The 288139-nt window shown below is 40.6% G+C and overlaps 6 protein-coding genes across 17 annotated transcripts; 2 read left to right on the top strand and 4 right to left on the bottom strand.

Annotated features, from left to right (window-relative positions):
• The first annotated feature begins 50722 nt into the window (after positions 1-50722).
• Positions 50723-94525, top strand: ZBTB41 (zinc finger and BTB domain containing 41). The gene is made up of 11 exons (XM_015099403.3): positions 50723-50803; positions 51437-52676; positions 62126-62333; positions 63015-63084; positions 65898-66045; positions 76008-76137; positions 79418-79513; positions 80857-80963; positions 82425-82530; positions 83970-84058; positions 88343-94525. Exons 2-11 carry the CDS (start codon positions 51554-51556, stop codon positions 88996-88998), a joined length of 2733 nt encoding a protein of 910 aa, XP_014954889.3. The 5' UTR covers positions 50723-50803; positions 51437-51553; the 3' UTR covers positions 88999-94525.
• A 12967-nt stretch (positions 94526-107492) lies between these two features.
• Positions 107493-170091, top strand: ASPM (assembly factor for spindle microtubules). Of its 3 annotated transcripts, none has more exons than XM_042229282.2 (28): positions 107493-107944; positions 115419-115562; positions 115715-117206; positions 123304-123408; positions 124149-124295; positions 126152-126397; positions 126673-126740; positions 129248-129389; positions 130899-131029; positions 131796-131971; positions 135245-135390; positions 135479-135564; positions 135992-136213; positions 138047-138254; positions 138354-138496; positions 138616-138744; positions 141896-142090; positions 148410-150737; positions 155676-155842; positions 157877-157973; positions 159281-159490; positions 160853-161005; positions 161822-162010; positions 162604-162796; positions 163151-163305; positions 165653-165829; positions 166887-167056; positions 169022-170091. In XM_042229282.2, exons 1-28 carry the CDS (start codon positions 107648-107650, stop codon positions 169122-169124), a joined length of 8019 nt encoding a protein of 2672 aa, XP_042085216.1. In that variant the 5' UTR covers positions 107493-107647; the 3' UTR covers positions 169125-170091. The 3 variants fall into 3 exon arrangements, with proteins under 3 accessions (XP_042085216.1, XP_014954888.3, XP_042085215.1); XM_015099402.4 differs by having other exon boundaries at positions 148410-153113; XM_042229281.2 differs by lacking the exon at positions 107493-107944 and adding an exon at positions 107961-111202 and having other exon boundaries at positions 148410-153113.
• Positions 170092-181188: 11097 nt separating this feature from the next.
• On the bottom strand, positions 181189-209457 carry CFHR5 (complement factor H related 5). Of its 3 annotated transcripts, XM_042229283.2 has the most exons (12): positions 209319-209457; positions 204692-204886; positions 203658-203834; positions 201754-201936; positions 197959-198135; positions 196326-196502; positions 194905-195087; positions 194604-194783; positions 190615-190791; positions 187687-187869; positions 184807-184989; positions 181189-182331 (listed from the first exon to the last, which is right to left on the bottom strand). In XM_042229283.2, the coding sequence occupies exons 1-12, from the start codon at positions 209374-209376 to the stop codon at positions 182135-182137; spliced, it is 2070 nt and encodes a 689-aa protein (XP_042085217.1). In that variant the 5' UTR covers positions 209377-209457; the 3' UTR covers positions 181189-182134. The 3 variants fall into 3 exon arrangements, with proteins under 3 accessions (XP_042085217.1, XP_042085219.1, XP_042085218.1); XM_042229285.2 differs by lacking the exon at positions 194905-195087; XM_042229284.2 differs by lacking the exon at positions 196326-196502.
• A 1590-nt stretch (positions 209458-211047) lies between these two features.
• F13B (coagulation factor XIII B chain) lies at positions 211048-239092 on the bottom strand. 6 transcript variants are annotated; one of them, XR_009595883.1, is made up of 15 exons: positions 239010-239092; positions 236988-237188; positions 234640-234825; positions 232711-232887; positions 232169-232345; positions 229015-229194; positions 228741-228926; positions 227665-227847; positions 226352-226552; positions 225315-225497; positions 222843-223056; positions 215566-215619; positions 215273-215374; positions 214036-214134; positions 211048-211845 (listed from the first exon to the last, which is right to left on the bottom strand). XR_009595883.1 is itself a non-coding variant. In XM_060396754.1 (14 exons), the coding sequence occupies exons 1-14, from the start codon at positions 239016-239018 to the stop codon at positions 215166-215168; spliced, it is 2088 nt and encodes a 695-aa protein (XP_060252737.1). In that variant the 5' UTR covers positions 239019-239092; the 3' UTR covers positions 214204-215165. The 6 variants fall into 6 exon arrangements, 5 of the variants coding, with proteins under 5 accessions (XP_060252737.1, XP_060252735.1, XP_060252738.1 ...); XM_060396754.1 differs by lacking the exons at positions 211048-211845; positions 214036-214134 and adding an exon at positions 214204-215172 and having other exon boundaries at positions 236988-237216; XM_060396752.1 differs by lacking the exons at positions 211048-211845; positions 214036-214134 and adding an exon at positions 214204-215172.
• Positions 239093-253061: 13969 nt separating this feature from the next.
• LOC101123223 (complement factor H-related protein 2) lies at positions 253062-260885 on the bottom strand. Its single transcript, XM_004013927.6, has 5 exons — positions 260766-260885; positions 260151-260345; positions 259616-259792; positions 255303-255485; positions 253062-254873 (listed from the first exon to the last, which is right to left on the bottom strand). The coding sequence occupies exons 1-5, from the start codon at positions 260830-260832 to the stop codon at positions 254677-254679; spliced, it is 819 nt and encodes a 272-aa protein (XP_004013976.1). The 5' UTR covers positions 260833-260885; the 3' UTR covers positions 253062-254676.
• A 5410-nt stretch (positions 260886-266295) lies between these two features.
• Positions 266296-283094, bottom strand: LOC101106447 (complement factor H-like). 3 transcript variants are annotated; one of them, XM_060396756.1, is made up of 8 exons: positions 282924-283094; positions 280806-280901; positions 278276-278462; positions 277660-277836; positions 273998-274171; positions 273112-273288; positions 270740-270913; positions 266296-266684 (listed from the first exon to the last, which is right to left on the bottom strand). In XM_060396756.1, the coding sequence occupies exons 3-8, from the start codon at positions 278430-278432 to the stop codon at positions 266476-266478; spliced, it is 1068 nt and encodes a 355-aa protein (XP_060252739.1). In that variant the 5' UTR covers positions 278433-278462; positions 280806-280901; positions 282924-283094; the 3' UTR covers positions 266296-266475. The 3 variants fall into 3 exon arrangements, with proteins under 3 accessions (XP_060252739.1, XP_060252741.1, XP_042085223.2); XM_060396758.1 differs by lacking the exon at positions 280806-280901 and having other exon boundaries at positions 282910-283094; XM_042229289.2 differs by lacking the exon at positions 280806-280901.
• Positions 283095-288139: the final 5045 nt, after the last annotated feature.

The following is a 288139-nucleotide window of genomic DNA, read 5'->3' as shown; positions in this document are numbered from 1 at the left end:
CGCTCAGCTAAACAGATGGTCCTGAAGAACTCAGCTGTAATAGAGCAGTGTGAGATAAAGAGATGGTCCCAAGGAATGGACACTGAAGAGATGTGGAAAGTTCCACTTCAGGAGAAAGAAGGAAGAAAATGAAATGAGAGGATATAATTCCTGAGAACTCATGGTATATATTTTTCAAATACGAGAAAAAAAAATATGGCTCCTTGAGTTTAGAAAAGCCCACAGATTCCCTACGAGATATTAAAGTGTATCAAAAATAAGCAAAATGGAACAAAGTGAAGAAAATAAAATCTTAAAGGTCAATATTTGTTTTCAAAGTTAAAAAGTCTACAGTGGAGTGACAGTAAGAAGTCCTGAAGACTTTTCATCAATAAACTAGATGTCATAATAAAAGGGATATAAGAGAAGATGAAGGTGCGTAGATAGACATATTAAGTATGGTTTTAAAATATGTTCAGTTTGAGGTGAGGTGCCTATTCAGAACCAAGATGAGGATATGTGGTAGGATCTGGAAATACAACTCTGGAACTGAGGACAGCGGTTCTTTTTGATGGAAAGGACAGGTACCATATTAACATACAAACATCGAGTGCCTATTGTATACCAGACACCAGAATCAACATCAGGGTCACTGCCCTTATGAATCTAGGGAACAGATGCAATCTAGTGAGAAAAAATACTTCATCACCCAGTTACCTGAGGTTTAAAGTTGATTTAATAGAGTGCAAACAGCGCTGGTTATCTTCAGCTGGTTACCTGCTCTGGATTGCAGATTCTTTCCTGGACACTGTGCGCTGTGTGCTCAGTTGCTCAGCTGTGCCCAACTCGTTGCAACCCCATGGACTGTAGACCGCCAAGCTCCTCTGTCCATGGGACTCTCCAGGCAAGAATACTGGACTGGATGGCCATTTCCTTCCCCAGGGGATCTTCCCAACCCAGCGATCAAACCTGCATCTCCTACACTGACTGGTGGATTCTTTACTTCTGATCTACCTGAGAAGTCCTCCTGGACACTAGCTTATTTATAACTCAACAGAATCCCCACAAAGTACATGAGGTTATACCAATTTGAGAAGCGAGTGATCCAGGCCAAACATACAATAAGTAATACAGCTCAGATCCAAACCTAGTTCTATTAACCTACTGTTTTTAATTCTTGTTATAACAGTATTTATTTAATTATATAAGTAAATTATAAATGTATTCTTATAAAAACACTCTAAAGAATCTTTCATGAGTACCCATCTCACACTCTTCTCCAGAAATAACCATTGTTATTGTTTGTGAAGATTGTTTTATACCATCCTAGGCCACAGGTTGACAGATATATAGATTATTGATTGATGGATAGAAAAGTTATTTGGCTTCTTTTCATTTTTTTGTTTAAATAATGATATTATAGCATGTGTATTATTATGCAACTTTTTCCTCTCATTCAACAATATGTCTTAGGTATTTTTGCACATTATTAAATCTATCTAACTCAGACTTTTTTTTTTTTTTTGGTCTCCAGAGGGTCTCACTGTTGGGTGCCTGTGCTGACCACACACTCAATCCCACCCTGGGCTCTCCTCTCTGGACACCCCTCTTGGGGACCCTCTACCCCCACAGCCCTCAGCCTTATCACCAGGAGCCATAGGGCTTACAGGATCCAGCTGGTACCTGGATACAAGGAACTTCTCCAGCATCTGTGTGCACAGATCCATGCAGATCTGGAATCTCCTGCATCTCAACTAGCTCCAGACCAGAAACAGCGGCTCCACCACCAGCCTACGGCAGCCAGGGTCCACAAAGGACCAGGACCTGGCCAGGGAGGGTGGCAGTGAGAAGGCGGCATTCAGCTCTCTGATTCACACTTTTTAATGCCGTAAAGCAGTCTGCAGGATAGATGTACCATATTTTAATTTTTTCATTTTCAGGCATCAATGTTGTTCCCAATTTTCTCTATGCAAACAATAATTTAATAATAATCATTTTACATACTTTTTTGTGCAAATGCATAAGAGTTTCCCTAGGGCAAAGGCTTAAAAGCAGTAATTTTAGAGTATCTTCACTTTTAAGTTCAACAGATGCTTCACAGAATAAGGTGACCAACTTGAGCTTTTCTCAGCTGTATGTGAAGAAACTTATTTCTCTACATTTCCCCAACATTGACAACATCAAATGATAAAACATATATCTAAATCTCAGTGGGGAGGGGAGTGGCTATATGAAATAAGACTGGATATTTTTTGACAAATTCTGAAACTTGTTTTTTTTTTTTTTTTTAGATTTTATTTATTTTATTTATTTATTTATTTATTTTTTTTTTCATGCATTCCCAAACATGAACCCCCCTCCCACCTCCCTCCCCATAACATCTTTCTGGGTCATCCCCATGCACCAGCCCCAAGCATGCTGCATCCTGCGTCAGACATAGACTGGCGATTCAATTCACATGATAGTATACATGTTAGAATGTCATTCTCCCAAATCATCCCACCCTCTCCCTCTCCCTCTGAGTCCAAAAGTCCGTTATACACATCTGTGTCTCTTTCCCTGTCTTGCATACAGGGTCGTCATTGCCATCTTCCTAAATTCCATATATATGTGTTAGTATACTGTATTGGTGTTTTTCTTTCTGGCTTACTTCACTCTGTATAATCGGCTCCAGTTTCATCCATCTCATCAGAACTGATTCAAATGAATTCTTTTTAACTGCTGAGTAATACTCCATTGTGTATATGTACCACAGCTTTCTTATCCATTCATCTGCTGATGGACATCTAGGTTGTTTCCATGTCCTGGCTATTATAAACAGTGCTGCGATGAACATTGGGGTACATGTGTCTCTTTCAATTCTGGTTTCCTCGGTGTGTATGCCCAGAAGTGGGATTGCTGGGTCATAAGGTAGTTCTATTTGCAATTTTTAAGGAATCTCCACACTGTTTTCCATAGTGGCTGTACTAGTTTGCATTCCCACCAACAGTGTAGGAGGGTTCCCTTTTCTCCACACCCCTCGCCAGCATTTATTGCTTGCAGATTTTTGGATCGCAGCCATTCTGACTGGTGTGAAGTGGTACCTCATTGTGGTTTTGATTTGCATTTCTCTAATAATGAGTGATGTTGAGCATCTTTTCATGTGTTTGTTAGCCATCCGTATGTCTTCTTTGGAGAAATGTCTATTTAGTTCTTTGGCCCATTTTTTGATTGGGTCGTTTATTTTTCTGGAGTTGAGCTGCAGAAGTTGCTTGTATATTTTTGAGATTAGTTGTTTGTCAGTTGCTTCATTTGCTATTATTTTCTCCCATTCAGAAGGCTGTCTTTTCACCTTGCTTATATTTTCCTTTGTTGTGCAGAAGCTTTTAATTTTAATTAGATCCCATTTGTTTATTTTTGCTTTTATTTCCAGAATTCTGGGAGATGGATCATAGAGGATCCTGCTGTGATTTATGTCTGAGAGTGTTTTGCCTATGTTCTCCTCTAGGAGTTTTATAGTTTCTGATCTTACATTTAGATCTTTAATCCATTTTGAGTTTATTTTTGTGTGCGGTGTTAGAAAGTGATCTAGTTTCATTCTTTTACAAGTGGTTGACCAGTTTTCCCAGCACCACTTGTTAAAGAGATTGTCTTTACTCCATTGTATATTCTTGCCTCCTTTGTCAAAAGATAAGGTGTCCATATGTGTGTGGATTTATCTCTGGGCTTTCTATTTTGTTCCATTGATCTATATGTCTGTCTTTGTGCCAGTACCATACTGTCTTGATGACTGTGGCTTTGTAGTAGAGCCTGAAGTCAGGCAAGTTGATTCCTCCAGTTCCATTCTTCTTTCTCAAGATTGCTTTGGCTATTCGAGGTTTTTGTATTTCCATACAAATCTTGAAATTATTTGTTCTAGTTCTGTGAAAAATGTGGCTGGTAGCTTGATAGGGATTGCATTGAATTTGTAAATTGCTTTGGGTAGTATACTCATTTTCACTATATTGATTCTTCCAATCCATGAACATGGTATATTTCTCCATCTATTAGTGTCCTCTTTGATTTCTTTCATCAGTGTTTTATAGTTTTCTATATATAGGTCTTTAGTTTCTTTAGGTAGATATATTCCTAAGTATTTTATTCTTTTCGTTGCAATGGTGAATGGAATTGTTTCCTTAATTTCTTTTTCTACTTTCTCATTATTCGTGTATAGGAATGCAAGGGATTTCTGTGTGTTGATTTTATATCCTGCAACTTTACTATATTCATTGATGATCTCTAGTAATTTTCTGGTGGAGTCTTTAGGGTTTTCCATGTAGAGGATCATGTCATCTGCAAAGAGTGAGAGTTTTACTTCTTCTTTTCCAATTTGGATTCCTTTTTCTTTCTTTTTCTGCTCTGATTGCTGTGGCCAAAACTTCCAGAACTATGTTGAATAGTAGCGGTGAAAGTGGACACCCTTGTCTTGTTCCTGACTTTAGGGAAATGCTTTCAATTTTTCACCACTGAGGATAATGTTTGCTGTGGGTTTGTCATAGATAGCTTTTATTATGTTGAGGTATGTTCCTTCTATTCCTGCTTTCTGGAGAGTTTTTATCATAAATGGATGTTGAATTTTGTCAAAGGCCTTCTCTGCATCTATTGAGATAATCATATGGTTTTTATTTTTCAATTTGTTAATGTGGTGAATTACATTGATTGATTTGCGGATATTGAAGAATCCTTGCATCCCTGGGATAAAGCCCACTTGGTCATGGTGTATGATCTTTTTAATGTGTTGTTGGATTCTGATTGCTAGAATTTTGTTGAGGATTTTTGCATCTATGTTCATCAGAGATATTGGCCTGTAGTTTTCTTTTTTGTGACATCTTTGTCAGGTTTTGGTATTAGGGTGATGGTGGCCTCATAGAATGAGTTTGGAAGTTTACCTTCCTCTGCAATTTTCTGGAAGAGTTTGAGTAGGATAGGTGTTAGCTCTTCTCGAAATTTTTGGTAGAATTCAGCTGTGAAGCCATCTGGACCTGGGCTTTTGTTTGCTGGAAGATTTCTGATTACAGTATCAATTTCCGTGCTTGTGATGGGTCTGTTAAGATTTTCGATTTCTTCCTGGTTCAGTTTTGGAAAATTGTACTTTTCTAAGAATTTGTCCATTTCTTCCACGTTGTCCATTTTATTGGCATACAACTGCTGATAGTAGTCTCTTATGATCCTTTGTATTTCTGTGTTGTCTGTTGTGATCTCTCCATTTTCATTTCTAATTTTATTGATTTGATTTTTCTCTCTTTGCTTCTTGATGAGTCTGGCTAATGGTTTGTCAATTTTATTTATCCTTTCAAAGAACCAGCTTTTGGCTTTGTTGATTTTTGCTATGGTCTCTTTTGTTTCTTTTGCATTTATTTCTGCCCTAATTTTTAAGATTTCTTTCCTTCTACTCACTCTGGGGTTCTCCAACTCTTCCTTTTCTAGTTGCTTTAGTTGTAGAGTTAGGTTATTTATTTGACTTTTTCTTGTTTCTTGAGGTATGCCTGTATTGCTATGAACTTTCCTCTTAGCACTGCTTTTATAGTGTCCCACAGGTTTTGGGTTGTTGTGTTTTCATTTTCATTAGTTTCTATGCATATTTTGATTTCTTTTTGATTTCTTCTGTGATTTGTTGGTTATTCAGAAGTGTGTTGTTCAACCTCCATATGTTGGAATTTTTAATAGTTTTTCTCCTGTAATTGAGATCTAATCTTAATGCATTATGGTCAGAAAAGATGCTTGGAATGATTTCGATTTTTTGAATTTATCAAGTTTAGATTTATGGCCCAGGATGTGATCTATCCTGGAGAAGGTTCCATGAGCACTTGAAAAAAAGGTGAAATTCGTTGTTTTGGGGTGAAATGTCCTATAGATATCAATTAGGTCTAACTGATCTAATGTATCATTTAAAGTTTGTGTTTCTTTGTTAATTTTCTGTTTAGTTGATCTGTCCATAGGTGTGAGTGGGGTATTAAAGTCTCCCACTATTATTGTGTTATTGTTGATTTCCCCTTTCATACTTGTTAGCATTTGTCTTACATATTGCGGTGCTCCTGTATTGGGTGCATATATATTTATAATTGTTATATCTTCTTCTTGGATTGTTCCTTTGATCATTATGTAGTGGCCTTCTTTGTCTCTTTTCACAGCCTTTGTTTTAAAGTCTATTTTATCGGATATGAGTATTGCCACTCCTGCTTTCTTTTGGTCTCTATTCGCGTGGTATATCTTTTTCCAGCCCTTCACTTTCAGTCTGTATGTGTCCCTTGTTTTGAGGTGGGTCTCTTGTAAGCAGCATATAGAGGGGTCTTGTTTTTGTATCCATTCGGCCAGTCTTTGTCTTTTGGTTGGGGCGTTCAACCCATTTACGTTTAAGGTAATTATTGATAAGTATGATCCCGTTGCCATTTACTTTATTGTTTTGGGTTCGGGTTTATACACCCTTTCGTGTTTCCTGTCTAGAGGATATCCTTTAGAATTTGTTGGAGAGCTGGTTTGATGGTGCTGAATTCTCTCAGCTTTTGCTTGTCTGTAAAGCTTTTGATTTCTCCTTCGTATTTGAATGAGATCCTTGCTGGGTACAGTAATCTGGGCTGTAGGTTATTGTCTTTCATCACTTTAAGTATGTCTTGCCATTCCCTCCTGGCCTGAAGAGTTTCTATTGACAGATCAGCTGTTATCCTTATGGGAATCCCCTTGTGTGTTATTTGTTGTTTTTCCCTTGCTGCTTTTAATATTTGTTCTTTGTGTTTGATCTTTGTTAATTTGATTAATATGTGTCTTGGGGTGTTTCGCCTTGGGTTTATCCTATTTGGGACTCTCTGTGTTTCTTGGACTTGGGAGATTATTTCCTTCCCATTTTAGGGAAGTTTTCAACTATTATCTCCTCAAGGATTTTCTCATGATCTTTCTTTCTGTCTTCTTCTTCTGGGACTCCTATAATTCGAATGTTGGAGCGTTTCATATTGTCCTGGAGGTCTCTGAGATTGTCCTCGTTTCTTTTAATTCGTTTTTCTTGTTTCCTCTCTGATTCATTTATTTCTACCATTCTATCTTCTATTTCACTAATCCTATCTTCTGCCTCTGTTATTCTGCTATTTGTTGCCTCCAGAGTGTTTCTGATCTCATTTATTGCGTTATTCATTATATTTTGACTCTTTTTATTTCTTCTAGGTCCTTGTTAAACCTTTCTTGCATCTTCTCAATCCTTGTCTCTAGGCTATTTATCTGTGTTTCCATTTTGATTTCAAGATTTTGGATCATTTTCACTATCAATATTCGGAATTCCTTCTCCGGTAGATTCCCTACTTCTTCCTCTTTTGTTTGATTTGGTGGGCAACTCTCCTGTTCCTTTACCTGCTGAGTATTCCTCTGTCTCTTCATCTTGGTTATATTGCTGCGTTTGGGGTGGCCTTTTATATTCTGATAATTTGTGGAGTTCTCTTTATTATGGAGCTTCCTCACTGTGGGTGGGGGTTCTATCAGTGGCTTGTCAAGGTTTCCTGGTTAGGGAGGCTTGTGTTGGAGTTTTGGTGGGTGGAGCTGGGTTTCTTCTCTCTGGAGTGCAGTGGAGTGACCCGTAATGGGTTATGGGACATCAAAGGTTTTGGGATAATTTTGAGCTGCCTGTATATTGAGGCTCAGGGGAGTGTTCCTGTGTTGCTGGAGAATTTGCGTGGTATGTCTTGTTTTGGAACTTGTTGGCCCTTGGGTGGAGCTTGGTTTCAGTGTAGGTATGAAGGCTTTTGATGAGCTCCTATTGCTTAATGTTCCCTGAATTCAAGAGTTCTCTAATGTTTTCAGGCTTTGGGTTTAAGCTTCCTGCTTCTGGTTTTCAGTTTTATTTTCACAGTAGCCTCTAGACTTCTCCATCTATACGGCACCGATGATAAAACATCTAGGTTAAAGATGAAAAGTTTCTCCACCTTGAGGGACACTCAGAGAGGTTCACTGAGTTACAAGGAGAAGAGAAGATGGAGGGGGTACTTAGAGGTAACTGGAATGAGATGTGGTGAGATCAAGAGAGGAGAGAGCAAGCTAGCCAGTAGTCACTTCCTTATGTGCGCTCTATAGTCTGGACCGCTCAGAGGTATTTACAGAGTTATACGGGGAAGAGGAGAGGGAGGAAGTAGACAGAGGTGACCAGGAGGATAAGAGAGAGGAATGAGTAGGAGAGAGACAAATCCTGCCAGTAACCAGTTCCTTAGGTGTTCTCTACCGTCTGGAACACACAGAGATTCACAGAGTTGGATAGAGAAGAGATGGGGGAGAAAAGAGACAGAGGCCACCTGGTGGAGAAAAAGGAGAGGCCAGAGGAGGAGAGAGTGGACAAGCCAGTAATCTTGCTCTCGGGTAAACTTGGGTAGTGAAGTTTGGGTTTTTAAATGTACAAAATTGACAACAAAGATTAAAAATCTGGAGTAGAGGTTGGATTTTCAAAGATACAATATTAAAGAAAAGCAGAAGGAAAAAGGAAGAAAGAAAAAAGAAGAATTATTAAAAAACAAACAAACAAAAAAACAAAACAAAACACCAACAACCATCCAAAGAGTATATATGGTGTTTGCCTTAAAAAAAAAAAAGTCTTTTTTTTTTTTTAAATAGTAATACTAGGTTATAGAAATAAAAATTAGAGGAGAAATAGAAAATTTAACAATTAAAAAAAAGCTCGGAAAAAAAAAAAAAAAAAAAAATGCAAAGGCAAAAAAAAAAAAAACAAGAATGATTTTAAAAATATTAAAAAATTAAAGATATATCTGGCTCTTCTCTGATGTTATGGGCCGTGTGGGCTCACTTCCAAGGTGGTTCCCTCTGTTTAACTTCTTCTGTTTGCTGGTTTTTAGGCTCACTAGTTCAGTCGCGCTGTGGGGAGGGGGGATGCTGCAAACAAATAGCACTGTCGTGTGTACACAGTATCTCTGCCCCGCTTGACCTGTCCTTTCTCGCGGCGCACAAACCGCTCCGGCTCTACGATGCTCAGCCGGGAACCGTCTGGGGCCGGCCCTAGGCTGCGTGCACTTCCCGGTCCAAGCCGCTCAGGTTCGGCCCTCAGGCAGCCCTCAGAGGCACAAATGCAGCTGGGACTGCGCTTTGTGCCCTTCCCAGGTCCGAGTAGCTCAGGAGTTTGGCGAGCGCAGTTGCCGCGGCTTGTCACCTTTTCCGCCGCTGCCGCTCAGCTCTCTGGGTGGACCGCTGGCGCACCCCGTGAGGCAGACTGTGACTGTCCAGCACCCCCAGAAGTCTTAGCAAAGGAGCCTGCTTGCAGTTAGGTAAGTAAAGTCTCTCCGGGTCTGCAATCGCCCCTTTCCAGTCCTTACGGCTCTGGCTGCCTGTCCCCGGCGGGGAATGGTCTGCAGCCGGCTTTTTCCGTTCCGTCCTTTGTTCTGTGCTGGGTCCTGGCGGTGTCTTATGTTCGAGCTTTTCGCGTGGTAGCTATCCCACAGTCTGGTTTGCTAGCCCAAGTTAGATCGTTCTGGTGGAGCGTGGGGCGTTCCTGCCCGATTCTTGCAAAGCTCTGCAGCCCGCGCCTTCCGCGCGTCCCTGCCCTGCCCCCACTTCCCAATGGCGGATGCAGGCGGCTGTGCTGCTTTTCCGCTGGGGGAGTTACTGGTGGGCTTGTAATCTCTTGGTTTTAATTATTTATCTATTTTTCCTTCCTGTTATGTTGCCCTCTGTGTTTCCAAGGCTCGCCACAGACTCGGCAGGGAGAGTGTTTCCTGGTGTTTGGAAACCTCTCTTCTTAAAATTCCCTTCCCGGGACGGGCTTCCCTTCCCGGGACGGAGCTCCCTCCCCACCTCCTTTGTCTCCTTTTTCGTCTTTTATATTTTTTCCTACCTGATTTTGAAGACAATGGTCTGCTTTTCTGGTTGCCTGATGTCCTCTGCCAGCCTACAGAAGTTGTTTTGCGGAGTTTGCTCGGCGTTGAAATGTTCTTTTGAGGAATTTGTGAGGGAGAACGTGATCTTCCCGTCCTATTCCTCCGCCATCTTTCCCTCCCCCCTCCTGAAACTTGTTATTAAGTATATGGAGGTTCATCATATTATTCTACTTTTGTATAGATTTTTAAAATTCATAATCAAAACTTGAAAATTTAACTTGCATATCCTTCATACTTAAGAAAACTGAGCATCTTTTGAACATTTGTGTTTTCTCTTCAGTGATTTGCCAACCCACATCTTGCTTGTTTTCTATTAATTTTCTTAAATTTTTATTTATTTAGGTGATTTCTTTATAAAGTTGAATGTTAATTCTTAGTCTGCTGTAAGTGTTGAAAATATTTCCTCCTTTTAGGTTTGTTTATAGATTTTTCTTTATGAACTTTTAGATTTTTATTTAACAGTTTATCTGCCTTACATACATTTATTTATCTTATTTTTATGCCCTTTTGTTTTTATCTTATGGAAGAAAAGGCTACAAGATTATTCACATAGGATGTTACTGGTATCTTATTCCAATATTTATTTTAAATTTTAAAAATGTTTATTAAATGGTTTGTTTTATATGTTCATATACAATCCAATTTTATGAATGTGGAACTTATAAATCTAACTTTATTTCTAAATGGATCACCAATAGTCAAAATAATTTCCTGTGTATTTCAAATTGGAAATCATGTATAAAATTCCCATCTGCACATGAACTTGTTTTGTTTCACTGTCCTTATGTGTATTTCTTTGCCAATGAACTGAGTTAAAGTAAGTTTGGAATCTGGTATTGTAAGCATGCTGCAGTCCACGGTGTCACAAAGAGCTGGACATGACCGGGCGACTGAACAATAGCAACACGTACCTTTACAGTGATAGAGGATCGGCCTGCTGACACAGGAGATGCAAGTGACTCGGCTTCCATCCCTGGGTCGGGGAGATCACTTGGAGGAAGGCATGGCAACCCACACCAGTATTTTTGCCTGGAGAATCCCACCGACGGAGGAGCCTAGCGGGCTACAGTCCATAGGGTTGCCAACAGTTGGACACAATTGAAACCACTTAGCACTCACACATGCAAGAACTTGGTAACAAACAAATAAATCCTAATGAAAAACCTGCTGGCTTCACGAACTGTTAACAAAAGATCAAGATCAAAAAAATTCATGACTTTTTGTCTGAAATATTATTGACTTTAATCTTTGTTTTCTAGATATAAGGAAATCTTTTCGTTTAAGCTAATTCTGACTTTACAGCAATTTGATAAATTGCACCTTTGTAAGCAAATAAGAAAGCCTTCCTCAGAGATCAATGCAAAGAAATAGAGGAAAAGAACAGAATGGGAAAGATTAGAGATCTTTTCAAGAAAAGCAGAGATACCAAGGGAACATTTCATGCAAAGATGGGCTCAATAAAGGACAGAAATGGTATGGACCTAACAGAAGCAGAAGATATTAAGAAGAGGTGGCAAGAACACACACAAGAACTACACAAAACAGATCTTCACGACCCAGATAATCACGATGGTGTGATCACTCACCTAGAGCCAGACATCCTGGAATGTGAAGTCAAGTGGGCCTTAGAAATCATCACTACAAACAAAGCTAGTGGAGATGATGGAATAACTCCAGTTGAGCTGTTTCAAATCCTGAAAGATGACACTGTGAAAGTGCTGCACTCAATATGCCAGCAAATTTGGAAAACTCAGCAGTGGCCACACGACTGGAAAAGGTCAGTTTTCATTCCAATCCCAAAGAAAGGCAATGCCAAAGAATGCTCAAACTACTGAACAATTGCACTCATCTCACACGCTAGTAAAGTAATGCTCAAAATTCTCCAAGCCAGGCTTCAGCAATACGTGAACTGTGAACTTCCTGATATTCAAGCTGGTTTTAGATAAGGCAGAGGAACCAGAGATCAAATTGCCAACATCTGCTGGATCATCAAAAAAGCAAGAGAGTTCCAGGAAAACATCTATTTCTGCTTTATTGACTATGCCAAAGCATAGTGGATCACAGTAAACTGTGGAGAATTCTGAAAGAGATAGGAATACCAGAGCACCTGACCTGCCTCTTGAGAAACCCATATGCAGGTCAGGAAGCAACAGTTAGAACTGGACGTGGAACAACAGACTGGTTCCAAATAGGAAAAGGAGTATGTCAAGGCTGTATATTGTCACCCTGCTTATTTAGCTTATATGCAGAGTACATCATGAGAACTGCTGGGCTGGAAGAAGCACAAGCTGGAATCAAGATTGCCGGGAGAAATATCAGTCACCTCAGATATGCAGATGACACCATCCTCATGGCAGAAAGTGAAGAGGAACTAAAAAGCCTCTTGATGAAAGTGAAAGAGGAGAGTGAAAAAGTTAGCTTAAAGAACAACATTCAGAAAAGAAGATCATGGCATCTGGTCCCACCACTTCATGGGAAATTGATGGGGGAACAGTGGAAACAGTGTCAGACTTTATTTTGGGGGGCTCCAAAATCACTGCAGATGGTGGTTGCAGCCATGAAATTAAAAGACACTTACTCCTTGGAAGGAAAGTTATGACCAACCTAGATAGCATATTCAAAAGCAAAGATATTACTTTGCCAACAAAGGTCCGTCTAGTCAAGGCTATGGTTTTTCCAGTGGTCATGTATGGATATGAGAGTTGGACTGTGAAGAAAGCTGAGCACCGAAGAATTGATGCTTTTGAATTGTGGTGCTGGAGAAGACTCTTGAGAGTCCCTTGGACTGCAAGGAGATTCAACAAGTCCATCCTAAAGGAGACCAGTCCTGGGTGTTCATTGGAAGGACTGATACTGAGGTTGAAACTCCAATACTTTGGCCACCTCATGCGAAGAGTGGACTCATTGGAAAAGACTCTGATGCTGGAAGGGATTGGGGGCAGGAGGAGAAGGGGACGACAGAGGATAAGATGGCTGGATGGCACCACCGACTTGATGGACATGGGTTTGGGTGAACTCTGCAAGTTGGTGATGGACAGGGAGGCCTGGTGTGCTGTGGTTCATCGGGTTGCAAAGAGTTGGACACGACTGAGCGACTGAACTGAACTGAAGCAAATTGAATCACTCATCTTTTCTTTCTACCTGATCCTCCCAGAATTTGGAAACTCTTAGTATTCTTATTTTTATAGCAATAAAACTGTTTGTATAAGTTTTCATAAGAATCTGTTCTTGTAACAGGACACAGCTAGAAACACTGACTTTGTCTGGAAGGTCATATGTGAGAATATGCATAGAATCATATATGACCAGACAGTTTTAAAGAACTAAAGTGGACCTTATGGAGCCATAAATTCCCCTGGAAAAACACCTTGCTACCTTGCCTACAAGGTTCCCAGCAGCCTTACCAGGTAAATAAGTAAGGCCACTCCTGGTAGGTACAGGAATGTCAAAATATTTTGGGGACATTGAGAAGAGAGGCATTCACCCAAATCTATAGGTACTACAGGTGAATTTGATGGCAAGTCCTTGGCATTGCTTTCCTGGCCTTTATAGGCCTCTCAAAGTTTAATCTCAGGTTCCTGATGAGAAATTCAAGGCATTCAACTTAAAAGAATCTATAGGATTAATTATACTTATATAAATAATCAGACCAAGTTTATTGAAACCGGACTCATTTTCCAAACAAATTAATCTTAATTTAGCTATAGTGGGCAGAAATGGGGGTAATTTGAGAGAGAAAAAAAAAATTTCAGTGGATATTAAGTTCTGGTGCTGTTATTTGTCTTTGAGGTAATAAATATGTAGTAAATACATTTCAGGTGGTATATAAGCATGATACATAAAATGAGAACAACTCTGGGAGGCGGATGGCTTTGCAAGGGACCAGTTCAAAGTTGGAGGTGAGCAAAAGCTTCCCATCAGGGATACAGGGTCCAAACCAGGAGGCTGAAGACTTTCAGAGAGGAAGAATCCATTCAAGACACACTAAATCAACTCTACTCCAATAAAAAGAAGTATAGCCACATAATTTCCAGATAATAGTTACACTTTCATAAGCTGTGTGCTCAGTTGCTCAGTCATGTCTGACGCTTTGCAATCCCATGACTGCAGCCCGCCAGGCTCCTCCGCCCATGGGATTTCCCAGGCAAGAATACTGGAGTGAGTTGCCATTCTCTTCTCCAGGGGATCTCCTGATCTAGGGATTGAAGCCTTGTCTCCTGCATGCAGGCAGATTCTTTACCATCTGAGCCACTAGGGAAGCCCTGGAGACTTTCAGAGAGGAAGAATCAATTCAGGAAACACTAAATCAACTATACTCCAATAAAAAAAATTTTTTAAGGATATCCATGTAATTTCCAGGTAACAATTATATTTTATAAGCTATTTTTCAATATATGGAGCATTTTATACTCTCAACTTCCTAACAACTCAGATTAGAAAATATTATTGCACCATTTTATGGTTGAGAAAACAGAGATTAGACAATATAAATAAAAAATCCCTGTCACTTATTCTCAAATCTTAAGAAGTCTGTACATCTACAACGAGTATTAGTCTTTCTCTCACTATGCAGGAGTGTTATAGTTTAAAGTGTTGGAATACGTTTCAAAGAAGAAGTGGGAGAAAAGAAACACTAGCAGAATTATTTATTGACTGAGAGTGAGGAGTGTGGGACAGGGAGGCATGAAGAATGATTCAGGTTTATGGCTTTGCAAACTCGGATGTCAGTGGAGTCAAAGATACATGAAACTATTTTTTAGTTTAAAGGTTAGTCAATGTTGAAATTTAAAAGAATACAAAAAATTTTAAAAAATTTTACACATAAAACTCTTGCTAGGAAAAGCATACATGTCTGCACACATATGTGCACACACACACACACACACACACACAGGAGGAAATGGATAGGATATAAATAAAGCACACGGCAGAACCGATGCTTTCACAAGCTTACATGGCAGATTGTCTGGTGCAACAGTGGAGCTAAGTAAGGACTCATGCCCAGAGTTAGGATGTTCCAAGTTGCTCTGTTCAGAACAGAATTCAGCCAGCAGCCATGCCGTGAGGCACTGGACTAGACCTCAGTGAGGAGACTTCTGACATGATCTACTTAGGTAAAAAGCAGAGACATTACTTTGCCAACAATGGTCCATCTAGTCTAGGCTATGGTTTTTCCAGTGGTCATGTATGGATGTGACAGTTGGGCGATAAAGAAAGCTGAGCACCAAAGAACTGATGCTTTTGAACTATGGTGCTGGAGAAGACTCTCGAGAGTCCTGTGGACTGCAGGGAGACCCAATCAGTCCATCCTAAAGGAAATCAGTCCCGAATATTCATTGGAAGGACTGATGCTGAAGCTGAAACTCCAATACTTTGGCCACCTGATGCGAAGAACTAACTAATAAGACCCTGATGCTAGCAAAGATTGAAGGCAGGAGGAGAAGGGGATGACAGAAGATGAGATGATTGGACGGCATTACTGACTCAATGGACATGAGTTTGAGCAAGCTCCAGGAGTTGGTGATGGACAGGGAAGCCTGGCGTGCTGCAGTCCATGGGGTCACAAAGAGTCAGACACAACTGAGCAACTGTACTGAACTACTTAGGGTGTTCAGGGCCCCAAACCCATGGACTCTGTTCAAAACAGGGACTCAGGCACAAAGTGGTAAAGTGAGACAAATCAGCAATACCAGGCAGAAGCTCAAATGTGCTGAAAAGAGTAAGAGGAATTAAGCTGAAAGAATAAGCTTCACAGTCATATGAGAAAACACTCTAAGGCAACAAGACTAACTCTTGTTCCCTACTTGTAATGCTTTGGCAGAAATGTCTGCAGCTCCTTGGGCCTGAGTCTATACTTTCAAGTTGCCCAGTGAATAGCTGAGATGGCCAGAGCAAAGCAATTGACTGACAGGTGAAAGGATCCTTGGTTCTCCATTAATCCAGGCCCATTTGACGTGGGCACTTCCTTACAATTACGTTGCTCATTTACAACCAGGCTCTCAACCGTGATGGGTAATGAGTCAGTAAATATTTTCCTTGGCTAGATCCTCATCTAAGAGCTTAGAATACATATGTTATAAGTAACAGGTAACCTAGAGGAAATTATTGGCAGAATACTTAACCCCTCAAAGGATAGATGAGAATTTAGGAGAACAGGTTGGAATAACCTGAGTAAAACCATGGTGATGCCTCATCATGACAATAAGAACAGCTTAACTTCATCAGGATAATACTACTCACACAAATGAATTCTAATGATTTCCCCATTCTGTCAAAGTCAAGGAAGACAGAACCTGGTGCTCTACCAAAGTAAGGCTGGGCAGTGCACCTAGATTTGCCATGTGGCACTACCAAGCTACCCCAAATCGAAAATTGACAACTTCTCCAAAGGAATTCAGGATGAGGATGCTGCTGTCAAATGAAGGCGAAATGGATGCAGGCCACCAAAAGAGGCAGATGCCCATTATAAACCTAAAGAGAAATAGTCATCAAGAAGCCATGGCAAGGCTGAGTATCCTTAAGAGCTTTTAAACTTAAACTACCACAAAATCCAACGACTAAATCCAGTACCTAGTCACACGTGAAAAAATTACTCCCCATTGAAGAGAAGGCCCATCACGAAATTGCTGGATATATTAAAATTTGTGTTACTGAGTTCTGCAAAGCTTAATTGAGAGATATTTTCTAGAATTGTGGAGAAAACACAAACTTCCGAAGTCACATAATAAGATAAAGGCAATTATTTAATTTATTGGCATATATGAACTTACTTTATTCAAATTCTATAATTGCCTTTAGAAATTATTATATTTTATAATGATATATAAAGACATCTTTTTATTGTAGTTGATTTATAATATATTAGTTTCTGATGTGCAGCCAAGTGATTCAGTGTATTTTGATTATAGTGGAATATATGATTCAATATATATTTTTAAAAATGGTTTCCTGAATTCAGGTTGCAGTCCTGATTCTAGTTAATCTAAGTCCCTACTCAGAAATTAAAACAGATGAGGCCCCTTTGCTCCCTGTCCTCATTCAATTATCACCACCACAGAAAAGTAGAAATAGCAACAGAGCCTGGGAATTGAGTAGAAGAGACAGTATGAAAAAAAAAAAAATTCTATTCACATCATGAATCACTGTGACACTGCTAAGAAAAGAACATGAGCAATTCTGACAAGCTCACCACTGACATCAATATTAATTCCTAAAATCCCTAGTGGACTGAAACTTTCAGCACCCTACAGTATTTCTTTCTTCTATCTTGCTATAAATAGTGATTCCATAGACTTTTGTGTGCATTGCTTAGAAGGGAGGAAAAATCATACAGAGGGAGTCATTCACTAACCCTGGTCTTCAAGGGGCCTGGGTACCATCCCAGGTGAATAACTGTAAGTTTCCTGAGCCTGCAGAGTCTCCAGGAAGCTTTTTTTTTTTTTTAATCAAATATATGTGCTGCAGCTTTCTTCCCAATAATTATTCTTATATCTATAAATACTTGTATTTCTTGGGTTGGCCAAAAAGTTCATCCAGGTTTTTCTGTAACATCTCATGGAAAAACCCAAATGAACTTTTTGGCCAATCCAATGCTTCCCTAGGGAGAAGAGAAGGGATGTGTGAATTGGGAGGCTGAAGAGAACAGAGTGGAAGTTCAGATCCAGAGCTGGTCCATAGTCTGGATCCATAGCTTCCCAAACCTTTTTCACCATTTGCATCCCTAGGACATTTGGAATGAGCTCTAAGATTATTTCTACACCCAAGTGCTTAGGACTGAAAAAAATCCCCCAAATCTCAGAGTTATAGTTGCAACCTCACTGGGCTTATCTACAAGTGGTAATAGAAGCTCTCAACACAAAGAGTTGTTAATTCTCTTAAAACTTGATAGTTTTAGAAAATGTAGTTATAGCCTTAAAAATTCAAATCCACTAAGAAAAAATCCAAAACAAATTAATTTAAGGGTGATTTTACTTTACCAAGTGAATCTCTGCTTTGCAAAAAGATACACCCCATATACTATTTTCCTCCCAAAAATGTTAGGTTTTTTCCAAAACTCATTTCATGTGATATATGGCAGATGTGAGCACTCAAATCTAAATTCCTTTGTTGTCATTTGTCAACAAAATCATTTGTCAGTCCCAAGCATAAACCAGGTTTTGGAAAAACAAAGATAAATTCATCTAATTACTTATGTTAAGAGCCCATATTAAGATGAGTATAAAAAAAAAAAGATGAGTGTATACAACCACGAATACAATGAATTATAACATAATGAGATAAATATTTTAAAACACATCCAAAGTACTGTGAAAGTAGGGATGAAAAAGTGATTAATTCGGCCTGAAAATTCAGAGACAACTTCATGAAAAGAGGTGCCATTTTAAGCTCAGAAGGGACACTGAAAGGTATGTCTGGAAGAGAAGATGCTGCAGATTTTGTGACCTGGAACGTGGTGCCAAGGAGTCTGGAGGGTCAATGAAGGATCATAAGTAAGGGAGAAATATAATCAGATGAGCAGTTTAAATTTAAGGATGATAATTCCAGCTGTGGCACAATGAATAAAGTGGAATCATCTGGATAAAAGGGACTGTGGGAATTTGAAGCAGAATAAGGGGGAAGGGGACAAATTATGGTCTGTAGAGCAATTCTCAACAGCTGCCTATGTTTATGCCACCTACAAGCTAAGATGGGATTTTTACATTTTCAAATAGTTGAACATTTTTAACAGAATAGTATCTAACATATAAGATATAAAAAGTTTCCTGTGCGTTGTAGATAGATTCTTTACCATTGAGCCACCGAGGAAGCCCTTGAGAGATGATATGGGGTGGGAGGTGGGAGAGGGGTTCAGGATTGGGAACTCGTGTACACCCGTGGCAGATTCATGTCAATGTATGGGAAAACCAATACAATATTGTAAAGCAAAATAAAGTAAAAATAAATTTAAAAAAAACAAATAAAATGTAAAAAGTATATACACTTCAAATTTCTGTGTCCATAAATAAAAGTCTTATTGGGGCACATACATGCTGTCTATGGCTGAGTGCATTCACAGCACCATGCAGAAGAGAACATTTACAACACAGACTGTATGGTCCACAAAACCAGAACTGTTCATGACCTAGCTTTTTACTGAAAAAAGTTTGCTAATGTTTGAACTCAGGTATGAGCAAACTGGATGTCTAGGTCCAGTATGAGCTATATTCAGAAAGATTCTTCAACCAGCAGTAAATCATCAGCATCACTGAAAAATATTTCTGTTTCTAGATATTAACCTAGCTCAAGTTCTGGGGACAGATAATAATCCAGAATAGAGAAAAAGATCACCACGAGAGAAAACCGGGTAAACTGGCAATAAGCAGATAGTCTAAAACCTTCCTTCTTCCCAACACCACAATACCAATTGAAAATGATTTAAAAAAAAAAAAAACAACCACCATTAAAATGCTGGAAACCTCCATATTACACTGAAGACTTAGGAAGGAGGCTAGGTCTAAGAGACAAGAAGCCAGGGAGACTCAAACAAACAACTTCCATTCCGGAGAAAGTGATCTTAATTGGCAGGAAATGGTTAAAAGAGATATTTTGAGGAACAGAGATTAAAAGCACAGCCAGTCCTGTCTCTAACTCCGTTCTCTATAACTTCATTTACTAAATGTGTCTTTAATGAGTACTGTGTTCCAGGCAATTACATGACATTGTGCAAGCTTAACATCTCTGAACCTGTTTCTTTTTAAACAGATACTTACAGATCTGCTGTAAAAATCAAATAACAGCCAGTCCCAGCCCTCTGCAACAAGGATGAAAACAAACACGTCTGTAGTGTTTCCTATGTGCTCAGCATTGTTCTAAGCACCTGATATTATTCATTTGTTTAAGTCCTCACAACAGCATTTTACAGATAAGGAAACCACAGGGAGCGAAGTTAAGTAAATTACATGAGGTTCCACAGCTGTGAGTGCAGAGCTGTGACTGGAAACCCGATAGTCTGTACACAGGGTCCATGTTCTCAACACTGGACTATTTCTTCAGATCAAATAAAGTATGAAAAGCAGCACGATGTCTGTTTCAATTGTCCAGTAAATGTAGTTATTTACATATTTTATGAATTTCTTTAATCACTGGTAGAGAGGTGAGGGCTACCAAGTGGACAGATTGGAGAATAGATGGAAATCACTCTGCTTGAAGACCTTTCTATTAGGGGCACTTAGAGAAGCTCATCAGGAGAATCAAGGAAAGAAAAACCTTATCATACAGAAAATAACATGGCGAGGAAGTACTTCTTACTAAGTAGGGGCTCTTCCTGATGCGAAAAGCTGCTTTCCCACAAAGGAGGTGCCCCTAATGGAGGCTGGTACAAAAGTCAGTTTGGGGCTTTCCCTAGTGGCTTGGTGGTAAAGAATCCACCTGCAATTCAGGAGACAAGGGTTCGATCCCTGGTCCTGGAACATTCCACATGCTGTGGAATAACTAAGCCCATGAGTCACAACTATTGGGCCTCTGCTCTAGAGCCCAGGAACCACAACTACTGAGCCCACACGCCTCAGCTACTGAAGCCTGCACACCTGGAGTCTGTGCTGGGCAGCAGGAGAAGCCACCACGAGAAGCTCAAGAACCACAACCAGAGAAGACCCAGCACAGCCAAAAACACGTAACTAATTAAAAAGTCAGTTCAACTAAGGAAAGCTAGTGTCCAGTAACGGAACATCACCAAACACAGGAATGAACAGAGAAAATCTTTCTCTGCCAGAACCACACAGCCCTGTCTCTATGCCACTAATATTGCTGAACTGGTATAATTTACATCGGGCAACCCTCCAAAATAAGATCTGTAAGGGGAGAGTAACGGAATGTCCACAAAGCATCAAGTCAGGGTGTTTTATGGAAAATACTAGTTTCTCTTCTCGTATGAAAAGATTAATAAAGAAAAAAGGAAGGAGTTTTGCCCTATCAGAAAGTGGGAAAAAGACCTAAACAGACATTTCTCCAAAGAAGACATACAGATGGCTAACACACACATGAAAAGATGCTGAACACCGCTCATTATTAGAGAAATGCAAATCAAAACTATGATGAGATTTTTTCTCACACTGGTCAGAATGGCCATCATCAAAAAGTCTAGAAACAATAAATGCTGGAGAAGGTGTGGAGAAAAGGGAATGCTCTTGCACTGTTGGTGGGAATGTAAATTGATACAGCCATTATGGAAGGCGGTATCAGTTCAGTTCAGTCGCTCAGTCGTGTCCGACTCTTTGTGACCCCATGAATTGCAGCACGCCAGGACTCCCTGTCCATCACCAACTCCCAGAGTTCACTCAGACTCACGTGATGCCATCCAGCCATCTCATCCTCTGTCGTCCCCTTCTCCTCCTGCCCTCAATCCCTCCCAGCATCAGAGTCTTTTCCAATGAGTCAACTCTTCACATGAGGTGGCCAAAGTACTGGAGTTTCAGCTTCAGCATCATTCCCTCCAAAGAAACCCCAGGGCTGATCTCCTTCAGAATGATCTGGCTGGATCTCCTTGCAGTCCAAGGGACTCATCTTAGCCATAAATATTTCCAGTGCCTCCAAACACTCAGTACAGGGTACACACAGGCAAGAGACCTCATAGCTCACTCCCTGGGATTAACATTCACCAACTACCTTTACCAGCTCCACTCTTGATGGTTCTTCCAGTCTGGACTTTGCTATTTAGAATGCCAGAGCACTGAGTCTGCTTTTCTCACCTTGGTTGATCTCCCTGAATTTAGATCCTGGCTTTCTACCTGTTCCCCGAAACATTGGTCTTCGCTGACCTCACTGTTTCGACTGCCTACATCTATCACATCACTAGCTTTATTTTATCTGAAAAATCTTGTGATGCCCTTTCTGAAAGCTCCCAACACTCCAGAGTGCAGGAAATAAAACCTCGTACTCAGAACGTTGACCTTCATAAATACTACACATTACTTTTAACAGTTCTGCACCATTTTCTACCACATTGTCAATTATCAATCCACAGCACTCAAAGAACTGGTAGTTTACATTGCTCTGCTATCTAATCATATTTCTTGCTCTCCTTCACTCTGAAATTTTCAAAATCCGTACAGGCACCATTCACAAAATAAATAACTCAGCCATGCATATACATGTATCCATTCTCCCCCCAATTCTCCTCCCATCCAGGCATGACGTTGAGTAGAGTTCCACGTGCTATACAGTAGGTCCTTGTTGGTGATCCATTTTAAATACAGCAGGGTGTATCTAATCTTTCTTAATTCTGAAATTTATAGTTATAGTACCAATTTAAAAATTAGGTTAACAAAAAATTTCATGATCTACTCTGAGAAACCAGCTTTATCTGTGGCCTTTAATCACAGTTTGCTTTAAAAAAGTAATATTTTGTTTTAATACTGTTTGTTGTTTAATTAATAATTGTCTTTAATGAAGACATTTCAATAAAAATAATGATACAAATTAACATTAAAATTAACCTAGCTGTGGGATCTCATGACTTGGCAAAGACATAGGCAATCCTAACTATACCATAATTTAATCCTTTACCTGCTGTTTTTCACCATTTACTTTAACATCAACTTCAGAAACATTAAAATGTAATGTAATAAAAATGTTACTATTATGAGAGAGAATTTTTAAGGCTTAGCCCAAGTCTCACCTCCAGGAGGCTCTCACCTGTTTCACTCAGCTCTTTCCTTTTGGTAGGCTTTTTCTTTTTTTTTTTTTTTGTACTGAAAATATTTACTACGCAATTTAGAGTTGGTTCCAATAAGAACCAATTATCTAACACTTATCCTGACCCTGTATGTTATGTAGTATTGCCTTACTTCATAGATAAGGAAACTAAGGCCCAGAGTGGTTAATTTAAAAAATTCAAAATCAGGTTTGTCTGACTCCAGAGCCTGGATGCTTTCCACTCAGGTATATTTTGTCTAATTTCTAATCATTTCATTTGCTCATCTTGTAACAAATTAGCAGTAAGATTTCTGCCGATGGGAAAATTGGTGGTGCTTGGTTTTATACTTCACAGACCAAACCTGGGAACTTAATTATTCTTCATAAAATGCTTTTACATGATTAGGGCATATTTTATTGAAAATTGTGATGTTTGGAAAAGAGCATTTTAATATACATTTATAATTAAAATGTGCAAATATCTTTGCAGGCTTAAAACATGCAATTTTTGATTTCTACTAACGTGGTAACCTTTTGGTGTCAGGTCACAAGATTTAAAAATGGCCACACTCACAAGAACTTATCACATTTATAATTACTACGTAGTTAGCAGCAGCATGCTCTCCTGGGCTCATAGGCTCAGCATTGACCAAAGCACCTATGCGTGGTCAACTAGATTATTAATATTTAAGGTGCAGGTTTGTGTGATGATTGTTGTTCTCAGGTTCCAAAGTTTAAGCTGTTTTTCTTTAACACGCACACTTCCCCTGAGCATTTTGCATTTTACAGACCAAGCAAACTGATTCAGAGAAGATGCTGGCTACCCTCTGGGGAGCCCCTGAAAGCAATGGTGTGTGGTACAGCTCTGCTTACTTTTGATGAATTCCTCCATGAAGAACATGTTTTCTCTGCTTTGCCTGGGGTTGATACCACCAGGGAGCAATTCCACTGTCACTGATGAATGCTAGCTAGGTCAGACCTTGTCAGTGCAAATGAAAGTCTTGTGATTAGTATTCTGTTCCTTCTTACTAATGAACCTTCTAATCAGGAAATCTGTCTGTACTTATCATCATCTTCTAACTGCTAAGTGCCCTTGAAAGGTTAGATAAGTGGGAAATAGTACCCTTGGTTTGGGGTTTGTTTTCCTTTTTTTCCTTCTTGCAATATGCCTTTCAAAATTAATTTTGTGCTCGCTGTTTAGGACTCTCAGGATTAGAATGGATCAACGTTTCAACAATGTCAACCTTGTTTATACAATTCCAATATGCAAATAGAAGTTACCAATACACAACAGTTGTCTATAAGCATAACTAGAAAACATTTTGTAAACATTCAAGTTTTGAGGGGACTATTCTGACAGAAGTATTTAAGACTATTCGAAGGCAATGGCACCCCACCCCAGTGCTCTTGCCTGGAGAATCCCACGGACAGAGGAGCCTGGTAGGTTGCAGTCCACAGGCTCGAGAAGAGTCAGAGATGACTGAGCAACTTCACTTTCCCTTTTCACTTTCATGCACTGGAGAAGGAAATGGCACCTGGCAACTCACTCCAGTGTTCTTGCCTGGAGAATCCCAGGGACAGAGGAGCCTGTTGGGCTGCCATCTATGGGGTCGCACAGAGTCGGACACAACTGAAGCAACTTAGCAGCAGCAGCAGCAGTACCAGACTTTGCTAGAAAAACATTTACCTGGAAAAATTCTGAGTGAAAAAGGTTTGGCACTAAAAAGAATTTTTTTTAAAAAAAGGGGGTGACCCTGAGGTCAACGTTTAAGGAAAAGTTAATATAACCTGAGTAGCTTTTGTCTACTCAAAAATGTATACATGCTTAACTGAACAAAGATGTATTTGTGACTGCTCCTGATCAACTACATATCTCATTAAAACCAAGACATCATCATTTGTGAGGTGCATCCTTCTTTTGGTGGCTCTGCCTGCTGATGCAGGAGACAAGGGAGGGCTTGATCTCTGGATCAGAAAGATCCCCCGGAGAAGGGAATGGCTACCCACTCTGGTATTCTTGCCTGGAGAATTCCATGGACAGAGGAGCCTGGCGAGCTACAGTCCATGGGGTCCAAGTGTCGGACATGACTTAGCGACTAAACAATCATTCTTTCACATATCACTAAGAAGGAAAAATGCTACCAATTAAACTATGACAAGGTATTGATTGCAAGTCACATCAGAGATGTTAAAATATAGAGGAAAATACTTCTTAGAACTGTTGAATTAAGTATCATACAATAATAAGTATATGAAAGATACAGATACTAAGAGCAGGAGGGCAGGTAACCTTCAGTCAAAGTATCATCTTTCCTAACCAAAATTTCAACCAAATCTGTATTTACCAGGGCCTAAACCTGAAGACAGTCTATATGAATTTATACTTCCTTAATTATTTTCATGTTGATTGAGCAGGTATTCTACTCAACTCTGTTGATAAAGTTCTAGTAACTCATTCTGTTATGTGATCCAGGGGTTAGAAAGCTTTTATAAAGGATCAGATAATAAATATTTTAGGGCTTTGAACCATAACAGCCTTTGATGTAACTACTAACCCCTAGCCACCCTAGCACAGAAGCAGCCATGTAGAATTAAAACTTTATTTACAGACACTGAAGGTGGACTTTCATGTGGTTCTCATGTGTCATGAAATTTTATTCTTCTTTTGCTCTTTTTCAATCACTTAACAATATAAAAATGTTCTTGGGACCTCTTTCAGGAAAATGGAGTAGACATTTTTTCCCTATTCCTTCTGCTAATTACAACTAAGAAATGTGTACATTATACATACAAAGCAAACATAAAGAGACTCTGAAAGATGGAAGAAAGCCGTCTGGCTACTGGACTTCAGGCTCTAGAAATGGGACTATGATAAGCTCTTTGGGTTTTCTGGGGGTGGGGGTTAGCCCTGTATATCCCAGACTTGAATCTGAAGAAGTTACAAACTCAAAAATGCTGATGGATGTAGACAAATAAAAGTTGAGCAAAAGCCTGCTCTCTTTAGCCAAAGATCAGAAAAGAGGCAACGTAGTAAGACAGACAAGTCACTACTAATCAGATGAACAATAAAAGGAAGTACTATGAACAACTCTGTGCCCACCCATTTGGTAACTTAGATAAAATGGAACATTTCCTTTAGAGACAGAATATACAAAATCTACACAAGAAATAGTAAATTATCTGAATAGCCCTATACCTATTAAAGAAATTAAATTAATAATCTTTAGACAATAATCTTCAAAATATAAAAGTGCTACACCCAGGCTGTTTTACTGGTAAATTCTACCAAACATTCAAGGAAAAAATGATACCAACTCTCTACAGTCTCTACTAGAAAACCGAGAGACTACTTCCTAATTCATTCTATGAGGCCAACATTAAACTAATGCCTCAAACAGGTAATGGTATTTGAAGAAAGGAAAACTATAGATCGATAGATCCCATGAACATAGACGCAAAAAAACCTCAGTAAAATACTTACAAATTGAATCCAAAAAAATATGTAAGAAGAATTATACACCATAGCCAAATGGGATTGATTCCACATATGCAAGGCTGGTTCAACATTTGAAAATCAATGTAATCTGCCACATTAAAAGGCTTAAAGAAAAAAATCATATAGCATATCATCAGGTGCAGAAAAGGCTATTGACAAAATTTAACTCCCATGCATGATATAAACACTTAGAAAAATAGAGATTGAGGGAAACGTCTTTAACTTGATAGAGTACGTCTACTCAAAACCCCACAGCTGACATTACCCTTAATAATGAAATATGGAATGCTTTCACGAGAAGCTCAGGAACAAATCAAGGATGTCCACCCTTACTTCTTTTATCAACATAGTGCTGAAAGTTCTAGTCAGTGCGATAAGGCAATAAAAGAAAATAAAAGCCATATAGATCATACTCACACAATGGGTACAAGAGCTACTTTTCAAGTAAGTGCCATAAAACATAAGGCTATAATCACACCACCTTACTTCTGTCTGTAACACTTTTGCACTAGAGCTCACAGGAGCAGAACTATGTGATAAGGTCAAGAATTTCAACCGGAACCAAAGCTAGAACCGGAGGATAAGACACAAGAGCATGGCTTCAGAATAAGCCTAACACAAAATAGAAAGAACATCCCCAAGCTTCACTCATGGCCCCCAGTCAAGTCACCAGAAAATGATTTTATTCAGAAAGTCTAGTCATTGATAAATGTCTATTTTTCTCAGAGTGATCTTTGGATTTTGTGGTGTTTGAGAAGAAGAAATGATCCAGTATCCTGGTTCCTAAAACCCTTCTGCTTGCGAGATATTTCTTGTTTCTACCCTCTGGCTCTGTAACAAACTACTCTAGAACTTAGGTACTTAGAAAGCTGATCATTTATCTAGTTGTGAGTCTGAGGTCTGAACCACTCAGCTGTCTCTTCTGGTTTGCTCATGCCCACACTGCACTCAGCTGGCGGTTTGGCTGGTGGGTAGGTGACTAAGACAGCCTCAGTCATATGACCAGCATTTGGCATATTACCCATGGGAGCAGCTCGGGTCCCGGGCCAGCCTAGCGTCTGTCATCACAGCAGGTTAGCACAGGCTGAACCACAGGGTGCTCACAGGATTCCAGGAGCAGTGGGAGAGCCAGCCACAGAGCGCTGCGTCCTTCAAGCCCCTGAAGAGCTGCCTTTACTGGGCGATCAGCTCTCATGACCTCCACCAGATGCTGACGCCTCTCCCACCTGCTTGCCCCTCAGCATGAGGAACCCAAAGTGCCTGGCTAGCAACTGTAGTGGAGAGGTGCACGAGTGCTCAGTCATGTCCAGCTCTCTGTGACTCCACAGACTGTAGCCTCCTGTATTCATGGAAAATTTTAAGTCAATGATACCGAGGCGGGTGGCCACTCCCTTCTCCAGGGGAACTTCCCGAACCAAGGAAATCAAACCCACGTTTCTTACATCTCCTGCATTGGCTGGTGGATTCTTTAATCACTGAGCCCCTTGGCAAGCCCATAATGGGACCCAAATGCAATTATTTCCCCTTTGAAATGAGGTCCTCATAACATGTTTCAGTGTCTCAAAGTTACAGGGACAGAAGGTACAAGGCCACCAACTGGGCACCCAAAAGGTGGGCAGGCTGGGCCACTCCTGTCTCCACCCTCGGTTCCCACATACTTGCCCACTGGGGACACAGAGCCACATGTGTCACTGGTTTGCAACAAACGCTACTTCCTGGAGGATGACACTCCACCCTTGAATTGTTTATGAGCTGACTTCTTCAGTTCAGTTCAATTGCTCAGTTGTGTCTGACTCTTTGCTCCATGAACTGCAGCACGCCAGGCTTCCCTGTCCATCACCAACTCCCAGAGCTTGCTCAAGTTCATGACCATCGAGTCGGTGATGCCATCCAACCATCTCATCCTCTGTCATCCCCTTCCCCTCCTGCCTTCAATCTTTCCCAGCATCAGGGTCTTTTCCAGTGAGTCAGTTCTTTGCATCAGGTGGCCAAAGTATTGGAATTTCAGCTTCAGCATCAGTCCTTCCAGTGAATATTCAGGACTGATTTCCTTTAGGATGGACTGGTTGGATCTCCTTGCAGTCCAAGGGACTCTCAAGAGTCTTCTCCAACACCACAGTTCAAAAGCCTCAATTCTTTGGTGCTTGGCTTTCTTTACGGTCCCACTCTCACATCCAGACATGACCACTGGAAAAACCATAGCTTTGAGTAGACGGATCTTTGAAATGTCTCTGATTTTTAATATGCTGTCTAGGTTGGTCATAGCTTTTCTTCCAAGGAGCAAGCATCTTTTAATCTCATGACTGCAGTCACCATCTGCAGTGATTTTGGAGCTTTTGACAGACGTTCCCATCTTTCTGTCCAGACAGCAGGTGCTCAGTGAGATTATAACTAATATGAACCTGTGGGTTCCCAGGGCACATGCCCTCCCCTGCCCCACAGAAAGAAGCTATGTGGTCACCACTGGGCAAGTGAATGTCCTCACAGGTGTTGCAGTGCTGTCCACCACTGCCATCAGTTCAGGCTTCCGGGAGCCACGGAAATAGTTAAATAGGCCTTGATGAATGTGAGCCCAAGTTGTTAGGATCACGAATAGCTTTCATCCTTGTCCCCATGGTTTCTCCATCTTTGAAACCATTTTGCTAACACAGGAGTTGCTGATAACAGGCTGACTGATGACAGCTGGGTGAGTCATTCTGTCTGTTTAGCGTTTCTGCAATAGTGGATACTTTCAGATAGTCTTTTACAAATATGTGGTTATTTATTGTTGCATAACAAAATCCTCCAACACTGGCAGCTTGAAACAACACACATTTGTCTGTTATCAGCTCACGCATAGGAGTCCAGAAGCAGCTGCTTCTGGTTCCGGTCCTGAAGAGGCTGCAGTCAATTTGCCATCCAGGGTTGCAGTCTGGGGACTAAGAGAACCAATTCCAGACTCGCTCACCTGCTGTTGGTGGGAGGCCTCTGTTCTCCATCTCAGGGGGTTCTCTGGTCCCATTCCTCACGATGAGGTGCCTGGCTTTGTTCAGAGGAAGGGATACAAGAGAGGAGCAGGAAGCTACAGTGCCTTCTGCCAACTAGTCTCCAAAGCTGCTCATCATTACTTTCCCTTTATTCTATTCATTAGAAAGAAGCCTATCCCAAAGTCAAGAAGAGGAAAAAACTACACTCTAACTCTTGAAGAAGAGTATCAAAGGATTTGGAGACACTTAAAACTACTACCACAACTGGTACAAAGATCTTTAGACAGTGTGTCCACTCCCATAGGCCATCCACATGTCTATACCCTATCCCACTTCCTTGTGAAGTCATTCAGGTTCTCTAAGAAGCAGACACAGAGATGGAGTTTGGAGAAATACTTAATTTGTTGGAGGAGACAGGTAACACAAGGTAAAGACAAAAGGAGGGATAGAATTTGGCAGGGGATTGATCAAATCATGATGCAGGATGGATAAGTTGTCTGTGAGCTCAAGGGGAGTTCTGCAACAAAGAGTTCATTAGAAGAGTCCATAAGAGAGATCTCTCACTGGGCAGAAATGGCTAGGCCCATGGATCCTCATCTTACTCACTGGCTTCCTTGGGAGGATCATGAACTTGGCTCAAAAGTGAAAGTGAAGTTGCTCAGTCATGTCTGACTCTTTGTGACCTGTGGACTGTAGCCCACCAAGCTTCTCGGTCCATGGGATACTCCAGGCAAGAATACTGGAGTGGGTTGCCATTTCCTTCTCCAGGGGATCTTCCCGACACAGGGATCGAACCCAGGTCTCCCACATTGCAGGCAGACACTTTAACCTCTGCACCACCAGGGAAGTTATGGCGCAAAAGTTAGGCAAGTATCAAATAAGAAAACAGGTTGTCAGCCAACCATACACTAGAAACATCAGGAGAAATTTGGCTCCCAGCTTCATGCATTCTTGACCAATGTTGATAGCAAATAGTCAAACACAATGGCTATACCCCAAGAAAGGCCTGGTGAGCTAAGGGCTCAGACTCTCACAGACTGGGATTTAGGTTGTATCACTAACGAGTCGTATCACCTCTTCACATCAGGTGGCCAAAGTATTGGAGCTTCAGCGTCACCATCAGTCTTTACAATGGATATCTAGGGTTGATTTCCTTTATGATTGACTGATTTGATATCCTTGCTGTCCAAGGGACTCCCAAGAGTCTTCTCCAACACCACAGTTCAAAAGCATCAATTTTTCAGCTCTCAGCCTTCTTTATGGTCCAACTCTTACATAGATACATGACTACTGGAAAAACCATAGCTTTGACTATACAGACCTTTGTCAGAAAAGTGAGTCTCCGCTTTTTAACAAGCTATCTAGGTTTGTCATAGCTTTCCTTCCAAGGAGCTATCTTTTAACTTCATGGCTGAGCACCGAAAAACTGATGCTTTTGAGCCATGGGGCTGGAGAACACTCTTGAGAGTCTCTTGGACTCTGCTGCTGCTGCTAAGTCACTTGAGTCGTGTCCAACTCTGTGCGACCCCATAGATGGCAGCCCACCAGGCTCCCCCGTCCCTAGGATTCTCCAGGCAAGAACACTGGGGTGGGTTGCCATTTCCTTCTCCAATGCATGAAAGTGAAAAGTGAAAGTGAAGTCACTCAGTCGTGTCCAACTCTTAGTGACCCCATGGACTGCAGCCCACCAGGCTCCTCCATCCATGGGATTTTCCAGGCAAGAGTGCTGGAGTGGGGTGCCATTGCCTTCTCCGTCTTGTACTCTAAAGAGATCAAATTAGTTAATCCTAAAGGAAAACAATCCTGAATATTCCTTGGAGGGGCTGGTGCTGAAGCTCTAATATTTTGGCCACCTGAAGAACTGACTCATTGGAAAAAACCCTGATGCTGAGAAAGACTGAAGGCAAGAGAAAAAGGGGATGACAGGGGATGAGATGGTTGGATAATATCACTAACTCAACAGACATGAGTTTCAGCAAACTCTGGGAGATAGTACATGACAGGGAAGCCTGGCGTGCTGCAGGGCATGGGGTCACAAAGAGTCAGATAGAACTTACTGACTGAATAGCAACAACAGGGTCTATTGTGGAAGCATTAGATAAATTATTACCATATATATTTTTTGAGAATCCTTCCCATTGGAAACCTGACCTCTTCTTGGCTCAATGGGTTTGAAAAGTGGTTCAAATCCAAAAACTGGGAAAGGAATCATGAGTATTTTTTGAAGTATCTGGCTTCAGCCTCCTGGTCATCCATCGTTATTTCTTCTCATTGTGTAGACTTAGTGGTGTCCGTGTGGGCTGCCCATTTCTCTTGCTTCTTTGGGACCCCACATATTGGGAGCCACAGCCTCTCCGTGGGTCAGTTCTCACTGCCACTCAAACCTTGCTTGTCTTTATCAGAACTGCACCCCCTGATTCCTAACTGCTAAGCACGGCCATTTGGTCTGCACTGTTTTAGGGGGTCATCCCCATTAGTTAGTCCAGTTCTTTAAAAGTGAAGTCTTTTCCTGTTGCTATTTTATTAGTACCAAAAACAGTGGCTAAAAGCTACACAAATGTATTCTCTTGCAGATCTGGAGGTCAAAATCCAAAACGAGTCCCACTGGGCTAGAATCAGGGTTCGCTTAGCTGCATTCCTTCATAAGGCTCTAGGGCACAATCATTTACTTGCCTTCCCCAGCTTCCACAGGCTACCAGCATCCTTGGCTCATGACCACTTCATTCCAACCTCTGATCCCACGTCACACCTCATTCCTTGACCTTCTCTCTCATAAAGACCCCTGTGACTAGAGTAGGCCCACCAGATTAATACAGGATCAGATCCTCATATTAAAATCCTTAATCAAATCTGCAAGGTTCCTTTTGCCATGAAGGTTACATCTTCACAGGTTCTGGGAACTAGGTCCTGAGCATTTTGGGGAGGCCATTATCACACTTACCTGGGCTTCCCAGGTGGAGGCGTGGTAGAGAATCTGCCCAACGATACAGGAGACACAGGAGCTGCAGGTTCGATCCTTGGGTTGGGAAGATCCCCTGGAGAAGGGAATGGCAATGCACCCCCATATTCTTGCCTGGAGAATCCCATGGACAGAAGAGCCTGGCGGGCCGCAGTCCAGGGGGTCGCAAAGGGGTCGGACACGACTGAGCATGCACATGTGCATGCTCTCCTGCACACCACAAACAGCCTCTTACTCTCTGGCCTGCGGAGAACTACTCCTGAGATTCTTTCCACGGTTGGTGCCCCTCTCACCAACTCATTCCTCACTGTGGACCAAGAACCTTTCAGGCCCCCCGTGGAGCCAGCCCCTAGTGGGCTTCCCTAGCAGTGCATCGTCTAGCAGGCCCACTTTGCCTAGCTGTTTGCCATCTGCGATGTCAGTTCTGGCATTTCCACCTTGCTTGGTGTGGCTGCATGGCTGCTTGCCTTGTCCCTGGTACTAATGCCGACCTTTTGGTATGGACGAACTGTTTCCCAGGGTCCTTGCTCAGCTATGATACCCTGTATCCTCAGAGAGTGTTTCCATATTGTACCTAATCCACTTTACGATATACCCCTCTTTGCTTCCAGCACCATCAGAATCTAGTTCCAGGCTTATTCTCCTGAATACGCAGGAAAAAACCGTATGAGACAAGTCTGGCAGCAGACAAGGTGGAGGACACTCTTCAAATTTTAAATGCAAATTGTGAAAGCATTGGTAATTAGATGGGGAGGCGACAGTCCTGTCCTCCTTCCATTGGGCAAAGGTGTTTTTTCCTTCATATAAAGCCCTCAAGGGCATTCTGCCCTGTCTCATGAGTACAGATTTAGAGGTAATACAGACAACTCAGTGAATCTGCTCTCAGCCTTAGGATCCTGTCACCACAGGACTGACTATCTTAAATTTTACTCTAATTATTGAGAGTTTGTTAAATCCTACCCACAAAGACCATTCAGGTAAGACCGCAAATCGAGTACAAGAAGCAAACCTTGTGTCTTATGTAATACTTTATGTTTGTATGTGAAGACTTTATTAAATGCTCTAAAGAAACCTAACCTGAATCCTTGAGGACACTGCAGGTGTCTTTAATCATCATACAATGGTCTACTTTCCATATGAAATGCCCCATCCATTCCCCTACTCACCTTTAGTCTTAGCTCTTCTCTGAAAATTATCTTATCAAATTCACCTCATTTTAGATGTTGATATACTGAAACCTAGTGTCTTGTTGCTCTAATTTATTTAAGTCCTGGATTTTACGTGACATGGGCTCATCATCAGATACAAGTCGCTGAGGAACAAGAAGGAAAGGGCAAAAGCTGAGGAGGATACAAGTCATCCTTCCTACCTTTGTTTCAATCAAGCATTTTTTCACTCCCAGTATGTGTTTACCTAAGTGTTTTCAATACTTGTGTGCTCTCCCAGAACATAGTTTTAGGCCATTCTGAAAGGAGTTAATCTGAGAAGGTTGGGAGAGAAAGCAGAAGAGCCGACTGGAGGGTTTTCCTTTTGTTCTTCCCTCCTAGAAGCAAGACTGTGAATGAGCTGGACTCTGACTGTAAGAGGTGAAGTGAGGGAGGACATTAGAAACAGAAACCCAGGCTCTGAGCGCACCTTCCCTTTGATGTGAGGCTGGCTGCCCTGGCCCCGAAGAACTGGAAATCAGTCCTTAATATTCACTGGAAGGATTGACACTGAATCTGAAACTCCAATACTTTGGCCACCTGATGCAAAGAGCTGACTCATTGGAAAAGACCCTGATTCTGGGAAAGACTGAAGGCAAGAAGAAAAGTGGGTGTCAGAGGATGAGATGGTTGGATGACATCACTGACTCAATGGACATGAGTTTGAGCAAGCTCAGGGAGTTGGTGGTAGACAGGGAAGCCTGGCATCACTCAACCTCAGTTAGTGATGCCATCCAACCATCTTATCCTCTGTCATCCCCTTCTCCTGCTGCCTTCAATCTTTCCCAGCATCAGGGTCTTTTCCAGTGAGTCAGTTCTTTGCATCAGGTGTTCAAAGTATTGGAACTTCAGCTTCAGCATCAGTCCTTCCAGTGAATATTCAGGACTGATTTCCTTTAGGATGGACTGGTTGGATCTCCTTGCAGTCCAAGGGACTCTCAAGAGTCTTCTCCAACACCACAGTTCAAAAGCATCAATTCATTGGCACTCAGCTTTCTTTAGAGTCCAGCTCTCATATCCATACATGACTACTGGAAAAACCATAGCCTTGACTAGACAGACCTTTGTTCGCAGAATCTTAAAACCTGTGTGATATTCTGCCTCCCACAGACCTTTTGTCATCTTCTCACCTAGGAAGTTTCATGTAATTTTTCCCGAACATCGATTAAACCTCAAGGAAAGGGCCTTAAAGAAAACTTCATTTATTCTTTTCCTTAAAATAAGAGGCTGGTGGCAAGTTTAAAGAGAAGCTGGCAAAATCAAGGTTTGTGCCTGAGCAAAGAGGAAATGCTGGGAATCCAGGAAGTTAGTGAACTTCTTTATACAAAATGACTGTGTCATACTTATTCTTTACTGCCAAATCATGTTGTTAATCTTATAAAAATACTTTTAACTTCTTTGACCTCAAGAAGAGTATACCATAGTACTCTTCCTGGCTACAAAAAGGGAAGTAACACTTGGCATGAATTAAAATATTTTAAATTGACAATGGTAAAAAGCAAGTTGCAAATTATTACCCTGAGTAGAACAAGCTTTGCAATTAATTTTAAACTATAGGAAGAAGCAATCTTTAAAGAACTGATGGTGTAGAATTAAGCAAATGTGTGTCACCAGCCCAATAACATATTCAAAATCAATATAGACTGAAAGGATGTTTGATGGCCTCATGGTAGGGTCACATCTACTGAGAAAGGCTGTGGTTGGGTATTGACTGAGGACTGACAACATGGGTTTTTAAACCTTGCAAAAATCCGTAATTGTTCATATGATTAAAGATAGCAGCCTATAGCAGAAAACCTCAAAATAGAGGCTTACAGGAGACAGAAGTTCCTTGCCTCTCTTGCTCTTCATCTCAGCATCTTGCCTGAAGGTCTAAACTGGATGCTTTAATGTCTTGCTGCTCTTCATGCAGGCACTGGAGGCAGTAGGAGAGAGTAAGCAGGAGTAAGTGCCACAGACCACAGATCTTGTATCTTAAGAAGTCCCCCTGGAAGTCCTACCCAACAGTTACACTTAACATTTCCTTGCCCACCTGGTGACAAGCCATGCATCTCTGAGGCCGCATGAGCTGAGACAATGTGGTCTTTTCCTCTGAGTGGCAATCTTGGTGTCCTGCTACGGGCAGGGGAGGAGAGAAGACCTGCTGGGATAGGCAATTAAGAGTCTGAGTCACCATTTCTCTAAGTCATGATTAAGGGAGTTCTATCAGTTTTGGCCAAGGAAAAACCATAATAGTTGGTGAACATCTTTGAGACATTAGCTGCAATGCAACGTGCCTGCCTTCAAGTGTCTAAAATAAAAATCAAGACATTGCTATTTGGGTAACAGGAGTTGGCAAAGGTAAGTCTAACACAGCTATTAAACAATGATCACGTCTGGGCCATGCAGTCAGGCCCCTCAGCTTGAGCTGTGGTAAGTATAAACTCGGGTAAGTCACAAGATAATTCAGATTCCTCTTCTCTGAAGTGGGGAAAAATGGTACCTATTTGTTAAGGTTGCTGTGAGAACTAAATAAAAACAGAAAGTTAATCAGTACAAAATTCTGCTGAGACACAACTGATTGGTAATCAATAAATATGGCTGTTATTAAAATCTATATTTTATTAATGTTATATCTAAGACACACATTAAAAGCCTTCATACTACATGAAGGCATATAATGAAAACAAAACATTCAACTAAATGGACATATTCATTTTATGCTTATTAAATACACATTTAATTTTAGACCACACATTATTACTGCACAGTCTAATAATCTGTATTTCACAGAGAATTTTAAATAAATACAGACTGCTAAAGAAAACCACTGCAAAAATTTCACAATAAGCAGGGCTGTATTTCTCTTTATTATGAATTTTTAGCATACATTTTTGCAGTATTAAAAATCAAGAAAGTCATAGGCAGTATCCAAAAAAGAGAATTAAAAAATACACTTAGCTTAAAAATCACTTGATCCTAATTAAATCAAAGGTATATTATAGAATAAAACCCAGATTCCTATTAGTGAAATTTCTTTTATTTAAAGTTTCATAAAATCTACTCTGCATTCCACATGGAAATAATCATTTCTCTGATATTTTTTATAAAGTGTACTCATTAAAGGAACTGTGGAAATATTGATACACTGATGAATTGCACCCTCCAGTGGGAAAAAAAGTGTTTATCCATAAAAATTTAGTGTGCTTCTGCAGTGCAGGTTTAATATATTCAAAAGAATTTTCACCTAAAAAATTTAATGTAACTGTGTTTTATGACCTTCACTAATGTATATCAACATCTATTCATTTCCTCTGGGTTCCAAGGAAGTTGCTCTGAGTTTCAGAATCTATTATGTAAATAGGCCATTAAATTCTGGGAAAGTAAAACACTTTCAAAGCAAAAATTTAAAAAGTAAAAGATAAAATTGGGCACACACACCCATATATTGGATGTTTTCTAGAAGAATATCTTTTACTCTGTATTTAACGTAGAAATAATTTAGATATACTATACCACATCACCAGACAAATGTTTCATTCTTCTTCAAAACATGTATGATTTTTTCAATGGGAAAAATGTGAATCACTGATTTTAAAATCATTATTTTTCAGAAAGAACTGAAAGGCTGAGCCCATCTCTGTGATTTTCACTGCAGTCTGAAAAGCATACAAGCTGACACCAACAGGATGGAAGAGGTGTGCTTTGACTCCAAAACTGAACTCATCCCGCAATCTTCTATGCCACTCCTGCAGTTACCGACCGCTTGCTTCTCGTGAATCAGCAGCACACTCCCAAAGCCAGGAGCAGGTACCACCTAAAACTGAGGTCTTTTTCTTAACTGTCATCTCTCCTGGAAATGCCTCCCTCCTTTGCTTTCTTCTCTCCGCTGCAATGTGACCTCTAAAAACCTCCTTTATTTTCCTGATTCTTCTCTAGCCTTGCCTTACACACTGTACACACTAGGCAAAATGAAAAGCCTGATAACCCAACTTGACCACCTTCCATCCCAGCACACTCTTTAGAGGATTTACAAGTCTCTTCCTTGCAGATGGTCACGCTAAGCAATAAAATTTTCACTCCATGTTACCATTTTGCCAAACAAACATCTGATGTCCTTGACAAATCAACTTAAAGCTTTCTGGCAGAAGAAAGCAAACCCGATCTTTGTTACCCGAGGCTCTTACAGCACAGGGCCTAATTCTGATACCCTCCACCTCCTCCCTGCTTCTTTCATCTTGTCTCATATCAGAAACCCTTCTGGAAGCAGCATAGGCACTGAGCTGTCAAGTATGATTTGTTCTCACCCCTCTTGAACACCTTCCTCAAACTAATTCAGGGTGTTGCAGGTTCCAGGTTTAATTTTTACTTCTTCGAAGTGTTTTGTTTAATCCACTTGTTTTACTTATTACAAATATTTCTACTTTATTTTACTTAGTTCTTACTTTTTTTTATCCTTTAAAAACGTAACCCCCACTCCCTCAACTTTTTTTTAACTTAAATGTAGTTGATTTACGATACTGTGCTAGTTTCAGGTGTAAAGAATAGTGATTCAGTATTTTTACATATTATATTCCTTTATAGGTCATTAGAAGATAATGGGTAGAATTCTCTGTGCTGTACAGTATATCCTGGTTGCTTACCTACTTTATATATAGTAGCTTCTACCTGTTAATCCCATACCACGAATTTGTCCCTCCAAGGGTGAAGAATCTGCCTTCCTGTGTAGGAAATGCAGGTTGGATCCCTGGCTGGAGAACTAAGATCTCATATGCCTCAGGGCAACTAGAGAAGCCCTCACACCACAGTGAAGATTCCTCTGTCACAACCAAGACCCCATTCAGCCAAATAAATAAACTTTTAGGGGGAAAACGGGATGCTTTCCTGGTGACTCAGATTGTAAGAATCTTCCCGCAATGCAGAAGACCCTGGTTCAGTCCCTGGATTGGGGAGATCCCCTGGAGAAGGGCATTGCAACCCACTCCAGTATTTATGCCTGCCGAATCCCATAGACAGAGGAGCCTGGTCGCAGAGTTGGACACGACTGAGCCATTAACACTCTTCTCCTTCCTCTCACCCTTTACCCTTTAGTAAGCACAGACTTGTTTTCTATATCTGCGAGGCTGCTTCTGTTTTGTATATACATTCATTTGCATGAGTTTTCAGATTCCATATATAACTGATATCCTACAGTATTTGTCTTTTTCTAACATTTCACCAAGTATAATATTCTGCAGGTCCATCCATGTTGCTGCAAATGGCAGTATTCATCCCTTTACGGCTGAATAAGATTCCATTCTGTATGTGTACGACCTCTCCTGAATCCAGTCATCTGTTGATGAGCATTTGGGTTGCTTCCATGTTTTGGCTATCGTAAACAGGGCTGGTATGAACATTGGGGTTTGTGAATCTTTTCCAATTACTGTTTTCATTTTTTTATGGATATATATATCCATCACTGGATAATATGGTAGTTCTATTTTTAGTTTATTAGGGTACCTCCATACTATTTCACATGGTAGCTGTACCATTCCATCAACCACTCCAGTATTCTTGCCTAGAGAATTCCATGGACAGAGGAGCCTGGTGGGCTACAGTCCATGGGGTCACAAAGAATTGGATACAACTGAGTGACTATCACACAACAATTTACAAAGATTTCATTTCCTCCGTATCCTATCCAACATTTGTTATTTGCAGACTTTTTGATGACAGCCATCTGACAGGTGTGAGATGATACCTCATAATGGTTTTGACTTTCATTTCTCTAATAATTAGTAAAGCTGAGCATTTTACATGTGCCTGTGAACCACCTGTATGTCTTCTATGGAAAAACGTCTATTCAAGTCTTCTGTCCATTTCTCAATTGGCTCATTTGTTTTTGATTCTGAGCTGTATGTGTTGTTTGTATATTGTGGAAATTAACCCCAGTCAGTTGAATCATCTGCAAATATTTTTTTCCTGTTCCATAGTTTTTCTTTTTGTTTTGTTGATGGTTTTCTTTCTTTGCTGTGCAAAAGCTGTGAAGTCAATCATTATAGGTCCCACTTGTTTATTTTTTATTTCTTTTGCCTTAGGAGACTGATGAAGAAAATACTGCCATGATTTATGTCCGAGTGTTTCCCCTATGTGTTCCTCTAAGAGTTTCATGGCTTCATGTTTTACATTTAGGTCTTCAAACTATTTTGAGTTTATGTTTGTATATTATGTGAGGGAATGTCCAAAGAGATTAATATTTTTCACTTCCTTCTCCCACATTTTGTGTTTTTGATGTCATTATTTTGCATCTTCAAGCTTATCACCTTACTGTTCATTGTAGTTATAGTTGCTTTCACAATTTTGTTTTCTTTTTTTAAATCTACATACTGGCTTATTTAAGTGATCTTCAATCCTTCTATGTATTTGCCTTTCTTGTTGGGATTTTCCTTTTCCTATAGATTTTTGCTTCTTTTCCATTTAAAGGAAACCTAAAGCAATCTTGAAAAAGAACAAAGCTGGAGGCATCATACTTCCTGATTTCAAAGCAATATAGTAATGGCATGAAAACAGATACACTGATCAATGGAATAGAATCAAGTGCCCAAAGTAATCCTGTGCGTATATGGTTGATTAACTGACAAATGAGCAAGATATATAATGGGGGAAAGACAGTCTTTTCCGTAAACGTATTGGGAAAGCCAGACAGCCACATCTTTCCCTTACACCATGCACAAAAATCGACTCAAAAATAGATTAAAAACTTAAATGTAAGACCTGAAACCATAAAATATTTAGAAGAAAACAGTTGGCAAACTCCTTGGTATTGCTATCAGCAATGATTTTTTTGGATTTAACAAAAGCAAAAATTAATAAGTGGAACTACATCAAATTAAAAGCTTCTACATAGCAAAAGAAACCATCAGGAAACTGAATAGTCAACCTTCAGAATGGGAGAAAATATTTGCAAACCACTTACCTAATAAAATATACAAGTAACCCATACGATTCAACAACAAATAACCCAATGAAAAAATGGGCAAAGGACCTATACAGACAGTTTTTCGAAGACATACAAATGGCCAACAAGTACATGGAAGGTTGCTCAACATCACCAATCCTCAGGGAAATGCAAATCAAAACCACAACGAGATGTCACTTCTCCTCCACTAGGATGTTCATCATCAAAAAGACAAAAGATAACAAATGTTGGTGAGGATGTGCAGGAAAGGAAATCTTTGTACACTGTTAGCGGAAATATAAACTGATACAACCACTGTCAAAAACAGCTTGGAGGTCCCTCAAGAAATTAAAAATAGAACTACCATATGATACAACAATCCCACTTCTGAGAATATATCCATAGAAAGTGAAACCATTATCTCAAAGTGATATATGCACTCCTATGTTCACTGCAATATTCAACATAGCCAAATTATGGAAACAACCTCAGTGTCTGTAAACAGATGAATGCATGAAGAAAATGTTATATTTCTTTATATATATTATTCAGCCTTAAGTAAAAGAAGGAAATTCTGCCTTTTGCAACCTAAAGGCATCATGCTAAGTGAAATAAGCCAGACAGATATACAAAGACAAATATGAATACTATCAATATATATTACCACTTACGTGTGGAATCAAAAAAAAAAAAAAAAAAAGGTCAAACTCATAGAAACGGAGAGTACAAAAGCAGTTGCCAGGGCCTGGGAGGTAGGGAAAGTAAGGAGAGATTGACAAAAGGGCACAGACTTTCAGTTATCAGATGAATGAGGTCTGACACTCTAATACACAGTATGGTGATGATAACAACACAGTGCTGTATGACTGAAATTTGCTCAAAGGGTAGAACGTAAATATTTTCACTAAAAAATGTAATGTGAGCTGATGGATGTGTTAAAGACATGTGATGTGATGGATGTGTTAATTAACTTGATGGTGTATTAACTTATAATGTGTATGTATGTCAAGTCATCACATTGTACACTTTAAATATATTACAATTTTATTGTCAATTATACCTCAATAAAGTTGAAAAAAATTTCTTCTAGGTAGCAGAAAAGTCCCCGAGACTGTTTTTATAGTCCTTGTGTTTTCATAAGGTGACAATGGCAAAGCTTTCTTAGTCCTTGCTCAGCATATGTGACACTCTGACTTTGAAGTCTAACATCTAAGAGCCTTACAGGCACTACGACATTATCTGACACATTTTCTTTATGGTACTTTTTAAAAAAACTTTTTTTCCTCATTAAAAAATGTTGTTGTTGTTCAGTTGCTCAGTCATGTCCAGCTCCTTGTGACCCCATGGATGGCAGCACACCAGGCTTCCCTGTCCTTCACTGTCTCCCAGAGTTTACTCCAACTCATGTCCATTGAGTCAATGATGCCAAAAATACATGTTTATAATAGAAGAGTTGAAATATTTTTTAAAAAATTGAAGAAAAGAAAATCCTATATCACCCCACAACCTGGAGATAATTTCTATTAATGTTTTGATGCAATGCTTTCCAAACTTCACTCAGTATAACTTTTTTACACGTGACCATACCATGTGAACAAAAAGCACTCTTTTATGCATAAAAATTATATAACCACTTTCTATGCTGTTACATTCAGAAAACTAAGATCATAGCATCTGGTCCCATCACTTCATGGGAAATAAGTGGGGAAACAGTGGAAATAGTGTCAGACTTTATTTGGGGGGGCTCCAAAATCATTGCAGATGGTGACTGCAGCCATGAAATTAAAAGACGCTTACTCCTTGGAAGAAAAGTTATGACCAACCTAGATAGCATATTCAAAAGCAGAGACATTACTTTGCCAACAAAGGTCCATCTAGTCAAGGCTATGATTTTTCCAGTGGTCATGTATGGATGTGAAAGTTGGACTGTGAAGAAAGGTGAGCGCCGAAGAATTGATGCTTTTGAACTGCGGTGTTGGAGAAGACTCTTGAGAGTCCCTTGGACTGCAAGGAGATCCAACCAGTCCATTCTGAAGGAGATCAGCCCTGGGATTTCTTTGGAAGGACTGATGCTAAAGCTGAAAATCCAATACTTTGGCTACCTCATGCAAAGAGTTGACTCATTGGAAAAAGACTCTGATGCTGGGAGGGATTAGGGGCAGGAGGAGAAGGGGATGACAGAGGATAAGATGGCTGGATGGCATCACCGACTCGATGGACATGAGTTTGGGTGAACTCTGGGAGTTGGTGATAGACAGGGAGGCCTGGTGTGCTGCAGTTCATGGGGTCGCAAAGAGTCGGACACGACTGAGCCACTGAACTGAACTGAACTAATGCTGTTACAATTACAAAAATGAATATACGATTTTTATTGAATGTAATTCATATAAAATAAAATTTAACCTTTTAAACCATACAATTCAGGAGTTTTTAAATTCCTGGGTTGGGAAGATCCACCAGAGAAGGAATAGGCTATCCACTCCAGTATTCTTGGGCTTCCCTTGTGGCTTAGCTAGTAAAGAATCTGCCTGCAATGCAGGAGACCTGGGTTGAAAAGATTCCCTGGAGAAGGGAAAGGCTACCCACCCAGTATTCTGGCCTGGAGAATTTCAAGGGGTTACAATAAGTTGGACACAGCTGAGCGACTTTCACTTTCACTTAGCGTATTCACAAAGTTGCACAAGTAAAATTACGATCCAATATTAGAAGAGTTTCATTACCCCAAAGGAAATCTGTACCCATCAGCAGTCACTCGTCCACTCCCCTTTTCCCTAGACTCTTACTACTAATCTACTTTGTTTTTGTGAATTTCACTATTCATTTTATATAAATGGAATCATACACTACGTAGTTATTTACATTTCACATTTTTCACTTGGCAGAATTTTTTAAGACTCATCTATGTTGTAGCACGTATCAATACTTTAATACCTTTCATGACAGAATATTAAATTCTATGAATAAGCCAAATTTTAATATCTATTTATCAGCATGGACATCTTGCTTGCTTCCACCTTTTGACGATTATGTCGTACATATATACATTTATACTGCCATAAACATTTGTGTACAAGTTTTTGCATGAAAATGAGTTTTTCGTTTACTTAGGTATGGTTAGATAGCATCACCAACTCAATGGACATGAATCTGAGCAAACTCCAGGAGACAGTAAAGGAAGGACAGGGAAGCCTGGCATGCTGCTGCGCATGGGGTCGCAAAGAGTCAGACATGACTTTGAGACTGAACAACAGGTATATACCTAGGAGTGGAATTGCATATTGTAACTCTTGTATTGTAACTCTTGTTTCTCTTTTTGAGAAACTGACAAAACATTTTCCAAAGTAGGTGCCCCATTTCATGGTCCCACCAGCAGTTATGAGCGTTCCAACTTCTCCACAGCCTTGCCAATGTTTGTTATCTATCTTTTTAATAATGACCATCCTAGTTGGTGTGATATGGTAGGTATGTAACTGTGGTTTCAATTTACATTTCTATACAGACTGTGACACTAAACAACTTTTCATCTCTTTATTGGCCTTTATATATCTTCTTTGGAAAAATGTCTATTCAAATCCAATGTCCATTTTAAAAACTGGATTATTTTATTTTTGATTCATAAAAATTTTAAATAGAAACTAGATACTAGATCATCAGATTTATCATGGGCAAGTATTTTCTCCCATTCTTAGGTTGTCTTTTCACTTTCCTGATAGTGTCCTTTCCTTCTGGTACTTTTACAAGATAGAGAGCTTGTGACTTTCCAACCATGGTTTTCTTACTTTTTAAAAATCTCTATTTTTCCCTTCAGGAACTAACAGGGAGCCAGTCTGCAAATCTGAGTGCCAGCCCAGCATCACATGCAGAATTTTGAAGGGGAGACTTGAAGTTAATACACAATAACTTAACAAATGGCACACAGGAAGGTAAGAGTTCCTTATCAACTGTATACTGCTTTTTTAACAACAACAAAAAAATAATTTTAGGGTTTAAAAAAAATAAGTGGTATGGTCCAGGGGTTAAGAATCTATCTTCCAATGCAAGGGACACAGGTTCAATCCCTGGTTGGGAAACTAACATCCCATATGCCACCAGGCAACTAGGCCCTAACTACTGAGCCCAGGCGCTCTAAAGCCTGTGTGCGCCAACTAGAGGGAAGGCTCTATGCCATGATGAAGAGCCCACATGCCATGAGGAAAGCTCCCACACACCACAACTAGGACCCAATGCAGTCAACTACATAAATAATATTTAAAAAAAAACTTTCCATTTTACTGATATCTGGTTTTGGGTGTTTCCAGTCTTATAATCTCTGGAAATTTTTTTGAGGCAGGGGGCAGGTGCTAATTTCTTGAAATTAATGCATAGATCAAGAATTTTCCGTTTTTCTTCTAGTGTGAGCATTTAAAGTTGCCCTCTGAATATGATTTTAGCTATACCACATTTGTTTTGATATATTTTTATTATCCAGTTCAAAATAAGTTGTAAATTATATTGCGATTATTTTCTTTTATCTTTAGGCTGTTTCAGTTCAGTTCAGTCACTCAGTCGTGTCTGATTCTTTGCAACCCCATGGACTGCTGCATGCCAGTCCTCCCTGTCCATCACCAACTCCCAGAACTTGCTCAAATTCATGTCCATAGAGTTGGTGATGCTATCCAACCATCTCATCCTCTGTCATTCCCTTCTCCTGCCTTCAATCTTTCCCAGTATCAGGGTCTTTTCCAATGAGTTGGCTCTTCACATCAGGTGGCCAATCCTCTCAAGATTGGCTTATTTCAACTAGTTTTTATCTTCTCATTTGAAGGATATTTTTCTAGCTCAGCAGCTGTCTTCTACGAGCATCATGAAGATGTCTTTGGGCTTCAAAAACTTCCACTGGGAAGTCAGATTTTGCTTGTCAGATTTTGCTCCTCTAATGCCAATACCCTTTTTTCTCCTGCATGTGTGCCCGCTAAGTCAATTCAGTCATGTCTGACTCTGTGCGACCTTATGTACTGGAGCCTGCCAGGCTTCTCTGTTGATGTGATTCTCCAGGCAAGAATACTGGAGTGAGTTGCCATGCCCTTGTCCAGGGGATCTTCCCCACCCGGGGATGGAACCAGCATCTCTTTTGTCTCCTGCACTGGCAGGGGGTTCTAGCACCACTTGCGCCACCTGTGAAGTCCCTTTTTTCTCCTATGGATGCTTTTAAATTTTTTTCCTTACTTCCAATTTTCAGCAGTTTTACTAGGACATGCCCAATTTTACTTTTCTATGAACTTATCTTGCTTGGAATTCCTACTTTTTCTTGAATCTCTGGCAAGATGCTTTTCATCAATGGGAAATTCTCAGCTATTCTTTTTAAAATGCTACATCTTCCTCATTCTCATTTTCCTCTCCTGCTGCTGTGGTTCTATTAAGATTTATATTTGGTATTTTATGTGTTCTAAATATTTCTTTTCCTCTTTTCTGTATTATCCATTCTCGGTTTGTGTTTTATTCTGGATGTTTCTTCTGATTTATCTTTTACTTCAACAGTTTCTCTTCAGCTCCTTCTAATTGTAGGTTAATCATATCCACTCTTCTTAGACTTACCTATTGTATTTTCCTGTTCTAGAATTTGTGTTTGATTTCCATTTTTTTTGTTTAAAATTTCAATATTCTGTCAATTCCTTGAACATATCACTCATGGTTTATTTGCTGTATTGGTCTAATAACTCCATTTTCTTCATCTTCTGTGGATGTTTTATCTGTTTTGTCTCTTACTTTTTTGAGAATAGCCTTTGTATGTATAGGTATGTGTTTGATGCCGCATATTAAAATTTAACAAGTTAGGAATTCCTTGGTGGTACAGGTTATGACACCACACTTTCACTTCTGAGGGCCCAGGATTGATCCCTAGTCAGGGAACTAAGATCCCACAAGTCATGTAGAATGACCAAGTTAAAAAAATAATGAGTCTGGATGATGTCATCATAATCAAGACAGGATTGGTTTTGCCTCTGGCAGGCAGGTAGGCTAAAAGAAGGAGCAATTCCTCATTGTCTTTCTCAAATAAGAAATTAAAATGTTAAGAGTGTCAGTACATGAAGACTGGTCTATTTCTGGTACATTCTTACTCATAGGTTAGGACTTTCAGAACTCCAGCTGAAAACATGGGGTGTTTATTAGGGTCCTTTTTTTGTGGGAGGGGTCCTTTAATTTCAGCTTTTATCTCCCTGCCTCATGGCTCTGTCAAGGATCTGCTCATGTTATCAGCCTCTCATTTGCTTCTTTCCAGTCAGTAATGCCAGATCACCTCTTTGAGCCTCTTTTTCTAGCAGTCCAGGCCCTCACAATTCCTCATATACAACCTTGGTAGCTATGCCATGCATTCAAAACAGTAGCTTTTGTCTAAAAAAAAAAATTGAACTAGTTGTTTACAGCTAGACAATTGGTTCCAGCTACTTAATATACCATTGCTGATTTTGGAATTCCTCCATGTAAAATATTTTTAAGTTTATATAGTTGATGTAACAACTTTCTTCCCTTAATTGCTTCTAAATTCTGATTCATGGTGAGAGAGACCTTCACATTTTACTGTTATTTTGTTATACTCCTTTTATGGTTTCAATTTTTAAATTTATATTTTTATATTCAACTGGAATTTATCTTAATTAGCTGAGGTTATACACAACTTACTTTTATTTCTGATGCCCACCTGTTTATCTATTTTCATTTATTGGACAGTCTTATATTTCTGTCACAGACTTGAAACTTTACCTTTTTAAATAGTAAATTGACCTGTGAATTTTGACCTGTGGATTTCAACTTTTCCATTGTTTCATTGCATGTGTGTGTGTCAGTGACATGTTTTAATGACTTTATCATCCAATACTCTGTATACATTTAAGGTATATAATTTGATCAGCTATATGTATACACAAGTGAAATTATCACTACAATCAAAATTTTCTTGTGTGCTTTTTAAATCTATACAAATTCTGATGCCACCTGCTGTGACTAAGCAACAAACTGTCATTTTAATCTGTAGTTTGTAGTTTTTTGATAAATCAAATAATATGGAATATATACTCATTTTGTCTTTTATTCACAGTTATTTTGAGATATCTATTTTGTTGCCTTTGGCATTAGTTTGTTCCTTCTTACTGCTAAGTAATGAAAGCATTAGTCACTTAGTCATGTCTCCTCTTTGCAACCCCATGGACTATAGCCTGCCAGGATCCTCTGCCCATGGAGTTTTCCCAGGCAATGAACCCAGTCTCCGGCATTGCAGGTGAATTCTTAACCATTTGAGTAGTTTGAGACTCATCTAGGTTGTTGCCTTTGGCATTGCTTTGTTCCTTATTGCAGTAATAGTATTCTACATATTTATCCACTTGCCTCTTATTGGACATTTGGGTTGATCCTAATTTGGGGCTATCATAAGTAAAGCTGCTATAAAATTTTGTAAGACTTTGTGTTGAGTTAATGCTTTGATTTCTCTTGAATAAAGATGGACTGCCTAGCCTATAAGATGTGTGATTTTCCAAAATTGTTCAACTGTTTTCTAAAGTGCTTATACTGTTTTACATTTCAGGAAGAAGTGAATGAAGGACTTCCCTCGTGGTTCAGTGGTTATGAATCCACCTTGCAAGCCAGGGGATGTGGGTTCAATCTCTGATCCAGGAACTACAATCTCACATGCTTCAGAGCAACTAAGTTTGCACACCTCAACTACTGAGCGCTCCCACAACTAGGGAGTCCATGCACCAAAAATGAGAAAATCCTGCCTGAGGAAGCAAAGATCTCAAGACCTGCAACTAAGACCAGATGCAGCCAAATAAATATATATATTTTTTAAAAAATGAGATATCCAGTTGATCTATCTTCATCAGTTGATACATCTTCCAGCTGAAACATCTTCAACACTTGATATTATCAGTCAAGTACAGTTATTCTTATGGATGCACCTTACTGTGGTTTTAATTAGAATCTTCTTTAAGATGCAATTTAAAGATAATACCTTTCACATATTTATCTCTTTTCAAGAAATGTCTGATCAAGTATTTTCTCATTTTAAATATTTTTTTCCTTCTCATTAGCTGTAATAGTTCTTTTTACTTGGGGGACATATGTTTTTCAAATATATTCTCACCTGCCTTTTGATTTTCTTAAATATGTGTTTAGCTACACTGGGTCTCAGTTACAGCATGTGGGATCTAGTTCCCTGACCAGTGTTCAAACTCCAGCCCCCTACACTGGGGGCACAGAGTCTTAGCCAATGGACCAACAAAGCAGTCCCTTGATTGACATCTTTACAATATGGACTCTTCTAATCTATGAATATGACATATTTCAATTATTTAGGTCTTCTTTAATGTCTCTGGATTGTGTTTTAGGGGAAGTGCTCAGGTATTTCATATTCCCAGGTATTTTATATTTCTGATGCTGTCAAATAACACCTTTTATGATTAAGCCTATTTAAAATGTTAAATGCAGGATACAGAATAGTTGTTCAATGGATATTCAATGAGTAAATGAAGAAACACATTTTCATTTTCAGAAATAAATTTGTGAAACAGCCTTTTAAAGGATGTTGAATTAAGACCATGACAGATCAGCAAAAGGAAGCTATAGGGAAGAGGTTCTAAAGAGTATAGATTTCCTTTTTTTCTTGGCTTCCTGGCTCTGCACTTTTCCTTCACGGCACCCAACCAACTGCTACTTCCTTTGACAAAGACTTCTGACACCTTAGGGACATGAATGTTGGTGCCACATGACTGAGGAAAATACAAAGGCATTATTTTTCAATTTTATTTTCCTGTTGTTCATTGCCAGTGTACTAGTGACGGTTCTCCAGAAAAATAGAACTGACAGGATAGATAGAGGATACACTGATATTCTAAGGAATTGACTTGCATGGTTGATTCTGGGAGCTAGTAAGTCTAAAATCCATAGTACAAGCCCATGGATAGAAGTTTCCATAGGAAACTCAGGTAAGAGTTGATGTTCCAATCTTCAGTCCAGACATTTCACAGCATCAGGCTGAAAACCCAGGCAGTTTTCAGGTTGAAGTCCTGAGGATAACAGCTTCCGCTGGAAAGCTCAGTCTTTGCTCTAAGACGTTCCACTGATTGGATAAGGTCTAACAAAGATTCTCCTTGCTGCTGCTGCTGCTGCTCAGTCGCTTCAGTCGTGTCCGACTCTGTGCGACCCCATAGACGGCAGCCCACCAGGCTCCCCCGTCCCTGGGATTCTCCAGGCAGGAACACTGGAGTGGGTTGCCATTTCCTTCTCCAAGGCATGAAAGTGAAAAATGAAAGTGAAGTCGCTCAGTCGTGTCCGACTCCTGGCGACCCCATGGACTGCAGCCTACCAGGCTCCTCCGTCCATGGGATTTTCCAGGCAGGAGTACTGGAGTGGGTTGCCATTGCCGTCTCCAAGATTCTCCTTGACCAAATTTTAATCAGGCTCCTCTAAACTCCCTTCTCAGTTAGATTCTGGCTTTGAGCTTCTGTATTTGTCTCTGCACTCTTCAATTATCCTGCTAGGTCAGTTTAGCCGGAATACCCCACCCTCTATATCTGATACCTGGTTTCTTAACCTCTTCCCCAATCCCATCCCACCAGGTGATGTGTGACCAATCCCACCTGCCTTCAACCAGAATCCTGTTGGTTCAGTTTAGCCAAAATCCCCCAACACCCCGCGTTATGTCTTGGCAGTTGTCATCCACTGACATGCCCGCCACCCTCAGGCAGCTCCTGGACTGCAAATTCCCACTATTCCTTGCCTGGAATTGAGCCCATTCTCTCCCCCACAGGACAGAACCTACTGAAGTTTGCCTTACCGTTAACAAGTGTCAGGAATAACTTTTCTGTATCAGGTCCATCCACAGGGGAACATGGAATGGGCTCCCCGAGCTGCTCACCCATCCAGTTCGGCTTCAGCCTCTGCCTCATTTCCCCAGTGTCTGGAAAACCACACGACTAGGACTACCTGGTAAACGTGTAGTCTTCAGGGAAGCCATCCCGGCACCACCAGGGACTGCGCTCCAAACGCACAATCCCGGGCACTGGCCCCCAAAGTTAGCCTGTGGACCTTTTCTCGTTTCAGGTTTCTTTCCTGTCCTACCAGCTGTATGCTTATGTGTACAATTTTCAGTGTTTTCTGTGGACAGTTAGAAGCCAAACACTAATTTTAGGAGCAACTGCGTTAGCTGCGTCCGGTTGGGTTCCTCCGACGCGGGGCGGCGTAGGCGGAGACGCTGTCGCCTGCCGCTGAGGGGCCGCCGCCAACCGCCCCAGGCCGGGAGGACGCCGTCCGCTCGCGCCGCGGTGCCCCCGCCCAGGCCTCCGCAACTCCGCCTCGTCTTCTCCTCCGCCGGTCCCCGCAAGGCTGTCCCCCAGGGCCGGACTGGCTCGGTCACAGCGGCCACTGAACCGCCGCGAAAACCCGGACTAACGGACTCGGGCTGTCGTCGCTGGGGTCGCCCGGGAGCGGGGGGCATCACGGAGCATGCGCGGGGAGGGGGAGCGCGCGCACATGCGCAAGGCCGCGCGCTGGGGGCTGTCGGGCGGCAGCGAGGCTGCGCGCGGCTGACGTGTTCGGTGGCCGCGGCGGCGGCGGCGGCGGCGGCGGCGGCGGCGGGGCGACGGCAGGGGAAAGGCGGGCGGGGCCGGGGGCTGAACCCGGAAGTGTCTCGGCGCCGGAGCGAGCGCGCCCGGAGTGGAGCTTGGCGGCCGGGAGCCAGTGGGGAGCCCTGCGTTCCCGGGTAAATGGACACGCGGGGCGTCCGCGCGGGGAGCGGGTGGGCGGGCGGCTGGGGGTCGCCGTCGGTGGCGCGGTCTCGGCCCGGCGGGGGCCCGGGGAGTCTCTGCTCTGGCGACCGTCCCCCGGGTGACCCCGACCTCGTCTTCGCGACGCTCCCAGGGCAGTCCCGCCGGGCGCTTCCGTCCTTTGGACGCTCGCCGGCCGGGATGAGGTGCGCCTCACCGCCCCGGGGAAACGTGTTAATGGGTGGCGGGGAGGGGGAGGGAACGTGGGTTCCGTGGCCGCGACGGCTTGAGTGTCAGCGCCCCGGCGCCCTTGCATCGCGAAGGTGGCCGCCTCGACCTGCCCCGCGGCAGGCTCGGGGAAGCCTCCACTTCTGCCCGCTTTCCCGCTACTCCGTTCGGGAATAGGGCCTGCAAGGTGTGCCCTGCCTCCTTCAAAATTATTCTTTTGTTGGCTTTTTCTAACCCGGCCCGCCTCGTTCTCCGCCCTAAAATCTCAGCCACGAATGCGTGGAAGCGGTGACTTTGTCATAATTTACTTCTCATTTAGGAAGAATTTGTTGACAGTACCGCGAGGGATTTAGGATGGCTGGGCCGTGGAGTTTTACGTGGTTCTACTCTCTTCTTCACAGACCATGCAACCCTCGGGCACGCCCCTCCAGAAGCTGTGATCCCAGACAATCCTGTTTTCCTTCATAAATCCCTCAAGACACTTATGAAGTTTCTTGTTCTGAAACCGTTGTACTGCAATGAAGAAGAGGAGAAAGGTTACTTCACATCTTGACGAGAAGATCCATCTAGGCTACCATAAAGATTCCCCGGAAGGAAATGTTGTAGAGGACTGTGACCAAGTAACCTACACTCATTCCACAGAAAGACCCGCTCCTGAAACCCTACGCTGTTATCAGGAACTTCCTCCCTCCCCGGATCAGAGGAAACTTCTGAGTTCTTTGCAGTACAATAAGAACTTGCTGAAGTATTTGAATGATGACAGGCAGAAGCAACCGTCTTTCTGTGACTTACTTATCATAGTAGAAGGAAAAGAATTTAGCGCCCATAAAGTTGTCGTTGCTGTTGGCAGTAGTTATTTCCATGCATGTTTGAGCAAAAATCCGAGCACGGATGTTGTCACCCTGGATCACGTAACGCACTCCGTTTTTCAGCATTTGCTTGAATTTCTTTACACATCAGAATTTTTTGTATACAAATATGAAATCCCTCTTGTTTTAGAGGCTGCAAAATTTCTAGATATTATAGATGCAGTTAAGCTGCTAAATAATGAAAATGTTGCCACTTTTCAGTCTGAGCTAACGGAAAAGTCATCACCAGAAGAAACACTAAGTGAATTAACTGGAAGACTATCAAGTAATCATCAGTGTAAATTCTGTAGTAGACATTTTTGTTATAAGAAGTCTTTAGAGAATCATTTGTCAAAAACCCATAGGTCCCTTTTATTAGGGAAAAAACATGGGTTAAAAATGCTGGAGAGAAGTTTTTCCACAAGAAGATCAAAACGGAATCGAAAGTGCCCTGTTAAGTTTGAGGACACCAGTGATGATGAGCAAGAAAGTGGTGATGGGTCAGACAATTTAAATCAAGACAGTTTTGATAAGGAAAAGTCAGACAGAAATGATTCTGAGGATCCCGGAAGTGAATATAATGCTGAAGAAGATGAGCTAGAAGAGGAAATGTCAGATGAATATTCTGACATTGAAGAACAGAGTGAAAAAGATCAGAATGATGCAGAAGAGGAGCCGGAGGCCGGTGATTCTGTCGGAAGCATTCATGAGGGGTTAACCCCTGTAATCATTCAGAACAGTAACAAAAAAATATTGCAGTGTCCCAAATGCGATAAGACATTTGACCGCATAGGTAAGGAAGAAAAGCTTGTTTCTTGTCTCTAATAAGAAAGCATGTTTCTTGTCTCTAATAATTTACTTTTCATGGATACTTTAAAGGTGATAATTAAAAACTAATAACTTTTGAAAAGTATGGAGGGTATTTGATTTTTGATCTGTACTTTATCCTGTTATTATAAATTTATTGTGATTCAGGAATTAAGTATTTATATTACCTTTTATTTTCTCTTCCTCATGTCCTGGCAGTAGGTGACAGATCATTAGTTCCTGTGTTTAGTATGGAAAATTCCAGAGTGCCAATAATTATGAATATAGCATTTTGATTTATATGCTAATTTAATTTAAGTGCTATTTTGAGTCATCATAGAAAATTGAAATAGGCCATATTGTATGTAATTTAATAATTCCTGTACTGTTTCCCCTTGAGCGTGGTAATATGTGAGTCATAAATATAGTCACTTTTCCAGTATCCAGTACTGTTTAGAACTGGGATGTTTCAGATTAAGAATAGTTACGGATAAAACTTAATTACTAAATGTAATAAATGCCTTCATTCTGTAGGCAGAGACTTTAGGAAGGGTCCTAATAGAATTCTTGGGTTATTATAATAATGAATAAATCAATATTTTCTTTATTGGAAAAGCATATGAAAAGTGATATGAAAGTGAAAAGCATATGAAAGGGAAAGTATTAGTTGCTCATTTGTGTCTGACTCTCTCCGACCTCATGGACTGTAGCCCACCAGGCTCCTCTGTTCATGGAATTCTCCAGGGAGGAATACCTGGAGTGGGTTGCCATTCCCTTCTCTGGGGATCTTCCCAGCCCAGGGATCGAACCTGGGTCTCTTGCATTGCAGGCAGTCAGTGAATATTTAATTTCAGGAGAGCTTACTTGCTAGTAAAATAATTTTTGGAGGTGTCTTATATGGACTTTATAATGTGAACTTTAAAATTGCAGCAATTCACCTATTTACATATAAATGAGAGTTATGAAATTGGGGACTGTATTTTACCACATAGAATGATAAAAGAAGCAGATAAGTATTATTTAACCTTGTAAAATTACTTATACATTTAATATATCCCCATGTGTCCCTAGTGGGTCAGATGGTAGAGTCTGGCTGCAGTGCTGGAGACCCAGGTTTGATACCTGGTTAGGAAGATCCCTTGGAGAAGGAAAGGCGACCCACTCCAGTATTCTTGCCGTATTCTTGCCTGGAAAATCCCATGGACAGAGAAGCCTGACAGGCTTCAGTCCATGGGGTGGCAAAGAGTCAGACATGACTGAGCAACTTCACTTCACTCACTGATGTTATTGAGTTAGGAGGAAATTGGTTAAATAAGGTGTTGGTTTGCTCTCAAAATACTCAACAGTGTAAATTATGTAAGCAGTGTAAGCAGTAGGTGCCCTTTTTTTGCTTTTTTATGCCTTTGAATATTTTTCTCTACATTAGAATGCTTTTGACAGTCCAACTTAATAATTGTTCATTGCTCTTTTTAGTGTGTTTAAAGTTCTGTACAAATGAATAGAGTAACTTTTTTTGAGCAGCTAGTCAGTTGGAGACAAGTAGCTTGTTAAACTAAGGCTGGTAAATGTTCTTGTGGAGCTGTGGACTCGTACTGTGAGCATTACAGGGAACAGAAGAACATTCTTGAATTGAGATAACTGACAAAGTTTCATCTTTCCAGTTGATTCTGCCTTTTTAGACTTTACTCTTAGCACACGCTTCCTGTATCATGCCTTGTTCTCAGTCGTGCTCAGTCGTGTCCAGCTCCTTGCCACCCCGTGAACTGTAGCCCGCCAGGCTCCTCTGGTCATGGGATTTTTCCCGGCAAGGATACTGGAATGGGTTGCCATTTCCTTAATTTGGCCTAATTTGATTTGAGATGTGTGAGAGCAGAGTCAGTCTGCCAGTGGCATTGTGGGTCCAGCAGATAGATATCAGACTCTTGTATCCAACACTGGGCCTATGGGATGCATTGTGAGCAAGGGATTCTGGGTTCAGGTAAGAAAAGGAAGATGATACTCAATGTCTATTAACACTCTCAAATTCTCTAGCAAACAAACCTGTTAATTTTATTTAACCTGGCATTTTCTCAGATAACTTTATCACGGGACATTTGGAAACTCCCGGGAAACTAGAGTTCTGTGCACACTATTTGGGGAAATACTGCATAAGTTAAGGTCTTGATGTACTAAAAAGAAGGCATTTTGCAGCTTTTTGAACTAAGGTTAGTTCAGATAATCAGATAAATGTGGATATCAATAGATCACATTGTCAGCTTATTTCCAGCCTCCTTTCTGGATGTGTTTTATATTATCCCCCTCTTATTGAACCCCTCTTTTGCTTAGCCTCACTGGGGCTGCTGACTTCTCCCCTGTGCAGAGAAAGAGAAGAGATTGAGATTATGATTTTATCATACTGGTTACGAAGCGTTGATATGAGCTGTGGCGATGTCAGACTGCCTGCGTTTTTGCATCCAGGTCTTATGTGAGTCACTTCACCTGTGTGTACTTTTGTCTCCTCACAGAATGGATGGTGTTAATAGCACCTTCTCATGGGGGTTACTATGAGGATTAAATAGGATAGTCTTTGTGAAAGTTGTGTGAATACAGTATGAAGTTACAATACTGTGAAATCGAGGTGTGCAGTGAATGCTAGCTGCTCTTATTCATCATTAATATAGTTTCTGAATGTCTGTACTATGCCAGACACTAAACAAATATGAAGTGATATGTTCTTTGTCGTCAAGAATCTTAGAGATTAATGAGTACATGCAAAAACACAGTTATATTATAATAAAGATAATCTTACCAGGACAGGGACAGACGCTTAGGGGAATCGGGAAAGATTTCATGGAGCAGGTAGCATTTGAGCTGAGAACATAAGAAAGGGAGGAGCTTGCAAGGCAGAAGGACCAACAAGTACAAAGACTTTAAGGTAGTTATGTTCTGGAAATTGCTAAAACTAGAGTGATTTCAGGGTGGGCTGCTGCTGCTGCCTCCCAGTCGCTTCAGTCGTGTCCGACTCTGCGACCCCATAGATGGCAGCTCACCAGGCTCCCCAGTCCCTGGGATTCTCCAGGTAAGAACACTGGAGTGGATTGCCATTTCCTTCTCCAATGCATAAAAATGAAAAGTGAAAGTGAAGTTGTTCAGTTGTGTCCAACTCTTTGTGACCCCATGGACTGCAGCCTACCAGACTCCTCCGTCCATGGGATTTTCCAGGCAAGAGTACTGGAGTTGGGTGCCATTGCCTTCTCTGTCAGGGTGGGCAAGTAGGCGTAATGAAAATGATGAGAGATGAGGATTGGCAAGTGAGCAGAGGTCATGTTTTGAGTAGTTTGTATGTAGTGCAGAGGAGTTTTTAATCCAGTAAGCGATAAAAAGTTGAGAAAACAGAGGAAATGACCGCCATAGGCATTTTAGAAAGGTAGACTGGCTTCAGGGAAGAGAAGGAAGTTGGAAAGAGCAGAGGGTTATTTCAGGCTTGGGCTAGAAGGATGAGCAGCATTGGGAATGGGATGCGGGACAGGGTGGATCAGAGCTACAGGCTTCAGTGGACTGGTGACGGGTAGAATGAAAAGAACAGGCAGATGGAGAAGACCTGTGATTCTTCAGTGTCCTCCTGTATCATCTCTATCAGAAGTCCTCTTTATTCTTAAAACACTTCCAGGGCTACTTTCCAATAACCCTTGTATCACCCACATTTCTTTAGGAGGTTTTTAAAATGTCCACCTAGGATTTTGGTTGTTATTTCCCTGCCTTATCACATTGTGAGCTGGAAAGTGTCTGTTACTTTTGGTTAGTATCCTTGATGAAAGCCCGGGTCATTTAAAATGAGTAAGTTTTCAGTAAGTTCCTGTTCAATTGAACTAGGGTGAAAGATTGACATCTGACTTGTAAGAAGCCTTTAACTTGCGGTTTCAGAGTGGGTTTATGAGAGGTAACTAATAAGCTCTGGAACCATATGTAGTTTACTGATTTGATTCTCTCACTTTGGATCTTTTACCTTTTTTGATGTGTTTCATAGATGCTCAGAAGCAGACTCCTGATCCAGTGTGCTATCCTGAGGCTCCAGCTGTCCTCCTCTCTGCCCATTCTCATGCAGATAAGAGTCCTTTGACCTTTCCCCCCTTAAACTGAAAACCTAGGGGTGAAAAGGCAAAAATCAAATGGGGAAAAGATGACAGATAGGGGTGAGAGAAAAAAATTTTGGATGATTTGTCTTTTCTGTGCTTTCCTTAGATTAAATTTGATCTCTTCTAGAAGCAGAAAATATTTTGTAGCTTTAAAAAAAATGTGACTTATTTAAGACTATCCTGACAGATTCCAGTTGGTTCTGAATAGGGAAGCATTTTGACTTACGGCATACTTCTCTACTTTAGTGAAGTGTTCTTCATGCCATGCCAAATGAATAAATTTGAGGTATAATTTAAGATTTGGCGTATGAGATATATAATGAGCTAATTTGGTGATGTTTCTCTTTGAAAAAGCTCCACATGAAATCTGATAATAATTTACCATGACCCATTTGGAATGAAACCCAAGGTCAAGTTATGTTATGTGTAAATATGTGTATTCTATATCTCCTAATTTGGAACATAATTCATATTGGGATTCAGTCAGAAAAATGCTGTGGACGAAATTTCTTAATATTATGTATTTTCTATTGGAGATCAAGAATGGTTGGGCATAATTTAGTATTCTGTGAAGGAACACTGAGGGTTTTTTTGATGGAAACTATTTGATAACCTTGAAGTAAACACTTGATTTATACATTATTATTGAATTCCCCCCACCCAATAAGAAAAGAAAGAGAGATTTGTTGTCTGTGTTTATGCGAGAACTCCTACCCTCAACAACCCTACCAGTTGATTTAAACCTGGGATTTCATTGTACATTTACCTGACTTTGTGGTTCAGCGTTCCCTCGGAAGCTGTCTCTTGTTGTTCAGAAATTCAAAGCCATGCAGATAATATACCCTACAGTGCCTCTGTGCATACATTTGAGTTGACATAATAGAAAAGTTTTTTATTTTAGAGATTCTGATTGTTACAGTAAATTATTCAAATTTATGTATTTTCATAGGTGTCTTTGGACTTTACTGAATTTATTTTAAAACAGTTTTCTTTTTAGGGGGTTAAATCGTATTAAGTCTTCTGGTCTATAGGCAAATGGAAGTTTAACAATCAGAAGTAGTTTTGATCTGTAACTGCCACTTAATGGCTTTATTATTCAACTAAATATAACTTAATTTGCAAGCAAGACTTTCTTGACTCTAAATAAAGGGAAATTCTACTAATTGTTAATTTAACATCTTCCCAACAGAGGTATTTTCATAGAAAATAAAAGGTTTTGGGAAGGTTTTTCTTATAATGTGAGATTTTTAAGTTGCTCTTCCCATTCACTTGGGTAAAAATCAGGAGACTTTAGTAATAGGAGGTTAAGTTAGCTTTCAGTTCTGAGACTGTGCTAAGTATGCAGTCAATCCCCTGGTAGGAATAGTCCCATTCCGAAAATCACTTGTAACTTAGTCATTTAAAAATCATACTGTATACTCTTGATTCATTATTTACATAATTTAAAAAGCAAGCTTATGAAAAATATGAAACGTGAAAACTTATACAATCATGGAAGACTTTTTTGTTTTAATTCCATAAAATGACACCTATCTTTGCCAAATTAAAATTGTGGGTTATTAGTACATATTGCTAATGTTTGGATTCTGTACCTTTTCTGGTATCCAATAAATGTGTAAAAAGTATTTTGGAATCCAGTACAAGCATGCTGTATTTTTTAATTAATTAATTTAATTGGAGGATAATTCAAGCATGCTGTATTATAATAGAGAAAAATTAAAATCAACTCAAAAACACTTCCCCAAGAAATTATGTTATAGCAGTATTATTCTGGTTATATCCTGCAAAAAAATAATAAAAATACATGCTCTTCCAACTTTTTTGGATAGTTCAAGGTTAGAAATACATAATTATGCTATATACATATTAATATGTATGTGTATGTTCAGTTGCTCAGTTGGTCCAACTCTTTGTGACCCCCATGGTCACAAAGGCTCCTCTGTTCGTGGAATTCTCCAGACAAGAATACTGGAATGGGTAGCCATTCTCTTCTCTAGGACATCTTCCTGACCCAGGGATGGAACCATAGTCTCCTGTGTTATAAGCAGATTCTTTACTGTCAAAGCCACCAGAGAAGCAAAAGATGCATAGATCATCGTATGGTCTGTGCTTAAATACCTTGTGGATTTTTTATCATATCTTGGTTTTTCTTTGCTTATAATATTATCCTCCCCCCTTACATTAAGGGAAATACCTTGGTTCCCTTTCTTCAGTATTCTTATGTAAGTGCAGTGCAATTAATTTTTAGATAATACTCTCTGTGTTTATTAAATTTAATCATATTTAAGTTTAATTAAGTCCCATTCGTTTATTTTTGTTTTTATTCTCATTACTCTAGGAGATGGGTCAAAAAGGATCTTGCTGTGATTTATGTCAAAGAGTGCTGTTCTGCCTATGTCTTCCTCAAAGAGTTTTGCAGTGTCTGGCCTTGCATTAGGTCTTTAATCCGTTTTGAGTTTATTTTTGTGTATGGTGTTAGGAAGTGTTCTAATTTCTCTCTGTTACATGTCCAGTTTTCCCAGCACCGCTTATTGAAGAGGCTGCCTTTTCTACATTGTATATTCTTGCCATCTTTGTCAAAGACTAGGGGACCATAGGTACTTGGCTTTGTTGCTGGACTTCCTATCATGTTCCACTCATCTATATTTCTGTTTTTGTGCCAGTACGATACTGTTTCGATTACTTTAGCTTTGTAATGTAGTCTGAAGTCAGGAAGCCTGATTGCTCCCGCTCTGGTTTTCTTTCTCAAGATTGCTTTGGCTATTTGGGGTCTTTTGTGTTTCTATACTAAGTAAAACTTTTTGATCTAGTTCTGTGAAAAATGCCATTGATAGTTTGATAGGGATTGTGTTGAATCTGTAGATTGCTTTGGGTAGTATGGTCATTTTTACAATATTGATTCTTCTAATCCAAGAACATGGTGTGTCTAAATGTCCATCAACAGATGAATAGATAAAGAAGATGTGGTATATATGTACAGTGGAATATTACTCAGCCGTAAACAGGAGCAAAATTGGGTCATTTGGAGTGATGTGGATGGACCTAGAGTCTGTCATACAGAGTGAAGTAAGTCAGAGAAAAATAACATATATTAATGCATGTGTGTGGGATCTAGAAAAATGGTACAGATGAACCTATTTGCAGGGCAGAAATAGAGACAGACATAGAGAACAGACTTGTGGGCCCTGGGGTGGCTGGGAAGGGGAGGGTGGATTTGGGAGGCAAGTGACATACGTACACTCCCGTGTGTACATTAGATAGCGGTGGAGACCTGCAGTGCAGCACTGGGAGCTCAGCGTGGTGCTCTGTGATGACCTGGAGGGTTGGGATGGTGGAGGAGAGGTCCACGAGGGAGGGGACAGGTGTAGACATACAGCTGATTCACACTGCTGTACAGCAGAAACTGACACAACCTCATAAAGCAATTGTACTCCAAAAATTGTATTTAGATGCATGTAATAAATTGGTGAATGTAGACAAATAATTATGATTATCTTTCTTCCTCATGGCCTTAGAATATTTTTTTTTATCTAATCTCCATGATACATGTACGACTTACATATTTTTTTATGTAAAAATATGTGGGTGAAATGTTATTTGCCTATTAGCTTTCGCCTGAAGAAAAATTTATGTATATATATTTTTTCAGGACAAAGCAAAGCTAAGCTTATCATAGAAAATTACTCTTCATATTGATGGTGTTTTTTCTTATTTCTGTTGCCTTTCACTCAAAAGTATTCTTAGTTAAAATTTCCGTTTTATGCTGCTAGATGTGCATAGTCACAGCTTTGATTACAGAATAATAATCATAGCCAGCATTAACTGATAGAGCTTATAGTGGGTTAGGAAACAGTAGTGTCTTATGTGTATTAACTGATTTATTATTACAGTAATCCTCTGAAGTAAATACTATCATTCCATTTTTATTTTTGCATATTTTCATTATGCCACTATTATTTTTTCAAATAAGAAAGATTTGAGAAAGGTTACTTGTCCAAGGTCACATAGCCTGCAATTTAAAGTGTTGTGATTCATGTCCAGGTGCCTGGATCCAGGGTCTCTGCCCCTACCATTGATACTGGTCTGCCTCTATAATGTGAAATTGTATATTCTGAATAATGATGTAAAAGGCAGGCTTTTAGTATAAGGTGGCTCAGTGGTAAAGAAGCTGCCTGCCAGTGCACGAGACGCAGATTCCATCCCTGGATCCGGAAGATCCCCTGGAGAAGAAAATGGCACCCCACTCCAGTATTCTAGCCTGGAGAATGCTGCAGACAGAGGAGCCTGGCTGGCTACAGTCAGTGGGGTTGCAAAGAGTCAGACATAACTTGGCAACTAAACACACCACCACCATCATAAGTCGGAATATAAATAAAAATTAAGCCAAAATGTGTCCTTTTATTTCATTTTTAAATTGTCACTTTTCTTTTTGGACAAGCTGTGTTAAAATTTCTTTTTTTCAATTTTTTTTTATTGAATTATATTTGATTTACAATATTGTGTTAGCTTCAGGTGTACAACAAAGTTACTCAGTTTTATATAAATTATTTTCCATGATAGGTTTGTTATGTGTGTGAGTCTGTTTCTGTTTGTAAATAACTTTATTATTTTTTATATTCACCTGTCATAGGTGACTTTGTCATATTTGACTTACTTTGACTTAGTATGATAATCTCAGGGTCCATCCATGTTTCTGCAAATGGCAGTATTTCACCATTTTTTATGGGTGGGCAATATTCCATCATATATATATGTGTGTGTGTATACACGTATATATACATACAACATCTTTTTTATCCATTCATCTGTTAATGGACATTTAGGTTGTTAGGTCCTGTAATTTAGGACATTATATTCAGGATATAATACAGATCTCACATTAATATGCCTCCAGGTGTCTGCATTATACCTGCTCATTTTGTCATTTTCTTACTTTTCTTTATTACCTAAGTATGTGGGCCTTAGTAAATTTATGTTAAGCATGCAGTCAGTCCAGGTGATGCGCTTGTGTCCTAATGTCTTAATAAGCTGGAGAAGTCTTGTATGAATGGGCTGTAGTGTAAATTTTGTTGAGTAATGCTAGATTTGTGGTACCCTTTCCAGATTTCCTTCTATGGGAAGAGAGATGAAAATATATGAGCTATATAATATATTATGTTGCCTTTTGTGATATTTTTTAAAAAGTCTGCTAATCTGTAGGTTCCTTTCAGTTTGTGTCTATTAAATATGCTGTTTATCATGAGATTTTATTCCACTGTCTAATTTCAGTCACTGTGTAGTAACGGTACTGAGCGTAATTTTCATTTCTGTCTCTTCATAGGGAAATATGAGAGTCACACACGTGTTCACACAGGTGAGAAGCCCTTTGAGTGTGATATTTGCCACCAACGCTATTCGACAAAGTCTAACCTAACTGTTCACAGAAAGAAGCACAGTAATGAAACAGAATTTCATAAGAAGGAGCACAAGTGCCCTTACTGTAATAAACTTCATGCAAGCAAGAAGACTTTAGCCAAGCATGTTAAGAGGCAAGTATGATCTTGCTTCCATAGTAGATTCTAATGTGCCTTCTCATTTAAATATGTAGTGAGCCAAACACACCTACGGAGTGCTTGTTTCCACTCCTTTCACTGCTTAAAATTTTCTAGATGACAAATTTTTTAAGAAAAGAACAGCAAATATTAGTTCATACTTGTGAGATTAAGTTTTTTGAGGTTGAAACAAAACAATCTATATTCTAGAAATTTAAGAAACCACATTTTGATTATCCTTGGTTTTATGTCTTGGGTTTTGACAAGTATATTTTCAATGTATATGATTATACAACTCCAGAAAACTTATTCCTCATGCTCAGCTTTGTCTTTAGTATATAAAAATTTATGAGAGAATATTTATGTTTATAATGAGAAATTAAATTTACTGAACTAAGGACTAAAGTCAAGTGAGTTGCCTTGAAGATTCTCTGTGAATAGATAGGTTCCTGAATATATTTAAAATGATTACATTTTACTTTGACTATTTCTGCATAAATTTAGGCACACACATTCATATATTAAAATGATAGCGATTCTTAAAATACTCAGAAGTGCCTGTCTCTAATAAAGGAATCACTGCTCGATTCTTATAATTAACTGTTAACATGTCAAATAGAGTACTGACTTAACTAATATCATCTTTTCCTAACAGTCTTTTAATTTTTTTTCTTATAGATTTCATCCTGAAAATGCACAGGAATTTATTTCTATTAAGAAGACTAAGAGTGAAAGTTGGAAGTGTGATGTAAGAGATTTTAAATTGTAGTAGAAAACCCTAAATTAAATGTAGTGTGAACCTTTGTGAAAGTAATTAAATTTTAAAGTAATATAAACTTAGCTTATATCACTTTTAGAATCTTTTATACAGTGTTATTCTAATATTTTTACAAATTAAGCCTGGTATGAGTTACTTTTTGGATGATGGACCTGAAAAATAGAAATCCTAGATTTTATTTGTTTTGTAACCACTATAACATGTTTCTATAGTTATCTATATAAATTATGACATTACTGTTGCATACAGTATAAAATGTTAGAATTTTCCCTCCACTTCTGATTATCCGTGGCTATATGTCAAACCACCTGAAAACTTAGTGGCCTTAAATTACTGTTTCACTTTCATCTCATCATTTTGTGGGTCAGTAATAGTAATGGGGCAGGAGTTCGCTAGGTAATTCTTCTGTCCCACGTGGTGCCAGCTGAAGTCACTCAGTTGTTTTCAGCTGGTGGGTAGTCCGTCTGGTCCCGTCTGGTCTGGTTTGGAGCTGCTCCCAAAGTGCCTCACTCGCCTGGCTGGAGGTTGGTGTTGGTCTGCAGCTGGGAGCTCTGCCAGGCCGCTGGCCAGGGCCGCTTCCTGGAGCTGCTTGAGCTTCCTTCTAGCATGGCACCTGGGCTCCAGGAGGGAAAGAGTGTTCCAGGAAGCCAAGGTGAGCAGTATCATGCTTTTTACAGCCTCACCTTGGAAGTCTCAGAGCACCACTTCTAGCATGTTCTGTTGGTCATACAAGCCACTCTAGCCAGGGAAGATTTAAGGGGAGTGGAATCAGTCTCTATTTTACAATGATAGGAGAAGCAATGAATTTGTAGGTATTTTTTATTCTGCTGCAGCTGCTGCTACTGCTGCTAAGTCGCTTCAGTCGTGTCCGACTCTGTGCGACCCCATAGACAGCAGCCTACCAGGCTCCTCTGTCCCTGGGATTCTCCAGGCAAGAACACTGGAGTGGGTTGCCATGTCCTTCTCCTTTTATTCTTCTATACCGCCTAAATTCAGTCAGTTCAGTTCAGTCGCTCAGTTGTGTGTGACTCCTTGTGACCCTATGAATTGCAGCACGCCAGGCCTCCTTGCCCATCACCAACTCCCGGAGTTCACTCAGACTCACGCCCATCAAGTCAGTGATGCTATCCAGCCATCTCATCCTCTGTCGTCCCCTTCTCCTCCTGCCCCCAGTCCCTCCCAGCATCAAAGTCTTTTCCAATGAGTCAACTCTGCGTGAGGTGGCCAAAGTGCTGGAGTTTCAGCTTCAGCATCATTCCCTCCAAAGAAATCCCAGGGCTAATCTTCAGAATGTACTGGTTGGATCTCCTTGCAGTCCAAGGGACTCTCAAGAGTCTTTTCCAACACCACAGTTCAAAAGCATCAATTCCTCGGTGCTCAGCTTTCTTCACAGTCCAACTCTCACATCCATACATGACCACTGGAAAACCATAGCCTTGACTAGATGGACCTTTGTTGGCAAAGTCATGTCTCTGCTTTTCAATATGCTATCTAGATTGGTTATAACTTTTCTTCCAAGGAGTAAGCGTTTTTTAATTTCATGGTTGCAGTCACCATCTACAGTGATTTTGGAGCCCAGAAAAATAAAGTCTGACACTGTTTCCACTGTTTCCCCATCTATTTGCCATGAAGTGATGGGACCAGATGCCATGATCTTTGTTTTCTGAATATTGAGCTTTAAGCCAAGTTTTTCACTCTCCTCTTTCACTTTTACTTTTCACCCCCTAAAGTAGTTTTTCATTATTTAGGTAAATACTGTTTAAATGAGTCACCAGCTGTCATTTTGTCTTCTTTACTCCAAGGCCTCAGTTTATGTGTATGACCGTATTCTCACCATTTCTCTGATCTCAACTTGTAGGAATTGAGGTTATTTGGATCTTAGTGGTTTCCTTACCTTATTAAGTTTTATCATTCTCATGTGTAAAATGATAATAACTGTATCTACCTCCTAGGTTTGTTGTGAGCATTAAGTAGAATAATCCACGACTCACTTAGCTTTGCGCCTGGTGTAGAGTGCATGCCGTGTTGTTACATCTGGCATATAGCGCATGTCTTGTTACTACAGCAGCCTGTCTCCACCCCCGCCCCCACTTTCTAAATTTGATGTCTACCAGATTTTTTAAAAAGTTGTGTCTATTCTTTCTGACCACTTTTAAGAGATAAACTTTCAAGTAATTTTTCTGAGGTTTTTTTATTCCAATTCCTAATCAAATATATGGCTGGTATGACATATAATTAGTTTTCAAACATACATTTAATGGATTTAGAAATGTTGACCAGGATTAAGATGACTGTATAATCTGAGGAATCAGCCTGTTGGAAATGTAAGATGTTGGAATTCGCCGACCTTTAGCACTAGTTTAAAACAACTTCTTGCTGTAATTCCTCCGGGGCTTCCCTGGTGGCTCCGTCGGTGAAGAATCTGCCTGCAGTGTGGAGCCCTGGGTTCATTCAGACCCTGGGTCGGGAAGACCCCCTGGAGGAGGGCATGGCAGCCCACTCCAGTATTGCTGCCTGGAGAATCCTCATGGACAGAGGAGCCTGGCGGGCTGCAGTCCACGGGGTTGCAAGGAGTCGTGACAGGACTGAGCGACTAAGCACAGCACGCTCATTTCTCAAGGCTTTCTTTTTTTCTGTACAATCAGTTGATTATACTTTTGGTAAGTGTTTTCTTTGGGGAGAAATTCCTGACTACTTGAATTTATATGTTTATTCCTCATCAGAGCTTTATATTTTTATTTTAGATTCACGTTCCCTCACATTTTATGTGCATTTTCCTTTAGATTTGTAAGAAATCTTTTACTCGAAGACCACACTTGGAGGAACATATGATTCTCCATTCTCAAGACAAACCTTTTAAGTGCACCTATTGTGAAGAACATTTCAAATCACGATTTGCACGGTTGAAACATCAAGAAAAGTTCCATCTGGGTAAGCAAATTACTTTTCTAGGACCATCACAGCCACTGTTGGTGAGCACATTGTGCTGGGGAGACTGCTGCTGTGGGACCACTTAGGAGAGGAGCTCGTGTGAGTGGGGCAGGGTTCTTGGAGATGAGTAAACACTGGGTTTGTTTTGTTTTGTGATGGCACGTGTGTTTGTGGTGTTATGCCCAGAGTCCGAGTCCCCAAAACTGAGAGAATAAGACATCCACAGCAATGCAAACGCAAAAAGGGAATTTATTGCTAGCTCGAGCCAGGGCCCAAGTTTCATCCAATGTAGTGGAGTGGAACAAGGGCCCCCGAGTTCTGAATCACCTATACTTTTATACAGACGGTTCTGTTTCTGTAACAGCATAGCTGATTGGTTAAACCGTACGCACGCTTGGACTTTTAAACCTCGCATCCCTATCTGGATTGGCTCGGGTCTGGCGCTGGCGGGGGGCTATGGGGATTTTTTTTGATTGGTCTAGCTACCCTGCCTGCGGGCTTGCCCCTTAGAGCCTGTCCTGGCTTCAGTTTGGTCCTAACATTCCCCCCTGTCTTCAGCTTCATAGAGGAATCTTCCTCTTTATGTTGGGGCAGGGCCTGATATTGTTGCCTCAGTACCATCAGTTGGAGGGTATTGACGCGGTCTTTTATAAAGGCAACAAGCTTAGTTATTATGCATGGACCAAAAGTAAGTATTAATAGTAGCACTATTAGAGGGCCCACCAAGGTAGAAATTAGCGTTGTTAACCACAGGGACTGTTGGAACCAGGACTCAAATTAATTTTGAGACTTTTTTTTTTCTTTTTTTTTGATTTAGCCCTTTTCTTATCTTGGCCAGGGACTCCCTGATTACCCCTGAGTGATTTACATAAAAACAATGTTTTTCCCTTAACACAGCACATAGGCCCCCTGAGAGACTTCATACTCAAGATACTTTTTTTTTTTTTTTTTTTTTTTAGGAAAGGGAAAATATAGTTTTTGCTTACACAATATATAACGTACTTAGCATTTACCCTGTGACAAACATTGTATTGAGTACTTTATATGCATCATCTAATTTAACATTCACAATAAACCTTTGAAGTGTATCTTAATTAAGCCATTTACAAATGAGGGGGTTTAGATTCAGGGAAGTTATATAGTTGATCAAAAATAAAAGTGGATTTTTAACGAATTCAGTTCGGTTCAATCGCTCAGTCGTGTCCGACTCTTTGCGACCCCATGAATTGCAGCACGCCAGGCCTCCCTGTCCATCACCAACATACTTTTTGGGAATTGGGGCGGAGGTCTCTTTCTTCTGTAATTTCTTCCTGCTGTGCATGGGCGTAGGCCTGCCTAGCAGAGCAGAAGTCTCTCTCTACCTGATCTAAGTTGGGGTTTTTCACATCTGAAACCAGCTTTTACCCTTGTAGTTGCAGCAATTTAGTTGGTCCCTCTCAGAGATGAAATAGACAAGGGCCAAACAAGAGACCTAACAGGATGGTCATCTCTGGTCCCTGGAAACAGAAGGCAGCATTTGGGGTGAGGGTTACAGAGTTTGTGACCCCTTCTGATTGGTTGGTGGTGAGGCAACAGAGCAGTGCTCCAAGAATCTTGTGTTCAGTCTGAAGTTACCATCTTTTACCTGGGTGGGGGCTCAAAGACATTGTTATACATGTTTCTTTGAGTAGGAACCAGGACTCTGTCTGGAGGCTGTACCAACCTTTGATAGTTTCTGTTTTTGTATCCCCTCCCTTCCCTGAGTAGCAATTGTTTGAATCTATGCTTTGGAATTCAGGGAAGGCCAAGGAGGCTGAACAAAGTCTATATCTTACAGATAAGAAATGGAGAACACAGAGCAGATCTGTACTCCAGAGCCCCACAGAGTCCCGCTCAGTTTTAATTTTAGGGAACTAGGCAACAATGACTATGATAACTTTCTGTCAAAATGGGGCATAGGACTGCCCCAGCTTGGAGTATAGACACTGAATCGGAAGTATTTCTGAGTTCCAAGTTTTAGATCTGAGTCTTGTATGATTACATTTCTTTTTAGAAGAATAGGTCTGAAACCCAGTCTGGACCTGGCACTTCAGGGAGACTTGTAGCCATGTAGCCAGTTGCCTAGTTTTATAAAAAGTAAGGTTAGTAGCTTCCAGCAGACATTGTTTTGAAAATGGCGGCATCCAAGCCTGACACGACTCAGAAAACTCCAGTGTTTAGCAATACAAGGTCTAATCTGAAAGTACACCCATAGCATCACCTAGTTATTTCCCAGGATATCTGAACCATAGCTACTCTAGTTTGACTTTTAATTGTAAACTATTTTTTGATAGCCAAAGCAGATTTTACTGTTAATGACAGTATTTTTTTAGATATGAGAAGATGCAAGAATTGGGACTCATAAAATCTTTTCCTGAAAAGATCTAACTATCTGATGGCCTGTTTTGCCAGTTTTTCCCAGAGCACAGAGTGCCTCATTTCTGATTTTTGCCCTGAACTCCTTTCAGGGGCGTTGAAAGTCAGCAGTTGCAGCGGCCATGATTTAATCTTTGTAGATGCAGATGGCGAGTGTCAGTCTTCAGCTGGCAGAGCCCCCTTTTGCTCATAAACTTGACCATGATTATGAGGGGGGCACATCATGACCATTTTATCCCAGGGTGCCGAGAGTGTCCATTTTCAGGTAAACAGGCCACTCAGTGTGCTGTTACTGGACTAGGCCATGAAACAGTATCTAAAATTCTCTGGACCACCTGTCTTACTAGCTTTTTGGTCCAGGAAAATATTCCCTCTTGTTGCTTCTTGCCATATCTAGAGTTATACTGTTACCATCATCGATCTCATATGGGACTATATATTATTCTATTAGAAGCCTGACACACATACAGTGTAAGAAACAGCAATTTTGTAAAACAGGTGAAATACAAATAACATAGCCAGCAGTATTAGTAAAGTCACAAGTAAGACTTATGTTAAGAACTTCCATTAGATGTAGCCCAGTATATCTTCAGGTTATCTGACTTAGACTGCCCTGTAGAATCTTTATCTTCCAGGGAAATTATATATTGGCACCATCTATAAGGAACATAGCCCAGTTTTTTTTGTGTCACTAGACTGATTATCTTTAGTATGATTTAATTTTTTAAGTAAATTTTCTCAGGGCCAACCAGTTAAAGTCTGGTAATAGAGAAATTTACCAAGATAACCCAGAACTAGACACAGGTTATTGGCCACAAACCCAACAATTGGATTGATTTTTAAAACTAGCATAGGATCAGGCCTATGACAGAAAAGCATTTGACTTATATGTAAAGGTCTAAGAAGCCAAGAAAACATAGATGATCATACGAATCAGGTCCCGCATCTCAGGGAAGCTGTCTCCCTCTAATGTCGTCGTCTTCTCATCCTGGTGTAGTATAGTTTCTCCTGATTAAAAAAAAGTCCTTCCATCCATGTTGGAGACAGTCCCTTAAATTATGTCTTTTTCCAGTCTTGGTTACAGGTCATGAGGCATCTGATCTTCATCCAAAGATAGATTATTGAGATAAGCTTCAGAAACAAACTTAGGGTGTTTTTCAAGAATTCAATTAAATTTTATATGAACATCTCATAACAACAAAGAACTATCTAAGAGATGAGTCTTACTAGATGCAGACCTCCATTAACAAACTGGTATTTAACATTTTGAAATATCTTTTTTTTTCCTTAAAGTTACCCTTATTTTTATTAAATATAACCAAATTAAGACTAGTTTGTTTGCAAAATAGGTCTGTTTTTACTGATTTTGGTCTAATGATTTTTATAACCGTAATTGATTATAGGCTTTTTTATTTTGCTGAAACATTTATAGAGTCTCAGACTGAACTTTTAAAATAAAACAGGGCTGGGAATCTCACACCAAAGGCTTATCACAGATTTTCCTAACAAATCTAGGTGAATTTTTTCCTTTTTAAGGTTTTAAAATTTTCTTGAGATTTTTGTATCCGTGAGATAACCTTCCTAACTCACTTGATAGACTTACTGGAAACCTAAGAACTTCCAATTTTTGGAGGAGTCAGATAGAAAATATAATTGTTTTGTTTATAACATTTAATTTTACCAACGTATTGTCATAATTAGTTTGAGAGGAAGATTTTCCCTACTCCCTAAAAACATAAGATTCAACCCCATAATTTTTTAGATAGAAACCATAAAAGTTATAAGCATATTCACTGGTTCATTCAGTCCTTTTGCTAACTTTTGTGAAGTCATCAGGTTTTTCATTAAAATACCAGGACATATCAGAATGTTAAAAACTCCATATAATTTTTAGGATATCTGTATTGGTAATTTTACCCTATATTATAATATGAGCAGATGTATTACTCATTTGATAATCTTTTTTTATGTAATTTAACCAACCGAATAAACACAGTTTAATATCTCTCTTTGGGATGCTTCAGGGGCCCTCCAAAGCACCCCAAAGTTAGCCAGAAGCCAAAAGTGCTTCATAGAATAATTTAGGAAGCTTTGTCAACAAATATCAGAAAGGTTTTGAGCGCTCAGTCAGATGGGACTATAGGTCACTGTGAAACAATAGCTATTCACTCAGCCAAAGTAACAATATGGGATTTCAGAGGCAAATACAGAACAGACCATTTAAGAAGCAAATGAACTTAAATCTATTGTCAAATGCAGTTCAACATCTGAAGAAAGTGTGTCCTTTTAACAGAGAGAAAAGCCAAATTCAAGTTTTTGCGCCAGCTTATTTTTAGTCATTAACAGTCCCAAATTTCTTTAGCTTCTTTGTAAGAGGAAACTAATGTTCAGTAATAAATGTTTCAAAATTTTACTCTATTTGGAAATGAGCTAGCTAGTCAGTGAACTTCCATCACTTAGTTTAGCACAATCCCAATTCAAGTTACCCCAATTTGGACAGACTATTTCAGACAGACGTTCCTAAAGCATAATTATTCTTAATAAAGTCTATCTAAAAGCTCATATTTCATTTACATTTTTTTTGAAGTTTTTTTACTTGAGGTAATTTTTTTTATTGACAAACTTGTAACAGATATAATATTTAACATATTAAACCTAAGTACAATGAAAATATTTTTTAACATTAAGTACTCTAAGACATGTCTATATTAAATAGGTCAACAAACAAACATTAATATCAGGTATTTAGCACTGAATATTTCCCAGTTCACATAAACCTGGATTTATTGTTTAATTTAGAATTACTTGATTTGTAAGCGCTTATCTTTTTTTAAGCCAAATAAATCGATCTCATATATAAATTAACTTCAAAAATATTACCCAGAGACAGAGACATACCAAGACATATTTAGACAGACACAGTGTGAGATCTAGCTTCAAGTCTATTTTTTTTTTCCTTTTCAGTGTCAGGAGTTAGAAATAGTCTAGATAAGTGTTCTTAAGAGCCCTGGTCTCAAAGCACAGGGAAAGAAAATCAAGTTCTAACAAATAGCGGCAGGTCTAGACCACACGGTGGCCAGACAAAGCAAAATGGCCATCAAAAATCACTACACAGATCACAGAGTTAAAACACACACATATAAACCCGGCAGTCCTCCTCAAAGTGAAGGTGAAGTCGCTCAGTCGTATCAGACTGTTTGCGACCTGTGGACTGTAGCCCACCAAGCCTTTCCCTAACATCAAAGATTTTAAGGGAGGAAAGGAAGCCAGGTTGAAAGAAGAAGGGGGAGGAGGCGGGAGAGGGGGCAAAAGGGGTGGCCTTACAGATGTCTCTTGCCGCCTACAGATACCCAGGCCTTACAGGACTTTTCCCTGGGCTTCCGGAGAAGGGAGGACTGGAACTCTGCCCTACCAGAAATCAGAACCAGAATTTGAGTTCTCTGCCAAGAGGAGGTGATCAGTCTCCAATCCTCAGCTCAGGCTGAGGGCCCTTCGACCAGATTTCTGTGTCTAGGACCAGGGGACTAGAAAAACAGGAAAGGATAGGAAGGGTTCAGGAGAGGAGACAGAGAGGGAAGGGGAGAGAGATCAATAAAGTTGTTTTTTTTTTTTTTTTCTTATCGGTCGGGGCACTCTGGCCAGTTGTCCGCGTCAGGAGACCAGGGACAAAAGGGTCCCAGTTGCGGCTGCTGGGTCTGGTCCATTGGCAGGCAAGCTGGCCCCTGAGTACCCCGAGTGGTCAGGATGTCAGTCTCGGCGAAGAAGAATCGCACCAGAGTCACCATTTGTTGCAGGAAGAGGGACCCCTTCCAGGGCCCGAAACTGGGCTCTTGCCTAACACTCGGAAATGAATTGTCCGAGGAGACATATGTGCTGACAAAGCAAGAGATTTTATTGGAAAAGAGCACCCGGGTGGAGAGCAGCAGGGTAAGGAAACCCAGGAGAACTGCTCTGCCGCATGGCTCACAATGTACAGGCGGTGTCTCCTTTAAACCTTTGCCGAACTCTCCCGGTTGGTGGAGGCTTATTAGTTCCGTATTCTTTATCAGGATCTCCTGCCATAAAACAACTCATGCAAATAGTTACTATGGTGCCTGGCCAGGGTGGGGCGGTTTCAATCAGTGTGCTTCCCCTAACAATTCCCCCTGCAAGATGGGGTATATAGCGGCGCCATTGGTTCAGGCTCCTTGAGATTCTTTGGGTTCTTTCTTACATGTGTCGCCAACACCTGTAGAAAATCCCTGTTGAGGCAAAAAAAAGGTTTTACCCAAGGAGGGGGTGGGGAGGCTTGGTCAGGGTGTCCGATCCGCAGTCGGAAGATGATATCTCGGACTTGGTGTACAGTTCCCAAGTCAAAGGTGCCTTCTGAGGGCCAGCCTACATGGAAAGTTGGCCATTCTGCGCTGCAAAAAGTTATTAATTTGTTCTTCTTCACCAGCACTGATAGATTCTGTGCTCTAGACTTAAAATCAGAAAAATGGTCAGTCCTAAGGGACAACGGAGTGGAAGTCTCTTGCCCCATGATTACAGGATAGAACACAGGAGACAAGACGAACACACAGAGAGCAGTGACAATGCCGGCGCACACAAAGATGCGACGAACAGGGGAGACAAACCTCGGCGGAGAACACAGTACTAGGTCTTCTGGGCCCCCTGAACCCTCCTATCCCTCTAGGTTATCTTACCAACAAGGCGTTCACAGAGCCAGCCGCCTTCCCAGCACGATGCCGGGCCTCGGACTTAACACCGGCTAAGATGACTAATTTGCCTCTGATTAAGCCTGACAAGAGCTCTCTTCTCACCAGAGCCAGCTGCCTTCCAGCGCGTAAGCTGGGCCTCGGTCTTACACTGGCTAACCAAACTTAACACCGGTGTTCAGATAGCTTTCCTCCAAGTGAGGAAATCCCTTCTACCAGGAGAGTGTTATTCTTCCCAGTTAAACAGATCCCGGACAAGCCCCCAAATGTTATGCCCAGAGTCCGAGTCCCCAAAACTGAGAGACTAAGACATTCACAGCAAACGCAGAAAGGGAATTTATTGCTAGCTCGAGCCAGGGCCCAAGTTTCATCCAACGCAGTGGAGTGGAACAAGGGCCCCCTGAGTTCTGAATCACCTATACTTTTATACAGACGGTTCTGTTTCTGTAACAGCATAGCTGATTGGTTAAACCTTACCCGCGCGTGGCACTTTTAAACCTTGCATCCCTATCTGGATTGGCTCGGGTCTGGCGCGGGCGGGGGGGCTACAGGGATTTTTTTTGATTGGTCTAGCTACCCTGCCTGTGGGCCTGCCCCTTAGAGCCTGTCTTGGCTTCAGTTTGGTCCTAACAGTGGTCAGAACTGCATTTATTTACAGTTGATTGTTGGATAGGTTTGTGAGTGCCTAGGGTAGGCATTTTTGTCTGTTTGTTTTAGAAAAACCTCATTTCTCAGAGAGTAAACTTGGTATACTTGGAATGCACTGCTGTACTTGCTGAGTTCTCTGCCTCCTGCTTGTGGCCATGGTGGAGACTTGTGTTCCAGATAGGTACATTTATGACACTTTAATCCCAGTAATGAATTACCATCATCCAAGTAGCCTGTTCCCTGTCCTAGTCACTGTTTTTATTGACAACTTGGATAAAAGATAATATACTTCATGTTTTATCAATATGCAACATGAAATAAAGCTCACAGGGGGCGTGGTAGCAGAAAATAAAAATGTAAAAAAAAAATCCGCTGTCAAAAAAGTTAAATTAACTTAAAATTAATTATGAAGAAATACAAAGTTGTACATATGGGAATGATCTGACTTCCAGTCATTGGGAGTTGCAGAGCTGTAAAGTGGTACAGAATCCAAAGGCCTCAGTTTTCAGATGGGCTTATTAATAGCAGAGGCTTTTTAGATACTGTCTGAACCAGTAATGTCATATGACTGACAAAAGCAACTGTAGTTTTAAACTACATTAATGAAAACGTATTGTTCAGAATTAGGAAGGTCATCATCTCACTGATTTTAAATTGATCTGGAATATTTCATTCATTTATGGATACCACATTCAGGATGGATATTGACATATATTCCAGAGGTAGGAAATTACGGCAACATAGGGCCGTAGGAAGGCAATGGCACCCCACCCCAGTTCTCTTGCCTGGAAAATCCAATGGACGGAAGAGCCTGGTGGGCTGCAGTCCATGGGGTCGCACAGAGTCGGACACGACTGAAGCAAATTAGCAGCAGCAGCAGGGCCTTAAAATCATGTCATCTGAAAAACTTTTGAAGGACCTTGAAATATGCTGTTTGGGAAAGGGAGACAGAACAGCTGTCTTCAGATATTTTCAAGGCTCTGTGTGCACAGTGAGGAATACAGTTGCCCCTCAGTATCCTTGGGGGTTGGTTCCAAGACCTCCCCAGACACCCAAATCTGAGGATGCCCAAGTCCCTCCTATAAAATGGGGTAATGTTTGCATATAATATGCAAATCCCCCTGCATACTTTAAATCATCTTTTGATTACTTAAACAATACCTAATACAATGTAAATGCTATTCAAATAGTTGTAAATACAATGTGGGTTTCCCTGGTAGCTCATTGGTAAAGAATCTGCCTGCCAAGCAGGATACCCAGGTTTGATCCCTGGGTCAGGAAGATACCTTGGAGAAGGAAATGGTGACCCACACTGGTATTCTTGCCTGGGGAAACTGCATGGTTAGAGGAGCCTGGCAGGCTACAGTTCTTGGGGTCATAAAAGAGGCAGACATGATACAGCATGTAAACAACAACAAAATACAACGTAGATGCTATGTAAATGGTTGCCAGGGCCTGGAAAATTCAAGTTTTGCTCTTTGGAACTTGATGGAATTGTTTTCAAATATTTTCTGTCTGGAGTTGGTTGAAACTGCAGATTCTTCAGGGTGGTATTCAGTGGGCAAGGCATAGCAAGCACGCCGTACTTCTTTTTCACACATCCTTTGTCTACCTTTTGATTTGCCCTTCAGTAGAATTCTGTCTTCTCTCCAGTCATTTATTTGGTAAAATCACGGTGACATTTTGAATCCAGTTAAAGGTCAATATTACTATAAGAAATTTGTGTTTAATTTTTGTAAGACTAAGCAGAAATGTGCCACAGTATTTTCAGTCTAGACAATATCATTGCATTTTCTTGGTTATAAGGAGCAACAGTATATTTCCAAACCATGAGCTCTCTTAAGTCCTCTGTTTATCCTTTGAAAGTTTCTTATTACCTCTTCCCCGCCCCCCGCCAACCCTGAACTTTGTTAGGTAGCATTTTTTACTTTGATTCAGTCTGATTTCAAGCTAGGAGTTGGCCATTTCAGTTTATGAACCCATTGGTTTATTCAGCATTTATTCTACCAGATGCCTGGTGCTGTACTCAGCTCTGGAGATGTAGAGATGTGCCCTGTCTGCTGGGGCTAAACAGTCTAGAAGGAAAAAGATAACTGTAAACAGATAAGTGGTTGTGTTATGATATGGGCAGTAGCAGTAGGAGGTGTGAATTTATAGCAGGTATTAAATTTAACTTAGTATCTGTTCATAAACATTATATGCACACTAATTCTTCCTTTGTAGGTCCTTTCCCGTGTGATATATGTGGTCGCCAGTTTAATGACACTGGAAATTTGAAACGCCATATAGAGTGTACCCATGGTGGAAAGAGAAAATGGACTTGCTTTATCTGTGGAAAATCAGTACGAGAAAGGTGAGGAATTATCTAAATACCCAGAAAAATCCCAGTACTGTAATGTAGAAATAATCAATGAATATGTTTTATAATGTTTAAAGTGAAATAAGATACTTGAATCATGCTTTAATATGAAACTTAAGTATAAAGAAATTACATAAAATGTTATGGAAGGTAATATGAGGTCAGGATTTTCAAATTTAGATGGTGGATTTAACAGAGACATCATTTTGTCTCTTTCTGAAACCCCACTAAATATTCATTAAAGGTTGTTTGTTCATTCATTCGTTCATTTTGAAGACAAGCTACAAAGACAGCAAGACAGGAAAGCCACAAGAGCAGCCCAGGTTTGGAAGCTCAAAAGCAGTATCGGTGGGAACTGACTTAGCAGGTCTGAGGAGGACAGATCCCAGAGCTGTAATGGAGAAATGGAGAGCCTCGTCTCCTTGCAGAGTCCACAGAAGGTGCGGGAACTGGCAGGCCCAGATGCCCTGGAACCAGGGTGACAGGCAGGCGGAGTAAGGGCTGCTCTGCAAGGGAAGTTAGAGCGGTGGGTTCTCCTCTGTCGCCCACCAGGCCTGTGCTGGACAGCCACCCCCCGCAGTGGCAGATGGCTGTGTGGAGTCATGCAGTCGGGCACACGGCAGTGAGCCCCAGATCCGGCGCAGCACAGTGCGCTGCCTAGCGACATGCGCTGCACAGGCAGTAAGACAAAGAAAGGGGGCCTGCCCTAAATAGCTGTTTCCGAGAGAGGCACGAGCGGACGAGCAGACCCAGGAGACCACATGGAAGTGTTGTCAGTGACGGGAGTGTTCTCTGTCTCATCCTGCACACAGCACTCTTCTTTAAACAGTGTGTGCGTATTAGCACGCTTCAGTGTGTAGAAGTTCAGTATTTTAAAACAACTGAAGTGACAGTTTCCTAAAAGAGCAAATGGGTACAACGGCAGAAAAATCAGTATGCTATATTTATATGAAAACTTGTATTTACCCGATTAGTAAAATATAAAGTATATCTTATACAGTATAAATTATTTTTCCCTTAAAGGTCTTTCTGTAAAAGTAAAAAATAAAACAAACTGAAAAGGAAAACAGCCTTTCCATCTTTTTACTTGTTAGGGTCTGGGAATAGTTTTCCTGGTGTTGGTGAGCCTGGTGGAGGAGACCCCCTACTGGTGGAGATCTGCCTTTAGGTCACATTCACCTTCATGCCCACTGGACCTGGGGCCGAAATAAAACCAGGTGGTAGTGACAGGAGCCCGCCATGGTCAGATGTACTGTGCTTTCCTTTCTTTCCCCTCAAAATAACTTTGTCTGCCCTTCCTCAGCCTTTATTTTATGAATGTGGGAAATCTCCGAATATGAGAACTGTAGGAGATGCCACAGTGGTTACACAGTGATCCATCCATAGTTGGTAAGGCTGGAGGATTTAGGACTAGCAACAATTAATATCCTTTACATGGTTTCCCTGTTTACCATTGCCATCTGGAAATTGCAAGTATTTATGAAGTTTTCTTTGGCTTAAAACATTAATAAGTTGTGAGCACATTGGAAAGGAATAGTGCTGATAAACTGGATTTCTTACATTTAAACTCTATCCACTAAAATTTACATCAGTTTTACTGATTTGTCACTAAAATTCAGTAGTGACAATTGAGTATCTTTCATTTGTGTGTCTTGGATGTTTCAGTTCAGTCGCTTAGTCTTGTCTGACTCTTTGTGACTCCATGAACCACAGCACACCAGGCCTCCCTGTCCATCACTAGCTCCTGGAGTCCACCCATACCCATGTCCATCAAGTCGGTGATGCCATCCAACCATCTCACCCTCTGTTGTCCCCTTCTCCTCCTGCCCTCAATCTTTCCCAGCAGGGTCTTTTCAAATGAGTCAGCTGTTTGCATCAGGTGGCCAAAGTATTGGAGTTTCAGCTTCAACATCAGTCCTTCCAATGAACACCCAGGACTGATGTCCTTTAGGATGGACTGGTTGGATCTCCTTGCAGTCCAACGGACTCTCAAGAGTCTTCTCCAACACCACACTTCAAAAGCATCAATTATTTGTTTGGCACTCATCTTTCTTTATAGTCTAACTCTCACATCCATACATGACCACTGGAAAAACCATAGCCTTGACTAGACAGACCTTTGTTGTCAAAGTAATGTCTCTGCTTTTGAATATGCTATCTAGGTTGGTCATAACTTTCCTTCCAAGGAGTAAGCGTCTTTTAATTTCATGGCTGCCAGCACCATCTGCAATGATTTTGGAGCCCCCCAAAATAAAGTCTGACACTGTTTCCCCATCTATTTGCCATGAAGTGATGGGACCAGATGCCATGATCTTCGTTTTCTGAATGTTGAACTTTAAGCCAAGTTTTTCACTCTCCTCTTTCACTTTCATCAAGAGGCTCTTTAGATCTTCTTCACTTTCTGCCATAAGGGTGGTGTCATCTGCATATCTGAGGTTGTTGATATTTCTCCTGGCAATCTTGATTCCAGCTTGTGCTTCTTCCAGCCCAGCGTTTCTCATGATGTACTCTGCATAGAAGTTAAATAAGCAGAGTGACAATATACAGCCTTAATGTACTCCTTTTCCTATTTGGAACCAGTCTGTTGTTCCATGTCCAGTTCTAACTGTTGCTTCCTGACCTCCATATAGGTTTCTCAAGAGGCAGGTCAGGTGGTCTGGTATTCCCATCTCTTTAAGAATTTCCCAGTTTATTGTGATCCACACAGTCAAAGGCTTTGGCATGGTTAATAAAGCAGAAATAGATGTTTTTCTGGAACTCTCTTGCTTTTTTGATGATCCAGTGGATGCTGGGAGTTTGATCTCTGGTTCCTCTGCCTTTTCTAAAACCAGCTTGAACTTCTGGAAGTTCACAGTTCATGTATTGCTGAAGCCTGGCTTGGAGAACTTTAAACATTACTTTACTAACGTGTGAGATGAGTGCAATTGTGTGGTAGTTTGAGCATTCCTTTGCATTGCCTTTCTTTGGGATTGGAATGAAAACTGACCTTTTCCAGTCCTAGCAAACCACTAGCAAAGGAGGCCAGAGCTAAATTATTTACTTTTTTAAGAAGAGAGACATAATAAACATGTTTGTATACTGGTGCAACTAATCCAGTAAGAAGTGGAAATGTAGGAGAAGGAGAACAGTTGACATTATGGTAGCTTGAACAACTTTCTAGTAAGCTTTCTAGAAATCTGTGTTTATGTATTAAATATGTATTTCTGTATTAGGTTGGCTTTAAAAAAATCTATAGCTGTATATACATGTGTGTATACTTTTTTTTTTAATACAGAACTACTTTGAAAGAACATTTGAGAATCCATAGTGGAGAAAAGCCTCATCTCTGTAGTATCTGTGGACAAAGTTTTCGTCATGGAAGCTCATACAGGTAGGTCAAGCCATTTTTCCCCTATATTAAGTAAGATAAAATTCTATCTCCATTTTATACTCTCTTTTCTTAACATTGTTTTAGTTGGTTGATGAATTAAAACATGTCTTAACATTTGTGATGAAGCAAAGCTGTGCAGAAAAGTTTATAGACTTTTGCCTCTTCTTTAAGCCTTTTAATATTTTCTTAATTCTGTGGTATAGAATATGTTAATGTATTTCTTCATCACTAAGAGTAATGCTGTACTAAGTCGTTTTTATTTAAATATTTCATTACTTTTCTTTGAATCAAAATTCATGAAAACTCTGGTGTTCTAAAGTTGGTGTATTTTTTCAGTCCTAATTGTCAAAGAATGTTTTTGTTACAAAAATATGACAAAATTGAAAACTAGAGGATTCTCAATTTTAGAAAGTTTTCTGAAAATAAGTTGTAACTTAAGTGATTATTTTTACAGCTAAATGCTGACTACCTTTGCAATTTATGAAAAGTTGTTTTTAAATGAATAAATAATAGATGACTACTTATTGTGAAATATGTGTACAATTTAAAATCTTATCAGTGTTCTCAGGATTTTAGTTTTTATACTACTATTTCCAGTTTTTAAGTTTAAACAGAATGGTGATTTTACTGATTTTAGTCATAGCAGAATCAACACCTGTTTTGACAACTTGAATGGAAAGGCTATTCATTTCACTAGGATGTATACAGATGGAATATTGTGGGGATAAAAATAGCTCAAGTTAAATGAATTCTAATAATCTGTTATTTATGATACCCTTTTATAATCTGTTTCTAGGTGATTATAAAGTGAGCCACACTTTATTTGGTTGGTGTGAAGGAAAGGAGTGAAGTGTGGCTGTCAGAAAGTTGAGTCCTTACCGGCTTTGCTAAGTTCTCAGTGGTCAGTGTGTGAGCGGTGTCAGCTGCCCAGAATAGGACTGATTCTTAGTGATTTGTGTCATCACGCACCTGTCGCTTGTGGGCTTACCTCGCTTGTCGATTCTGATTCCACCCCATTCAGTCCTGCAACACCAGCTGACACTTCTAGACGTCGGGTAGGTTCCCAGAAGCAGGTTAGGAGCCTCACGTCAGGAAGGAATGCCATCCAGAGGTAGTGGAGTCTGTGCAGATGTTGAAGTGCTGCCCAGAAACAGCTGAGTGGGAGCCCTGGAGTCAGGTGCGAAGTGGGAAGGCCCCTAGAAGTCAGTGATAGAGCAGACAGTGGTGGGTGAGCATGGCTCAGTAGCAGCCCAGCTCGAGTTATTGAAAGCTAATCGAGTTTTTCTCTTTCACCCATTGTCACTGGTGTCAGTGGGCTTCATTTATTTTTTTTTTCTTTATAGACTTCACTTACGAGTACATCATGATGATAAAAGATACGAGTGTGATGAATGTGGGAAAACCTTCATTCGTCATGATCACCTTACGAAGCACAAGAAGATACACTCAGGTGAGGCGCATTTTGTAATGATTTTCCAGAGCACCTGAAAAACCACACCATGACTTGCTGGCTGTAATTTAAATAGCTGGTATATTTGGTCACCCCTTGGTAAACAATACGGATTTTAAAAGTTTTTTTAAAAAAGCATCTTTTTAAGCTTTTCTAAGTATTTCTTTTAAAAAGAGATGTAATTTTGTGACATGTTTTTTTGGTCTCTGTAATTTTAATCACTTGGTTACCCTTTATGATCACAAACTGACTTTTAAAATTTGTTTCAATCAGATTCTCAAACTTGCATTTTGCATATTATGTGGGTATGTGAAGTTGTTACCATTGGCACTTTTTTGAATGAAGACGTCAAGATTATATTTCTCATTTTAATTGGATTTGAAAGAAGCTAGCAAAACTTAGATCCCTCAAGAGGATCGTTGTAATTGGGGTGTTAAAGTTTATGTACTAGTGAAGTTTTGAAACCATATCTTTAGAAGAGCACCTTAGTAATCCTGATCAGTTTCAGATCTTTATTCTGTATTTATAATTTTTATACTCTGGGGATTTCTTTCATATTTTCCTCTCAGATTGATGTTCAGGAAGTGCTAAGAGAGCCACCTTTATGAGCACAATGATGAGAAAGAGCCATCTCTCTGAGCCCAGTAGAACAGGTGATTATTATTATTATTTTAACCATAATTTAAATGAACAGTGTGCAGCAGATGTAGCGTTTTCTTGAATGATCCCAGTGAGGCAGGCTGCGGTTGTTATCACCACTGTTAATAGGCGCTAAAGGTCTGATGACTTTTTCATTGGCACTGTGCATTTCCATTTCCAGGAGGGCAATTCTAAATTTCTGATTCTAGAAGTCACGTGGTTTGATTGTACACGGGTAATGAGACTGATTTTTAAAGAGCAAGCCTTTGTAACTGAATATAAGAATAGAGGTGACAAATGGACTCATCTAGAACTTTCCTTTATATTTGTATTTTGGCTCATTGCAAATGTAAGAAATCCCCACAGATGAAAAATCTTTAAAAGTAAAGTATAAAGATCTGAAAATGTTCAGGTCCTTTTTTATAAAGAATAAGACAGCCTCATCTGGATTCATTGTATATTCATTTGAGGTGTTTGATATCCAGACTTATATATTCCTAAAAAAAAAAAAAATCCTGAGTTGTGAAGTCCTTTCATTATCTCACCCTGTTACACTGAAAGTCGAGATTTGAAGTCTGCAGCGAAAGCCTACCGATTCCTTCTCCAACTGGGGAGGAGGATTCACATTCCTAAAAATAAGTACAGAGTCACTGAAGAAGGATAAATTTGAGTATTAATATAAGGCAAATAGCCCAGATAAAGGGTGGCTTTACCTTTCTGGTATCTGTTTTCTACCATGGTGTCTTAACTGCTGGGTAATTTGTTTCTGGGGATAAAAAAGATTGGCATGCCTATTATAACAAAAGTATTTGGGTCTTTAAGGTGAGAAGGCTCATCAATGTGAAGAATGTGGAAAATGCTTTGGCCGTAGGGATCATCTCACTGTTCATTATAAAAGTGTACACCTTGGAGAGAAGGTGTGGCAAAAGTAAGTGAAAAGGCAAAGTTTCTCATCATCATCACCTTGGATAAAGCTAGGTTGGAGAAAAGTTGTCTCATAGTTTATTTCATTGAGGATGGGTTAATCAGTGACCTTTCTGCAGCTTATCTAGCTTCTCTGCAGATGTAAAGGAATTGAATGTAGCATAATTTTTCGTACTTGATTTCAGTTGATTCAAACACTGGGAGATGGTAGACATTGAAGTGAGTGACTAATATAAAATTGTGGCATTCTTTGGGAATTTCATTTATATTTGGTTGCAGTAGCTCTTGGAGAGCTAAATATAAATGAACATACTGCCTACATTTTGTGCTTAGTATGACAGCAATTATTGGAAAATGTCAGAATTTAGATCCCTTTAATGACACTGATAAATGATACTTTATTGGAAGGAGGTATGTACTGTCTTTGAACATCAACTTTTTAATACAGCTTAGATATCCAGGCTTAATAACTTGGATGATTGTGTGAGTATGAGATGTTCTAAGAATTCGTGTTCTTGGAGTAGGTATTTGGAGCAAATGGTCTAAGGTGTCAGGAAACTTAGTGTAATGCTGACCTAGATAATCATGGAACCAGAATTTGTCTCTTACACGTTCTGCAAGGGCTGCTGGGAGTGGATCTAGAGTGGAGCCTTGAGATCATTTCCACGGTGCACTTCTGTAGTTAACCTCCGCTTACCCATCTCATTGATTTTTTTTTTTTTTTTTTTTGGTCCCTATAACTTTTCCTTCTCATTTTTAGGTAGAAAGTAATACATAAGAGTTTGAAGTAAGCCAGAAAGAAAAACACCAATACAGTATACTAACACCTATATATGGAATTTAGAAAGATGGCCATGATGACGCTGTATGCAAGACAGCAAAAAAGACACAGATGTGTATAGCGGACTTTTGGACTCAGAGGGAGAGGGAGAGGGTGGGATGATTTGGGAGAATGGCATTGAAACATGTATACTATCATGTAAGAATCGAATCGCCAGTCTATGTCCGATGCAGGATACAGCATGCTTGGGGCTGGTGCACGGGGATGACCCAGAGGGATGTTGTGGGGAGGGAGGTGGGAGGGGGGTTCATGTTTGGGAACATGTGTACACCCGTGGTGGATTCATGTCAGTGTATGGCAAAACCAATATAGTATTGTAAAGTAAAATAAAATAAAAATTAAAATTTAAAAAAAATGTAACAGAAAAAAAAAGTTTGATGATTCAAAGCTTAAAGTAGTTTAAAGTTGAAAATCTAAAGACATCTTTTTTATAGATTTATTTGTCGAGTATAACTGGAGAAGGAAGAACCAGAGTTAAGGTTGATGCATAAAAAGTATTTCCATGTTCATTTGGCATTCTCTGCTTTAATAACGAGACAGTTATGTATGAAGTTATAACTTATTTTCACTATTAAAACACTCAAATCTTTTTCTTTTCTTAGATATAAAGCAACCTTTCATCAATGTGATGTTTGTAAGAAAATTTTTAAAGGCAAATCAAGTCTGGAAATGCATTTTCGGACACATTCAGGTAAAACCTAATGGGTATTTTATACATATTTATTTATATATTATATACATATATATATATATATATAGTGTAATTATTCAGAAGTGATAAATGGATGTTTATACTTTGTTGTTCTTGGCGAAATTGGTTTTTTTCCTGCCAGTAAAATTTTTGCTTATTAAAATTGGTGTCATGAATGGACATTAGTCTGATCATTCTGTTCCATATTATGTAAGCTTCAGTACTTCTGAATATCATTTTGTAGAGTTTGGGGAAAATTTTTTCCATAGAGAATTTATTTAACTTTCAGTCCTCATTTTCTCCTTTCCTGGTTGTTTATGGTTCCTCTATATCTGCATGGCTCTATGAAGACATTTATTTTATTTCCTTATCTTTTAAAAGAGTAATTCAGATATGACCTTGCTGTTGCTTATCAAGTCAACCATTGTATGGTTTTCCTTTTTACATATTCAGTTGTGATGTATAGGTAGTTGTAGTAGAATGATTCACTTCAGCTGCTTTCTAGGACTTGAAGTGAAGGTCATTCAGTTGTGTCCAACTCTTTGCAACCCCATGAACTATACAGTCCATGGAATTCTCCAGGCCAAAATACTGGAGTGGGTAGCCTTTCCCTTCTCCAGGAGATCTTCCTGACCCAGGAATCGAACTGGGGTCTCTTGCATTGCAGACGGATTCTTTACCAACTGAGCTATCAGGGAAGCCCTTTCTAGGACTTATCATTTTCTAAATCTTTCCTTTTTTTCCTTTGGCAATTCTATCATATTTTGAAACATAGATTGTTGGATTTTTTCCTATATGTTGTCATAGTTCTTTACTTCTCATGTAAATTAATAATTTTTAAAGCTTTCTTTCCTTCTTTTTGGGCTTCTCACGTCGGTACAGTATCTGCCTGCAATGTGGGAGACCTGGGTTCTATTCCTGGGTCGGGAAGATTCCCTGGAGAAGGAAATGGCAACCCACTCTAGTGTTCTTGCCTGGAGAATCCGTGGATTGAGGAGCCTAGTGGGCTGCAGTTCATGGGATCTCAAGAGTTGGACATGACGTAGTGCTATCTTTCTTTTCCTTCTTTTTAAGAAAGAAAGCTATCAATACATTTATGGCTGTTTGCTTTATATTTAGTTAGTAATTTGTCAAGCTGCTGTTCTGGAAGGGAAATGAATTTATTTTATATTTCTCATATTTAATGAGAATTGGAAATAACTGCATTTGGGCAATTTCAATAGCATAGAATTACAGTAAAAAATCTATTACTGGGACTTCCCTGGTGGGCTGGTGGTTCAGTAGTCCCAATGCAGGGGGCCTGAGTTCAATCCCTGGTCAGCGAACTGGGTCCTGAATGCCGCGACTAGGAGCCCCCATGCTGCAGCTAAGACTTGGCATGGCCAAATATTTTTAAAAAATTAAAATAGAAAAAGAATTTGTTACTGGTACAGTAACTGTGTTAAACATAAAAGCGCATCTCCCTGAGAATGAAGAAGTCCTAATGATTTGTAGGAGATAGTTAAAACTTAATTTGAAACCACTGATGATTTAAGAATTGTAAAACTATAGGAATTACCTAGAGGAGAAAGTTATTAAGGGCTGGCTTTATAACTGCATTAAGTTTTTTTAAAACATTAATTTGTAGTAATTAATTGGTAACCAGTGATTTCAGAATTCTCATCTCTGGATATGTCACAGTTAGAATTAGGGGCAAGTCCCTCTGCCCATGGAAAACTGGGGAAATGAGCTGTGTTACAGATTAAGACAACACTTACGGCAGTTATGGAATGAGATGGAGGAATCATTTGAAGCAGAGGTCAACCTACTTTTTTGGTAAAGGACTGGAGAGTAAACATTGGAGAAGGCAATGGCACCCCACTCCAGTGCTCTTGCCTGGAAAATCCCGTGGACGGAGGAGCCTGGTGGGCTGCAGTCCATGGGGTCGCTGAGGGTCGGACACGACTGGGCGACTTTCCTTTCACTTTTCACTTTCTTGCATTGGAGAAGGAAATGGCAACCCACTCCAGTGTTCTTGCCTGGAGAATCCCAGGGGCGGAAGAGCCTGGTGCCTATGGGGTCGCAGAGTGGGACATGACTGAAGCGACTCAGCGGCAGTGGCAGCAGCAGACGGTAAACATTAACGGTTTTGTGGGCCCAGCAGTCCAGGTCACAAGCATGCCACTCTCTGTGGCAACATGGAAGCAGCCATAGGCACGGCATGAATGGAAGGAGCGTGGCCGCATTCCACAGAGGCCTCGCTCCCAGAATGTCGCTGCGCTGCTTGTCCCATCTGTTACTTGGCGCTTTTCCCTTGTCTTCACTTCCTTGCAATTGTGAAGTATTTTATTACCCAATTTCCCCTTGTTTAGTTGTTAACTGTGTATTCTTTCAGCATTCTTTTAGTAGTCACCCTGTAGATCCCACTGTGTGTTCTTAAATGATTAGACTCTATCTCAAGTCAGCTCATCATCCCTTTTCAGACAATTCAGAGACCTTACGACACCTCATCTCTCTCACCCTTTATGCACTGTGTGTGTTTTAATTTTACATATACTTTAAATGACATAAGACATTATTTTGTTATTTTGCTTTAAATAACTTGTATTATTCGTTTTTACTCTTCATTCCTTCCTGCATTACCATTCTTTGACCTGGAATCATATTCTTTCTGCATGAAGAATTCCCTTTTGTGCATATCTGCTGGCACCAAATTCTCTTAGGTTTTGATTATCTGAAAATGTTTTTATTTTACTTTATGGAGAACATTTGGCTGACTGTAGAATTTATGTTAGTGGTTATTTTTCTTTCAGTATTTTAAATGTCATTTTTCCCTCTTTGACCTTCTCCAGTTTTTGTTGAAAAATATACTGTCAGTCTTATTGTTGCTCATTTAAAAGGAATTTCTTTTTAATTGGCTGCTTAAGATTTTTCTTTTATTTTTGATAGTTTTTTACAGTGTGCCCAGATATGCTTTTTTTTTCCTCTTTTGTATTAATATTTTTTGAGATATATAGAACTTACTGCATCTGTGACTTGATGCCTTTCATTTAGTAAGATTGTCAGCCATTTTTTCTTTCAAATTCTGCTTCTGACCTATACTCTGTTTTCTTTCTGGGACTCTGGTTATATGTATATTAGACTGTTCACTTTGTCTTATGTATTTCTCTCATGCAAGTGGCTTCCAGTACAAGCTTATGATGTTACAGCTCTATAAGGTGAGAAGAATGACCCAAGCTAAAAATGTCAATGTTAGTAGGGCTCCATTTCTTTCTAGAGTCGCTAGGGAAGAGTCTGTTCCCACTCGGTTAGATTATTTATTGACTTTCAGGTGTAGGACTGAGGTTCTAGTTTTGTAAGTAGTCGTAAACTGAGATCTCGGCTTCCAGAGGCTGCCACATTTCCTGAGTCCAAGCCTCCTCCTTCCATTTTCAGAAGCAGCAGTGTGGGTTTGAGTCCTCTTGTCACAGCTGTCCGACCCCTTCATCTTCAGTTATCACCGCTTTTAAAAATCTATGTGATTTTAGGCCTACCTGGTTAATCTCCCCACATCAGGGTCTTTAAGCTTAATCATATCTTCAAAGTCCCTCTCTCCATATAAGGTAACAAAATCATTCCTTTCGGGGATTAACCAACCATCCTGGCTACTTTAGGAATTTATACTATAGGAAGAAACAAAAGCTACAGTGTGAGAACCTGACTCAGGCACAGCCAAAAACTGGCTTCCTTGTTCTAGATCCTGATCAACTCTCCTTATTTTAATCTCGGGCCGTAGACACCAGTATTACTACTTCTTGTTCTAATCCAAAGCCCCAGGTTAGTCAGAGTTGCTGTTTTAGTTTTTAATGCTTCTTGATAGGAAGAAACCAAATGCTCTAGCTTTACTTCTTTAGGGGCTATAGTGAGAGCAAGCCGTAGTAACAATAGCATGAGTTTATCAGGTACTCACCGTGTGCCAGGGTAATGCTAAGCACTATTATTTACTTTTCTCATTCAGTCCTTTCACCGGTCTGTGAGGCAGGTACTTTATAACAGGTGAGGAAATTGTGCTTAGAAGTTGGGGAGTTTGCTCCAGGTTTGCCTGGTAAGTGGTACACCTAGAATTCAAACCCAGATCTTTCTGATGTTTGAGTTCATTCTCTTTTTCTCTTTACCAGTTATTATACTGTCTCCACTTTGTGATAGCATATATTACTTGCTTTTATTAAGTTCTTGTAAGTATTCATGTGGAAAATTTACTGCTTACTTAATCTCATTGTCTTAACTGAATGTATTTTACAGTTAATTTCATTTGTGTTCAAACAGGTGAAAAACCATACAAGTGTCAAATTTGCAATCAGTCTTTTAGAATTAAGAAAACTTTAACAAAACACCTGGTCATTCATTCTGATGCCCGGCCTTTCAACTGTCAGCACTGTAATGCAACATTTAAACGGAAGGACAAGCTCAAATACCACATTGACCACGTTCACGGCATAAAGTCTCCCGATGACCCTCTCAGTGCTTCTGAGGAAAAACTCGTGTCCTTGCCGGTAGAGTACTCATCTGATGATAAGATCTTTCAAACAGAAACAAAACAATACATGGACCAGCCCAAAGTCTACCAGTCGGAAGCCAAGACCATGCTACAGAACGTGTCTGCCGAAGTGTGTGTCCCGGTGACGCTGGTCCCGGTGCAGATGCCTGACACGCAGGGTGACCTGGTGCGCCACACCACCACCCTCCCGCCCCCCGCGCACGAGATCTTGTCGCCACAGCCGCCGGCTGCGGATTACCCTCGAGCCGCTGACCTAGCTTTTCTGGAGAAATACACGCTTACTCCTCAGCCTGCAAATATAGTTCACCCAGTCCGACCCGAACAGATGCTCGATCCTAGAGAACAGTCTTACCTTGGAACGTTACTGGGCCTTGATACCACCACTGCTGTACAAAACATATCTAACAGTGAGCATCATTCGTGAGCAAATCTAAACATTCCACAGACTTCTTCAGTGGCAATGCACAATGGTAGCCTAGTGCTGATGGCTTTTAAATTAGTGGGGCTGCTATTTTTTCATTTTCTGTATAGTTTCTCAAGTCCTCAGATGCTTTTCCAATCAAAAAAATATGTATCTCTGTTTACTGAACATATTTGAATATTTGGACCCATTTTGAGGTATATAATATTTGAAATAGACATTTTGTGATTTTTTTTTTTTTTAAAGATTATTTAGTGCTAATTTTTAACTTTTAACTCTCTTAACTTTCCAAAACTATCAGCTGTTGACATTATGGGGGTATTTGTTTTTAAACATCAGTGGAAAGTTTTTATTCTCCTCTAGTCTCATTCGTCTTTTCTCCTTTCCCCATCTTCTAAACAAGTGTGGAGGAACGTGTAGTCTCTAAGAAGGAATGTCAGAGCGTACCGATAATTGCAGCTGTTCTTTATCCTGACTTAAGTTTCATGATTATTTCTTCCAGATTTTTAAGAAAATGAAATTAGGAATTTGAGTGTATAAGAAAGTCTTGGGATAGATCTGTGTTATTTTTTCATCTGGCCGTAATTTCAGCTCATCACTATTCTTTGGTCTTTGGACAGACTCAAGACCAGAAAGCTAACTAATGTAGGATTAGCTTCTTAAATGAAATGTAGAACTGAAATAATTATCCAAATGATTGGTTTTTGCCAGTGCTTCAATTATTATGAATAAGAAATGGAAAAACGGATGTAAGCATTAAATTATACAGGTTGAAAATGTGTTAAAAGCAAAATATGGCAGTTTTAACTAGATATTTTTTAAGGGAAATTAACTGTTTGTATTCTGCCATTTATTTCAGAAACATTAACAGTATATCAGCATATATCATCATCTAACTAATTAAAATTCAGTTAACAAGCCACTTTTGGTCTCATTTACCTTGGCCAGCTGTAACTCTGGGAAATAGAACCTAGAGATTTTTGTTTAATTATTAGAACAGGTGCCAAACAAATTACCAAATTCATGTCTAACTGAACTGAATGTTCATTTACTTTAATTAGAGCGAACCATTCCTTGTATATAGATATACATGTAACCTAGATCTTTATTTTTGCTTTACACGTAACCCTAATGTCTGTGATTATCCTTAATTTTTATTTTTGTATGAGACAAAAGTTGAGGACTTGGTAAAAGGAAATAGCAGTTGGAGCAAAACCTCACTGATATTAAATGAGGAAAACAAAAAAGTCAGTCAAAATTGTGAAATACCTTAAAGACGTGCACTTTCCATACTCTGAAGTCAATTTAAACTAAAGCTAGGATGTTTCCTAGTGGAGCTGCTCAAAGGATTAGAGACTAGGCAGGGTTGATTATTATTAGCATGTTCTTATGTAAACTACTGGAAAATAGCAATTTTAAGAGTTTTCTATTTCAGTTTTGTTTACACTCCTAATTGCTTTAAGCACTTTTTTTGTGTAAACTGTAAAGTCTGGCCCAGCCCTTGTGAAAAAAAAAAAAAAAAAACACAAATAAAATAATGAAGTTTAGTGAAAATTTTTAACCACTTAATAATGTGGAAACTTGTTTGCTGAAGCACTTAAGAAATGAAGGTACTTTGCAGGAATATTTACCACACTAGTGGAAATAAAAAAATTGAGACTTGGGGCAGTTAACCAAAGTAGCTCATATAACTAGTAAAGCCAACCTGAGTTTTGCCTCATTTGTTGAAGTTTGGTTATAATTCTATAACTGATAGATACAAGCAATGTATCAATATTCTTTTTAAAGCATTCTTACTTTTGTGTGGAAATGTTGTGTCTGGGGTACTTACCATGATAGAACTTGACTATATGAGGTACTATTAATTTGTCTTTCAAACTGACTTAAAACATCTCTTTATGATTTTTATCATAAAGACTTTCAACTAAAAGACTTACTATGATGAAAAGAAATCATTTCTAAAAATGTACCCTGCCTTGAATATAAAATAATGTAGAAAAGTCTGGACTTACACAAAGGCAAATAGTATATATGTGTATGTGTGCAGTATATTGTATGTTCGGTAGCAGAAAAAGAAGGTGTTGCATTTTCACATTCAAAAGAATACTTTGCTTTTTGAAGGTATTGACTTTAGGGTTCTTTTAATAATAATCTCCTAATGCTTTAAAAATATAATTTGATTGTAGGAATTGGTTTACAGTATAGAACTTTTCTTGAATACATCTCTTATATAAAGTGAAACATAATTATATTTACTTATTATTGTAGATAACTTAAACTTGAAAAGTAGTTTACTGTTTTATAAAATGCTTTCACAGTTATCTCATTTAAACCTCATAGCCAGCTCTGAAGTAGAAAGGGCATGCTGTATTCCCATGTTAGAGATGAAGAGTCAGAGGTTAAGCCTACATCGTTAATAAGTGGCAGAGCTACTAACAGGGGAAGAAATATAGCATTAATGAATGCTTTCCAGGTGCCAGGCACCGCATTTTCTCATGTAATCTTAAGAACAGTCTGGGAAGTAGGTAATATAATTCTTATGAAGAAATAGTCTCAGTGGGCAAACAAATCTGCTGCCTCTGATCTCCAAATTAGAATATAAGAAGTCTTACAGTTGTGAAAACCTCATGGATTTGGGCAAACTGAATGTATATATAAGTTTTTGAAGTTGGCACAAAAAATGTGAAATGAGGCCTGCTCTTTTCAGTTAAGTGTTTGTCACATTTGATTTGGAGTATTTGGAACAAATGCTCCATTAACTCTTAAAATCCATGAATTCTGTAACTATACTTAAAATTTTGAATCTTGCAACTAAGGTCAGCCTCATTCAGAATTTTTTATTTTATGAGCATAATTTATTGTTTTAAATTAATTTTGTAGCTGATAGCAGTTAGCACTTATTATGTAAATTGAATAATTTATCAAATGTAGAAATTTGTTAACCTAATCCATTTTTACTTAAATACGCCAAAGATTTTTAGTAGGTTTTAAAATAGTTTAAAAGAATTTAAATTCTTTGTTGTTTGAATAAATATTTGTCCAAAGAAGCACAGTTGAAGTCCTAGGATTATGGATTTTCTAAAAAATCATTAGTTTGAATACTAAGATTAAGTGTTTGTGTTTATATGTATTAGAAATAAGAACAGAAGAAAATACTCCGGGAATAGTCATACTGACAAGCCAATTACAAGTAAGAATACTCCGTTTTCCTCAGTTTAATTAATTGAATGTTATCTTTTAAGTGGACACTATTAATTGCTAAATAATAATAAGCTTAGTTTTTACACTACTAAAATAATTTTGCCTTAGAATTTTTTTTAGAACAAACTGAAGATTTTTTTGTAACAAACCCCACCTATTTTTTTGTGCAGCCTAAAATACCATTTAAGATTAGGGTTTGTTCTTCATGCCAGCAAGATTTCACTAGCTATGAAGGCGGTGATCTTTGCATACTTTTAAGTAACTTAGTCATTTATTGAAGAGGAGTAGCAAAAATAGGGTTTTAAACTGGTGCTTTATTACGTGACTTCCTTTAAAGTGATGGTACATCATGAAGTAGGTACACTAATAATTTTCTGTCAACCTTAAAATTGTCGAAACATCTTGGCAGAGTGAGTGACTATAAGCTATTAGTTAAGGGCTAGTAGGTGTTCAAAAATCATTCATTGCTTTCACTCTGTCATTAACAAATCAATTAACAACACCGTTAACTGGTGTGTGTGCGTGTAAGTTTGCGTTCTCTTCCAGCAGGTCATTCTGCTGTATCGTGGGTGGGAAGTCGGATGTGGAGCAGCAGCTCTGTGACAGTGTCCTTTTCTCCATGCCCAGGCGTCTCTGGATTGAATGCTTTGTGCCTTTTCAGTTCGAGGCAGCAGTTGTAGTAGCTTGGAGTTGACTCTGCTGGCTAGATTGTGCTGGTTAATAAATGGTTGTGGTTGTTTTGTTATTGTTACGGTTCTTATGTTTGTGTTGCCTGCTGGTCAGGCAACAGTTTTGTTTTTTTTTAGGTTGCTTTATATTTTTTTAGGGAAACTGGCATCAAGTACTAGTATGAACTTTTTTTAATCTTTACTATTGTGGCCTTTCTAGTTACTGCAAAGCCACTCCTGGGCCTGTCTCTAGATGCTCACTAGAGGAATCTGACAAATGAGCAGTGTGTCTGCCTCTCCATCTCCTCCCCTCTCCCGCCTTTTCTTCTGAATAATCCGTTACCAAACCACCCTGCTCTAAAAAGCAGCTTCTTTCCTCAGTTTGCCTAAAACTGAGCCAGAGGTGATGGTTTGAGATGAATCTCTAAAAAGCAACATCCCAACCAACTGACAGCTTGAGTTGATGAACTCAGGAAAAATTAGGACTTTTGAAGTCATATTTGGATCATTCTAAGATTCAGTGCCAAATTTTAAATGACTCAAAATGTATTTTTTAATAAGGAGTAAGTCACATTTCTAAAACCTGTAGTAGTGTTATGGTAAATGTCACTTACTACTAGGCTGAATAATGGCCAATGTGAGAATAATTTTCGAGTAGTTTCTAGGAACCACAGACAGTTCTTTTTAGGTCCTCTCCTTTCTTTTGCACATTCCTCTCTAAAGTCTGTAATGGTTTTTGGGGAGGGGGACTGTTCCCTGTTTTCTCAAAAATTATTTCTACTTAAAGGTACTTTTATTCTGGACTAGTAGCATGCTTTCTGTGCTTCCTCTTTGGCAGTGGCCTTGAGAAGGCAGAAGTAGCAGCAGTAGGTCTCTGGAGAATGAGGGGAAGGGCTGGTAGAGAGAGTATCTGTCCTGTATTTACTCTTCATCTTTCAACTTGCTGTGCACTGATCTTGAGTCTGGGACTGTTGAAAAATCCCCAAATAAATTGAGCCTCTATAGCCATTCGTATAAAGAGAAAATAAGAATTATATTCAGAGAGTAGAGGTTATACAAAATGGATATGTCTTTTTGTTCTGCTTTCCCCCCCCCCTAACTTCTTAGGTAAAGAAGTAATTTGGGTGCTCATATTACTGCTAGAGATTCTAAAACATTTGTTGAATGGAGAGTATGCACACTTATTGTTATTTCACCCTGTTGCTTGGTATTCCTGCTTTATGAGTACACAATTTTTATTCCTTGTAACAATCGGACTTTTCTTATCCCTGTGGATAAAACTGTATTACAGCTGATGACTGAGGCTGCCAAAAATGAGCACAGAGGTGGGCACTTGGATTATGAGATTTATGATGTACATTAAAGTGGAAATGCCTTTGAACCCTGTTTTCAGTCTCCAATCTTAAATTTTGTTTTTAATCATTAGAACTTTTAAAAGCAATTACAAAGAAAAATCTAAAATACCAAGATTTATTATTTTGTCAACTGTGTGTAAAGTATCTTGTGAGTTTTCTAGATATTTTGACTGTCTTGTGTTTCCTGAATACCAATGTCTTTATAGAAAAATTCAGTTCTCTGTGAAGACTAGGAAGTATGTTGTATGCTGAACTAGTTCTTTGTGTTGTTTAGATATTTAAATAAAGTTCTCTGGTCCTAATAAAGCATATCTAGGTTTTATTGAACACATTTTCACAGCATGACAATGCACAGTGCTCTGCCTCCCTCCTGAAGAATTGAATGAAAAGACAGTGAACACATAGAAAACCAAACTCCTGGGGCACAAGTATTGAAATTTTATTCAGTTTTCATAATCGCTACATTTTCAAATATTTTGTATGTTAAATGTATAAATCATTAATATTTAATGGTTTTTAATCCAACCAGTCCATCCTAAAGGAAATCAGTCCTAAATATTCATTGGAAGGACTGATTGCTGAAGCTGAAACTCCCAATACTTTGGCCACCTGATGCGAAGAACTGACTCATTGGAAAAGACCCTGATGCTGGGAAAGATTGGACGAGGAGAAGGGGAGGAGAAGGGGACGACAGAGGATGAGATGGTTGGATGGCATCATAAACTCAATGGACATGAGTTTGTAAACTCTGGGAGTTGGTGATAGACAGGGACGCCTGGTGTGCTGCAGTCCATGGGGTCGCAAAGAGTCGGACAATACTGAGCAACTGAGCTAAATTGAAGTGGCTAATTAATATATATTCAAACATTAATGACAGCTATTACGCTTGAAGCAGCCACCTGCTGTTTTTCCCCAAGAAGTCTAAAGTGCAGAAAACCTCATGGATGGGCAGTCCCCTGTGACAGTGAGGGCCATTCTCCCAGAACTGTACACTCTGGTCACGGGAGGGGCCACTGCTGGTTTATAAAAGGCACAAGCTGTGTCACAGGACACACCTGACCTTGCCAGCTGCTGTCTGCATCTGGCACCATAATTCAGCCTCTGTGGGCAGCTGGTAGCTCAGTGAAATCCATGGACAGGAGTTCATTTCTGCGAAGCATGTATTCCCACTGGAGTCAGTGTTGTGTGAGAAACCTAATTCTCTACTGCCGTGTAACAAATTAGACCAATTATAGCAGACAATGTCTTAAAACAGCAGGCATTTATTGCCTGCTGGGTCCGGTGGATCAGGAGTCTAGTGGCTGAGCTGGTGGCTCTGGCTCAAGATCTCCCCTGGAGCTGAGGTCAAAGCTCAGGGCAGTGCAGTCTCTAGAGGCCATCCTGGAGCAGGCTTCACCTCCAAGCTCACATCTGGGCCAGAGTTCAAAGGCCTTTCTCCACAGGGCTGCATGGTGATAGGCAGCTGGCTACTCCCCCTGCAAAAAATACAGAGTGAGAACACAGGATTTAAGATGCAGGCTTCTATAACCTAATCTAGGAAATAGTATCACATCACTTCTGCCACTGTGAACTCCAAAGTCCCCACCACTCAAGAGACACACGCTTCCCCTCTTGAAGAAGGGGCAGCTCCGGTGGGTCAGGAGTCTAGTGGCTGAGCTGGTGGCTCTGGCTCAAGATCTCCCCTGGAGCTGAGGTCAAATCTCATGGCAGTGCAGCGGCAAGAAGGGGGAGAAGAGCTTCCCCACACCCAAGGTCAGGGTGGCGGCCAAGACGAGCAACCCCATGTGCAAGGAGCGGCAACTGCACGGGTGCAGGAGGGCTCAGAGCAGCTACTCCATGTTCAAGGTCAGGAGGGGCAGCCGTGAGGAGGTAACCCTTGTCCAAGGTAAGGCGCAGCGGCTGCGCTTTGCTGGAGCAGCCGTGAAGAGATACCCCTTGTCCTCCAAGGTAAGAGAAACCCAAGTAAGACGGTAGGTGTTGTGAGAGGGCATCAGAGGGCAGACACACTGAAACCATAATCACAGAAAACTAGTCAATCTGATCACACGGACCACAGCCTTGTCTAACTCAATGAAACTAAGCCATGCCATGTGGGGCCACCCAAGATGGGCCGGTCATGGTGGAGAGGTCTGACAGAATGTGGTCCACTGGAGAAGGGAATGGCAAACCACTTCAGTATTCTTGCCTTGAGAACCCCATGAAAGTATGAAAAGGCAAAATGATAGGATACCGAAAGAGGAACTCCCCACGTCAGTAGGTGCCTAATGTGGAGAAATAACTCCAGAAAGAATGAAGGGATGGATCCAAAGCAAAAACAATGCCCAGCTGTGGATGTGACTGGTGATAGAAGCAAGATCCGATGCTGTAAAGAGCAATATTGCATAGGAACCTGGAATGTTAGTTCCATGAATCAAGGCAAATTGCAAGTGGTCAAACAAGATGGCAAGAGTGAACGTCAACATTCTAGGAATCAGCGAACTAAAATGCACTGGAATGGGTGAATTTAACTCAGATGACCATTATATCTACTACTGCAGGCAGGAATCCCTTAGAAGAAATGGAGTAGCCATAACGGTCAAAAAAGTCTGAAATGCAGTACTTGGATGCAATCTCAAAAATGACAGAATAATCTCTGTTTGTTTCCAAGGCAAACCATTCAATATCATGGTAATCCAAGCCTCTGCCGAACCAGTAACGCTGAAAGCTGAAGTTGAACGGTTCTATGAAGGCCTACAACACCTTTTGGAACTAACACCCAAAAAGATGTCCTCTTCATTACAGGGGACTGGAATGCAAAAGTAGGAAGTCAAGAGACACCTGGGGTAACAGGCAAATTTGGCCTTGGAATACGGAATGAAGCAGGTCAAAGGCTAATAGAGTTTTGCCAAGAGAATGCACACTGGTCATAGCAAACACTGGCTTCCAACAACACAGGAGAAGACTCTACACATGGACATCACCAGATGGTCAACACCGAAATCAGATTGATTACATTCTTTGCAGCCAAAGATGGAGAAACTATATAGTCAGCAAAAACAACCAGGAGCTGACTGTGGCTCAGATCATGAACCCCTTATTGCCAAATTCAGACTTAAATTGAAGAAATTAGGGAAAACCACTAGACCATTCAGCTATGACTTAAATAAAATCCCTTATGATTATACAGTGGAAGTGAAAAATAGATTTAAGGGACTAGATCTGATAGATAGAGTGCCTGATGAACTATGGACAGAGGTTCGTGACATTGTACAGGAGACAGGGATCAAGACCATCCCCATGAAAAAGAAATGCAAAAAAGCAAAATGGCTGTATGGGGAGGCCTTACAAATAGCTGTGAAAAGAAGAGAAGTGAAAAGCAAAGGAGAAAAGGAAAGATATAAGCATCTGAATGAAGAGTTCCAAAGAATAGCAAGGAGAGAGAAGAAAGCCTTCTTCAGCAATCAATGCAAAGAAATTGAGGAAAACAACAGAAAGGAAAAGACTAGAGGTCTCTTCAAGAAAATTAGGGATACCAAGGGAACATTTCATGCAAAGATGGGCTCGATAAAGGACAGAAATGGTATGGACCTAACAGAAGCAGAAGATATTAAGAAGAGGTGGCAAGAATACACAGAAGAACCATACAAAATAGATCTTCATGAGCCAGGTAATCATGATGGTGTGAACACTCACCTAGAGCCAGACATCCTGGAATATGAAGTCAAGTGGGCCTTAGAAAGCACCACTATGAACAAAGCTAGTGGAGGTGATGGAATTCCAGTTGAGTTATTTCAAATCCTGAAAGATGATGCTGTGAAAGTGCTGCACTCAATATGCCAGAAAATTTGGAAAACAGCAGTGGCCACAGGATTGGAAAAGGTAAGTTTTCATTCCAATCCCAAAGAAAGGCAATGCCAAAGAATGCTCAAACTACCTCACAATTGCACTCATCTCACACACTAGTAAAGCAATGCTCAAAATTCTCCAAGCCAGGCTTCAGCAATACGTCAACCGTGAACTTCCCGATGTTCAAGCTAGTTTTAGAAAAGGCAGAGGAACCAGAGATCAAGTTGCCAACATTCGCTGGATCATGTAAAAAGCAAGGGAGTTCCAGAAAAACATCTATTGCTGCTTTATTGACTATGCCGAAGCCTTTGACTGTGTGGATCACAATAAACTGTGGAAAATTCTGAAAGAGATGGGAATACCAGACCACCTGACCTGCCTCTTATGAAACCTATACGCAGGTCAGGAAGCAACAGTTAGAACTGGACATGGAACAACAGACTGGTTCCAAATAGGAAAAGGAGTACGTCAAGGCTGTTATTGTCACCCTGCTTATTTAACTTCTATGCAGAGTACATCATGAAAAACACTGGGCTGGAAGAAGCACAAGCTGAACTCAAGACTGCCAGGAGGAATATCAATAACCTCAGATATGCAGATGACAACACCCTTATGGCAGAAAGTGAAGAGGAACTAAAAAGCCTCTTGATGAAAGTGAAAGAGGAGAGTGAAAAAGTTGGCTGAAAGCTCAACATTCAGTAAACTATGATCATGCCATCCGGTCCCATCACTCCGTGGGAAATAGATGGGGAAACAGTGGAAACAGTGTCAGACTTTATTTTTCTGGGTTCCAAAATCACTGCAGATGGTGATTGCAGCCATGAATTAAAAGACGCTTACTCCTTGGAAGGAAAGTAGACCAACCTGCTGCTGCTACTGCTAAGTCGCTTCAGTTGTGTCTGACTCTGTGCGACCCCATAGATGGCAGCCCACCAGGCTCCCCCGTCCCTGGGATTCTCCAGGCAAGAACACTGGAGTGGGTTGCCATTTCCTTCTCCAATGCATGAAAGGGAAAAGTGAAAGTGAAGTCGCTCAGTCCTGTCCAACTCTTAGCGACCCCATGGACTGCAGCCTACCAGGCTCCTCCATCCATGGGATTCTCCAGGCAAGAGTACTGGAGTGGAGTGCCATTGCCTTCTCTGAGACCAACCTAGATAGCATATTAAAAAGCAGAGACATTACTTTGCCGACAAAGGTCCATCTTAGTCAAGGTTATGGTTTTTCCAGTGGTCATGTATGGATATGAGAGTTGGACTGTGAAGAAAGCTGAGCACCAAAGAATTGATGCTTTTGAACTGTGGTGTTGGAGAAGACTCTTGAGAGTTACTTGGACTGCAAGGAGATCCAACCGGTCCATTCTAAAGGAGATCAGTCCTGAGTGTTCATTGGAAGGACTGATGCTGAGGCTGAAACTCCAGTACTTTGGCCACATCATGTGAAGAGTTGACTCATTGGAAAAGACTCTGATGCTGGGAGGGATTGGGGGCAGGAGGAGAAGGGGACGACAGAGGATGAGAGATGGCTGGATGGCATTACCGACTCGATGGACATGAGTTTGAGTGAACTCTGGGAGTTGGTGATGGACAGGGAGGCCTAGCGTGCTGTGATTCATGGGGTCACAAAGAGTTGGACATGACTGAGCAACTGAACTGAACTGATTAAAGAAGTGGCTCAGATTTTAGACACATTTGAAAACCCCCACAGATTCTTTGGTTCCAGAAGAAGCATTCTACAGGTCCATGGGGAGGTACAGCCTCCTGACTCAGAAAATGCATCTACTCCAGAGAGGACAGTATCACTTCATCCATGACAGAAGGGGTTTAATGTAACCCACACACCACAGGCAGCTGGCTGGTCCTGGGTAGGGGTGTTACACTGGGGTTCTGCTTGGCCTTTGTTAGTAGGAAAGAGGTCCTGACACCTGAGCATGGCAGGTTATCTTGTTTGCTTGAGTTGTGAACTCCTTCTTGGCCATGGATGCTCTCTGATGGGCATTTACTTGGGACACAAATTTCTTAACTTCCTGTCCCTATATTGGACATACCTCTCCTTCCCAGACCTACTTGTCACCAACTTTTCATTTTCCTTTTCCCAAACCTTGGACCAGTTGCTCAAGCTGTTGGCTGCTGCCTTTGAGTCAGCAGAGAGCCAATTCACATCTCCCTTTTGAAGTGGACCAGATGCACCTATGCAAATCCTGCTCTTGAGAGTGTTGTCATCTACTCCCGAGAGGAAGATGAAATGTAGCTCTACTCAAATCTGGCCTACCACCCACATCCATATATCAGTTCAGCAGACTAGTCACTCAGTTCTGTCCAACTCTTTGCAAACCCATGGACTGCAGCACGCCAGGCCTCCCTGTCCATCACCAACTCCCGGAGCTTGCTCAAACTCATGTCCATCGAGTCGGTAATGCCGTCCAACCATCTCATCCTCTGTCGTCCCTTTCTCCTCCTACCTTCAGTATTTCCCATGATCAGGATCTTTTCCAATGTTTTGGATCTTTGCATCAGGTAGCCAAAGTATTGGAATTTCAGCTTCAGCATGAGTCCTTCCAATGAATATTCAGGACTGATTTCTTTTAGGATTGATAGGTTTGATCTCCTTGAAGTCCAAAGGACTCTCAAGTCTTCTCCAGCACCACAGTTCCAAAGCATCAATTCTTTGGTGCTCAGCTTCCATTATGGTCCAACTCTCACATCCATAAATGACCACTGGAAAAACCATAGCCTTGACTAGACAGACCTTTGCAGACAAAGTAATGCCTCTGCTTTTTAATATGCTGTCTAGGTTGGTCATAACTTTTCTTCTAAGGAGTGTCTTTTAATTTCATGGCTGCAGTCACTATCTGCATTAATTTTTGCCCCCCCCCCCCGCCCAAATAAAGTCTCTCACTGTTTCCATTGTTTCCCTATCGATTTGCCATGATGTGATGGGACCAGATGCCATGATCTTAGTTTTCTGAATGTCGAGCTTTAAGCCAACTTTTTCATTCTCCTCTTTCACTTTTCATCAAGAGGCTCTTTAGTTCTTCTTTGTTTTCTGCCATAAGGGTCATGTCATCTGCATATCTGAGGTTATTGGTATTTCTTCCAGCAATCTTGATTCCAGTTTGTGCTTCATCCAGTCTGGCATTTTGCATGATGTATTCTGCATAAAAGTGAAATAAGAAGGGTGACAATATACAGCCTTGATGTACTCCTTTCCTGATTTGGAACCAGTCCATTGTTCCATGTATAGTTCTAATTGTTGCTTCTTGACCTGCATACAGGTTTCTCAGGAGGCAGGGAAGGTGGTTTGGTATTCCCATCTCCTGAAGGATTTTCCACAGATTGTTGTGATCCACACAGTCAAAGGCTTTGGCATAATCAATAAAGCAGAAGTAGATGTTTTTCTGGAACTCTCTTGCTTTTTCAATGATCCAGTGAATATTGGAAATTTGATCTCTGGTTCCTCTGCCTTTTCTAAATCTAGCTTGAACATTTGGAAGTTCTCTGTTCACATACTGTGGAAGCCCAGCTTGGAGAACTTCGAGCATTACTTTTTCAGCATGTGAGATGAGTATAATTATGCAGTAGTGTGAACATTCTTTGGTATTGCCTTTCCTAGGGATTTGATTGAAAACTGATCTTTTCCAGTCCTGTGGCCACTGCTGAGTTTTCCAAATTTGCTGGCATATTGAGTGCAGAACTTTCAGAGTATCACCTTTTAAGAGCTGAAATAGCTCAACTGGAATTCCATCACCTCCACTAGTTTGCTCGTAGTGATGCTTCCAAAGGCCTACTTGACTTTGCACTCCAGGATGTCTGGCTTTAAGTGAGTGATTACACTGTAGTGGTTATCTGGGTCATTAAGATCTTTTTTTGAGTAGTTCTTCTGTGTGTTCTTGCCACCTCTTCTTAATATCATCTGCTTCTGTTAGGTCTATACTGTTTCTGTCTTTTATTGTGTCCATCTTTGCATGAAATATTCCCTTGGTATCTCTAATTTTCTTGAAGAGAGCTCTAGTCTTTACCATTCTATTGTTTTCCTCTATTTCTTTGCACTGATCAGTGAGGAAGACTTTCTTATCTCTCCTTGCTAGTCTTTGGAACTCCACATTCAGATGTGTATAACTTTCCTTTTCTCCTTTGTCTTTAGCTTCTCTTCTCAGCTATTTGTAAGGCCTCCTCAGACAACCATTTCACCTTTTTGCATTTCTTTTTCTTGGGGATGGCCTTGATCACTGTCTCCTGTACAATGTCACAAACCTCCATCCATAGTTCTTCAGGCAGTCTATCAGATCTAATCCCTTCAATCTATTTCTCACTTCCCCTATATAATCATATGGGATTTGATTTAGGTTATACCTGAATGGTCTAGTGGTTTTCCCTACTTTCTTCAATTTAAGTCTGAATTTTACAATAAGGAGTTCATAATCTGAGCTACAGTTAGCTCCCAGTCTTGTTTTTGCTGAATGTATAGAGCTGCTCCATCTTTGGCTGCAAACAATATAACCAATCTGATTTTGATGTTAACCTTCTGGTGCTGTTCATGTGTAGTCTTCTCTTGTGTTGTTGGAAGCCAGTGTTTGCTATGACCAGTGGCAAAACTCTATTAGCCTTTGCTCTGCTTCATTTTGTACTCAAAGGCCAAACTTGCCTGTTACTCCAGGTATCTCTTGACTTTCTAATTTTGCATTCTAGTCTCCTGTGATGAAAAAGACATCTTTTTTGGTGTTAGTTCTAGGTCTTTTAGGTCTTCATAGAAGGGTTCAACTTCAGTTTCTTTGGCATGGTTGGGGCATAGATTTGGATTACTGTGATATTGAATGGTTTGCCTTGGAAACGAACAGAAATCATTCTGTCATTCTTGAGATTACACCCAAGTACTGCATTTCAGACTCTTGTTGACTATGAGGGGTTGGTTCTCCTTGGATGGCAAACATCCTTCCATTAACCCGGCTTTTTATTCCTTTATGAAATGCTCAAGGAACACCCCCACCTTCCCAAGGTACAGATGTAGACAGCATGGGAGGAGGAGATATTACAGGACCCAAGTCATCTTTGCAGGTTGTGAACTCTGAGCCCACTCAGACCAAAGCTGTTGGACACCACTGATTCTATAACAGAAGTTTGCTTGTCACAACTAGTTTGGTTCTTTGGATTAGATCCCTGATGGCAAACTTCTTTGTAAAGGACCAGATACCAAATAGTCTAGACTTTGGAGGCCATACCATTTCTCCTGGAACTGTAGTATAAAAGCAGTCACAGATAATGTGTAAATGAATGGGCTCATTTACTGTGTTCCAATAAATTTTTAGATGTATAAAATCTCAGTACCTGATAGCTATTTCTTGTTCATTAGATTTAATTAGCAAATATCAATATAATGGACTGGCAGAGGGGGCTGACTCTGCTGGAAAGTGAGGTTTGTGGAAAGAATTACAAGTTCTCAGCCTTTAAAATTTTATCCAAATTATTTTGCCATCAAAGTTCCATCTAGTCAATGCTATGGTTTTTCCAGTGGTCATGTATAGATGTGCAATACCAAAGAATGCTCAAACTACTGCACAATTGCACTCATCTCACACGCTAGTAAAGTAATGCTCAAAATTCTCCCAGCCAGGCTTCAGCAATACGTGAACCATGAACTTCCTGATGTTCAAGCTGGTTTTAGAAAAGGCAGAGGAACCAGAGATCAAATTGCCAACATCCGCTGGATCATGGAAAAAGCAAGAGAGTTCCAGAAAAACATCTATTTCTGCTTTATTGACTATGCCAAAGCCTTTGACTGTGTGGATCACAATAAATTGTGGACAATTCTGAAAGAGATGGGAATACCAGAGCACCTGACCTGCCTCTTGAGAAATCTGTATGCAGTCCAGGAAGCAACAGTTAGAACTGGACATGGAACAACAGACTGGTTCCAAATAGGAAAAGGAGTACGTCAAGGCTGTATGTTGTCACTCTGCTTATGTAACTTCTATGCAGGGTACATCATGAGAAACACTGGGCTGGATGAAGCACAAGCTGGAATCAAGATTGCTGGGAGAAATATCAATAACCTCAGATATGCAGATGACACCACCCTTATGGCAGAAAGTGAAGAGGAGCTAAAAAGCCTCTTGATGAAAGTAAAAGAGGAGAGTGAAAAGGTTGGCTTAAAGCTCAACATTCAGAAAACAAAGATCATGCCATCCGGTCCCATCACTCCGTGGGAAATAGATGGGGAAACAGTGGAAACAGTGTCAAGACTTTATTTTGGGGGGCTCCAAAATCACTTCAGATGGTGATTGCAGCCATGAAATTAAAAGACGCTTACTCCTTGGAAGAAAAGTTATGACCAACCTAGATAGCATATTCAAAAGCAGAGACATTACTTTGCCGACTAAGGTCCGTCTAGTCAAGGCTATGGTTTTTCCAGTAGTCATGTATGGATGTGAGAGTTGGACTGTGAAGAAGGCTGAGCTCTGAAGAATTGATGCTTTTGAACTGTGATGTTGGAGAAGACTCTTGAGAGTCCCTTGGACTGCAAGGACATCCAACCAGTCCATTCTGAAGGAGATCAGCCCTGGGATTTCTTTGGAAGGAATGATGCTAAAGCTGAAACTCCAGTACTTTGGCCACCTCATGAGAAGAGTTGACTCATTGGAAAAGACTTCGATGCTGGGAGGGATCGGGGGCAGGAGAAGACGGGGACGACTGAGGATGAGATGGCTGGATGGCATCACGGACTCGATGGACGTGAGTCTGAGTGAACTCCGGGAGTTGGTGATGGACAGGGAGGCCTGGCGTGCTGCGATTCATGGGGTCGCAAAGAGTCAGACACGACTGAGTGACTGAACTGAACTGATGTATGGATGTGAGAGTTGGACTATAAAGAAAGCTGAGCACTAAAGAATTGGTGCTTTTGAACTGTGGTTTGGAGAAGACTCTTGAGAGTCCCTTGGACTGCAAGGAGATCCAACCAGTCCATCCTAAGGGAGATCAGTCCTGGGTGTTCATTGGAAGGACTGATGTTGAAGCTGAAACTCCAGTACTTTGGCCACCTGATGCAAAGAGCTGACTCATTGGAAAAGAACCTGATGCTGGGAAAGACTGAGGGCAGGAGGAGAAAGGGATGACAGAGAATGAGATGGTTGGATGGTGTCACCGACTCGATGAACATGGGTTTGGGTGGACTCCGGGAGTTGGTGATGGACAGGGAGGCCTGGCGTGCTGAGGTTCTTGGGGTCGCAAAGAGTTGAACACGACCGAGTGACTGAACTGAAGATACATTTTCACAGGGTTCCACTCTCTCCTCTTAGCTAAGAGGCTGGCAGGGTTGGGTATTTAATTAGTGCTGCCACATTTACCAGAAGACGTGGGCTTGATCCTTGGCCATATGTTCCCTGAGACAACAGGAAGTGAGGGGCTTCTTCAGAGCTCCTATCCACACATTCTTGTTCTCAATATGTTCTTAGTGGTACCTTCATTTTTTTTCTCTATGTATTCTCTCTAGGGTGTCAGGTAAAACCGGACGACACTAAGCTTGGACAGTGTCCAGTGGATAATTTGAGGACCCAGGATGTTACCCCACCCTTTGGATTGTCATGGTGTGTTTCTTGCTAGTAAGAGTTTACCCCTGTGCTCCTCAATTATAAGCAACTCAATTCAGAATTCTACCTGAAGAGGCAATTTCCCAAGGCCATTGTTGTATCAGCCAAGGTCACTAAGGAAATAGTTGGCCCTCTCCAATTTACTGTAATTCAAGAAGCTTAATAAAGGGACTGTTCACAAAGAGAGGTCTGGGTTGCAGGAAACAAGCAATAGGGTCTTATCCTGGGCCTAGTGACACTGTGGTGTCCCCACACCCAGATCTCCAATAGGAGAGAGCATCTCTCCAGCTACTTGTGACTTTAATGTGGAGATGGAGCCAGCCCAAGGTGGAAGGGGTGGGGGGAGTACCCTGGCTTACCTCTTTGGCTAAAACAGACTTCACAGAGTAAGAAACCTATGGATGTAGCAAATACAGAACACAGCCAGCATCTCACAGCCAAGAGCAGGCTGGAAAAGGGTGAAGGGTGGAAGTGGAGGGCAAACAAAAAATATCCAGTATAGTTCATTTTGGGTTTTTAAAAATTGTGCATCAACAGCATTGCTTTATGAAGAGAAACCTGTGAGGGGAGAACATATAGAAACAAAATATGTTCCTATCATGTTAAAAAAGTTGAGACAAACATTTCAGTGACTTAAGCTTAACAGGGCCTATATTTGCAACGTTAATTTGATGAGTAACATTCACTGTACAAAATAATAAATATAAATTGTGTATTTAAAAGTTATTGTCATTCATTTAAACATTTTGCTAAAAATGTATGTAGTAGCACTCTCCTTGTGCATCAGTCCTGAAGGATTTTTTAAGAAACCTCCATAAACACGTTTGATTAAATATCGTTGAGGTACCAGGGTTCAACATCAGGTCAAATTGGGTGTCAGTGAATACAATTTCCGATCTCACTTTCCTCATTTTGGTTTTCCACTCAGGGAGTTTTCTTTTCATGTATTCTGTGCGGCTGTACGCACATCCACGGGTTATTTTTCAGTCTCCTCCTGTCTTTAGAGGCAGCGCGGGCAGCGGGGACAGCAAGAGGAGCCGAACCGCCGGTGCCCCTCCTGGCCTCGCCACTCCCAGCTGGCTGGACGCCGGCCTCGCTCTTCTGTGAATCACGAATAACGGTCCCTTCCCCCCAGGGTGGAAGCGAAGGTGGAGATAAATACGTGCAGGGCTTAACACAGCCCCTGGCAGAGAGTAACATGTAGGCTACAATCATTACTATCAGATATCTACAATTGAAATGAAAACCGAGAAGTTATCTGTCGGGGGCCATGCCCATCAAGACCACCTTTTATGAATTACTGGGAATCTCGGGTTTTGTTTGTTTACCTGGTTTTGCTCCCAGATTCCCGAGGTAAGAACCAGCAGGTAAATTACTGAGCCGCTGCACCGACACCACGCACTGACATCAGCACGTCCACACTAACTGTACATTTAATTTTCATTTTCCTCATTTTCTCCCTTTTGGGCCCAGGAAGTGGCGGAGGGATCCTGGGCGAGTACATTGATCTCCTTCAAAGTACTGTGAGGGAATGACCGTGCCGGCAACCGCCAAGACAGCTGCATTTCCGGAGGAAGTGCTGTGACTTTCTTCGCCTCCACCAACCTGTTCGCAAAATCGAAAGGTGTATTCCGAGCCTGAGCTCCACTCCTCAGAGGCAGCCGAGACCCAGCTCCCATAGCTGTCTCCTCAGCGAGAGCTACCCGTCACCGTCGCCGCCACGTTTAAATAAGGCGCCGGCTTCTCATTGGCTGGCACTGCTGCTCACCGATTGGTCCCGCTTGAAGGTGGGCGGAACCTGGGAAGCCCATTGGTGGAGGCGGGAATTTTAAACGGGGCAAAACCTCTTCTCAGTTCGCTTCTCTCTCCAGTTTGAGTTTGTGCGTCCGGACGCCTTCCTGGGTCCTAGCAACTGGACAGTAAAGGGGGCGAGTTCTTTCTCGATCCCCACAGCTCCTTGAGGGGAGGCGGTGGGCGTTCTTGCGGAGGCCGCTCGGAGCAGCGGGGCGCACCCAGAGGCCTCGATGGCGACCTGGCAGCGGGGTCGCGGCTGCTGGGAGCGGAGCCCGCCGGAGCCGAGGCCGCGGGCGGGGCCGAGGGGTCCCCGCGCCGAGGAGGAGGCGGCGTCCCCGGCCGTCCTGTCCCTCAGCCACTTCTGCAGGTCGCCCTTCCTCTGCTTCGGGGACGTGCGCCTGGGAGCCTCGCGGACGCTGCCCCTGACCCTGGACAACCCCAACGAGGAGGCGGCCGCCGTGCGGCTGTCCCGCGGCCCCGCCGCCGAACGCGGCTTCACGATCTGGCCGAGAGCCTTCGTGCTGCAGGTAGGAGAGGGGTGCGGCCTCCCCGCCGCGCTCCGGGAGCCGGGCTCGGAAGGGGCAGGAGCGGACCTGAGTAAAAGCCGAGTGATTCATTCCCTCAGACGCTGGTGAGCCCCTGTCCCCGGGGCAAGAGGAGCCCGGGTGGGCGGGGACCCGGCGGTGACAGCGCCCGCGCCGGGCATCCTTCGGAGCACATTCCTGCCTTGACTTAGGGCCTCGAGCAGATTGGCAGTTCTAGAGGAGTGGATGGCACGTTTACAATTAATATTCTTATCTCTCATCTATTCATCCATCTATCCATTTTCTTGTCTGCATTTAAGATTGCCAGGAGTACTCTGATGAGAGTAGGGTTTTTAAATTGCTTTCTGTCAGTCATCTTAATATGCGCTTTAGTTTCTAAAGGGAAACTGGCTCCATGGAGTGTCAGAGTAACTACTCTTCTGGTGAGCTTCGTTTTGGCCAAATAGCAACAAAATAAAAAACACTTTCTCAGGGGTGTTTTCAACAAGTATGCACACTTTATTATTTTAATCTTTTGGTTTTTCCTTTGCTGTAGTGTAGTTTTAATGGTGATTCAATTTTGTGACTGCCGTTTCAAGGATTTCCAGGGTAGCTTTTCTGCATTACATTGGGCACAGTCAAGCTCCCATTCCTGTCATCAAAATCTAGAGAATTTACATCGTTATTTGGACTGCAGTAGTCTTTCCATTGGTTAGAACCTCTGAAAGTGTGAGAAGAAAAAAAAAAAATTAGCTGAGAGTCCCACTCCTTGTCTAAATAACCGCTTCCTAACGCAGTGATACAAGGCTCTAAGCTGAGGTCCATTGACTTAAGCACTTGTTCAGCTACAGTTAAGAACCTGCCCTTCCCCTCTAGTTTATAAATGTTTGCTTTTCTTTTTGTGGGAAAACAAATACTTGTTTTTTCTATCTACACTATACTTCTACTTATTCTTTTTTGTTTTGTGGGACTAACGTTTTTGAATTTTTTTTTTAGAATTGTACTTTTATATTATAAAAGTTAACTGTTCTTTTAAACCATATGTTTGTGATGTTTTATGGTTTCTGCTTTAAAACAAAGCTTGTCTTTTATTACCTGTTGGTTTCCCTCAGCTTCAGGTTTGGGTGTGTTGATTCCACTCAACCACTAAGATAATACATACAAACATAATGTTTACCTTTTACAAATTGTTCTCAAGTCTGTTGCCTTATTTAATCCTTACAACAAACTCATGGAGTCATTATTTACATTAGAGGATAAGGCACCACTGTCAAAGGGTTTGTGTGCAGTGGATCAGAGTTAGGCAGCTCGGTTCAGTCTTCTGAGTCTCTATTTTCTCGTTTATTAGTTGGAAATAATGCCAGCTAAAGCTGTGCATGGTGCTCAAATGAGAGAAAGCTTCAAGCAAAGATCTTGACTGTGTCCTGAATAAATGTTCCATTCTTAATTTTTAATGAGGAAATATGCTCAGAGGGTGGAAAACATTTACACATAGTTTTATTCTTGGCGAGTGACACAGTTGGGATTCTCATCCAGGTCTTTAAATCCCATGCACTTTCACTTATATTGATTCAAAGACAGGAGGCATGGTTCCTTCCTAAAGACATATGTTAGGAGGATGAGGGGAAATTCTAAGAACAAGGAGAAGCTGCATCAGATAGGCACCAAGAAGGATGGGATGTTTTGAGGAGACTGGTGGTTCTAAATCTGAGGGCATCAGAATCACCTAAGGGTAAAATACTTGGGGCCACTCAGAATCTGATTCCATATGTGCAGAGGACAACTAGAATGTGCTTTTCTCAGAAGTTCCCAGGTGATGCCTCTGCTACTGGTCCACATTTTGAAAAGCACAATAGTAGAAAATACCTAAGTGAACATCCCTTATCTAAAACACCCTTGGTGAATTAGCTTGCCACCGTACGCCTAAGCAGCATGTCTCTGAGATGCCTCAACCACTCACATCAGAGTTGTCTGGATTGCTTGTAATATGGGAGATTTCTGCTCATCACTCCACACTTGCTAATGCAAATCTCTGGGGTTATATACAGAAAACTGCATTTTAAACAAAACCTTTTTTATGCAGATGGCATCTCAAGAACCATGAGGTAAAGGGTTATACCTGCCAGAGAGTGACTTCACAGTTAGTGTAAAAATAGGTCTACAATACAATGTATCTAGGCCTGAAAAGGAATGAAGGACCAGAGACTCATTCAGGATATTTTTTGCAGAGCAGATTTATGGACAGCCCTTTTCAAGGAAAAAACTTTTTTTTTTTTGGTGTACTTATCTATTTTTTTCCCATGATACATTAAAAACTGTATTTTTCATGCACCTACTTTTTGCCAGGTACTGTGTGAGAAATTCAGCTTATAAAATTGAGAACAAAGGGAAAAAAATTTTTAAATGATCGTTTGGGTTTCTCTTACTCTCCAAATCATGCTTTTTAAAATTTTGATAATACTGGTGTGCTAGAGTCTGCCCATAACGGCTGTCATGTAGGGGGTGTGTCATTTGGGTCTGAGTCTTCATAATGATAGTCAGTTAAAATCACCACCTGGCACATTAAACGCTTCCCTTGTAGCTCAGTTGGTAAAGAATCTGGCTGCATTGCAGGGGATCCAGGTTTGATTCCTGGGTTGGGAAGATCCCCTGGAGAAGGAAATGGCAACCCACTCTAGTATTCTTGCCTGGAGAATTCCATGGACAGAGGAACCTAGCGGGCTACAGTCTACGGGGTCTCAAGAGTCTGGACATGACTTAGCGACTAAACCACCCCCACACTGAATGGAGTTCAGCTCTGTGTCCATCCTGGCTGCATGTTACCTCCTGGTGAGCTTTGAACAACCACAGGTACCAGGACCCTGCTTCAGCATCACTCCTGGGAGGACATGGGGAGGGCCAGGGCATCTTTACTTTCCACAAACCCCTCAAAGTGATTCCTGTAGCCAGGTGTGTGAAAAATTTAACTGGACGGTTTAACAGACTCATTGATGCCAGTTATGGGAATATGAGCTTCTGTGACAGATGAGTAGAAACTAACACGAGGCCACTTGCACTTCTTTAATAAAATAAGCCATCTTTCTTCTGTCTGCAGTGAGTGTGATGTGATTTTGATCTGACTGGAAGACTTGGATGAACTGGCTTAATAGCAGCCCCAAACCTGACTCTTCCCTCCCTCTCTTCACCTCTGGGCTCCTGAGACTGTTCTGTTCATTGCACTTATGGCCACCAGGGGGCGAGCCAGATTCAGTTAATAACCAGGTACCTTCCATTGTCACTGGCTACAACTATCATTTTCTGATTTGTCACTAATAAGGGAGCGTGTAAACAAAGACTGCAGAATCTTAGGACTTGAGGGAAATGACAAATGATTTTGTTCACTGATTCCCAGCTTTTAAAAATTTCCTCCCCAAGGAGAGAAGCAGTACACATTTTAAATTGCTATCCTGACTTTCTAATGTCTCTCTTAGAATCCAGATAAAATAGTATCCCTGTTATCTCAGACACTCGGCAATGCTTCTGTTCAAAAAGATTAGCAGTGATGCATAGACTGCCATTCCTGAAGGTATTTAAAAGAAAATGTATAACAGATCAGTTCCCTCATTTGTTTTGTTTGAGTTACTAAGAGGTTGAAAGCAAGGGGGAAATGGGTAGGGAATCCAAATGAAGACTTACCAAGGGGAAAAAGCAAAATGCTTCATGTTTTATCTCAGTTTTTACACCTCTGAGAGTATTTGTCTCCATAAAAAGTCAAGTTTTGTGGATAGACTATCACCATCACAGTCCGAAAAGCGGGTATCAGTTATAAATCCCTTTCAAGTGTCTCTCAGAACTGACTTGCTGTCAGTGCCTCAGTTTATGGACTGTTACAGATTAAAGAAGGATTTCCTCACGGGAGAGTGGATGGAGGAGGAGAAGGCAGGAAAGAGGAAAGGGCAGGAACATTTTGAGCATCTTTTTTCCCGATGTACTGTCCTAGGTTACAGGATTAAGCCTTCAGTTAGGGATAAAAAGACTTGAACTTCATTTTGGTATGCCTTAAAGAAAATAGGGAAACAAGCAAAACAAAACCTTTGAAGCCAAATGTACACCTAAGTAATGTCCTCAGTGTTTAGATCTGCTGAAGAGGTTTCAGATATACAGAAGTCCTCTGCTTCTCTCTCCAGCGTCATGTATCACAGCTCATTTGCCTTCTCACTACTATTAAGCCACACTGGTCTTCTGTCTCTGGGGCTGTCCTACGAGGCAGCCCTAACTGTAACCCTAACCCTCTGGTTCCTGGGCTATGCATGTGCTGGTACCTTCTGAACTGCTTCTCCCTGACAGCTCAGTTGGCAAAGAATCCACCTGCAATATGGGAGGCCCCGGTTCAGTTCCTGGGTTGGAAAGATCCCCTGGAGAAGGGATAGGCGACCCACTCCAGTGTTCTTGGGCTTCCTTTGTGCCTCAGCTGGTAAAGAATCTGCCTGCAGTGTGGGAGACCTGGGTTCAATACCTGGGTTGGAAAGCTGCCCTGGAGAAGGGAAAGGCTACCCACTCCAGTATTCTGGCCTGGAGAATTCCATGGACAGTCCATGGGGTCTCAAAGGGTCGGACACAATTAAGCTACTTTCACTTAGCTCTGTGTATCCAGCTCATTCTTACACTTTGTTTTAGCTTAAATATTATAATTATGATAATCTCTGATTAGCCAGTTAGAAATTATGGTTCCCTTCACTGTTGCTGTGCCTCTCAACCTTTTTTTGTTTCATTGATGACAGTACTGGGGGCTTGTATTTTTGAGCTTATCTTTTTACTTAGATTTTGTCATTTCTTTTATTGAGCAGAATATAGTGTCCATGAGACCAGAGGCCATGTGTGTTTTTCATTCACTCAATAATTTTGTCACTTAAATATTTAACATATGCCCCCTCTGTGTCAGGTACTATGTATGCCATTAGGCATTCAATAACCATTTGTTCAGTAGTTCCTTCTTTAGAAGGAACTCCCCCTTTTAAATTGAAAAAAAAAAATTATGTATAAATTGAGAAGCAAGTAGTAAGAATTCACACTCCTGAATTTATCCTAAACAGACAATTTCATCTGAATCTCAGTGACAATGAAATATGAAAGATAAGCCCATTAAGTATAAGCGGATCTCAGATATTGTGGGTTCTCATCCAGACCACTGCAACAGAATGAAAATCATAGGAAAATGAGTCACGTGAATTGTTTGGTTTCCCAGTGCATATAAAATTTATGCATACACTATTCTGTAATTTTTTAAGTGTACTATAGCCTCATGTTGAAGAAGACGATATATGTATCTCAACTAAAAGGACTACTACTAAAAGATACTAACAGTCAATTGAGCCTTCTGCAAACTATACCTGTTATGTGGTTGTAAGGTCTGACCTTGATGTTGGTGGCTGCTGACTGGTCAGGGTGGTGGTTGCTGAAGGCTGGGGTGACTGTGCCAATTTCTCAATGTAAGACAGCAGTGAAGTGTGCTGCATTGATTGGCTCTTCCTTTCACGAATAATTTCTCTGTAGCCTGCAGTACTGTTTCACCACGGCAGAACTTCTTTCAAAATGAGAAGTCTTTCCTCTTCAGCCTTGCTCTGTTTTCCCGACTAAGTTTATGTAATATTCTAAATCCTCTGTCATCATTCCAATAATCTCCACAGCCTCTTCACCAGGAGTAGATTCCACCTCAAGAAACCAGTCTCTTTGCTCGTCCATAAGAAACAACTTCCCATCCATTCAAGTTTTATCATGAAACTGCAGCTTTTCAGTCACATCCTCAGATACTTCTAAATCTGTTACTGAGTCCACACTTGTACTGCTCACCATGCAACAGGCTAATAATCCTAGAGATGAGCTGTTGGGGCAAGGAGTAGTGACGTTATATGGAAATTCAGCTGACCAAAAAGACAGTGGATCTTCTTTTTTTATTTTTAAGAGGGGGGTATGTGGTTGGTTGGTAGAAACTTCTTGGTGTCAGAATCCTTTGTTCTTGCCGCTGTCCCTATAGGTCAGGTCATGATGTTCCCATAAACCCCTAACAGGACAAATGCTGTTCTCTGTTCTACAACTTTTTAACCTCTATCTTAATGGGAAAGTGTAACACTTAAAGGTCAGAGCCTTGAGAATGGGCTCTCCTGTATGTTTCAAGTTACCTGCAACATTTTTAACTTGTACAAAAGCAAAGGAATACAAAGTTTAAAGTAAAGAAACAGATCTACTGTGGAGTGGGATTTATTCTTCCCTCTTAAAATTCAAGTTCTCTTGTTATTTCTACCACATCTGCACCTTTGCTGAAGTCTTGAACCCCTCAAAGTCATTCTGGAAGACTGAAATCCACTTCCAGATCCCTGTTGATGTTGACATTTTGACCTCTTCTCATGAATCATGAATGTTTTTAATGGCATCCAGAATGGTGGATCACTTTCAGAAGGTTTTTAATTTACCTTTCCCAGATCCATTAGAAGAAGCACTCTTCATGGTGGCTATAGCCTCATGAAATGTATTTCTTAAGATTTGAAAATTGAAATTACTCCTTGTTTCTCTGGGCTGCAGAATTCATAAAGCTTCCTGAACCTTGATTATGTCATCTATAAAACATGCGTCATGACAGTATCTGCTTCCTAGGGATGTGAGATTCAGAATAGTTATGTTAGATACCTGAAACTAGGCCTAGAGTATCAATAATGGTGCTGTGGACTTTAGAGAAGCTTGTGAGGAGCAAAGAATTTAGCTGATCATCTTTACATTTCTTTCTGAAAATGTCTTTCTCATATAAGGTATTTGTATTTGAAATGGAAGTTCTGTACATAGTCTAAAGAAGTGGAAATAATGTGATTAAATTTTTAAAAACCACTGAACTAAAATAAAGTGATTCGTAGACTCTCTGTTCCACTGCTTTCATATACAATTAAGAGTTTATTATAATTTTATTTTGTTGTGAACTTTGTTATTACTGGTAGCCTTTTTCCTTAGAATGAAATGAGGTAGGATAGGAAGATACATTTGACTTGTTAAATGTTGGTGAGTAACAATTATTAACCCTCTACTATATTCTCTCTATTGATGATGGGGGTGTTAGTTGTTCAGTTGTGTCCAACTCTGCAACCCCACGGACAATAGACCACCAGTCTCCTCTGTTCATGGGATTCTCCAGGCAAGAATACTGGAGTGTGTTGCCATGTCCTTCTCCAAGGGATCCTCCTTACCCAGGGATCGAACCTGGGTCTCCTGCATTGCAGGCAGGTTCTTTACTGTCTGAGCCACCAGGGAAGCCCTATTTGTATACAATATAGAATACATTTGTGTTGTTATAAATCACTACTGTTATGCAGAGAAGGCAATGGCACCCCACTTCAGTACTCTTGCCTGGAAAATCCCATGGACGGAGGAGCCTGGTGGGCTGCAGTCCATGTTTGTGTTGTTATAAGTCAATACTGTTATAGTAATTTAAAATGTGTTCTTTTGGTTATAGCCTAAAGAAAAAATTGTTGTTTCTATTACCTGGACACCGTTGAAAGGAGGCCGAGTAAGAGAGACTGTGACATTTCTTGTAAATGATATTCTGAAACACCAAGCTATATTACTAGGAAATGCAGAAGAGCCGAAAAAGAAAAAGGTAATAAGTTTTCATCATTCTATATTTACTCTAGGAAATAATATGTAAAATCATTTTGTTCGCAGGTCTCTTGAAGTAACATTCATAATATTGCTTACAGGTAGTATTCAATAGTTATCAACTTAATCTGTATGTTTTGCTTATTTTTGCAGAGGACTCTTTGGGATACTATTAATAAGAAGAAAGTATCGGCCTCTTCAAGACATAACAAGAAGGTTTCAAATATTCAAAATGTAAATAAAACATTTAATGTTTCCCCCAAAGCTGACAAAGTTAGGAGCCCGCTACAAGCCTGTGAGAATCTGGCTACAAATGGAAACTGTTCCCCACCAGAAAGCAATCCTTTAATCCTTGAAGAAAATAAACTCCCTATATCACCTATCAGCCCCGCATTCCAAGAGTGCCACAGGGAGACCTGCTTGCCACTTCATGTTCGTCGCTCTACGACCTACACGTCCCTTCCTGCTTCTGAAAATGGGGAACTGGAGAAAGCAGACGGTGCCAACACTGCAAAAGATTTTCATTTTAATGAGAAAGGCATAACTGAAACCTCCTTTGACTCCATAGACAATGTTAATAGTCAGACTGAAGAGAACGGTAAACTTACTCTTACCCCAAATTATTCTTCAAGTTTGAACATCACACAAAGCCAAGGACATTTTCTAAGTCCGGATTCTTTTGTGAATAATAGCCATGCATCTAATAATGAACCAGAATTCGTGAAGTGCCTCTCACCAGATATGTTTGTGAAAGGTAATACAAGGCCTGTGCTTTTGGAATCAAAAAGGGTACATGAAATCTGTCGGAAAATTCTAAGTCCAGATTCTTTCATAAATGATAACTATGGACTAAATGAGGATCTAGAAACAGAGTCCGTCAACCCAATTCTCTCCCCAAATCAATTTTTAAAAGATAATATAGCATATATATGTATATCTCAGCAAACATGTCAATTGCCATTATCAACTAGACGTTTTCAGGACTCACAGCCTCCTCAAGACGAGAGAAAAAATGCAGCTGTACCTTGTATTTCTGAATGTCAGCAGTTAGAATCTCCAAAAGCTACTTTTGAAGCATCCAAAGCTTTAGAAGTGATGTCAAACTCTTACACTTTTAAAAAACAGAACCAGCCTAAATTTTCGGCAGTTCAGGATATTTCTAGTCACAGCCGTGAAAAACCTATTAAGAGACGCCCAATACTTTCTGCCACTGTGACTAAAAGAAAGCCCACTTGCGCTGTAGAAAACCAAATGGAGACTGTTAAACCAAAGGCAAAAAGATGTCTCAATGTTGTAGTGGGTGACTGTGAAAAAGAAACAGATGATCAAAAAGAGAAAGATGATTTTCATCCTCTTCTTCCAACTAGAGATTTAATACTGAGCAGACCTAAGAGCTCTAAAAACATTGTAACTCCTCCCTGCAAGGCAGCTTCAGTTGCTCGTAAAAGAAAGAGTAAGGGACACACAGGAGATGAAAATGTGAGGGTAAGAGTTACAGAATGCTCGGAAGTGCAAGAAGTCAAAAGGACCCATTTTTCTCCTCTGGCATCTAAAACATCAACTGTTAAACACACACACAAAGTGCTAACCTCCTCCTTGAAACGTGTTAGCCACAGAGAGAAAGTAAACCTGAAGAGGAAAACAGGTGAGTCTCGTTCACAAAATCTTTCATGAAAGTGTACCTATATGGGGAATATTTTCTATTTATTTTGGTTTAGTAAATTGCTATTGAGAAGCTTGAATCAACTTGTACTTTTCATTCACCGGTTGGCTTTAGTGGAAGATGAGTCAGATGTAGAGTAGGGCTGAATTCTGAAATCACTGTGATCTCATTCTTATTTACATTTTTGATGTTTCATTCATCATGGTTTTTCCTGCAGTAATTTTTAAAAACTGCTGTGTTAAAATGCTTGTCTTTATGTTTAAAAAAAATATTTTAACATATTTGTTTATTTGGTTGTATCAGGTCTTAGTTGCAACATGCGAACTCATTTTTCTCCCTGAAACTTTAAAGTTTTATTTTGTATTGGGGTATAGCCGATTAATAACATTGTGATAGTTTCAGATGAACAGCTGAAGGGACTTAGCCGTACATTTACATGTATCCATTCTCCCGTAAACTCCCCTCCCATCCAGGCTGCCACATAAAGTTGCACAGAGTTCCATGTGCTATACAATAGGTCCTTGTTGGCCATCCATTTTAAACAGAGCAGTGTGTACTTAACTTTTCCAAGGTCCCTAACTATGCCTTCCCTCCCAGCAGCTGTAGTTCATTTTTTAAGTCTGTGAGTCTCTCTCTGTTTTGTAAGTTCATTGATATGATTTCTTTTTAGATTCCACATATAAGGGATGTCATAAGATATCTCTCCCTCTCTGTCTGACTCACTTCACTCAGGACGACACTCTCTAGGCCCACCCGTATCACCGCAAATGACGCTGTTTCATCCTTCTCAACGGCTGAGTGACACTCCATTGTATGTGCCACGTCTTCTTTATCCGCCCTCTGCCGGGTTAGACTGTGTGTGCATGTCCTGGCTACTGTGACCTGCCTCAGTGAGCACTGGGCTGCAGGTATCCTTTTGGATCATGTCTTTCTCTGGACACATGGCACGCAAACTCTTAGTTGTGGCAAGTGGGATCTAGTTCCCCAACCAGAGATTGAACCTGGGCCCCTGCACTGGGAACATGGAGTCTCAGTCACTGGAGCGTCAGGGAAGCCCCTCCGTGCTTGTCTTGCCGACAGAGTGCTTTGCTCCCCCTGCAAGTGTCGCACCCGGGGAAGTACTGAGCGTGCCTCCCCTTAGTCCAAGCCCCAGACTGAGGGCCCAGTGCGCACCTGACCCCCATCACACTGTCTCAGGGGACGCAGAGGGGGCCTTCCCCCAGGGACGTCGTTCTCCTTAGCCTTTACTTGGCCCTTATTCAGGGATGAAGACAAGGCCGCCCAGCTCCTCTTTCTTTTAGGAGGAACATCACCACTCCTTCCCCACCCCTCACCCATCCCACCCCTGTCTGCCTCAGAAACTGTCAGGACTAATGCCAGACTGCCTCAGATGCCAGTCAGGGTCCAGGCAGGAAAACAAACCACACAGGCTACGAAACAGATAATTTTAAGGGATTCCAGGACTGACAGGAAACGTCACACCCGAGTACTTGAGCTCACTTCTCTTTGTACACTCCCCGGTTGGAACCACCTTCTGCATCTCCCCAGCTCTCTGCAGTGCCCGTGTGCTCTGGACTCACCGCCTTCCTTCCCATCTGTCTTTGCTGGATGCACCCTCCTCCTGTTCCCGCCCTGACCTGGCCCTCTCCTGAGAACACGCCTTCTCTCCTGCTCCTCTGACCTGGAACCTCCTGGGACCGTGGACCACCCACCGTCTCATACCTGCTTCCAGACTGTTGCTTCTCCTTTCTTCCCGGAAACAGATGACAAGAAAGCAAAGGGGCCACAGACAACTTGAAGCTCAGTTTCCATACCACCCCGCCTTGAGTTCTCCTTGTTACAGGGAGAGATGACTGAGAATTTTTACATTTGGCTCATAAGACCTTCTCTAAAACCTCTACTTTATGATGCGTCTTTATGATTTCAAGATCCTTGAAGGAGATCCTTCCAGTACCCTGGCCTGTGAGTTCCAGCCTCCTTAGGCCACACTCTTAGAGCATCTCCCTTGCTGGGATTTCTGCGTTTTTGCTAAAAGCCAATGAATCTGCCTCCATTTCCCCGGCCCTCACCTCTGACCTGTCATCATATTCTCACTTGGCTTGGCCTTCACGGCTCATAGTAACCCCTTGTTCCGTCTTCGTGCTTGCCTGGCACATTCCAGTTCCCAGGCCAGCTCTGTGCCTGCACCTTGCTGGACTGTGACCGCTCATCTCCTGGAAGCACGCAACTCTTCTCGGTTCTGTCGTCCTGCTTTGTTGACTTTATCTATCTGCTGCAGACTACTGCCCCCCTCCCTTTTGGTCCTGAAACCTCGAGCACCTCCTTCCCCCTCTGAGGACAAGCAGCCAGTGTTTACTGCCTGCGTTCCCCACAGCCCCCGCTGTGAGTGCCTTGCTGATAGCTCCTCTCATACCTACAGCAGTCAGACTGAGTAGACGTTGTCATGAGCACACGCTCAAGTCAGGAAACCTCCACATCCAGAAGCTGAGTCTTTGCCTGAGATCACGGGGAGTGAGTGGTCAGGCTGGGGTTCCCCCAGGCAGGGGGCTCAGGAGCTGGTGCTCTGGTCCTCACCTAAGCCGAGAGCCTGATTCCTATCTCACTGAGGACGCAGAGGTGCTGCGGAAAGTTCCACAGCATCCATCACCCGCTGTGTTCCCTTCCCCTGCTGCCTCCCATCCTGTGACAGGCTGAGGTCTGTGCGCCAGTGAGGCAGGCTCTTTACAGTAACAGTAAAGACCCCAGCCGTCTACACGGTCGATGTTTTAGCAACTGCCTTTCCCCGCGTCTCCAGGGTTTTACTCCCTATCGGGTCATTTCTGATTCATGCACAAAGTGCTGTTCTTACCTCCATCTCCCAAAAAGACAAAGACTTCTCATTGATACCACATATCCATTCACACCCAGCATCTTTCTGCTTTCTTGTAAGCAACACTCCTTGAAAGAACCTACATGTTCATTTTGTGATAGTTCACTGATTCTGTATACTTTTCCATGTAAACATTATGCTTGAATTAAAAGGTGCTTTTTAATGTAAACAAAAATAATCACTTTGAAAGATGCTTCTATTAGCTGTTTCTAGTTCTCCTCTTTGTTGAAGTCACTTCAACCAGATTTTGATGACTCTAGTAAAACCTTGTTTTGTCAAGGTCATCAACACCTCCACACTGAATCCAGAGATTATTTCTCAGTCTTCATCTTGAACTATTAGGCACCTCTCTCTCTGGGGCCCCTTTACCCTGCCACTCCCACTTCCTCCTGGTTCTTTTCCCGCCTCCCTGGGGGCTCCTCTGTGTCTGTCGCTCCAGCCTCTACACTTGACTCAACCACTGAAACTTTTTCACACTTTTGCTCATTCCCTTAGTGCTTTCAGGCCATCTCACAGCTTTCAGTTCTGCATGGAGGCCTTCCAGCTTTACATCGTTAGGATGGACCTCTCATCTGTCGACTCGTTTATCCAACGTCTTTTATTTCCACTTGACTGCCTAGTGAGCGTCTTTAATTTGTCTAAAAGCAGCCCTTTGCCATCCCCAGTCCTGTGACGTCTCTCCCTGGTGTGTCAGTCCAACACACTTCTGTTATGATCTCCTCTCATCTCAGGCCCCACACCTTGGGGTGTCCCTAAGTGTGTTTCTCTCCTACCCTTTCTCTATAAATTCAGACAGTCTGCCTGATTCTAAATTCAGTCCATCAACAAATCCTGTCTTCTTTCCAAGTACATTCAGAACCGGGTCAATTTCTCACCATCACTGACGGCCCCATCTGAGCCTATGTCTCTGCAGGTCCCCTGTTGGATCTTGCCTTCACCCTTGCCTTCTCTGGAGTCTGTTTTCCACTTAGCTGCCAGGGAAATGCTTTTAAAATAGTCATCAGTTGGATTCTAACATGCTCCATTTCTATACCCCCGATGGCCTTTCATCTCACTGGAAGCCAGGTTCTTATAGTGACGTGCAAGACCCTGCAATGTCTGCAGAGAAAGAAGTCAGTTTTTCAAGGTGCATTTATTCAGCTCTGAAAAGTTACCTGCTGTGTGCTATGCATTGTTCTAGGCTCTGTGGATACTGGGAGAAAAGACATCATTCCTGTCCTCAGCCGCTGCCCATCCTTGGAGCTATGCCCAGGGAATCATGAAAGCGCAGAAGTGGGGGCACTTTACTTGGCTTTATGGGAATGACCAGAAGCCGTGAGACATTTCCAAGGAAGTCTCCCACAGAACAAAATGGTTGTAGGCGGAGGGACTGGCTTGTGTAAGCCTTCAGAACGAGGAACTCATATTTTTAAGTACGTTAAGATGGAAAGAAACTTATAATCTAATAGATATAATGTAACAATTTGGTCATATTCCTTATTTTGACAATTGGCGTGGATTTGCAATTCTTCTAAGTCAAAGCTGAGCACTTTTTCTCTGAAGGTCCAGATAGTAAATATCCAGGTTTGGCAGCTCATGTGACGTCTGTCACAACCACTGGGCCCTGCCAGTGCCAACAGGGAAACAGCCACAGACAGTGTGGACATGAGCGGCTGTGACTCCGTGCCAAGAAGGCTTTATTTATGGACACCGAGATCTGAATTTCATATTGGCTTCATGTGTCATGAAATAAAACTTTTTGGAGGTCTATTTTGTTTTTAACTAGTGTTCATAAATGCGAAAACTTCTTGGCTTGCAGATTGTACACAAACAGCTGTGGGCTGGGTTCTGCCCTGGGCCTTAGCTTTCCCGCCTCTGGCTTTATTATTATTAGCTCCTGGTCCGTATGGAGCAGCAGCACAAGCTGGTGTGAAACCCACCTTTGAGGGAGTGAACTGCGTTAGGACAGGCTGTTTTCCTCTGTGACTTTCCTGTACTTTCCCTGTAGGCACCCACCCCGCCCCGCCGCCACCATCTACCTTCTGTAGGTACCACTTACCATCTACCTCCTGTGTATACCCCCACTGTCTACCTCCTGTAGGTACCACCCACCATCTACTTCATCACCGGGTGAGGCCTGGGAACCTATCAGGGTTCTTATTCTCTATCCCTTGCCTAGTCAGTTGACCTTAAGCCCTGTTACAAGTTCTGCTATGGAAACAGCTCTTCTCTGGTTTTGTCTCCACCACTTCTGTGTTCCTTTAAATGACTTAGGCCCCTGGGATTGCTTCCTTTTCGCTTCCGTCTCTAGTCTTGACTCCAGTCCACTGTCCATTCCATCTTCTGAAATACATGTGACAGTGTGACTGCCTGGACCTTAATCCTTCACTGGCCCACCAGGTACTTGGAACTGAGTCACAGTGCAAGCTCTGGAGCCACGCTGTCTAACTCAGCTACCTGCTGGCACGCATGGCCTTGACCAAGTAGCACAGTTGCTCTAAGCTCCATTAAGCGTAGGAGATGATGGCGCACTTCTGATAGATTTCTGGTGCTAACTGCATCAGTAACCTGAATTACAAGACTCTGAGAGTGCCTGGTGCAAGTATTCAACTACTAGCCATCACTGTCATTTTTCATATTTTTAAATTCCTTTCTTCCTCTTCCAACCTCTTTTTTGTCTTGGTTTTCTTGTCTGTGTTCTTGGCTCCAGGTACCACCTTGCAGTTCAGTCAGAGGCCCCGTTCCTGGTATGTCACGTCCGCTGCAGGGTCAGCTCAGGGGCGCTCCCTCCAGGAGGCTGTCCTGCCTTTCAGGTGCCTCCCCTTGTCCCAGGCTCCTCGTGTACTTCTGATGTAATGTACTGTGAGTCTTTCTACTCCTCTGTTCTGGACCCAGAACATCCTGAGGGCTGGAACCACATCTCTCCATTCTGCATTCTCAGCGCCTAGTTGTATATATACACACACACACACACAGGCGCACACACACACACAGTGAGCTGGTTCAATCTCAATCATGGCTTCTGTCCACACAAAATACTTTGTAGTTTCTGGTCTGTAACTTTCAGACAGATAGGTTTTATTTACCCAAGTTCATATCCTGGCACATAGTGGTTACTCAGCATCTGCTAAATGGATATGATTTTGGAGAGTGCAAATTTTAAGTTGATAGCAGTTCATTTGCAGAGTTAATTTTACTTTTAAAATGCTATTCTTTTTCTCACGATTGTAGATTCGTTAGGATACAGAACTCCTACTTCTAAAACAAACAAAAGGACAAGACCCTTTGTTCCTGTGGCTCAGTCTAACTTGACCTTCATAAAAGCGCTAAAAGCAGGCAAGTGTCTAATATCTCTAAAGTCTCTGAAAAACTGGCACTGAATGAAGCATTGATCGCATTTCAGATGGAAATGAATTGATTTTTTTTAATGGAATAAAAGCTTGAAGAATTGTTAAAGTATGTGTCCCAATAACAATTAGGATATTTTCTCAGAGTTCAATGAAGTTGATTCACTTTTCTTGGGATTTCTAAATAACCAGGAGGTACTGCCTTACTTTTTCTCTTTTACTTTTACTACATTTTATACCCCAAAATGGGCTTCCCTAGTAGCTCAGCTGGTAGCAAATCTGCCTACAATGCAGGAGACCCCAGTTCGATTCCTGGGTCAGGAAGATTCCCTGGAGACGGGATAGGTTAACTGTCCAGTATTCTTGGGCTTCCCTGGTGACTCAAATGGTAAAGAATCTGCCTGCAATGCAGGAGACCTGGGTTTGATCCCTGGGTTGGGAAGATCTCCTAGAGGAGGGCAACCCACTCCACTATTCTTGCCTGGAGAATTCTATGGACAGAGGAGCCTGGCAGGCGACAGTACACGGGGTCATAGAGAGTTGGACATGACTGAGTGACTGAGCACAGCACAGCACACCCCAATGCTTTCAGCTCCTTCCAGCAGGAAGTAGAAAAGCAAACATCGTTCAATGTCTTAAAGGTGATCTTGCTGATGATCGTCTATTGCTATAGATTGTATAATAATTTAAAGGAAAAATGTTTATGCCTTAACCTAACTGTATTCCTAGGTATACCTAGACATCCAATGCCGTTTGCTGCAAAAAACATATTTTATGATGAACGCTGGAAGGAGAAGCAGGAACAGGGCTTCACTTGGTGGCTAAATTTTATATTAACTCCTGACGACTTCACTGTAAAAACAAATATTTCTGAAGGTAAACATGAAGTTAACATTTAAATTAGATAATCCTTTTTTTAACAGGTCACTTTTAACATGATTTTTTCATTCTTTAGTTGTACAGATTTATTGGGCTTCCCTGGTCGCTCAGTCTGCCCGTAAGGTGGGAGACCTAGGTTCAATCCCTGGATTGGGAAGATCCTCTGGAGAAGGAAATGGCAGCCCACTCCAGTATTCTTGCCTGGAAAGTCCCACGGACAAAGGAGCCCAGCAGGCTACGTAGGGTCGCAGAGTCGAACACTACTGAAGTGACTTCACTTTCACAAGTGTATCATAGTGTAGTTAGTGGCACAGCACACTAGGTCATTAACACAAATGCTCATTATTGTGCAGGTGAGAGAATTTTGTGCTGTAAGTCCTGAACTTCTTTTTTTGCTCATCAGCCAGTGTGATTTCCAGCCTTTCCAGTGAATGGGTTTTATTGTTAGACAGATTCAGTCTGCATTAACAGTGAGATATGGCTGCCTAGAAACACAGTCCAGTCTTAGCTGCATCAATAAAGTGGGATGTCCTGGTGGATCATTTTGTCTTGTATGGCCTGTTAGGGATATTGTCTCTACTGGACCCTGTTTAAGATGTTTGTGGCCAAGTATATAATGATGAGAGGTCTAAAAACCAGCGGATATGAGGAATTTTTAAAATATTTCACTGTAGTTCTGGAAAAGAGAAAAACTCAAAGTATGGAATGTGATGGAAACATGATGTTCTTCAAATAGTTAAAGGACTTTCTCCTGAGACAAGGAAGATTCACTTGGGCTATTCTCCCATAAAAGTTACAGAGATAAGTTCAACTGCAGATAAGGAAAACCCCTTTAAAATACTTAACTTGCCCAGGCATCACACAGGCTGACTTTAAGGTGGACGATTTCCCTCTTGCTGTAGTGTTCCAGCAGACACTGGTCTGCATTTGTTAGAGAAGTGTGTATAGGAATTCTACCTTTGACTAGGTACTTTGCTTTTTCTCCAAAAGTAAACAAAACATCTTTGAGAGAAGATGTGCTCTATGAAAATTCAAATTGCATTTCAAAATTTGACTTTAACAAATCACATTCTTTTTTTAAACCTTTATTAATTTATTTTTAAATATTATTTCTATTTCTCTTTGGAATAGAGAAATATAACTTTTTAAAAAATGTATTCAAGCATATTGACTTTTTACCTTTTTGATGTTTTCCATTACTTTATTAATGATTATTCTTTTTAAATTTATTTTTAAAATTGAAAGATAATTGCTTTTAGTATTGTGTTGGTTTCTGTCATACATCAGCATGAATCAGCCATGGATATGTGTATGTCCCCTCCCTCTTATACTCCCTCCCAACAAATCCCATCCTTTAGGAGCTTATCTTTTGATAAAGTGTATGGAAGCAGAGAAGCCAGCTAGGAGGCTCTCTCATGAGTCTGGGTTAGAGGAGATCATGTTGGAACCTGGATGACAGTGGTTATAAGAAATGGTTAGATTTGGGATACAGTTTGCAGGTACAGTCAATTGGTTGCGACTATAGGACAGCCTCGGAGAAGGCAATGCCACCCCACTCCAGTACTCTTGCCTGGAAAATCTCAGGGATCAGGGATCCTGGTGGGCTGCTGTCTATGGGGTCACACAGAGTCAGACACGACTGAAGCAATTTAGCAGCAGCAGCAGCATAGGACCGCCTAAGCTTCTGAGTGAAGGATGACACCTTCACTTTGAGGTGGGAAGGAGAGGAGCAGGCTAGAAGGCACAGGGAATAGATTCTGTCTTGGCCTCCTTCAGCTGCATTTATTGCTAGATTTTAAAGTGTATGCACATATCGTTTAACCAGAAATATCCTTTCTTTCATTTTGACCCAGTAAATGCTTCCACTCTTCTTCTGGGAGTAGAGAGTCAACATAAAATAAGTGTCCCGAAAGCTCCTACCAAGGACGAGGTGTCTCTCAGAGCTTACACAGCTCGGTGCAGGTTGAACAGGTTGCGTCGTGCCGCATGCCGCTTATTTACTTCTGAAAAAATGGTTAAGGCTATGAAAAAGCTTGAAATTGAAATCGAAGCTCGGCGGTTAATTGTTCGGAAAGACAGGCACCTCTGGAAAGATGTGGGTAAGAAGATTATGGAAATCTTGAGATTAATTCTTTAAAAACACTCTAGAAATTTTTTTTCAGAGTCAAATATATACGTGGTTTCACTTTGCTACCTAAAAGTTCACAAACTTAAACGAGATCATGTACATATATAAAAGAGTGGAAGTATACTTTAACATATTTCATATATGTGATGTTCCTTTTTGGTCTCTGATTTCTCTCCATGAAACTGTATTCACTGTCTCGTATTTGATTAGTGGTCTGAGCTTACTTGTGTTTCATATGCGTTTCAGGAGAACGGCAGAAAGTCCTGAATTGGCTATTGTCATATAATCCTTTGTGGCTACGAATCGGCCTAGAGGTAAGTACACCTTTCAGTTTTTGAAAAAAGATATATATACTTTTAGAAGATTCTTTAATAAAATGATGGTTTCAGTTATCAAATTATTTGATTACTTAATATCTCAGTATGAAATTTAAGGTCCCTTCATAAATGCTCTTAATAGACTGTCATTCTATATCACTGCCATTTTGTTACATAGCAGTTTTCCCATTAGTTTCATATATATATAATATTTGGTACCAGATGTAATAACAAATATAGTTAACTCCTTTCTGAGCATTTACCAATGATAATACTGGGTTGTTTAAAACACATTAAATATATTTTCTAATTTAGATCTCTATAAAATCCAGTGAAGTATTTATTGTTATTCCAACTTCACTGACAGAACAGAAGCTGGGATGGTAAGTGACCTGCTGGATGCCTGTGAAGGGCCAGGATTGGAATCCACACCAGTCTGAAGTCACCAGAAACATTTAGATGGAACACTACTCATGGAAACATCAGAATTTGAGTTTTTCACATGGTGTATGGTTCAGTAATATTTAGAATGATAAAACTAACTGAATTAGAAAGCCACTAGGAGTTGGCTGTTAAAAATATTCTTTTATTCCAGCCCTCAGTGTTTCCATTTCTTTTAGTCTTTTACTGGTGAACTCCTGTATCTTGTTTAGGGTTTTTACCTTTGTCATGTGGGATATCCCATTCTTCAGTTTTTTCTAAGTTTTTGAATAGAAAAATCTTTTGTACTAAACAGGAATCTTTACACTTATCTGGCTAGTTATTAGAAAATTGAGGTGTAGAGAGAATGAATGATAACCCCACTGTGGTCACCCAACTAGACAGTGAACTTGCTAAGATTTCTTGCTTTAATTCTTATTTCAATGATTTGAAATTCAACTTCTCATTTCTTTCAAAGAAAAGTTAATCAGAAAATTACATATCAACTGGCTATGCTTCACATATCAAAGAGTTCCAGAGCCTCAATTAAAGGAGACCTGTCTAGGGCTTCCCTGGTGGCACAGATGGTAGAGTAGACCCTGTCTATTTGGGGCATAGCTCTTTTGTGGCAGAGGTAGAACGTGGGAGAGTTAGAAACATGCAGTGCCTTTTGAAACTTCCTCTTAGATGTAGTGGGCATCAGTGCATCCATAGTTCTACCCAAAGTGCATTACCTGTCCAGGCACAGATGAGGCAGAAATATTTATTCCTTCACGATAGATACAGCAAATCTATGCCATTTGGTGGGAAAGGGGACTTCTAAAGGGAAAGGTGAATGAATAATTATAAACAAAACATTCTACCATCACACCTTAGAATTCTGTTAGGGGGCATGACCTTTGAGGATCTTAAGAAAGCATCACATGCCAAAAAAATAAAGGAAATAAAGACAAAGTGTCTCTGTTTTGGCAGATATTAGTATTTTTATGCTTTTCTCTAGTTTTATTGATGTAAAGTTATAAAATACAATTTGATGTTTTTAGTTTTTTCTAATTGCTTTAAAAATCATTAACAATCACATTGATGTTAAATTAATGGCATATTTTAATCCTTGATTATACACAGATCAGAACATCCCCAGTTACTGTCTCAGATGGTTTACAGATGGTTTTCCATTTGTTAACTACTGAAGCATTTAGGATTATTTAGGTGTGTGTTGCACCTTCATGACACACTTGAAGGACGTGTGTTCATGTGTGCTAAGTCGCTTCAGTCGTGTCCGACTCTTTGCAACCCCATGGACTGTAGCCCGCCAGGCTCCTCTGTCCATGGCATTCTCCAGGCAAGAATACTGGAGTAGGGTGCCATGCCCTCCTCCAGGGGATCTTCCCGACCCAGGGATTGAACCTGAGTCTCCCATGTCTCCTGCACTGGCACGTGGGTTCTTTACCACTAGCGCCACCTAGGAAGCCCACTAATAGGACTGCTGCTGCTGCTGCTGCTAAGTCGCTTCAGTCCAACTCTGTGCGACCCCATAGACGGAAGCCCACCAGGCTGCCCCCGTCCCTGGGATTCTCCAGCCAAGAACACTGGAGTGGGTTGCCATTTCCTTCTCCAATGCAGGAAAGTGAAAAGTGAAAGTGAAGTTGCTAAGTGGTGTCCGACTCTTCGCGACCCCATGGACTGCAGCCTACTAGGCTCCTCTGCCGATGGGATTTTCCAGGCAAGAGTACTGGAGTGGGGTGCCATTGCCTTCTCCGACAGTTGTCATTAAATTTGAGCAAGAGGCCTATATTTGATAGTTCTTAAAAGAAAAAATTGCAATATAAATATCACTTGTCATATAATTTTTAAGAACTTACCTTAGTCCTGAACTTTCATCTCTTCTTCGCTGTGAAGAGTGCACTAAAAATTGCAGAAAACATACATGTTCAGCCCAAAGAGCCCGGTCGAACATCCCCATCTCTCCCAAAGGAATCAGAACCTCACCAGTTCCTAGACCAGCGTCGTCTGTCCCTCCTCTCTGCATCCTTGTGCCCCGAAGAGAGAGCACAGCCCTGACTTGGGCTTGGATTTCTTTTCAGACAATATACGGAGAACTGGTGCCTCTGGAAGACAACAGTGACGTCACGGGGCTGGCGATGTTCATTCTGAACCGCCTGCTTTGGAATCCTGACATCGCAGCCGAGTACAGGCACCCGAGTGTCCCTCACCTGTACAGAGATGGTGGGTGGCTCTGCCTCCGTCGTATGCTCCCCCCGCTGTGTGCAGAGGGTGTCCCGTCCTCATTCCTGTCTCTGTTCCAACTTCACCTTCCAGAGAAACCGGTGTAAAAGGCCTCTCTCTCCACTGCCGTCTCGTTCTGCAACCCCCCAACCATTCTCCATCTTTCCCCCCACCGCTACAGCCCTATCGCTATTTGTGCCTGCTGTCTCTTCTCTCCACCTCACGAGCAGGCCTCATGCCCAGTGGAGGTCTGTCTTAGGCTGCCACTTGCTGTTTTAGTATTCTTAGCCCCTAGGTCAGTGCCTGCGGTGCTCATGACGTAGTTGTCGTGTGAAGCTAATCCAGTCTCTTGCTGTGTCTGTGCCCCAGTTTCTTCCATGAACTGGAAATGTTAAATAGTACCTGCCCTATAGAGCCCTCGTGAGCCTTAAATGAGTCTGTTCATGGAAAGCTTAAGAAAGATATGCAGTGTGCTCCTGTGCTTATTACTGTGCTTATTGTTCCAGCAGATGTAACTATCCTACTTTTACATAAAACTTGTCTTTTTTTTTTAAATTGAGGTATAGTTGATTTACAATGTTATATAAGTTTCAGCTGTTCAGCATAATGATTCATAATTTAGAAAGGCTATACTCCATTTGTAGCTTTAATAAAATATCGGCTATATCCCCTGTGTTGTACAATATGTCCTTGTAGCTTATTTGTTTGGCAAGTAGTGATTTAATCTTCTTAATCTCCTACCTCTGTCTTGCCCCTGCCTTCCCTCTCCTCACTGGTAACCGCTAGTTTGTTTTCTGTATCTGCAAGTCTGTTTCTTTTTTGTCATATTCACTAGTTTGCTTTACATTCCACCTATAAGTGATACCATGCAGTATTTATCTTTCTCTCTCTGACTTATTTCTCTAAGCATAATGCCCTTCAGGTCCATTCATGTTGCTGCAAATGGCAACCATTTCATTCTTTCTTATGGCTGAGTAGCATTCTATTACACACACGTACATACATACACATACACGTATGTATACACTATATCTTCTTTATCCGTTCTTCTGTCGATCGACTCGTACACATCTCGGTCTTTGCTTCCACATCTCGGGTATCGTAAATAATGCTGCTGTGAACACTGGGGTATATTTGACTTAGGGTTTTTATTTTCTCTGAATACATACCCAGCAGTGTAATTGCTGGATTACTTGGTGGTTCTCTTTTTAGTTTTTTGAGTCATCTCCATAGTGTTTTCCATAGTTGCTGTACCAATTTATGTTTCCCCTGCCAAAAAAAAAAAAAAAGGTAAATATAAGGAATTTTATAGACTTACAAAGAATTCCAAGATAATTTGACTTTAAAGTATAGGACACATCTCAAGAATCCTTAACAGAAATATATAGACCAAAAGCATAACAATAAATAAATATAGAAAAATAATTGAGAACCACCCCCTTCAAGAAAAGAAAACCAAACTTGTCTTGCATAGATGAACGTGCTATGCCTTTTTGTACTTTATTTCAGGTCATGAAGAAGCTCTGTCTAAGTTTACATTGAAAAAACTATTATTGTTGGTTTGTTTCCTTGATTATGCCAAAATCTCTAGACTTATTGATCATGATCCTTGTCTCTTCTGTAAAGATGCCGAGTTCAAGGTATGGTTTTCATCTTATATTTTTTATTTCACATATAAGACTTCTGTCTGTTTATTGTGTATTTTCAGAAAAAGTTATTTTCCCAAAGAACACTAGTCCGACTCTTTGCAATCCCATAGACTATATATATACAATCCGTGGAATTCTCCAGGCTAGAATACTGGAGTGGGTAGCTTTTCCCTTTTCCAGGGGACCTTCCCAACCCAGGGATCTAACCCAGGTCTCCTGCTTTGCAGGCAGATTCTACACCAGCTAAGCCACAAGGGAAGCCTGATAGTTTTCATCTTATATTTTATATTTCACATATAAAATTTTATCTGTTTTTATTGTATATTTTCTCCTCAGAAAAAGTGATTTTCCCAAAGAACAGTACTCGAGTAGAACAGAAATGCCTGCCCAGTAGTTCTAACCCTGCCTAGCTTGTTGGTTGACATTTCACCAGTGCATCATTCTAGCTTTGCTTTGAGAATGAATGAAACTGTGCTTCTGAGTAATTCATTTGGGAGAAAATTTCTTTCCTAATTTAGTATGCTATCAAATTCTAATTTTTAGAGTGTATTATTATTTATGAGCCCTTTCTTAAAAAGTCTTAAATTAGAAATATTGGAAATATATGAGGTTCCCATTGTTATCATATGAAACTGTCTTTTTATACTAGTTAATTTTACTTTATTTCTATATGCACAGAATGATTTGAAGAATTTGTTTTTATTATAAACAGAACGATGATACTGGAATATAATACCTTCTGTTTGTTTCTCCATAGGCCAGTAAAGATATCCTTCTGGCTTTTTCACGAGATTTCCTAGGCGGTGAAGGTGACCTTTCCCGTCACCTGAGCTTACTGGGATTTCCTGTGACCCACGTCCAGATGCCTTTCGATGAATTTGATTTTGCTGTTAAGAATCTTGCTGTAGACTTGCAGTGTGGGGTGCGTCTCGTGTGAGTATGAGAAATGGAATTATGTCTCTCCCTAGAATAGACTAAAATTTTCCGAAAGACATTTTTTTCTAACACACACAATCCCTCTTGTTCCTTTATGTAATGGGATAAATCTAGGGTTTAAAAAAGTTGGGGTAAGTTCAGGAAAATAGTGTGAATTTTAGGCCAAGAAACCTTGTTCCCTATCCACATTTTCCTCTGCTGGCAGGTGATGAGGTCTGAGTAGCAACCACTGACGCCCCAGAATAGGAGTTTGGGAAAGCATGGGGCTAATTAAACTATAAGACATTTAAATAGCACTTTATCTGCAGTGGTTTCATGACTTCTACATCGTTTGAGACCGGTTTTAGTTGTATTAACCATGTTGCACATGTAAGGATGCATCTCTGAAATTAAAAGACACTTGCTCCTTGGAAGGAGAGCTGTGACAAACTTAGCGTATTAAAAAGCAGAGACATCACTTGGCCAACAAAGGTCCATATAGTCGAAGCTATGGGTTTTTCAGTGGTCGTGTATGGGTGTGAGAGTTGGACTAGAAAGAAGGCTGAGCACTGAAGAGCTGATGCTTTCAGATTTTGGTGCTGAAGAAGACTCTTGAGAGTCCCTTGGACAGCAAGGAGATCAAAGCAGTCCATCCTAAAGGAAATCAACCCTGAATACTCATTGGAAGGACTGATGCTAAAGCTGAAGTTCGAATATTTGGCCACCTGATGCGAAGAGCTGACTCACTGGAAAAGACCCTGATGCTGAGAAAGATTGAGGGCACAGAGAATGAGATGGTTGGATGGCATCACCAACTATATGGACTTGAGTTTGAGCAAACTTCAGGATATGGTGAAGGACAGGGAATCCTGGTGTGCTGCAGCCCATGAGGTCACAAAGAGTCGGACACGACAACAACAACACGTGAGGAAAAGTGAGATGAAGACATGGCGTGGTTTGCCCAGGTTCTACATGGCAATGGCAGTGGGCATCAGCTCACGACATCCAGCTTCATGTTGCACGCGTTTCCTCACTAACACACTAGAGTCCTAGGCATTGGCTTTGATGTGACAACAGTGAGTCACCACTGCCTGCTTTGGAAGGAGCAGCCTTTACACTGTAGCTCGGGTGGCTTCTTTACAATATGTGACTTGAAGGCATCCATCTTGTTTCTAAGAAACTCTCTAATTTATATTATGTCTGACATTTGTGAGGAAGTTACCACTGTATCTTTGTGAATCCCCAGTTCTTCGCAAATAGGATACATGGGACTTCCTTTAGTAGTTGAGTGGTTAAGAATTTGCCTTGCAGAAGGCAATGGCACCCTACTCCAGTACTCTTGCCTGGAAAATCCCATGGATGGAGGAGCCTGGAAGGCTGCAGTCCATGGGGTCGCTGAGGGTTGTATACGACTGAGCGTCTCCACTTTCCCTTTTCACTCTCATGTATTGGAGAAGGAAATGGCAACCCACTCCAGTGTTCTTGCCTGGAGAATCCCAGGGATGGGGGAGCCTTGGGGGCTGCCGTCTATGGGGTCACACAGAGTCGGACATGACTGAAGTGACTTAGCAGCAGCAGCAAGGGATGCAGGTTTGATCCCTGGTCGGGAAACTGAGATCCTATGCGCCTTGGAGCAGAGAAGACCCAGCACAGCTAAACAGATAAGCAAACAATAACAGCACACGTCTCTTATTGCCTTCTAAATTAAATTTCCACGAACCTTCTTTTCTTTTCCAATCATATATTCTCATGACAAAGTAATAGTCTTGAGCTTTACTGTAGCTTCCTCTCTTGAGTAATTTATATATAGGCTGGAGCATTTGCTGAGAATGTTCTCCACACTATTTTTACATTTGATTTTAATTTGTTCATTTCATAAATCCAAACCAGCACATCTGTTTTCTGGCCACTAGCAATTCACGATTTGAAACTTTTTCCACTGTCTGGGAGGAGCAGTGATTGGCTTCATGTTCAGTGTAATTTTTTGATGATGAAAGAAATTTTTTGTTCTTTTATAGGCACTACTAAGGACTTCCCAGTGTTGGGTGTTGATGCTTTGTCATTCTCAGGAACTCTCACTAGTTAAGAGACTCAATCTTGCTTGACAAGCTTCTATTATCTTCAGTGTCCCCAAAATGGCATAGGTCTCGGAGGTCATTTGAGGTCACTTGGGAACAGTTAATCCACTGATGCTGTAGGTGACAGTCAGTCAGTCAGTCTAGTGTTGCAGGAATGCTTCAGACGTTGATTGAGTGGTTGGCCTACACCTATCTTACACTGCTTCCTAACCTTTAGAAATTATGGTTCTGTAAACAAGTCTGCCAGATTTTAACCAGATACAGTCATGAGGTGGGCTCGATCCTTCTGTGGAAACAGTGATTTTTGTCTAGTGTAAAACACTAGGTGATATTAGGAGTTTGAATTCAAACTGTGGCATAAGTGATTTTTTAAGGTAGCACTCAAACACTTTTTGCTTTACCTGGTATAAATATAAGACAATGGCTTCGGAAACTGTAAAAGTGGGGTTTACTTCTGATCTTAGTCCTGTCATTGCTACTGCTGCTGCTAAGTCACTTCAGTCGTGTCCGACTCTGTGCGACCCCATAGACTCCATAGACAGCCCATGAGGCTCCCCCGTCCCTGGGATTCTCCAATGCATGAAAGTGAAAAGTGAAAGTGAAGTCACTCAGTCATGTCCGACTCTTCGCGACCCCATGGACTGCAGCCTACCAGGGTCCTCCGTCCATGGGATTTTCCAGGCAAGAGTACTGGAGTGGGGTGCCATTGCCTTCTCCGAGTCCTGTCATTACTAGTTGTAAAATCACGGGAAATTTATTTTACTTTTCTGGGCTTTGGTTTCTTCATCTGCCAAATATGGGATAATAATTGCCCGACTGTGGGATTTGCCATGGACAAAATAAGAAAAGAAAGGACTAAAATAAGAAAAGAAAGCGCTTACTTGATGTGTAGAATACTAGAGTCCCTCAGTCAATGTCCATTTTCCTTTCTTTTCCCTAAAGAACCTTGTTCTGTTTCTGTGTGCATTTGTGTGTGTGCATATTATTTTCCGTTCTTACATTCTGTTCATAGACCTTAACCCCCAGGTTTAAATGAGAAATAACTCTATTTACTTAACTGTGGAGTAACAGTTTTGAGATAATGTTTTGGGATCTTTCTAACCTAAAACCCTTTAACTCTGGAAGATTGATATGGGTGGTTATTTAAATGAAGTTAGTTTTTCCTGCATGTTTTTATCTTAACAATTTCATGTGGCAATCCCTTCATTGTTAGGCGAACTATGGAACTTCTCACGCAAAACTGGAATCTCTCAAAGAAACTCAGAATTCCTGCAATAAGTCGTCTTCAAAAGATGCACAATGTTGACATCGTTCTTGAAATTCTTAAATCACGAGGAATTCAGTTGAATGATGAGCATGGTAAAAACCAAGTAACGATAAAAGTTTTCTTCTCACTGAAAATCAAGTTGTACGTTCTTTGTGCTAATGGACTCTTTTCCATTTGCAGGAAATGCAATCCTGTCTAAGGATATTGTGGACAGACACAGAGAGAAAACCCTGGCGTTGCTTTGGAAGATCGCATTGGCTTTTCAGGTATTGCACATTTGGTGCGTTCTGTACTTTTTGTCAGTTTTCAATATTGACGTTTAAAAGTCTTTCGTGTCAAAGACTAGCAGTAGTAGGTGTTACTAGCTAGACTTACTCTGTCCCAGGAACTGTGCTAATGGGTTTATGTACACTCCAATCTAATCCTCACAAGGCCCCCAGTAGGTCGCTATTGTCATTTCTTTATAGGGGAGGAGACTAGAGCTAAGGGTTCCTCACTGATCTGATGCAGAGACGAGATCAGATCCCTGACTGAGGTGAACACAGATCCCGTGCACTCAAGCACTTACACTTCCATGACTTCCTTGTGGACTGTGTTTGTCTTAAAAAGATATTGATAGTAGCAGACTTGAACTTTTGCGGGTCAAAAATAATGTATGAAAAATATGGTATTTATCCTCTTTTTGTATTCTAGGTGGATATTTCCCTTAATTTGGATCAATTAAAAGAAGAAATTGACTTTTTAAAGAAGACACAGAGTATGAAGAAAACAATGTCTGCACTGTTATGCCGTCCTGATGCTGTTATCAGTAAAAAAAGAGATGAAAGGCATAGCGGTCCCTTTGAACAATACAGTGAAAGCGTAAAGCTACTGATGGATTGGGTAAATGCTGTCTGTGGCTTCTATAATAAAAAAGTAAGTTCTGTGCTTTTGTTTTAGCCTAATTTCTTTAAGCAAATTTTGGTTAAAATCAAATGAACAATGCATGAAATATTTCCTTTAATTTCTTTAGTGTCATATAAGGTAGTAGAATTTTATTACTATATAGATTATTTATAAAGATATTTTTATATGATGTATTTTATATATGTATATATTAATATATAATAATTAACATATAAACACATAACAATTATATAACTATAATGATACATCTTATTGTACAGATTTATTATATGATAATACAGATGCTAATATAATTTATATTATAAACAATAAAATGTGTTAATACCAATTAAAAATTGTAGTAATGATGATGATGAATTTCTTTTTTTCTTTTTTTTTCTTATTGGAGTATAATGACTTTACAGTATGTTCATTTCTGCCATACAGCAAAGCGAGTCAGATACATGTATACCTGTATCCCCTCTTAGTTAATATGTACAAGCAAATTTTCCTCTAATGAGTAAGGGTGCCGTCACATACCTAGTTTCATCAAATCTGTCACCAATTGTGTAATGAACGATTATTTTATGTCTTACTAGGGAAAAAAATGCCCTAGTTGGTAGTCTTAAAAGGAAATGCTTGCATAGAACTGGGGTACCAAAGGATCATACCCTTATTACAAAGTGAAGTCATTCAGTTGAGTCTTTGCAACCCCGTGGACTATAGCCCGCCAGGCTCTTCTTTCTATGAGATTTTCTGGGAAAGAACACGGGAGTAGGTTGCCATTTCCTTCTCCAGGGGATCTTCCTGACCCAGGGATCAAACCCGGGTCTCCCACACTGTAGACAGACTCTTTACTGTCTGAGCCACCAGGGAAACTCTTATTACAAAGGTGAATGCAAACAAACCCACCATGCACAAAGGGACATTAAGAGGACTTTGCCCCACTGGGCAGAGAGGAGGAAATAGTCTGAGTCCTGTCTTTTATAATCATTTGTTAGATTGATCCTCCATTGCTATATGAAACGTATGTTTAAGTATAAATAATGAAAATAAATGATCCTGATCACATGAATAATGTATCCTGTAAGGAATGTAAACCAGAAAAACTGTCAGATATATGATCGTCTGTGTTTTAAGTAAGTACTAAGAGTCCCAAAGACCCTGGTACTGCAGTCCTGCGTCCCATGCCTTTCTCTTGACTCCAGTCCCTTGGCTTTCCTAGGTCCGTAGACACAGCGCTCCAGTCACTGCCTGTCTTCACACAGCATTCTCCCTATGCGTCTTGTCTCTATGTCTCTCCCTTTCTCATAAGGGCACCAGTCATATCAGATTAATACCTCATCTTACTCCAGCGTGGTCCCATCTTAGCTGGTTAAATCTGCAGTGACCCTATGTCCAAACAAGATCACATCCTGAGAGTCTGGGAAGGACATGAGTTTTTTGATGAACACTCTCCAACCCAGCACAATCATATGATATTTTAGAGGTGAGAATTTGGCCATGAATGTGGTAGTATACAGAGTAACTTCCCAGGTGGCTCAGTGGTAAAGCCTCTGCCTGCCAGTGCAGGAGACGCGGATTTGATCCCTGGGTCGAGAAGATCCCCAGGAGAAGGCGATGGCAAACCCACACCAGTACTCTTGCCTGGGAGATTCCATGGACAGAGGAACCTGACAGGCTACAGTCTACGTGTTCACAAAGAGTCAGATACAGTAGAGCATACACGTGGTATCACACTAGGTGCTCCTACAAATTGGCATGCCAGTCCTAGCTATTAAAAGGAAATATGGACTGTAAAGCCGTCAGTATCTGTATTCTTACCTAAATACAGTCCATTCTTTTTCTGACGTTTCTCATCAGGTGGAGAACTTCACAGTGTCTTTCTCGGACGGCCGGGTGTTGTGTTACCTGATCCACCACTACCATCCTTGCTATGTTCCTTTTGACGCCATATGTCAGCGGACCACGCAGACCGTGGAGTGCACACACACTGGTTCCGTGGTGCTGAATTCATCATCTGAATCTGAAGGAAGTTTTCTGGATTTGTCTTTTAAATCACCTGATCAGGGTTCGTCCCTTTCAGTTAATTTACTTCTCCAGTGTTTTCACTGTCTGATTTCTGGTCCTCGCAGTATAATCTGATCTCTCTGTTTTACTTGCATTGCAGAAAATACTTCAGAACTATACAAAGAACTCCTGGAAAATGAAAAGAAAAATTTTCAGTTGGTTAGGTCTGCAGCTAGAGACCTTGGTGGAATACCTGCCATGATCCATCACTCAGATATGTCAAACACAATCCCTGATGAGAAGGTAAAGTAAAAGTTCCTTAACAGTAATAACTCTGAGTAATCAGAGTCTCAGATGATGGGAAGTTTCATGCTCTCTGTCTCATAGAAACTTCTGTCTTCATCTTTTCTGTTCTCTCTTAGGTGGTGATTACCTATTTGTCATTTCTTTGTGCGAGGCTTTTGGATCTTCGTAAAGAAACGAGAGCCGCTCGACTTATACAAACAACTTGGAGACAATATAAGCTAAAAAAAGATCTAAAACACCATCAGGTACTCCTCAAAAATGAAGTGTGTGTGTGCTCAGCCACTCAGTCATGTCCAGCTCTTTGAGACCCCAATGGACTATAGCCCACCAGGCTCCTTTGTCCATGGGATTTCCCAAGCAGGAATACTGGAGTGGGTTGCTATTCCCTTCTCCAGGGGATCTTCCCCACCCGGGTTCCAACTCTCGTTTCTCCTGCATTGGCAGGTGGCTTCTTTACCATTGAGCCACCTGGGAAGCCCAGTCAGTAATGAAATACTGCGATGTAAATTGATCATAAAATGTCAGCTGAATGATTCTTGATATCGTTTTTACATTTTACTGACATAGGAAATTACCGAGGTAATTTTCATGATTGTGTGTGTTTCAAGTAGGGGGTCAATATTTCTCCCTAATGTCCAATGTTTCCTTCATTGGGTATTTTTTCCAGGCTTTGTCCTCCCTTTCACTGTGCTCCAGGGAACATGGAATAACTTATGCACATTGTGAATTTGTGAAAAGTAAACTGGGGTTGTCTGACTCATCTCTTCCCTCCTTCCTCTTGAACTCTGACGTGCCTCTGGGAAACAGGAGCTTTCCTTTCCTTTTTCGCACTGTGCTCTGTGAGGCTTGCCCCCAACCAGTGCCTCTCTGGCCTGGGTGTCCCCTTTCAGACTCTGCAGTTCGATTAGCCAAGCTCATTCTGTCTGCCATGAAACTGTCTTCCAGGCTATCGTTTGTTAGTTTAAAAATGGCATTTTGGTTTCCATCACTTAACTTCTCAGAACATTTAGGACCCGAGCACAGGGAGAAGGGTTGTCCCTCTGTGTCCATGATAGCATGAATTTTGCATTAACATAAAATAAGTGTTTTCTTGAGTTTGGAAAAAATGTCATTTTTCACAGTGTTAGAAATGGTCTTCTTGGTCAAACTGAATAAACTATTTTAATTCTCTACTCTTTTCACTAATAATTCTGTATTTATTTGGAGAAAGTAAAAGAAGTATTCATGTTTAATAAACCTTAGCAGGTATTTCAGAAATATATTTCACCCAAGATTGCTCCTTAGTTCTGAATTACAATGTATTTATGATAAAGTTCTTAGTACCTGTAAAGTAGCTAAATTTTGGCAATTCATATCATTTATTCTCTTGCGCCATTTCAGACCTGGGTTGTTGTCATTGTTCAGTTGCTTAGTCCTGTCTGACTCTTTGCGACCCCATGAACTGCAGCACGCCAGGCCTCCCTGTCCGTCAGGATCTCCCGGAGCTTGCTCAAACTCATGTCCATTGAGTCGGTGATGCCATCCAACCATCTCATCCTCTGTCGTCCCCTTTTCCTCCTGCCCTCAATCTTTCCCAGCTTCAGGGTCTTTTCCAATGAGTAGGTTCTTCGCATCAGGTGGCCAGACTTAGAATAGCAATTTGATCCCTTCCCTAGCTGTGTTCTCATGCTGCATGGTTTCCGGTTGTAGTAAATACCAGTCAGCACCTACAGCTCATCTCTGTGCCGAGCCTGCCCTCGCATGGTGCACTGTCGCACACAGCAACACAAAGGGCCGTCAGACAGCCTGGACGTTGTTCCTCTCCACCAGAGGAATAATTTATATTCCCGTGTCTAATTCAAGTGAAGTGAAGTAATAAGACTAGCCTTACAGAGTAGCAAAGTGATTAGGAGCACGAACTCTGAAGCCAGACTGCCTACATCAGATCCTGGCTGGCTGAGCCCTGGGGGACCAGCTGTCTACTTGACCTCCCTGCCTGGGTTTCCTCACGGCCATGGGGGTAGGGCCACTTCCTCTGTTCTCACAGTCGTTGTGAGGTTGGATGGCTCATTCTCTCAGTGTTTAGAAGGGTGCCTGATACCTGGCATTTAACCTGTTATTATTCACTGAAATTCACTGTTAGAAGTAGAGATGTGCAGGAGCTCCCGAGGCCGCCAGCTCCTCTTTGGATACTGACACCGCAGGCAGTTCTGACACCATTTGTCACAGCCCTGAGCTCTGTCCTCTTGAGTCTCTATACTTAAAGCCACAGTGTATTCTGGCGGTAAAAGAGGATGTTTTGCCTCTTTTTTTCTTTTTTTGTGATTCCTTTTTTCAAATTGCAGCAAAACAATACTTCCAGGACTTCCCTGGTGGTCCAGCAGTTAAAACTCCTAGCTTCCAATATAGGAGATGTGGCTTCAATCCCTGGTTGGGGAACTAAGATCCCACATGCTGTGAGGTGCAGCCAAATAAGTAAATACACATTAATAATAAATAAACACAGTGCATCCAATTAAAAGCAAAAAATAATACTTCCTTATACTGTAAAGCATTTTGTTTATTTGAGCCTCTTTTTCCTTTCTTTTTTCTCCTACTTTGTTGTTCAGTCCCTCAGTCATGTCTGACTCTTTGCAACCCCATGGACTGCAGCATGTTAGACTTCCCTGTCCTTCAGCTATGTCCCAGAGTTTGCTCAGACTCGTGTCTACCTAGTTGGTGAGGCCATCCACCTGTCTCATCTTCTGTTTCTGTCATTCCCTTCTCCTCCTGCCCTCCATCTCTCCCAGTATCAGGGTCTTTTCCAATGAGTCAGCTCTTCGCATCAGGTAGCCAGAGTATTGGATCTTTGGCTCAGCATCAGTCCTTCTAATGAATATTCAGGATTGGTTTCCTTTAAGATTGACTGGTTTGATCTCCTTGCTGACCGAGAGACTCTCAAGAGTCTTCTCCAGCACCACAATTTGAAAGCATCAATTCTTTGGTGCTCAGCCTTCTTTATAATCCAACTCTCATATGTGAACATGACTATAGCTTTGACTATATAGCCCTTTGTGGGCAAACCCTTTCCAAAATCAAGCATGAATTCATTCCACCATAATCTGAGAGACTGTTGTTGTTGCTTAGTTGCTCATTTGTCTCTGACTCCTGTGACCCCATTGACTACAGCCCACCAGGCTCCTCTGCCCATGGGTTTTCCCAGGCTAGAACACTGGAGTGGGGTGGCATTTCCTCCTCAAGGGGATCTTCTCGACCCAGGGATCAACCTGCATCTCCTGTGTCTCCTGCATTGGCAGGCAGATTCTTTACCACTGAGCCACCTGGGAAGTCCAATCTGACTTCTTACAAATAATGGTTTAGGGCCTCAAGTGATTGTTTAATTCATATTTGCCTTTTTTTTTTTTTTTTCTCTTTTAGGAGAGAGACAAAGCTGCAAGAATCATTCAATCAGCTATAATCAATTTCCTCACTAAACAACGATTTAAAAAGAAGGTCAGCGCAGCATTGGTCATTCAGAAATATTGGCGAAGAGCCTTAGCAAAGAGAAAACTGTTAATGTTGAAAAAGGAAAAGCTAGAAAGAGTTCACAGTAAATCAGCATCTATTATTCAGGTATGGTATTCTGAATTTTTAGATTTAAAAAGGTTTAACGACACTTTTAAGAGAGTACAATATGATAAAGTTTTAAATTAAATTTTAGGCTTCTATATTTTATCTAGCACTTTAACAAATATTTGGTATCTCCCCACTACCTGTAAAACTCTTGGCTGTGTTGAACATGAGGATCAAACACATCGAAGCACCTCCTTTGCTCTGACGGGGGAGCAGTTTAATCCTGCACCCCGTGCTGCCTTGTTCGCTTTACATTTTGTTGTTGTTGCTCAGTTGCCCAGTCCTGTCCAGCTCTTTGAGACCCCATGGACTGCAGCACACTAGGCTTCCCTGTCCTCCACTCTCTCCTGAAGTTAGCTCAAATTCATGTCCACTGAGTTGGTGATCCAAGGATCTCATCCTCTGTCGCCCCCTTCTTCTCTTGTCATCAGTCTTTCCCAGCATATGATATCCTACAATTTATTCATTTCTTCTATTGTCGATGGATATCTGGGTTTCTGGTTTTGAGCTGTATAACTAAAGGTTTTATGAACGTGCCTTTTGGTGTGAAATATACACACTCTGGCGCATACCTACGAGTACAGTTGTTTGCCTTAAGGCATATGTGTTTCAGTTCTAGTAGATATTGACAAGGAGTTTTCTAAGCTGGTTATAGGACCACCCACTATTTAAAATACTTGGAGGCTATCTCTTCAATTTCAGCGATTCTAGTCAGTGTGTAGTGGTACCTTAGAGTAGTTGTAGTTTGTATTTTGTTGATAATGAATGACATTGAACACCTCTTCATATTGAAAATCTTTTGTGAAGTGTTTTTTCAAGGATCTTTTTTTTCCATTTTTTATTTCGATTGTTTGCCTTCTTGTGGATTTGTGTGAGATCTTTATATATTCTGGTTATTGGTCCTTGTTGGATATATATGTTGTAAATATCTTCTCCCAGACTATTACTTATAGTTTTATATATTTCCAGTGAAAATTCTTAATTTTCTTCTGTGGTTAGTGGGCTGTGTGTGGGTGTTTTTTTTTTTTTTTGAACGATTTGAAGAGTACTTGTTTAACTGCTAAGACCTTGAAGATACTCTCCTACACTCTATTCTATTCTGAAAGCATTAATATGAGGTCTTTCACATTTAGAGCTCTCTTGCAATTAATTCCTGCATATGCTTTGTGCTAGGGACCATATTTCTTTTTGTATATACGCATAGCCGTTGTTTCGGTTACAGTTCACTGAAATGACCACCCTTGCCTCACTGTGCTACCTGTGAAGTGAAGTGAAGTCACTCAGTCGTGTCTGACTCTTTGTGACCCAATGGTCTGTAGCCTACCAGGCTCCTCAGTCCATGGGATTTTCCAGGCAAGAATACTGGAGTGGGTTGCCATTTCCTTCTCCAGGGGATCTTCCTGACCCAGGGATCGAACTCAGGTCTCCAGCATTGCAGACAGACGCTTTACCCTCTGAGCTACCAGGGAAGCCCCGTGCTACCTGTCGTGCACATCAGGTCGTCTTTTCGCCATGCAGTGCAGCATGCGGGGCCTTAGCTCCCAACAAACTGAACCCCCGTCCCGCGCAGTGGAAGCCAGCGTCCTGCCGGCTGCGCTGCCAGGGAATTCCCCTAGCACGGATTCTTATGTGTGTGGTTCTGCTTCTAGAATTTTTTTTACTATTTCATTGTTCTTTTTGTCTACCATCGAACTATATACTCTAGCTTTACAAGAAATCTGAACGTCTGGTAGACAAAGACTTCTTTTGTTTTCTTTAAGAAGTTTTTAGCTATCCTAAGTCCACTGCATTTCCTTACAGATTTTGAATCTGAAGTTTAAAAAATATCAGAATTTGAGATTTAACTGAATATGTCAGTCAGTTTAGTTAGAACTGATATCTTTAGCTACTGAACATGGTATTAATCAATACCTATTTATTCAGTCCTTCTTTAAAAGCCTCCTAAAATGATTTTATTATCTGATGCAAGAAGTCTTAAATACCTTTACTTAGATATAGTATCTATTTTTAAAAATTTAAATTTAATAAATTTTAACTTTATGCAGATCGAAATTAAAATTCTAATTTTCAAATTATTAATAACACTCAGTAAAATGTGCATGTCTTTTTTGGTGTGCAGTTACACAAATTTAAACACACACACAGGTTGTGAACAGTCCATCTCCCAGAAGAACTTTTGTGTTCCATTTCTCTGTGGTCCGTTCTTCCTCCACACCCATGCACCAAGCTCTGTTCTCTATTACTATAGTTTTGCATTTTAAAAAATATCACATAATGGAGCCTTACCACATAATGGTAAGCCTTTGAGACTGGCCCTTTTTCTCTCTGCAAGAGGCCTCTGAGCCTCACCCAGGTGTTGCAGCTATCAGCGGTTGCATGTAGCCGTGCATGCATTCTCCTTCATTGCTGAGTAGTGTGCCCTGGTGTGGGTGTGCCACAGTTTGATTATATATTCATCTGTTGAAGGATATTTGCGTTGTTTCCAGTTTTAGGTGATTTCATTCTGTTAGGGTAAATATCTAGGAATGGGATTGTTGGGTCATTTGGTAAGTATATGTTTAGCTTTACAGATCAGTTCAGTCGCTCAGTCGTGAACAACTCTTTGTGACCCCATGGAATGCAGCACGTCAGGCCTCCCTGTCCATCACCAACTCCCGGAGTTTACTCAGACTCATGTCCATTGAGTCGGTGATGCCATCCAACCATCTCATCCTCTGTCATCCCCTTCTCCTCCTGCCTTCAATCTTTCCCAGCATCAGGATCTTTTCAAATGAGTCAGCTCTTCGCATCAGGTGGCTAAAGTATTGGAGTTTCAGCTTCAGCATCAGTCCTTCCAATGAATATTCAGGACTGATTTCCTTTAGGATGGATTGGTTGGATCTCCTTGCAGTCCAAGGGACTCTCAAGAGTCTTCTCCAACACCACAGTTCAGAAGTATCAGTTCTTTGGCTCTCAGCTTTCTTTATGGTCCAACTCTCACATCCATACATGACTCCCGGAAAAACCATAGCTTAGACATCGCCAAACCGTCTAGACTGGCTTATTCCATTTTGTATGCCCACCCCCAGTGTGTAAGGGTTCTAATTGCTCCATATCCTCAGCAACGCTGATCACTTGTGTTTCACCCGTTCTGATAAGTCTATAGTGGTCTCTTGGTTTTAATTTGCATTTTCTCAAAACCTATGTGTATGTTTTCGAATGCTTAATTGCCTTTCAGTCATCTTCTTTGTAAAGTGTGTTGAAATCTTTTGACCATTTTTGTAACTGAGTGCTAATCTTATTGAGTTTTGAGATTTCTTTCTATATACTGGATACAAGTTCTTTGTCAGTGATTTGCCTGTAAATGTTTTACAGAAAAGGTTGGTCCTTGGTCTTGGTGAATGTTCTGTGTACTGGAAAAGAACGTCTATTCTGTTGTTGTTGGATGCAGTGTTCTATAAATATAAGGTCGATAGTCCTTTTATGTCCTTACTGATGTTCTGTTTACTTATTCTTGTGCCAAGAAAGCGGTGGTTAAGTCTCCAACATAACTGTGGATGTTGTCTTTCCCTCTTCAGTTTTATCTACATGTATTTGAAGAGGTTTTGTTAGGTGTGTACACATTTGGAATTGTTCTGTCCTCTAGGTGAGTTGAGTTTTTTATCATTGTTTATTGTTCCTTTTTATCCTTCATAATTTTCTTTGTTCTAAAGTCTACTTTGCATGTTCTTACTATAACCAAACTAGCTTTCACTTGATTATCATTTTCAGGGTCTATTTTTTTCCTATTATTGTTTTTCCTATTATTGTCTATTATTGTACTTATTAGTCACTTAAATCATTATATATGGCTTGAAGTCTTGACAGCATTTAGTTTTTATGTTTTGAAAATTTCTTTTAATTGGTGATTTAGGCCATATATATTTCAGATATTTGTCAATATGTTTGGGCTTTGGTCTGTCATTTTATCATTTATTTTCTGAATGTTAGCTTTCTTTCATTTTTTCTCTTCCCCCTTTCCTGTCTTTTCAATTATTTAAATACTTTTTAGTGTTTCATTTTAATTTATCTTTTTTCATTTGAACTATTATTTTATTCCTCTGTACAGGAATTTATTTGGGAGATTTTTTGTGTTTTTTGTTTTTTTGGGGGGGGTGTCTTTTTTTGTTTCGTTTTTTGGTTTATTATAGTCATTTCAGTATACAAAACTTTTACTTAGAATCAATACTTTATCCCTTTAAATGGAATGTAGAAAACTTACCACTATCTAGATCCCTTTGCTCCCCTCCCTCGCTTATATGTTTTAGCAGCAACTTAGCAGCAGCAGCAGCAGCAGCAGTTTTATTAAACTTACATACAACTGAAACCACATCAGGCAATATTATAATTTTTGCTTTCGATCATAATAAGATTTTAAGGAGTGCATGAGAATCATATTCTATTAGTGCAGATTTTATCATTTCTGTTGCTTTGCTTTCTTTTTGTATGGTATCGTGTTTGCAATTTATGAACCAACAATAATACATTATAATTAACTGAAGTCCTTAGTTTCCAAGGGTTTCACTATTTATGTGGTATAGTTATGTGTTTGACAAAAATCCTGCCCTAAAAATCCTTTCTGCTTTACATATTCATCTCTTACCCTTCTTCAAAATCCTTGGCAACCACTATTGTTTTTACTATTTTTGCTTTTTCCAGGATGTCCTATAGTTTGAATTCAGAGATATATAGCCTTTTCAGATAGATTCTCTCACTTCACAAATACACATTTAAGTTTAAATAGTCTTTTCCTGCCTCAGTAGCTTACACTGAATGACATTCCATTTTATAGATATACTACAATAGTTTATCCATTTGCCTATTGAAGGATATATTGGTTGAGACAATTTTTTCCCCAGTCATTTTTTTTTCCTTTCTCGTTCTGCATTGATACTTTGCATTGATCTTCAAGTTCATTGACTCTTCCGTCATCTACATTCCACTATTGAGCCATCCCAGTGAGGTTTTGTTGTTGTTTTGGTTATTGTGTTTTTTAGTTCTGATATTCCCATTTGGTTCTTAGTTGTATCTTTGATTTTTTTATCTGAGACTTTTAATCCTTTCATTACTTCCCACCACATCTTAGCAATATTTGGAGTGTTTTGGACAGAAGAATCGTCTTACAGCTAGAGCAGACTGTCCAGACAGAGCTTGAAGACCAGCAGCCAGGATCTGCTCGAGACTTCACAGCTTGCACATTGCTGGGATAATTACAGGCTTAGGGAACAGGGGGTGCTGGGAAGGAAGCAGATGGCAAACGGCTTCTTACTCCTCAAGTCTTTCCAGAATTACACTTTTTAACCAAGTAACTATAATTCCTAAATTTTATTCTTGATGAAAATACTGACTCAGAAAGTGATCCAGCTCACTTATTTCTCAAAACTCTTTGTTGACATTTGTTGTTATTCGGTTGCTAAGTCATGCCTGATTCTTTGTGACCCCAGGGACTGCAGCATGCTAAGCTTACCGGTCCTTCACTATCTCCCAGAGTTTGCTCAAACTCATGTCCATTGAGTCAGTGATGCTATCTCACCATCTCATCCTCTGCTGCCCCCATCTTTTGACTTCAGTCCTTCCCAGCATCAGTCTTTTCCAGTGAGTCAGCTCTTTGCATCAGTTGGCCAAAGTATTGGAGCTTCAGCTTTGCATTAGTCCTTCCAATGAATATTCAAGGTTGATTTTGAGAATTAACTGATTTGATCTCCTTGCTGTCCCAGGGACTCTTATTAACACTTTTCTCCAGCCCCATAATTTGAAAGCATCAATTCTTGGGCTCTTAGCCTTCTGTATGGTCCAGCTCTTACATCTGTACATGACTACTGGAAAAACCATAGCTGTGACTGTATGGGCCTTTGTCGGCATTACCAGGCCTATGAACAGTTTCCAATCATTATAAGATATCTTATCAACCTTGACAGAAGGCAGAATATAAGAACCAGAGGTATATTCACAGGAACTTACCAAGAATCAATAGATAGCAGAATAGTACTATAGGTTTTTTTTTTCCTAGTATGTTATTCTAATATAACATAAACTTATTTATATTTCTTGTGTCTCCTGAGTACAAATGCTATGTAAATATCATTAGTATTTGGAGAAAGATTTTTGGATTGGCTACAGTTGTATCAACATAGAAACAAACTATAAACAAAAGAGATAAGTATCTCCTTCAGAAATATATTGCTTTTAAGTTTGATATGTTTGTTTTTAAGCAAAATGTTAGAAAAAGTGATAGTTTCAAAGGTCTTAAGCATAGAAAGTTGTGTCTATTTTATTTTCTGTCCTTTCTTACTTTTTTCAGAGATACTGGAGAAGATATTCCACTAGAAAGCAGTTTCTGAAATTGAAATATTATTCAATTATCCTGCAATCTAAGATAAGAATGATCATTGCTGTTGCTTCTTACAAACGATACCACTGGGCTACCGTGACAATTCAGAGGCACTGGCGTGCTCATGTTAGAAGCAAGCAGGATCGACAGAGATATGAATTGCTAAGATCATCCACCCTTGTAATCCAGTCCGCCTTCAGGAGATGGAGGCGACATAAGAGGCAATCACAAATAAATGCTGCCATAACATTGCAAAGAGCTTTCAGAGAATGGCGTGTCCAGAAACGCGCTCAAGAAGAAAGAGCTGCCGTGGTCATACAATCCTGGTATAGGATGCACAGAGAATCACAGAAGTACATTCACCTTAGATCTTGTGTTATCATCATTCAGGCAAGATTCCGGTGTTTTCAAGCCCAAAAGTTATATACAAGGACCAGAGAGTCTATCCTGACTCTGCAGAAGCACTACAGAGCATACGTGAAAGGAAAGGTTGAGCGCACAGGCTATTTGCAGAAACGGGCTGCAGCCATCCGCCTGCAGGCTGCTTTCAGGGGAAGGAGAGCACGTAACTTATGCAAGCAGATCAGGGCCGCTTGTGTCTTACAGTCGTGCTGGAGAATGAGACAGGACAGACTCCGATTTCTAAACCTTAAGAAAAACATCATCAGGCTGCAGGCACACATAAGGAGACGTCAACAATTACAGACATACCAGAAGATGAAGAAAGCCGCCCTCGTAATTCAGATTCACTTCCGAGCTTACATCTCGGCCAAGGAAGTTCTGGCCTCTTACCAGAAGACCCGTTCTGCTGTCATCGTCCTGCAGTCTGCGTGCAGGAGAATGCAGGCCAGGAAAAAGTTTCTTCACATCCTCACAGCAGTTGTAAAGATTCAATCATATTACAGGGCTTATGCTTCCAGAAGAAAGTTTCTGAGGCTCAAAAAGGCTACAGTGAAGTTACAATCCATTGTCAGGATGAAGCAAGCCCGCAAACAATATTTACATTTAAGAGCAATTGCACAACAGAGAGAAGAACACCTGCGGGCCTCTTGCATCAAACTGCAAGCTTTCCTCAGAGGGTACCTGGTTCGGAAGCAGGTGAGGCTGCAGAGAAAAGCCGCTGTTTTGCTGCAGTCTTATTTTAGGATGAGAAAGATGCGGCTGGAGTACCTGAAAGTCTGTCAAGCAGCTGTTGTCATTCAGCGTTACTATCGTGCACACAGAGCAGGGGCCCAGCAGAGGAAGCACTTCCTGCAAGTCAGAAGAGCCGTGACCTGTTTGCAGGCCGCTTACAGAGGGTATAAGGTCCGCCGGCAGCTGCAACAGCAATCTGCAGCTGCTCTGAAAATTCAAGCTGCTTTTAGAGGCTATCGTCAGAGGACAAAGTATCAATCCATGCTTCAGTCTGCGCTCAAGATTCAGAGATGGTACAGGACACGCAAGATGGTTTCTGCCCTAAGAAGCCATTTCTTCAAAACAAGGACAGCTGCAATTTCTCTCCAGTCTGCTTATCGTGGCTGGAAAGTTCGGAAGCAGATGAGAAAGGAACATGAAGCTGCAGTGAAGATTCAGTCTGCTTTCAGAACGGCCAGGGCCCAGAAGGAGTTCAGGTTGTTAAAAACGGCAGCATCCGTGATCCAGCAGCATCTGAGAGCGCGCGCAACGGGGCTGAGGCAGCGGACAGAGTACATGGCACTGCGCCGGGCGGCAGTGACGCTCCAGTCCGCCTGGAGGGGCCGAGCAGCCAGGAGGCGGATTCAGAAGCAACAGAGATGTGCCATCATCATACAGGCCTGCTACCGAAGGCACGTGCAGCGGAAGAGGTGGGAAATCATGAAAAAAGCGGCTCGTCTAATTCAAATGCATTATCGGGCTTATCGTACAGGAAGAAAACAGCATCATTTGTTTTTGAAAACCAAAGGAGCTGCAATAATCCTACAGTCAGCTTTCCGAGGTGTGAGAGCGAGGAAGAAAGTGAAGGAGATGCACCAGGCAGCCACCACCATACAGTCTAGATACCGAGCGTACCAAGCCAGAAAGAAGTACGCCAGCTACAGAGCAGCGGCAGTCATCATTCAGAGGTGGTATCGAGCGGCTAAGCTCGCAGGCTGTCAGCGTGAGGAATATCTTGCTGTAAAGAAGGCAGCACTGAAAATCCAGGCCGTCTATAGAGGAGTCAGAGAAAGAAGACAGACCCGGCGCATGCACATGGCAGCCACTCTCATCAAAGCCGCCTTCAAAATGCAGCAGTCACGAAGGAGGTATCAGCAAATGAGAACAGCAGCCATCGTAATTCAGGTAAGGTACCGAGCGTACCGCCAAGGTAGAGCTCAGCATGCAAAGTACCTGACCACTCTGAAAGCCGTTGCCCTCCTCCAGGCAGCTCTCAGAGGGGCAAGAGTTAGACAGAACCTGAGAAGGATGCGGACCGCGGCCACGCTCATCCAGGCCCACTACAGGGGGCGCCGACAGCAAGCCTATTTTAATAAGTTAAAGAAGGTGACGAAAACGGTGCAGCAGAAGTACCGGGCAGGGAGGGAAAGGCATGCACAACTGCGAAGGTACAACCAGCTGAGACGCTCCGCGATCTGCATTCAGGCTGCTTTCAGGGGCATGAGAGCGCGAAAACGCTTAAAAGCCATGCACTCCGCCGCAGCAGTAATCCAGCGGAGATTTAGGACTCTGGTGATGAGGAGAAGATTCCTGTCTCTCAGGAAGACCGCTGTGTGGGTTCAGAGAAAATACCGTGCAAAGGTTTGTGCAAGGCATCACTTACAACAGCTCCAGTTGCAGAAGGCAGCTATCAAAATCCAGTCCTGGTACAGGGGGTGGATGGTGAGGAAGAAGACACAGGAGATGCGCAGGGCGGCCACGGTCCTCCAGGCTGCGTTCAGGAGGCACCGTGCACGGGCGAGGTACCAGGCCTGGAGGCGCGCCTCGCAGGTCATCCAGCAGCGGTTCCGGGCAGGCCAAGCTGCGCGCCTGCAGAGGAGACAGTACCTCCAGCAACGACGCTCTGCGCTGGTCCTCCAGGCTGCGTTCAGGGGTATGAGAATCCGAAGACGTCTGAAAAGGATGCATGCCTCCGCGACCCTGATTCAGAGCAGGTTTAGGTCTGTAAGGGTGAGGAAAAGATTCCTTTCCCTCAAGAAAGCTGCTGTTTTTGTTCAGAGGAAGTACCGAGCCGCGATCTGTGCCAAACACCACTTGCAGCGATTCCTGGAGTTAAAGAAAGCAATCATTATAATCCAGGCGTTTTACCGAAGACGGATGGTAAAGAAGCAGTTACAGGAGATGCACAGGGCTGCGGCCCTTATCCAGGCAAGCTTCAGAATGCACAGAGCGCGCCTGGCCTTTCAGACCTGGAAACTCGCTGCGGTTCTCATTCAGCAGCATTACCGGGCATACAGAGCTGCAAAACTGCAAAGAGCACTTTACATCAGATGGAGGCATTCTGCAGTGGTCATTCAGGCTGCGTATAAAGGGCTGAAAGCAAGGCAGCTTTTAAGGGAAAAGCACAGAGCTGCTGTCATAATACAAAGCACCTACAGAATGTACAGGCAACATTTCTCCTACCAAAAGCTTCAGTGGGCTACAAAAGTAATACAAGAAAGATATAGAGTGAGTAAAAGGAAAGCTCTTCAACACGATGCACTCAAAGCAGCAGCCTGTGCCCGAGCTGACTTTCAGGATATGGTCATAAGGGGACTGATTCAGGAAAGGCAGCATCAAGCTGCCATTACTGTTCAGAAGCATTTTAGAGCCTTTAAAACACGGAAGCGCTATCTCCACTTTAGGGCAAAGGTAGTTTTTGTTCAAAGAAGATACAGAGTGCTAATGGCAGTGCGAACCCAGGCAGCCATCTGTATCCAGTCTTGTTTCAGAGGATTTAAGGCACGAAGGGGTATCCAGGGCATGCACCTAGCTGCCACACGAATTCAATCATGCTACCGAAGGCACCGGGCCAGAGCTGATTATCAGGCCAAGAAAAGAGCAGTTGTTGTCATACAGAATCACTACAGGTCGTATGTCAGAGTGAAAATGGAGAGGAAGGAATTTTTAGCCATTCAGAAATCTGCACGAACTATTCAGGCTGCTTTCAGAGGCATGAAAGTTAGACAGAAATTAAAAACCATGCCTGACGAAAAGATGGCAGCCCCTGCTACCCGGCCTGCATTCTACTGTCACAGGACTGAGAGCCAGCATGAAGCTGGCCAGAGTCCAGCACTTGTGGCTCAAGGGCTGTATAAAACTTCTCTGGTTGGCCCTTCACAGGAAACAGAGCATCATTCTCAAAGAAAAGCTGCGGTCACAATTCAAAAAGCTTTCCGTAAAATGGTCACAAGAAGACTGGAAAAACAGAGGCGTGCTGCTGTGCAAATTCAGTCCTTCCTTCAGATGGCCGTATATCGCAGAAGATTCCTTCAGCAGAAAAGGGCGGCCCTCACGTTACAGCGGTACTTCAGGACACAGCAAAGCAGAAAACGGTTCTTACTGTACAGAGAAGCAGCAGTGGGTTTGCAGAATCCCCACAGAGCCTTTCTGCCTGCAAAACATAAAAGAGAACTGTACTCACAAATAAGGAGCAGTGTAATCATTATTCAAGCTAGAGTGAAAGGATTTATACAGAAACGGAAGTTTCGGAAACTTAAAGATAGCACCATAAAAATCCAGGTATTTATGTATTTAAGTATAAAGCTTTCATTCATCCTTTGACCAGTATTTCTTAGAATTTTCAAAATGAGCTGTAGCAGGTTATAAAGAATAAGAGTTAGTTTATGTAACCATTTCGTTTACCTTCCAAAATGGAAGATTTCTGAAGTTGGGTAAAAGGTGCCAATAATTGTTTACCCAAGACAGCACAGAATAAGATTGTTCTGGACATGATCACCCTAAACTTAAGTTATGACTGCATAGTTAAAAGCGAAGACTTTGAGACCATATGGTTGTAGCTGGCAACCTTATATGTTCTGAGAACCGCTAGTGGTGTCCTTTGGAGAAGGCAGTGGCACCCCACTCCAGTACTCTTGCCTAGAAAATCCCATGGACAGAGGAGCCTGGTGCGCTGCAGTCCTGGGGTTGCTAAGAATCGGACACGACTGAGCGACTCCACTTTCACTTTTTACTTTCATGCATTGGAGAAGGAAATGGCAACCCACTCCAGTGTTCTTGCCTGGAGAATCCCAGGGACAGGGGAGCCTGGTGGGCTGCCATCTATGGGGTCGCACAGAGTTGGACATGACTGAAGCGACTTAGCCGTAGCAGCAGCAGCAGTGGTGTCCTTGAGTTTAATATCAAGTTCAAGTTCTCAGTGATGCTGAAACGTGTCAAACCACATCCACGGTAGCCACTTGGCTCCATTTTGGACACCTGAACCACAGTTAATCCATTTTGATTTTTAAATGCTTTCTTTTCTTTAACAGCTAAAGCAGATATACAGTATATGTTTAATAGGCCACAAAACAGGCTGTTCTAGTTAACATAAAGTTCAAGTTAAGTCATGTGATAGCCGAAATGACTTCCCCATACGTCAATATATGGAAATTTCTTCATCGTAATACAGAATGAGAAATGGATGTGGCTGGAAACACAGAGAAGGGAAACCTAAGCTGGTCCCAGTGATCAGAGAAGGCTTCTTGGAATGAGTGGGGTTTAAGATAAGAGTTAAGCTTAAGCTGAAGGAAATAGCCTAGTAAACTGTATTGAAGGAGTATTCCAGCTGTAGGGGGTAACACGGAGCTCTGAACTGAGAGTGAGCACAGGTGTGCAATAAAGGTGATCTGAGACCATGGAGTGAGAGGTGGGCAGCTCTGTAAGATGGAAAAAGGTTAGCCTTCATCCTCTGGACTAAGAGAAGTTCTAGATGAGTTTAAGGGGAGGACCAGAATCCTAGTTTATCTTTTTAAAATAACTCGGGCAGGGTCTTGCCTGGCAGCCCAGTCGTTAAGACTCTGCACTCCCAATGCAGGGAGTGCAGGTTCAATCCCTGGTCAGGAAACTGCGTTCCCACATGCCCCCCAGTGTGGCAAAAACAAAAAATTACTCAGGCAGGAATGTGGAAGATGGACTAGGCTGCGGGTGGCCAGTCAGGAAGCTGTAGGCAGTAGGTTGGGGAAAGTGAATCACACTGAACAGAGGGCAATGACATTAGGATCTTCAGGGTCCACGTGAGCAGAGGATGGGATTGGCCTTACACGGAACCTAAATAGAGCCGAGCCACCTTTGAGCCCGCGGAGACAAAAAGACTGATACCTGGCTCCCTCTAGGGGGTGTTTGTCTACATAAAACCCTATAGAAATACTCTGAGTCAAGGACACCACAGGAGTCAGTTTGACCGTACGTACCAATCTTGCCTGTCAGCTGAGTTTAGAAACCGACCCCCACGTAGGAGGTAGTTATCATACCTGTTGTAGGTATTTTGAAATCAAGTAGACTCAGGTTCAGATTTTGACCCTATTCACTTACTATGAGGTAACAAGTCTCAACGTTAATTTCTGTTTTGTGAAAGAAAGAGCTTAATTATCATCTCACAAGATTTTTGTCAAGATTAAATAAGATAGGTCTGCTGCTTATTAAATGTGACTTCAGCAATTTCCTTTACTGGTGTCAGTTCCTCTGGGCCTTCATTTCCTCATCTCTAAATTAGAGGTAATAGTGCCTACCTGTGTTACCGTAAGGAATCGTAGCGCTGAGTATCGCGCTAAGCACTTAAGTTGTAAATATTACTTAAGCTTTTAGTCAGCTGCAGGGTTGCCAGAATCGGAAAGTCTGATGGTCGCGGCTGGATGGATGTTGGGATTCCGCAGTCAGCTGGCCTGAACCTAGGTGCATCTGAGGTGGGGTAGGGAGGGCGGTGGGGAGGTTCCCGTCCTCTCCCCAGAAGCGGAGTCAGCACGTGCGTGTCCTTTGTGTTCCTTCACAGGGTTGAAAAGGTGAGGGCAGCGCACGCACCTGGCTTCCCAGGCTTTGTGCAGCTCTTACAGCTTAAATACTTGCTAGGATTGTGTGAGGCCTAGCCGGCAGCCAGCCACAGGGGTAAAAGCACAGATCAGCCCACTGTTCTCAGAGAGCTCACATGTCAGGGATGAGCGAGCCTCACAGAAGAGTTGGGATGTGACGGCGTTTCTGCAGTTGATCTTGTCTGCCTGAACTTACATTAGTTGTTTTCCAATACTGACTAAAAAAAAAAAAATTAGACATCTCATTGCATATTTGTTATGTTTATTTGTTTAATAGGCTGTGTGGAGGAGACACAAAGCCAGGAAATATTTACGAGAAGTGAAAGCTGCCTGCAGGATTCAAGCCTGGTACAGGTGCCGGAAAGCACGTAAGGAGTATCTGGCTGTGTTAAGAGCTGTTAGAATCATTCAGCGTTGCTTCTGCACCCAACAGCAGAGAAGACGGTACTGTGCCCGCTGTGTAGGGGGCAGTGTGGTGTGTGTGTGTTTGTGTATCAAATAATACCGCTTGTTGGTTTTTCTTTTAAATAGTTGCTATGCTTCATTTATATGGTTTGTTGATGTTTTCTCCATTATTGTAACAAAATTATCTCTGAAATTGTTTTATTTTTTTGAGATAGAGTCTTGATGGTATAATCCAGTTGTTGTCCAATTGCTCAGTCATGTCTGATTCTTTGTGACCCCATGGACTGTAGCATGCCAGCCTTACCTGCCCTTCACTATCTCCCAGAGTTTGCTCAAACTCATGTCCATTGAGTGAGTGATGCCATCCAACCATTTCATCCTCTGTCATCCCCTTTCCTCCTGCCTTCAGTCTTTCCCAGCATCAGGGTCTTTTCTAACGAGTCAGTTCTTCACATCAGGTGGCCCAGGTATTGGAGTTTTAGCTTCAGCATCAGTCCTTCCAATGAATATTCAGGACTGATTTCCTTTGGGATGGACTGGTTGGATCTCCTTGCAGTCCAAGGGACTCTCGAGAGTCTTCTCTTAGCATCACAATTCGAAAGCATCAATTCTTTGGTGCTCAGCCTTCCTTCTGGTCCAACTCTTAGATCTAAAACGTGACTACTGGAAAAACAGCTTTGACTATATAGACCTTTGTTGGCAAAGTGATGTCTCTGCTTCTTAATATGCTGTTTAGGTTTGTTATAGCTTTTCTTCCAAGGAGCAAGCATCTTTTCATTTCGTGGTGGCAGTCACCATCTACAGCGATTTTGGAGCCCAAGAAAATAAAATCTGTCACTGTTTCCACTTTTCCCCCATCTACTTGCCATGAAGTGAAAGTATTTACTGAAATCTGATTAACTGAGGTTCTTAAGGATAAGGGTACAGAGGGAGGAATGGGAAGTAGGTAAAAGGGCCTAGTACTGTTGCTTTGCTTGTTAGTGCACTGGTCCATTTTGTTTGTTGATTTAGTTGTTGGCAACATTTCTTTCCTTTTTTTTTTTTAACCTTGTATTATCACCTGTTCTCTATCCTTAATGATGACATAATTACCAACTTGTCTATGTTAATTCTATTTTCCTCTTCCTACTTCATTTCTTTGAAACACCTTTTCAGAAGCTCTTACCAGATTGTTCATGCTATTGTTTATTCCGTAGTGTAAGAATTTTTTCTTCTGTTCCCAGAATTGATGAATTATTGTATCAGTGGTTTAAAGATTGTTTTAGGAGAGCACACTTGTGTTAAAAGCATTTCTTGATTAATTCCATGGGTAGAGTCAGGCTTAACAATAGCTGAGAGTTGCTTTTCTCAGCTATTAAGGACCAGTATTTAATTTTCCTGTTGACATTCAGCCTTATTTTCTAGGAAAAGTGGTGACATGACTTGGTTAACCTCTCTGTCTTTTCCACACAGTTGTGAACACACAGATAAAGACCTGCCCATTCTATGTTGTTGCCTATTACTACTATATTGATGCTAAAGTTTAATCACTGTCCCTCACATTTTAAGTTTTTCTCCGGTTCTGTCTCTTTTCAGTCTTTTGATGGCGCTCATCTTTTCTTTCGGTTGAGTGTCCCCTTCTCATTTGCTGATACTGTTCCCCCCTCCCGAGCTCTCTTCTTGACCACCTCTGTCTGCTCAGAGACTTGATTACAATGTGGACTCAGGTTTTATTCTCTACCACTCATTCTACCACTAGCCCTTTACTGAGGCTTTTCTCTAGATCCAGCTAATCCTACTTTCCCTGATCCAGTTCAGAATGTTTTGTCATTCTAGAACTTAATATTTCTTGACCACTGAAATATTGCCAGTTGTAAAATTTCTTTTGCATTGTGTTATCTGTTTGTATCTCTCTGTGTGTGTTTGTACCATCCTGATTGCTAGAACCTAATATAAATTACTCATTTCTACTTTTTGTTTATTCTCCCATTGCCTTTCTTTTACCTTCTTTCTCCTTTAGTATTTATGGGGGTGGGCAGTAAATACTTACTGAATAAGTTACTTTGAAATCACTTTCCAATAATCGCTTTGTAGGTTTTTGAATGTGAGAGCCTCAGCAGTCATCATTCAGAGAAGATGGAGAGCTGTACTCTCTGGAAGAACAACTCATGAACAATCCTTAATGACGAAAGTAGGTGTTAAAAAAAGCAATTCATGTGTAAAGAACTACTTTAGAAAATAGAAAACAAAAAGAGTAAAGACCTAACTATACATTTATTTCAGAGAAGGCAACGGCAACCCACTCCAGTACTCTTGCCTGCAAAATCCCATGGATGGAGGAGCCTGGAAGGCTGTAGTCCATGGGGTCGCTAAGTCGGACATGACTGAGCAACTTCACTTTCACTTGTCACTTTCATGCATTGGAGAAGGAAATGGCAACCCACTCCAGTATTCTTGCCTGGAGGATCCCAGGGACAGGGGAGCCTGGTGGGCTGCAGTCTATGGGGTCACACAGTCGGACATGACTGAAGTGACTTAGCAATACATTTATTTTAAGTACATCATTGCAGTCAATTAAAAATTATATTCACTCATAAAAATACTATTTGTAAATATTTGTGTGTGTACCTGTATTTATAAAGTATTCTCAAACCCAAGTTTGAAAAAAAGTCATAATAGATATAGCATATCCTGTCTGTATGAGTCTAACACATACTCTTTCAGCCACAGTTGGTGATCTAGTTAAAATATTTAGCATCAGTTTTAGAATAGCAGTGATACCTATGATCTTTTAATAAATTAAAAGTTTACTTGTAAATTTTTACATTCATGTAATATTCACTATGTATGATTATATACCCACTATTATTATTACAGCTTCTATTATATATTTACTAAGGGGATTCTCACGAGATAGTTATTGTCAGCATTCCCATTTTATAGATGAGTAAAGCAAGGTCTGGAGACAAAAAGGGATTTGCTCAAGGTCAGTCAACTAATATGTGGGGGTCTGTGTCATAAAACAAATCTAGTTCCTGTTTCAATCCAGAGATTTTACATGTCTTGGAATTTGATTGTAAGGATGTTCTGGAATTGAGGAACCTAAGATGGGCTGGGACTACGCCACAGTTCTTGAAGCTGCCAACAGCTTCCCTCATAACTGCTTATGACGTCCATTCTCTTCTCTAGAGTGTAACTAGTTGTTTTACTAAGTGCCTTTGTCCTGTAGTAATATTAGTCCTTTGCTCATTCACAATGAAGAGTATTAAGAAGAAGAGAGGGAAAGAGTACCTGGTATCTATAATTCCTGGTTTACACCTCCGTAAAACTTCACTTTCAGCTATAGACCTCTATGGGTTTTGAAATCTATGACATATGACATCTTAAACTAAGAAATATAATTATACATTTTATTTTACATTGAGAAATTCCAGAACCTCCAGTGAGTTGAAATAGTATATCTATATGTTAATGTCACTTGCAAATTTTTCCTTATAGAGACATCAAGCTGCTTGTTTGATCCAAGCAAATTTCAGAGGATATAAAGCAAGGCAGGTGTTTCTTCAGCAGAAATCAGCTGCTTTGACCATACAGAGATTCATACGAGCCAGGAAGGCTGGGAAGCATCAGAGGATGAAATATGTCGAATTAAAAAAATCTACAGTTGTTCTACAAGCACTGGTGCGTGGTTGGCTCGTAAGGAAAAGGGTGAGTATTTTTAAGCAGGATATCTGTTTCCCGTAGATGCTTCCCAGAAATACAAAATAGATTCTCTCGGGCAATAAATCTCAACAAAGGAGCTGAAGTCTGAGTGAGGGCTCCACCTGTGAAGCAGGTTGTCATCCACGTCGTCCTGTGCTACCACAGGCAACTCTGTCAGGGCGTTGTAAGGCCATCTGCAATAACGTCCACGCCTGCAGCAGGGAAGAGTCCTCCCTCGGGTATTCATAGCATCCTGGGCATCCTATGTATGCGGCACTGGCAAACAGAAAAAAACTTAGAGGAGAAATCTGTGTTTTGTTCATTGAGTATAAGCTGGAATTCTGAAGGCCAAAGGCCCCTGTTGGGAGCTTCTGCTACAGGAGTCCTCTACATGGCGACACTGCCTGACACTGGAGGGATCCGGTCAGATGTTTGTCCCGCTTGATATCACCATCTCCAGAACACTGGAGCTGCTGCCATGTCACTTCAGTCATGTCCAACTCTGTGCAACCCCATAGACGGCAGCCTACCAGGCTCCCCCATCCCTGGGATTCTCCAGGCAAGAACACTGGAGTGGGTTGCCATTTCCTTCTCCAATGCATGAAAGTGAAAAGTGAAAGTGAAGTCGCTCAGTCATGTCTGACCCTCAACGACCCCATGGATTGCAGCCTTCCAGGCTCCTCCATCCATGGGATTCTCCAGGCAAGAGTACTGGAGTGGGGTGCCAGTGCCTCCTCCGGAACACTGGAGAGATCCGGTCCAATGTTTGTCCCGCTTGTTATCACCGTCTCCAGCCAGTCTGCTTGGAACACGCCAGCCCTTCCTGAGTTTAGTATTCCTAGACCTCTCCTGGTACAACTGGTACATTTTAAGCCTTAGCTAGCCCCTAATTAAATTCTTGAGTGAAGTGCCCAAATATAATTTTGCTTTCTATACCCTCAGTTAGGGGTTTCACCATTGAACATATTGTAAGGAATATAATTGGGGGCTTGTGGCTCAGTGGTAAACAATTCACCTACCAATGCAGGAGATGCAGGAAACGTAAGTTCAGTCTCTGGGTCGGGAAGATGCCCTGAAGGTGGAAATGGCTCCCCACTCCAGTGTTCTTGTCCCGGAAATCCCGTGGACAGAGGATTCTGGTGTGCTTCAGTCCGTGGGGTCGCAAAGAGTCAGACACAACTTAGGGACTGAACAACAGCAGCAAAGGAATATAATTACTTCAAGTTACAATGTAGATAATTTTAATAGTTAAAAGCTAACTTGCTATTGCTAATTTATATAACTTGATATTGAAGATATACAGAAATAAGCATTGGTTGATCGTCTCAAGAGTTAACTATTTGATTGTTAATTTTTTTTCTCCTTCAGATCTCAGAGCAGAGAGCCAAAATCCGGCTTCTTCACTTCGCAGCAGCTGCCTTTTATCACCTGTCTGCTCTTAGAATTCAAAGAGCCTACAGGCGTCACATGGCTCTGAAGAACGCTAACAATAAACAGCTTAACTCAGCCATCTGTATTCAGGTTAGCTTTCCTTTGCATTAAGACTATGATCTAATTTTTGTTTAAAGTTTTTTGATATTTCATAAGCAATTTCCAAATACCTCTAGTAAGGTTATATGACATTTAGCTTTGGCCACACAGCTGTTAGGATGTCGTGATGGTTTAGAGATAAGTTGATGTTTTATGGCACAGCACTGAAGCTATGAATTATTCTCTGGTGCTTTGGACTCATTTACTCTTCTGCTAGCAACATCTGAGGGTACCTGTTTCTCTCTCCACATTCTTGCCAACTTGTGGCACTGGAAGACTCTGATTTCTGTCATTTTGATGAATGGCAAATTATATCATTTTTGTTTTGGATTTCCTTTGACTGCTAACAATTCTGAAAAAAACATTTCACCTGTGTTGATTATTCAGATTCTTATCTGTGTATAATGTGCTTTAAAAAGATTTTTTTCCATATACCTTGCTTGTTTTTCTGTTGAGTGTTTTTTTCTTAATAAATTATGAGTTCTTTATGTATTCTGAATAAGAATCCCATTTGTGTATGTTCAATAAAGTAATTGAATACACAGCTTAATAAGATTTATATAAATTATGAAATGAGGAATATGTTGTGCAGGGTTGAATTCACATGCACACACTTGCACAGGCACACACTCACACTCACATACTGTGGCCTGGAAGGATCTGCACTAACTTGAGTGGAAAAGTAATGCCACTGGGGAGGGTTGAAAGGTATTCAATATAATGTTCTATTTATTTCATTTGTATATATATGTATACATTCATTTTTAAAAACCGGAAATAATAAAGATCTTCATCCGTCTTAAACAGAGATGGTTTCGAGCAAGATCACAGCGTAAGAGGTTTCTTCAGAAATACAGCATCGTGAACATTCAGCGTGAAGCTCGAGAACAAGCCAGCCAGCACAGCAGGGCTGCCTCCGTAATACAGAGAGCTGTCCGCCATTTCCTCCTCCGTAAAAAGCAGGAAAACTTGAACAAAAGAATCGCTAAAATTCAGGTAACTGAAAATATTATGATTTTGCAATTCATCTACATGATACCTAACATTTTATTTTATTTTATTTTTTGGCCATACCTCAAGGCTTGCAGGATCTTTGTTCCCCAACCAGGAATTGAACTCAAGCCACAGCATGGAAAGTGCTGAGTCCTAACCACTGGACCACCCGGGAATTCTACATCTAACATTTCAAAAAGCACAATCGCACACATTCTAGAAAACTAAGGCTGGCCAATAGAATCATTCATAAGCACTATGCTACCATAATTTCATTGTTAAGCACTTTATTTTCAAATTCCCTGTAGGAAGTTGATGACAGAGCTGCAAAGGTATTTTTTTCATTTTGAATACAGTTAGCCACCTTTGACCAATGAATGCTATTTTAGCTCATATGCAGGAATATTATACGTATTTCTTCTTAAAAAAATTTATTTTGCTCTTTATTAGATCCTGAATTGAAGTTCTACTTGCAAAGTGTCTGACTGCATCATGTAATTTTACTGAAAATATTTACTTTCTTTGGAAGTAGATACAGATATAAATTCACAACATCAGGGGTTGCAATCTTCAAGTTACTGGTTTGTCTCTTTAAGGCACTATGGAGAGGATATTCTTGGAGGAAGAAAAATGATACTTCAAAAACTAAAGCCATTCGACAGAGACTTCAGTGTGTTAACAGGGAGATTCGGGAAGAAAACAAGCTCTACCACAGAACAGTATTTGCCCTGCACCATCTCCTGACATACAAGTACCTTTCCACTGTGCTTGAGGCCCTGAAGCACCTGGGTTAGTTTGTTTCCACAGTATTTTGTAGAAGGTTAGAAATGCATTTTTACCTTAGAGTAGGCAAAGAAGGGGCTCCCCAGGTGGCGCTAGTGGTAAAGAGCCTGCCTGCCAGTGCAGGAGATGTAAGAGATGTGGGTTTGGTCCCTGGGTCAGGAAGACCCCCTGGAGGAGGGCATGGCAGCCCACTCCAGCATTCTTGCCTGGAGAATCCCCATGGATGGAGGAGCCTGGTGGGCTACAGTCCGTAGGGTCACAAAGAATCAGACAGGACTGAAGCCACTTAGCACACACGAGTAGTTAAGATGCTGATTTCTGTTGTTGTGAATATATCTCTTTTTTTTCTTCCTCTTTCAGAGGCAGTTACTAGATTGTCTTCAGTTTGCTGCGAGAAGATGGCCCAGAGCGGAGCAATCTCTAAAGTATTTGTCTTGATCCGAAGCTGTAACCGGAGCGTCCCGTGTATGGAGGTCATCAGATACGCCGTGCAAGTCTTGCTTAATGTCGCCAAGGTACTTTCCAGCTCGATTGTGAAGCGTCCCGTGGTCCAGAGCTCTCCTCCAGCAAGTTAGGTCTATGCTTACTTTCTCTAGAGCTGAGATCTCCAAGTTACAGTGCGTTTACTGCATGCCAGGGTTTTAGGGGGATATGCTGACTCATGTAACATAGCTGTACATAGAAACGCTGAATGTTATGATTTTATTTCTTTTGCTTTTGTAGTGTTGATAGCAGTGACGGCAAGCATTTATCAAGGACTTGCTAACCACGTGCTAGTGCTTTTCATGCATCATTTAATTAAGTCCTCATATTAATCCTCTGAGGTGGTTTGTATCATCCTTCCCATTTTGTTGTTTTCTGTTCAGTCATGTCCTACTTTGCGACCCCATGGTCTGCTGCCTGCCAGGTTCCCCTCTCCTTTACCATCTCCCACAGTTTGCTCAAATTCACGTCCCTTGAATTGGTAATGCTATCTAACCATCTCATCCTTTGTCACCCCCTTCTCCTGCCTTCAATCTTTCCCAGCATCAGGGTCTTTTCCAATGTGTTGGCTCATCAGAAATTAGGTGGCCAAAGTATTGGAGTTCCAGCGTCAGTCCTTCCAGTGAATTTTCAGCGTTGATTTCCTTTTGGATTGACTGGTTTGATCTCCTTGCTGACCAAGGGACTCTCAAGAGTCTTCTCCAGTGCCACAATTTGAAAGTATCAGTTCTTCAGTGCTCAGCTTTCTTTATGGTCCAACTCTCAGATCTGTACATGACTATTAGAAAAACCATAGCTTTGACTATATGGACCTTTATTGGCAAAGAGATGTTTGTCATAGCTTTCCTTCCAAGGACCAACCGTCTTTTAATTTCATGGCTTGAAGTCATTGTCCCCAGTGATTTTGGACCCCAAGAAAATTTGTCACTGCTTCCACTTCTTCCCGATTTGTCATGAAGAGATGGGACCAGATGCCACGATCTTCAAGTCTTTAATGTTGAGATTCAAGCCAGTTTTTCACTCCCATCTTGTAATGAAGGAATAATCATCCTTACAGGAGGGAGGGTCCCAGCCCAAGGACCAGCGTGTGGTCAGTGGTGGGGCCGGACGTGGGCTCACATATATCCCCTGCCAGAGCCGACCCTCCACACGCTGTGCTGTACCAGGGTAGCAGCACCTCTTCCTATCACATGTGGCAAAACAGGCTGATACCACCGCTGTACTCGGGCTCCCTGGGACACTCTAGGTACGAATGTCAGCCTTTTGACCTTGGACTTCTCAAGGTAGTCTCCACCAAACTTTAACACATGCAGAGATGTTGACATGGCAGGTTTATCCTCCTCGCCCTATCTATCAGCCGTAACTTCGAGACTTCCCCTGGGTTTTTTTCTTTTTGAGGAGTGGTGGTTGAGAGACTCTGATGCCAGACTGCCTGGGCTTGCATCCCAGCTCTGCCGCTCACTCTGGGTTACTCAGCCTCTCTGTGCTTCCCTTTTTTTAATGTAAACTGACGGTAGTCATCATACCTTTCTCATAATATTATTGTGAGAATAAATGAATCCGTGCACATAATGTGCTTAATCCACAGATGTGCCAAACAAGTGCTAAGTGTTCACATCGCTTTGCTGTTTTTTTCTTAGTACCAGTAGCGTTATCTGTTGCCGTGCAGATGTCAACATGAATCTAATGATGCGATTCACAATTGAAGCACGAAAGATAGATTCTTGGCTAATGATCATCACATTTATTTATTTTAAAGCAAGCTCACCTTCTTCTTACCATTATGGTTATCTTAACCTATGATTGCCTATCACAGCTACGAGTGCCTATCACAGCTATGAGTGCCTATCACAGCTATGATTATCTATCACAGAGATGGTATGTTTTTTCTGAGAGGGTCTCGCTAAAATGTCCTTGTTTTTTACCTTGTTTTCATTTACATCAAGGTGTGCATTTTCAGAGATTTCAGATTTGATTCATTTTTTGTGGAACTTTAAAGTAGGTTGGGCGCCAGTCTATGTCTGACGCAGGATACAGCATGCTTGGGGCTGGTGCATGGGGATGACCCACAGAGATGTTATGGGGAGGGAGGTGGGAGGGGGGTTCATGTTTGGGAACGCATGTAAGAATTAAAGATTTTAAAATTAAAAAACTAAAAAACTAAATAAATAAATAAATAAAGTAGGTTGGGAAGAAAAACATTAAAAGGCACATCTGCATGTAAGATGGATCCAGAAATGACCTCAGAAAGTCATCTCATAAAGTCCTCGCTCTTGATGCAGATGGTCCAAAATTTGTCTCTAAGCCTCCTTCTCAGTTGGTGTTTCTAAGAGAATCTGCCCTCATTGTAACTCGTAACCTGGTTCTGTTCCCCTCCAGTATGAGAAGACGACTTCAGCGATTTATGATGTCGAAAACTGTGTAGATACACTGCTGGAGCTTCTGCAGATGTACCAGGAAAAGTCTGGTGACAAAGTCGCCGACAAGAGCAGAAGCATTTTCACAAAAACCTGTTGTTTGTTGGCTGTTTTATTAAAGACGACAACTCGCGCTTCGGTGAGTATTCATCAGCTTTTTTTCCTTTGTGGTAATTTTTGCATGTTCTTAAGCCCAAGACTTTTATGCGGAAGGTATCATAACTTAAATAGGGTTTTGTGTGTGTTCACACCTTCTTTTTGGGCTGACCTGATTGTTCCTCACATGTCAAAGGAGCTGAATTCTAGAAGTAGACCTTATTACAGCCCTTGAAGTAGGAAACGGGAACCCACTCCAGCATTCTCGCCTGGAAACCTCCATGGACAGAGGAGCCTGGTGGGCCACAGTCCATCGGACCCCAAAGAGTCGGACGTGACTGGGCACACACAGGAGCAACCAGCTTCCATGTACTTGAGGGAAGCAAGAACCGTGCAAACCAGGAAGCAGCCCAGTGTATTGGCTTCTCATCCTCTCGCTGTGATGTAAAGACGTGTCAGGCATCCCCTGGTGAGGTCTCTGCGTTACCCTCTCCAGGTGTGCAGTCAGCAGGTCTCACCGTGGGCCGGGATAGGATTGTGACCTTTATCCTGAGAACTGCAGGAAACCGCTAAAGGTGTTTTAAGCAAAGGAATATGTTCCAGTTTAAGTTTTAACATCACCTTGGCTGCTGATTGAAGAATGGGTTTGGGAGAGTGTGTAGAGGTAGGGAGACCATCAAGGAAGGAGGCAAGTGTAGGCACTCAGGGGTCTGGGCCAGAGACTGTGCTTGACCTGGGGCTGCTTCTGTGAGAGGTAGGTGGGTAACGCTGGAATCTTTGAGGAGGTAGAATTCACGAGACTTGGTAACGATGTAGAATAGGTATATTGACTCTAATGTTCGCTTTTTTAATTCAGTATGGAATTAAGTGTATCATTTTTGAGTGTTTGCCCTCTTTGTTATTCTTTTAAATTAGTTTATAGTTTAAACCAGTCTAACTGCTGCACTTGGAGAGCATGGCTTTTTACGGTTAAAAGCTTGTCAGTTACTGCACAGCGTTTGTTAACTGTGATTGATTTTTCTGGCAAAGAAAGGATATGAAGTTTAATCCTATTTTAATAAACATAAACTAGTTTAATAAACATACATTTTCTTTTTTAGGATGTTCAAAGTAGGTCCAAAGTTGTCGACCGTATTTATAGTCTCTACAAACTTACAGCTCATAAGCATAAAGTGAATACTGAAAGAATCCTTTGTAAACAAAAGAAGAATTCTTCTGTGAGCCTTTCCTTTTTTCCAGAAACACCTGTAAGAACCAGAATGGTTTCAAGGTGAGCAGTAAATGTGCCCTGCAGCTGCGTGTCACCAAGTGTTCATTTGTTCATTGAGCCAGGGCTTCCCGGGTAGCTCAGTGGTAAAGGATCCGCCTGCCAAGCAGGAAATGCGATGTGGGTTCAGTCCCTGGGTGGGGAAGATCCCCTGGAGGAGGGAATGCCAACGCCCTCCAGTATCCTTGCCTGGGAATCCCATGGACAGAGGAGCCTGTCGGGCTGTGGTGCACAGGGCTGCAGAGAGCCGGACGCTACTGAGCACCTCCACCACCTTTTCTACGAATGATGTTTATTTAAGAACTTGGTGTATTTTAATATGAATTACATTGTAGAACTATTCACATATTAATGAAGATTCTTCCCCCCACCCCCGCTTTTGACATTTGTTGTTCAGTCGCTCAGTCACGTCCGACTCTTTGCGACCCCATGGACTGCAGCATTCCAGGCCTCCCTGTCCTTCACTATCTCCCGGAGCTTGTTCAGACTCATGTCCATTGAGTCGGTGATGCCATCCAACCATCTTATCCTCTGTCATCCCCTTCTCCTCCAGCCCTCAATCTTTCCCAACATCAGGACACAGTCAGGGGTTTGTTTTGGGGGGGCCGTTGTTGGGGAGAGTGGGCGGGTAAAACTCCAAACAGTATATATGCACCTTTTCTGAGATAAAATATTTCTCTCACAACAAAGTTCCCTTGTGCCCCTTTCAGTCAGTTCTCTCACGTTGACCCCTGATCCTGGAAACTACTGACATGATTTTAGTATCTTTAGCTGTGTCTTTTCTGCTGTGTCCCATACATGGGGTCAAACATAGGCAGCTTTCTGTGACAAACTTCTCTATTTAGCTTGATAAATACACCTTTGTGAGGTTCATCTACATCTTACGTGGCCTAGATTTCATCTCTCTCTTCACACAGTGCTCGTCCATGATAGGGAAACACCCACTCTGTGTGACCACTCCCCTCCCCACCCCCCAATTAATTGAGATTTGGAATTTTCACTGGAAAGAGTAAGAAAATGGAATTGCATATAGTGATAGGGATTCATGTGAGGAAGATGGATATGATGCTATTTTCTCAGTGAAGGAGATAATAAACATTAACTCCGCCACAGATGGGGGAGGGTGTGGAGGGGACATTTGAAAAATAAAATAGTCATCTTGGGGAAAGAGAAAGGAAGCAATTTCTAGGTGGTTTCAGTCGCTGGTGTACAATCAGCCAGCCTGGTTGTGTAGTTTCTCTTTAGCACCGTTCAGCATGCAGGAACGGAAAAGGCAGATGCCTGGATTCAACTGGGAATCCATCTAGAACTTTCCAGCTGAATTCAGTAGGAAAGAGCGACAATAGCGTTAACAGCATTTGCAAAGGAGATTATACTGGGTACCAAAGGCAGACAGGGGGGAAAGGTATGCAGCGGGGAGCAAAGGTGTGCAGTGCTGTGCTGGGGGCAGGCTTGCACTGAGGTCCAGGAAGTGGGCCCCCAGTGGGCGGAGCCTGCGAGCATGGACATGTTAAGTTGAAGGATGTGGCTGAATCCCAAGTGGCGGTTGGGGCTGGAAGGCTGGGCACCTTCTGAGGGTGGTGCCAGTCTATCGTGTGGTCATGTGACAAGGGGTGGAGCTGCAGGAAAGGGGAAGAAACGGACAGAAGAGGGGGTCATCTCTTTGGCTGCAAGGATTTGGAGTTCTGAGACGGGACAGGAGTCCAGTGGAGACCAGGAACCAGGTTTACATACAAAACCCTGGGGTTTCATGGCTGAATATCCTGAGCTTCAAAGGAGCCACCATCATCCTTGGGGAAGATAGGGAGTAATGATCTGAAGTTATAACAGGAAGCCTCCCACCTGTGTGAGGGGCCTGGAGGGGGTGATGTGTCCACGAAGGGCCACCTTTCAGTTAAGACAAAGCAGTGGACATGACTCTCTTAAGAGAAGAACTCAGTTAATGAAAGGTTTTTGTTCTTCTCACAGACTCAAACCAGACTGGGTTTTGAGAAGAGATAATGTGGAAGAAATCATGACTCCTCTGAAAGCTATTCAGATGGTGATGGACACGCTCAGCCTTCCTTATTAGCAGAGGCAAGCGTCTCAGCCTGTACAAGAAAAGACACAGGAAAGCTCATCATGCAGATGGAAAGTGGTTTTAGGTTTCTTTGTACAACTTTTAAAAATCTGACTTTGTATTAAAGTTAAAAAGATATATGTAACAAATAAACTTTATATTCTTTCTTTCTCTTATTTAATAGCTTTATTCAGGTAACAAACTGATGTCACGACATGATTCCAACACTGTTATCCATGGCTGTCATCTTAAAATAGTGCATTAGTTTGCGTATAATCATATTCCTAAAGGGAAAAGAGTAGCTCAGTGTTTGTTTTATAGGTAAATTGAGGCATTTGTCCAAAATAAATGTTGAAAAGTTAAGAGTCTGCCAACTCACATAGAAGTGAGAAGAGGATAAAATAACCCCACAAATGCCATTGACCCCTGCTTCCTGACGACCATCCAGATGGGCAACTGAGCCCCTCCGGACACATTGGGCAAATTCAGCCCACCTCATCACATACTAAAAACCTTAGACTTGGAACTGAGTGGGGCTATAATTTGACCTGGGGAGAGCAAGGTTGTAATAGAAACGCTAGTCCCTGAGCACAGACCTGAAGATGATTCATTTATGAAACACCACCCGTTTTTCATAGCTTTGGGTCGCTGCTGCCAACCCTGCACCCGTGGTTCCTGGGCCGCAGACGCCTACCTCCAGTGGCTGTTTGCAGTCTGATCGGGTCCCAAAGTCTGTCTAGAAATGGGGGCCAGGACAGTTCTTAACTGTTAGAAATAAATCAGTAATAGCCAGAAATGGAAAGACCATTTAACTATTTGTTGGAGTAAGGATTAAACTTAATTAGAAATTGTCTGAGACCTGGTTAGAATAGATCTAAAGACCATATTGATGTATTGTAGAATATATTGAAGGTAACTAGAGAATTTTTTTTGTTGTTGTCTTCCAATAAAGTGTTTTGGGCACTCTTGGTACTGAGAATTTTCCAAACTGTGGTTTTTGTTGACTCTCCCAAATGCTTAATTTTTCATGTCACAGAATTTTAGTATAAACAGTTTATTTACTTGGTAAATTATACTGCTAGGATATAGTGAAGCAGCATAAAATTGGTATTCATTTCTTCTAAGATGATTATGACCAATTAGTATTTGCACAAGAAGTATTTCTATCAAGTTATACATGAAAAATGATTTCCAGATAGTACATTTAAAACCTTTTACTGATTAAGAAAATGCTGTCTTTTTGATTACTTTTTAAATTTTTATATTGTCCACCTGTCACTGATTCTCTGTATAAAGAAAGCATTATAAGCTACTATAGTTCTACTTTCAACAAAGGAAGAATTCCAGTGAAAACACTTTGCTTATAACTTCTTCACAGGAGGTAAAATCAATGCAGATAAACATTCATTTACAATCTATTTGAGGGCATGTGTATTTGTGAGTGTGTGTAAAAATTTCCAACCTATGTAGAGAAAGAAGGATGGTCTAAAAACCTGCTTATTTCAAGAAATGCTTATGGGGGCTACATAAAGTAGTGTTTCTAAAGCTTTCATAGATTATGGACCATTTTTTTTTTTCCCTCCAATTTTACAGAAGCCTATTTCAGAAACATCTTAAAAGAACAGAGGTTTTTTAATTTTAATAATCTAATTTTATTTTTATTTGTTTTTGTTTTTTCACCTTTTGGCCTCACCATGTAGCATGTGATGTAGGTCCTTAGTTTCTCTACCAGGGATCGAACCCACACACTGCTTCAGAAGCACAGAGTCTTAACCCCTGGAATGCCAAGGAAGTCCCTAATTTTATTCTATGAATAATACTCCATCATTAATGCAGATAACTTGTATTTAGAATAATGGTTTATTTTGGATTATCAAAAAAAACAATGAAATTTGTTCTAAACTTTGCCCTTGTTTTGCCAAGGCATCATTAAGTTTCATACCTGCTGAACATTATTAGAAACAAACTCTTTCTTCTATCAATAATTGTGATTGATCTTTATTCTTGTGTGTTGGTACATTATTAGTCCAATAAGATCTATATGCATTAATATGACAGCAAATCTGGAAAACTCAGCAGTGGCCACAGGACTGGCAAAGGTCAGTTTTCATTCCAATCCCAAAGAAAGGCAATGCCAAAGAATGCTCAGACTACCACACAATTGCACTCATCTCACATGCTAGCAAAGTAATGCTCAAAAATTCTCCAAGCCAGGCTTCAACAGTACATGAACTATGAACTTCCAGATGTCAAGCTGGATTTAGAAAAGTCAGAGGAACCAGAGATCAAATTTCCAACATCCATTGGATCATCGAAAAAGCAAGAGAGTTCCAGAAAAACATCTACTTTTGCTTTATTGACTACACAAAAGCCTTTTGGGAATACCAGACCACCTGACCTTCCTCCCGAGAAATCTGTATACAGTTCAAGAAGCAACAGTTAGATCTAGACATGGAACAACAGACTGGTTCCAAATCAAGAAAGGAGTACGTCAAGGCTGTATATTGTCACCCTGCTTATTTAACTTATATGCAGAGTACATCGTGCAAAATGCCAGGCTGGATGAAGCACAAGCTGGAATCAAGATTGCTGGGAGAAATATCAGTAACCTCAAATACACAGATGACACCACACTTAATGGCAGAAAGCAAAGAAGAACTAAAGAGCCTCTTAGTGAAAGGAGAATGAAAAATTTGGCTTAAAGCTCAATATTCAGAAAACTAAGATCATGGCATCCAGTCCCATCACTTCATGGCAAATAGATGGGGAAACAATGGAAACAGACTTTATTTTTTGGTCTTCAAAATCACTGCAGATGGAGACTGCAGCCATGAAATTAAGACACTTACTCCTTGGAAGAAAAGCTATGACCAACCTACACAGCATATTAAAAAGCAGAGACATTAATTTAGCAAGAAAGGTCTGTCTAGTCAAAGGTATGATTTTTCCAGTAGTATTGTATGGATGTTAGAGTTGGACCATAAAGAAAGCTGAGCGCCAAAGAACTGATGCTTTTGAACTGTGGTGTTGGAGAAGACTCTTGAGAGTCCCTTGGACTGCAAGGAGATACAACCAGTGCATCCTAAAGGATCAGTCCTGAATATTCATCGGAAGGACTGATGCTGCAGCTCAAACTCCAATACTTTGGCCACCTGATGCAAAGAACTGACTCACTGGAAAATACCCTGATGCTGGGAAAGATTGAAGGCGGGAGGAGAAGGGGACAACAGAGGATGAGATGGCTGGATGGCATCACCAACTCAATGGACATGAGTTTGGGTGAACTCCGGGAATTGGTGATGGACAGGGAAGCTTGGTGTGCTGCAGTCCATAGGGTTGCAAGGAATAGGACACGACTGAGCAACTGAGCTGTACTGAACTGAACATCTCTGTTTATCTTAGCAATGTTATTAAGGACATGGGTTACTCGGTGTCTCCCTCCACTGGTACTTTCTCTGAGGCTCTCTCTGCGCTGTGGCCACTTTCCTACAAGCCCTCTCAATGCCACGTGTGTCCTCTCTGCTCTAAAGTAGGTGATGACCTCCTGGACAGGCAGCAGCCCTCTGCTTCCCTCACACGCAGGCGGCTTTCGAGTAGAACTCCCCCCTGATTTGTAGCCTTGCTGTCAGCATGCAGATGTTTGCTCTTCAACAACCTCCGGGAGTGTGCCTGGCCATGTTCCTCTATTTGTGTGCCACATAATTTTGTCTTGTGTCCTAGACTCACTGAATGTTGTATTGTGGAGACGGGATTGTCTTGTATCCCTCCGTGCCTGGCTCAGGCTGAGCGTTGATTTTGCAGTGGCAGCTCAAATCTTATTTCAATTATTTTTGATCCTTATCTGAGTTCCTTTGAGTTTGCACAATACATAGATATTCAAGAGTCATTTGGAGGGGCTTCCCTCATGGCTCAGTGGTAAAGAATCCACCTGCCAGTGCAGGAGACACAAGTTAATTCCCTGACCAGAGAGGATCCCACATGCCTTGGAGCAGCTAAGCCCGGGTGCCACAACTACTGAGCCTGTGCTCTAAAGCCCAGGAGCTGCAGCCCCTGGAGCCCGCGTGCTCTAGATTCCGTGATCCGCAACAAGGAGCCCAGGAACTGCAACGAAGGCAGCTCCCACTCTGCACAACTAGAGAAAGGCCACGTGGCAAGGAAGACCCAGCACAGCCACAAAAAGCCCAGCAGGAATCATTTGGTGATTTACAGAGAAATCACACCCAAAAGTTGGGCCTGTCTTTTCGCACTCTCTAGCCTCATTTCCCCATTGCCCCCTTTCTCAGTGGACATTACTGCCCTCGCCCACCTCACTGGCACCTGTGGCTGGAATGTCAGTGGACTTTTTCTTTAAACCCAAGGCTTCACTCCATTGCAAAGTGCTGAGTGATGAGTTCTGTCAGGCTGTAGCCTGTAAAAATGGTCTACTGCCTGAGAGAACTGACTTCCTTGCCTTCTTTCAACTGAATTCTCCCATCCAGAAACGGTCTGCTGTCTTCCATTCTGCTGTGTGTCAGCGTATCTGGCTTCTTGGTTTCCGTTGGGGGTGAGTTTGGATTTTGTTTAGAGTTGCTCTCTTAGAGTTTACTTGTGCATATTCGAAGCTGAAGTTGAAGAGGTGTTTTATCATCTATTTTATTCCCCTTCCAAAACACACATCTTTTCTTTTCTTTTCTTTTCTTTTAATGAATAAAGGACATTCAAGATGAAAACTTAGGTGCAATATAAGGTTATGAATGATGTCATCTTACCCCTAGAGAATTTATTTCTGTTCCCTCCCAACTAACAGCTAGCCTAGAAACACTGACTACTGCACATCACCTTTATCCAGTTTGGATTGAGATGGTGTTGAGGTGGATTTGGGTCCCTAGACAGTCTGTATCTACTTCTCACATACTCTCATTTTTCAACGCCCTAGAGCTTTCTATTCTCTTGCAGGCTCTGCAAACCACTGTTAGGTTCCTAACAGACCCCAGGGTCTGCTGATAGCTATGCATGTCATCATAGTCTTCTTAGCATCAGTCCCGAATCAAGGATTGCTCTGAGAGGAGAAAGAACGAAAGTGAAGTCATTCAGTCGTGTCTGACTCTTTGCAACCCCATGGACTGTAGCCCGCCAGCCTCCTCCGTCCATGGGATTCTGCAGGCAAGAATACTGGAGTGGGTTGCCATTTCCTTCTCCAGGGGATCTTCCAGACCCAGGGACCGAAGCCGGGTCTCCTGCATTGTAGGCAGACACTACCGTCTGAGCCGCCAGGGAAGCCCTGTGAGAATGGAAGTGCCTCCTGCATGCTGGGATGAAATCCCTGTGCTTCCCTTCTCTTAAATCTTGGCCCTGAAATTCCTCAATGTCTTGGTAGTGCACTACTGCCTTCCAACAGCTTTTAATACTTTATTAAATATTTATAGTTGCTATCGATGTCCAGCACTTTGGTTCAGATAGTAAAGAATCCACCTGCCAATGTAGGAGACCTGGGTCCGATCCCTGGGTTGAGAAGATCCTCTGGAGGAGGGAATGACCACTCACTCTAGTATTCTTGCCTGGAGAATCCCATGAACAGAGGAGCCTTGCAGGCTACAGTCCATGGAGTCACAAAGAGTCGGACACGACTTAGTAACTGACACACACATGGTTGCTATCAGTAAGAGGATTGAGCTAAAACAACCCAATCCACCTGTGATGGAAGAATTCCCATTCTTCTGACTTTCAAATATGTTGAAAATGGTGAGTATGATGTGGCTTGTCATGATGTCAGCAACTTCATCTGATTTGGTTCAGCTAAAGTATGAAGCTCCAGTACTTTGGCCACCTCATGCGAAGAGTTGACTCATTGGAAAAGACTCTAATGCTGGGAGGGATTGGGGGCAGGAGAAGAAGGGGACGACAGAGGATGAGATGGCTGGATGGCATCACTGACTCGATGGACATGAGTCTGAGTGAACTCCGGCAGTTGGTGATGGACAGGGAGGCCTGGCGTGCTGTGATTCATGGGGTCGCAGAGTCGGACACAACTGAGCGACTGAACTGAACTGAACTGAAAGTATAAAAAGGTAAACTCATACATGAATTTTTATAGCTGGATAAGCTGATAGAGCAGATACAGTAAAATGTTAAAAACTGCTGAATTTTGACATTTCAACAATGGTTGAATCAAAGAGTTTGATCGACTACTCTGTGTGTATACTTGCCATGAAATATAAGCTGGTGAAAAGCATGTGAGGAGCATTTTAAATAGGCTTTCCCATCTTGCCGTCCTTTAGAACTCAGCGCGGATAAATGCATGAATGGAAACTGGTTATCCCATTCAAATGCTAATACACAGTTTATTTTCTTAATAGAAGGGGGAAAGCATGACTGTACACCATCCTAATTCAAGCTCAAGTGCTAGCTTCTTGTCAGCAATTCTGTCTTTTGTGATGATACAATATAAAATCCACGACATCATATATTAGATCATCTGGTCAAACCATTTGCTGTCAATTCAACATAGTAATGAAAAACCTGAGCTTGGGCCCGCAGTGAGCTGGCCTTTCCTCCCCCAGGTCCTCGGGAGCTGAGGATATGGAGGTGAAGGGCCCAGCCAGCCTTCCCTCCGTCACCCCAAGCTCTTCCCACGCTCGGCTCCATCCAAGTCAACAACCAGGACCTGGGCCCCTCTGGGAAACACAGAGAAGAAAAGGAGAAGCGATACACTTGTGGATAATTACTTCAATTTCACTTTGGGACCTGTTTCATCTTGCATTTCAAAACCTTGCTGGCTCTCTTTTTTGTGGCTGAGTAGCATTCCATTGTGTACACATATACGTACCACAGTTTTAGCCCCTCTTCTGCTGGTGGACATTTAGGTTGCTTCCATGTCTTGGCCATTGTGAACAGTGCTGCAATGAACATTAGGGCGCGTGTGCCCTTCTAGATGGCGTTTTTCTCTGGATACATGCCCAGGAGTGGAACTGCCAAATCATGTGGTAGTTTTGCTTGTCTCTTTTTAAAGAACCTCCATACCGTTTTCCATAGTGGCTGCACCAATTTATATTCCCACTAACAGTATAGGAAGTTTCCCTTCTCTCTACACCACCTCCAGCATTTATTGTTAGAAGATTTTTTGATGATGGTCATTCTGACCACTGTGAGGTGAGACCTCATGGTAGTTTTGATTTGTGTGTCTCTATTAATTAGTGATGTTGAGCATCTTTTCATGTGCTTTTTGGCCATCTGTATGTCTTCTTTGGAAAAAGGTCTATTTAGATCTTCCACCCCCCCACTCTTTTTTTTTTTTCGATTGGGTTGTTTTGTTTTTTATATTGAGCTTGCAGCAACATGGGTGGAGCCAGACTTTGTTGAAGTGAGTGAAGTCAGAGGAAGACAAATATTATATGATATTGCTTATGCATGGAATCTAAAAAGAAAATGGTACAAATGAACTTATTTTCAAAACAGATGGAGTCACAGATGTAGAAAGCAAACTTATGGTTTCAAGGGGGAAGGGATAAACGGGGAGACTGGGATTAACATACACACACTGTGGGTATTAGTTAGTCGTGTCTGACGCTTTGCAACCCTATGGACTATAGCCCGCCAGGCTCCTCTGTCAATGGGATTCTCCAGGCAAGAATGCTGGAGTGGGTTGCCATGCCCTCCTCCAGGGGGTCTTCCCAACCCAGGGATAGAATCTGGGTCTCCTTCATTGCAGGCAGATTCTTTACCATCTGAGCCACCAGGGAACATACACACACTACTATATATAAAATGGAGAACTACTAAGGACCTATTCTGCAGCACAGGGGCCTCTGCTCCGTCCTCCAATGACCCACGTGGGACGAGGATCTACAGGAGAGTGGGTGGATGTGTATGTATAAGCGAGTCACTTTACTGCACACCTGAAGCTAACTCAACATTGTAAATCAACGATACTCCAATAAAAATCAAGAAAAAACACACATCTTGCTGGCTCTCCTTTTCTTAACTAGAGTGGCTACAGGTGGGCCTTTCAGGCGAGTACTTTAAAAAGCTGGCTTCACGCCAGTTTCTCTCTCCTTCTTGGCCGCAGACTTTTCCTCTGCCAGTTTCTCTTTACCTCCTCAACTTCTCTCAGTCTTGAATCAGACATAATGTGTAAAAAATAAACATCACGGCCTCCAAATAGTCTCTCTGAAGCCCTCTGACTAGATTGGAAGGAATAGGGAATGAAATTCTACTCACCTCCCCAAGAAAGGTGGCTGTGACTCCTAGCACCTGAGATTACCTGTAAAAGGCTTTCTCCTATTTCCAGCCTTACTCCTATTATGTTTGATTTTGGCTCCTTTGCCTCGTGGAAGAGAATAGTGAGCCACGCACGGCAAAGCTTACCAGCAAGCACCGCATCGCTGCTTACCAAGCACCTTGCTTTGGAATATGTGCCACAAAAGAGTTTAAGAAAGAAAGAAATTCTCAGAAACTGAGAGAGAACATCCAAGTTTAAAATCCTCTTTCCTATGCTTTGAATAAAACATTTTAATATGTATTTTGTTGTTTACAAAATTCTAAGTAATAGTCCCAGTTCAAGGTTCCCCTCAATACTGAGGAGGAGAAATGAAACTTCTATTAGTACCTGCTTCTTCCTAACCTAGGGGTCAGCTGTTTCAACAGCAAGAGTGATTTACAAGTTCTTCTTTTTTTTTTTTATTCAACACCACCAATCTTTGAGTTAGTACAAATTCCTCATAGATTTTGATACTGTCTTAGTTTTTTGCTTTTTACATTCCCTGTGTTTCTCATTGATTTAAAATTATTGACCACTATTTTTGAAAATACCTTTATTGAGGTATAGTTCACATACCATACAATTAGCCCATTTAAAATGTACAATTCAGTGTTTCCTGGCATAATCACAGAGTCGTGCAATCATCACCATTATCAATTTTAGAACATTCATCAGCCTCAGCTTTCAGTCATCAGCCCCTCCCCAATTCTAACCCTAGGCGACCTCAAGTCTCCTGTGTCTGTCTACATTTGTCTACTCCGGACATGCCATATAGATGCAGCCACATAATACGTAGTCTTCTGTGACTGGCTTTTGACACTTAGCATGTTTCTGACGTTCATTCATGATATGACATGTAATAATACTTCAGAATATTCCATTGTTTCGATGTAACTTTTGTTTAGTTCTTGTGTATATTAATGAGTATCTGGGTTGTTTTTCAGTTCGGTTCAGTCACTCAGTTGCATCCAACTCTTTGCAAACCCATGGGTTGCAGCATGCCAGGCTTCTCTGTCCATCACCAACTCCCAGAGCTTCCTCAAACTCATGTCCATTGAGTCAGTGATGCCATCCAACCATCTCATCCTGTCGCCCCCTTCTCCTCCTACCTTCAATCCTTCCCACCATTAGGGTCTTTTCAAATGAGTCAGTTCTTTGCATTAGGTGGCCAAAGTATTGGAGTTTGAGCTTCAGCATCACTCCTTTCAATGAATATTCAGGTCTGATTTCCTTTAGGATGCACTGGTTGGATCTCCTTGCAGTCCAAGGGACTCTCAAGAGTCTTCTCCAACACCACAGTTCAAAAGCATCAATTCTTCAGCACACAGCTTTCTTTATAGTCCAACTCTCACATCCATACATGACTACTGGGAAAACCATAGCTTTGACTAGATGGAACTTTGTTGTCAAAGTAATGTCTCTGTTTTTTAACATGCTGTGTAGGTTGGTCATAGCTTTTCTTCCAAGTAGCAAGCATCTTTTAATTTCAAGGCTGCAGTCACCATCTGCAGTGATTTTCAGTTCAGTTCAGTTCAGTCGCTCAGTCGTATCCGACTCTTTGCGACCCCATGAATCGCAGCATGCCAGGCCTCGATGTTAATCACCAACTCCCGGAGTTCACTCAGACTCATGTCCATCGAGTCAGTGATGCCATCCAGCCATCTCATCCTCGGTCGTCCCCTTCTCCTCCTGTCCCCAATCCCTCCCAGCATCAGAGTCTTTTCCAATGAGACAACTCTTCGCATGAGGTGGTTAAAGTACTGGAGTTTCAGCTTTAGCATCATTCCTTCCAAAAGAAATCCCAGGGCTGATCTCCTTCAGAATGGACTGGTTGGATGTCCTTGCAGTCCAAGGGACTCTCAAGAGTCTTCTCCAACACCACAGTTCAAAAGCATCAATTCTTTGGTGCTCAGCTTTCTTCACAGTCCAACTCTCGCATCCATACATGACCACTGGAAAAACCATAGCCTTGACTAGATGGACCTTTGTTGGCAAAATAATGTCTCTGCTTTTGAATATGCTATCTATGTTGGTCATAACTTTTCTTCCAAGGAGTAAGCATCTTTTAATTTCATGGCTGCAATCACCATCTGCAGTGCTTTTGGAGCCCCCCAAAAATAAAGTCTGACACTATTTCCACTGTTTCCCCATCTATTTCCCATGAAGTGATGGGACCAGATGCCATGATCTTCGTTTTCTGAATGTTGAGCTTTAAGCCAACTTTTTCACTCTCCTCTTTCACTTTAAGAGGCTTTTTAGTTCCTCTTCACTTTCTGCCATAAGGGTGGTGTCATCTGCATATCTGAGGTTATTGATATTTCTCCCAGCAATCTTGATTCCAGCTTGTGTTTCTTCCAGCCCAGCATTTCTCATGATGTACTCTGCATAGAAGTTAAATGAGCAGGGTGACAATATACAGCCTTGACGTTCTCCTTTTCCTATTTGGAACCAGTCTGTTGTTCCATGTCCAGTTCTAACTGTTGCTTCTTGACCTGTATATAGATTTCTCAAGAGGCAGGTCAGGTGGTCTGGTATTTCCATCTCTTTCAGAATTTTCCACAGTTTATTGTGATCCGGATGCCATGATCTTAGTTTTCTGAATGTTGAGTTTTATGCCAGCTTTTTCACTCTCTTCTTTCACTTAGGAGGCTCTTTAGTTCCCTTTCGCTTTCTGCCATAAGGTTGGTGTCATCTGCATATCTGAGCTTATTAATATTTCTCCCAGCAATCTTGATTCCAGCTTGTGCTTCATCCAGCCTGGCATTTCACATGATGTACTCTGCATATAAATCAGGGTGACAAGATACAGGCTTGATATACTCCTTTCCCAGTTTTGAAACAGTTGTTTTTACCTTTGGGTTATGAGTAACTCTGCTAGGAACATTCACATGCAAGTTTGTGTAGATACATGTTTTCATTTCTCCTAGGTATTTATCGATATCTAGGAGGATTGCTGAGTCATCGCAACTCTATGTTTAACCTTCAGAAACTGCCAGGTTGTCTTCCAAATTGAGTGCACAGCTTTATATTCCCTTCGGCAGTGTTTGTGGGTCTCCATTTTCCGCATCCTTAAGAACTCCTGTTATTATCTGACTTTATCACCATCCCAGTTTGTGTGAAGTAGTATCTCATGATGATTTTTATTTCAATTTACTTAATACTTTAGTCAGCTGATGCAAAGAGCCAACTCATTAGAAAAGACCCTGATGCTGGGAAAGACTGAGGGCAGGAGGAGAAGGGGACAACAGAGGATGAGATGGTTGGATGGCACCGCTGACTCAATGGACATGAGTTTGAGTAAGCTCCGGGAGTTGGTGATGGACAGGGAGGCCTGGCATGCTGCAGTCGATGGGGTCGCAGAGTCAGGCATGACTGAGCAACTAAACAACAACAAAATGGTTAACGATGTCAGACATCTTTCAGTGTGCTTATTGGCCATTCATACATTTTCTTCAGACAAGTATCTATTTAGATCCCGTTTTCATTTTTAAATTGGATTATTTGTCTTGTTCTTTTGAGTTGTAAGAGTTATTTATATATTCTAAATACAAGCCTGTTATCAGATATATGATTTGTAACTATTTTCTCCCATTTTGTCTGCTATGTTTTCATTTTATTTTCCTTTTCTCTGAAGCATGAATGTTTGTAATTTTGACTAAGTCCAGTTGATCTATTTTTTTCTTTTCTTTCTTGTGCTTTTGATGTCATCTAAGAACCCATTGTCAAATCCATGGTCATGAGGACTTTAAGCCATATTTTCACTTGTATTAGTAGTCATCTTTTGTACAAATATTTAAAAGAAGGAAAAAAATGCTGTCTACAATAGAAGACCACCCAAAGTATATTTCTAAAACATTTTATTCAGTATTTCCCAAACTACGGTACATCAAAAAATAATGGAGTTGTTGCATGAAATCAGCATCATGACCCAAAGGGTCTTTATATTCTCATTTTCTATTTTCTTGGTCTGATAACTCTTTTCTGACTATAAAAGCAGTATATAATGTTAAAATATAGGAAATACAAATAATTTCAAAGTATTCTAATTTCTTAAACCTATTCATCTCAGACCACATAGACTGATTTAGCCAGCATTTTTATTTCTTCTCGTTTATCCATTTATGCCCACCCAGACAATTCAATACACATAATATTGTAACCTAATAACTCTTATTTAAAATTAGAGTTTCTTTTCTGTATGTGTATATTGCCTCTTGACTGTATCAGAAGTACCACACTAAGATTTGTGTACGTTTCAAAGTCTTCCACTTATTTGTAGAAGTGGTATATTCAGTCCTTTAAGGCGTATGTATGGCTTAATGGATGGTTAGAGTCACATTAGAGGTTTATAAATACTTACTAATGCTTGCTACAAACATAAGGGGTGACAGTGTCTGTGTTTTTGTGAAATTATAATAATGTAAAGAAAGAGACTATCCACCACTTCCTCTGAAATAAAGTTGACTCAGAAAGCCTCGAAGCAGTAAATTTCAGACAATGAGAAGAGGGTGCGTGGAACTAAGTGGTGAAGGCGGGCATGTTTCTGCGTGTGTTACAGGAGAGGGGACTCAGGAATGGGATACGCATGGTCCTGCTATGAAAGAAGCCTTGGCTACTCAACTGACAAATTTAAGAACCTCTGAAAATCCAGAGTTCTAATTAAAACTGTGATAAACCATCCCTGAAAGTATAAAGAAAATAATTGTAGCAGTGACCACATAACAAATACTAACAGCCTACCTGTAGGATTACTTTTAAGGGCACATCCAGGGGAGTTGTGCTTGTCTCATTCACATGTGGGATATTCAAATTTCCCTTCCTGACAGAGGACTCGGAATGATTGTATGGGTGTTCTCTCTTTATGTGAACTTTTACACTCAAATTCAATGAAATCCCCTGTTTTAGCATATCTGTTTGGGGGGTTTCTCCGTTTTAACTGTATGTTATTTTTGTTCATTCTATCTTCAGATATGATACATGCATCTGAAAGAAAAAATAATGAAGTATTAATAATATATCTTTGCTTATCCAAGAACAGTGAAATTGCATTTAAGAAAATCTGGAACTAAATAAAATTATAAAAGAATATTAAAAGTTAATATTTATTCAGTTATACTAGACATAGTTCTTAGCATTTTGTATGTATCATTTATAAATGCTGGGCATTATCTCTCCAGGCTACCCATGAGGAGACGGAGGCTCAGAGAACCAGAATAAATATTCCAAATTCACATAATTTGGGGTTTTGAGCCAGAATATGGAAGCCAGTCTTCCCTGTCCTTCACTATCTCCCGGAATTTGCTCAAACTCATGTCCATTGAGTGGGTGATGTCATCCCACCATCTCAACCTCTGTCACCCCTTTCTCCTCTTGCCCTCAATCTTTTCCAGCATTGGGATCTTTTCCAGTGAGTCATCTCTTTGCATCAGGTGGCCAAAGTATTGGAACTTCAACTTCAGCATCAGTCCTTCCAATGAATATTCAGGACTGATTTCCTTTAGGATTGACTGGTTGGATCTCCTTGCAGTCCAGGGACTCATAAGTGTCTTCTCCATCACCACATTTAAATGGCACCCCACTCCAGTACTCGTGCCTGGCAAATCCCAGGGACGGAGGAGCCTGGTGGGCTGCAGTCCATAGGGTTGCTAAGAGTCGGACACGACTGAGCGACTTCACTTTCACTTTTCGCTTTCATGCATTGCAGAAGGAAATGGCAACCCACTCCTGTGTTCTTGCCTGGAGAATCCCAGGGATGCGGGAGCCTGGTGGGCTCCCATCTATGGGGTTGCACAGAGTCGGACACGACTGAAGCGACTTAGCAGCAGCAGCAGCAGCCTTCTTTATGATCCAACTCTCACATCCATATATAACTATGGAAAAACCATAGCTTTGACTAGATGGACCTTTGTTGACAAAGTGATATATGAATCCTAACACCACCAGATACTCACTAAGCAGCTTAAATCAAATACTAAGGTGTTCTGTGCCTCGTTTCTTCATTCATTGGCACAGGTTGTTAATAAAACAAATCTCATAAGACTACTGATAGAAGTTATATAGATTCCATTTCTTATTGTGCTAGACAATGTGGCTGTGAATATCCTTGTACAGATTCTTTTACACTTGCAAGAGTGCGTGTGTAGATTAGTCTTCCAGAAATAAAGTAATGAGGTCAAAGGACGTGTGGTTTTAAAATCTGAGGTTTATGCCCAAACTGCCCTCCAAAGAGTTTGCCCCACTTTATAATTCCATTAAGAGAGTCAGAGAGACTTCCCTGATGGTTGAACGGCTGACTGCACCCTTTCACTGCAGGGGCACAGGTTTGATCCCTGGTTGGGGGACTAAGATCCCACATGCCCCAGAGCAAATAGTCTGGTGTGCCACAACTACCGAGCCAGAGTACCACAGCCAGAGAACGCATGCCGACCAAGACCTGACACAGCCAAATATTTAAAAAAGAAGAAGAAGAAGATACAGTGCAGATTTGGGAGGCGACTTGCTAACCTTGCCAGTTTTTCTGCTTTCCCTGCTAGAACTCCCAGCCACATGGGAGTACAAATCCATGTTAGCAGCGGTCTGCAAAGAGTTCTTCCAGGAAAAACCATCAGGTTTACAAGTAGAATTTTGCATACAGATAAAGAACAACTCCTAGACCATCATTTCGCAAATGGTCTCCTGAAAAATATCCTCAAATGTTTGTAACATGAAAATACTTTGTGGTGTAAGAGTATGTCCTGTGGTTAAATGATGACTTGGGATATTCATGGAGTTTTGTAATGCACCGTGTATTTTGGGTCTTTTTAAAGTGTATTTATATTATTGTTTTATTTTTATTTATTTATTTTTAAAATTTTTATTTTTACTTTATTTTGCTTTACAATACTGTATTGGTTTTGCCATACATTGACATGAAAAACATGGATACTATCATGTAAGAAACGAATTGCCAGTCTGTGTTCGATATATTATTGTTTTTTAAAAACTGTGTTTATTTTTGGCTGTGCTGGGTCTCGCTGCTGCACGGGCTTGTCCCTAATTGTGGAGGGTGGCGGGGGCTGCTCTCCCGCTACATTGCATGGGCTCTCACCGCAGAGGCTGCTCTTGCTGCAGAGCAGGGCTCTAGGGGCACAGGTTCAGAAGTCAGCCTAGGGGCTTTAGTTGTTCCTCAGCATGTGGAATCTCCCCAGATCAGGGCTCGAACTCATGTCCCCTGCATCGGCAGGCAGATTCTTATCCCCTGTACCACCAGGAAAGTCCCGATTTATCATTTAAAGAAACTTTTTTTCCACTCTGCTTTAAATAAAGCAGATTTTTTTTTTTAATGTGCAGTTATATACCTACACTTGTTAACAAGTTTTTGGCTGAATGAAATTTAAGTAAAAATTATCCTACAAAATTAGTCCATGAAAATTCTATAAACATCAAGTTTCAGACTCCAGGAAAATATAAAGAACTCACCAATGCATGTGGGTGGTTCTGACCACTGTCCATTTCTGCACGTCACAGTCAGGTTCCCCCGGAGCTCATAGAAAGATTGGCAGCGGTACTGGACCACCGACCCTGGAGAGTATGCTGATAAGGGGAAGGAGGTGATGTCTCCATTGTCAATAGGCGGAGGCAGCCCACAATATTGTGCAGACTCTGGAAGATGACATGCAAGTGTTAAAAAAATATTAGTATTGCAGTATAAATGGAATAAAGTGAGTTCCATATATCATATCTTCAATATCTTATTTACATGATGTTCAAGAGTCCAAATAGCTCATTATAAAATTTCTATCATGCAACCTGATAACTGGAATACAACTATAATGCTTTCTTTCACCCTAAAATAAAACACACACAAAATGAGTATTAAGCATACATCAGGGCACGCTTGTGTGGTCAGTCTCTACAGTCGTGTCCGACAGTTTGCAACCCAATGGACCATAGCCCGCCAGGCTCTGTCCATGGGATTCTCCAGGCAAGAATACTGGAGTGGGTTGCCATGCCCTCCTCCGGGGGATCTTCCTGACCCAGGGACCGAGCCCATCATCTCCTGCATCGCAGGTGGATTCTTTACCGCTGAGCCACCGGGAAGCCCATATATAAGGTTATGTAAGTATTAAAAACTGTTTTTATTTAAAGCCTGATGGACTAGTGAATAAACCTCTGGTCTATCTCACCTTTCCCCATACAAATGTTTAATTACAGAGGAAAGGTAAAAATAAGTAACTCCCTTCCCATTTTTATTCTCTGGGGCAACTGTTACTGTTATGCAAACAACATGGAGCTATCAGTTATGGTCATGAACTTTTAATTTTACTGAAATGACTTGTAGACATACTCTTCGGTGTTTACTTTTTTAACTCCAAACAATAGCATGGGCCTCTTTCTCTGTCCATCACGTTTCAACTCATGTTAAGATCGGCTGGAATAAGTTCCATGGTACTGAGTGATCTCCCTACACGGTCACAGAAGCTACAGATACGGAGGGACCGACTCAGACAGCTGATCACAAATAATTTGTTCTCTCTCCTCTTTCATTTCTTGTCCCTGCTCTTTTCTCAAACCAACTCCATGTGGACTTTGGATTCTATATCCTCTACACCAGCAAAGGCCCTGCCCCATGAATTGTCCTCTTTCTGCTGTGTCACCAGTGTCTCCTCTGCTGAATCTGTAACCAGCATAGAAATGCACTGAAAAAGCCACAGCTTCATCAGATGAAAGCAAAGTTACCCATGATTTTCAGGTAGCTGAATCCACTGCTGTTGTTGTTTCATCTCTATCTCCATTTTCTTCCCTTCCTCCTAGCTGAAATCTTTTAATCGGAAGAAAATTGCTCTACAGTGTTGTGCTGGTTTCTGCCAGACAACACGAATCGGCCATGATGATACATATATCGCCTCCTTCTTGAGCCTCCCTTGCCCGCAACCCACCGCTCTAGGTCATCACAGAGCACCGGGCTAGGCTCTTTGTTAAATCCGCTGTTCAATTCTCAGGCATCTTGCCTAGTCCTAAGCAGTCTTTGAAATGTCTGCCTTCCTGTCAAATAACATTTTAAAATAAGTTACTTTTTTTAACTTATGCCGTTGGCGTTGCTTCTGGGACACCAGTTGTGGTGCTGTGATTTCTAAAAAGAAGCAAACACTTGGTCTGACTCCTGCTTCTTGCACAGAGCTCTGGAAACCCTTGGAATCTCCTAAAGATGGAAAGCAATCAAAGTGCCTTTTGTTCCATCAATGAGGTGATTTTTGGAAAGCCCTTCGATAACACAAGGATGCGCTGGTTGCCAGGAGAACCACCATGTGAAGGCTGAAACTTTCAGTCCCACCCTGACCTGCAGGGAGGGCAGAGGGGCTGGAGGTCAAATCCATCACCCATGGCCACAGATGTGATCAATGGTGCCAACGTACTGAAGCTTCCATAACTCCCCAAAAGACAGGGTCCACAGGGCTTCCCGTGGGAAGATGCGGGAAGAGCCACGCCTGGAGGGGGCATGGCAGCTCTGCACCCTTCCCCACACTTTGTCCTGAGCATAGCTTTCATCTGGCTGTTCCCGAGGTGTCCTCTTTTATAATAAATGGTGATCTAGTGAGTAGACTGCTTCTGAGTGTGGTGAGATGCTCCAGCAAAGTAATGGAACCCAAGGAGAGGGTCATGGAAAACTTCATCTATACCTGGTCGGTCAGAAGCACAGGTCACAACCTGGACATGGAACCGGCATCTGAACTGGGGCCGCAGGGAGCAGTCTTGTAAGACTGGGTCCTTAGCCTGTGAGATCCGAGGCTGTCTCTGGGTAGACAGTGTCAGAACTGAGTCCAATTGTAGGGCACTTGCTTGTAGAATGAGGAGTAGCACCCCCACATTGCAATTGGGTCCTGGAATTATTTTAGCAACCTTCCCTAGTTTATCTCCTGCAACCTTGTTTGGCTGCTCCTCTTTGCCCACCTCTTTCTCTCTTGTTTAGATATGTAAACTCTTCATGTGTTCCCAGCCCATCCCAAAGCTTTCATATCATCTCTCCAGCAGCAATTACCAAATTCAAACCCTAGCCTTGACCACTCTCAGATTGCCCGCTCTACATCTTAACGCTGGATATTGAATAATTCTGATGAATAGAATTGAGTTTCCAGTGAAGGTCTCAAACCCGTTTCTTCTCTGGTCACTGTTGGAGATACATCTCAGAGAAACAGTTTAAAACATGGGCAGAATTGGGTAACTAGATGACAATTTAATGCTTCAGAATATTGTGTAATAAATAGGTCATAAGGTTTTTTCCTGTTCTTTAGATAAAGCAAAGATTTATCTAAAGATTTATCTCTTTTCAAACAACATTATTTAGAAACAAATACTGACCTACACAGAGTGGTAAGGACTGCCATTGTCCACTTTTGCACACAAGTTCTTTTGCTTCCAGAAATGCATAATTTTCTTTACAGAGAACAGTGACCTTTTCTCCTTCCTGATAATTCACTGTGGTTAGCATGTTCTGAGCATTAGGAATCTGAGGTGGAGGTGGGCACAGTTGTATCTTTTTTCCTACAAAAAAATTGTATTATTTGATTAATAAAAGCTAAGGAAAAACAGCTCAACAAGATGACATTTCAGTGTAATGGGACATCCAATAACTAACTCTCTCTCTCCCTTTCTCTGCATACATACACACACACACACACACACACACACACACACATATATATATATATATATACATATACATATAGTGTATACAACGCTGGGCTTCCCTGGTGGCTCAGTGGTTTAAGAATCCGCCTGCCAGTGAAGGAGATTTGGGTTCGATCCCTGGGTCAGGAAGATCCTCTGGGAGGGTACGGCAACCCACTCCAGTATTCTTGCCTGGAGTATCCCATGGACAGAGGAGGCTGGTGGGCTACAGTCCATGGGGTCGCAAAGAGTCAAACACGACTTGGCACCTAAACTACAACAACATATACTGTGCTATAGTAATACCTGTATTTTATGTTAACATAGTTTTTGGTTTAAAAAGCGCGTCTGTGTTATAATAATTGATTTAAAATTTCTCAGGTGCCCCTACTCACTATGCTGTCAGTACTCTTGCATAATTTTTCAAATTAACCCTTACAATTTTTTCTAGCTAACCCGCATGATTCAAGAAAGCTATGTGCATGTGATTCAAACACGTTAGAACAACAACAACAAAAATTTAAATAGCAACAGTAATGACAGAACCAGCCAAGGCTTCCCTTGACCACCTATTCTTTTATTTTTATTTTACATTTATTTTTTAATTGAAGGATAATTTTTTAAAGAATTCTGTTGGTTTCTGCCAACATCAATATGAATCAGCCATAGGTATACATATGTCCCCTCTCTCTTGAACCTCCCTCTAGAGATGTATGGAGTTCGTGACACGGAGACTTACAATACCATATGTAAAATAGATAGCCAGTGGGAATTTGCTGTCTGACCCAAGGAACTCAAACAGAGGCTCTGTAACAACCTAGAGGGGTGGGGTGTGGGGAGGGAGATGGGAGGGAGGGTCAAAATCTGCGTTTTTATCATCTGCATTTTCTTCTAAACAGAACAGTGCCTGCTGGTGGATGTGGTTAGAATGCCTCTGTCTGAGCAGGAATTAACTCTGTTTCGGTCAGTGGACTTGTTCTTAGGGAAACACTGTAAATGGTCACCTTAACGCCGGAGCACTGTGGTTAGAGCTGCAGGCCCACCTCCTGACCAGGACTTGCGGGGGTGCCCTGCTTCGGCGCATCCCGCCCCCAGGGCACAGGCTGCTGTCAAGTGCTGCTTCTCTGCAAATAAAGATTTGTGTTTTTTTTACTGCACCACGTAGCTTACAGGATCTTAGTTCCGCAGCCAGAGATTTGAACCTTTGCCCTCAGCAGTGAAAGTGCAGACTCCTAACCACTGGATCACCAGGGAAGTCCCTAAATTTCTTTACTTTAAAAAATGGTATTCTCCTATTTCCCTAAATTTGTATTTTCATCTACTTTTTTGGTTGCAGAATACTTTTTTCAGACTTCTCACCATTCTTCTTAATTAGAGTAAATTTGGTTAGACAGGTCTGCTTAATCTTTTCAAGAATTAGTTTTACTTACGGAATCAACTGTAAGTAAAATATTCTATTTCATTCACTTCCTTCTGCCTTTACTTTGATTATTCCTTTCTCTTCTTAATATCTGGAATGTATGTTTTCCCCTAGCTATATATTTATTTAATATATATATACACACACACATACACGTTTATTTTTTCCTAAAAAATATGCATTTAAGGCTCTGAATGTCACTCTAAACTTTGTTTATTGTGCATCTCATAGGTTTTACTGTATGTTTATAATTATAATACACTTCTTAGTATTTTAAATACTATTCCATTAGGTTATTTGGAAGTAAATTATTTCACAAAATGAAAGATAGAAGAGGAGGTCAATTTCATTATTACTTTTAAATATTACTTCTTTGTGGTTATGAAACTGATCTATTGAGTCTTAATACTGGGAATGTAACAGTGAACTATACATAGCTGGTTAATTTAAGTAAACATTCCACAGGCATATAACAAGTTCTTGAAACTCTCAGAATAGTCACTTCCTAATATAAAAAAATAAAAATATGTTGAAAAATAAAATATTTAATAAAAATGAAAAATTTTAGTTGTTTTAGACAAATTATAGTTAACTTATCTTCTTAAAATCATTATTTAAATTTAATTATATATTCAAATATTTTTCTCTTTCACAATTTCTAATGCCATCATACCCAGAAAGTTTTTAAGGTTTTTATTGAATTTGTTACAATATTGCTTCTGCTTTATGTTTTGGTTTCTTGGCCCTGAGGCATGCGGGATCTTAGATCCTGGACCGGGTTAGGAACCCATATTCCCAGCATTGGAAAGCAAAGTCTTGACCACTGCACCACTAGCTAAGTCCCAGCCATTATACTCTTCCGTTAGGAGTTAGTATTCCATCATGTATATTTGATATGATCTCTTTCGAAATGAGTCTTTAAGTGGTAAATTTTCTTAGTCTGTCCTACATTTCAAATTCTTTTTATTCCATAATCATCAATGAGTATAATATTGGTATATAGAAAAACTGGCCACCAGTTACCTTCTCTAAGCACCTGCCAGGCTCCGCTGTCCATGGTTACGAGCAGTTTCTAACTACCTTCCAATTTTATGGTTATATATCACAGTAAATAATTTAATTTAAAAGCATGTTAATTTCAAGAGCATTTTTCTGGTAAAGAAGCAAAGGATCTACAAAGTCTTTCAAATAACTCTTACCTAGGCAGTCTGGTTCAGGGTCCCACTTCCCGTTGATGCAGACTGTCTGTACGTATGTACTCTTCCCAGCACATTTGTAACTTACTCTGGCATTGTGATTAAATTCATGCGTATATGAACTTAACTGTCCTCTTACATAAAACCTTGGTTTTCCACACCTCTTAAGTTGGTTTGTTGCTATGAAAAAAGGAAGACATCCGTACACAATAAGACTATTAAACAGAAACTAAGCAACATTTCAATAAAATATCTGACGTATTTACGATATCATTAAATTATGCTTGATGCATTTACGTGTCATCCTATGAAATTATTCTTCATTTCATTGCATGAGGTAGGCTGTGCTGTCAAAAAAAGTAAAAGAAAGCAAAAAACTGTAGCCTGTGTTTGAATGACAAAAAAAAAGGATCAGAAAGTCTTGGGAGATGAGAGTGCAAGATGGGCTGCTTAGGTCCAGGGGTTTGACTAAAGGTCAGTCCTCATGTAGCTACATTCAGCCTAATGCTTAAAGGCAAGAAAAGGTACCCACTAAATCATGCTGAAGAAATATTTTCAAAGCATTCAAGTAATAAAAAGAGATGATGCACGAATAAGTCTGTAGCAGTATCGTATTAATAAAGAGAGATAAATCTGGATGTTCCTTGAGGTTCAATTATTCCCATATTTCAGAAGCTTAGCAAAGACCCAGACTCAGTAAGTCAGAGCATGTGCTGGGGAGAACTTCCCTGATATAACACTTTGTTGTTCAGTCACCAAGTCGTGTCTGACTCTTTTCAACCCCATGGACTGCAGCACGCCAGCCCTCCCCTGTGGACCCTCAAAACAAGCACTTCCAAAGGCCTCTTGCTTGTGGAGGTGGTTTTTAGCATTACGCTTCCCCTGCTTTTGTCCGCAAATACATAGATTGCTATGGGACCTTCCCCTTCGTGTGTCAAAGGATGGAATAATGAAACATGGAGGGTTCTGCTTCTTCTCTGCTGATAAGTCCTTTTTCTCCATTGCTGCTGCTGCTGCTGAAGTCACTTCAGTCGTGTCCGACTCTGTGCGACCCCATAGACGGCAGCCCACCAGGCTCTGCCATCCCTGGGATTCTCCAGGCAAGAACACTGGAGTGGGTTGCTGTTTCCTTCTCCAATTAATTCTCCATTAATTTTTCTCCATTAATTCCTACTTTAAATGGACCCCAAGTGATGCTGCTGATTGGAGGTCTGTGTCTCGCTTCTACATGATTGGTGACTGTGAGCACATACAGTTTACACCTTTCTGAGGATGGGAGACAGCTCCTCTCAGGGGGTAATCACGGAGGGCCAGTGACCAGGCTGCCAGACTCAAAGGGGTTCAGCAGCTAACCCCGGGAGTTTTCATCCCCAGGAGTAAGGGGGCCAGTTGATGATCCAAAAGCCAAGGAGATGGGGAAGGAGTGGCCTGGGTGATCTACTTTAGAATCTGAAAGAGCAGCAACAGAGAATCTGCTAGTCTTTAAAGTTCAAATGTAAAGACTTTACTATACTGAGATTGCTGGAAATGGAACAAAGGAGGCCAGGATCTGACTTTGCTGGGCTTCCCTAGTGGCTCAGCGGTAAAGAGTCCATCAGCAATGCAGGAGACTTGGGTTTAGTCCCTGGGTTGGGAAGATCCCCTGGAGGAGGAAATGGCAACCCACTCCGGTATTCTTGTCTGGGAAATTCCATGGACAGAGGAGACTGGCAGGCTACAGTTCCTGGGGTCACAAAGAGTCAGACACTACTGAGCAACTGACTTTGTCAGGAAAAAACTGGCAAACACTTTGGCATTGTAGCTGAAAGTCCAAAGACTGCTGGGATGCAAGGGAATAGAGCAGACAGACAAAAGAAAAACTTAGAATAAAGCTCATGGCTTCTGTGGAGGAAACATGTAAGCAAGCTAATCTGAAAATCTGGGATAGAGTTAAGGGAATTAGGAAAACAGGAAGAGCAGAGATGAGGCCTGGGTCCTGGTCTCTCTCTCTCTAAGAGGAGACTCCAAACACCCCACAATGTACTATAACTGAGGCAGCTGCTGCTGCTGCTAAGTCGCTTCAGTCGTGTCTGACTCTGTGCGACCCCATAGACAGCAGCCCACCAGGCTCCTCCGTCCCTGGGATACTCCAGGCAAGAACATTGGAGTGGGTATAACTCAGGCTACATAATCATTATTTTGGTTCTTATTTTGGGTCCAAACAGAGGTATTTTCCAGGCTGATGCAATGAAATAAAAAAAGATCAGATAGTAATTATTTATAGAAATGTTCAGATGCTCAGCTGTGTCCGACCCTTTGCAACCCTAACCCTATGGACTGTAACCCTCCAGGCTCCTCTGTCCATGGGATTTCCCAGGAAGAATACTGGAGTGGGTTGCTATTTCCTTCTCCAAGGGATCTTCCTGACCAAGGGATTGAATTAGTGTCTCTTAAGTCTTTGGCATGTGAATTCTTTACCACTAGCACCACCTTGGAAGCCCATTAATAGAAATAAAAAAAATCCACATTTATTCTGGGAACTAATATGGGAATCCAGCAAGGTTGCTGAAAAGAAAATTGACATTAAAAAATCTGTTATTATGTTGCATATAATAGTATAATTATTCAAATATATAAGGTAATAAAAGGTCCTATTTACCAATAAAACCTCAAAGAGACTAGTGAAGAAACTTATGCAGAAAATGGTATTAATGAGAAATCTATAAAACATATGTAGAAAATTAACATAAGACCTGAATGCACAGGTTGATGTACTCAGCTAAAAGGTCAAGTAAAGATTTACAGCCTCCCTATGTCTCTGAGAAAGCCTAGACTAACAGAAAGGAGGGTGCAGGGGTGTGATGTAAGAAAGAAGGCTAGCACCACATGGACCACATCCTAGAGGAGGAGCCTTTGCAATGCCAACCAAAGGCTATTGCGAACGAGTTACTGACACATAATCTTAAAATGCTTTAAATCTACACAAACTGAAGTGGTTACCAAGGCTCCGAATTAGGCTCTGGGTCCACGCACATGGGCTCTGCTATTCTGGTACTTTACAATCTAAACAGGAAGACAAGTGTCTTAGGTTCAAGACATGGAATAAACCTTATATAATAAATGTGCAGGCAGATAGCACAGTGGAGAAGCTCTATCACTCTACTGGAGTTTCAGGATGAGACTGTGGGTAGAGGAAAATGAACCAGGAAAGATGAGAGAATTTTGAGTTGAGTCTTGAAGGTGATCTCCATTTTACATGTGATTAAAATGGAGAAAAACATCCCAGGAAAAGAGTAAAGAGGGAGGAGAGGCCCAGAGTTTTCAGAAAACATGGCTTTGAAAGTTTGCAACTGGAAGGTTCGTATGTAGGGGACTTATGTACCCTTATATCTATTGCTACATTGCATTGCGGAGTCACATTTTAAAGTTCTACCCTAGTTTATGTAAGACAGTATCCTGCTGTACAGATGCGCTGTAATTTATTCAGCCAATCCTCTTCGCCTCTACCATCTCCCAAGCCCTTGCCTTCCTCCACTCAGTAACTGTTCTTATCTGTCCACGCGATGCCAACCCCTGCATGCAAACTGTACTACTATACTTTCAAAGGCACTCTGTTGTTTCCTTTTAAAAAAAAGAAAGAAAGAAAGAAAGAAAGAAAGCATGGCTTTCCAGAAGCTTAAAAAAGCAATCCGTCTGCATAGCTTCATCACGTGGTGAAGGCGGGATGGAGCAGAAGATAGCTGGAAAAAGCAGTCTGGAATTCATCTGAAGCAGAGGTTGCAAATGTTCTTGATACACAGATACTAAGCGTCTCAGTAATTTTGCACAATATTCGTAGATCAAAAGAAATCCTTAACCATTCAGTTTACTAAGTAATTAACAGCAAGCAATAAGTGTCTTACATCCTAATAATTTATTATCTGGTGGGCACCAGCATGTGCTGCTTTAAATATATTTATTGATTTTTAAAAGTTATAAACAATCAAATGTAAAATGGAGAAACATATACTCACCAACACACTTAGGAAGCTCGGTCCATATTCCATCAATACAAGTAACTGTAGTATTCCCAATCATTGTATATGCATTTCTGCAACTTAACACCACTGAAACTCCATGTCTATAGGGAGGGACAGAGGGCTGGCTATAGCCATTCTCAAGCTGAGGCATAAATCTACACGCTTTCCCCGGTTCTAAAAAAATGTCATGAAAAATATGCTTTACCTTTAAAATATTTTATCTTTTTACATATGTATTTATACATACAAACAAAGTAGAAGTAACTGTCCTGTTTAAACATGAACATCTATTTACCAACACATGTGGGCAGGGTTGTCCACTCTCCATCCATACATTGTATTTTCTTAGGCCCCTTCATTACAAAGTTAGGGCTGCAATCGTATTCCACCATTTCACTGTGTTCGTATTTTTCTTGTTTTACGTGTTTCGGTTTGCCATTGGGCAGTTGAGGAGGTTGACCACAGGACCGCACTTGCCCTAACACGAAATAAACTGTGTAAATAATGCTTAAATAGTCTTAAATATTGCAAGTAACGGAGTTCCGATTTTGTTTGATCTAGAACTAAATTACATTTATACCACGTTCTTATTTTTTTCAGGTTTGTTTTTACAGTGTATATAGGGTATTGGCTATTCTCTTTCTCAAATTTTGAGTTTTTAGTAAGAATAATTCTGAATAAATTAAAGAAGAAAAATGCATAATGAACACATATACTGATCACCTAGATATATAAATGTTACATTTTGCACAGTTTGCTGAACTTAATTTTTTGTGAAGTCATTTAAAATAAATGATAAACAGTGAGATTTTACTTCTAAATTCTTCAGACTCCCTATATAAGAAATAAGGACATTTACTTACATTTATAAAATATCTTATTATATTTCTTCAAACTAGCAATAGTGTTTACTATAATCTTTTATTCTTTCTATATCCAAATATCCTGGTTGTCCTCAAATACCAATATATTGCAAGTTATTTATTATAGAACCAGGCTGTTACATAAATATCAAGTACATGGTATGATACACACATACACTTTATGACATATTTATAAACACCTGGGCTTCCAGGTGGCTCAGTGCTTAAGAATTCGCCTGCCAAGCAGGAGACGTGGGTTTGATCTCTGGGTCAGGAGGATTTCCCTGGAGAAGGAAATGACAACCCACTCCAGTATTCCTGCCTGGGGAATCTGATGGACATAGGAGCCTGGTGGGCTACAGTAATGGGGTGGCAAAGAGTCAGCCATGACTTAGCAATTAAACAGCAGCATAAACACTAAAATAATTTGATCAAAAACTTGATGAAAATAATGTCATCTGAAGCAAGTCACAAATTGTCATTGTTTTATATCGAGTAAACCATTTTTACAATGATTTAATTATTCTCTTAATAAAAATATAACAAGGGCCAAGTAATATTTTTTAAATTATATTTTTAACAACACTAAGGAGAAAAAACACTAGCACTTCTTCACCTCAGCTACAATATTTTGATCTTTAAAATCCCTTTATATATTTCAAAACACGAGGTAGAATTACCCCTTGACAAAAATAATTTATAAACAAGCTATGCAACTCAATTACATGGTCTATCGCCCCTCCTCCTGCATTTTTTGCAGTTTGTCAGATTATAAATACAAGAGCCAATAAAATACATGGATTTAATATAAAAATCTAATTCTTATTTCATCAATGCTAAAATAAACATTGACCTTTGCATGTTGGAAAATTAGGTGACCATCCAAATTGGTAGCATTGAATTGAATCCGGCCCAACTCTTTTAAGTCTTTGTCTGCAGGAAAATTTCAGCACATCTCCAACTTTGTATTTTTCTTGCTTTGGATAAACATCTACATTTGCTTCTAAAAATGGAAGATGACATTCTATTTCTAAAAGTAGAATTAAAGTAAATGAATACATGTGAAATAATCATTGCAAAAATGAAGTTAACATTTTCAATGTAAAAATAAGATTCAGGGAGCTTCACATACAGAGCAGCATATATTCTTGCCTTTTAAAAGATTTATATTCAGCAAGTATGTGTTGGAAAAACTAGTCAGTTGAGCATCCAGGTAAAATTTTGTATAAGAGTCTCTTTAGGATTGTTATAGACAAGTTCTGAGAAGTTACTTATAAATTATTAATATTTACTTTGTTTAGTTAATAATAAAAACTTAACTTTTATAATTTACTTATAGAATAAGAATAACGTTCAGTCAAAGGACATGAAAATCCATCTTTTGAGAAATAAAAATTAAAATATAATGTATTTCACTACACTTTCACATAAAAGATGATAAATATGTTTAAAAAGTAGATAGCTGGAATGCCTGAATAAAACATATCTAATACATTTTAAGCAGGATGGAACATTAAAATGCAATTCTTAATTTTATAAATAAGGAACTAAATATCAAAACTTTTTCAAAAACACATGGCTAAGTTGCCTCTAGGTTTTCTGAATCTTTCCATTATACCCTGTAAAATGTAAAATACTGTATTACTTGTTAAATATTAACAGAAACCTCAATTCAATAAAGCCAGGAGACCAGAATTTTCTCATGCTCCATGAAGATAGCCGAGCCCAACAGGAAGAAGAAAGGCTCTTCTTTCCTGAAAGGACTCAGCCAATGAAAAGCCACTGTCTACATAGCCCTCCCGCTTCCTTTTCTTCTCTATAAAAAAATTCTCCTTCTCTTGCCATGCAGGGACTTGCATGTGACTCTTCATGGTTGCAGATGCCAAGTTGAAATTCTCTGCTGATCCCAAATAAACTCATTGCTGGAAAAATAACTGACGCCCATTTATTTCAGGTCAACCTACATGTATGGAAAAACTAAACCATTGTGAATACCTTCTGATTCAATTAGAAATGGATATATAAATGAATATATGTGTGTGGCTTTCTCTTTTAACCTTCTATTTTTAATGGTTCATTTATAAGATTCTATATTGAAATTCACATGTAAAAATATAAATGACAATCAAGACAAAACAAGCACTCTCAATAGATCAGGCACACATCAAAAAAATATAGAGGAATATCTTCTAATTAAGTAATCTCAGAAATATTATTTAATCTACCCAGTTTCATGTATTGTTATTGTTAATTTAATGGAATTCTCCATTCCATTCCAGTCCATGGAGTTCTGCAGGCCAGAATACTGGAGTGAGTAGACTTCCCTTCTCCAGGGGATCTTCCCAACCCAGGGATCAAACCCAGGTCTCCCTCATTGCGGGTGGATTCTTTACCAGCTGAGCTATCAGGGAAACTCTTTCTAGAAAGCCTACTAAAAAGAAACCTATCCATCATTGTTTTTATTTTCCAGAGAAGCAAGTTCTTACCACGGCATGTGGGCAAATGGGACCAGCCATCTTCACCACACACTATGGAGTCTGTGGTGCGTCCATCTTGGTTTTCATAGCCTGCGTGGCATTCGTAGTTCAGCCTGTCATTGAGCTGAAACCATGTGACATCACTCTTGACTCTGGCATTCACTAATACTGGCCTGTCACAGGACTCTGGGGCAAATTAAAAATCAAAATTTTATTTCTACTTCCAAGCACACAACAAGCCAACACTGACCTTCAATGATCACTGCTGCTGCTGCTGCTGCTGCTGCTGCTACTGCTGCTAAGTCGCTTCCGTCGTGTCCGACTCTGTGCGACCCCATAGACGGCAGCCCACCAAGCTCCTCTGTCCCTGGGATTCTCCAGGCAAGAACACTGGAGTGGGTTGCCATTTCCTTCTCCAGTGCATGAAAGTGAAAGTGAAGTTGCTCAGTCGTGCCCTACTCTTAGCGACCCCATGGACTGCAGCCTACCAGGCTTCTCCGTCCGTGGGATTTTCCAGGCAAGAGTACTGGAGTGGGTTCTGATAAATAAATGTCCTGATAGAAATCACCAGTAATAAAAATTTAATAAAAATTGGTTTTAGTTACATTTTCCTTATATATCTATTTCCGGGTAAGTTTTTCTTTAAAATATATATTATATATTTTCTATTATATTATGTATTATATAATCTATATCTTATATATTATATATAAATATATAAATAATATATAATGATTGTAAATATATATATATATATATATATATATATATATATATATGGCTTCCCAGTTGGTGCTAGTGGTAAAGAACCTGCCTGCTAATATTGGAAACTGAGACACTGGTTTGATTCCTGGGGCAGGAAGATCCTCTGGGAGAGGGCATGGCAACCCACTCCAGTATTCTTGCCTGGAGAATCCCATGGACAAAGGTACCTTGTAGGCTACAGTCCCTAGGGTCCCAAAGAGTCGGATATGACTGAAGCAACTTAACACATATATATGTAGTTCTATCAGCTACCGTATATATTCTAATGAAAGTGAAAGTGAAGTCTCTCAGTCGTGTCTGACTCTTTGCAACCCCATGGACTGTAGCCCACCAGACTCCTCCGTCCATGGGATTTTCCAGGCAAGAGTACTGGAGTGGGTTGCCATTTCCTTCTCCAGAGGATCTTCCTGACCCAGGGGTCGAACCAGGGTCTCCCGCATTGTCATCAGACGCGTTACCGTCTGAGCTACCATGGAAGTCCATAGGGAAGGAATCTCAAAATTATGAAACCAGTTCTTATATGGTAATTGGTATACTGATCTCTTCCCCCTCAGGAGAGAGAGGAAGGTCCCTAAGTTTTCACTACTCTGGAATGTCAGCAAATAACCCTAGAGAGATGCCCCTAAATCTTGCTGTACGTGCAAACTGCTTCTAACTTCCAAGGTGTCTCTGCTGTTTAATTATCCTTTACCCGGGTCTGCCAGTGGTCTTTGTTCAGAAAGCCTGGACCACCAGGGATGTGAAGCTGTTCCTGGGAAACTCTCTTCTAATACCATGTTCTAATGAACTTACTGAAGTAGAAAAAGCTTGTAGAAGAACGTAAGCAGTGTAAATTCAGAAAATTATTACAAAATCAACACACCTCTATAATTACCCTCCAGGTAAAAAAAGAGAGTATTACTCACATTTTCAAAGTCTTTTATGACCCCTTCCAATCACTAACCCACTTTCCTGACTTCAAACACCTTGAAATAATTTCACCTAATAATTTTGAAACTTTAATTTTTTAAACTTCAATTTTTACATTTACTAGCATCAGTGTCATTTTTGTAATTAGCTCCAGTTTATTCCATTATTTTATTGCTTTAATGTATCCAATTTCTAAAAGTTAAGTACATGTTTAAAGAAGAGGAACAGCCAGTGGTAACTTGTTCTTCTGATATAATTACTAAAAAGTAAAAACTGTGTTTACTTGCACATTCTTTTCTTCATTATCAAATTCTCTAAAAATCACTGTTACATAAATAAGTCAAAAATGGCCCCTGTGTTGTCTGCTTCTTTATCCCTGGCTGATCATTCACAAAAATGATCAAAAGTTATGACCAACCTAGATAGCATATTCAAAAGCAGAGACATTACTTTGCCGACTAAGGTCCGTCTAGTCAAGGCTATGGTTTTTCCAGTGGTCATGTATGGATGTGAGAGTTGGACTGTGAAGAAGGCTGAGCGCCAAAGAATTGATGCTTTTGACCTGTGGTGTTGGAGAAGACTCTTGAGAGTCCCTTGGACTGCAAGGACATCCAACCAGTCCATTCTGAAGGAGATCAGCCCTGGGATTTCTTTGGAGGGAATGATGCTAAAGCTGAAACTCCCGTACTTTGGCCACCTCATGCGAAGAGTTGACTCATTGGAAAAGACTCTAATGCTGGGAGGGATTGGGGGCAGGAGGAGAAGGGGACGACAGAGGATGAGATGGCTGGATGGCATCACGGACTCGATGGACGTGAGTCTGAGTGAACTCTGGGAGTTGGTGATGGACAGGGAGGCCTGGCGTGCTGTGATTCATGGGGTCGCAAAAAGTTGGACACGACTGAGCGACTGAACTGAACTGATAATTCACCAAGACAGCTGGCACCAAACGCAAATTTTTACACATCCAGTTGCTTAAAATAAATTTCATATTTATTTTATAAAAATATGAGAATAATATAAGCACATTTTCATCATTTGGAGAGCTCCTCTGCCTAAGAAAAGTGAAAGTTTTAGTCCCTCAGTCTTGTCTGACTCTTTGCAAACCCATGGATTGTGTAGCCCACCAGGGTCCTCTGTCCATAAGATTTCCCAGGCAAGAATACTAGAGTGAGTTGCCATTTCCTTCTCCAGGGGTTCTTCCTGACCCAGGGATCAAACTCAGGTCTCCTGCATTCAGGCAGATTCTTGACCATCTGAGCCACCAACGCAGCCCTATATAACTTCAAATTCTACCAAATTAAAGGTTTTTTCCTGTGCCTCCTAACTTGATGATAGAGTACTGATTTATCATTTTGTATCCCTAAGAAAACCTGTAACAATAAGAAATCCATTGTTAATGTAAGTTTCCCAGAAACCAGAACCTGAAACCCACCCATACCTCTCAAATATTCACAAATTACAAGAATTTCTAGACCTATTCCTTCTCTGAGCATCAGATGATGGATTGAAAAGAGTTCAGTATTCGTGTCCTTGGACCACTACACCATGGATGAAGCTTGTTCCTTGGACTCACGACTTATATTAAAAGGAACAAGTAATCAACTACAGGAGACTGAGAATTTGAAGATGGTGAAGGATAAATGCCCAAAGATCTCAGCCTCAAATAAATTCAGCTTTGCCTGAAGCTCTGTAATGGTGTAGGACATGGCAACCCACTCCAGTACTTCTGCCTGGAAAATCCTGGGCACAGAGGAGCCTGGTGGCTACAGCCCATAAGGTTGCAAAGAGTCAGAGATGACTGAGCATGCAGGTGTGAAGCTTTATAAATCTAATTAGGGGTTGTTTTTTTTTTCCATTTTCAAAATAATGGCATTTATTCTAGGGGAAAAAAAAATAGGCTTAAGAGAAGGATTATCTCCTTTGGAGACATGGAAAAACATAACCAAAGAAGTTAAATCAATGTGGTATAGAAGTATTCCTGTATTTTATCAATATATTTTTAAAAAATGAGTTTGACATCATTTTACATGGTGCCATCTAATCTCTGAAGAAGCAAAAAGAAAAGTTGGAGTAAACTTCCACGTTGTGGGTTCAGAAAGATGCATAGTAAAGTATAAAATTACTTACTAATACAAGTGGGTTGACTTGACCATCCACCTTGCAAACATCGAACTGTCCCTGAAGTTTTCCCATCTGCTGTCATGTATCCTGGTTTACACTTATATTGTGTTTCTTTATTTACAGAATAAGCATATTCTGACTCAGAAAAAAACCCATTGGCAACTACAATATCTGTTTTTAAACATTTTTCTGAAAAAAAGGAAAATATGAAAATTTATTAAGATTTTTCATAATAAATCAATGAATATGACTATAAAAAGAAAAACATAAAGCCTTTCAGGAAAACCACAGCCTAGAACTATTCTTGCAACCCACATTTTTAGTTTGTTAAACCTCAAAGAAAATATTTTAGGAAACTATATAAAATATTTTACATAGAATAAGGCACATTAAAAATAAATGTGTTGCTCTAGAAAAAGCAAGGAAAGAACTCTGACCAGAGAGTTTTGGTATGCCCAAGAGAAATCCAATTCAGTTATTTAATAATTTCCTGTAAAGAATTATGAATGATTTGCAACAAATTGAGCCCTTTGCTTAAGTTTCCTCACTGGTCTAGATCTCCTTGTGAGTCGGCAGTGCTCAGACGGAGCTGTCAAGCTTTGAAACTCAGTCCTTGGACTTCGGTTGCCATCACCCCATTAAATGGGTTGCAAAAACATTTGCACCATAAGTGAAGCTTATACAACATGAACCCTTTTCGGTCACTGGACATTTCAGATATGATGTCAATAGATTTGTTCTTTTATTTTATGTTTTTGGCAAATATTGGTCATGTTTAAGCCCTCTGTAATTGTTAAGAAACCATGGCCTCACTGTTTACTGAAACACTGTTGTCCTTCAAGCTGTTTTAGAAAGAGTCTGTTTCCTAAAAGGTTAAATTTAAATATTGAAGATGTGAAGTGATTTTGATAGCATAATTGCTTTTTTAAAAAGCATACCAGAAGACTCCACTTCCTGTAAGATGAAGTAGCTGGTATCAGGATTTCTTCCCACTGGTTAAAAAGCTGGAAAACTGGACAAAACGCATTTCCAGGAAACTGTCCCTGATGATTAAGAGAAGGGAGATAAGCAAAGTCCAAACCCCAAAGCATATCTTTGTGAGCATCCCAGCTCCCAAGGAGGAGAAGCCAGGCAGAGTCCTGTGGTTTTTCTGAGATGAGAAGAGGGAGATAAGGGTTTTGGAGGCCCTGGCAGCTAGAATTTATAGGGCCGAGTAACAAAGAGTTGGTACTATGGTGAGAAACAGCTAGAGAAGTTTTTACGTCTCCTTGAATACACCGTGCAGGCATAGAGTTACTATAGGAAACTGGAAAGATGATTATAAATTATTATAGATTTTATATAATAGAAAGATGATTATAAATTATTATGATGATTCCAGAGGTCTGGAAGATGCTGCCATGTTATAGTTTCCAAAGGAATTGTTTTCCAGATTTTAAATCAGTGACAGACATAACTCTCACAAGTACAAAATTTTTAAAACCTAGAAATCGTTTATTGAATCAAGCATGTGAATTTAATATTAACACAAAAGGTTCATTATTAATAATTGCCTTAGTTATAAGACATTTTAACTGGTATTGGACTCTTTTCTCTTTAATATTTTAGTTTTCTAGATATTTATTCTCAGCTAACATGATAATTTTAATGCACTGTACACAAAAAATGGATATTACTTTCATGTAAAGGTACTATCTGCAAGTGCTTATATTCTTGTTTAATATTTGTTTGATTTGCGTAGGCAAACTATGTTATTTGTGCATCCATTCAGAGACAGCTTTAACTAAAAAACAAATGTGTAAGATAAAAGCAAGTGGTGAAATCTCTATTTAAGACGTGACAATAGGTTTATTTCTTTTTAAAAAAATCACAACATATTCCAGGATTGGAGAAGATGGCATTTCACTTACTGGTGGAGATGCATTCAGGGGGGGAGGACCAGCCCCCTTCAGCACAGGTAATGCTGCCCTTGTCATCCGGGAGGCTGTAGCCCTTATTGCAGGTAATTTGCACAGTGGCGCCTTCCAGGTATGTTTGTCCCGAAGATGCAGATTGACCGTTTTCCACAAAAGGAAAGAAACACACTCCTAAGGACCAAAAGTTGTTTAATGTACCAGATGGAAGTGGTAAAACGAGAGTAAAATACACTTGCATCTTACAATATTTTTTAATGGAAAACTTTCAAAGCTAAAAGGAAGTATGAAAATAAAATTTTAAAAGAATTTAGGTTTTGCTGCTGTATTGATGAAATATATACTTTTCAAATATGTTTCAAACACAAAAGGAAATTAACATTTCACTCCATTGTTCTATGGTTTTTATAATAAAATATTTTATTTTTATAAACTTTTCTAGGTATGCATAGTATTTTAATGTTTCTCTCTTAATTCTCATAAATATTTTTTATAGAAAGACCATTATTATTACCTTTGTTGGCTCATTTATTCCACCCCCCATTGTTTTTCTGTGTTAGTACACTTGTTACCTCCTGAGTATGCTCTTCACATTTATTGAAGGATTAATATAGACACAATTTTAGGCACAAAAAAAGTAATCTATGGAAAATGTAAAAGTGTAGATGCTAAACCTTACGTGCTCCTTTCAAGAGAATGATACATTTCAAAAGAGAATGGATATGTACAAAGACTTTTTTAAAGAAAAAATTACGACCAGGCTGATAACAAATGAATATTAGGACATAAATATTAGGAGTGAAATATATTAATGATCAGTTTTAAAGCTTACAACATGAAAGAAAGCTCGTATATTCATTCTTCATTTGGTTTTCAAAACAGGCTTCTCAAAACATGAAGGACTGCATCTCTCCTCTTTGCTGGCTCCTCTAGTCCTGACCCCTGTGACTCTCTGTCAAGACCCTGGGGCCCCACCTGCTGCGCCCTTCTCTACCCCCCAAACGGTTCATCCCCATCAGGCATTTACTCACTGAGACACTTTGGAGTCGGTGACCATCCACCCTCTGTGCATGTTATGGGAGTCCAAAAGTGTTTTGAAGGAGACATAAAATTATATTCACAGGAATAATATAAAATTTTCCCAAGAGAAACTGGGAAAGATGCCTTGTATTTCTTTTCATTGTACAGAATTCCATGGTTTATTTTTGGAAAATCACAATGTCTCCCTGGGAAAAGTAAAACAAAACTGAAGAATTAAATATGAATCTACATTTATGAATCATTAAATCATATTTTAATCATCTTATCAATACTTTTTTCTTTCAGCTAGCTTAAATTCCTTTAGCTTAATGCCCTCCAGCGCCCTAATTAGTTAAGAACAAAGAAAGATCTCTAATGAAGAGTACAGGTGCTAGTGGTAAAGAACCCGTCTATCAGTGCAGGAAACATAAAAGACTCAGGTTCGATCCCTGAGTTAGGAAGATCCCCTGGAGGAGGGCATGGCAACCCACTCCAGTATTCTTGCCTGGAGAATCCCATGGACAGAGGAGCCTGGCGGGCTACAGTCCATAGGGTTGCAAAAAGTGACACAACTGAGCGATTTAACACACAGCACATTGTCAGTGAAGGTAAAAATGTAGATGTTAGAGTCATGTGAAATATAATGTCCTTTGCAGTATCTTCAAGAAGAAAATTTCCCACAGGTTAAGAGCCAAGCAGAGTGGGACAGCAGTAAGACCTCACTGGTGTGCAGGACATGCTGGCATCTCCACTCGCCTCCTCTCTTTACTCTGTATCCTAGTCCTAGGTTGCGCCACCTGAAGTCTCTGTCTTGTCTGTATTTTCCTGGTACATTGAAGATGCAGTGTTTTGTTTGTTTGTTTTCTCTTTATTTGGAAAAAGAAAGAAGCAACTTACAGAAACTCAGCTCACAAATTAACCAGGGAAATTTCCCCTTTCCGCTTATCTAGAGGTGATTTTCAACGTTGCACAATATTTGAAGCTAGTAATTCCCACAGTATTTCACTTGTGAAATCTGAAGTTGCTTATCTAAGTGTCTAAAATTTTATATTAGATGGTTTTGGAGGGGGAAAAAAAAACCCTCACACACTGATGGTGAAAGTGTGAGTTGCTTGGTGTGCCCAACTCTGTGCAACCCTATGGACTGTAGCCCATCAGGCTCCTCCGTCCATGGGATTCTCCAGGCAAGAATACTGGAGTGAGCTGCCATTTCCTTCTCCCAACCCAGGGATGGAATCTGGATCTCCTGCATTACAGCCAGATTCTTTACCATCTGAGCCATCAGGGAAGCTTTCACTGATGGTAGTACCTCCCATAATTCTTTTACAGATATTTCTTGTCTGCCTGTCAAACTATAGTATTCGATTTCCATGCATTTTAACCTACATATTCTTTGCTATGAAGAATAACCTTGCTTCCATCCTCCAAATGTCCCTGTTTTACCTGCCCTTCAAAGCTCATTCTTCAGCATTTAGCAAATACTCTTGTACCTCAGCATTGGCACTAATTCAATAACTGCTTTTCATAGGTCTCCATTACCTAGTTACCCACTCCAAAAGGAGAAAATGATTTCTCAATGCTTGACATTCTGATAAAACCTTGGGAGTACATTTCCTACGGGACACACATACACACACACAACCTTGCAATCTATTTACTTATTTACATGGTTTGCTTTCCTCATAAGACCCTATGCATTGTAATGAGACATGGAGTTTTCGTTTTCTTTTGAACTTGTTGCTGCACAGTATAGTCTTTGATAAATATTCTACTGCTGAAAGCATGAAGAATGTTGAACTATGCAAGTGTTAGCGTGCTTCTTTCGCACTCCGGCCAGTCTCTCAACAGGCAAATGAACAGCTGTTGTTGCTGCTCAGTTGCTAAGTCATGTCCAACTCTGCAACCCCATGGATTCCCAGTCTTCCACTATCTCCCAGAGCTTGCTCAAACTCATCTCCATTGAGTTGGTGATGCTATCTAACCATCTCATCCTCTGTCACCCTTTTCTCCCCCTGCCTTCAATCTTTCCCTGCCTTAGGGTCTTTTCCAAGGAATGGGCTCTTCTCATCAGGTGGCCAAAGTTTTGGAGTTTCAGCTTCAGCATCAGTCCTTCCAAAGAATAGTCAGGGTTGATTTCCTTTAGGATTGACTGATTTTATCTCTTTAGAATCTAAGAGACTCTCAAGAGTCTTCTCCAGCACCAACACAAACTCACGAATCACTTAACTGTACAGCAGTCCCCAACCTTTTTGGCACCAGGAACTGCTTTTGGGGAAGACAATTTTTCCATGGCTGGGGGTGAGGGTGATGATTCGGGAATGATTCAAGTGCATTAACTTATTATGCACTTTATTTTGTTATTATTGCATCAGCTCCACCAGAGATCATCAGGCATTAGATCCCGGAGACTGGGGCCTCCTGACTTAAGAGCGATACAACTTTTGATAGAGCTTCTCTAAAAGCTCTAGGAGACTAGATTGAAGCTTGAACATTTTTTTGCACTTTTTACACAATGTTGTCATTGTGCAGTCACTAAGTCAACCCTTTGCAACCCCATGGATTACAGCCCGCCGGGCTCCTCTGGCCATGGGATTTCCCAGGCAGGAATACTGGAGTGGGTTGCCATTTCCTTCTCCAGGAGATCTTCTCAACCCAGGGACTGAACCTGCATCTCTTGCTTGGCAGAGGGGCTCTTTACGACTGAACCACCTGGGAAGCCCCTCAGATTTCAGATTGTCAAAATTCTACACATGACTATATTTTATATTCATCTTCTTCTGCTTCCCCTCCCTCAATTTAGAAACCCCTTCTTAATGTCCATTCTTGATGGTTTTCAAAACAATATTTACCAGACACCTAGGTTAAAAAGAGTCAAATACACCCATACATACAGTTTTTTAGTGAGGATGTTGTAAAAAGGTCTGATCCTTACTTTAGGCTAACCAGAGAAGCTGGTATTTTTAATCGACTAAGCAATATCTGTTACTGGAGAAAAATACTTTTTTTCCCATTAGCTAACTATAGTCCTCTGATTATAATTCTATGAAAAATGTATAAACAAACTGGAGTAATTTTCAAGTCTGTAGAAATAATGTTTTGCAACTTTTACAATGGTGGATCATAAAAGGAAGGAATTTTATAGTTCTTATTTTTTCTTATGTTAGGACTGAAGAGATTTTCCCAAAGAGAACAACTATTTGCAAAAATTAGCATCAAAAGAGCAAAACAAATACTTTCTGAAAATCAAACGGTAAAGCACATGACTAAAATCCCACATCCATATACAGTTTAATCAGTTACCCTAGATCTTGTAGGATATTTCATTTGCAATTACTCAGATGTGATGGATTTTATTTCAACACAAAACAAGATGTGACATTTTTAAAAATACTGTGAGACATAGTGTTTTGTATTAAAGGAGAAGTGGTATACATTTTCTTTTTTCATTTTAAACCTTGCTGAAAAGCTCAGAAGAAGCAAATAATTTATTGGTATCTCACTAGTTTTATTACATATGAAAATAAGGATATGCTCTATCGTTTCATTAAAAGAGATGACACTAATTCAGAAAGATAAATGCACCTCAAACTTCACAGCAGTACTATTTATAACAGCCAAGACTTGAAAGCAACCTAAGTGTCCACAGATAAATGAATGGGTAAAGAAGATATCGTATCTGTACATACCATGGGATATTACTCAACCATAAAAAAAGGAAATCTTGCCATTTGTGACAACATGGATGGACCTGGAAAGCATTCTACTAACTAAATAAGTCAGACAGAGAAAAAACTGTATGACCCCACTTACATGTGAGGATTTCAAAATCCAGAAAGCAAAACAAAAAGAAACTAGACAAAACAAAGGCAGACTCATCAGAGAGCAGACGTGTGGTTGCCAGAGGTGAGGAAGGTGGAGAGTGGGCAGGTGAAATAGCTGACGAACATTAAGAGGAACAAACTTCCAGGTATAAAATAAATAAGCCACAGGGATGTAGTATACAGCGGAAAGAATAGAATCGATACTGCTGTAATATCTTTGTTTGGGGACAGATTGTTATGAGAATTATCATGATGACCATTTCATAATGTATGCATGCAAACGTCAAATTACTTTGTAGTACACCTGAAACTAATATATTACTGTACATCAAATTATATTTTAGTTAAAAAAAGATTCTTCTTTGTCAAGTGATGATTAGATTGAAATAGGAAATTCCTGAATTTAATAATATTCAAATCTTAAATTTAAAAAAATCTATGAAAATTCAAACATATTGCAGGTGTCCAGGCTTCCTTGGTATACTTTTTCTGGTCTGTGGCGTCGCAGCATTCACACAGAATTACATTGGCACTTCACTTTTTTACCTTTATCATATGCAGATTTTTCAACATTCAGTTTCTCTCCAGATTTTGTATTTGGTGGCTACTTATATATCATAACTTAACATACAAAAATTGTTTCATTCTATTTTCCCTTAATTGCATATTAGAAAATAATTTTCATTAAAAACAAAAATGATGATCCTTTATTCCCAATATTTTCACCCCTGTATTCATTTAAAAATATATGTACACACAACACACACATTTGAGAGAGGAACTCAATATTCAGAGCTGTTTTCAGGCTTCAACTTACCTTGTCCCCCCACAGTAGAAATCCATAAGATTAGAAGGACATGAGTTAAAAGCAACATGCCAGTGAGGCTAGCAGCATGTAATTAAAATCGGCCCTGCAGTGATGGTGTTCCTCTCAGCGCCGCTTCATTTACAGTTATGAGCATGACTGTGAATTCCGTGCATTACCAGGAAGCCAGTGTACTGAAATCCTTTTGGTAAATATCAAAGTTCACACAGGGTAATGTGAAACCTCTAAATAATATCTGATCGGTGTTTTCACATTAATACTCTGAATCCTTCATTTGATATTTGAGCACGATGCTATTAATAGCTGTGCAACGTCTTCGTGGTTGCATTTACTAAGTTTACCAGTTTGAAGGGTTCAGAAATGGACCACTGAGGAGGAGAGATGAAGCCCCTTCTTTCTTCTTACTGGCCAAGAAGTGAGCTGTTTCAGGGCCAGCCAGGTGAAGGCCATCAGCCTTCATTTTAACACAGCATCAATCTGACAGTTATATGTTCCTCTTAAAGAGGCACAAAGAATTAAGTTCCTTCTTGATAGTTTTCATATTTGTAGACATTTTGAAAGTCTAGTCAAGAATAAGTTTGTCAGATAAAGCTTCCTGAAAATCTTGAGCAGGTTATATTTCAAAGTCGTTTTGTTTAGGAGGGACTTTAAGAATGGCTATGAGAAAACCTGAACATAATCTCTCCCCAAAGATAGAAGTAAATGGGGTAAAAAAAACAAACCCACAAAACTACAAAAGCATTTATAGTTTCTGGAAATGGGTCGAAGAGTATACTCTTGGGAAATGTTTATTCAGTAAAAACAGCGACTGCTCCCTGGCTCCTCTCTTTCACCCTGGCTCAGAAGTTGCAGGCTGGGCGGCCAGGCAACCCCCCTGGACTGGAGGTTTTGCTGCCTGGAGGGAAAGCAGAGCTTGGAAAAATCCGGCCCCAGTGACATCGTAGACTGCAACAGAGAGTATGTGTTTATTATATAAATAATCCAGGAAGACCTGCATCTCTAGCTGGTACTATTTGGGGCAAGTAAGAAAATGGCAGCTCAGCCAGCCATTTAACAGGGCAATTTGGAGACAGGGGCAGGCAGCCCAAAGGTACCCACTAAGATGCCCCTTGTTGCTAGTGGTCAGAAGTCAATGGATATGCACACGACTACTCCATCAGAGAAAGCGGAGAGAGACACTAGTCCTTGGCTAAATGTGGAGCAGACTTGTAAATTCCCTGAATTTTGTAAGCATTTCCCCAGGCCACACACTGTTCTGGAGATAAAGGTGAAATCCTTACTTAGTCAATATGTTTAAGCAAAACATCTGATCAGTTATTGTCTGACTACTAAGCTATGCTGAATCAAGGATGACCCCTAGGAAGTCAGATTAAAAAATAAAAAATTAAGCAATGTCATCAAAATCTACATACTGTGGGAAAATCAGACTCCACACTGGTCACTAAACAAATAAACAAACGCTGGCAATTGCAGCAAGCCCTTGATTGGAGAGGATTCAGAATTCATATGCATTACCACATGTTATCTAAAATATCTAGTTTTCAACAACCAAAAAAGTAATGAATTTCAAAAGAATTTGAAAAAGAATAGGTACATTTATATGTATAACTGAATCACTTTGCTGTACATCTGAAACTGATACAGCATTGTTAATTAACTATGCTCTAATATAAAATAAAAAGTTAAAAATATGAGACACAGAAAGAAACAGGGAACTGTATGCCATACACAGGGGTAAAAGTTTATTTTATTCACATCCAAGTTACTCCAGTTTTACTTTCCAATATGTTGAGAGAAAGGATTGTCTTGCTGTCTTTGTGTTAGTTAGTTAGTTCAGTTGCTCAGTTGTGTCCGACTCTTTGCGACCCCATGAATCGCAGCACGCCAGGCCTCCCTGTCCATCACCAACTCCCGGAGTTCACTCAGACTAGCGTCCATCGAGTTGGTGATGCCATCCAGCCATCTCATCCTCGGTCGTCCCCTTCTCCTCCTGCCCCCAATCCCTCCCAGCATCAGAGTCTTTTCCAATGAGTCAATTCTTTGCATGAGGTGGCCAAAGTACTGGAGTTTCAGCTTTAGCATCATTCCTTCCAATGAACACCCAGAACTGATCTCCTTTAGGATGGACTGGTTGGATGTCCTTGCAGTCCAAGGGACTCTCAAGAGTCTTCTCCAACACCACAGGTCAAAAGCATCAATTCTTTGGCACTCAGCTTTCTTCACAGTCCAACTCTCACATCCATACATGACTACTGGAAAAACCATAGCCTTGACTAGACGGACCTTTGTTGGCAAAGCAATGTCTCTGCTTTTGAATATGCTATCTAGGTTGGTCAAAACTTTTCTTCCAAGGAGTAAGCGTCTTTTAATTTCATGGCTTCAATCACCATCTGCAGTGATTTTGGAGCACAGAAAAGTAAAGTCAGCCACTGTTTCCCCATCTATTTGCCATGAAGTGATGGGACTGGATGCCATGATCTTAATTTTCTGAATGTTGAGCTTTAAGTCAACTTTAAGCCTAAAATGAAAATTTTAGGATTGAATAAAATAAATCATAGTAATATCCAACACTTAATTAGTAGTTCTAGAACTTGTCTTTACAATTGTTATCTCTTTTAAACCCCAAAGCTCCTTCTTCAAAGAAGGCATAATTATCTCATAATTACCAGTAGGAAAAATTTAGTAAAATTTTCTCCAGTGGCTGTTCATCAAGGGTAGGAGAAGATTATGGACCTGGCAGTCTTGACCTAGAGCTGTGCCAGTTCTGTCTATTTTACAGTTTCTGTATTAACGATTACATGCCAAATAGGATTATGGTAAAACATATTTTACATTTGGATCATGGGTATTCACCATTCTTGCTCCACTAAGGTACCTTCATGTTAATGATCACTATAAACATTTGAAGTTTGCTTATACCTTGTGTTGTTATTCAGTCACCCACTCATGACCGACTCTTTGCAACCCCTTGGACTGCAGCACGCCAGGCTTCCCTGTCCTTCACCACCTCCCTAAGTTTGCCCAAGTTCATGTTCATTCCATCAGTGATACCGTCCAGCCATCTCATCCACTGACACTCTCTTCTCTTTTTGCCCTCGATCTTACCCAACATCAGGGACTTTTCCAATGAGTCATCTGTTCGCATAAAATGACCAAAACACTGGAGCTTCAGCAGCAATATAAACATTTTAAGTTTGTTTATATCTTATCATAGCTGAAATATTTATGAATATTCTGCTCTTAGATACATACAGCTGTCTTCCAGGAAGGGGGTGGGAAAGTGAAAGTTTGTTCAGTCTTGTCCAACTGTTTGTGATCCCATGGACTGGAAATCTCTCCAGGCTCCTCTGTCTATGGGATTCCCAGGCAAAAATACTGGGGTGGGTAGCCATTCCCTTCTCCAGGGCATCTTCCCAACACAGAGATTGAACCTGTGTCTCCTGCAGCTCCTATGTTGCAGGCAGATTCTTTACCATCTGAGCCACCAGGGAAGCCCACTCTGAACTTAAATTTCCAGGGATGGGAAAGGAGCTGGAGGTTAAATCAGTTGCCAGACGTCAATGAGTTAGTTAGCCATGCCTACGCAATGAAGCCTCCATAAAACCTAGAGATCAGTTTCTAGAGCTTCCAGGCTGGTGATAATTTGGAGGTGCCAGGAGACTGGCCCCAGGAAGAGCCTGGAAAATCTGCGCCCCACCCCTACACCTTGCCCTGAGCGTCTCCTCCATCTGACTGTTCCTGGGTTAGATCCTTTTGTAGGAAACCGGGACTCTAATAGATCAAATGCTTTCTGCTTTTTGTGAGCCACTTTAGCAAAGTAATTGAACTTGAGGAAGAGGTCATGGCAACCTCCAATCTATAGCCAGTTAGTCAGAGGGACAGGTAACAACTTTGACCTTCAGTGGGTTTCTGGAGCGGGGTGGGTGCAGTCCTGTGGGTCTGTGCCCTCAACCCGTGGCACCTGGTACTGCCTCCAAGTAGACAGTGTCAGAACTGAGTTGAGCTGTAGGACATGCTGCTGGTATTGAAGAGTCGTTTGGTGGTGTGGAAAACACACGCATCTTAGTAAGAAAGTTTACTGAGCTAGTCAAGCAGCATATTTCAGTCAGGATCGCAAACAGACTTACCCTCAGTTGGAGTAAAGCAAAAGTCACACGTGGTAACAGAAACTCTTCAGTTTTACAGACTTGGTTTGCACAAATGAACCAAAGCTAGTTTTTTCCCCCCTGACTTTTGTTTCTTTTTTTATACCATCCACACACCTGACAACTGACCTTGTCAGGATAACCAAACTGCGTCACCTTTTAACGTATTATGAGAGAACCATGTGTGACTTGCTTCTTTTGATGTACTACTATACTGTGTTAAGTTATATGAATTCTATATAAATATGTGTAACTGTGTGTAACTTTGAGACACACTATAGCGTTGTTGTTAATGGCACCGTCTTTAGAGACAAACTAATATGAATTTAAGCCCTGGCATAAGAATGGATAGATGTGAGGTCTTCAGTGGTATATTATGAACTGTGTGGCTTCCATCTCCTCGTCTGTGAAATATTTATAATAATAAACTTGGTGTTAATGACTTTGTGACGATCACACATATTTTAATTAATTATACCACATTTTGAAGCATAGTATATAAGTATCCAGGTGTTATTAGAATTTAGTTTTTCTTAACTTGACATCTTAAGCAATAAACTTACCTCTAGGTGTTCCTGGGGCTACAGGCTTCAAGGGAAACTAGAAACATAATCTCTTACTAGAAAGTCCTATCTCCAGAGACACATTGTGATCTTCTAATACTAAAATGAACAAGAATATGGTGGAGAATGCATAAGGTGATCATACAATTAATTGCACAAGTTACCTCATTTTTAAAAGTAAACTTTATGTTTGGGGCTCACAGCAAAACTCAGCAGAAAGTACAGAATTCCTAAATATCCCTTGCCCTCCCAAACACCCAATCGCCCCCATCAACAGCCTGCAGCAGAGAGGTGCATTCGCTACAACCAGTGAACCTACAGTAAGACATCAATATCACCCAAAGTCCACAGTTTACAGCAGGGCTCACTCTTGGTCTATGTATTCTTCAGTGTGATAGTGTAATTTATAGGAAAAAGTATATTTGGTCATTCAGATGATCAAATATATGAGAAGTACATATTTGGTTTTTATCCTGGCTCATAGCTCCCCAAATCCCTGGAATTTCCTGAGAAGAAAGAGCAACAGAATAAGTCATCGTTATGCTAACTTTTTTTTTTAATAACACCATACTCCCTCACCTTTGGGGCAATATGTAACTGTTCCTCTCATGGAAAACAAAATCAGCTTACAGCTTCTTCTTTCTCCTTCCTTCCCTCTCCTCCATCAAGCAAGTCTATTGAATGTTAAAATCTTTTCTATTTGTTCTTTTAAATATATTTAGAATTCTGCAATTTCACTTCAGCTTTCAGTTCAGTCGCTCAGTCATGTCCGACTCTTTGCGACCCCACGAATTGCAGCATGCCAGGCCTCCCCGTCCATCACCAACTCCCGGAGTTCGCTGAGTCCATTGAGTCGGTGATGCCACCCAGCCATCTCTCATCCTCTGTCGCCCCCTTCTCCTCCTGCCCCCAGTCCCTCCCAGCATCAGAGTCTTTTCCAATGAGGCAACTCTTTGCATGAGGTGGCCAAAGTACTGGAGTTTCAGCTTCAACATCAGTCCTTCCAATGAACACCCAGGACTGATCTCCTTTAGGATGGACTGGTTGGATGTCCTTGCAGTCCAAGGGACTCTCAAGAGTCTTCTCCAACACCACAGTTCAGCTTCACATTATTTTTATTCTATTTCCACTTATAACCTATGAAGGAAGGAAAGAAGGACAGAAGGAAGGAAGAAAGGAGGGAAGTGAGGAAAATAATTAAAAGTCCATCAGTTGGAGAATAATTAAACCACGTTACCTCCAGCTGCTGCTGCTGCTGCTAAGTCGCTTCAGTCGTGTCCGACTCTGCGCAACCCCATAGATGGAAGCCCACCAGGCTCCTCTGCAGGCTAGTGAAGTACTATTCAGGTATTAGGAAGAGTGAGATCAATTTAGGTATACTGATATGGTGATAGGTCTATCATATATCAACAACAACAACAACAAAACCCCAAAGGCTTAGGACAATAAATATGATGTGATACGTAATATACACCTCAACAAATTCATATATATAAATTAAAATATGCATGTGTGTATGGAAACACATACTTGTGTGCCTCGTTACAGCTGATGTGTGCGTGCCGGCTCAGTGTTGTCCTGCATCTGGAAGACAGAGCAAATGCTTTTCAGAGCTGCGCAGACTGAGGAAGCTTATCTGGGGTTTTCAGAGCAATGAAGGAGGGCTTCTCTGGTGGCTCAGTGGTAAAGAATCCACCTACCAATGCAGGAGTCACGAGTTTGATCCTCGATCCAGGAAGATCCCACGTGCCGCAGAGCAACTAACTCCACGTGTCTCAACTGTTGAGCACACACACACACCTTAGAGGCTGAAGCCACTGCAGTGAGAAGCCCCAGCACCGCGGCTAGAGAAAAGCCTCCCGGGAACGAAGACCCAGAACAGCCAAAAAGCAAACAAACAGGAAAAGGAGAAGAATGAAGGGGATTTTCATTCTTTACTCCATTACATTGTATCACTTGAGCTGTTTACAGTGTTAAAGGGCTGCTCTCATGTTTGAAAACATAATGAATTATTTCAAATTGTAATTCTTAAGATATCTGGTTGTAGGAAAAATGAAAGCTAATACACAATTGAATTTTTATTTTCTCACAAAGCTATGTTGAAAGTGTATAAAAACAGGTTAAAACCCCTGGCCAGCTGAACCCTTGTATTTTGTCGAACACCTGGTCTGCAATGTGTATCTGAGAAGGAGTGTTCAGGCAAACTCCGTCTCAGCTTGTGTTTGACTGCTTCCTCTTCCATTTGCTCGTTTTCCTCGGAAGGAATCACGCTGTGTCTCCCTGAATTCAGTTTGAATGTGTGATGTTCTCCAGTGTTTTGATCTTTCTTTTTTTATGAAGAAATAGATATCAATGAATTCTTCATTTCCCTATGAAACATGAAAGCTTCTCTGTATAGCACTGGGCAGCCCCGCTCTGAGCCTTGGGAAGTCCTAGGGCAGTCACCAAGTCAGCAATCCTTTGGTTTTTGACTTTGCCGCCTTGCCCCACAAGGAGGCAAAACACCTATGGCAGGTTTCCCTTCATATGCGCCATGATAAACAGCGATCACACAACACAATTTTCGCCCTAAAGCAAAATGGCGATCATTGCATCAATGACACGATTCCCCACACCCCGCACACCTAACTGAGGTGGTAACTGAGTGATTAGTTTGCCAGATCACTTTGCGGGCTTGCCATCTTTATCTTTTATTTCTGCTCCTGTCTGCCTCTCCAGCCTCTGCAGGACTTTTCCAAACTCTCTCTGGCTCTTCAGCCCTTCAGCTTCTCTCCCCATGTATTCTGACACATTCTCAGCAGGTGTCTCCCTCCTTCATGGAGGAAACAGAAACCAGGGGACCAGAAGCGCCTCTTTCCAGCCACAAACCCAGTTCCCCCCGCCCAGCTAGGAGCTGCCTTTTACTTCTGCCCAGGGTCCCATCTCTTTTCTCTGCATCCTTATGCTGTTTTCCTCCATTATCTCCCATCCATTCTTCTTCTTCTTTTTTTCACTATCAGTTACTGTAGAGGATAGAAACCCAAGTGTTTATAGGTTGGAAACAAAAAGTACACACTTCCACACAATATACCCAGATGTTAACCCAAATAGATATACAGGTACAACACAGAGTTGATGGAGGAAATCTAACCGCTCATGCTTTACTGCACTGAGAGATCAAAGGGGAATGTCACCACCCATGTTAACAAAACTCACCACCTGTCCTTCTTTATCCACCCATCCGCATTCATTTGAACAGGTTCCGATTTCTCACACTTCATTCAAAATTCCTCCTTATCCTCACCTCCCAGTCCACACCTCTCCCTTTCACTGTGACACTTACTGCCATGCCCACCCCCCTCATGTTTCTGGACCCTCCGTTTCTTCCTCAACGTGCTCTTGTCTCAGTCTCACGTGGGATAATGCTGCTCCTCTCCAGGTGAGCAGTAACATCCAAGAAGCATCTCCAGTCCTCAGCGTTCCTAGTTTTCATTCCACCAGTCCAGCCCTTCCTCATCACTTTGCTTTGTTAGACCTTTTCCGATAGCCAATCACCAAACTCTGAATACCCTCAAAGTCCTGAGCTAAACATACTTCTAACCTTAACCTGAAACACTCACCCATTTCATTAGCTTTAACAGACTTCTACTAACTGATGACTCCAATTCAGGCCCAAGGCTAGGCTCTAATATGTAACCTTGTAAGTCCCTTGGACTGCAAAGATATCAGGCTGGTCAATCCTAAAGGAAATCAACCCTGACTATTCACCGGAGACCACTTAACCTGCCTCCTGAGAAATCTGTATGTGGGTCAAGAAACAATAGTTAGAACTAGACATGGAACAACAGACTGGTTCCAAATTGGGAAAGGAGAATGTCAAGGCTGTATATTGTCACCCTGCTTATTTAACTTATATGCAGAGTACATCATGCAAAATGCTGGGCTGGATGAAGCACAAGCTGGAATCAAGATTGCTGGGAGAAATATCAGTAACCTCAGATATGCAGATGACACCACACTTCTGCCACAAAGTGAAGAGGAACTAAAGAGCCTCTTGATGAGAGTGAAAGAGGAGAGTGAAAATGTTGGCTTGAAAGTCAACACTGAGAAAACTAAGATCATGGCATCTGGTCCCATCACTTCATGGCAAATGGATGGGGAAACAGTGGAAACAGTGTCAGACTTTATTTGGGGGGTCTCCAAAATCACTGCAGATGGTGACTGCAGCCTTGAAATTAAAAGACGCTTGCTCTTTGGAGGAAAAGCTATGACCAACCTAGACAGCATATTAAAAAGAAGAGACATTACTTTGCCAACAAAGTTCCATCTAGTCAAGGCTAAGGTTTTTTCTGGTAGTCATGTATGGATGTGAGTTTGACTATAAAGAAACCTGAGCACTGAAGAACTGATGCTTTTGAACTGTGGTGTTGGAGAAGACTCTTGAGAGTCCCTTGGCTGCAAGAGGATCCAACCAATCCATCCTAAAGGAAACCAGTCCTGAATATTCACTGGAAGAACTGATGCTGAAGCTGAAACTCCAATCCTTTGGCCACCTGATGGGAAGAACTGACTCACTGGAAAAGACCCTGATCCTGGGAAACATTGAAGGCGGGAGGAGAAGGGGACGACAGAGGATGAGATGGTTGGATGGTATCACTGACTCAGTGGACAAGAGTTTGAGTAACCTCTGGGAGCTGGTGATGGACAGGGAGGCTTGGTGTGCTGCAGTCCATGGGGTGGCAAAGAGTCGGACCTGACTTAGAGACTGAACAGCAACAATTACTCTCAGACTGGGTTCCTGGGGGAGCAGGCTATGAGGTGGAAATTAGGAGCAAGAGGATTTGGGGGAGGGCTCTTAGAATCCATACCTGTGGAAGGGAAAAGGAGGAAGCAGACACGAGAAGCTGAGCTGTGGCAAAGTTGCCACCAGTGGCATCACCTAGCTCTGCGGGGAGCTGTGCAAACGAGTGACTCTTTAGATTTGTCCTGAGCTGGAGTGAGGGGAAACTTTAGAGCTCCTGCTGACTGGTTATTGGTGCAGGCACCCTGGGGAGAAGCTGTGACTTTGGAAGGGGAGGCACTTCACTTGAGGCAACCCCCTTGGGGAGCTGACAGCCGAGAGCTCTCAGCAGCTAAGAGGTCCATCTTGTTTCTGAAAGCAGTCTGCGTGGTTCATCACAGCACTGACTGTAAGAATCAACAACTTATGTAATATTTCTACCTGACTACTCCACAAACACCTTAAAGGTAACATTTCTGAGACCCACATCTTCATGCTCACCCCTCACATAGCTTCTCCTGCATCTTCACATCACACTGAGATGGACGTTCGGTTTGCTTAGTCCAGACAGGGCCCACAGAGCCCTCCTTCAGCGCTTTCTGTCCAGCGCACAGCGTCACTGGGTGTGCCCAGTACTTGGGTCATTGTGTGCCATTCCTGCTACTTGGGCTATCTTCCTAGTTTTGTAAGCTCCAGACTTAACTTTTTCCAGGAATTGTCCTACAGCTCAGTTATACCAAAAAAGTTAATTACTTCTCCCTCAACGCCACTCCTTTAAATGCTCCATTGCTCTCCTGTTCACACTTTTATTTCTTTAGCATTACAAGTTTACAAAACGGCAGCTGATAAGCCACATTGTTCACAAAACTTTAGGCGTCCCACCCCCCGGGGGGACAGGGAAGCCTGGCATGCTGCAGTCCATGGGGTCACAAAGGTTCGGACACGACTTAGCGACTAATCAACGACAACAAACATAAAGATCAACAGATTTCACAATTATCAAATCGGACGACATAGCAATACTGGATACAATATCCCCATATGACTATTCTCCACCTTGACTGAACCTTCTGTTTCGTGGGATAAAGAAAGGCTAATATTGTTCATAAATAGAACAATTGCTGAACTCATTGGAAAAGGTTAATACCTTTTTTTAACTTATGAAACATTATGTACCATTGCTAAATTACTTTTTAAATGCAGAAACCCACATTTAAAAATAAACCGCTAGGAAGTAAATCAGGGAGATAGGAAGCTACCCAGGTTGAACAAAGCTTACCGTGGGCAGTTCCCCTCAAATACCCTTAGAACGCCACCATCCATTCACTTGTTATGTCCGAATTAATGACAAATAATACAAGTTTAACTCTTGTACTAAATTAAATATTTCTTTTTTTGTGAGTTCCTTGACATAAGGAGCTGAATTTTATTCATCTCTGAATCCTGCGTTAGCTGCAACACAGCACATGATATCAATATCATTCTTAATGGATTAATTGATGAATTAATTGGAAAGGATTAACACTTCCCTACTGATATTGTTGAGAAGGTCCCCTGGAGAAGGAAATAATAACCCTCTCCAATATTCTTGCCTATAAAATCCCATGGATGGAAGAGCCTGGCGGGAACAGTCCATGGGGTCACAAAAGAGCTGGACACAACTTAGTGACTTCACAACCACAACACAAACCGCGTGTGTTTTAGAACCATCCTTCCTCGAGTCCATGTTCATTATTTCCATTAATCTCCAAGAGCAGTTTTTCAGAGTGGATCTCATAAAATTGAAATTCGACTGAAATATATATGGTTTAACATCAAATGAATCTGTGTTTAATCCACAAAGTTAGGTCCAACCACAGCTTCATTCCCAGAGAAACTCTCTTAACCCAGCAGCAGGAATTGTACGTTGGGGCTGAAGAATGTCATCCTACCGGAAAAATTACTTCTTGAGTTAGAGGAACTATACAGCTTCTAGAGAGGAAAATGCGTGGTTCTGGTCAACACCCAGTCCTAACAAGGGTCCTAGAACCAGAGGTGCTTGCGAATAAGCTGTAACAGCGATCGGACGAATAACTTTCCTTCATACTGAAAAGTGACCGTGTGGTGTTTCAGGACTCCAATAGATCCTAGTGTTACTGACACACGATCTTTTGGTGTGGGACCTGCCTATCTTGTTGGTCTCATTGACCTCAGATTTTCTAATCCGCAAGACTCCAATAGTGACCTGATCTAGCAAATGACTGAAAGTGTGTAATATAAAAACAGCAAGTGGTGTTCTTTTCATAACTGTGTTCTGTGGACAACATTTGAACAGGTGGAAGGTTCACTAACTCACAATTTGACTACTAACCTTGTTGCTAATAGTACAGTTGATTTTAAAAGTTCCTTATCCTTCGAAAGTCTGAAGGGCAGTCTCATCTGCATTGAATAAAGTAAATCCTCTAACATAATGTATAGTTTCACAGCTCTAGTGAAACTGGTTCTTTCGTACTGACATAAATATTGAACTAAAAGTAACAGAAAACACTAATATTAACAAAGATTACAAAGACAAATGTGAATTCCTGCACATATATTGAGGACCGTATAGCCCAGTGAATGGGCTTTAGGAACCAGAAATATTTTGATGTGTAGATCGATTTTTTAATAGATGGAAGAGATTCAGCAAAGATGAAGTCACACGGCAAATCAATCAAACTAGAAATAAAACAATATATCTGGCTTTTATTTATAGAAAATATCCGGTGTAAACTGTTTAGAGTCAAATCATCGTGCAAGTAAAAACTTAGAGGTTTTTATCCAATAGTTTTCTTCTAGCAATTATGCTTTATAAAAGACTTTATAGTGTGTCAAAGTGCTGTTCATCTTATGCCATTCATTTTTATGTCCTTAAGGGTTCTTGATAAGACAACATCCTTGATAAGAATGAAAAAAGAGAAAAGGGGGAAGGAGTTGAAATAAGCATCGTTTCTGGTCAAGTATTTATTACAATCTTAACCATTCACTATTTCATATAATTGGTCCTTGTTTCAATGAGGTACTGATAAAAGCAAGTAACCATCCTTGATAAATTATACCACCAATTTCTTTTTAAAAACTCAATGTCATTAACTACACTAACACCATTTTCTGCAATTTTTCCAAGTTGCATATTCTTTTTTGTCTTAGAAATGGGAAATGCAAGATATAATGAAATATTTAACTAGCATATAATTTTTTCAACTCTGATTTTCATTGCAATAAAAAATAAAAAAGTTTTATACCTATGTGTCTTGTGAATGCTTCTTATGTAGTTCATATAGCTCATTATAATCACTAAAAGAGTACCACATGTACTTTGCCATTAAGGAATTTTAAAATATTCTTACTTGAATATAGAGTATAATTCCCATTTTACAATGTATCTTCAAAGGGGGCAAAATTCTGACCTGATAAAATTAATTATATTATTTTATTGGATTATTTTAACATTTTTTTCTGAAAAAAAGAACGGAATTGTTTTCCATTGATCTAGTAGTAGAAAATATATTTCAAAATTGCTATGTAACAGTACATCAGGAAAAACTTCCAAATTCTTATATAGATATGTGTTCCTGAAAATAAACGCCATAATCTCATCATTGTTATTAACATGCTCTTCCCTCAGTAGAAAGTTTGTCCAGTTGTGCTCCCCATCATTGTTGTTTATACATGCACTTCTATGGAAAATGGTTGAAAATGTGATTTCTTTTATCTCAGAACATATAGGTTAATTTTTCCACATTTAGATGTGACTCATATAAATTGATTTATTTATCCAATTGCCAAAGAGTCACAAATACCAAATAGCAAACAGGACTTTGATCTTAGACCACCCAGAAAGCTTGTTGAATTAGTTAATGCTTCTTGAAGTTCACTTGCTTTAAAAAATAAACATTTTCCCCCTCTATAATGAGGAGGAAAGTAGGAGTGTTGCAGAACCTGATATGTCTGAAATTTATAGCATAATGAATCTCATGAATAACAGTCTGAATAGAACAAAACTATAGAGGCACAAGCGCCTTCTTACCTTTCGCTTTGAACACATCTTGGGTAATTTAATTGTCCTCTGTCACACTGCACTCGGGATTCTGATGCAGAAACCGGAAACCCAGCTATATAAGTATCTCTCTTACAAAGAAATTCAACATACTCGCCATGGAAAATATATGGTCTATTGTCAAAATTCCACTTCAGAAGTAAATTATTATTTTCCATTGTATCAAAAGATAATGTGCAAGGCTCTGAAAACAAAACAAAACAAAACTATCTTGATGCCTTTCAGTATTAGCCATTGTATTGTTTTCTCATAATGACCTTAAAATTCCCAGGCATTGGAGCAGTAAGTTAGTTGGAACTAATACTCAAGTCAGAAAATATGTTCAGAGCTCACAGAAAGCAGTCTGTTATTTATCTCTGTTGCCTTGAATTTGGAAAAGGGGTACATCCTACCAGTTACTGAGTTTTATGCCATTAAGGTTTTCAAAGACAGCAAAAAAAAAGATGTTTTTAGAAAATATTGATCCGTAGTAATAGTCATTGAAATAGTTTTTTTCCCTTTTTCTTCTTCAGAAAGTGCAAATAAAACATCCATGGGACAAACGATTGATTGCTGGACAGATAGTATTTTATGGAAAGGCAGAAACAAGCTGGACTCTTGACACTGATTCAATCCAAGAAAGTGGAAGAGAGGAAATAATAAAGACAAAAATACAAAGTAATTAAACAGCAACATATGAAGAAAGTATCAGAAAATGAAGATATCGGCTCTTGAAAGGACTAATAAAATTTATAGACCTGTAGCAAGATATGACAAGAAAGAGATACATCTTCACAGCAGTAATGACAGAAGACACATCACTAAAGCACTAAAAAGAGTGTAAAAGGATGTTATGAACATTATGTCAACACATTTGATAATTTAGGTATAGTGGACAAATACAAACCACTTCCTGCTGAAACCGAGAGAAAAGATAATAACCTGGTATTTATTAAACACACTGAAGCTGTAATTGAAATCTCTCCTCAAAAAAATCCTCAAGGCTCAGGTGGTATCTCTGATAAATTCTTAAAATTATTAAGAAAGAAATAGTATCACTCAGACAAAATCCAGAGAATTGATGAGGGAATACTTTTCAGCTTGTATGAGGTTAGCAGAAACTAAACCAAAAGGAAAATAACAAACCAACCTCTCACATGACAAAGATACATTAATCATAAGTAGAATATTAGCAAATACAATTCAGCAGTATATAAAAAGCATAATGCATCACAATCATGCGAGATTTGTTACAGAAATGCGAACACGCTTTAACCTTCAAAAAGAAGCAATATAATTCCAGGGGGAAAAGAGCAAAGATAATAATCATATGATTGTTTCTACAGATACAGCTAAAATTAAACTCACTGATGTTTTTTTAAACTCTTAACAAAATAGAAATAGGTGGCTCCTGTATCTTTGAGTTTTATAAGTATTTGTAACACCATAGCTAAAGAAGAATACTGGAAGATTTTACTTATAAGATTGGAACACAAGGACACACACCGCTTCCTCTATTCAGCCTTGTACAAAAGTCCGAGACAGTGAAATTAGAAAATAAATGAAAATAAATGGAATAAATATAAACACAAAGAAATTTTCTTTTTATTTAAAAATATGTTATTTGACGCCTCCTGAGAATCTTGGGAAGTGGTGTCGCTTCTGTAGGCTGCCTTGCCAGCGAGGCAGGAACGTGTTTCCCCTTCTAGACCGAGGAGGCCATTCCCGTATTTGCTCCTGCTGTCCCCGTGTTTCCTAGCAGCACCAATAACACGATGACCGCGGTTAGCCTGGTTACACACACCGCATGGCTTACACAGCCTGTAGGTCCTACTAGCCCCATACCTGATGTATGGTTTGTACTTAAGAAGTGCATGTTAGGAGGGCTGGACTCCCATTATTGGTGATCTAGAGGCTCACCTGGGGCTTCCCAGGGGGCCCTAGTGGGAGAGAATCTGCCAGTGCAGGAGACGCAAGACACACAGGTTCGATTCCTGGGTCGGGAAGACCCCCTGGAGTAGAAAATGGCAACCCATTCTGGCATTCTTGCCTCGACAATCTCATGGACAGAGGGGTCTGCAGGGCTACAGCCCATGGGCTGCAAAAAGTTGGACATGACTGAGCGAATAAGCACACACAGTAACCAGATCTAGAGCAAACAGTGGAAACCAGTAAACTATCAGGCACGCTAATAAAATAAAACAAATGCAGACTTAAGTGTTATATTAGTGTTCAGTTCAGTCGCTCAGCCGTGTCCAACTCTTTGCGACCCCATGAACTGCAGCACACCAGGCCTCCCTGTCCATCACCAACTGCCAACGTCTACCCAAACCCATGTCCACTGAGTCAGTGATGCCATCCAGCCACCTCATCCTATATTAGTGTTATATCAACTCAAAGAGAAGAGAAAGTGGAAAATCGGGCTCAGTTTGAACAAATAGAGACACACGTAGCACTACATACCCAAACACGAAGGTGGTGTGGTCCACACGCCCCCTAAACAATAGGACTCCCTAGCCCCCTGAAGGAAATGGTGCTCGAAACATATGTATTCCACTGAAGAACCGTTCTCATAGGTGTTGAGTGCTGAACTCTTAATAACTCCATTTTTAATAGCTGGGGGAGATGCACACGCTCTTTTAGATTCTGCAAAAATAATTGTTAAAGTCCACAGTGAATTGCTACAGTAGGTGGCCAGCGCTTTCGTAACTGCTACAGAAATAAAACAAGATGTTTCATGTCAAAGCATTTTTAAGACAACTCTCAAGTAATTTTTAAATATCAAAAGCATTTTCTGCTGTCACGTCATACATAAAATTTATGCTTGCAATTAGAATCTCATAGCATTAAATACACATTTAAACCTAGCCAAGTATTAACAATCATGATTTTACTTTTCCCCTTTCTGTCTTCCAAAAGTGAAAGCGTGTAAGATCTGTCTCGAAGCCATGTTTCTGAATGCATTCTCTTCCTTTTTTCCTTATTAAAAGTGACAGTCCCCTGTCTAAGGAGTCCACAAATTCTCTCCCTCTGCTTCAAGTTCCCTTCTGAGACAATGCTCTCCAGCTCACCCTGAGGTGAGCTTTACAAGCATACTGGTTGCCTACAAGAAAGCGACCCATCCTCTGAAAGTCTGGTGACATTTGCAAAATCTCATGATTTCTCCTTTTGTAAAATTGACTTATGAAGTTAAAAGATGTCCTCATCGTCATCCTATTTAAGGGTATGTGCTATCTGGTAACTGATCAGCTCATTCGCAAGTTTTATAGATTGGATGATGAGGGTGGTAGATAGCTTATGGTCTTATCCTTTGAACCATATTGATCACCTGTGATACTGGTCACCTAAGAAATTGTCAGGAAGCACTGTTGGTTTGTTTTCTTGGCTGCAGCATGCAGAACTTTCCCGGACTAGGGATCAGAAACTGAGGTCCCTGCAGTGAAATTAATGGAGCCTTCGCCACTGGACCATCAGGGAAGTCAGGATCACTGTTGTTTTACCTTTTCTAATACATGAAGGATATTTCACTTCTCCTCTATTACACTGCACAGATAATTCAGAGGGCGGGGCTGATGGAGACAACTCATATCCCTGCTTACACACAAAATCGATTAAATCTCCATGTAAGATCTTTCCCTCATAATTCCACTTCATCTCCACGTTATTTCTGTGCATGTCAACCACGTTAACAGTACACGGCTCTGTAAAACAAAGTCTGTTTTAAATTCTTTTCTCATCTTACAAGTATGAGAGTGATGCATTTTTACAATAAAATTATGATAGGCATCAAAAGCAGTATTTTATATTTACCACTTTGTATTATTAAAACTCTTCACGTGCACAATAAAGTATATATTACATTACTATCAAGTGAATTTATATATTTCATATAACCTCTGTTATACCATAAACTAAAACCAATTGAAACCAAATAGACCAATTAAAACCAAATAAAAACTTAATTTGAAACATTAAAAATATTGTTTAGGACCAGCAACCACTTAGATTCATCATGATTTCCTTTCTATAAAATAAAACCCTTCAAACAGGAAATGTACTTATTGTGTTATATTTGTGGGACACCTTTCACTTGATACTCATCAGCAAATAAAACAAAGCTCCTTGACTTCATGGAGATTGCCTTCTAACTGGGAGGAACGCAATACGATAAACAATAAATGTGCTACATATATGGATCTTGTTTGTCCATCTTTAATGACATATATAAGTGAGGCAGAAGAATGAAGAGTGGAGGGGAGGGGCTGTCACAGAGCTAGGGGAAGGGAGGTTATGCTTCTAGGTAAGGTGGTTGGGACAGGCTTGCCTGTGCATGCGTGCTAGGTCGCTTTAGTCATGTCTGACCCTTCACGATCCCATGGACTGTAGCCTGCCAAGCTCCTCTGTCCATGGGATTCTCCAGACAAGCATACTGGAGTGGGTTGCCATTTCCTCCTCCAGGGGATCTTCTCGACCCAGGGACTGAACTCACATCTCTTATGTCTCCTACACTGGCAGGTGGGTTCTTACCTCTAGTGCCACCTGGTAAGCCCTGTGGTGACTATGGTCAACAACATTATTTGGTACACTTAAAAGACGCCAAAAGAGAGGATCTTAAATGCTCTCATCATGACAACAGCCCCCTAAATTACTTGAGGTGAAGGATATGTAAACCAACTTTATCACGGTAATAATTCCACAGTGTGTTTGTGTATAGAATCATCACATCATCACCTTAAATCTATACTATATGTCAATTGCACCTCAAGAAAGCAGGGGAAAATTTTGTTTCAACTCATCGTGTTCTCTGTCTTACCTAAGCAAACAGGTGGTGATGACCATCGTCCTTGTTCACAATGAGATATTTTTGCTCCTCTCAATAAGTAATATTCATTGCATCTATATTCCACAGAGGATCCTGTTGGGTAGCTTGCCAATAATTCGCCAATAATAGCCCCATTTATTACATCAGGTGGAGGGTTACAATTCTCAGTGTTTTCTAAGAAAAGAGGTTACTTTTAGATTAACATGAGCTTATAGTAACATAATGACATAATACAGTTGCCCAGACAATAGTCCTTCAATATTTGTACTATGTAATTTAGGAAAATTGATTTCTGAACTCATCAGAAATTAGAGAAACATCATTCAGCTACGTATTATTAAAATGTACTAAGCAAGATAACACAGCAAACGTTTTGCTGAAGAACAAGTATGGGTCTTTTTTACTTTTCTGGCTTACAAAGGAATCATGCTATAGATATTCTTAAGATGAGCAGAAAGGTAAAGAGTGCTTTAACCTAAGGATTATGGTCGGTTCTAAAACTGTCGTTTGTCATTATCCTGTTTTATTTTTTCCTCTCCTCCCTCTTCATCTCAGATCTCAGTCAACACACGGATGAAAAGTTCCATTTTTCTGTCTGTAGGAATCTTGCTCTTACTCTGTTAATTTCTCTAGCATCCTTAGAAGCTTTTTTCTTATGCAATAGTTATCCTTGGTAAACATGTGGAGGTCTCTCCAGGACCTGGCCAAGAAATGAGGACGACAGGAAGGGTGGCATCCTGGAGTTGTAACCTGGTTGCATCCTTGAGTTAAATGAAAGGCCAGGTGTATTGCTCAGAGGGCGGGGGAGTCAGAATGGACAGATGCAAAAATATCAGAATCAGGACATTCAAAAATTATTTGCTTTCCTATTCTTTATATTGGATTAAAAATATGAGTCTACAGAGAGCTTCATATGCTTCAGAAAAATGACAGAGCAGGTGCTCTATCTGTGCATGTCAAACTCTTCTAAGCCCCGGACTATTGCTATAAGCGTGTGGATTAAACAAAGAGCATGAAAAATTCTACATGCTAGGCTTAGCTCTGGATATGACACGCAGCACACATACCAACACACTCAGGGGGAAGGGTCCATCTCCCATGGTTGCACGTTATTTCTCCTGGTCCACGGAGGTGATAGCCCCTCTCACACACGTATGCCACCTTATCCCCGCTGTGATAAACCTCGGAGGGCGGGTTTGCCGCGCCGTTCCCCACCGACGGCGGGGCCTCACAGGTCGTCCTCTGCTTGTCCTCTGGAAGGGGACAGTTGAGAGAGAAGACAGCATTTAGCTTCACAGGCAGGTGTCTCGTCAGGGAAAGCTTAGTCGAGGTGCTGCTAACCAACGCATTTAGGAGGCTCGGTCCATTTCCCGTTTTCACAGCGTATCTCTTCTGCTCCCTGCCTGGCGAAGTTAAGTCCACACTCTATGCGAACTGTTTCTCCGTGCCGGTAGGTGGTTGAGTACGCTTGAAGGTTGGAGTTCAGAGGCAGAGGCGGAGGAGGACACCGATTTCTTCTTCCTTATGGAAAAACATCAGGATGTTTAGTCGTACAGTCACCAGAAACAATAGTTAAGATCTCACAAGCACATTGGGCTGTGCCAAGGACCCTAAGAAGTCTGGCAGGCAGAGTGGGGTCACCCCTTGGATCCCCACGTCCTGACAGTCACTTCCTCGAGTCACGCCCTCCCCAGGAGCAGGACCTGGGTCTTGCTTTAACCGATGAACACAGCGGAGATGATGTGATGAGGTGACTGTGTTTAACACAGCCACAAGGGTGGAGGTGTGATCACGCACACATGCTCACGCAAGGCAGTGTGGCGAGGCCCTTCGTCCCGAAAGGCTCTGTCCCCCTACTGATCTGGAGGAGAAGCTGCCTTGTCTGCGAGCTTCCAAAAAGGGAGGAGGACCGCAGGGCAGGGGGCACAGGGCTGCCTCCAGGGGCCAGCCAGCAGGCACTACTACCCTCCGCTCAGTAGCCGCCAAGCTCAGAAATCTGCCACAAATCACAGAAAGCTTGAGGGCAAGGTTCTTCCCCTGTCCAGCCTCAGATGATACCACAGCTTGCCTATTGCTTCATCAGACATGGACACACAGCTATAGCTGACCCACACTTGTATGTGGTTTTAAGCTGTTACTCAGTCGCTTAATCATGTCTGACTCTTTGGAACTCTGTGGACTGTAGCCCACCAGGCTCCTCTGTCCTTGGGAATTCCCAGGCAAGAATACTGGAGTGCCATTTCCATCTCCAGGGTTTAAGCTGTTAAGTTCATGCAATAGAACACAAAAAAAGAGCCAGAATTTTACATTCATTATCTCCTTTAATCTTAAAATAATTTTGTTAAGTAGGGACTATTTCATCTCCCATATTATAGACAGGAACTTAAACATAAGAAGTAAGTAAATTATTAATAAGTGGTGGATCTTGGCATTGCTGAACCTGTGTCTATATGAATTAAAATCTCCTCCTCTTAACTATTCTAAAATACTGACTATATTCATTTTCTACGACTGCTGGGACAAATTACCACAATGGAGTGGCTTGACATACCACACGTTTATTCTCTTACAGTTCTGGAAAGCCAAGTCCAGAGTCGGCTTTCCTGGGCTGGGATCTGGGTGTCGGGAGAGCGGCGTTCTTCCAGAGGCTTCAGGGAGGAAGTGGCTTGTCCGCCTCTGCAGCGCCTGGGGGCTGCCAGCTCACCTCGGCTCGACTCCTTCCTTTCCCACTCCAAACTTTGCTTCCACTGCCGCCTCTCATACTTGATCCTCTGTAGTCAAATCCCGCTCTTCCTCGTATAGCAGTTGCAGTTACATTTAAAGCCCACATGGATAATCCCAGATATTATCCCCATCTCAAGATCCCTAACTCGATGACACCTGCAAAGTCCCCATTGTTCCGTTCCATAAGGGGACACTCACAGGTTCCGGGGAATAGGATATGAGTATCTTTGGGGGATGGGAGGGGCAGGGAGGTGTTACCCAGATTACAACACTGCCCATCTTACATCTAAGGACTATTTACTAGAAAAACGTATCATGGACGTTGGCATCTGACTAATTTTTGGTGCGGGGAGAGGAGTGTGGAATAAGTGATGAGTAGGTAGGCTTGTCATTTAGTTTTTTTAATATTTATTTATTCCGGCTGTGTTGGGTCCTAGCTGCAGCAGGCAGGATCTTTTCACTGTTGCGGCCCTCAGGCTCTTCCTTGGGGCACCTGAGCTGCTCTCTAACTATGCTGTGTGGGCTTGGTTGCCCCAGAGCATGTGGGATCTTAGTTCTGAGATCAGGGATTGAAGCCACATCCCCTGCACTGGAAGGCAGATTCTTAACTGCTGGGCCACCAGGGAAGACCCTGCCATTAAGTTCAAGAATAATATGCTATAGGAAATTTGCCAACAGTCTTCTCTCTACTGTTAGACCAGGGTTGTTAGGCACCACTGCAAAATTTTAGAAAGAATGTTTTTAATAAAAGAAATTAAAATCACTGTTCAGTGCAATTAAAGATTGCTGGCCGTTTGGAGCAATCCCACTACACAACCCCTGGTCACTCAGCTTTCATTCTTCCCAGCAACTGTTTCAAATTGTCACTAGTCTCTTCCAAGCTTTCCTTTCCTGCCTTTCTCCTGCCTGTTAGTAATGGCTGTGTTTTCTACATTACAGAGAAAACAGAGGCTATCAAGCCCTTTATATCTCCCCATCCCTCCCAATCCTCCAACTCCTACCTATCTTTTAAGGCCCAGATCAGACATTATCCATCCCCTCTGTACATGTGGTCCCACACCATCAGTCAGAACCTTCAGTGTTTGTTTGAACACCTTATACCTGACTTTATGATACCATTTTTCACACTGGATCAATTACTCTTTTGTATCTGTTTCTTCTGCTAGACCAGAACTTTCTCCATGGAACTCTGCAGTGTGATTACATGACTATCGAATTGCTGTCTCCTAACAGGTAATCATCCCACCTGCCTGAACACAGCCAGTGACACAAATGAAACGACAGATGACCCATTTGAGGGCCGCCCTTACAGCATGACTTCAGTTTTCTTTTTCACTCTGGGTAACTTTGTGCTGCTTGTTCTGCACTTTGTCCCACTATTTTGAAGTCTGTGTTTTCACATCAGGGAATATATGGCCCAGTAATAAGAAAGTACCTTTACAAGGCTGCCACCTGGCACAATGGATCTAGTTAATTCCCAATAAAAAAATGATTCATTACAATAAAAGATTTACAACTTATTACAGATTTTTAACAATATTTTTAAAAGCTGTATCCACTCTACAGACTAACATAAAAAATAAGCATATTAATTATATACTCAGATTAAATGTATTAAAGACTGCTGAAAACAGCAGTAATTTAAAAGACAATATTTATTTTTAAAATAGGAATTAGAAGAATGCTTACATATCATCAGAGACATTTTTCATAGAAATTAAAGCTGATTCAGACATAATATTTTATTTGTGAATGAAAATTTAAAAGTTACCTTCACAGACAGGAGATTCTGGGTACCAACCAAAGTTATAGCACTGAATTAAGTCAGAGCCACTTAGATAATAATTTTTATGACAGAAAAACTGAACTACATCTCCTTCTTCATAGGTTTGCTTTACAGGATGAAAATAACCATTTTCAATTACTCTTAAAGAAGAGCATTTTAATTCTAAAAATGAAAGAACAAATAAAAAAACAAAGACGTGTTATTTTTCCTGCTAGAACAAAATCCGCTTACTACTTACATGCCATATCTGAATTCAAATTCAGCAACTTTGCTATTATCCACAGCAAAGCTTGTCAATTTATGCATTTATTAAATATCAATAAACTCATTTTAAGTATCTGAGCTAAAAGGATTCTTTCTTCTTTGAGAGCTTGAAATGAGGAAAGCCTACTGTCAACATTATTAAAGTCAGAAGCAAAAAAAGCAAAATTATGGAAAAAGTAACTTAATTAGCCTAACAACTTGCATCCATCTCTGGGAGGGACTTTTTCAGAGTGAAAGCAGCTGTCTTCAAAGGGGAAACCTACTGGTACATTGTGGGGTGAGGGCCCATCCGTACGGGTGACACTCTGCCTCCTCTGTCCTCTTCCCAGAAGCTGTGTGGTACCCAGAGGCACACTCGTATCGTACTCTGTCCTTCACTTTGAATGTTTTCTGTGTTGTGGAATAATTTCCATGATGCAATTCAGGGGCCAAACATGTTTCTAAAAAAAAAGAAAATTAAAGTCATTTGTTTTATGGACTTCATCCCTGAATCTAGAATATTAAAAGGAAATCTCAGAAAGTATTTTCAACTTTTATTTACTTTGAATCTTAACAAACATATAATGGAATCAACAGTCAGCAAAACTGAAAAATAGTCAAAGTTTGTCTTTGTCTCTTGAGTCCCTTTTTTCATGCACTCTGCATCCTAACCCTACTGGTCTTCCATCTTTCAAATTCTGCTCTGGAGTATGGCCAAAGGCCACAATTCAACAGAAGATTTGTGCATTAATAAGTTTTTCATGATGTCCAATCTGCAAGTTTGTATAATTTAAATAGCTAACACCACACTAACTACATGTATATATATATATAGATAAATATATAGATAGATAGATAGATAGATAGATAGATAGATACATCAGTTCAGTTCAGTTCAGTCGCTCAATCGTGTCCAACTCTTTGTGACCCCTTGGACTGCAGCACGCCAGGCATCCCTGTCCATCACCAACTCCCAGAGGTTACTCAAACTCATGTCCATTGAGTCAGTGATGCCTTCCAACTATCTCATCCTCTGTCGTCCCCTTCTCCTCCTGCCTTCAATCTTTCCCAGCATCAGTGTCATTTCAAATGAGTCAGTTCTTCGCATCAGGTGGCCAAAGGATTGCAGTTTCAGCTTCAGCATCACTTCTTCCAATGAATATTCAGGACTGATTTCCTTTAGAATGTACTGGCTGGATCTCCTTGCAGTCTAAGGGACTGTCAAGGGTCTTCTCCAACACCACAGTTCAAAAGCATCAATTCTTCAGCACTCAGCTTTCTTCACAGTCCAACTCTCACATCTATACATGACTACCAGAAAAACCGTAGCTTTGACTAGATGGACTTTTGTTGGCAAAGTAATGTCTCTGCTTTTTAATATGCTGCCTAGGTTGGTCATAGCTTTTCTTCCAAGGAGCAAGCGTCTTTTAATTTCATGACTTGCAGTCACCATCTGCAGTGATTTTGGAGCCAAAAAAATAAAGTCTCTCACTGTTTCCATTGTTTCCCCATCTATTTGCCATGACGTGATGGGACCAGATGCTATGATCTTAGTTTTCTAAATGTTGAGTTTTAAGCCAACATTTTCACTCTCCTCTACTTTCATCAAGAGGCTTTTTAGTTCCTCTTCACTTTCTGCCATCTGCATATGGTGTCATCTGCATATCTGAGGTTATTGATATTTCTCCTGGCAATCTTGGTTCCAGCCTGTGCTTCATCCAGTCCAGCATTTCTCTCTCTCTCTCTCTCTCTCTATATATATATATATATACACACACACACACACACACACACACACACACACACACACACATATATTCAAATGATTGCTTTTAAGTTTATCTGATATTGGCTTGCAGAATAAAGTAATGTGCATTATTTCAAATTCTTGTCTAATGAAGGAAATCATTTATATGTGTTGCAAAAAGCAGGTTCATTAAAGTTCTTTCCTTTTATCTTACATCAATTTTTTTTTTTTTACTATCAGAAAGTAGGAATTCCTGGAGTAGGTGTGCTGTGGAAGATGGGGTCCCTTGGATGAAGGAAACACCTAACATTTGAAGGAAACAACATAATAACTGCCTGCATTGGTAAATATACTAAAAAATAAACTATATTTCAATAAAAATACCTGTCACTCTAAGAAAGCACTAAACTGACTGAACTCCCAAGCTCTTGTCTTCAGGTTTAGGAGATGATTCTTAAACACGTACCATGTTCTTTCCTACAGGTTGGCTGGGAAGACCACCCATCAGCAAGGCATTGAACCACTTCTTCATCCTTCCCTGCGATGCTTTTGTATCCTGACGCGCAACGATAGCGCATGTTCTCTTGTATTTTGTAAGATAATTTTGAATCAAAGATGTAACCATTCTTCAAGTCAGGCTTAGGGCACTTTTCTGTGGGGAGAAAAATATTTCTTTTCTAAATTGATGAAAATTAATCTTTATTTTTTTAAAAGTTGTAAAACTAACAATGTAAAAGTTTAATGTTATTCTTGGAGTTTTAAGGAGGAAAAAAATTCACTTTTTTGTGAATGTTAAACAAGGAATTCACAATTCCTTGATTATATTTGATTTTGGAAGTATCTTTAAAAGCTGATTCAGTTTGATACTGAAATTCTTGGTATGCACTGAGTTCAATTTTCTCAGTCATCCCCACCCCTACCTCATCTACTTTAGGAAATATATCCAGAGATCTGCTTCTAATTATCATTAATGGGAAATAGAAGGATTTTCTTTTAGGTTCACTTCCTAATACTTTTGAGACCACTGCATTTGATAATTTTCAACATCATGTAGCTAAAGCACATGTACCTACTCTATGAATCCTTATATAATCCTGCAGACAAGTTATTGTGGAAATTGTGTTCATCATTTTTTCAGCCTCTGATTGCCTACGAGCTCAGTAAGACTCCTTCGTCAGTCTATGTAGACTGTGAGTCACAGACATGCTACTTCGAGTTCACACAGCTAATTTTTAGTAAATACCTGGGACAGTGATGTGTAGAATAGGACATTTATCTTAGCATCGAATGCAGTTCAATCAGTTTTTGAGCATGATTAATGGACCCTCATAATAAACCAATTCAGAAAGGTGAAAGAGATTTGTCCAAGGTTAGTGTTAAATATGTCATACTTGCTGTGTGGACACACTCTATACGGATTATCTCGTTGAAGTTGCATGATTTCCATTTTATAGATGGGAAAGTTCGGCCCAGAATGTTTAAGCCACTTCCCAGTGGTAGAGGAGGATCCACCAGGGCAGTCTGGCCGCAGAGGGTATGTCTTAGCCCTGACCCTGCAGTGTTGACCCTCTTCATCCTCTTCCAGCTGCTATTTCACTGCTCTCAAACCATCTCATCTCAGATGTTTAATTTACTTTTATCCTCCAGCTATGAATGAGGTTCATTTATTGCAGTTAACCTATGATCTGTGTTAACACTAAAAAGTGTAAAACTTAAATTGGTGATCTATCCACAAGTCATGGAATGGATAAGTATCCCACATGGATATGTTTACTGGACATATCAACCTCTGTAAATAAACATCGTACTTCTTCTAAATGAAACTGACTCAACCAAAGCCCCTTACTCTGCAAAACAGAGCTTGGGAACTGTGTCAACAGAGAGGTCACCTGAGCCCCTGGAAACCAGCTGATAATCTTTAGTGTTTCTAGTGTAGCCTGACATGAAATATTGGGTTCTGCCAAACAGATTTCCTTTCCACAAATTTGAACTCAAAAATTCAGAAAAACAGATTGTTCAATGGATATTATGCAAGGAGAAGTCATACAAAGGAGAGAGGAGTCTTTCAAATGATAAAATACTAGAGTAACAACCTCATACTTCTAAGGCCAGCATCAGATATTTTTCTGGCTCCCGCAGAATTCTCTGTATAAGTCCCTCATTCCTCAAAGTAACTAGATGGTGTGTCTGTTCCTTGCCATGTGATGATAACAGTTTCAATAATTACCCTTATTCTCTTCCCAGAGTATTATTAAGAACAGATAAGGGGGCTTCCCTGGTGGCCTAGCTGTAAAGAATTCAGCTGCCAGTGCAAGAGACGTGGGTTTGATCCCTGATCCGGGAAGATCCCACACGCCGAGGAGCAACTGAGCCCACGAGCCACCACTTGAGCTTGTGGTCTAGAGCCCGGGAGCCTCAACAGCTGAGCCCACATGCCATGACTATGGATGCCTGTGTGCCTAGAGCCCCTGCTCTGAAACAAGGGAGGCCACCTCGATGAGAACCCCACGCACCACAACTAAAGAGTAGCCCTTATGGCAGCTAGAGAAAGCCCACGCAGCACGGAGACCCAGCATTGCCAAAAATAAATACATAAATAAAACTGCTTGCAGAAAGATAAGGAAGACAACATCTTAATGAAGAACATGGCTTATAGAATTTCAGAATATGCTTTCATTTTGTAGAAAAGACCGAGGGCCGATAATTTGCCCATATCTACCGAAAGGTTCAGACACCTGCCCTCTGGGGCCCCTAGTTTCACCAGCTAATCTGTTTGTGAGTTATCACCTGAGAGCAGCCCCACCACTGACTTACTGAAGCACTGTGGTTCTGGAGACCAGCCTGCTGCCGTACACGTGGTCCGTGCCTCCCGTTTTCCAGTCGCAGTCGTATAACCAACCAAGCAGGAAAATGACAGATTTTGGTTTATGCTCATTGGAAAGTAATAACTTTCAAAAGTATAGTAATATTGGGCAATCCTTCCATTCTCCACACTAGGAAAACCACAGAGCTTCTCTGAAATGAGGAAACAATAAGCTGCACACTGAAAAATACATTTAAAACCATACAATTTGTGAGCAAGTGACAATAGATTTTAAATTTCAAAGTGTTTGCAGACACTGTAGCCAGTACTTACTTTCCATTACTTAACGTTTTAAGGTACTTTTGTGACAATACTTTTCAATCAGAATTAATCTGCTAGCAACCCCAAATCCCAATTGTTGGAATTAGTCTGGGTAGGCCACTTCCTCAGAGAAGCATCCCCTAACTTTGTCAAGCAGCATGTTCTAATAGAAATAGAACACAGCTGACATTTCTTTGTGTGAAAGAAGATTATAACCGCACAATAATTACAAAATTATCTAAAATATGGCAATGTCTCATGGTACAGCTAATAGACAATTATATCAGCTGTTTTTTTCCTAATTAGACAGAAAAATAACAGGAAACTATTCATATAAAAATTATCTTATACCAGAATTAAATGCATCAAATCAGATGAATTCTATTTCATAATTTTAATGGCAAAACCTCTTTTGGCAGAAGATTTGTAGTAAGCTATTCAACTAAAAGTGGTTGTAGATAATCTGTAGGTTATTTTAGTCAACAAATTCCCTCTGGTGTTTTAAAAGAGCATTGTGGCCATGGTTTCCTACTCTGTTTATTCCTCTTCCTGATACTCAGTGACCTGCCTGGTCTCTCATCCCTGCAGCCCAAAAACACCGTGAACTATTCCTAAAGGGCCCACACTTGTGCACTGCCTTCCTCACTCACACTCACCTCGCGACATGAGGCAGTCTGGGCAGGGAGATTTCTAACAGGGAGTCCACAGGTACCGTTTTCTGGACAGTCCCGATTAAGCCCTGCTGTCCTACGTGAGTATCGCTAACCCCCACTTGCATTCTCAGAAGTGTCCTTGTTTACATATTCAATCGTATGGTCCTACTAATTATCTGTACTGTCTAATGTATCCAATCAAGGGCTTCCCAGGTGGTGCAGTGATTTTAAAAAAAAATCCACTTGCCAATGCAGGAGATGCAAGAGATGTGGGTTCTTCCCTGGGTCGGGAAGATCCCCTGAAGGAGGAAATGGCAACCCCCTCCAGGATCTTTCAACCAAAGAATAAATTAGGATAAAAATCAAGGCATCAAGAATCAAAAATCTTGCTGATGATTTGTGGTTTGTTCTTTTTCAAATTTCCCACATTAGGCTCTCACTGTAAGGACAGAGAATTAAAATTATACAAGCTTAGCAGTGTTAGGAATGGATTCTAGTCTAAAACTAGAATTAAGGTTAACTTGACTTCAAATCGTGATACTTTTAGCCTAAAATATCCTTTAAGGTATTTATATCCTGGTCTCTTATGCCCTCAAAACTAGAGATGCTAAAGTTTTTCTTTTTTTTTTATTGTCTTGTTTTGAATTTCTAAGTTATGTTATTTTAGGAATAGTTTAGTAGTTTTTCCCAAAGCAAAAAGTTTGTCTGAATATTATAACAACTTATAAGAATCTTTTTTTATAATATTGATACATAAAAATGAAAGACTATATTCAAATTTCAAGAGAAGTAATGTTAGAATTTCCCTTTATAATTTTCACTGGTGGCTCAGAGGTTAAAGCGTCTGCCTCCAATGAGGGAGACCTGGGTTCAATCCCTGGGTTGGGAAGATCCCTGGAGAAGGAAATGGCAACCCACTCCAGTATTCTTGCCTGGAGAATCCCATGGACAGACGAGCTTGGTGGGCTACAGTCCACGGGGTCGCGAAGAGTCAGACACGACTGAGCGACTTCACTTTATAATTTTTAGAGAATAAAGAATATTAAAAATTAGTTTTACCTTCTGCATGGAGTTCTCCTGAGATGATTAATATGATAATCAAAGCCAAGCCTTTTGACTTCATCTTCTGTGGTGTGTTTTATAGAGGTTTTAACCATTCAAAAGTACTTAGGGACTCCTCATTAAGTACACAATACTTCTCATGGGAAAAAAGTTAATTATTTACAACATCTGTCTAAGTCCCTTTGTAACAATGTTTATAATTGATTTTAAATAGCTTAGGATAATACTAAAAATACCCAGCCATGTTAATGGACAGTAGTTTTTCATGCCACAGACCAATTAGAACATGATCACCAATAAGCGCAACAGTAAGAAAAGTAAAATAATTATCCCAAGCTGCATAAAAAGCAGGCTAAGTTTTTGACTTTAATTTCCCATTGTAAGTCCATGGAGTAAAGTTCACTGGTCTCCATTGATTTCTTCACCACCACTGAATAATTGACGGGTTGAACTTAGGTCTGTGAGTTAATGAATCCGATATGAAAATAGTGTCGTACAGACTGAGCTGCTAAAGGGAAAAGTGGCCCTGTTTTGAGTGGTGATAGAATATTATTACTGCTTGTAAAGTCTCATGTGGAGAGAGTCTGTATCCCGTGGCAGGTGATGAGACAAGCAGTGTGCTGAACTGCCACTTGTGAGAGTGCTTTGAGAGCCCGGTGTAAACCAGGACATGCTTTGGTCTTGCATTTGTAGTGTCAGCTCCAAATTGGCACTTGCCCTTTGGCACTTGGCCTTTGCCCTCTACCTCCACAAGGATTAACTCCTGTGCTGCTGCAGGGGCTGACTTGCAACACTCCCGGGAGCGAGCTCAGGGTGGAGAGCAGAAACGAGGCACTCTGTGCTCTGGGAAAATGGGCAGAACACGTCCATCAGACTGTTAAATGTTTTCAAGAGTTGATTTTATGAGCCCAATTCTTGTATCGCCTCATATCTAGGAGTACATTGAGATCCTTTATGGTGACATCTACTCCTTGTGACTAGCAGAAACCTGCAAAAAATATAGGCTTGATTGCATGTACTCTCCCTTCACCAAAAATCACATATATATTCACCTTCCTCACTACCTGTTCAAAGCAACTTCTCGGAACTGTCTGAGATGCTGTCCCCTGGGCTGTAGACCTCATTTTGCCCCAATAAAACTTAACTCACAACCCCCACATTGTGCATTTTTTAAAGTCAGCAATAACAGTAAAAAAAAACCAAACCAGATTCTCATGACTGCCCTCATGGAGTTTACATTCTAACAGGCTTTAGTTTAAACTACAAAATAATACCGTGAGGTGGGAAGTCCTATTATTTCAATTTTGGAAATTTTATTTAAAATACAATAGGAAAGTGCATGAACCATTTCTACACAGATCAAAAGTCTCCCTAGCTGAACATAGCTGTGAACCTGCACCCAGAACAAGAGACAGGATGCACCATCCCTCTGATTCCCTCCCACCCCAGGTCACTGCCAAGGTCCACTCCCAGGATAAATGCAATTTTGACTTCTAATAGCATAGGTCAGTTTTGCCTGGTTTTATTTTGTGATGGCTGTTGTGCATACGTGCTCAGTCATGTCTGACTCTTTGCAACTCCATGGACTGTAGCCTGCCAGGCCCATCTGTCCAAGGGATTTTCCAGGCAAGAATACTGGAAACGGGGTACCATTTCCTGCTCCAGGGAATCTTCCCAACCCAAGGATCGAACCCTCACCTCTTGTGTCTCCTGTGTTGAGCAGGCAGATTCTTAATCAATTGTACCACTTGAGAAGCCCCCAGTTTTATTCTACATATATGAAATCCTAGAGTATTTTTTTTAATTTTTATTTTTACTTTATTTTACTTTACAATACTGTATTGGTTTTGCCATATATTGACATGAATCCACCACGGGTGTACAGGTGTTCCCAAACATGAACCCCCCTCCCACCTCCCTCCCCATAACATCCCTCTGGGTCATCACTGTGCACCAGCCCCAAGCATGCTGTATCCTGCGTCGGACATAGACTGGCGATTCGATTCTTACCTGATAGTATTTTTTTTTTTAATATCTGGCTTCTTTCATTTAACATTCTGCTTGTGAGATTCACCCTGGTCTGGGGCTATAGTGAATAACTCCTTCCCTGAGTAGTTTTCCACTTTGCTAATGTGACGCGGATTACCTACCCATTCTACTCTTTCTGTATATTTAAGTGACTTCCAATTAAGGTATAAAGACGGCCTCCGCTTATTTTGATTATTTTTTAATTTGAACAGTTTCAAACGTAACCTCCCCCACTAGATTCTACCATCAACATTTTATTATACTTATAAAATCATGTCTTTATTCATTTATCCACCTGCTCTTGTTTGACACATTGAAAAGTAAATGGTATTTGTGTGTGCTTCTCTAAAAAATAAAGCAAATATATCATTAATTCTACTCAGCAGTTTTGCAGAGTATTTTTTGACTTGAAATTTACAAAGAAATGTAGAAATTTTAGGTGTACATTCTGAGTCTTGGGCAAATCGAATATTATGTACCTCAAACCCTGAAATAAAGAGCATCTCGAAACGTGCAGGATGGAGGTTGTTGAAGAGCGAACATCTGCATGCTGACAACAAGGCTATGAATCAGGGTGGGTTTTCACTCAAAAGCCGCCTGCATGTGAAGGAAGCAGAGGGCTGCTGCCTGTCCAGGAGGTCATCACCTACTTTAGAGGAGGGAGGACACACGTGGCATTGAGAGGGCTTGTAGGAAAGTGGCCACAGCGCAGAGAGAGCCTCAGAGAAAGTACCAGTGGAGGGAGACACTGAGAAACCCATGTCCTTAATAACGTTGCTAACTTTGGCCACCTTATGCGAAGAGTTGACTCATTGGAAAAGACCCTGATGCTGGGGGGAATTGGGGGTGGGAGGAGAAGGGGACGATAGAGGATGAGATGGCTGGATGGCATCACCAACTCGACAGACATGAGTTTGAGTGAACTCCAGGAGTTGGTGATGGACAGGGAGGTCTGGCGTGCTGCAGTCCATGGAGTTGCAAAGAGTCAGACACACCTGAGCGACTGAACTGAACTGACTGAACTGAACATAAACATAAGTCACTGGACTATTCTTTGAATGTACCTCAATAAAGATCAATCACGACTAGTGACAACAGGAAGAGCCTGTTTCTAATACTCCTGCAATGCTCTGCAGGTTGAAGCTTAATGATGCTTTGGCAAAGGAAAGGCAAAGTTTAGATCAAATTTTGTTTTGTTCTCATTTAGGTGCATGTGTGTGGGTGCTGAGTGGCTTCAGTCATGTCCAGCTCTTTGTGACACCATAGACTATAGAATCTGTCCATGGGATTTTCCAGGCAAGAATACTAGAGTGGGTTGCCATGCTCTCCTCCAGAGGATCTTTCCCACCCAGGGCTCAAACCCATGTTTCTTACGCCTCCTCATTTAGGTAATTGAAAATAAACCACAAGTATACCAAATATAAAAGTTATCTGTAGCAACGATAGAATGTTACTCATAGAATAAAACTCTGCCCTCTAAGACTAGTTTCTGAAGTAGGCTTTTGCAAAATTGGAGGGAGAAAAAGGGTCCATACTTATGTGAGATGAAAAAGCACTATTTTAGGTAGGCCCCCATAAGTATTCCTAGAAATAAGCAAGTTTTACGTAGGCTGAAATATTTACACATAGCAACAAATACATATACGATCAAATAAAAATTGTAAATAAATATTTATCTGCACTATGTTTACCTCTGATAAAGAAATCATAAGTAAAATACTTTCATTGGAGTTCTCCCTCTTGGTTGAAAGCAGAACTACAGTAGATTATTATTCTTTCTTGACTGAGTGAACAATATAAAAATTAAAATAAAGCCTGTTAGCAAGCCTAGCTACTAGCAACAAGCTACCCAAAAGGCAGTTTTTTCTTAATCAGTAAAGATTTTTAAATGTCTTAGTCTTCCATTGCTATAAACAAAAATTAGATGCTATACAGACAATAACACTTCAAAAAAATCACTTGCCTACTGAGAAAAATTCAATAATTTTCAGTACAGAATGCACAATGTCAATTTCTTGCTCTCAAGCATAAAATCAAAAAATACTATGGATAATAAACTGTATTCAGTTCAGTTCTGTCGCTCAGTCATTCTGCCTCTTTGCGACCCCATGGACTGCAGCATGCCAGGTTTCCCTGTCCATCACCAAACCCCGGAGTTTGCTCAAACTCATTTCCATCAAGTTGGTGATGCCATCCAACCACCTCATCCTCTGTCGTCCCCTTCTCCTCCTGCCTTCGATCTTTCCCAGCATAAAGGTCTTTTCCAATGAGTCAGTTCTTCGCATAAGATGATCAAAGTATTGGAGTTTCAGCTTCAGCATCAGTTCCTCCAATGAATATTCAGGCCTAATTTCCTTTAGGATGGACTGGTTGAATCTCCTTGCAGTCCAAGGGACTCTCAAGAGTCTTCTCCAACACCGCAGTTCAAAAGCATCAATTCTTCGGTGCTCAGCTTTCTTTATAGTCCAACTCTCACATCCAAACATGACTACTGGAAAAACCATAGCTTTGGCTAGATGGATCTTTGTTGGCAAAATAATGTCTTTGCTTTTTAATATGCTGTCTAGCTTGGTCATAGCTTTTCTTCTAAGGAGTAAGTGTCTTTTAATTCCATGGCTGCTGTCACTATCTGCAGTGATTTTGGAGCCCAGAAAAATAAAGTCTGTCACTGTTTCCATTGTTTCCCCATCTGTTTGCCATGAAGTGATGGGCCCAGACTCCATGATCTTTGTTTTTTGAATGTTGAGTTTTAAGCCAGCTTTTTCACTCTCTTCTTTCACTCTCATTGAGAGGCGCTTTAGTTCCTCTTCACTTGCTGCCATAAGGGTGGTGTCATCTGCATATCTGAGGTTATTGGTATTCCTCCCAGCAATCTTGATTCCAGCTGTGCTTCATCCAGCCCAGTTTCACATGATGTACTCTACATATAAGTTAAATAAGCAGGGTGACGATATATAGCCTTGATGTACTCCTTTCCCAATTTTGAACCAGTCCATTGTTCCATGTTTGGTTCTAACTGTTGCTTCTTGACCTGCATACAGATTTCTCAAGAGGCAGATAAGGTGGTCTGGTATTCCCATCTCTTAAAGAATTTTCCACAGTTTGTTGTGATCCACACAGCCAAAAGATTTGGTGTAGTCAATAAATCAGAAGTAGATGTTTTTCTGGAACTCTCTTGCTTTTTCGATGATCCAGGGGATGTTGGCAATTTGATCTCTGGTTCTCTGCCTTTTCTAAATCCAGCTTGAACATCTGGAATTTCATGGTTCATGTACTGTTGTAGCTTGGCCTGGGGAATTTTGAGCTTTACTTTGCTAGTGTGTGAGATGAGTGCAACTGTGCAGTAGTTTGAGCATTCTTTGGCATTGCCTTTCTTTGGGATTGGTATGAAAACTGACCTTTTCCAGTCCTGTGGCCCCTGCTGTGTTTTCCAAATTTGCTGCCATATTGAGGGCAGCACTTTAACAGCATCATCTTTTAGGATTTGAAATAACTCAGCTGGAATTCCATCACCTCCACTAGCTTTGTTCATAGTGATGCTTCCTAAGGCTCACTTGACTTCGATTAGGAATGCATAGATAGAAATTTCCAAGAATGTAAAAGTATGGGTTTTATTTGCAAAAATCATAGGTTGTAACATTATGTATGTATATATTTAAAACTAAATTAAGAATGTCACTCTTGTTATCATGGCATCTACTGAAACTTTGGGTTAATTACAGGTAACAAGATAGTGAATTTGAAATTTACCTAACTTCACCAGTAATAAACTCACCCAACATAGAAGTATATTGGAAATAATACATTTATAGTCTTTCTTTAATATAGTGTAATCTTTCTTCTGGGCTTCCCTCGTGGGTCAGTGGTAAAGAATCTGCCTGCCAATGAAGGAGACCTGGGTTCAATCCCTGGGTCGGAAATTCCCATGGAGAAGGGAAAGGCTACCCACTCCAGTATTCTTTCCTGAAGAATTTCATGGACAGAGGAGCCTGGCAGGCTACAGTCCATGTGGCCACAAAGAGTCTGTTACAACTGAGTGACTAACATACTCGAGATACACCTGCAAACCGCATCTCAAGTCTAACCACTCCTCATAGCCTCCACTGCTGTGGTCAAACATGGTCAAATGTGGTCACCTCTAACCCAGACTAGCGTTTCCCAGGTATCACACTGGTAAAGAATTTGACTGCCAATACAGGAGACTCAAGAGACTTGGGTTCGATCCCTGAGTCGGAAAGATCCCCTAGAGGAGGCAATGGCAACCCACTCCAGTATGCTTGCCTGGAAAATTCCACAGACAGAGGAGTTTGGTGGGCTACAGTCCATGGTATGGCAAAGAGTCAGACAAGAGTGAGCATATCACACCACACACACAAACACACCCCCACACCCCCACACATACAACTCAGACTAAGGAGACAGCCTCCTAGCTGGTCTCTCTGCTTCCCTGGCTTTATAAATTAAAAGGTAAGCCCTTAAAGAATATGATTTGTTAAAATTAAATTTTGAAATGCAATTTGAATTTTTATAAAACACTTATTTTCTTCTCTCAGGATGTTCTGGGTCTAGTACAGAGGAGGGAAAGCTGAGTCATCTGGAAGGCAAACAGCCTCCTGGCAGGAGCGCCCCTGGGCTGACCCTGCAGTGGACACGACACACCAGGAACAGGGCCTCTGAATGAACTGCACGGTGGTGCCTGGAACCAAGAACACAGACAAGAAAAGCAAGACAAAAAAGAGGCTGGAAGAGGAAGAAAGGAATTCAACAATATTAAAAATGACAGTGATGGCTAGTAGTTGAATATTTTGTTTCAGGCACTGTCAGAGTCTTGTATGTTAGGTCATTTCATGCAGTCAGCACTTAAGTTGTTTATTACGGCTGTGATTCGAGATATCCTGAACTGCAGAAACTTCAGTTCTGGTACTGTTCATTTAAAAGTGTAACAATTTTACTTCATTTCTAAAGCTTTGGGTTTTCCAAAAGTAGCTTTTGGAGATTTTGGGTTTTTCAAAAATATCTTTTGGAGATTTTGAACCCTGACATTCAGGAATCAAGGTAAAACTTCATTTTTTGTCTCATCCTGAGAAGATTGTGAGTTCAAATCAAAGAACTTCCATTTGATGATGGTGACAATTTACATATTTGCTGAAGTATACATATACACATGCCATGGTATCTTTTACATATTGACTTGGGGATAGAACTGGATTAATTTACCCTGATTCTAGATCCTAATTTAGTCTGTAATTATCATTTATGAAAGAATCTGGACTTACAATCATGTGAATCTCATGCACAAGTTTTGATTCCAAATAGTCTTTGAATAATTTTTTACAAATATATCTGGTGAAAGACTCTCCACTAATTCTGATTAGTGCACAGCTATTATTCACACCCCCCCCCCCAAAAAAAAGAATCTGGACTTAGAAAATGTCCTTGACTGTATGATGTTCAAAGTTGAAGAATAGTTGGGGTAAGAATAAGTTTACTGTTCTCTTTAATTTGGCCATTAACATTATCTATGGAGTCAAAGGAAGTTTCAGTTATGACTTTCTCATTAAAATGAAAATCTTTCAAAAGATTGGGGACATGTAATTTAGCAGATTTGAATTATAAACATTACTTGGGTGTATGTTTGGGGGCTGCAAAGGTGTTTAATTTAGTTTGTCTATTTCCTTTTTTAAGGCATGACAAAATGTAGTACTATTCTTTTCCTCCTTAAGTAAAAGTGCTAGTCACTCAGTTGTGTCCCAACTCTGTGACCCCATGGACTGTAGCCAGACAGGCTCTTCTGTCCATGGGATTCTTCAGGCAAGAATATTGGAGTGGGCTGCCTTTTACTTTCGGAGAGGATCTTTCCCACCTCCAGCGATTGCTCCCTCCCACCTCCCCACCAAGGATGGAACTCCTGTCTCTAGCATTGCAGGCAAATTCTTTACTGTCTGGAGCTTTCCTGATAGCTCAGTTGGTAAAGAATCATCCAGCAATGCAGGAGACCCCCTGGAGAAGGGACAGGCTACCCACTCCAGCATTCTTGGGCTTCCCTTGTGGCTCAGCTGGTAAAGAATCTGCCTGCAATGCAGGAGACCTCGGTTCGATCCCTGGGTTGGGAAGATCCCCTGGAGAAGGGAAAGGCCACCCACTCCAGTATTCTGGCCTGGAGAGTCCATGGGGTCGCAAAGAGTCGGTCACGACTGAGCGACCTTCACTTCACTTCTTTACTGTCTAAGCCACCAGGGAGCTGAGAGTTTAATTGACTAACCCAGAAGAAGAGCACATGTGCAAATAGGATGCTCAAGTGCTCCTAGACGTGGCTGAGGGACAGGACGGGCGAGGACGCCGCCTCCTCTGCCCTGGGACCTCTCTGCCCCGCCCGCGGCCTTGGCTCTGGCGGGCTTCGCTCCCAGCAGCAGCGCCCCGGGGTCAGGTCGCCACCAAGGCCTCCGGGTCCGCCGGGATGCTCCGAGCGGCCTCCGAAGGAACGCGCACCGCGTCCCCTCGAGGAGCTGCGGGGATCGAGAGAGAATTCGCCCCTTCTCCTCGGATCACCGAGTCCCAGGAAGATAGCCCGGGCAAGAGACTCTCAAACTGCAAAGAAGAGCTAATGGCGCAGGGGCATCGACCAGTTTAAAATTTCTGCCTCCACCAATGGGCGCGCCCGGTACCGCCCTCCTTCGCGCGGAGCCAATCAACGAGCAGCAGCGCCAGCCAATGAGGAGACGGCACCTTATTTAAACTTGGCGCGGCGCTTTCCCTGAGGAGACAGCGAGGGCAGCGGGTCTCGGCGGCCTCTGAGGACCGGGGCTTAGGTTTGAAATTCGCTTTTCGGTTTTGTGAACAGGTTGGTTGATGGTAAAGTATCTTCCTACAATCCGGGAGACCCGGGTTCAATCCCTGGGTCGGGAAGATCTCCTGGAGAAGGAATTGGCAACCCACTCCGGTACTCTTGCCTGGAAAATCCCATGGACGGAAGAGCCTGTAGGCTACAGTCCATGGGGTCGCAAAGAGTCGGACACAACTGAGCGACTTCACTTCGGTTGAAGGGAAGAGAGTCACAGCTCCTCCACCGTAAATGCAGCTGTCTTGGCAGTTGCTGGCACGGTCATTCCCTCACAGTACTTTGAAGGAGATCAATGTACTCGCCCGGGATCCTTCCTCCACTTCCTGGGCCCAAAAGGGAGAAAATGAGGAAAACGAAAATTAAATGTACAGTTAGTGTGGACGTGCTGATGTCAGTGCGTGGTGTCGGTGCAGCGGCTCAGTAATTTACCTGCTGGTTCTTACCTCGGGAATCTGGGAGCAAAACCAGGTAAACAAACAAAACCCGAGATTCCCAGTAATTCATAAAAGGTGGTCTTGATGGGCATGGCCCCCGACAGATAACTTCTCGGTTTTCATTTTAATTGTAGATATCTGATAGTAATGATTGTAGCCTACATGTTACTCTCTGCCAGGGGCTGTGTTAAGCCCTGCACGTATTTATCTCCACCTTCGCTTCCACCCTGGGGGGAAGGGACCGTTATTCGTGATTCACAGAAGAGCGAGGCCGGCGTCCAGCCAGCTGGGAGTGGCGAGGCCAGGAGGGGCACCGGCGGTTCGGCTCCTCTTGCTGTCCCCGCTGCCCGCGCTGCCTCTAAAGACAGGAGGAGACTGAAAAATAACCCGTGGATGTGCTTACAGCCACACAGAATACATGAAAAGAAAACTCCCTGAGTGGAAAACCAAAATGAGGAAAGTGAGATCGGAAATTGTATTCACTGACACCCAATTTGATCTGATGTTGAACCCTGTTAGCTTAACAACACTTACCCCAAAATTTTTATAGAGGTGTTTTTGAATCCTTTAGGACTGATTCACAATGAGAACACTCCATGCTACGTTGCTTCAGTCGTGTCTGACTCTTTGTGACCCTATGGACCACAGCCCGCAAGGCTCCTTGGTCCATGAGATTCTCCAGGTGAGAATACTGAAGTGAGTTGCCATTTCCTTCTCCAGGGGATCTTCCTGACCCAGGAATCTAACCTGTGTTGCCTGCTTTGGCAGGCGGATTCTTTACCACTAGTGCCACCTGGACAATACTTACTCAAAAATGTTTATAAAGGTATTTTTTAATCCCTTAGGATTGATTCTCAGTGAGAACACTATAATTTTTAAGCAAAATGTTAATGTGAACGATGATAACTTTCTAATACACTAAATTTATGTTTATTATTTCATACTGCAATGTTATTCATCACATTAACATTGCAAATATAAGCCCTCTTAAGCTCAAGTCACTGAAATGTTTGTTTCAACTCTTTTTAACGTGGTAGGAACCAACCAGCTACTTGTGGCCTGTGGGTTACTTTAAACCCTTTCTATGATGGACGAGGTGGTATTGTCCTCTCTGGAGCAGATGTATTTTCTGAGTCTGGAGACTGTACGTCCCCATGAACGATAGAATGCTTCTAGAACCAAAGAATCCGTGGTGGTTTTCAAAATGTGTCTAAAAAGTCTTAGCCATTCCTCTTTTCATTGAAGAGGGAAAATAATTTGTGTCTTTGGGTGGTGTGGACTTAGGGATTCACAATGGCAGAAGTGACATGGTATCTCTTCCTAGATTAGGTTATAAAAGCCTGCAGCTTAAATCCTGCCTGTGTTCTCACTCTTTCTTCTTATTTTTTCTTGGGAGTAGCCAGCTGCCCATTACCGGGCAGCCCTGTGGAGAAAGGCCATGTGGGGAGAACTCAGGCCCAGAAGTGAGCTCGGAGGTGAAGCTTGCTCCAGCACAGTCTCTGGAGACCTCACTGCCATGAACTTTGACCTCAGCCCCCGGGGAGATCTTGAGCCAGAGCCACCAGCTTAGCCACTAGACTTCGGACCCACTGGACCTGTCAGGTAATAAATGTCTGTTGTTCTAAGTGGTTACAATTGGTCTAATTTGTTACACAGCAGTGGAGAATTAGGTGTCCCACACAGCACTACAAATAGTGACAGTTTTACTTCATCTTTTCCAATTTGGATGCCCTTATTATGCTGATAAATGTTCCCTCTATAACCACTTTGTTGAGTTTTTTTTTTTTTTTAATCATAAATAGTTGCCTACAGACTAAAGAAATTTTTAATGAATTTTATTTGTGCCTGGCATTCTGAACCATTAGGACAATTATAAAACAGTCTTGCTTTTTCTCATTTTGCTCCTAGAAACTTTATATATGTAAAATAAGTTAGGCCCCACAGCTTTCCTATTTCTTAATGTGCTCAGTCATTCAGTTGTGTCCAGCTCTTTTGCAACCCCATGAACTGTGGCCCACCAGGCTTCTCTGACCATGGGATTTTCCAGGCAAGAGTACTGGAGTGGGTTGCCATTTGCTTCCCTGGTGGCTCAGAGGTTAAATCGTCTGCCTCCAATGTGGGAGACCCGGGTTCGAGCCCTGGGTCAGGAAGATCCCCTGGAGAAGGAAATGGCAATCCACTCCAGTATTCTTGCCTAGAGAATCCCATGGACAGAGAAGCCTAGTAGGTTACAGTCCAAGGGGTCACAAAGAGTCGGACACGACTGAGCGACTTCACCTCACCTCAACCTTAGTCAATGCAGTCTTACCTGGAGGTTAGGAGATAAGACTGAATATTCTGATCCTTTGATCATAAGGTTGGTTCTGCCAGCCAAAACTGGCAGCCAGCCCCTAGTTTTAGGGGCTTTCCCAAAGTCACCTCATTAACATAGCAATATACACATTTATCACTCTCAGCACTTAGTAAAAATCTTATGATCATTGCAGTAGATGCAAAAAAGCATTTAACAAAATTCCACATCCATTTATGTTATGCTAGTGTTTAGAACTGTGAAGCATGAACCTTGTAGGGAGACTAAATGTATGAGAAATAGTTTGGTCATCTGAATGTCAAATTATACATACATTTTTGTAAATCACAATTTCACAGAAGGAAACTCTTCTGAACTCATTTTAAGAGGCCAACATTACTCTGATACTAAGACCAGATAATGACACCACAAGAAAAGAAAATTGCAGGCCAATATCCCTGGTGAATATAAATATAGCAACTTTCAGTAAAATATTAGCAAACTGAATTTATCAACACGTTAAAGGATCATAGGCTGTGATCTGCTGCTGATGCTCAGGTAGCTTTTATTCTAGGGATGTGGAAATGGTTCAACATTCACTAACCACTATGATATAACACATTAACACAATGAAGGATAAAAATCATAAGATCATTGCAATAGTTGTAGAAAAAGTATTTAACAAAATTCCACATCCATTTATGTTAATTCTATCAATAAAATGGGTGTACAGGGAACAGCCACACATGGCACAACTAATATAATATTTAATGATGAAGAGCTGAAAGTATTTTTGTCTATCATCAAGAAGGACAAGGATACGCACTAAAAGAGTTCCTGGAACCCATTCCGCTGTGGTTGTGTGCCTGTGTAAAGCCTTTTTAACACCAATAAGCAGTTCCCAGATGCCAACAGGGTGTCCAAGAAATCAATTTAATTGTGACACTATCCAGAGATAAAATCAGATTCCACAGATAAAGGGCTTATTCCCATATGATCACCCTATACTTCAGACACTAGTTATAACCCAGTTTGTTACCTGTGCTTCTGACCAACTGCTTCAAACTGGAGGTTCCTACAACCTCCTCCAACTCAGGATGCCAGTCAGGGTCCAGGTTGTCACATGTACTTCTGACTGACTGGCTATAAATCAGAGGTTCCCATTTTCCCCTCCTTGGGTTTGATTAATTTACTAACATGGCTCACTCACTAGATTATCAGCTTGTTACAAAGGACATTAAAGACTACAAATCACAAGCCAGATGAAGAGATCAAAACCATAGTGAGATGTCACCTTATACCTGCCAGAAAGGCTGTTGTTAGAAAGACATAGTTAACAATTGTCAGCAGGGGTATGATGGAGAAAGAAATGGCAACCCACTCCAGTATTCTTGCCTGGAGAATCCCGTAGACAGAGGAGCCTGATGGGCTGCTGTCCATGGGGTCGCACAGAGTCAGACAAGACTGAAGCAACTTAGCATGCATGCATGCATGCATTGGAGAAGGAAATGGCAACCCACTCCAGTATTCTTGCCTGGAGAATCCCAGGGACAGGGAAGCCTGGTGGGCTGCTGTCTATGGGGTCACACAGAGTTGGACACGACTGAAGTGACTTAGCAGCAAGGGTATGAAAAGAGAAACCTCAAGCACTTTTGGTAGAATGTAAACTGGTTTACTGGTTGGACTTCCCAGGTGGCGCTAGTGATAAAGAACCGGCCTGTCAGTGCAGGAGTTGCAGGTTTGATCCCTGAGTCAGGAAGATTCCCTGGAGGAAGGTATGGCAACCCACTCCAGTATTCTTACCTGGAAAATCCCATGGACAGAGAAGCCTGGCAGGCTGCAGTTTGTGGAGTCACAAGGAGTCCAACACGACTGAAGCAACTTAGCACACACACAAACTGGTTCAGCCACTGTGGTAAACAGTATGGAAGTTCCTCAGTAATTAAAAATGGAACTACTATATGATCCAGCAATTCCACTTATACAAAGAAAATGAAAATACTGATTCAAAAACATACATGTGACCCAGTGTCCACTACATTATTTACAGTAGCAAAGATATGGAAGTAACCTAAGTATTCATAGATGGCAGAATGGATAAAGAGAATGTGGTATATGTATTCAGAGAAATATTATCCAGCCTTAAAAAGATGAAATTTTGCCATTTGTGAAAACATGGATGGACCTTGAGGGCATTATGCTAAATGAAATGTCCGAGAAGGACAAAGAACATATGATCTTACTTATATGTAGAATCAAAAACAAAACCATAAAAACAAATAAATAAACCAACGAAAAACTGAGCTTAAGGATACCAAGGGTTAATTAGTGGTTGCCAGAGTCTGGCGATGGAATAGGGAGTTTGGCAAAATGGGTGAAGAAAAAGTTAAAACTTTCAGTTGTGGGAAAAAAAAGAAGTCATCGGGAGGTAACATACAGCAGGTAAGCACAGCTAATAATGTGTTAAAATAATATATTTTAAAGTTGTAGACAGTAGATCTTAAAATTTCTTATCACAAAAGTTTTTATAACAATGTATAGTGATAGATATTTAAACAAAAGAGTAACAAAGTATTACCTTAAAATATTTTTACTTTATATCTTTATGTTCATCTTTCAGTGTTCATATTTTTGTAGAAATTTGAAATGTTTCTAATCAACTGATTTTTTCATTGGAATACAATTGCCTTACAGTGTTGTGTTGATTTCTGCTATACAGCAAAGTGAAACCGCCATATGTTTACACATATTCCCTCCCTCCCCCCAACCCACTTCATCCCACCCATCTGAATTGTCATAGAGCACCGGGTGGAGCTTCCTGTGCTATACAGCAGGTTCCCACGAGCTACCTGTTTCACCCATGGTAGAGTATATATGTCAATCCTAATCTCCCGATTTAGTCTACCTTCCTCTTCCCCCACTGTGTACACATGCTTGTTCATAACTGTGTCTCTATTTCTGCCCTGCAAGGAGGTTCATCTGTACCATTTTTCCTAGATTCCACCTATATGCATTAGTATATGATATTTTTTCTCTTTCTGACTTACTTCACTCTGCATGACAGACTCAAGCAACTGACAAAGGATTCATCTCCAAAATATACAAATAGTTCATGCAACTCAATATCAAAACAACAAACAACCCAATCAAAAAATGGGCAGAAGACCTAAATAAACCTTTCTTCAAAGAAGACATATATGAAAGAGGCACATGAAAAGATGCTAAACATCATTAATTATTAGAGAAATGCAAATCAAAACTGCCATGAGTTATCACCTCACACCAGTCCGAGTGGCCATCATCAAAAAATCTACAGACAATAAATGCTGGAGAGGGTGTGGAGAAAAGGGAACCCTCTGGCTCTACTGTTAGGGATGTAAATTGATACATCTTTGTGGAGAACACTATGGAGGGTCCTTTAAAAGGTAAAAATAGAACTACCGTATGACCCAGCAATTCCACTGCTGGGATATCCCTGAGAAAACCAGGGATTTAAAATTTTATAACTTAAAATGACACATGTACTCCAGTGTTCATTGGAGCACTATTTACAATAGGCCAGACATGGAAGCAACCTAGATGTGTATCAATGGATAAATGGATAAAGATGTGTTACAAAAACACAGTGGAATATTACACAGTCATACAAAGAAATGAAATCTAATTACTAATCTAATAAACTGGATCTAATGACCAATGTAGGTATGACACACAGGTTTTTACGTGTTTGTGAAATGATATTATGAGGATGGAGATAAGCATTTTTTATGAAATAAAGTCTCGGGAAACTTCAGAAGTTATGGAGAATATTTTAGAAAGTTAGAATGATGGAAGGAAGGAGGCATTGAAGCGATTGCATCTAATTTCTTCCCAAAGATGTTTTATAAATAGGACATGTAGCATTTTGACTTTACAAGTATTAAAGTGCTTTTAAGAAGTGATTAGTTAGTCACCTGGATTATAATTGCACCATCCACATAATATTTAACACAAATTCTGATTTACTTGATAAAATGAGAATTGGATTAATAATGAAAAGTTCAGTTTTATGACTGCATTTTAACCAATGTTTCATTCACAATGAGGATACACCACTTTTCCTTCGTGACAGGTTGTTCGAAATGTATGATTTGGTGTCGTTGGGCGATATCCATATTTACACGTAAATTCAATACTGTCATCTGTTCTAGTATAGAGTTTTTTATCTTGTCTCCATTTTAGCTGTATGTTGTGTTGTTGCATCATTTCTTCTGAAATTACACATGCACCTGAAGTTAAAAAGAAATATAGAACACTAAGTAGTATACAAGCATATCACTCAGGATTTTAGACTTCCAAGTAAAACCTTCTACACTGGTCCAAGATTTCATTCTCAAAACATTTTCCAAGCCAACTCACTGAAAATCCATTATGTAGATTCCAATTAATGATATTAAAATGAGGTGCTACATTTAATTTATTAAGTGTTGTAATGAGGGATTCATGAAGTCAATATCACATTGAGTTTATATTAAATAATCTTTCATTGCTATGATTCCTTGAACAAGAGTTTTTCAAACTTTATTTTCTCATATATTATTGTTAGTCACACATTCAATAGAATTGTTGTTAATCCATAAGATTGCTATTCTAAACAACAAAATATTATACCAATTACGCTGATTTTCCCAGGACCCACGAGAAGATGAAAGTATTACCTAAGCACTTTGGTGGTTCTGACCACTCTCCATTCCGACACACTATGTGTTTGTCTCCCTGAAGTACATAGTAGGCCTGGCACTTGTACTCAACAGCTGATTCTGGAGGATATTGCGGTAATGGGAGTGAGACAGTGTCTCCATTGTCTATTGGTGGAGGAGGCCCACATCTTCCTTGAGGATCTAAAAACATAATTTGACTTATTGAGAGACCAAAGAAAAACAGAAGTTAAAGAAAGCAAACAAAATAATACCACAATGTGTAATATCAAGATTTATGATTTCTGATGAAAGAAATGATTCATTTAAGGAATTTTAATCACTTAAACTGAGAGTCAAATTTTAAGGCCTTCCTTTCACCCCATGTGAAAGCATACATTAGACATTAGCAAACATGTCTGCTCTGTGGTATTCTGGTAGTTAAAAATGTTTTCCTTAATGAATGTTTGCTAGAAAGATGGATTGCTACCATAAACAAAGGACGTTTCTTGGTCTTAGGTATTAAGCATACTGCAATGGCTATTGGATCTTTAGTAATTTTAAAAATTGATTTTCGTTTTTTTTCCAAGAGAAATATCAACTTCTTAAATAAAATTCAAGAAATTACAAATGTGTATAATGTGAAGGGAATTTCAGGCTTTCTGTCTGGACAAAATGAGAAGGGAACATTTCTGCTTATTTCTTCTGCGACATATTCCCTCTGTTAACTAAAAATCCTGAACAGAATTATAAAAACCAACATAAGAGGTTGTGAAGAGTGTAGAAAAGAAGTAGATTGTTTTGAGAACTTGGGATTCAAGGAGTTACAATGCACTGGCTGTTGGAGCTTTCACTTTGCTTTGTATGTATCAGGACCAGGCACTGAAATTGCAACCCAGAAATGATCTCACATTCAGGCAAAATTAACAAACAAAAAGGTCACAAGAAGGTTCTGCTTTCTTTAGGCACAGGCCCAGGAAAGAATCAACCTAGCAAGGCAGAAACATTTTCTTTCATAGTACAGGACTTAGTCTAGAAAAACATCACAGAGGAAACCTAAGACTAACCCTCTCCTCACGTTGATCAACAGGGGCCTTTGATGAGTCTAGACTTTTCACCCATGCTGGAAGGGAAAAAGATGCCTGTCCTTGTGTTTGGACTGCACCCTGGGGGTTTCATGGTCTCCTGGAATCTGGATCTTGCATCTGCCGTAAAGTTACTTTTGTGGATAGATGCTAAATTTTTATTATTGAAGGTGGAATACCAGGAGGAGCATCTTATCCTTTATCTTGCTGACATCACTCTAACCTCTGTGCTAGTTTTGTCTGTATTTCATAATTGTTCTCTTCTTTCTGTTTGGAATTTCTTGTTTCTAGTAATTTTGTATATTCTCTCACTATTTTATTAATCTGTTTAGCAGATTGCTTCTGCTTCCTTTCTTCAATTAATAATAATTCAATCACATTACAGTTTTTTGGACACCTATATGTTTGGTTTGCAAATGCTCATTTTTTAAAAAAATTTATTCTATATCGGAGCACAGCTGAGTAAAAATGCTGTCTAGTTTCAGGTGTTCAGTAAAGTGACTCAGTTATACATATAAATGTATCCCTTCCTGGAGACTTTTTTTATTGCGGTGTAGTTGATTTGCAATGTTGTGTTACTTTCAGGTGCGAAGCAAAGTGAATCTCTTATACATATATCAACTCTTTTTTAGATTCATTTTCCATAATCACCCAATAAAGGTGATTTTTAAAAATTGTTAAAATCACCTCTATTCAGATTTGAATTACATACAATAAAATCCACGTGTCAGCCAATGATGTGACAGTGTGTAGCTGTCACAAACCCAACCAACTAGAGGCAGTCTTCTCCTCCCTTTACAATTCTGCTGTTTCATTTCCACTCCACCCCTCCCCACAACTCTCCTCTGCTTAGAAGCCCGTGTTTTCTGTCCCTACGGAGCAATGCTGCCTTCCTACAACATTGTTTATGGATTCATATAACATGCCTTCTCTTACATCTGGCTGCTTTATGTCATCAAATGTCGGGCCCCATCTGCTCTGTGGTGTCTTGCGTCATTAGCTCACTCTTTTTCACTGTGGAACAGGGTAGCTTTATATAAGTGTAAGTATGTTTATCCATTTTATCCTCTGTTGACTATCTTTTGAAGTGTTCCCAGTTTGTGGCAGTTATAATTGAGCTATTTATGCACACCTGAACTCAAGTCTTCGAGTAAACATGTATTTACTATTTCCTGCTGTATATTTAAAAGTGAAATTGCTGGGCTATCTGATACATGCATGATTAAATCTATAGGAAACTGCCATACTGATATTCAGAGTGATTGTACCATCTTACATTCCCACCAGCAATGTGTGAGCGTTCCAGGTGAATCCTCACTAACAAACAGGATGATTGGGTTTTTTTTAACTGAGGTACAATTGGTTTCCAGTGCTGTGTGAGTCTCAGGTGTATAGCATGGTGAAGCAGTACTCTTATAGATTATACTCCTTTGTAGTTTAAGACAGAGACTGTAATTCCCTCTGCTATACCATATACCCTTGTGGCATATCTGCTCTATATAATACATGGTAGTTTGTACCCCTTAATCCCATACCTCTAGGTATGGAGGGAGGGAGGGAGTTTGCCCCGCCCTACTTCCTTCCATCTTTTGCTAACTATGAATTTTTTTCTATATCTGTGAGTCTGTTTCTGTTTTGCATATATATTCAGTTATATTATTTTTTAGATTCCATATATAAATAATATCATAGAATATTTGACTTTCTGAGTTGAGTGCATTTCACTGAGGATTATATTCTCTGGGGCTATCCATGTTGTTACAGATGGCACTATTTCATTCTTTTTTGTGGCTGTGTAGTATTCCATTGTATATATACAATGGAAAACACCTGAGTTGGTTGCCAGGGGAGCCAACTTTGTGATGAGATTAAAAGTTTCAGTCCTGACCTCCAGGGAGGGAAGAGTGGCTGCAGATCACATCAACTGCTGATGGCCCATGGATTAATCAGTTTGCCCCTGTCATAAACCCTCCATAAGAAAAAAAGGATGGGATTCTGAGAGATTCCTGGGCGGTGAACATGTGGACGTGCTGGAAGAGTGGCTATTATGAGGGGCCTGGGAGTTCCTCACCTTCTACACACCTCACCCTGTGCCTGCCTTCCGTCTGAGTGTTCCTCAGTTATGTTCTTTATATTCTTTAAGCTGGTAATATGAGAAATCAAATGTTTCTTTCAGTTCTATGAACCACTCTAGCAAATTAATTGAACCTGAAGACGAGGTCCTGGGAACCTCTAACACATAGCGTAACATGTAGACAAAAGCATAGATGACAAGCTAGACTGGTGACTGACTTGTGAAGTGGGCGGTGGGAGGAAGAAGTCTTGGGGGCCTGAGCGCCCACCTGTGGGAACTGACAGTATTTCCAGTTAGACAGTTTCAGGGAATTGCTTGGTGTTAGGGTCGCTAAGAGTCGGACACAACTGAGCGACTTCACTTTCACTTTTCACTTTGCTGCATTGGAGAAGGAAATGGCAACCCACTCCAGTGTTCTTGCCTGGAGAATCCCAGGGACGGGGGAGCCTGGTGGGCTACTGTCTATGGGGTTGCACAGAGTCAGACACAACTGAAGTGACTTAGCAGCAGCAGCAGCATGGAAAACATGCATCATTGTAATAGGAAAGATCATTAAACAACTGGAATGGCCTATTTCGACAATTATAACTAGGCTTGTCCTAAGTTGAAGTAAAAGCCACGTATGGTAACTGAAATATTCAGTTTGACGAATTTGGTTTTGACCTTGAAAAAGGCTAGTTTTCCTTCCCTTTGTTTCCTCCCTATGTATCATGCACTTACTTGCTGAAGGACCTTGTCAGAGTCAGCTGGCTGCCTTTTAAGTTCCATGAGAGAACCATATCTTGATTTGCTTCTTTTGATGCATTGTTATATTTTGTGAAGCTATTGAGATTTACATTAAAATGCTGTATATTCAAAGGCAGCACAATATGCATTACCAAGATTTGTTGATTCTGATAAAAATCATTTACTGAAGAAACTATATAATGTGAGAATTATAGTTTTTCACCGTGTTCTTGGCTAGTGTTTGCTATTATTACATTAAATTTATGTGAGTAGACAAAATGATTTTCTAGTGATGACCCAGGTATTTGCAGCTCTGCTTAGGCAGAGTTGGAACCTTGAACTGAAAAGGTGATGACAGTAGCAATAGCAATATCGCCTGCACTTAATATTGTTATTTCTCTATAAAATATGAATAAATACCGGACCTGAGAGCACAGTGTGTTACTCACAGACACGACGGCATACAGGAGGGGAGGACCAGCCACTTTCTCCGCATGCAATGCTGCTCTGACCGTTTGGGAGGCTGTAGCCAGCATTACACACAATGTGAACGATGTCACCTTCCCGGTGCGTTTGTCCTGAAGATGTAGATTGACCATTTTCCACCCAAGGGAAAAAGCACTGTCCTAAAAGGCAGAAAATGACTGGTACTCATTTTGCAATGAAAGAGTATGACATTTTGCGAAGTTCCAAAGAGAAATCCAGTACAAAAATTTTGCTTCTTAAAAATTTGGCCATGCATGTAAAAAATTAGTACGCCATGTCATTAATTTCAACTTGTATAATGAAAATGTTTTTCATTTGTAAAGTCACTTTCCACAGACATCTTCCCACAGTGACTGTCTTAGGTCGACCTGTCTTTGCTGGCTCCTCTGGTCTCCACTGCTACGACTGTCCAGACCCTGCAATTCCTTCAGGCACGGCCTCTCCACCCACTGGACACACTGATAATTCATCCCGGTGATGAGGAGGGTGCTTACTCACTGAGGCACTTTGGTGTTGGGGACCATCCTTCCTCTGTACAGTTTATTCGAGTCCAGAGTGATTGTGAAGGAGTCACAAAGCTGTGTTCACAGGTGTAGTAGAAATATTTCCCTACATCAGTTGGGAAGAATTTTTTATATCTATTTTCATTATATATGCTTCCATGTTTTATTTCTGGAAAATCACACATTCTTCCTTAAGGAAAAAAAATAGTTATCCTGCATTAGTGAATAGTTCTATGTATGTTAATAATCCCATTGATGAATTTATTATTCTTCGTAGCTTAATTATCCCACTTGTAGTAGTGATAGAGATCTGGGACAGTCTATAACTAATAGGGTGTAAAGGTCTTGGAGAAACACAGGATGTTTATGTTCTTTGGAAGTGTTTCTAATATTGACATTATACAGGATAAAAGAAGAGAGAGAAAACAATGTATTTTCTTTTTCCTTAGAGTATGAGGTAATTTCTCTATAAGTTTACCCTCCATCATGATGACACAATACAGACAATTTCTACAAGTCGCCTATTAAAATATAAAGACCCATGAAAGTAGATGAAACATGAAGCTACACTTAAGAGGGAAGCTGAGTGTTCAGATCTGTTTCAACTTACCTTGCCCATGAGCACAGCAAACCCACAGGGTGAGGATGACATTGAGTAGTAACAGCATGTTAGACATTCTCAAAGGCACGTTCGTGCAGGTATTCCGGTTGTGTTGTTTGGTTGTTGAGCAGCTCCTCAAGTGTGACTCTGAATTTAAGGGGATATCTATCAGCGTGATGCTAGTGAAGTGAGGTCACTTAGTATCAAAGTTCAAAGAACTTTGCCACATCCCTGAATTCCTAGTAGTGGTTTCAAAACAATTTCTTGAATTCATTCCCAGATATGTACTTGTCTGTTTGCACCACTGTAATTCAGCAGGGAAGAGAAGTTTTCCCCAGAAAGAGTGAGGTGACAGTTGCCTTTTGGTTGGTAAACAAAATGGAACCCTTTTAAAAAATATATATTTTTATTGAAGTAGAGTTGATTTACGATGTTGTGTCTATTTCTCTTGTATAGTAGAATAGTTCAGTTATGCATGTATTCTTTTTTCACATTCATTTCCACTGTGGTTTGTCTCACAATACTGAATACAGTTCCCTACGCCATACAGTAGTTTTGTTGTTTATCTTTCATATGTGTAATAGCTCGTGTCTGCTAATTATCAAGAAGGCAGGAAGAGAAGGGAACCCCAGAGGATGAGGTGGTTGAATGGTGTCACCAACTCAGTGGATATGAGTTTGAGTAAGCTCCGGGAAATGGTGGAGCACAGGGAAGTCTGGTGTGCTGCAGTCCATGGGGTCACAAAGGGTCGGACACGACTGAGTGACTAAACAGCAACAAATGTACCTGTATGAGTTTGTTTGTTTCTTTTTGGGGAGAGTACTAGATTGGCCTCTAAAGTGATATAAAACTCTAATTTTTAAATTAAACACTTCTCGAAAAAACACCATTTCTTTCTCAGCCAGATGAGTAACCAAGTCCATGTCACTAACACTTTCTCACAGCCTTTACTTACCTTCTCCCAGCTTTGCGTGGGGTAGGGATTTATGAAAATTGATGTGTACCTGGACCTTACTCCACCCTCTATGCTTTCTTGTGCTTAGGGAAGCACCAGTGTTTCTGGAACTCACTTGGGATCACGCTATTAAGTACAGGAGTTTCAGTGTATTCTCGGCATGAAGTATTGAATGTGCTTTGCATGTGTTCTCCCTTGAGTCTGACTCTTTGTGACCCCGTGAACTCTAGCTGCTAGGCTCCTCTGTCCATGGGATTTCCCAGGCAAAGATACTGGAGTGGGTTGCCATTTCTTTTTCTATAACGTACTTTGAGGCACCTTTTAATTTTAAAACATATTCAGATGCACACAATGATAATCCTCTTTTTATAGGAATATAACTCAAGAATCTTTATCTGTTCTTTCACTGACTTATTAATTGCTTTTATTCTTTATTTTGTTTTTATGTGTGTATTTATATAACTAATTATATTTGTCATCATTTAAAGTATAATTCTTTTAATAGAGAATTTCTATTATCAAGAAATTATATTATCTAATTATCAAGCAGATAATTAACATGGAAAATATAATACTACTAGAAAGGAGAAGAAAATAGATCAGTTGCCAATGTGAGAGAGTTAATGCACTGAAATTATTTATTATTTCCTTATGTAATATTACTATGATAATTTCAAAATACTAAATTATTTATTAATGTAATTAAAGCTTCCAGAATAGAAAAATAGCTTATAGCAACTAACCCTTCTATAAAGAAATATTATAAACTAATACAAACTACAGCAATGAGTACTTGACATACTGAAAGAAAGCAGAAAATGGTAAGTGTCCAACCCTTGAAAAAATGGAACCAAACTGGGACCTGTATTTACCCATTTTTTGGGGAAATTCCCCCAAATCTTCATATTTCTCCTTAAGTTATCTACAAAATCCACATGAGTATTTATGGGGTGGAACTCCAAAATCAGATAAAATAAAATTAAAAAGAGAATTACTGTATAATAATGAAGAGTGTTTTATAATAATAAATATCCAGATGATGTTGGATTCACTAAGGCAAAAGGGAAACACCATTACAATGGCGAGTGGTAAGGGCAGAGGAAAGCATCGTTATACATGTGATGGTTATGAATTAAGGGTTCCACCAAAAAAAGGCATTAGACCTATGATATTAAAAACTCATATAAAAACAAAAATGGAAAAAATATTAAAAGCCACACTGACTTTTATAAATACTTAAAAACTTCATTTGAGAAAATGTTTGAAGAGTACTGCACTGCAAATTGTAAAACAAAACTGAGAAAAATGTTAAAATGCAAATCAAGGAAGAAGTAGATGATGATTCTTTAATTTGTCCTCCAAAAGTTAATAATATGATTTAAAAATGCATGTGCCAATGGCCAGATCTTGAAAATAAAAGAAGGTTCATACTACCAGATATCTAGATTTATAATTAAGATATTGTGTTTATCACCATGTGGTAGTTGGCTAATGACAGTCAAATTGACCAGTAGAAAGAAGAGAGTTCAGAAATACACACCCACCCAGAGATTACGTTTTGGGCACCAATGTAATTCAGCAGGGAAGAGAAGTTTTCCCCAGAAAGAGTGAGGTGACAGTTGCCTTTTGGTTGGTAAACAAAATAGAACCCTTTTAAAAAATATATTTTTATTGAAGTAGAGTTGATTTACGATGTTGTGTCTATTTCTCTTGTATAGTAGAATAGTTCAGTTATGCATGTATTCTTTTTTCACGTTCATTTCCACTGTGGTTTGTCTCACAATACTGAATACAGCTCCCTGCGCCATACAGTAATTTTGTTGTTTATCTTTCATATGTGTAATAGCTCGTGTCTGCTGACCCCACTGTCCCTGCTCTTCCCTCCCCCACACCATTGGCAGCCACAGGTCTGCTCTCCACGTCTGTGAGTCGTTTCTGTTTCACAAATGGGTTCCTTTGTGTCATATTTTAGACTCCACATATAAGTGATATCATATGGCATTTGTCTTTCTCTGTTTGCATAATTAGTATTGAGAGTCCTTTTGATGTGCAACTCAAAAAACAGAAAATTAATTAATTAATTTTCTTTTTCCTTAGGAAAGTATGTGGTAATTTTCCTGTAAGTTTACTCTCCATCACGATGACACAATATAGACGATTTCTACAGAGGCACATGAAAGTAGATAAACATAAAGTTACACTTAAGAGGGGAGCTGAATGTTCAGATCTGTTTCAACTTTTTCCATGAGCACAGGAGGACGACACTGAGTAGTAACAGTATATTAGATATTCCCAACGGCATGTTCATATAAATATTCCAGTTGTGTTGTTTGGTTGAATAGTGGCTCATCAAGTGTGACTGAATTTAAGAGGATTTCTATCAATATGATGCTAGTTAAGTGAGGTTACTTAGTAAATATCAAAGTTCAAAGAGCTTTAAAAATCCATGATTTCCTAGTAGTGGTTTCACAACAGTTTCTTGAATTCATTCCCTGATATGTACTTTTACAAGTCTTTTTTTTTAAGACAGTAACAGACTGGCTCCAAAAGTGATATAAAAATCTAATTTTTAAATTAAACACTTCTCAAAAATCACTGAAGTTCTCTCTCAGCCAGGTGAAGTGTATATGAATAACTGATTCCATGTCACTATCACTTTCTCATGTCCTTTCACCCAGCTTTGCTTGGGGGTCTATGAAAACCAACGTGTCTTTGGACGTTACTCTACCATGTATACTTTCTTGTGCTTATAAAGTGAAAGTGCCTCAGTCATGTCTGACTCCTTGAGACCCAATAGACTAGAGCCCACCAGCCTCTGTCCATGGGATTCTCCAGGTAAGAATGCTGGAGTGGATTGCCATTTCCTTCTGAAGGAGATCTTCCTGACCCAGGAATCAAACTCGGGTCTTTCACACTGCAGGCAGATTCTTTAGTGTCTGAGCCACCAGGGAAGCTGGTGCTTAGGGAAGCACCAATTTTAAAAAAACAAAACAAAACTCAGTTGAGATAACAGTAGTGAGTACAAGAGTTTCAGCATATTATTGACATTAAATATTCTTTAATGTGCTTTGAGGCACCTTTTAATTTAAAAATATATTCAGATGCACAGAAAGATACCCTGGAGGGGGCATGGCAACCCACTCCAGTATTCTTGCCTGGAGAATCCCCATGGACAGTGGTGCCTGGAAGGCTACAGTCCATGGGGTCACAAAGAGTCAGACATGACTGAGCGACTAAGCACAGCACAGCACAAGAGTGTGTCACTCCCGTTTCCACTGGATTCCTGGCGCTGTTAATCTTGTCCAAGGAGGCACAACACCGTGTATCAGATGCTGACTTAGAGCAGAGGGAAAATGGCTGCAACCTGCAAAGGATCGACAGCTTGGAAACTCACTGAAACTGAGTTTTCCAACTGCTCTGCCACTGTTCTATCAACTGAACTGCTTCAGGTTGCTGGAGCCTATATATTCACTGCTGCTAAGTCGCTTCAGTCGTGTCTGACTCTGTGCGACCCCACAGATGGCAGCCCACCAGGCTCCGCCATCCCTGGGATTCTCCAGGCAAGAACACTGGAGTGCGTTGCCATTTCCGTCTCCAATGCATGAAAGTGAAAAGTGAAAGTGAAGTTGCTCAGTCGTGTCTGACTCCCAGCGACCCCATGGACTGCAGCCCACCAGGCTCCTCTGTCCATGGGATCCTCCAGGCAAGAGTACTGGAGTAGGGTGCCATAGTGAATTCCAAAATTCACTAGGCTACTGCTGCATTTCTTTTGCTGTGACAGGAGTTCCTTGATCAGAAGCATTGCTCTGTGGACCACCACCCTCCACAGAGGGTTGTTTTGGCAGATGCATTGTGCAGGGAAAGCACATCCATCTGGAGCGGGTTGTCATTTCCTACTCCAGAGCATCTTCCTGACCCAGAGACTGAACCCTTATCTCCTGCGTCTCTGCATTGCAGATAGATTCTTAACCACTGAGCCACCAAGGAATATATACCCTTGCTTTGTATATGTCTTTATGTTAAAATAACATATTCTATGTTTCAAAGGTGATATACATTAAAGACAGAAAAATTCAAGAATGCGTGTACACAAAAAGGAGTTAAACACCACATTTTACCCCATTATCTCTAAATTCAACTATAGTTATTCTAAATATTCTATTACATTTCTTGCTAATATTTTTCTATTAAAAATGCATTCAGTGTTTAAAGCATAGTGTGTCTATGTGCATGTGTGTTTATAGATGTCAAATGTTTTTAATCACTGTAATCACTTTTAATGTCATGTTATAATCATTATGTACCCAATTGGATTCTAATTCTTCTTTCTTTGAATTACTGTGTGCTAGATATGCATATTGTAAACGGTTATGTATGACATAGTTCGCTCTTTACATGTTTGGAAATGATATTATTTTGAAGATACCAACAAGGATTCTTTTCCAAATCCTGAAGGAGTCTCAGAAAACCTCAGAAGTTATGGAGAAATCTTTGAGAAAGTTAGGCAACTGATCTATAGAAGAGGCACTGAAGTGATTGCATTAATCCCTTCCTCAGGTATTTTATCAACAGGACACACAGCACTTGGTTTGCCAAGTTTAATGAGGTGCTTTAAAGAAGCGATGCATTAGTCTTCCTGAGTATAAGTTCATCGTCCCCAGAACATTTGATTTGTGAATCAAAATGAGTTAAACAATACTTGATAAAATAAACAGAATTGGATTAATAATGGAAAATTCTCAGTGCACGCACATACAACTGCATCTAACCAGTGTTTTGCCCACAGCGAGGATACACCACTTTTCCTTCCTGACAAGCTGTTCGAAATGTACGATATGGTGTCACTGGATGATATCCATGTTTACATATAAATTCAATATGATCCTGTGTTTTAGAGTAAAGTTTGTTTGAAGTTGTCCATTTTAACTGTATGTTATGTTTTTTCATCATTTCTTCTGAAATTTCACAGGCCTCTGAAGATAAAAATATAAACATAAAACATTATATAGTGAACAAATATTTTCCACAGAATTTCAAGCTTTCAAGTAGAATCTTCTATTCTAGTCCAAAAATTCCTTCTCAAACTTTTTCCAAACCAACTCACTGAAAATCTATTATGCAGGTTTCATCATTTTAAACGTTAGAATGAGGTACTATATTTAATGTAATTATTACTCTTGTTGCTATTGTTCCTGACCAGAAAATTTTCAGACTTTATGTCTACACATAGTAATATTTGGTAATCAAGCATGCAACAGAATGGTTTGTTAGTCCATGAAAGCTCTATTATAAACAGCTAAGCCTCATGCCCAGTACAAAGATTTCCCCAGGATCCACGAGCAGACTGAGGCATTTGCCCAAGCACTTTGGTGGCTCAGCCCACTCTCCATTCTCACCCACATTGTTTCTGTTTCCCTGAAGCTCGTAGTAGGCCTAGCACTGATACCCCACAATTGACCGCAGAGCATATACAGGTGTGAGGAGTGAGGTAATGCCTCCATTGTCTATTGTTGGAGAAGGCCCACATTTTCCTTGAGAGTCTAAAATCTGTGTTGTTTGATTTATTGAAAAACCACCACCCCCTACAGTTTAAAATAAAGGAAAAAAAATGTAGCCTACTATGTAATATCAAGAGTTGTGACTTCTGATGACAGAAATGATTTATTGAAGAAAATCCAATCGCTTAACAGGAAAGGCACATTTTTAAGTTTTACTTTTATCCCACTTGAAATCACACATAACACATTCACAAATATGTCTTCTGTGCAGGGTTCTGGTATTAAAATACATTTTCTTAGTGAATGTATGCTAGGCAGATGGATACTGAAGAGAAATAACATTTCTTTTGTCCTTATGTACAACATACTGCAGTGTCTTAAATCTCTCGTCATTTTTGTTGATTTTCAAATTGTTACAAAAAAATTTTTTTACAGATTTGAATAATGGACTTCCTTTCTTGGACAAGTTGAGATGCTTATTACATCTGTGAAGTATTCCTTCTGCTAATTAAAAATCCTGACATATTATAAAAACCAACACAGAAAACTTTAAAAGATGTAGAGAATATGTCAATCTGATTAGAGACCTTGAGATTCAAGAAATTACACTGCAGACAGTGGCTTGGGTCTTAATTTGCTTTCTGTGTATCTTGGTCAAGCCACTGAGACAACAACCCAGGAATGGTAACAAGTTCAAGCAAAAAAAAAAAAAAAGTTCTCAAGAAATACTTCATCTTTTTCATCAGAGGCCCAGAAAGTGGTATGTGTATGCTTGCTAAGTCACTTGTCGTATCCAACTCTGTGCGGCCCTATGGACTGTAATCCGCCAGGCTCCTCTGTCCGTGGGATTCTCCAGGCAAGAATGCTGGAGTGGGTTGCCACTCCCTCCTCCAGGGATCAGTCCTACATCTGCAGCTCCTACACTGTAGGCAGATTCTTTACTGCTGAGACATTGAAGGAGCCCAGAAACGAAGCAGGCTAGCAAGACAAAGAATTTTTATAATACTGATTTACTCTAGAAAAACACCATAATGGAAACCTGAGACTAACTCTTTCCCTGCCTTGATCAGCAGGGGCCAAGCGAGGAGGCCAGACTTCCACTCACATGGCTGGGAAGCAAGATACCTCTGCCCTTTCTCCTTAAGTCAGTGGAGGCCAGGTGGGAACCCTGGACTTGCACCTTGCATGGCAGTAATGGAGGCCTGATAAAGATTCCAATAAAATCTAGGGTCTCAAAAATCATGATACCCCAAAAGTCTAGGATACAGATCATTCATAATACCAAGGACCTGGAAAGCCTCAAAAGAAAAAAAAAATCCATAGAAGACAACAGTGAGATGACACAGATATTGAAATAATTGGTAAATGGTTTTTCTTAATGGAATTGAATTTATAGAACTAAAAAAAGTAGACTGATATAATTTTAAAAACACATTGGATAGGCTCAATAATACACTGCAGAGGACAGAAGGATAAATAAGCTTAACTGCAGACTAACTTTGAATATAGACTGAAAAAAAATGGACAGAGCCTCAGGCAATCAAAGGAAGACAGTAAAAGATTGGAGACCCTGAAGGTGAAAAGAAAGGGGATTGAGATGAAAAAATAACTATAATGACTGAATATTTCCCAAATAGGGCACAAAGCACAAGTCTACATATTAAAACATCTGAAGAATTCCAAACAGTATAAACCCAAACAGTATAAATTAATGTCAAGATACATCATAACTAAATTGCTGGAAACCAAAGGAAAAAAAATCTCAAAAGCAGCTAGATAGATATTATGCAATACTTATACAAAAAAAGGATCCAGGCATCAGTAGAGTTCTCATCCACGACAATAGAGCCAGGAAAAAGTGACATCATTTTTCCAATCCTGGAAGAAAAGAATCATCAACCCCAAATTCTATGTCCAGTGATACCATCCTATAGGATTAAAGGGAGAAAGAAAGACATTCCCAGACAAAGGAAAACAGAGTTTGTCACCAGCAGACCTACTTAAATAATTGCTAAGGGAATTCTTAAGATAGAAAGGAAAATAGAAAAGGGATTGATACTTTAGGAAGGAACGAAAAATAATAGAATTGATTTTAAAAATTCAGGGGTAAATATAATAAGACTGTCTTTTCCCTAATGATTTATTAGATCATGGTCATGCAAAATTATGTCATTTGATATAGTGCTTAGTATATGTTGAGGGAATATTTAAGGAATTTATGTTAAAAATGTGGGGAGGGTAAATAAATCTAAATGGAAATAAGGTTTCCACATTTCACCTGAGGTGATAAAATGTCAGCAACAGTAGGGACTGATAAACTACCTATGTTTACCTTAATACCTAGAGCAACTATTAAGAAAGCCCTGCAGAGAAAGCATATACTCGAAAGCAATGCAGATGTATCACAGCTAAATTATTTTTTAGTGTTCAAAACTCCACAGTGGAGAAAAGGAAAAGGAGATGAGAAACAGAGAAAACACACACAAAACAAATAGTAAAATGGCAGACACCGGCCCTAAGAGTAGTTACTTTAAAGGTAAATGGCCTAAATACTTCAGCTTAAAGGCAGAGTGGCAGCTAAACACAAAAACTGTATGCTAAGCTGTACGCTGTTTTAAACATGAAAACATTCAGGAGAATTTGCCAAAAATTCACACCAGGCAAGAATTAACTTGATAAACTAGAAGACTCTTGAGAGTCCCTTGGGCAGCAAGGAGATTAAACCAGTCAATCTCAAAGAAAATCAACCCTGGATACTCACTGGAAGGACTGATGCTGAAGCTAAAGCTTCCATACTTTGGCCACCTGATGTGAAGAGCCAACTCATTGGAAAAGACTGTAATGCTGGGAAAGATTGAGGACAGGAGGAGAAGGGAGGCGACAGAAGATAAGATGGTTGGATGACATCATCAACTCAATGGAGATGAGTTTGAGCAAACTCTGGGAGACAGTGAAGGACAGGGAATCCTGGTGTGCTGCAGTCCGTGGGGTCGCAAAGAATTGGACATGACTTACAATTTCTTGTTTAGATTCCCTTCCTTTCTGAACTGTAAACACTGAAGTGTCCTAAGGCCAAGTTTCAGACATTTTCTATGTGTACACTAATTCCCTGAATGAGTTCAACTCATTCATACCTTTAAATATCACCCATATGTGAAGATGCCCAAAAGAGGCCGCATTCTGTTATCAAGTCCCAGTTGCCTATTCCATGGCTCAAAGTGAAATTCCTTGGGCTGTCAAATGTACTTATGGTATCTTTAACACATTTATTCTTCAAGAAATAACTGTCTTAATATTTAAGACAGGAAATGTTCCATGATTCCAACCGTTCAAATCTGGTCAACTATTTCATAAAATATATATGTGAGATTATTTATTCATTCTACAAAAGAACTGGATGTTAAGCACCATCATTTTCTTTTAATCAAAAAATTATTCCCTAAGAACTTCTTCAATATCTATTTACATCAACATATTTTATTCCTAATACTTTCTCTTAAATCAAGGAGTGGGTAGACAAGGTACTCTACCTTTGCACTGAGGTGGTTTTGTCCAAGTTCCATTTAAACATGTCACATCTACGTCCCCCAAAATGTCGTAAGTTCCAATGCATTCATAACGTACTCTCTCACCATTTTGATACCTGGGCCTCTCACTTTGTATAACTGCATTTTTCACTCTGGGTGGATTCACACAGGAAACATCTGAAAAAAAAGTATTTCTAATATAATGATCCTTATGAACAATAAGGCAATGAGTTAATGTCAAATATATTCCATGGTTACTTAAATTCAATAGGTAATCTGTCATGAAAGACTGCTAAATTCAATGTTTACATATAAGATTAAGGAAAAGGAGATAAAGCAATATTTTTCAGTGGAAATTAAGCTTTTTTACCTTAAATCTCTGCCCCAGCCTTAACTAGCAGGTTAATACATGATTTCAGGCCAGTGAAAATGAGGGCTTTTCTGGACAACTCTTTCTGAGTTTAGTAAAATCAGTGTTAAATAAATTCACAATGAATTTATAAACCATAAGAAAGTCATAATAATAAGATCATATGGATTTGATTTAAATCATCAGGATTTGGTTTACAGTCATTCTGTGTATTAACTGTAACTTAAGACACCTAGAAAAATAAACACAGTAGATACTTCTTTAGAAACTTGATCAAGAATTAGCACACTTTGAAGAATACCATTGTTGAAGGAAGAAGATTAATTAAAAGATCCAAACATATCTGGGAAACAAAACTATTCTTTGATAATATTTTTTGGAATGCTTAAGGACACCACAGTGAGTGATGGGTCATCCCTCAGTGAGATTCAGGGGATGTAAGGTACAAGAGGCTGTAGCCTTGACTCCTAAACTGAAATGTGCACAGAATCCCTTGGGATTCCTTAAAACAGTGTCGGAGTTGCAGCCCCAGAGGTTTTGATTCAACAGGTCTGAGTGAGCCTGTGAATCTGCTTGCATATCTTACAGTTTCCCAGAACATGCTGAGATTGCTGTGCCAGGAATATGCTTTTAGAATTATTGGCTACAACGCTAAACACTGAGAACACAATCCCATCTCTTTTTATGCTGAGATATAAACTTTTTTGACCTGTATGCGGGTCAAGGAGCAACAGTTAGAACTTGACATGGAACAATTGTCTGGTTCAAAATTGGGAAGGGTGGACGACAAGGCTGTATATCGTCACCCTGCTTGTTTAACTTCTATGCAGAGTACATCATGTGAAATGCTAGGCTGGCTGAATCACAAGTTGGAATCAAGATTTCTGGGAATAATATCAACAATCTCAGATATGCAGATGATACCACTCTAATGGCTGAGAGTAAAGAGGAACTAAAGAGTCTCGAGAGTGAAAGAGAAGAGTGAAAAAGATGGCTTGAAAGTCAATGCTCAAAAAACGAAGATCGTGGCATCCAGTCCCATCACTTCATGGCAAATAGAAGGGGGAAAAGTGGAAGCAGTGACTTATTTTATTTTCTTGGGCTGCAAAATCAATGTGGACGGTGAGTGCAGCCATGAAATTCACAGATGCTTGCTCCTTGGAAGGAAAGCTGTATCAAACCTAGACAGCGTATTAAAAGCAGAGACATCACTTTGCCTACAGAGGGCAGTATAGTCAAAGCTCTGTTTTTTTCCCAGTAGTCATGTATGGATGGGTGCTGCTGCTGCTGTCAGTCCAGTCGTGTCCGACTCTGTGACCCCATAGACAGCAGCCAGCCCACCAGGCTCCCCCGTCCCTGGGATTCTCCAGGCAAGAACAGTGGAGTGGGTTGCCATTTCCTTCTCCAATGCATGAAAGTGAAAAGTGAAAGTGAAGTCTCTCAGTCATGTCTGACTTCTTAGCGACTCCATGCACTGAAGCCTACCAGGCTCCTCCATCCATGGGATTTTCCAGGCAAGAGTACTGGATTGGGGTGCCATTGTAAAGAAGGCTAAGCGCTGAAGAATTGATGGTTTCAAGCTGTGGTGCTGTTGAGAGTCCCTTGGACTGCAAGGAGATCAAGCCAGTCAACTGTAAAGGAAATCAACCCTGAATATTCATTGGAAGGACTGATGCTGAAGCTGAACCTCTAATACTTTGGCCACCTGATGCGAAGGGCCAACTCACTGGAAAAGACCCTGATGCTGGGAAAGATTGAAGGCAGGAGATGGGGGTGACAGAGGATGAGATGGACTCAATGGACGTGAGTCTGAGCAAACTCTGGGAGACAGTGAAGGTCAGGGAAGCCTGGCGTGCTGTAGTCCATGGGGTCGCAAAGAGTCAGACACGACTTATTGACTGAACAACAATAAGAACAATGAATAATCTACGGCCATTTAATGATGGTGAATATTATATTACTCAAGATACTTTAATAATAAAATTTAAAACTTTTACCAAAGTACCTCTGCACACTGGCCTTCCTATCCATTTGCTCTTAACACACTGTATAGTGTTGGATCCATCCAGCTGATAATATGGTTGACATTTAAAAGCCACTTGTTCTCCTGACCTATATGATTTCTTCTTCTTGCCTGTGAGTACAACACCATCAAAGCTGGGCAAGTTAAAACAATCTGTGCCTGAAAAAAAGGGAATATATATTAGTTTAGTCCATCTTTAAAAATACATAGTGACCAATGATTACATTCCAGAAAAAATAGATACGTACATATCAAACCAATGAATATTGTACAAATTTCTCTTATAACTTAAAACAAATGTCAGCCATCTTGACCTAGTCACACTGAGTGTCTCTATATTCATCAGAAGTACAACATGGGAAGGGTGATATTCAAAGAGATAGGGCTGCATGTGGTGCTTGAGAGCATACTTCTTACACTTACACTCTTTTTCCCCATCGCAGGCCGCCTACATCATAAACGTGTTTCTGTTTCTTGTATCAAAATCTGTTACCTTGAATTACATCACGTCTTAGAAAATTGTGTATTATAAAGAACCGATTGATAAATTAAGAGTACATTGAGTAGTGGTAAGACTGATGAGCAGAGGTCAACTGTGATACAGTCATGTGGAACAAAGACCAGAAATCTGAGAATGTTTATCAGAGGATGTCCAAACTGCACCCAAGTTGATGTGAAAATGAGATAATTTAGCTCCTGTTTTCAAACTTTTGTTATTACTAGGATTGTTAATTCCCTACTAGAATTCAGAACTTTCACAAGATGCCTTGTAAAGTTCTAGAATTACTGCTTAGTTTCATCTTTGTACCATCTATGCTCTTAATTAAAGATATTTATCAGCATTAGAATAAAATGAAATGCACTATACTTATGCATTTTGGTGTACGGGACCATTTTCCTCCTAAACATCTTATAGATGCAAATCCATAAATCCTAAATCCTTCGTTACAGGTGTATGTGGCTTTTTCTCCATATTGATAACTGTCTTTCTTGTGACGTACAGCACCATTCTGAATTGAAGGTGGAAGTCCACAGGGAAGACCTAGGAATAAATAAAAGAAAGGTTTTAAGTTTCAATAACTCTGAAATTTAACTTATGTGCTGCTTGTCATATTTGATAGTTTAACTGAAAGTAATAAATGATTTTACAGGAGTTTACATGACATCACACAGAAGTGCACAAATGTGTCCTAAAATCACCATGCTGATGTGTGTCCCGCTGTCCACATAAGGAAGAACTTGAAATCAAAAGTACCAGTATATGAAAGAGACTATCTGTGCTCTCTAACCAATCATGGGTAATTAAAGAAAAGCACACTGAGATTCCATCATCTTAGAAGAAGTGTTATGTATTGTAAATTATTAGAAGGCACATTGTAGGAAGGACAGAGGACATTTTTTGGGAAAAAACTTGGTGGCAATGCAAACACTGCAACTTCTATGAATAGTTGAATTATGAATATATTTACTGATATGAATAGGAAGGTTTAATTTTGTTATAAATCCAGCACCAACACAAAAAAAATTGCCAAAATTAAAAGTGATTCTATATGGAACCAATGTAATTAAGAAAAAGAATGATTTGAACATGCAAAAATTAATTAAATGCATTAATATATAAATTACATATAAGTGCCATAATATATAAAAAATTTGATATACTGAGTAAAGGAGTCTGTCTCATGACTTTGTTGCCAATTCATTAGTTTAAAAAAGTGGAATTAACACACATTGAAGAATAACACAGTTGAAGGAAGAAGATGACCAAAAGACCCAAACAGAAGACCTGACAAAACAACAGGAAAATAAATGCGTAATTTACAAAACTACTCTTTAATTATGTTTTGGGCAAATGCTTAAGGACACCGCAGTGAGTGATGTGTATAATTCCTCAGTGAGACTGAGGGGATGTAAGGTACGAGAGGCTGTGGCCACGGCTCCTAGATTGAAATGTGCGCAGAATCCCTTGGCAATCTTTAGGACAGTGTCAGGACTGCAGCCCCAGAGTTTTTCACTGAACAGTTTTTTATGTTTCCAATGCTCTCTGAAAACAATTTTTAAATGAACTGGCATTTAAATATACTGACATTACACTGAAAATTAAGAATATATTCTACATTTTGTGAAAAGAGATATGCCTGTTACCTAGATCTAATTTTGTTAAAACATTAACATGACAGCATTGTTAATGACTTTGAAAAATAGTCAACAAAATATATTTAAAATATAGGAGTTGATGAGGTTTGAATCTGCAAAATCATCACCCTATGAGAGATTATGAAAATAACCATTGTTCCCCAAAGTTTCTTCATATTACAAACAAGAATCCCCCAAACATGTTCAAGTCATACTCTAGCTTTTCTGTGACATATTTTCTATCGACATTTTCATGAGCATATTCACATGACTTCATAAGCAATATTCAGTGGCCTTTCGCACTGTAGTACTCAGAATATAGAAAACAATTCATTTTATTTCCCCCTTAGGTGAGCATGTTAATTTTTTCATTAAGGTATTATTTATAGGTATCTCACCTTGCAGGTTATTTCTACCAGGAGATTCAATCAAAAATGTAAACAGCATGTTAGATTTTCTCGATGGTACAGTCACACAAATATTCCAGTTGCACCATTTGAGGTTTAAAATCTGCCTCATTTGCAGTTCCCAAATGTGACTCCGAAATTAATTGTATTACAGTGAAGCTGGTTAATGTGTCATTTAATAAATATCAAAGTTCAATGTCTTACACTATCCCTAAATGTTTTCTGTTGGTAGTTTCATGGTAAGTTATTTTATTCATCACCTGACAAGTATGTCCATAGCTTTATGTGGGACCAGGTATGAACTGGCTCCAGAAGTAATGTAAAATACTAATTTTCAATAAAACATCTCAAGATAGTAGGTGAAGTTCTTCCTGCCTGTTGAATCATCTGTATTTTCATGGGCTATGGAAAATGATCAATTTTTAAAAAATTGCAGTAGATCTTAATATGTACTACACAGGTTATGGGGTGTTAAATGTGGCGATCGTGTTACAGAAACCAGCTGCCAGTGCAGGAGACGTGGGTTTGATCTCTGGATTGGGAAGATGCCTTGAAGAAAGGCATGGCAACCCACTCCAGTATTCCTGCCTCGAGAATCCCATGGACCGAGAAGCCTGGTGGGCTACAGTCCACGGAGTCGCAAAGAGTCGGACACAACTGAAGTGACCGATCACGCACAGTGTAATGATTTGACTCATATATATAATGATATGTTTACAACCATAAGTTTAGTGAATATCCATTGTTTCATTACTTGATATCGTTACTGTATAATTATTATGTTCTTCTGTTTGTCTTATAGTCCTTGATTTTTGTGTTCCTTACAGTCGCATGTTCGTTTTGCGTTTAAAGCATGCTGTGTTTGCATTTAAAGAAGCAGTCACTTCCTCTAGTCTTTACAGATTTGCCTTGGGGAGAGAAGTTCACTCTGTCACTGATAGGATTTTGAGGCTTTTCCAGACCTCTTTTAAGGATACACCTGGCCACATATCTCAGTTCCTCTTGGGAGAGAATTTTGAAGCTCATATGCTTCTTTCAACCCAGCAAAGCCAGTCTCTGTGCTGACAGCTTCCTGGCTGCTTCCCTGGGGCAATGCTGAATACTGAGTTTGTGTGCTTTCTCACAGTCCCACGGGGTCAGACTGGCTTCTGGATGTCTCACAGATCAAAGGCTTGGAACACCACCATGAGGACCTACACAGGGAGCTGGCCCTGGGGCAGGGGGACGTGGATGTGTTGAGGTGCCCATGGGTGAGCAGGACCCACAAGCAAGGTGCCTGCAATGCCTAGAGGGTGGGCTTCTTGGTAGTGTCTCCAACATGGTCAGTGGGATCCATGTCCCTCAATGAGTTCTAGCTCTGGATGCTGTACAGCTGGCCTCTCCCCACCCCTCAGCCATGCAGATGACCCCAGTGTCCTGGATAAGAGGAGAGAGAAGTGCGCCTTCTCATCAGTGTTGGAAGCTGAGGAAGCCACCCTTGGTCAGATGCTCTTATTCCCCCACAGGTAAAATCCTATGCTGAGCGGTCTCTCTCGGCACTAAGCTGTGCCACTTTAGGGGAGGGCGACACACAAAAGGTGAGGCTGTTCCTCTAAGCCTCTATGAGGCGCCAGGTCTTGCATATCTGCTGTAATCTCTCTGCTAGACGCCTTGCCTCCCACAAAGACACTCTCATTCATGTGTGACTGTTTGTATCAGGAGAGACAGTAAAACTCCTATTCTGCCATCTTTCTAACTTCACTCTGTTATTACAGCTTTCTTCTTTGTGGTTCTTTTCATTTTTTTGACTAATGTCCATCAATAGGCACATTTATTTTGTTATACACATATCTAGGAATTGGTACACTCACACATGCTTGTTAAACAATAAAATTAAATAGGTCCTTTGACAAAACAAGAGGCTGATCTAAACATTTTTATCAGTGGATAATACAGCTGAGTCTTAGAAACTTATGAAGATACGGGGGTCTGAGCCCAGTTTACTCACCGACGCGGACGCATATTGGAGGAGGGTACCAGCCCTTCTCTGTGCAAGTCATTGTGTTCTGATTATTGTGAAGACTATAGCCATCATGGCAGCGGACTCTTACAGTTTTACCTTGTAAATACTTTTCTTGGGAATTTGTGTAATATCCATTTTCCAAATAATTGAAAGTACATTGTCCTAAGGATCATAAAATCAATAGAATAGAAAAATAACATATATTTGGTAAAAGAGCACAGTAAAAATTAACTTTATAGTATTTACCTGACAATGCATTAGTATTCTAAAATGTCATATAACTTAATAAAAATGAAAGTTGCTACCACATTTGTTAAAAAGAAAAAAAAATGAATACTCCATGTCATTTATCTTTAGTTTTTGTAATTAAAATGCGTATAAATGATGCAGATATTCTCGTAAGGTCTCTATAATTCTCCTGTGACTTCCATGAAGAGCTCCTCATGAAAGGAAGACCTATTTGGATCTTTTTACTCGCAGACCTTGTTCCTCAGCCTTCCTGTTGTATACAAGACCTAATTGTACTCACTCACTAGTGAGTACTAGTGTCTCTTCACACTTTGAAAGATTTATACACATAAAATTAAAGAGGTTTACTTACTGAGGCAGGGCACTTCTGGGGACCATCCTTTCAGGGTGCAAGTCATGTAATCCCAGGGACTTTGTGAAGGAGTCACAAAATACCGATTACAGCGATAGATAGTGTTGACCAACACTTGCTGGAAAGTATCCTTTAAATGCATAATATAACCTTCCATGTTTTATTACTGGAAAATCACAAGGTTTCACTTGAAATGAAAAAAAAAGTATAAATATTTTATCTTAATAATCAAATTAAAATGGTTTCATCTATTAATTATATTCTCTTACTAGCATAATTACACTCATTGCACTAGGGATTCTAGGACAAGAAAATTTATAAAAACTTCAGATGACTAATATGTGTAAGGAGATCCATGCAGCTACTATTCCAGGGTCTGGTTTCTCCTTGCCTGCCTCCAGAAGGCCCAGCATTTCCAGTTTCCTGGGATTACAGGGAACAAAATAGCAGTTATGAATGGCTGTGCCAGCACTCCTCACAAGCCATTTCCCAGCTACATGTGGAGAGAGCAGCTCCCAGTTTCTTCATGGAAGAGTCACACCACACATCTAGACGCTCATCTTCTTCAGCTGCTGCCCAGGGAACTGGCTTCCAACTAACCCGTCCCCGAGAGCTGATGAAGCCCAGAGTTTGCTTGGTGCCTGAGAACTACAGAGAGCTGACTCATGGTTTCAAAGAGCACAAGGTTTGAAGGAGTGTGCATTCACTTGCACGGCTCCTCTCACTAGCTCAGTGCAGAGTGAATGAAATGATAGCCTCCAGTCCTCAAGTTTACCACCTATTCTGGCTTCTAGCTCACCTCTCTCAGGACACTAATGGGAGTTGGCAAACTCTAGTCAGGAAGCAACAGTTAGAACTGGACATGGAACAACAGACTGGTTCCAAACAGGAAAAGGAGTACGTCAAGGCTGTATATTGTCACCCTGCTCATTTAACTTATATGCAGAGTACATCATGAGAAACGCTGGACTGGAAGAAGCACAAGCTGGAATCAAGATTGCCGGGAGAAATATCAATAACCTCAGATATGCAGATGACACCACCCTTATGGCAGAAAGTGAAGAGGAGCTAAAAGCCTCTTGATGAAAGTGAAAGAGGAGAGTGAAAAAGTTGGCTTAAAGCTCAACATTCAGAAAACGAAGATCATGGCATCTGGTCCCATCACTTCATGGGAAATAGATGGGGAAACAGTGGAAACAGTATCAGACTTTATTTTGGGGGGCTCCAAAATCACTGCAGATGGTGACTGCAGCCATGAAATTAAAAGACACTTACTCCTTGGAAGAAAAGTTATGACCAACCTAGATAACATATTGAAAAGCAGAGACATTACTTTGCCAACTAAGTTCCGTCTAGTCAAGGCTATGGTTTTTCCTGTGGTCATGTATGGATGTGAGAGTTGGACTGTGAAGAAAGCTGAGTGGAGAAGAATTGATGCTTTTGAACTGTGATGTTGGAGAAGACTTTGGGAATCCCTTGGACTACAAGGAGATCCAACCAGTCCATTCTGAAGGAGCTCAGTCCTGGGTGTTCACTGGAAGGACTGATGTTGAAGCTGAAACTCCAATACTTTGGCCACCTGATGCAAAGAGCTGACTCATTTGAAAAGACCCTGATGCTGGGAAAGATTGAGAGCAGGAGGAGAAGGGGATGACAGAGAATGAGATGGTTGGATGTCATCACCAACTCAGTTGACATGAGTTGGAGTATACTCTGGGAGTTGGTGTTGGATAGGGAGGCCTGGCATGCTGCGATTCATGGGGTCGCAAAGAGTTGGACACGACTGAGCAACTGAACTGAACTGAACTGAACTGAAGTGACTTAGCATGCATGCATGCACATTTCCACCAAAAGACTGGAAACCTGTGATTTACCCAATGAAGATTTAAAAACAGCTGTTTTAAAAAACTCCATGTGCTACAAGAAAATACAGTAAGACAGTCAAACAAAAGTAGGAAAACAATAAATGAACAAAATGAGCAGTTTAATAAAAATAAACAAATCATATAAAAACCCCAGAAACTGTGGTACTGAAGGATTCAAGGATGAAATGAAAATGCTTTAGAGAGCATCAACCACAGAATGAAACAAGCATAAGAAATAATCTGTGAGATAGATGACATATTGAAGTTATCCAGTCAGAGGAGAATAAAAAGAAAATAAAACAAAAACAACAAAAATAAAAATAAGAAACAAGAAAAGAATGAAAAAAGTCTATATGATCTATGGAGCAGCATCAACAGAACTAACTTGTGAACTATTGAGTTTTCAGAAGGAGAAAAGGGGAGATGAGTGTGAAAGCTAATTTAAAGAATGACTGAGAACTTCCCAAATCAGGGGTGTGATTTGGATATCAAAGTTCATGAAGTTTATATGTGACTAAACAAAATAAACATTAAAACACGTCTACAATGCATACTATAATGAAGCTTCAAAAATTGAAGAAAAACAGATAAGACTTAAAATCTTTTAAAAACATGAAGAAAAAAACCAAAAACATCAAAACAAAACAAAAAAGTTTGAAACTTACAAAGGAACACCATATGTCTCTAAGCATATTTCAAAGCAGAATCCTGAGTAGCCAGGAGAAAGTGGGATGATATATTCCAAGTGCTGAAAGAGAAAACTGCCATCCAAGAATACTGTCATTCAGAAATGAATTGAAGATAAAGACTTCTCCAGACCCACAAATACTGAGGGAACTGAATACCTATAGACTTGCCTTACTAGAAACCCTGAAAAGAGTTACTCAAGGTGCAATGAAAGCATGCCAATTAATATCATGAAAATACACAGCACACTGGTAAATGTAAGTGTACAGTTGCACGCAGGATACTCTAATGCTGTGACATGTTGTAATGTTAGATTTTTTTCCCCCTTCACTGTGGCTTCCATATTGGGAATAAACCACCAATTTAATCTCATTCCTTTTGGTTAACATTCTAGTGTATGTTTCCAACACTGTTGGAGATTTGGAATAATTATTCTTTACCCTTGGGTTTTTCCATTTTCAGCATATGTCATCAACAAGTGTGATTTCATGATGAGAATGGGTCATGAACAACAGACGATGAAACTATTTCTGTGATTTTGGCTCAGAGGTTAAAGCGTCTGCCTGCAATGCGGGAGACCTCGGTTCGATCCCTGGGTCGGGAAGCTTTCCCTGGAGAAGGAAATGGCAACCCACTCCAGTATTCTTGCCTGGAGAATCCCATGGACGGAGGAGCTGGTCGGCTACAGTCCACGGGGTTGCAAAGAGTCGGACACGACTGACTGACTTCCCTTTCACTTTCACTTTGAGTTTCAATTAAGAAAAATATATGACTTTCTATTTCTGTTGGATGGGGAAGTAGTTCTTACAAGAAGTCTACACTTGTGAACAACTTATCTATTATGAAAAATAACTATTCACAAATATTCAGAACATTTATCTCTCAGGCCACTTTTAGAAAGAGGCCCCTTGTTAATGAGAAGGCTAGTTTTCAACTGGAGTATCAGGCAAGGATTTGTCAAAGTTCCAAATTTCTCTTTCATGCTTGCATGCTCCTTCTCCTCTGCTATCTCTCTTACTTAGAAATATGCCTTTAATGTTTCCTCTCACTGATTAATAGACCATCTCCCATATGACTGAGAATCAGGGATAAACTGAGTAACACATCTGTCTGCCCTTCAGCAAGCACTCTGGTAATGGAGCCATTCTTATAGGTGACCTGGGACCTAAGGTGCTTTTCATTGTTGCCCTTAGGACTGGACAGGAAGCTCTGTTGTGTTGTAAACATTGTTTATGAGGAAAATTGACAAATTGATTTAAATAATATGCAAAACCCAACATGCAACATATTATAAACTCAATAATACACAGCAATGCATATTATAGTCACACTTAGTGTTTAATGAGGTATCATAAAACTCAGAAGATATAGCTACAAGAAAGAAAGAAGAGGACTGGATTATTAAAATTTAAAAAAAAAGCATCATAATGAAGAACTTATAAATATCAAGATAGAAATGATAAAAAAATTTTTTTAATTTCACAATTTCCAGTGCTCTTTTAAAACAATTTTAAAGTTTTGGCAATTGCAGCAGAAATAAAGAATGTACTCTGGATTTTATTAAAAGAGATGCCTGTTACCTGTAGCTAATTTTGTTAAAACATTGATTTGGTAGTGATGTTAATGACTTTTAGTAGCTTTACTAAGATATAATTGAAATACAGTCAACTGAACATACTTAAAATTTAGTATTTGATGAAGTGTGAATCTGCAAAATCAACACCACATGTAAGATTATGAAGATATACATTGTTCTCTAAATTTCTTGTATTACAAATAGGAATCCCCTAAACATTTGGAGTTATACTCTAGCTTTTCTGTGATATATTTTCTGTTCACATTTTCCTGAGCATATTCACATGACCTCACAAATCAATATTCAGTGGCTCTGCATACTGTAGTACTCATAGGATGTTGAAGATAATTTATCTTACTTTCCCCTCAGGTGAATATGTGATCATTATTTCATTAAGGTATTCTTTATAGTTATCACATCCTGAAGACTATTTCTACCAGTTGATTCAATCAAAAACACACACATGAAAGTGGAAACGAAGTAGGAAGAAGGGTGAGTGTTCATACCTGTTTCAACTTACCTTGCCCATGAGCACAGGAAAGCCACAAGGTGAGAACAACATTGATTAGCAAAAACATGTTAGATTTTCTGATGATACAGTCACACAATACTCCAGTGGCACTCTTTGAGGTTTAAAATCTACTTCATTCGCAGTTAGAAAACATGACTTTGGATTTAAGTGCCTTACAATGAAGCTAGTTAATTAGTGCCATTTAATAAATATCAAAGTTCAATGTTTTACAATATCCATAAATGATTTCTGTTGGTAGTTTCACAATAAGCTATTGTGTTCAACACCTGTTATGTCCGTGTACAACTTTATGTGGGACTAGGTGTGGGCTGGCTTCAAAGTAACATAAAATATTAATTTTTATTAAAACATTTCTAGAGAATAGGTGAAGTTTTCCCCAGCCTTTGAATTGTCTGTATTTTCACATGGCTAGGGAAGTGAGGAGATTTTTTTAAATTACATTAGTTCTTAATACCAAGTACACAAGTTATAGTGAATTCTTTGTATTTACATGCTACTTATGTATGGGTATTTTATGGTTATTTTTTCCAGCTCTTTTGACATATAATTGACATGCAGCACTGCATAAGTTTCAGGCGTGCAGAGCATAATTATTTTCTGTTTTGTTTTCAAATTTTATTTATTTTAATTGAAGGATAATTACCTTACAATATTGTGATGGGTTTTGCTATATATCAGTATGAATCAGACATAGGTATACACGTGCCCCCTCCATCCTGAGCTCCCCTCCCACGTCCCTCCCCACCCTACCCCTCCAGGTTGTCAAAGAGCACTGGCTTTGGGAGCCCTGCTTCATACATCAAACTCGCACTGGCTGTCTATTTCACATACGGTAACGTATGTATTTCAGTGCTGTTCTCTCAAGGCACCCCACCCTCGCCTTCTCCCACTGAGTCCAAACATCTGTTCTTTACATCGGTGTCTCCTTTGCTGTATGTAGGATCGTTAGTACCATCTGTCTAGATTCCATATATAGAGCACAATGGTTTAATGTATATATATCTTGAAATGATGACTACAAGTTCCGTGAATATCTATCATCTCATATGGGCTTCCCTGATAGCTCAAGTGGTAAAGAATCCCCCTGCAATGCAGGAGACCCCGGTTCAATTCCTGGATTGGGAAGATCCACTGGCAAAGGGATAGGCTACTCCCACCAATATTCTTGGGCTTCCCTGGTGGCTCAGCTGGGGTAAAGAATCCGCCTGCAATGCGGGAGACCTGGGTTCGATCCCTGGGTTGGGAAGATTCCCTGGAGAAGGGAAAGGCTCCCCACTCCAGTATTCTGGCCTGGAGAATTCCTGGACTGTCTAGTCCATGGCATCACAAAGAGCTGGACACGACTGAATGACTTTCACTTTCAGATCATCTCATATAAATACAAAATTAAAGATAGAAAAATATTTTGTGTGTGAAGAGAACTCTTAGGACTTACTGTTCTACTAACTTTCATGCATAAGATACAGCAATATTAACCATATTTACCACATTGTGTGCTACATCCTTGGTTCTAATTTATCTCATACCTGGAAGTTGTTACCTTTTGACTGCCTTCATGCAATTCTCCCATCCCCAGCCCTAGCCTTGATAACCACATATCAGATCTCTTTTTCAATGTGCTTGTTTTTTTACATACAATTGGCCAAGAACACTGTTACTTCCTGTTACCCAGTGTAGTGATTTCATGTTTCTGTTTATTTCAAAATAATCACCACAGTAATTCTAATTACATCTATCAACATTTTTAAAATTACATAATTAATTATTATATTCTTGACATTGAATATTTCGTGCTCCTGACTCATGTATTTTGGACTGGCAGTTTGTCCTCCCTAACCTCCCTCACCAGAGGATCGGGAGTGCATGCCCATAAAAAGACACAAACAGCATGGTTCACGGAAGCTTTATTTATAAATGGCAAAAGTCTATATTGTTCCCATGAACATTTGGAGACTGGACAAAGCATTTGTAGCATTTTCATACAATGGATTAATATTCACTAATGTAGAAACCAAAATGAAGTATAGCTATTGACAGCAATTTTGCAAAATCTCACAGCTCTCATGCTAAACAAAAAAATCAAACACACTCACTAGGTTCATCAATTTATTATTGATATAAATTTTAAAACATGGAAAACCTGACCATAAGGGTGGTTGCCTATGGAGATAAGGTGTGGTACAGAATGGGAAGAGACAAAAGGAAATCTTATGTTGTGCTGGAAGTTTGCTCTCTTTAGTTCCAGGTTGTAGTTATATGGGTATATATGTGATTAAAAGACATCAATCAGAACACTTAAGGTTAATTTCACTTTAGGTACTTAACTATTTATATGTTTACTTTAGCTTTAGAAATACTATTTTTCTGAAGAATAAATTTAAAAGTTACTATTTTATTTCAAATGTTAATTTTTCATTGAACTCAAACTTTCACCCTAAAAAAATAATAATGTAATTATGGAATAGGGAGTAATTTCAAAAGGCATGAAGGAACATTTGGGATGATGAAAATATTCTACATCTTGATAATAGGGTGGTTATATAACTGTATATATCTTATCTTTAAGATACCTTCACACAAAAATCTAACTGATAATTTCACCAAGCATCTGAGTACTACTGTCTAGCCAAGTTGACACAAAATTAACTACCACACAAAATATCCAAGATCAACTTGGATATTTAGTTTGGAAGATTCCCAACCCTACTATGAAAGATATACCTGATTTCTTCTTGCTTCTTGTAGTAAAATACATTCAATGTGATGGAAATTGAAGAATGAACTGTCAAAGAAAAAGGAAGCAGTGTGAGATGATTTGAAGTGAATTAGCCTATCCATATACTATACTCACCAATCAAGCCCATAGTGAGGCTAGACAGTCCTTTGCTTACAAGGTTACACATGTGAGTCGAGAACCAATCAATTGTCTCAGCCTAAGCCAGAAGCAGAGATGCTATTATCCAGGGAAGATGTGTGGTGTACACACGCGACTAACAGCTGGCATGTATTAGGGCACAAGAGACCGACAAAGTTTTTGAGAAGGTTCGGTTCAGTTCAGTCACTCAGTCGTGTCCGACTCTGCGACCCCATGAATCGCAGCACGCCAGGCCTCCCTGTCCATCACCAACTCCCGGAGTTCACTCAGACTCACGGCCATCGAGTCAGTGATGTCATCCAGCCATCTCATTCTCTGTTGTCCCCTTCTCCTGCCCCCAATCCCTCCCAGCTTCAGAATCTTTTCCAATGAGTCAACTCTTCGCATGAGGTGGCCAAAGTACTGGTTTCAGCTTCAGCATCATTCCTTCCAAAGAAATCCCAGGGATAATCTCCTTCAGAATGGACTGGTTGGATCTCCTTGCAGTCCAAGGGACTCTCAAGAGTCTTCTCCAACACCACAGTTCAAAAGCATCACTTCTTCTCCACTCAGGTTTCTTCACAGTCCAACTCTCACATCTATACATGACCACAGGAAAAACAATAGACTTGAATAGATGGACTTTTGTTGATAAAGTAATGTCTCTGCTTTTCAATATGCTATCTAGGTTGGTCATAACTTTTCTTCCAAGGAGTAAGCATCTTTTAATTTCATGGTTGCAGTCACCATCTGCAGAGATTTTGGAGCCCCCAAATAATAAAGTCTGACAATGTTTCCACTGTTTCTCCATCTATTTCCCATGAAGTGATGGGACCAGATGCCATGATCTTCGTTTTCTGAATGTTGAGCTTTAAGCCAACTTTTTCATTCTCCTCTTTCACTTTCATCAAGAGGCTTTTTAGTTCCTCTTCACTTTCTGCCATAAGGATGGTGTCATCTGCATATCTGAGGTTATTGGTATTTCTCCCGGGAATCTTGATTCCAGCTTGTGCTTCTTCCAGCCCAGTGTTTCTCATGATGTACTCTGCATAGAAGTTAAATAAGTAGGGTGACAATATACAGCCTTGACGTACTTCTTTTCCTGTTTGGAACCAGTCTGTTGTTCCATGTCCAATTCTAACTGTTGCTTCCTGACCTGCATACAGGTTTCTCAAGAGGCAGGTCAGGTGGTCTGATATTTCCATCTCTTTCAGAATTTTCCACAGTTTATTGTGATCCACACTGTCAAAGGCTTTGACATAGTTAATAAAGCAGAAGTAGATGTTTTTCTGGAACTCTCTTACTTTTTCCATGATCCAGCAGATGTTGGCAATTTGATCTCTGGTTCCTCTGCCTTTTTTAAAACCAGCTTGAACATCAGGAAGTTCACGGTTCACATATTGCTGAAGCCTGGCTTGGAGAATTTTGAGCATTACTTTACTAGCATGTGAGATGAGTGCAATTGTGCGGTAGTTTGAGCATTCTCTGGCATTGCCTTTCTTTGGGAATGGAATGAAAACTGACCTTTTCCAGTCCTGTGGCCACTGCTGAGTTTTCCCAATTTTCTGGCATATTGAGTGCAGCACTTTCACAGCATCATCTTTCAGGATTTGAAATAGCTCAAGTGGAATTCCATCACCTCCACTAGCTTTGTTCGTAGTGATGCTTCCTAAGGCCCACTCGACTTCACATTCCAGGATGTCTGGCTCTAGGTGAGTGATCACACCATCGTGCTTATCTTGGTCTTGAAGATCTTTTTTGTACAGTTCTTCAGTTGTATTCTTGTCACCTCTTCTTAATATCTTCTGCTTCTGTTAGGCCCATACAATTTCTGTCCTTTATCGAGCCCATCACTACATGAAATGTTTCCTTGGTGTCTCTAATTTTCTTGAAGAAATCTCTAGTCTTTCCCATTCTGTTGTTTTCCCCTATTTCTTTGCATTGATCGCTGAGGAAGGCTTTCTTATCTCTTCTTGCTATTCTTTGGAACTTTGCATTCAGATGCTTATATCTTTCCTTTTCTCCTTTGCTTTTCGCTTCTCTTCTTTTCACAGCTATTTGTAAGGCCTCCCCAGACAGCCATTTTGCTTTTTTGTATTTCTTTTCCATGGGGATGGTCTTGATCCCTGTCTCCTGTAGAAGAAGGTTACTCTAGCAGAAATGCTTCCAGCTAGAAAGGAGCCGGCATCATACACGTAAAGGAGGAATGTCTCCCAAGATAGTGCCCTGGTAGGTGGGGCCAACAGGGCCTCTTCCAGCTGAGAAAATAGTCTCACCTCCCTGGTGGTTCATAAAGCTGAGTCTGCCTGCATAGGGGCTGACCTGGAGCATTACTTTCACATAGGAGTGT

Source organism: Ovis aries, chromosome 12 (assembly GCF_016772045.2).
Source record: "Ovis aries strain OAR_USU_Benz2616 breed Rambouillet chromosome 12, ARS-UI_Ramb_v3.0, whole genome shotgun sequence".
Taxonomy (NCBI): Eukaryota; Metazoa; Chordata; class Mammalia; order Artiodactyla; family Bovidae; genus Ovis; species Ovis aries.
Note: the sequence above shows the minus strand (reverse complement) of the source record. Positions and strands in the feature narration are given on the sequence as shown.

Bases quoted from the DNA above. Each gene is read 5' to 3' on its own strand.
- ZBTB41 (XM_015099403.3), top strand. From the start codon at position 51,554: ATGAAGAAGAGGAGAAAGGTTACTTCACATCTTGACGAGAAGATCCAT. The intron at 76,138-79,417 runs GTGAGGAATTAT...TTTTTAATACAG, and splicing joins GGAAAATCAGTACGAGAAAG to AACTACTTTGAAAGAACATT. The intron at 82,531-83,969 runs GTAAGTGAAAAG...TTCTTTTCTTAG, and splicing joins GGAGAGAAGGTGTGGCAAAA to ATATAAAGCAACCTTTCATC.
- ASPM (XM_015099402.4), top strand. From the start codon at position 107,648: ATGGCGACCTGGCAGCGGGGTCGCGGCTGCTGGGAGCGGAGCCCGCCG. The intron at 124,296-126,151 runs GTAAACATGAAG...ATTTTGACCCAG, and splicing joins AAAAACAAATATTTCTGAAG to TAAATGCTTCCACTCTTCTT. The intron at 135,391-135,478 runs GTAAAAACCAAG...TTCCATTTGCAG, and splicing joins TCAGTTGAATGATGAGCATG to GAAATGCAATCCTGTCTAAG.
- CFHR5 (XM_042229283.2), bottom strand. From the start codon at position 209,376: ATGTTGCTTTTAACTCATGTCCTTCTAATCTTATGGATTTCTACTGTG. The intron at 204,887-209,318 runs GTAAGTTGAAGC...TACTTTTCCCAG, and splicing joins TTCTACTGTGGGGGGACAAG to GGAGACATTGTGATTTTCCA. The intron at 201,937-203,657 runs GTAAGTGAAATG...CCTTTTTTTCAG, and splicing joins CCCTGAATGCATCTCCACCA to AAAAATGTTTAAAAACAGAT.
- F13B (XM_060396752.1), bottom strand. From the start codon at position 239,073: ATGAAGTCAAAAGGCTTGGCTTTGATTATCATATTAATCATCTCAGGA. The intron at 237,189-239,009 runs GTAAAACTAATT...TCCTCATTTCAG, and splicing joins AGGAGAACTCCATGCAGAAG to AGAAGCTCTGTGGTTTTCCT. The intron at 225,498-226,351 runs GTAAAACAACAG...TTATTTTTGCAG, and splicing joins TCCTTCATGTATTAGAAAAG to AATCTAAAAGAGCGTGTGCA.
- LOC101123223 (XM_004013927.6), bottom strand. From the start codon at position 260,832: ATGTCTAACATGCTGTTACTACTCAATGTCATCCTCACCCTGTGGGTT. The intron at 259,793-260,150 runs GTGAGTAAGCAC...TCTGCCTTTTAG, and splicing joins CCCAACACCAAAGTGCCTCA to GACAGTGCTTTTTCCCTTGG. The intron at 254,874-255,302 runs GTAATACTTTCA...TTTTAACTTCAG, and splicing joins AGAACCACCAAAGTGCTTAG to GTGCATGTGTAATTTCAGAA.
- LOC101106447 (XM_060396758.1), bottom strand. From the start codon at position 278,432: ATGGAAGGTTATATTATGCATTTAAAGGATACTTTCCAGCAAGTGTTG. The intron at 274,172-277,659 runs GTGAGTAAACTG...ATTTATTCCTAG, and splicing joins TCCAATATGCGTCCGCGTCG to GTCTTCCCTGTGGACTTCCA. The intron at 270,914-273,111 runs GTACTTTGGTAA...CTTTTTTTTCAG, and splicing joins AGGAAGGCCAGTGTGCAGAG to ATGTTTCCTGTGTGAATCCA.